A 288358-nucleotide genomic window follows, 5' to 3' on the forward strand; every position below is an offset into this window, starting at 1 on the left:
TGGATCACATCTGGATCTCATCTCCTTCCCCCAAAGCTCAGGGATCATAGAGGGGGCAAAAAGGTTGTAAGAGCCAGCGGTAGGGAAGGAAGGGCCTTGGTGAAAGTACTTTCTGTGACATCACACACATGCGCGCATAGTGGCTATGGCTGTGTGCACAAGACCTGTGAAAGATCAAGCCAGCCAAAAAGTCCAGCCTGGGTGGGCAAGGAGATCATGAAATCTCAACCCTAGGTGAGGAGGGGTACCTGGGAGGAGCTGGGGTTGGGGGTGGGGAAGAGTTCATGTTTTTTTCTGGGATGCAGTCCCTGGTAGGATCCCATGCCCTAGAAGATGGCCTTATACCTACACCCATACTGCCAGCATTAAGCAGACTCAGGGGGTTAAAACAAAAGTACATGAATCAGGGTTGGAGAAGTGAGTGTGGGTATGGGAGGAGCTGGAGGGGGAGGGGTGAATGGTTCAGACTCACAAGACTGTTTCGTACAATTAATTCTCAGACATTAAAAATAAAAACAGAAAGGAAGAAATGAAGCACTTGGCCGTTCAAGACTGCAGCTAACGATGGCTAACAATTCAGGAGGTCTTTCTCATTTTTCTCCTGCGCACACAGCAAGTGATATTTCCCAGCCAGCCTTCCTTACATTTTACATTTGGTCATGAAAGTAACTTCTGGACAATGGGTTCTGAGCCAAGTGTTACTTCGCACTTCCTTCCCCGTGAGAGACATGGTGCTCTCTTACCTTGTACCTACAAGGTCCTTTGCAAGAGCAACACTTGTCCTTGGCCACTGAGCCATCTGTTCAACCCACAGTATTCATTTGAAAAAAAAATCAATACTGATCTTGGATATTACAGAAAAAAAAGGTAATTTACACCATAAATTTAATCTCTGTTGTGTTTATACCACAGCATAATAAAATGACTTCCATTTTTAAAGAGTCTGAATATGCACATGTGTGTGTATAGGTGTACATATCTGTGTGCCAGAGAGGGGGTTGAATATCTTTCCCTATATACTATCTACTTATTCCTCTTAGGTCGGCTTTCTCTCCATAATCCCAGGGTGGAAGTTTTCTTGGCTAAGCTGGATGCCAACAGCACCCAGTAACCTTCAGGTTCCCACCATGCTCCAAGTTGGGGTTTCAGGCACATGCACTAGATTCCTGGCCCATTAATTGAGTGCTGGTATCTAGATTCTGGTCCTTACAATCACACAGAGATTACTGTAACCACCGAACTGTCTCTTCAGTCCCATGACTTTAAATCTTCCATCTGCTTCTTTATACACCTACATAGTCTTTCTTTTCTTTGTCTTCTAGACATTTGAGAGTCTTCATTTCACCTCTCTTTTCTTTCTTTCTCTCTTCTTTTTACATTTTTACAGTCCTAATCGTAACCTAAAGTGTGTAAAATTTCCAAGTCTTGTGAGCTGCCCATAATAGAAGGTGGAGATGAGAATAAATAGCCAAACTTTGGGTCAAATGCAATGGAAATGTTTAATCCAACCACATTACCAAGTAGGAATGTGTGAGCAGTAAATACCATGTAAAGAAATCTGAACCTTAGGTTTCACAAAAGCCCCTTACTTTCGTTAGTTCCCGAAAACCACAAGACCCTTGAATACCCTGCTTATAGAATATGGCTAATGAGCACTATCTTAGGGTTTTCTTCTCATGAATAGATGCCATGACCAACCAAACAAACACTTAATTGGGGCTGACTTGTAGCTCAGAAGTTTAGTTCCTTATCTCTATGGTAGGAAGCATGGCAGAACACAGGCAGCTGGAGAGAGGTCGCTGAGAGTTCTACATCGGGATCAGAAGGCAGCAGGAAGAGAGAGTGACACTGGGCCATTCTTGAGTATCTGAAACCTCAAATGTTTGCCCAGTGACATACTTCCTCCCATGAGACTACATCTCTTAATAGTGCCACTCCCTCTAGGCCTATGGGGGCCATATTTATTCCAACAGCACAAGGTCCATGGAGAGCAGTGGAAGATCCAGGCAGCCTCTGAGTGATGTAATAGCAACTCTGCCTGAAGAATCATTTGCTACTTTATGAGAAGAAAACCAAATTATGTAACAACCGACTTAAGTAACAATTTTGTTTTCCATTAGCATTCATAGCATTCATTAACATATAATAGATTTCACTGTACAACTTAGCTAATATTTAAGACACTTGAAATTTCATACACAGTAAATGACACACACACACATAACAATCAATTAACTCTGCAGTACGTAAACTCTGAGATTATTATGCAATTAAGGGCTTGGCAGTGGGTCGTTTGCTAATTAATTACACATATACATGCGGCACAAACTTTTGTCAAGCAGTATTCTAGGTACTTTTGATGTGGTAATAAGCAAAATAGATGAAGTCTTTGCCCTCGTGGAATATTTCCAGTCTAGACGGGAGAGCACGACAAAGCGAAGGTCGTCTTTGAGATTTTACCATAAGAAATCTACTAGTCAAGTGCTTTTACATGCCAGAAATATACTTTACTTTTGTGATTCCGTAAGATGTCTTTATTCCCTTCTACAAACGATGGTGCTCGCTCACTATATGAACTTGCAAAGCCGAGCTGTTAACCAGTGCTCACTGTACACTTCAGATGGAAACATGAAAAGCCAGCTCAGGGGGATAAGGAGGCAGTAAAGGGCTTGCGGCCTAGCAGGAGGGAGAGAGGCCACAGGCACCTGAAAATTTGGGTGTGGTAGTACGCATGTGTGATCCCAGTGCCGTGGTGGTGGAGACAGCAGGATGCCTCCAGAACAGCGAATGGAGCTGAGTAAGCGGCTGTCTTAAAACACTGAGGTGGAGACTGGTGGAGTAGGTCAACCTGTGGTCTCCATATGCAACTCATACATGTGTGCATGTATGCACCTACTCATACATGTACACATGTATGCACCTACTCATACGTGTGTGCATGCCCACCAACCCTTTACTGACCCCCATAAAGAGAGAAAGAGAGAAAGGGGGGGGGGGCTTCACACTCAGTGTTCATTCAGCAAGGCAGTTCCTTCACCTTTACCTTCAATGAACTTTAATTATTCTTGAATTATAAAGCTCTATTTATGCCTTTCACACTGAATACCATTTTAAATGTGTTCTTAAAAAATCTCACAATGAATGATTTTAGAACACTAATTTTCTATTCTAGTTTTCTGACCTAGTTTCTGAGCCAATGAGTGCAATAGAAAGGCTGTCAGAATCACTCAGTTCCTGTTTACTGGCACTACCAACAAGACTTGAGCTTCAGGCCTTCTGCTTTCATTTCCTTTAATCCTTCCTTCCTCCCCTGGTCTAGCCCACCTTATTCACTTCTTAATGTACTCCGGCTGGCTTTCAAATCCTTCTGCCAACTGAGAACTGACTGGGGTTATAGTGCACATATCCCATCTAGTTACCTGCTCTTTCTTGATGGATCTGTTATGATTTTAAAAGTAATCTTAATAGTTTTCAATTTCTATAGCAATCTAGTGATTCTAAGTACTTATTTTCATTTGTGTGCATGTGTGCATTACACCATGTATGTACGAGTGTCCAAGAGGAGAGCTCTGGATCCGCTGGAGCTGGTATCACAGGTGGTTGTGCGCTTCTGATGTGGGGGCTGGGAACTGAACTCAGGCCCTCTCAAAGACTAGCAAATGTTTTGAACTGCTGACCACTCTCTCCAGTCCCCTCACTTCTTTCAATAGTATTTATGGGAACCCTAATATAGGTTAAGAGCACTGACTGCTCTTCCAGAGGTCCTGAGTTCAATTCCCAGCAATCACATGGACAAATCTTCTAAAAAAAGTTTTTTTTTTTTTTAAATAACCTTGCACATATAGGAAAACATCGCAGCCCTATAATATTGATAAAAATGGTTAAGTCAATTCCCAGGTTCATTAGATATTCTTTAAGCACAGCTTTGAGTGATGTATTTATTTAGAAATTATCGGTGTACAGAGCAGTGCTGATGGAGCATCATGTGACAGGGAGGGACTCTGAGGAGCGAGAGCCTGAGTCATAGGCTGCCGCCCTTTGCCCAAGATGTCAACAGGCCCTAGGTTAAGGTTGTTGCTCACCTGTGCCACAAAGAATAATACAAACCAAAGAGAAGTATAAATCACTGAGTCACTTGCTTTCCAGAGCTGACCACCAGAGGCAAGGAAACTAAACCACCAGTCAAGCCTAGGGCCATTCACTCTCCAGTTCTGCAAAGTTTACACAATAAACACTGACAGACACACAGAACCACAAGCTTGAGGAACCCAGTCTCACACATTGATGCAACGGATGCAATGGCCGAATAACAAATCTAATTAGGGTTTCGGGACCCTCTTCACCTGCGGGAGCACGAACCAGGAGATGTAATAATGTAATGTACACATTAGTGCAAAAGCTACAGTTTTCATGAGTAGCAAGAGAGTGTGGGCCATTGGCTTGCTGATTCTGACACAGAGAATGCTGATAGAGATCACAACAGCTCACCTTCTTTTCCTCTGTTTTCAGTTGTCAGTTATCTGATTAGAAATACACAGCAAGAAAGGAACCGAGTTCCCTGTATCTGAAACTATTCCAGACACAACTATAGAGACAGGTTATGTTTGTTTATATTGCAGGGAGTTGATTACAGCTTAGCTGGGAGAGCGCTTGCCTCGCTTACAAGAAGTCTGATCTCAGCAACACACAGTCACTAGGTGTGATGGCTCGTGCCTGTGGTTCCAGAGATTGGCAGCATCCGGAGTTCCAGGTCATTCTGGGCCATAAAAGAAATTGGAGGATAACTTGGGTTGCATGAGATCTTTATCTCAAAAAATGTTTCTTTACATGACTTGTTATAATTCTAGAAGTCAAGGAGATTTAACAGCCACTCAAGGTAGCACAGAAGAAACTCACATGTTCTTTGCAAAAAAAGGACTAGGCGTGGTAGAGGCCCACGGCTGAAGAGTGCCAGGCTACGTCTGGTAAGGACAGCAGCACTTGGTGTTTTCTATGTAGAGTTAGTTTTCCAGCCCTGCAAACTCCAAGTGTCATGGAAGCGTGCACCAAGATTCCAGAAGAGCCACGGAAGGGAGGCCAGGTTTCCTGCATGGAGCTCCTGAGTGGGCTGTGCATGAACTGTAAAGGTGAAGTTCAAGTTACAGTGGAGACCCCAGGATACTGCAGTTATCAGAAGTGTGGCATGTCTACTGAGGGAAGAAAGGTCCAGGCACTGGGTGGAACTGATCTAAGAAAGGCCAGGCGTGTGTGCTACTGGCAACAGATCTAAAGAATGGAGCTGAGCCTGTTGAAGTCAAGATGCCATCATGGGCCCAGGTGCAGTCGTGGAACTTGAGCTTCCTTCCCTCCGCTGGGTCTGCATCTTGCTTTGGTCCAGTCTTTCTGCTGTTGTGGAATGGGATTGGTTACTTGTCTATTCTACAGGAACAAGGGAATATTAGAGCTTTCAAGGGTTGGATTTGAAAGAGTACGGGGACTTTCGAAGTTGAACCAAATGCATTTTGCATTCTGAGATGGCCATGGACCTATAGAGACCAGTGGTGGATGAATGTGAAATGTCCCCATGGTATTCAGATCCTAGCTGGCAGTGCTGTTTTTCTGAGACTGCAGACTCTTTGTGAGGTGGAGTCACCTCTTGACATTCATGCCTGGCCCCGCCGCTTCCTGTCCTGTCTGTGCCTTCTTGTCTGCCTCCTGCTTCTGTCGCTGTTCCTACCATCTGTTTCTTTCCCCCACGGTGTCCTGTACATTCAAACCATTTGCTAGAATCGATGCTTCCTCCTTTGTTAGGCATTTGATTCCAGACATGAAAAACATGACTACTATTTCCTGCTTCCCAGGTTTGCTGCAAACACACAACCCTCCCTGTTCCCACCTCCCTTGTCAGTCACCATGTTCACACCAGCCTGAAGTCATTTGCATCTTACAGTTGGTATAACTCAAGGCTTGTCTTCAGAATTTCTCTAAAGTTTTATTTTCTATCTTTTCCTTGTCTGTTCTAGATGGAACTTTTCGGCACAGAATTCATGAAAAGAGTTTCAGTTAGAGAAGCCATTTCTGTCCGTGAGGTCACTTCACTTCAGCTGGGCAGCGAAGGCTCTGCGCACTCACTTCTCTGACTGGGAGGCCATGTGCCTAGCTTTGTGAGGCTTCTGTCTTGACTTTTCCACAGTGAGTCACAGTGAAAGTGTTTATTTGTTAACAATTCTAGGTTAACTGAAATAAACACTTTCTCTCCTAAATTGTCTTTGTTCAGAGTATTTTATCACAGCAACAGAACTTAAACACACACACACAAGAATGGAGGTGACTTCATAATAATCACTCCTGAGTTGACACAAGAAAAGGAAAGAACAATTGTATGACAGTTCATGTTTAATCTAGATCCCTGCATGGATCTTGCTGAGTTTCACAGGAAGGAATTAAGACTGAGTGTAAGCTGCCCTCTGAAAGCAATACAAAGTGGTCAGGGATTGCCTATGTGATACGATGTTCACACTGCAAGATGCATGAGCGGCTAACATTCAATATGAGGGAGAAGAGGCTCCATTACATGAAGCCATTCAGTTTGAGTAAAGAAATCTAGCGTTATGATGCCACCTTTGCAAGTTTCTCTAATCCTCCTTGCTAAACTCCTCCCTGAAGGTGGGAAGGGCAGGCTGCCAGCACAATCAGGAGTCAGAGCTGAGAGCTTCCTCGGTCATACCTTTCAGCTCCTTGGATGCACATATGAAGGTCCCAGCTGGGAATAACAATTCTGTTCTTGTGCTGTGCCCATAGGGGCTGGCCCACCACCCTGGTGAATGGGCTCAAGGAGATAAGTTTTGATTAATTAACCGACAGAAAAGTATATTTCAGGGTATTATACACATCAATCTCATTTTAAAGCACACAGGGAAATATCCCAAATTCAGGATCAACAGGTTAAAACTGACTGAAGAATTTAAAAACAATGAAACAAACAAACAAACAATCACACACATGCCCAGGAGGGGCCACGTGGTACACACCTCTAACCCCGCACCTGGGAGCAGAGGCAGAACAGCTGCCAGTGTGAGCCGAGTCTGTTCTATACAGAGTTCCAGGCTAGTCCAGGCTAGCCAGGGTTACACAGTGAGACTCTGTCTCAAAGACAACAATAACGGGAAGAACAGCCCTGCTCGTGCTGAAGTGCACACAACACTGTCCTGGAAGTCTGATGGACAAGGAGCCAGGGCTGACAGTCACCCATCCTCGTCACTGCTGCTCCAGGCGTCCGCGAATGCTGGGTTTAACTGGGATTTGGCTGGAGCCTGTAAAAGAAAGGAGAATCTATTTTATGTATTTCATAATTTTAGCCTCATAGTCATTATGAAATATGCTAGACTAACATCAATTAGAATGTTTGGAAACTGTATTGCTGCTAATTTAAAAACAAAAGTAATGTAAAGATAATGTAGATTTATTTAAAACCAACAAAAGCTGACTTTTCCCAAATAACATGCTTTCCCTTAAAAGCACATGCACACATCTACACAATGACACAGCTCATAGTGTCCTCAACGCTGTGGAGAAGGTGCAACCCTGACCTGCTGGGGTTAAGACTGGACGCATGCCTACAGCGGGCGGGACAGACAGTCCAGCACACAAATGCCGCCAACTCTGTGTTGTTTGGATGAACTTTACCATTAGAAATAAGAAGTACCAAAATTTGAAGAATATTTTTGTCAGTGAGGATAATTTAATACCCCCAGCCCCCTTTGGAGACAGCTCTTGCCCTGTAGTCTAGGCTGCCCCAAAGCTCATTACATTTTTGGGGTTACAGAGATTGTGAACCCTTATGTGGGTGTTGGGAATTTAACCCATGTCCTCTGGAAAAGTAACAGTGCTCTTAAGCATTGAGCCACCCTCTTAGCCCCGCTCACTGTAGTTCTGTAGCTCAGGGGCTCTCAGCTGTGGCAAGCTCATCCTCCCGAGGAAAAGGAGCACAATAAGCTTGTGGCCACTGAGCCCAGGTGAACAATACACCTTGCAATGCAGAAGTACTATGTAAGGATTACTGCATAGCCATGTCTCTTGGTTTGTTACAGCTAACAGTGCCAAAGCATAGAGAAACTCCAAGAGAAATAAATGGTAACAAGGTTAATAACTAGCATGGAGTTTTCCCTGGGAGAGTTCTCTAAAAGTTATTTGGGCTGTTTACTCAAAACTGCAATATATATATACTATATATATATATTATATACCATATAATAATATAATATGTATTATATTATATTATATTACTATATATAATACATTATTTATCATATAATATATCATATATTGCTATATATAATATATTATATATAACACACATAATATAACATATATAATATAATATATACAACACTGTTCCATATATAATGTTATATAAAACATATATAATATAATATTATATATATAAAACATTCTTCCACCCTAGAGCCATAGGAGAAAAAGGTTTAGCAACTGGAGAAACTTTAATTAACTGAATTATCAATTCAGTTGTTAATTATCAATTTACTTGTATGGAAACCAAGACAGCTACTTTCTTATCGTTGGGAAATCATTTCAAAGGGCGTAAAAGATGATCACTTTTCTTGAGTTAGGAATCAGGTCTGTTTGTTATTCTGCAGCTCTGCCTCTGCCTATTTAATCTAATCCAAATCTCAAGAGCCACACAAATTGTAAGCCTCGTGTTAAACTGTCTTAGATACAATGCCTTTTCTAATGTAGAGAAACATCTTCCGTGAAGGGCTATGTCTAAGAACGTCATTTCCTTTAGGATCAACATGACAGAATCTTACAATTCAGATGGGAAAGCCAGTGTTCCCAGTAATTTCCCACACCAGATAGACCAGCTAGAAAACACACCGTGATGATACAGGCTGCTGCAGTTGTTAAACAGACCAGAGTGCATCGCTAAACTTAGTGGCTATCACCACTAAGAACAATAGAAATTTCTTTACATTGTCTCCAAACATCCAATATCAAAGTATGACCAAACTCCAGCTAACCACTCATTTCCAGCCAGCAGTAACAGAGGCCTGAAATCCATTCCTTCGTCTGTGATCCAAACATTTGTTGATTCTCATGATGCCGGATTAATAGTGGTAATGCCTTACAGTTCAAATATGACTTCCATCAAGGATGATATATTAAACTGGGGATGGTGGGACACGTCTGTAAACTTCCCACTCTGGAGCCTGACCATTTAACTGCTAAACTAGGTGGTTCAGAAAGGCTTGAAACTCATGGCATGGGATGACAATTCTCTCCTGTCTTTAGACTTTGAACTCTGCCTTAGATCGCTACCAAAAATATCCTTGGGGAATAAAAGCCACACAAAGCTCATGTGTTCTACTTCCACTGTGAAAACCCAATGTATAATCTACTAATCATTTTAATTTCATTTGAAGATTCAACAGAAAAACACATTTATATTTCACTATGAATTACTTAGTTATCAGAAGCAAAAATAACCAAGATTTTCACATACTTGTGCATATACTTACTACTTACAGTTGTAAACACAGAGACTTGGAACACATTACAATGCCACTAGTCTATTGTATTGCTAAAACAATCACAAATAAAACACCAACTCAAGAACTGCAATAACAGGACTGCAGGTGGATTTAACAGATACATAACTATTTGAGAGCCCTCGACTTTGGTTTTCTCTACAACATCTCCTCCTAGTGGACGCTGAGTCTGTGCATGAACAACCCTCCCTCTACCTCACCAGGTCTCTGGTTCTACAGATAGATTGTGCATGTTATGGGGGTAATAAAGCTTGGGTTTAGAAGGTACCCAGCCCAGAACCAAAAAAATCAGGCTTAAAACAAAGCATCCCAAAGTTTCAAGTATCTGGTGTTACTGGAAAGTCTCAGAATTTTCCATGTCAGCTAGTGATACAGCCATACAAGTACGAAGTAGAAACAGCCACTTCCTGTGCCAAGGTCAAGGGAGCGGGGGCTGAATCTTGTTTTTTGTCCCAGGCTGCCTCAGTCCCCTGAGTGCTAAGGTTACAGCAATGAGTAAGCACACTCGGCTGGCAGTAAGATTCTAGAAGACAAGATTAAAGCTGCAGTATATCTTCACTATACATCTCTGGCAGCGAAAGGTACTTAGGAGATAGATTGGCTTGAGTTGACCTTGGCCAATTAGAAAGTCTGGGTAAAACCAAACTGATAGATTCTTTATATATAATACAACAGCCTGCCAACTAAAAAATGGAAGTGTTCCTGTCATCTAATCTAACGTCTTTTAATTTCTATAGGTAAAATGAAATTACTCCTTTAAAATTTGGGAGACACCCCTCAGGCATCCTGCTTAGGCTCCAAGGGAAACCTAAGAACAACTTTGGCTTGACAATCTGACACACGCATTGAAGATGCCACAGTTGTCCCCTAGCCGACCTAGGCTTGCTGACACTCGGAGCAGGCCGTGTGTGCATGTCTATGTTCTGTCTTTGTGTTATGCTGAGCCATATACACGGCCTCCCTGGGAAATGGCAGTTACTCAGCTAACAGCTCAAGGAAAAACCTGAGCTAAATTATCCACATATGCAACCAGTTCTCTTTCCAACTGACTCTCTGTTGGGGTATACACATTCTACCTACACTCACTCATACGAACCTTTTAAAAATAAGATATAGCACTTTACATTAATGAGTTATTCAGATCCTAAAGGTGAAAATAGGAACAGTATATTCTATTTTATTTATTTACTTTTTGTTTTTAAAGACAGGATTTTCTATGTAGTCCCAGCTGTCCCAGAACTTGCTCTGTAGATCAGGTTGACCTTGAACTCAAGAGATCTACCTGCCCCTGCCTCCCAAGTGCTGGAATTAGAGGCATAAACACCTGGCTTATTTTACTGTTTTTATAGAAAATGTATTTTCAATAAAAATTAGTATTCTATTATAGACAAAAATTATTTACATGTATGGCTATTTGCTTGTATGTATGCATGCTCAGCACTATCACGCCTGGTGCCTGCAGATGAAGAAGGCATCAGACAAGCTGGAAGTGGAGTTACAGGTGACTGTGAGCCATTGTTTGGGTACTGGGAATTGAACCTACATCCTCTAGAAAGTGGCCAGCACTTTTAACTGACAAGCCATCTCTGGCTGGCAGTAGTGTATTTGAGAAGATTAAGGCTTTATAGCTCTCACACTTAAACTTGTTGCATCTTTGTGAAACAGGGCTTCACTCTGTTGGCCAGTATTGGCCTTGGTCTCAGTCCCCTGACCCCGCCTCAGCCTCTGAAGCACTCGGTCACCAGCCTGTGCCTCACACATGTGTTCCTATTTGTTTTCATTTTCCATATGTAAGAGTTGCTTAAGATGAGACGTCCAAACTATCACCACAGCCATTTAATTTTCTTCTAAAATTCTCACCTGTGTGATTATCACAGTAGCTTTATTTTTAATTATTTTTATGATTTTAATTTGGCAAATGGTTGTTATACTTCCCAACATGACCCACAGTTATGTTATTATTTATATATATAATTAATATACACACACATATACATACACACATTATATATATATGTACACACACACATACATATGTATATATATATATATATATATATATATATATATAGAGAGAGAGAGAGAGAGAGAGAGAGTGTTTTCAAAAGCATGACAAAATAATTAAATAAAAATGCAAAATAAGTGTCTAGAACAAACTATTCATAGTCCAGTCATCCAAAGAGGCTGTATGCTAAAAACAATCAAGCCAACTGAGACATGTGAGGAGACCTGGACACACTTATTTGACTTTGGCCAGTGGCCTAAGGATTTATGAATGTGCCTTTCTCTGTTCATCTAGTTTAAGGACCAAAGAAAATAACTTCCAGGACTAACACTGGCTGTACTGGTAGAATTCAAATAGAAACTGTATTTGGCCAATAGCTACTCCCGTCTATCAGGGTTACTTACTACCCAGGGAAAGCTCTGTTTCTGCTGTCTTCTGACATGGCCCCCTTTTTACAAAGGAACTAAGGATACGGAAAAGTATTTTCAGAATATCAGACTTGCTTTATTAGTCATTTTCTTCCATTTCTATTCGAGTTGATTTGAATTACCTACAGGGCTTGCTCCATTTCTCCATCAAAAAAAAACAAAAATAAACAAACAAACAAAAAACCAAAAAACAAAAAACCACCACCACCACCAAAAAAAACCTATACCAAGTTATTTCATTCATATTTTTCTATCTTTGACATTAGGAAAAATGGGGATGTTTAACACCACTTTCCAGAAAAATTCCTGAAAGAGAGGACATCTCAGACATGTTTAATTACATAGCAGAATTCATGTTCAAAGACCATCACACTTAAGCCTGTTTCTGTCACTCAATGCTGGTTGGTTTATAGCAGTACAGTAGGCAATTCTCCTACTGCTCACCAGGAAAAGGTCCCTAAGATATTATCACACTAGTGCTCAGTTTGAAAACACTACTTTATCATGCTACCTCTCTTTATAATGTAAAGTGAGAGAGGCCACTGTCTCAGGACAGGGCTCAGGCCTTTCCCCTCTGTGTATCACTTTCATCTAAGGCTTTTTATTCACACTGCCATATTATCCTAGATAGGCTCTGAGGTTGCAGATCCCAGTGTGAACTGACGGAATCTGACATGTGAACAGACAGATTTTAAAATGTCATGTACCATAACTCAAAAGTTAACTCCAGCTCTTTCCTGCCATCCAGACTGGGGAAGATCCAGTTACTTGAGGCAGGGTCATAGCTGACAGGCAGGCACAAGCATCCAGGAGGCCCAGGTAATGCCAATGCATGTGTCACTGAAGGATCAACTTTGACAAATACCATTAGGTGACCTGGAGATGTCAGGGAAGTGGTGTGGCATCACCACGAAGGAGGAACCAGGACTGCCCACGCGTCAACCTTGTTAAACTGCGCATTCTGCCAGTGAACAGACGTGGGCCAATGCTGCCTACCTGCACCCCCTGTTCCAAATGCAGTGCAGAGTCCTGGGAAGGGCAAAGTTCCCTAGGCAAGCCTCCTGGCTATAAAGCCCAAACTCTTCAGAACAGCGGAGAAGGAGAAGATTCACTGCATCTGGCACTTGTGTCCTGGTGGCTTGAAGCCATGCAGGAAGCAAGCAAACAATAACCAAAGGAGATACTTTAGGGATACTTCTAGGAATCTACCCTAAAACTAGTTAGAAATATGAACAACTTTTGAGAATAAATTTATATTGATGTTGTTTAAAATAATCAACAGAAACTGTTAAACATTTAAATTATGACTTATAAATGACAGAATAGTATTGCATTAAAAATGTTTCCAGATAGTAGGGGGGCATGGCGGTGCACACCTCTGTTCCCAGCCCTCAGGAGGCAAGGCCAGGCAGATCTCTGAGTTCGAGGCCAGCCTGGACTACAGAGTAAGTTCTAGGACAGCCAGGGCTACACAGCGAAACCCTGTCTCAAAAAACAAAAAACAACAAAAAAGTTTTCAAATAGTTACTAATGACATGAATGGGGGTTACTATAGCATGTCAATGAGAGAAGACTCTAAGTTACATATGATGAATTACTATTACCTTAAAACAGTAAATAAAACCTTCACCAATTAAAATTGAAAATGATATGTTCTTTTAATATTTTTCTAATTTTTTTTTTTTTTTTGGTTTTTTCGAGACAGGGTTTCTCTGTGTAGCCCTGGCTGTCCTGGCACTCACTTTGTAGACCAGGCTGGCCTCGAACTCAGAAATCCGCCTGCCTCTGCCTCCCGAGTGCTGGGACTAAAGGCGTGCGCCACCACGCCCGGCTCTAAATTTTTATAGATGTATGAAAATAAATTATTTGTTCAATAGGAAAATTGCAAGAGCTGTTTTAACAGTTTCTCCCACATAAATAATACACTAATCCTCATATAGAAACCACTGCACACTAGGTAAAAACACCACTTACTTCATCGTCATCATCAGGAACTGGCTCATAGGAAGCTGGTACCCAAGCAAGAATATTGCAGTCCCTGCTTCCACTGTAAAGTTCCTGTAATATAGAAAACAAAGGCTGATCAATCTAAAGCTGAAATGAGCGCTATCAAGTGTTGAATGATTAGATGACGCAGGTTAGTTAAGTTAGGTTAGGTTAATTGCACTCATTTCTATTCATTAAACAAAGGATGATGGCCTTCATTTTCTTAAAAATGTGATACCTTTTAATTTTGTGCATGATGTTGGCATAACTTTACAAAAATGCTACAAAGCCTTTGGCTGTATCCTGAGATTTCATAGCAATTTGTGCCTTCTATAGACGAGAGTATCAACCGCCCTACGGGACTCTTAGGAATAGCTGATATAATAGGAAGCTTTATTTTATACTTTAAAATAGTGCCAAGATGTGTCAGAGCTTACAAGCAAGTGAGAAAATCCCACAGAAGTCCAATGCTTCAGTTAGTTCTGTCAATATTTATAAGCATATTTTAAGTGTTAGAGAGAGTAAACTGTAGGATAGCAGCTTCTCTTTGGCAAAACCCGAGGCATCTACAATAAAGGATCCAGTGAAGAAACCACAAGTTTCTGTGAAAAAAATCCACTGACTGACAGCTGCCTACCTAGCTGCTCTTCAGAAGAGCTTCAAGTCCCAACCCTGTGTGCTAAGACAGGAAGGACCCTGGGCTGATGCAGCTGTGTCAATAGCTTTATAGACCGACTGTTGCTCTTTACTGAGCAACACTCACTCCCTTCCCAAACAAAACCAAAAGCATTCTGATGACACAGTAAGATAGATACATAGCATTTCTGATGTGTTCAGTGACTAGGTCTGGGTTTGAAGCAGATAAACACATGCATTTGGTTGGGAGTGGTGGCATATGACTACAATCCCAGCACTTGGGTAGTGGAGGCAGGAAGATCAGGAGTATGAGATTATTCCTGTCTACATAGCAAGTCTGGGTCCCGCCTGGTTTATAGGAGACCTTGTTCCAAAAACCAAAGCAGAACAAAACATCAGAAGACAGGCAGAGCATTTCACAGGTGACAGCCCATACCAGAGGTCTGGCTGCTCAGGAACTGAGAGCAATTTCTGTCTCAGAATAGGTTTTCTTTTTTCTTTTTCTTTTTCTCTTTCTTTCTTTTTCTCTTTCTTTCTTTCTTTCTCTCTTTCTTTCTTCTTTCTTTCTTTCTTTCTTTCTTTCTTTCTTTCTTTCTTTTTGAGATAAGGTTTCATATTATAGCCCAAGCTAGCTTCGAACTTACTATGTAGCCCAGGCTAACTTTGAATTCTTGACAATAATCCGGTGTTTGGGTTACCACACCCAGCTTAATAGCCAATGTTTGTTCACCTATTTATTTATTTATTATTTATTTTATACATATATATGTGTGTATGTATGAATGTCTTGCCTGTATGCATGTATGTGAATCATGTGTGTACATGATACCTGAGAGGCAAGAAGAGGGCGTCAGATTGTCTGAAACCACCTGAAACCAGAGTTACGGACGCTTAGGAGCTGACATGTGAGTGCTAGGAAATGAACTCAGGTCCTGTCTCTGTAAGAGTAGCAAATGCGTTTAACTGCTGAGTCGTCATCTCTGCAGCTCACCCTTGCCGTACTTTTAACTGAATCTTAGTCCTCTCTGCCTAGAAGGCAGTTGTACTTATAGTCAGAGCGTCTTATTTAAAATTGTGGTTGTCTCAGAAGGACTGTTTTCTTTGATCCTTCAGATGACCATGCACTGTTAACATCAACTTATAGGTTTGGGGCAGTCACATTATATCTCTGGTACTTTAGAATTCTTTTCTCAGAAAAAAAAAATCAACTACTATATCATTATACTGACTAGTCAGAAAAGATACTGGCTTCAGAGTTGGCGAAGGCTCCTTGGGAGCCCCCTTGAGGATGCTGTACAGAGCTACTGTGGAGTTGCTAAAGAGTTCTAAGAAAAAGTCAAAAGAGGTATAGTAGTGATTTACCAGCCATCAGGATATATCATCAATCATATATTTTAACAAAACAAAACAACCCAAAACATACACAGGTAGACCCCATGCTGAGGCCGGGAAAATGACTAAGCTGGCTGTTATGGAAGCATGAGGAACTGAGTTCAAGTCCTCAGAACCCTGTAAAAAAGCTAAGTGTGCTGACACACACTGGTAAGCAGGCAGTGGGTGTCAGGGGATGAGACAGAAGACTGCTAGGGACAGGTGATGGCCAGCCCAGCTTCAGGTTTAGTGACACATCCTGTCTCAATGAACCAGGGCAGAGTGATAGAGCATCTCATGACCAGCCCTGGCTTCTATGCATGTACATAGGCATGTGCACATGTACACACATGTGAATACATACCAAGACCAGAAAGCCTGAGTCATAGTTAATATGAAGGGGAAAGCAAGGATGTTAGAACCACAGAGAAACACCTCAGTTGTGCCTATGAGGGTGTTTCCAGAAAGGTTTATTTGCTGAGGGACAGCAGCATGGCCGTGGGTGGGATCATCTGTAGGCTGGCGTCCTAGGCAGAATGGAAAGGAGAAAGCAAGCACATCAATGATCAACCAGCCATCGTTCTCCTGCTTCCTGACTGGGCACAGAGACCAGCTTGGATATCCACTGCACGGGCCCCCCTCCTTGCTGTCACAAACTGTCTATCTCCTAAGCAGAAGCCCAAATAAACCCTTTCCGCATTAAATTGCTTCCGGTCATGCATTTGGTCACATTAACAAGAAAATTAACTAATGTAAGTATTTAAGAGATTTTTGTGGGGCTGCTAATGTGGCTCAGTGGGTAAAGCCACACTTGCTGCTATGCCAGATGACGGAGTTTGATCCCAGGACTCCAAAGATGGAGGGAGAGAATCGATTCCTGTAAGTTGTCCTCTGCACACATACCATGGTATGTGCCCTCCCCACACAAATGAATCAATGAAACTGTGTGAGCTGTGCTAATTAAAGGCAGACTTACTAATCATTCCCGCATCTGGCCACTGTAAAAGAATACTTGTATCAGCATCTGGCAGACTTTCAATGCTTCAGTGGAGTTCACATTCAAAGGGAAGACAATTTAATCCCAATCACGTGCATGGCATTATACGGATTCATTTACACTTCTGTCTGAGATTTAGGCTGCCCTAATCTCTATTAAAGAAGTACTAGCTCAAAGGTGGATTGACGGTACCATACATACTTCAGAATGATTACAAGTGTGTAACACGTGAGAACAGAACCACAACTTCCTGCTTTACACTCTGAGAGTCTGGCAATCCCGCCATCTAAGCACTATAAATTCTCCGAAGTATCACTCTTACCTGGAAATTAGGCTGGAACACACAGCAGTCGACGCTTTTGTAATGTCCCTTGAGCATGGCGAGCCGCTCTCCCGAGTGGACTGCATACACGGCGATGGTGCTGCCGTGGGGAACAAACACAAACTCTGAGCTGCAGCCACAGGAGACCGCGAACTGCAGCCCTTTCCTGCTGTCGTTACACACCTTCCCATAGTTCACCTGCAGGGTTGGATTAGAGTGTTACTCACCGCTAAAGTCTGAGCTAAAACAGCAACAAAGACAGAGACCAACACTTCCTTCATTTATTATGGCATTCAATAGAGAGGGCCTTTAAATGTAAAAAAACAGCATCTTAATAAAAACTAGGGCCAATGAATGATACACATGTACATTTTATATTTGAGGAAACAGAAATTGTAAATAAACCCACAAGGGACATAGGATGCAACAAAGACAAACTTGAAGAATCATTTTCCACTGTCAAACTCTTTAGAATGTCTTCTTTTCTTTTCCTCTCCTTTCCTTTCCTCTCCTCTTCTCTCCTTTCCCTTCCTTCCTTCCTTCCTTCCTTCCTTCCTTCCTTCCTTCCTTCCTTCCTTCCTTCCTTCCTTCCTTTCCTTCCCTCCCTCCCTCCCTCCCTTCCTTCCTTTTCACCTTTTCTCAGGGTCTCATGTGTGTGCATTACTGCATTTCCCACCTTTGGTTTGACTAAAACTTTGAGAAACATTCAATCCTGGTAAAGAGTAAGGAGAACATGTTATTGGTGTCATATTTTGGCTATTTCTTCAAGAAGGGACAATGGCTTAATATAAAACAAACTAGGAAGGAAGCTGTCCCTTTGGGTGTTGCCCTGTACCTAAGAATGTGCTGTGATACAACCCACACTGTAACCTGACCATCGCAGCCACTCAAGTGTGCAGATGAACGCGATCAACAGGGCTGCAGAGCCTTCACTTCTTTGAGAACTCACTCACTGAACAATAAAGACATTCTCACTTCTTGGGAATTTACTTTAAGGAAACAATTAAGCAGCAGAGAGTCCTATGCCCAGAGGACTCACTGCATCGCAACGGCAGACCAACTCATAGTGTTAACTCGCAAGGAGCTTGTGCCTCAGCCACCCTGTGGTATCAGGTCCATTCAAAACTGAACTTGGGCTCTGAAATCTAGGTGTTAGAAGTTCTCCCAGACTTAACCTCTAAACTTCATTCTTCTCATCTGCTAAATGGAAATGACACTATTTACCACAGGGAAGTCATGCACAGGATAGCATCTGGGAAATGAGGAGAGCCAGTTACACCAGATTCAATAATTCCACCTGTTAGGAAGAACACTCTTCCATTTCCACAGACAAGCCAGTATGCACCACTTAACTATGGGGAGGCATGGCTCTGGAAGCTAGAGAGGGCCCCTAAGTGGGGAAGGCCTTAGGAGTGAGGGGAGAGCAGAGCACACATGATATGAAATTAGGAGAGGATTACTGGTGGTTAAAATGAGAATGGGAAAAGGAACAGGAGAGGAGGGAGCTGGGTTAAAGAACATAAAGGCTGTATGGAAAAGCCCTATGGAGACTAAACTTCTCTTTGCCTGTACCATGCCTACCTGGATGCTGCCATGTTCCACCTTGATGATAATGGATTGAACCTCTGAACCTGTAAGCCAGCCCCAATTAAATGTTGTCCTTAGAAGGGTTATCTTGGTCATGGTGTCTGTTTACAGCAGTAAAACCCTCATACAGAAGTTGGTACCAGGGACTGGGGTATTGCTGTGATAGGCCTGACCATGCTTTTATTTAGAGGAATGTAGATTTTGGAACTTTGGATTTGGAAAGCAGGGGAAAGCTTTAAATGGGGCAGGCTTAATGGGCCATCCTAGTGGGAATATGGAAGACTTTGTTACTGAGAGTGATTTGAATTGTATGGACCTGGCCGAAGAAGTTTCACTGGAGAATTTCAATATGAGGCCTAAAAACTGTTTTTGTGGTGTTTTGGTGAAGAATGTGGCTACTTTTTGCCTTTGTCTGAAGAGTCTGCCTGGGGCCAAGGTGAAGAGGCTCAGATTAATTGCATTGACAAAGGAAGTCTCAGAAAAGCCAAGCACAAGTGTGTTCTCTGGTTAAATCTCACGAAGAATGTTTTGAATAAGCATAGCAAGTTTAGAAAGGAAAGACATAAAATATATGGTTCAAGTATTAAAGGGGCACCAGGAAGTGAAATAGAACTGAATCCTATGTTCTAGGAGATAACAGATTAAGGAACTTTGTGGCAAGATCCTACCCAACTAAATTTAGATCCAGGCATGGTGGTACATACCTTTAGTCCCAAGAGATAAAGCCAAGCAGATCTCTGAGCTCAAGGCCAACCTGGGTCAGAGCAAGTTATACATAAAAAGCTTAAGTCAAGTGTGGTGGGACACACTTGTAATACCAGGAGACAGGTATGTAGATGTCTGAGTACAAGATCAATCTACAGAGCAAGATCCAGGAGAGCTAAGCTTAGGTAGGGAAGGAGTCGGAAAAGAGGAAGCTAGTGACAATGTATTAGGACAAGGGAAAGAAGCAGAACAGCCAGACAGCCAGAGTGCACCGCGTATACAAGAGGTGAAGGCGTTCAGTTAGAACAATAGGAAAGGTTGGAATTGTAAGTGGAAGCCTTCCACTGGGAGGAGCCACAGCAGGATATTAGAGCAACTAATCAGAGGTGAGCCTCGCAGTGGCACTGGAAGACACCGGAGAAATGAACAACAGCTCTGTGGTATCAATGAACAAAGAACAGCGCTCAGTTCCCTGACATATCCACCACAATATGACAGATAAGGCCAGTAACTGAACAGCACCAATACCTACTTTGAATTCTTTTGTTATTGTTGCTGTTGCCTAACCTGTCTCCTTGTGAACTTTCCCTGCAGGAATTTGCTCCAACTTTAAGGCATAGTCTCCAAGTTTCAGTCTACAAACCATGGGGAGATTGTATCACGAATCAGTAAGGATCTGTTAATGTTCGTGTGAGGAGGAAACTTTTAAAAAATTCGATTTCTATGTATTGTTATTTAAAAGGTAAAATATTAAGCTTTAAAAAGATTAGTATGTAGACACAATATTTGTATGTAATTATAATTACAGAAATATTGGAAATTTGTACTTATACATATTTTCATAAGGCAAAAACTCTGCCCTCTATTTGGTATCTCAGTATTACTTTTTAAACTTTGTAATTCTTTTTTAGGCAGACAATATCCATGATTTTCAAAATCATGACAGTAAAACTGAAAAGAATATTAAGTAAATCACCCAATACCCCAAACATTACTAAATGGCGGGAGTAGAATTTGGTTTCTGATTTGAGAAGACCTTTACAAATATAAAGGCAGGGTTTCTCCTCAGAGTTTACTTTTCTGGGATCGATTTCTCATGCCTCTTCAAGCATCATTTACAGGAGAGTTTCTCAGTTAGCACTGCTCTCTTTTTATGAATAACTTACTTTGAGAATGTCTATTAAAAATTCTGTGATCCATTCTAAACTTACTATTCTTAATGGCAAACCCATGAAGCAGGAGCACCATCTTTATAGAGGCAAAAATAGAATAAGCCTTTTTAACCATGGGCACATGTCCAGTGCCGTCTGTGTTCGTCACATTAAGCTTGGACACAGTGTGACCTGCCACTTCTCTACTGAAAGACCTCTCCTAAGCCTCATCCGGGCCTCCAAGGCTCAGCTGCGCTGGCAGCCTGTACTTTCTGTTACTGTTTGTGGATTTCAACGTGAGAGCTCCCTGTTGTCCCCAGAGGACCCATGATGCTGCCATAGTCTCTGAGTGCTTTTCCTCTCTTTCCCTAGATTAAGTCGCTGGTGGCTCAACTCTTCTTTTCTCCTGGGTCAATCAAGCCTTTCCTGACTGCCCTCTGAAACCCAGGTACTAACTTCCTCGTATCTTCTCTTTTACTGAGTTTTTCCTGAGATAGGGTCTTGTTAGGTAGCCGGGGCTGGCTCTGAACTCTCTAGATAGCCAAGCCTTGCCCCTGAGACCCACCTGAGTGTAGACACACAGCAGGCTCTTCCTTTCTCCACAGTTTCACTTTATGCTCATCTACTGACTAACTGATTTTTTTTTTAAACTCCTTCCTAGAATGGAAGCTTCCTAAGATAAAACAGGTTTTTCTATGCTTTGTCTATTGCTGTATGATTATTGCTTGGCAAATAAGTAAAAGCTGGATACATACTTATTAAAAGAAGATAAGGAGACAGGAGAAGTCTGATTTAGGACATGATATAACACAAGGAAGAGAAGAGTCTAAAGTATGAAGCCAATGCCCGCGGATCTACCCTGAGACAGAAAACCACTCCACATTGATTATGGGAGGCTGGGGAGTGCAGCTTGGTGGCAGAGTGCTTGCCTGGCAGGCACAAGCCTCTGGGTCTGAGGTCATCATCACAGACACAAACAACTCCATACAGCATAGAAATACTAGTATTTATGTAAGCGATCAGAGTGGCCCTGTCAAGAATCTTAGAGAGAATGCATAGCAAGAATGGATGGGTAAGGGGGGATTAGTTGTACAGTTTGACTGTTGGTAACCTTTCCGGATTACCAGTTTCCAGGGTTTTAGTTGGAAGCAGGAGGTACAAACACTTGCACTTCCCCAGTGCTGCAGTCAGAGTGGGGCAGGGCAGGCGTGCCGGGAGGGGTGGCTTGCCTTGACTTGAGAATTATGTCATTCACATCTAAAGCATCTTTCTAAACTATAGTAACAGCTGTGATTCAAAGGCAAGAAATGAAGTCACATCCATAGCAAAGTAGAAAGTGTACATCACCAATTCACCCACTGAAAGGCCCTTTGAAGTCCCTTACCAGTGTGTTGTCCCCGCTGGAGCTATTCCAGAGGCGCATTCGGTTGTCTGTGCCAATGGTGAGCAGGTGAAGGCCGTCACTTGTAAAACATAAGCCGTTAACTTTCCCATTGTGAGCAGTGTTTGCTGCAATGAAAACACATTTGGTTTATGTTTTTCTGTATTAAGCATATATCTAAACACACTAAAGAATAACTAATGTGTTTCTTAAACTATAATTTGAACACACTTAAATTAACCAACCTTTAGATTATGTGAACACAGTAAGCGGCATTCAAAGAACCATGAATACAAAGGTAAAGGATAGGCAAAGAAACTTGCTAAGTATAATTTTTTCCAGTAAGTAAATGGCATTAAATTAAATTAACTGGGGCTGGTGAGATGGCTCAGTGGGTAAGAGCACCCGACTGTTCTTTCGAAGGTCCAGAGTTCAAATCCCAGCAACCACATGGTGGCTCACAACCATCCGTAACGAGATCTGACTCCCTCTTCTGGAGTGTCTGAAGACAGCTACAGTGTACTTACATATAATAAATAAATAAATCTTTAAAAAAAAAATTAAATTAACTGTACAGTTCAATACCAGAACTTTAAACACCTTTGACCCTTCTATATAGTTCCCTCCAAACTAGAAATCATTTGTCAAATTAAACATCTGTAATGGCAGTGCCTGCCTGGAATCCCACCACTAAGAAAGCAGAGGGAGCTCCCCGCTGTACCCTGATACACTTCTAGTCCAGATGAAGCGAGTGCTACTACCCAGGGGTTAAATCCCTCCGAAACACAGCCCAGCTGCAATATCACAACTTGCAGTTTTTATGGTGACAAAACATCATTATTTCTTTCATCTATTGTAGCTTTCTGTGTAATATAGGATTTGCATAGTTGGCTTTAAAGGAAAAATATTTGCAAACCAAGTTACACAGAAGTTACGTTTGCAACTCTGGAGGAAAAAACAATCCCCAGTTATTTGTATCTTGGGAGAAAGAAAACCATAATTAAATTTGACTCACAAACTGATTTCTGGTGAATGCCATTTACAAAAATCAGTTTTTAATTTGTCAATATGTATATTTATGATTTGATTTCAATGGAAAGAAAGCCCACCGTAAGAAGCACTACTGTATTTCTATCTTATTGTGGTCTTCATTACCTGACTCAACAGCTTGTGACTTCTTCCCATTATGCTGGTCAAGAGTAAGCAAGCATCCTGACGCTCTTCTCACATCCCATAATTTTACTCTACTGTCAGCACTGAGGGAAAACAGAAGTCGTATATTGACATACGTAGCTACGATAATAATTCCACTCTTTACTTTGCCAACTTGACCACAGACATTTCACTCTATTAGCACAAATATATTCCTACAGTTGTACTGTATTATTTTCAACAAATATTCAATACTGGCCACTCACCAATACAGAAAATACCAAAACAGTAGCAGAGAGAGGTAATCTTTCTCATCAGACTCAAGGATAAAATCACACTACTTATGACACACTTTCTGTTATTTCTCAATTGCTATCTAGAAAATCAAGCAGTTAAGGAATCTCATTGCTTAAACATTTATTTAGTTTGTTTTTCTTTTTAAATTTTTTATAGAAGTTTGAAAATAAGGTACATAGTGAAGACAATCTATTTTCATTTCCTTTGTGGTCAGATTCATCTTTAATCTTCTAGAAGCTAGACACTTCATTTTCTTTCAAGTAAAATAACAAAGGAACAGACAGAGCATGTGTCAATTTCTCCTCTAAAAATCCCCTGATAATAACATGTGCTCCCAGTCAGACTCACTCAATCCATCCTGTCTCTATAAAGACTATAAGAATATTCTTTAAAAACTATTTTACATTTATCTACATGTGCACTTGTATGTTTGGGTACATACGTGTGCATGTGTGTACAAGAATGCAAGGAAAAGTATCAGGGGACTACTTATGTGAGCTTGAACTCTCCTCTCTGGCAGGCTTGGCAGACAGCATCTTCCCCTGCCATCTTGCCTGACCTATTTGCCTTTTGATACCTACAATCCAACTGTCACTGTCCCTCAGTAATCATACTTTGACCTCCTCGGGTCACTGACCCCTCCGACAGGTTTTTGTGTATGTGATTTTCTTTCCTTTTAGCAGGACTTCCACACCTTCCATATGTTGAGGTACATACAACATAAATCCTTTGTCTGTGTCATGTGATGTTTAGATTTCTGTGGCTGGGTATAGCTGTAGTCTATTTCTTGAACTGAGCACAGCTGTCCAGTGGTCCTATGTACCTTAACTAGCCATTCTCCCATAGCCTATCATTCCGAATCTTTACAAGCTCACCTCCAATCCATACCCCCCCACACACACACCACTACCACATACACACTGTTTAACTTCACGGAGAGCAAGCGGTCCTGCTCTCTTCCTGTACTAGTGCCTGAAGGTCTACTGCTACTAAGGCATTTCAGTTGTTCTGTAGGCAGTGATCTGTAGTGATCTTCTGTAGACTGTCTGCTTTCTGAAGTTGCTATCAACCTGTGTCTGTAGTATATAGTACTTGGAACAGGTAGTAGCCATTAAATACTAACAAACTCAATCAATGGATAGATGGGTACTTTATATCAGAACAAAAATTCCGGGTTAAGAAACTACTCGTAAGTGTGTACTGTTGTGCTTCCATGTAGGAAAACAACACAACTGTGTTACTAGCCCTGTGAGCTGATTCATGTCACTAGAGAGTCTCTTGCTTTCTCTGGGCTCTGAACTGTGAATGCCTTCAAGATGGATATCATGCAAAGGAGGGCACTGAGCAGACAGTTCACAGATAGAGCCTGCAGCCTGTAGCACGAGGGTGTGGACTTGAGCCCAGGTTCCCTGAAAAGCCAGCTGCAGCTGTGTGCTTCTGTAACTCCAGAGCTGGGCAGAGGAGAACAAGGCAGCCGCCTACCTAAACTGATGCGCTCAAGGCTCAGTGGAGAGCTTCCGAATAAATCCAGTGGAGGACGACAACCCCAGTGTCAGCCGCTGGCTTACACTCATACATGTGCACCTGCACACATACAAAAGATGCAAAGGATATTTTCTTGACTGATCTGAATTGAAATTTATTACTTAATGTTTCATTTTCAGGTACTAACTATATATGACAAAATCTGTATCTTATGAAAAGGCAATCTCTCAAATTGCTTCTAATTACTAATACTAAGAGTAAAACCAAATAAACTGCACTTTACCTTGCTGTTGCCAAGATATAGTCATGGCGTGGTGACCAGGAAACTGCCAATATTTCCTGTCTGTGACCTGCAAGCACAAGTGAATGAAGTATTTACAAAACAAAACAAAACAAAACAGAGTAGGACGGCAATAATTTTGCCTGACTCAGAAAACAGAAAGCATAAAATGTAGTGAATGGATATGATCATGTCTTAAACTTGCAGTGTCTTTGTTTAAAGACTGATGTGAGGTTTCTGGGAAGTTTTTAATCAAAGACTTTTAATGTAAAAGGACCTGAATGGCTTCTGCTTTGGAAAAAATACAATTACTACTTTGGATAAAGCAGTCCACATCACTGAGGTGTAATACACAGCAATAAAAATTAAGTATTTTAAAGAAATAAGAATATTTTATGGTTTCTTATAAAATTGTAACAGAAAAAAAGAAAAAGCTTAACTGAAAACAGTTGTTTCTAAAATACTGAGATGACAGGGGCTAGAGAGATGGCTCAGCGGTTAAGAGCACCGACTGCTCTTCCGAACGTCCTGAGTTCAAATCCCAGCCACCACATGGTGGCTCACAACCATTCATAACGAGATCTGACGCCCTCTTCTGGAGTGTCTGAAGACAGCTACAGTATACTTACATATAATAAATAAATAAATATTAAAAAAAAAGACTGAGATGACAAATTCATAGAATAGTTTTACCTAATGGAACTATTCAAATCAGAATCGTTCCATTTCATCTGCCTAGCTTTTTAATCAACTGAAATTATTGATGATAATGATATCAAAAATGCTACCCACTGGGCTGCAGGATTGGTCAATGGTTAAGAGCCTTGTTTTTCTTGCAGAGGACTGGGGTTCGATTCCCAGCAACCACAAGGCAGTTCAAAACTCTAACTCCAGTCCCAGTGAAGCTGACACCCTCTTCTGACCTCGGAGGGAACCAGGCACACTTGTGGTGCACGTACATACATGCAGGGAAATGCTCATATACATTAAATTATTAAATAAACCTTTAAAAAAAGGGTACTCATTCCATCAAGTTTTACTGGTATATTTATTATGTTTCTCAGAGACGGATAAAAATGTGCATTTCTGCATTCCATTCTAACATGACATTGTTTAGAATTAGATGAAACAGTCCGGATAACAGTTAATGAAGTTATTTACATTAATGTCCTTCCCCAGAGCACGGCTTCACTTTCTTCCTAACCTATCTGTACTGAGAAGAGCTTCCTCGATAGCCACACTCTTCATGACCCAAGTCTCTTTCCTTGTTTAATGGTTTTCATGTAGAAACAGCCGGGGCTCCGAGCTGCATTTCCTATTTCCCCTGCCTCTGAGTTCCTCTGAGCTCCCCTTGCAGTAGTCACTGCTGGGCTCCGAGCTGCATTTTCTATCTTCCCTCTGAGTTCCCCCTGCAGTCACTGCTCATAGAAAAGTCTCGGGCTTGGTGGTGCACGCCTTTAATCCCAGCACTCGGGAGGCAGAGGCAGGCGGATTTCTGAGTTCGAGGCCAGCCTGGTCTACAAAGTGAGTGCCAAGACAGCCAGGGCTACACAGAGAAACCCTGTCTCAAAAAATCAAAAAAGGGCTGGTGAGATGGCTCAGTGGGTAAGAGCACCCGACTGCTCTTCTGAAGGTCCAGAGTTCAAATCCCAGCAACCACATGGTGGCTCACAACCATCTGCAACAAGATCTGACTCCCTCTTCTGGAGTGTCTGAAGACAGCTACAGTATACTTTGAAAAAAAAAAAAAGAAAGAAAAGTCTCAACAGCGCAGTTTTACAAGACTAACGCACAGAAGGACCTTGATTTCTCTGTTGACTTGACAACTAGCACAGAACGCACCAGTCATGCCATTTACAAAGAACGCATTGTTAGCAACGCTTCTTCTTACTAAACACTTTACTGTTTACTCAAAGTAGTAGTTGTTCCTTATTTAAAAAAAGAAAAAAATACCCTGTAGAATGTGAGAACAGGATCCAGACTTTAAGTCACAAAGTTGTACCTTGGGTCCTCTTGTTCCAACTGTTAAAGACAAAAAAAAGAAAAGGAAAAGTTTTTATATAATATTATTATACATTATAAAAAAGGTCTCAGCAAATGACCACTAATAATCACAGCATTTTCAGCTATATAGCCTATACAAAACTAGAAAGGCATGCCATCATACACTTACAAACAAGCCAACCGTCTGCCTCTGCTGGCTATACAGAACTAGAAAGGCATGCCATCATACACTTACAAACAAGCAAACCGTCTGCCTCTGCTGGCTATGCCCGAGACATGGGCCTGTGCCTGCACTGCACTCACAGGAGACCTGGGCTCCACTGCCTGTTCTCATCTTACAACACAACAGTCTGTGCAGAGACACTGAGAAGTGACTACAGTAAGTATCACAGGGGAGCCTCCATCAGCATTCCAAGTATGTATTGTTCTTTGCCATGTTATCACATGAAACCATTCAAGTTCAACAGCAGTTTCCCCAAGTTAATGCTATTGCTATCCCTCCAATTGGTAGAAACAGCATCCTAGCAACTAGAGGATCAGTTAGTGTCTGGCTCTTAGAGATGAAGCAGCTGCTTGATGTCCAGCTGTGGGATGAAAACTCAGGCCAGGTGGTTCACGCAGTACTCAGGACTAATGGAGTCCTGGGACCAGACACCTAATATTAGGTTAACAGTTTTTCTTTATACATGAATGTTTTGTTGTTATTGCAGGATTCATATAAAATCCTATTTGCTTTCCATAACAATATTAAAGAGAAAGAAGTTTTCCTTTTATGTGCTGAATAGGAAAAAGTATCAAATTTAAAAAAATACATTTATGTAGTGTGTGTGTGTGTGTGTGTGTGAGAGAGAGAGAGAGAGAGAGAGAGAGAGAGAGAGAGAGAGAGAGAGAGGACGTGCTGAGAGCAGAGGACAACTTGCTGGAGTCAGTCTGTCTGTCCTACCATGTGTGTTCCAGGAATCACGTTCTAGGTACCAAGCTTGGCAGCAAACAGCCCTACCCAACTGAGGAATCGCGCCAGGCCAAGTTGCCATATTTTGTTCATAGAAAAATACCTGAAAGATAAGTGATTTAAAAGGATTCCTCTGAGAACAGACACAGGCTCTCTGAAAGAGCAAAGCAAAAGGAAAGAAGAAAGGGGAGAGAACTGATCCTCTCCCAGTCTTTGGATCCCAGCCATTAGCAAGTGCTGGGCCTACCCTAGGATCCAGTGTTGAAAGTAATCTTTACCTGGGCTAAGGTTTTTCTGGGTTAGCATAACTCACTCTAAAATGGGAGTTTTCCATAAGCTAAAAGGCAAAGGATGTGCTCTCACCTGCTACCAGACAGTGCTTGGTGGCTGCTGGGGACATGTGATGACTGTAAACTGTTTCCTCAAAATTAAACACATCTGCAGCCTGTTAATCGAGAGACAATCAAAAACAAAATAAAACAAAACCCAAAAAAAACCATAAAAGCCAAAGCAAGAATTCTCCTTCCCACATCTTAAACATATTCTTAATTGACTGACAGCAATTTATCATCTAAAACATGACAAATCCCAGAAGTTAAGGCAAGACAAGCAAGCCTCTGGCTTACCATTCCTCTCTAGCAGGTTAGCATCTCCAGCAATGAGCTAGCTAGCTCTGTCTCTCAGAGCCACCCAGCCTCAGTTTTCATCCCATGATGCCAATCAAATGCCCTTGACATCATAAATGAGAGCTATCTGTAACCACACTATCTCCTTTGGGCTTTCTTCACCAACTACCCTAGAACTCTGTTACAAGCTCCTGAAATCCCAGCATTCCTTCCTGTCCACTTCTCTTCTCCAGCTTGGACTGTAAAGTCCAACACATCCAACACCACTCTCTCTGTTTGTTGCTATCCTCTTTGTTAAGACCTCTACTCCAAAGCCATAAAATCTCTCTTTTTTTTTAGTCTACTGCCACACTGATGTACAAAAGGGCTGGCAAGCTTTTTCTGCAGTTTCAATGAGCAAAGACAGTCAGACATCTCTGCTATTGTAGTGTCAAAGCAGTTAGCAAGTAATGAAGATGCCTGCATTTTATTTATTTTATATATATGTGAGTACACTGTAGTTATCTTCAGACACAACAGAAGGTGGTATGCCCATTACAGGTGGTTGTGAGCCACCATGTGGTTGCTGGAAATTGAACTCAGGACCTCTGGAGGAGCAGTTAGTGCTCTTAACTGCTCAGCCATCTCTCCAGCCCCAATGTCTGTATTGTTAATATTACTTTATTTACAAGACACCCTGAGTCAGACTTGCCCACAGCTTACTCTTGGTCAGTCAGTCTCTGCTTTACTCAGCGAAACCCTGCAGTTAGCAGACTGGTCTCAGTAGAAGAGCATTCACTGCGGATAGACTACAGTAAGGACTGCCAGCCCACAGTTCAGAGTCTCCTCACGAACTAGCTGTCTGCAATATCCTGCCACCTTTCCAGCTCTCTCCACTGTTCACAAACATCCTTACTCAATCACAACAGGTGATCAGATCTTTTAGCTCAAAGAGAAAATAAAAGCCAATGAATCAGAAATCTCCCAGTCTCTTATGCAGCCAGTCATTCTTGCTTACGTTTTCTGCTCTTCATTTCCATCATGGAAAAACAGTCTTTGCCCATTTCACAAGCAATCTCTCTGCTTGTGTTCAGATCCCCTCAACTGTGGCCAACTTCAATCACAGGTCACCCACGGGTTAACTCTAACTTCAATCACAGGTCACCCATGGGTTAACTCTAACTTCAATCACAGGTCACCCATGGGTTAACTCTAACTTCAATCACAGGTCACCCATGGGTTAACTCTAACTTCAATCACAGGTCACCCATGGGTTAACTCTAACTTCAATCACAGGTCACCCATGGGTTAACTCTAACTTCAATCACAGGTCACCCATGGGTTAACTCTAACTTCAATCACAGGTCACCCATGGGTTAACTCTAACTTCAATCACAGGTCACCCATGGGTTAACTCTAACTTCAATCACAGGTCACCCACGGGTTAACTCTAACTTCAATCACAGGTCACCCATGGGTTAACTCTAACTTCAATCACAGGTCACCCATGGGTTAACTCTAACTTCAATCACAGGTCACCCATGGGTTAACTCTAACTTCAATCACAGGTCACCCACGGGTTAACTCTAACTTCAATCACAGGTCACCCATGGGTTAACTCTAACTTCAATCACAGGTCACCCATGGGTTAACTCTAACTTCAATCACAGGTCACCCATGGGTTAACTCTAACTTCAATCACAGGTCACCCATGGGTTAACTCTAACTTCAATCACAGGTTACCCATGGGTTAACTCTAACTACTGTCCTTTCTGGCTCATTCTCAGCAGCACTGAAAGTTAAATCCTCTTCATCTTAATATCTATCCCCAAGACAAAATTATGAAATACCAGCCCTCAACTTTTTTCCTCTTCTTCATATCTAATTTAGCAATCTTTAATTACCACTTCTTCTTTTTAAAATAATTTCATTAATTTTATGTGCATTGGTGTTTTGTCTACATTCATGTCTGTGTGAGGGTGCTAGAATTATACTTACAGACTATAGTGAGATACCATGCGGGTGCTGGGAGCTGACCGGAGTCCTCTGGAACAGCAGCCACTGAGCCATCTCACCAGGACCCACTTACCAATTCTTAACTCACTGCAATCTTACTCTGTTTCACTATTCTTCTTTACACTTCTCTACTCTTTCACTGTCACTGATAGCCTTGTTATTCTATCTGGTTTGTCAGCTAGGAAGCTGACCAATACAGCCGTTCACCCCACTGTCCTCTAAAGTCTTTTTCCTGTTAAGTGAAATAGAAACTTACCGCAACATTTTCCTTTCGGTCACTTCGCCGGGTTTGTTGCCAGTTCTTTTGTGCTATAACCCTGGTCATTGTTAGCGTCTTGTTCTATGTAAGCTTCCTCTCTGCAGCTCAATGTTCCTGACTCACAGACCGCTACTGTCAGCGTACGCTCACTCCAGAATCAGATTCAAACAGACCAGTCCCTGGACTATTTCCAGACGCTTGTCTTGCAAACCCTTTGGTCGTAATAAACTCCCTAACTCCCACTCCAGAACCGGGAACCATTCTTGTGTATGTGTTTGTTGCAGTTGCTCTGAGACAGGGTCTTGCTCTGTACCCCAGGCTGGCCTCACAAGAAGTACAGGCTGGCTTCAAACACATGACTCTCCTGCCTTAGCCTCCCAAATGCTAAAATTATAGGCATATAGACCATGACCCACTGCTACTCTGTGTCTTAAAAGCTATCCAAGTCCTGCTGTGTCCATCTCTTGCTGTACATAAAAATGACAAGAATGCAACATTTATGAAGTTGAAGTTACTTTCTAGATCTTTCTGGTCTCTGAGAACCAGCCTATAGAGTTCTAGATTCCTTATCAGCTCTGCAAACCCTTTAAACAGAACTTTGCTGGTTTTGCCAATGGAGGATTGGTTGGACCTCAAGATACCCCACTGTGGTTCAAACAGGAAGTTCATGACACACATTTAATCTTTACCACATACGTTGGGTTTTGTTTTGTTGGTTTCTGTGTGTGTGTGTGTGTGTGTGTGTCTGTGTGTGTGTGTTTGAGAAAGGGTCTTGCTACATAACTCTGGCTGGCACAGAACAGAGGATCATGAGAAACAGCTCTGAAGCGATGGATGTCACATTCCTATAGAGAGGTACTACAGGTACGTAAATAGAAAGCTGAGAGAAAGGAGTAGTACTGAAAAATGTCTCTAGTTATCATATAATTCTCATATCTGCTATCTATATTTTCACTATACTTTAAAAACGTTCTTTTCCTGCAAGCTTTTAGATCAAAAGGGGAAAAATCTAATTCTATTCCTTAGCTCAAAGTTTTCAAATAACAAAGGTATTTGCTAAGGTTCTGTGTGTTGATTATGTGCTAGGCATTGTGCTAGATTATTTTATGGATGTTGGTAAATAAGCCATACAGAGTAGATGGCACCATTCTAGAAGGTGCCATCTTGCCCTCATTTCAGACAAGGGCAAAGAGATACAGGGTTCTTTGGCATTTGCCCATTGTCACAGAGTTAATCAGCAGAAGTTAGTTAACCAGGGTATAACTCTCCTTAACTATACTGTTTTCCTATCTGACACTCAGAACATCTTAGCAAAAGACCATCCATACAGTTGAAGACTCAGGTTTCCATTTTCCCACAGAGTAATTTGGAAAGGTTGTTAATGTTCTTACCTGCAATGTGTTTGTATCCCACACTTTCAGAGTTTTATCAAACGAGCTGGATGTGAACATGCCAGTGTCATGAGGATACCACTGAACAGTCTCCACGCTGTATTTGTGAACATCGGGATGGCTTCTACAAAACAGCAATCAAGATTTAGAGTCTTCAAATCTTGGGGGAATTTCAAATATATTATTATGAAAAAAAAAAAGCAGGCTATGGGAGGAAGATATGGATTTCTACGGTAGGATCACACATCCTTGTTTTAGCTGCTCTGAAGGGAAGAGAGGATATCTAGGCATCTCCAAATTTGGTACCCATTGCGAGCTGTGGAGGCTTGCATTTTCTTGAGGCACACCATGTGGGATATGCTCACTGTACTGCCTTCAGTGTGTGTGTGGCCAACTACAGTGGGTTTCCTTCACCTTGGAGGTGGCAGTGGTTTTCAGTACCGGCATGGGATTTTCCTTTCTCAATTATTATTAGAACTGTGGACTGCTCCACACACTGCCTTGGGATTCCACACAACAGTGTTTACCCGCAGTTGGGTGAAAACAGACAGGTGGACGGCAGTTCATAAACACCTTTGTTCTTTTCAGCTAAGAATTCAAACTCCACCTGGTTGCAGCGAGCCCCTGTTTTGAATCTCCTTTCTGTTATAGAAAGTGAGAGACCCTCAGCATTGTCTTTTCCTCGTCCTTGGCACCAATGGCAAAGCTGTGTGCTGAGTTTTATTGATCTGCTTGGAATGCCAAATATCAGGTATGGATGAAATCCCAAGGAGAAGGGCGGTAGAGTTGGGCCTATGCTGGTGACCCATAACAAAGTGCAAATGGCATCATTTCTGTCATGTTCCCTGTTCTAGCCTTTCCTTCTTTCTTTCTCCTCACTGAGTAAACTTGATTCTCTCATTTTCTCCACAACTGCATGAGGCACAAGCTCACTCCAATAGATTTCAACTTGAAATAGGTTAGACTGACTCTACTATGCTCCGCGGAGTCTCGGTTTCAACACAGACTTTCCAATGAGTGGGTTTAAATAAAGCCAGTCCTTACTGTAGAAATACAAACAAAAGCTCATTTATATTTTAAATTTAAAATTTGAAACAGGACACAATGTTGTATCATTCTATTACATGTGTTATTTTCAGATACATTTAGTAAAAATTTTGGTAGTAAAATCTTATTAATGCTCAAGAACAAATTAAGTATATGAAAATTAAATATTACTAAGTTGCCTAAGCCACAATAACATAATAAATTTTATTAAAATTATTTTTTAAAATGATATTGTGAATATACCCATTTTGAAATTCAATGTCATACATTTAGCCTTTGAACCTAGGAATAAAAGCCATATTATAATAGAGACACACTAAACATTTATATAAATTAAATACCAAAAAACTTACCAGATCATAGCATAACATTATATGCATATATATATATATATATATATATATATATATATATAGTTATGTCAAACATATAAAATATGTATATATTTCATTATTTAATAAATTTTAATCTCAGATATCAGACTTTTAAAATTATTAAATTAAAGCCGGGTGTAGTAGCACATGCCTTTAATCCTAGCACTGAGGAAGCAGGCAGGCAGATCTCTGTGAGTTCAAGGCCAGCACTTTAGAATTTAATTTCCTTTGTTTTTCTTTTTGATTAGGGTTAAAAGTGTGTAAATGGCTCAAATCTCTTAAAAAGCAGGTACCATACTATGTTGCAACTCTGGGAGGCCCTAGGCTACTGTTATTAATCGTGGCTGTCCACCATTAATTAGATGGTAAGGCATTACTGCTGAAGACACAGTACATCTTGGTCACAGGACAGGAGAGATCAAGCTGGAGCTGACCGGCAAGCGTTCTCCCAGCCAGCTAGCTTTCACAGTGTGGGAAGCTGCTATGCTGATTTACACAGTAGCGTTTACAGCTCTAAACATGCTTTTAAAATATGTAATTACCACAGAAGCATGCTAAGAATGATGGAACCAGTAAAATTACCTCTAAGACAAAATAAGCCAGTCTCAAGAGAGATTTTCAAAGCTGTGTTTCTAAAATGAATAGTGTGTAAACACACAATTATAAATCAGAACCTAGGGTACTTTGCAGTGCTCTGAGAACACACAGCTCTGCGAGCTTCTCCTGTGAGAGAGCACTGAGAAGGCAAAGTTACCGTAAGAACAGATGAGACAGACACAGCTGGCAAAAGACTTCAACTGACTCTTAGGAAAAAAAGAAACTGCCAAAGAGCCAGAGAAGTCAGGACAGACAGGCATATTTTTAGGTTGAGCATAATATATGCGTGTGCGTGTGTGTGTGTGGGGTGTATATGTGTGTGTGTGTCCCCCAAGACAGGATTTCTCTATGAAGCCCTGGCTGTCCTAGAATTCAGTTTGTAGACCAAGCTGGCCTCAAACTTGGACATCTGCCTGCCTTCGCCTCCCAAGTACTGGTTTAAAGGCACTGAGTATGACATTGTCTGGGCTTAAATTGAGCCTTTTTGAGTGAGCAGACAGACAAGAAAGAGGGGCATGCGTGTGTGTGGTGAGAGTACTGCCCACATATTCACTACACCCTGTTTAATCTTTTCCCCATTAACACCAGTTGAAAACTTAGTCTGCATTTATAATTAGCTGTAAGATTCATACATGAACCTTATACTAAGTGGTCTTAAAACCATAGCTACTGGGATATGCTCTGTAGGTACAGAACAAAATGACACAAAAGTCTTTCTAAAAAATCATTTGAAAGCTGACACAAAAACTGGAGGAAGTCACATGACAAAAATATATTAATAGTTTTCAAGAAAGCATCAAGGAATATCCATGACAATGAAATTTTGTTTACACCATGCTTATGACTGCTACTTTCACTGTTTCTACTTGATGCAAACATACTGAACTGTTTACATATTCCTAAGTTACACTTTCAAATACACACCTGCCGACGGAACACACTGCTTTACATGTGTAATGGGGCTGTCTGCTGGCGTTCTCAAGGTCATAGAGTACAACCACGCCATCGGAGCCACCTGACAACATGCTGACAACAGAAAAGGCACATTAACCACTGTGAGACGTCCACCTACAGTCCACGTCTTCATCACTGCACAATGACCTAGAGATGCCATAAGTATTAAGACAGCAAGTTCAGTTAATTCTATCAGACTCCAGCAAACTGGAATTTCTTAACATTTACAAAAGCACAACTAGAGAAAACTCAACCTTCGATCATTTCAAGTTTACCTCCATGATTACAAGAAGATGGTATGACAAGACGGCAAAAGACAGCTAAAAAAGTAAAAGATTACAGTATCATTCCAAAGGTCTTCTTAAATCTGCCAAGTGAAAACAGAATTAGCCTATGACTGACAGCAGCTATGGTTCCTGGGCAAGTTATACCACCTATGAACCTGTGGACATTTGTAAAAGTCTAAAAGTCGTAATAACAAAGTGAGGGAGGGCACTTCACCTGAATGATAAAGCTGATGGGACAGTAAGTGGAAGCTGCCCCCCTTCCTTTCCTAAAGATATTCATTCCATTCATGTGTCCCCAGTACCCACAACACAAAAGGCACTCACTCGCTAATGAGCAGTAAACACAGGGCCCGCTCCCTGACCACCAGGAAGGTTATAGCCTAGTAGGAGAGGCCTTGTGTTTGATCTTAAAGTGTAAGTGGCACCTGGGACCACCATGATAATAAGCTACTTTTATTTTAGCTTGAAGCTTCAAGGGCAGCATCCTTGGTTATACTACTTCCTGAAGGAGGAAGAGAAGGTGCACAAGAGTCACACTCTAGTGTCTGAGGGAGGACCATATTATGAAGCGTGGGAGGGAGAGGGGAGAGATGAAAGGTGTCTCACTTAGGAGCAAAGGGCACTAAAGGGGCAAAGCTGTCCTTCAAACCAGTCCATTACATTACATTAGGAGAACCTGGAAACAATTTGATAAAAAAAAACTGTAAAAAATGATTTCTAAATAGTCATATGCAATCATATACTTGACAACAAAAAGTTCTTCATATTAATTCAACTAATTTACGAAAATAAGCTTGTAGAATACTCTTAGTCCATCATGTATGTTACACAGGACCCTGAGTCTGCCCAGGACTGCTCTTAGCTTGTTGCAGGCTGTTTGTTCTCCAATTATGATTTTGGTTTTTTCCTAACATTACCTGAAATAATCTTCAAATTTGAAGTTGTAACATTTAAATAACTTGCCCATCAGCCATAATATTTTCAGTTTTGAAAAAAATAACAGGTGGTGAAGCATGAGGCAAATTCAGAACAAAGTCTACAAAAGGGAGGGTTTTAATTTTCTCACAGACTGGAATACATCCCATTTCACAGTCAATATTGTCACCGTTTCTATTCCCACCCTCACTGGGGGCATCATCCTTTTACATTTCTTACAAGATAAAAATCTCTTCGGGATCAAACTTAACTGCAAAATTTTTAGACATTCTGAATTTTATTCCAGTATTACACAAAATAGTTAGCGAGTTAAGCAGGTACATCTCACCTGCAGGACCTTCAGGAACGTCCACACACTAGGACCTTTCCCACCACGACTCCCTTCCCCTCCCTTCCTCACCAATGCAATTTTTATAGGAATCACTGACTTCCTTTTTCGAATACTGTCCAACTCATCGCCCAGCAGTGCATCATGAATACAGGAGCTTTGCTCTGGATTGCTTTAGATGGACACAGACCTTCAATTCACCCTTGTGCTTCTTTGTTCCCTCAACCTGTTATTTCTTGTGATTTATCCTTGGCAAAACCCAGGTCATTTGCTCTGCAATTTCAACCTTAGACTTTTAATCTTTACTTATATTATAATCTTTGCTTATAATTTCTTTATTGTGATGTTATCAGCAGTCAAACCAATACCTAGACCCACAGTTATACATTTACATGAAATGTTGCTGTTTTCTAGAATTATTGGTTATCATCAACACATATATTTCTGTACCTCTGGTTATTCTCACTATCTGATTTCAACTCAGTAGAATACCAAAGAAGGGTTAACGAGTACAGTGCTGTAAGAATACTGTATGCTGACAAATGTCTGCCCATCAGTATGAGCAGATGTAAAAGTCTTAATTCTCAGAGTGTTTTAGATTAAAAAAAAAATGCTTCCTTTGAGTAAAAATCCCAAAGTCAAGTTCTGGTGACAGTGACGTGTGATCCATTCCCTTATACACCACAGTTGTAGATTACTCCAGTACCAAGGCTTACTTAATTATAGTTTCATATTTATTCTGCTTGCTTGTGTTGCCATTTTCTGTGGGCCCCTGTGGTGCGTCACCTGGGTCTTCTTGGCTTTTATCCTGTCTGTCTGACTGCCTTCACATCCTGGTCTTTTCCTTCAGTGCTGGGATGGAACCTGAAGAGGTAAGCACTACAGCACTGCGCTACAGCCCAGTCCTGGCCTTCCTGTCCTTTCTGATCTTTAAGTTCTCGCTGCTTTTTGCTCTGTCTCTACGGAAGCACACCCTGTACTCATCTGCTTGTGTTCCTTAGGCTTTGGTTCATTTCTGAAATATTTCTCTTTTACTTCTAATTTTTTTCTTGGGTTTAATAACCTCATTTCTGAGACTCTAAAATTTGAATTACATTATTCTTCCATAGATTCTACCTTTTAAAATTATTGAGGGGGAAGGCTGGAGAGGTGGTTCAGCTGGTCAAAGGTGGGCCACACACGAATGACAAGAGCTCACACACATATGCACGCATGCACGTACACATAGATGTATGCGTAGGTAAACAGATTTTTTTGTTGTTATTAGTTTTGGAATAGAGCATTGACACATTTTTCAGATGAACTGTCTGGCATGATGTCACTGTCTCTTATCTCTTACATCTTATATCCTATTTTTACATGTTTTCCCTATTCTTTCAGAAGGGAGTCTGGATTTAGAATAACATCTAAACTTTTATCTTCAGAAAAATATTCCAAGTTATATTTTCTTTCCTTTTGATAAGAAACCTAAAACATGAAAGTTTTTAATAAGATGTTGTGATCTACTCATGTCCACACTGTTACTGGGCTGCCCTTTCCCGTTGTGTGAACTGCCCCACACTGCTTAAGCTGGAGTCTACTTTTCAGTGTGGGGCTCTTTTCTTCACAGAGCTTTGGCCTATTAGTTCCTAGGGGCCATTATAGGGGCTGGGCTGGCTGTGAAGTCACCTGTAACTGGTGTGGGACGGACATGCTGTAATCAGATGGCTATTTGGAGGTATCGGCCAGACCAGCAGCTCCATCAGTTTTGCTCACTCCGTTCTTCCACGTGTTGACAGCACACAGACCTTGCAGTCATCGAGGTTTGTCTCCCTTTACTCAGAGTTTGGGATTTGTGCAGACACTTCATGACCTGGCGACCTTCCAGGGGTCAGCCTCTTGTTATCATCTCCTGAGAGCTGGGACAACAGGTGTGTGTGACCATCTTACCAACGGAACTACATGCTCACACCTGCTGGATTTTTGTTTTTCTACCAGTACAATTTTTTTAATTAAAATAACTGCCAAAAGTTTCCTTTTGAGTTTATTTACTGCATAAAAATGTATTATTGAAATTAAATGAATTTCTATTTAGTACCAAACATTAATATTATTTAACAATGAGGTTGCTATTCTGCTAATTGTGACCATATTAAATAGGTAGGGTATTAATTTGATTTAGGAAAGAAGACTCACAAAAGATGAATAAATCAACAGAACTCAAAAGATATATACATTTTAATCTTCATAAGGGTATGCAAATGTATTCTATGTAACGGAACCTGTTAAAATGCAGTTTATGGATAGTCTTCTTAAAATAACACCTATCTTGGAACTGAGTCTGATCTACTAGATCTCTGTGTTCTGGTTTTGATACTGGTTTTTAGAGTTTCTGCTATAGTGTTCATGGGAGATGATAAATACTAATAGACTTCTTTTCTTCTTTTTTTTTTTTTTTGAGACAGGGTTTCTCTGTGTAGTCCTGGAACTCACACTGTAAACCAGGCTAGCCTTGAACTCAGAAATCCGTCTGCCTCTGCCTCTGCCTCCCAAGAGCTGGGATTAAAGGCGTGCGCCACCACGCCCGGCTAATAATATAATTCTAGACAATTTACGCATACACTGATTTTTCTTAAGCAAAAGAAAATACTTGGTTTTCAATTTGACATATATGTCCACCTTATTTCTTCTTGCTACTAAATGTGGTTACACATAGTTATCTTAGCAAACAAAGAAATACATAGTTGTAGCTTTTACCATGTATTAAAGGGAAAGCTACTGTGCTAACTTCTCAGATTTAATTCGATGCACCATAAAAGCATCTTCATCCTACAGTCTTCACACAGACACGCACTGTAATCCAGGGCACAAAATCACTATGCCAGTGCCTGGCTGCTTCACTACTGCACTTTTCCCACTTACACCAACGACAAAATAAGTTAGCTGTTCTCTGTTCCCTGGATCTGCACATATTTATCAATGAGTGTCCCCTAACTGCCTTTGAACAGGAAATCTGTTAAGCTTTGGAAAGCTATGGCAAAGAAAGAATTATTGTGTGCCATCTTTTAACTGTAACCATGTGCTAAGGGGAGAACTGTTTGGGCATGCGTTTCTTGTAGACTATTATGGCAGAGGGGGAAGGTAGAGAATGCAAGTCTGCCACACCCACATGGCTAATTTTAATGTAAATGACAGCAGTTTACCAGGAATCCAGAAAGCCAGGGCAACTGGTAACTAGATCAAAACGTGAGAAGCTACTTCCCATACGTTATTGTAATACACAATCTAATTATAAACAACATAAGGCTTGATTTTGTTTTATTTCTTTGTAGTCCTGGGGCTTGAATCCAGGGCCTTGGACCTGCTAGGTGAGGGTTTATAGGTGAACCACACCCTCAGCTCACAAGGATTCCAAGCCTACACTCCTTAACAGCCTTGTGTTCTCCTCCAATTCTGCTCTAGACTGAACCCAGATCTTGTACTTTTGCCACAGAGCTGCACCCTCCACCCCAAAACCTTCCCGAATGAATATCGTGGTGTGCCGATGTGTGGTGTGCCGTGACAGGGAGCACATTCAGCTACAGGGTCGGCAATGGGGTGGAACAAACATGCTCTCAATACAGATTTTCTCCAGTTCTTCAGCAGGATCATTCCTATAGAACAGCTAAGACAAACTGAAATCTGAAAGGCTAGGTAAACTGCAAGGTCACTCACTAGCTGGTAAATGAGAAACTCAGTGATCGTCTGCTTTACACCCAGTGCCAAGCACACTTCTACTTTTTACATGTCACTTCCCATTCGTCTCTGAAAGTAACAATTAGAGGTTAGAAGGCCACTTACATGCATCCCACACTTAAAAGCCTTCGGCATCAACATAAATCCCGGTTTATTGATTTAACATGAATATATTTATGCCACATTTGGAATATTGATCTGATAACATTTTGCGTATTTGATTTTCAATTTCAAATGAATAAATGCTTTTCCAACAAACGCTACAATTTACAATTTTAAAAAAAGTATTTGTAAGAGCTTTCTTCTAATCAGTCTGAAAAGGCGAGATTTTTCTGCACCTTACTTAGAAGGAAACGTGAAGCCGCAACTTACTATCTTCCTTCAACGGGCTCAATGTCGAGGGTGTTAACTCCACTGCCATGGATTCTTTCCACATCCCTGTCTTTGTTTAACTCCAGCCCCAGGACCCTTCAAAAATTAAAGAGGAAAAAAGATAAAGCAAGGATAAGAAAAACATTTAGTATAAATTCCTTATTTCCCCAAGATTATATAGCTTACCACAAATTCTGCAAGTCTTTAGTTTCTTACTACATTAAAGGTATTCAGATCTATAAGTGCAGGCCTCTAAACAAGTTTTAAACTGAAGCACTACTTTAAACTCCATTTAAACCTCCCTAGTGCTGGGGTCCATTCACACAGTTCCTCGGACTGTAGCGACCCCCAACCATAAAATTATTTTTGCTGCTGCTTCATAACTGAAATTTTGCTTCTGTTAGGATTCATATTATAATTATCTGATATGTAGGATATATGTAACCCCTGTGAAAGGGTAGAGACACACAGGTTGAAAACTGCTGACTTAAAGCTTTTAAGTCCTTAAAAAGGTATCTATGGATAAACAAACTTTCAGGGAAAGTTAAAAATTCCAATAAACTTGGCTGATGACATCTAGTGGATAAAAGTTTGAATTACACAATTTAAAGATTCTCTTAGACGTCTAAGACTGTAGAAATACAAACTATTATCAATGCCGCAGTTAAAATGAAGTGAAGTGGAGGAGGGTTAGCGGTACCAAAGCGCAGCAAAGCTTTAGGGTGCAAGTGTTAATCTTCTTGATACGGTGATGGTCTTAAAAACATGTCAGCACTCAGCACGTTTTACGCGACGATGAAAATGTCATTTTTCTTACTGTAGGGGTGCGGTGGAGTGGCATATGTCATTATGCAGCTCAGTTTGACCTGGAACTTGCTCGGTAGCCCAGGCTGGGCCAGAAATCTTCCTCCATCTGCTTCTAGGAACCTGGGGTCACAGGCTCGTGTCACCAATGTTCAGTATGTTCAATATCCAGTTTATGTGAATTACAGCTCCAGGTTGTAAACATCCTTTGAAAGATGTTGTCTGAGAGCGCCAAATGTAACGTCTATTATGCTTTTGTCACTAGAGGATGACAGGGAAGGTCATCTTCTCTGAATAAATTAGGACTTTCCAGTTCAGTTACAAAAATTAATGAGAATTTAAAAATAACCTCAGTACTTTAACAAAACAATAATCTTCACTGAAGCGTGAAATATATATATATATACATATACATACATACATATAATTTCAGTGTAATTTAACTAAATACTAGACCCCGTCAACATTGTTCAAATTTCAGTTACTAAGAAACACCATAAAGCTCAATGCCCCAAAGATGCTATTTCATCTACTAGTTACTATATAAATAGCACGTAGTTGGTGACTTATTTACATGCCTTCTTTCGAAATCCGTACGGTTGATTTCTGTACACCTGTTACTCGGTTTGCAAACACAGTCAAAGCATGCAGGTTCGTCGAGTCTGTGCCTCAGAGATAAACCCACATGAAATTCTACAAAAATAAAGGCGCTGGTCAACAGAAGGAAAGTGCACCAAAGAAATAAGAAGCAGTCATGTTGGCAGTGAGGGTCCAGTGGAAGGCCGTGGGGTGAGCTGGCCGTGAGGATGTTCACAGTCCTGCCATTGGAGAGCCTGCCATCAGGTCTCTCCTGGAGTGACAGTCATCTAAATCGGCTCCCTGGTTACTTCCAACTTCATCCTTCATGTACACGGCAAACTACAATCACTGTGACCTGGGTTTTTCCTTCACACTCTCCCCTACACGCGCACGCGGGTCTTCCTCCTCCGGCTCCCGCCGACTTCATCTTCAGCCCAATCGGTCCTGCGACCCGATCTCCCTGCTCCAGACTCTCCCTTGGTACCGGAAGAGGAAAAGGCACGGGCGTGACTCACCTCCGTGTGGACTGCGCTCTACGCAAGCGAAGAGGGTCCTCCAAACCCGTCTGTCGAGCGGACAAAAAGCTCAACATCTCGGGTCCACACACCGGCTGGAGGCCTGGGCGCTGCCATGACAGACCGGGGAACTGGAGGATGCAACAACACGGACTCCCATTGGCCAATCAGCGATGTGACGTGACCAACAGAGAGCGGCGTTACTGGGGGGCTCGGGAAACGCCGGGCAGTGGGCGGGGCTTCGCGTGGGCGTGTCCTCCGGTGGCGGGTTGAATCCTCAGACCTTGAGCTCGGCGCAGGCATGAGCTGGTGGCCGGGTGTGTGGCGCTCTGTTTGGAGCGCCTTGTCCAGGGAGGTGAGGGAGCACGTGGGCACGGACCATCTTGGGAACAAATACTACTACGTCGCCGAATACAAGAACTGGAGAGGTGAGAACGAGGAGAGGCTACCGGTCGCTGCGCGTCCCGGGCGGGTGGCGGCCGCCGTAGTTGGGGGCCGGGCCTCGGGTGCCCTGGTCCCTGTCCCGGGTCCCAGGGCTTGGTGGTTGCCTTGGGCGACGAAGTCTGGTCCCGGTCCTCCAAGATCTGCCAGAGGTTCTGGGGAGCATCGGGAAAGGCCTTGCGCCAGTGCCTTGCCTTGGTCTTCAGATCCAGGTTGTCCGCAGAGTTTACGGTTCTCAGTGTCGCAGTGGCTGGCGCGCTCTCCCTGTCTGTCGCCGTCCTTGTCAACCCAGAAGTTTCCGAATACACTGATCCTTTCTAATGAACAGTTCCCGTTTCCCTTACCAGGAGGTCTGAGTCCCAAGACCTTGTCCAGGTCGATTTCAGAAATGTGTGTCTAACTAAAGCTGTTTTCAAGAACTGGACCGGTTTAGTAAAGGGTGTTCTTTTATAGCCAGGCGGTGTTGGATTACGCCTTTAATCCCAGCACTCCGGAGGCAGAGGCGGCTGGACCTCTGAGTTCGAGGTCGGTCTGGTCTATAGAGTGAGTTCAAGGACAGTCAGGGCTACACCTAGACCCCCCCCCCGGGGGGGAGCGTTCCTTGTATGTGTGTGTGTGTGTGTGACTGTGTGTCTCTGACTCTCTCTGTCTCCACCCCCCCCCGCACCCCCCTTCCCCGTCCCCCTTGCAGCAGGCCACACAATGTCTTTTACTTTTTTCTATTGCTCCAGTATAGAAAGTCGCAGAGAAAGAAGTTGGGTCAGAGCTTAAGCGCTGATTGAGGCAGCTTAGGCACAAGTCAGTTTTTCTCACTTACTTCGGTGGTCTTACATGAAAGAGATAATAGTAGTGTCTGTCGCTACTGGGAAGGTTGAAGACTGGTCCAACAACTGTGTTTCATTAATTTCTCACAATATTAACTATGTTAAATGGTAATATAAAAATGTTTTTCTTATCTTTAAAAAAGGTTTATAAATTGTGTGTGTATTGCCTGCAGGTATGTAGTTGTGTATCTGGTGCCAAAGCTGTTGGAACTGGAGTTAATGATGGTTGTTTAGCCACCATGTGTGTGCTGGGATTTGAACCTGGGTCTTCTGTAAGAGCAGCAAGTGCTCTTAACCTCTGAGCCATCTCTCTAGTACCCACTTAACCCTTTTCTAAAACGTATTACCTTGAACTTTTTCGCCCACTGAGCATTTAAATATGCTGCCTCTGCTGCCTGCACCCAGGTACCCACTGATCTGGGTTTCTGACGCTATGGATTGGTCTTCATTTCCTACAGGTTTTAAAAGTGAATATTTGTATATATGTCTTTATAGATTTCTTTCTGGGTCCTGTATTTAGGATAATTATTTTGAAGTTCATCTTTATGTGCATCAAAATTTTTACCTTGTTGCTAATGTTCTATTGTGTGGAATGCAATGTAAATAGTTTTCTTACCTGCTCACCTGTTCATAGATCTTTGGATTAGTCCCGGTTTTAAGACTGTCACAGATAAATGATGAGACTTTATAGATATAATGCGTTCATTTCTCTTTTACAAGGAGAACGCCTGGATCAGCCTGGAGAGGTACGTTAAACTTTGTGAGAAACAGACAGAGTGGCCCAAGTGGCCCATACGCCTTTAGTCCCAGCACTCAGGAGGTAGAGGCAAGGGAATCCGAGGCCAGTCTAGTGTACAGAGCAAGTTCTGGGATAGGTAGGACTACACAGAAACACTGTCTCAAAGGAAAAAACAAAACAAAACAACCCCCCAAAAAAGAGAGAAAAGAAACAGCTTGATCCATTTTGTACCCCCACCAGCACTAGCAGTTGAACTAAAGGGTTCAACTGTTAGGTATAATACATACATAATTGATACATGCAGATATTCAGTTTTTCTTTACTGTTTACTTTATTACTAATGAACTGAGTTTATTTGTAGTTGTTTTCGAGGACTGAGGAAATGTCTCACTGGGTTTCAGCCCTTGCTCAGCACACAGGAAGTTCTGAGTTCGAATCTCCAGCACCAAAGCCAGGGATGGCTGTGCATACCCTACACCCTAGGTTTGTAGGACCAGACTGGTAGCTCCGAGAGGTCAGCCAGCCTAGTCAGTAGGCAAGTTTCCAACCCAGAGACAGGTGGTGTCTCAAGGTAATGAGGCGGAGAGTATAGATAGAGGAGAAGCCCTGCCGTCCAGCTCTGGCCTCCACATGCGTGCACACAGGATGTACGCCGTGGAGCACAGAGCACTCACACACACACAGCACAACTTCCTTTTCAAATACAAATGCTATAAAACTAGCACACATCTCACTTTTTGATGCGTCAGGGATTCATCTAACTTCATCATGATCAGGATACAGAACCCGGTTACTGCCTTCCGTATCTCCCACATGCTGACCCTTGACTCTCTAGGTTCGTAATCTTGCTAACTGATTATTATGTCAATTAGAGTTTTGTCTTCTTGAGAATATTATCCGGAGAGTCATACCATCTGTAACTTTTAAAAAATGGCCTCTTCCATTCAGCGTGATGCCTTTAAGCTGTGAAGAGTTACCAGTAGTTTGTTTCCTGTTATTGATGACTAACAGTCCATGTCAAGGCTGTGCCATAGTTTGTATCTTTACATTGAAGGCATTTGGGCTGATTCCAGCTTTTGGTGTTTATGAATAGAGCTGCCACAAAATTCACATGTGGGTTTTGCATGAGCATTAATTTTCATTTCCCCAGAGGCGTTACTGATTCTTAGCCTTTTCCTACCATTTAATTTCCACATGAGCTCAGTGCTCCAACTTGCTCCAAAAAATGTGAATAAAATACTTAACATCACAAGACCTTGTTGGAGTGCAAGAGAAATAAATTGGAAAATGTCACTTTAAGAGAGTGAGATTTAAGTCCCCATCAACTGGAGTTAAATTTGGATTCCTTTTTTTTTTTTTTTTTTGGTTCTGTGATTTCTTTTTTCACTTGTAGTTATCAGCACAGGGAGTGTGCATATATTTTGTTATATTTGCTTAGAAGTTTCTTGTGTTGGATATTAAGAAGGGTATGTGTGTGTTGTTTTGGTTTTCTGTTTTCTCCTCTGAAACAGCCTCAGTATGTAGCTTTGGCTGAACTAGACTCACTATGTTAACCAGGTTGGCTTGGAACTCATAAAAGATACACCTGCCTTTGCCTTTTGGCTCTCCTGTGCTAGGATTTTTATTTACCTTGTGTGTGTGTGTGTGTGTGTGTGTGTGTGTGCGCGTGTGCACGCGCGCGCAGGCACACACGTGTTCCTATGCACGTGTACCTCTATATGGAAGCCAGAGATCAATGCCATCTGTCTTCTTCAGTCACTGTCTACATTATTTTTTGAGGCAGGGTCTCTTGATGAACCCCGAGTTCACTGATTGAGCCTGCTGTCCCTGGGGATCATCCTGGCTCCACCTCCTCTGCATTAGGATTATAGGCACATGGTACAGGAGCTGGTGTTTCACATGGGTGCAGGGATTTGAACTCAGGTCCTCACACTTGTATAAAAGCACTTTACCCATGGAACCATTTCCTTAACCCAGCTTTTAAAACTCCCTTTGTAAGCTTAATCTAATAGCTCCTTGCTTGTTCCCTGTTAGCTCAGAAGTTTTTTCTCATGAGTGGATCTCAAAATTGTTTACTCTCCTAAACTGAAATATATGGGCTGGCTTTTTAGTTAATATTGACTTGTTTATTCATTATGTGTGTGTGCGTGGGTCTGCTTGGGCCACAGGGTGCTTGTGGATATCAGAAGATAGCCTTGGGAGAGAGGATAGCTCTCTCCTTCTGAAGGCTCTGTGGGTTTGGGGATTCAAGCTCAGGTCGCTAGGCTTGGAAGCAAGCACCTCTGCTTTTGGAAGCATCTGACTGGCCCATGACTTTGTGTTAGATTTACAGGAAAGCTATTTGGAAGTTACTAACACAGCCTTTCTTCCTTTCCCACACTCAGCCAGTGTCTTAGGTGAGAGTTTTCACCATTTGCTCCTCCCACGGAATCTCTAACTGCTACTGCCTGAGTTGTTTGCTTTTCCCAAGAGCCAGAGTTGTAATTGTACAGTGCATAACCTTTTTACATTGGCTTTCACTTAATAATATGCATTTATGTTGTTTTCTTTGTGTGCATACGACATAATGGCTCTCTTATCTCCCTCTTCTTCATTCTGTTAATTATGCATTGATACATGTTTGTTGAGCTTTTTAAATTAGTAGAATTTATTTTTTATGCATTGATTTCAGTGCTTTCATAGTTATTTATTGCCCCACCCCTGGCCACGCCGTGTGCATGCATGTGTGTATCTCAAGTATGTCAGTGCCCACAGAGGCCAGAAGAGGGAATGGGACCCTCGGGGCTGGAGTTACAGGAGGCTGCTACAGAGCGGCTGCTACAGTAGGTCACAGACCTATTGATGGAACTTTGATCTGTTTTCTAGCACAGCTAGAAGCCTCTTTTATATATGAACCGAATAGGATTGGGGAAGATAATAGGTAGATAGAGTTCTAGTCATTTAAAATTTATACATTCATATAGGAACACACACTAGAAACACACTTTGCCATTCTCAGTGTCACAGTACCTCCATTGTGTGAGCTTAAGTTAACCATAGTTATCACTCTTTCATCGAATGCTGAGTTTTAATATTTTCACAGCCACCAACTAGCTTAAATTCTCATTTCAAATGCAGGGTTATTGTCTCATTCCCCTGTATATAACGATGAGTTTCCTGTGTGTTTCTGCCTCTGTATGGGGTGGGTACTGCAAAGGCAGCTATTCAATGAATTGACGTATTGTTTGGCCCTCAATTCTAAAAGTCAAAACAGAACAAAGCACATACACAGATGAAGTAGTTCAAAGAGTCTAGACTAGGCAATTCAGATACTGTTCAATAAATGAGCCAGATTAGCCTGGCAGGAATAAGTATTCCTACCAGAAATAAAAGAACCTAGCCATGGTATAGTGAACTTCCAGTGTGGTCAGACATGGACCTGCCTCTGACCTGCTGAACTGAGTTTTATTACATCATCAAACTTCTGTAGAGATACCTAGCCTTACAATTTCCCTTCAGAACCATTATCTAATTGTTCAAAACCTGCATCCTCCACTGTTGTGTGTATAGTAAAGACACATCGATTTGGAAGGCCTCGCCTCAGCCAATTCACGTGTATTATTTAGAGAATAGAAATAATCACGGAGAATATGGGAAAGGAAAACAACCACAACTGAAAGTCTAGTTTCTGATTTTTTAGTTAATAATCAGAAGGTGGTTCTAGACTCCTGCAGGTTTGAGACTGATGAAAATATTTCAGCTCTTCCAGCAGAGGGCAGCATTGTTCCAAAAATCAAGATTGACTGTCTTTCCTGCTTTGTACTTTAAAGTGATTTGAAGGAATCTCATTTCCCACACACACCCAGGAGGAATCAGAGCATTTATTTATCCAAACAGCAGCAACAACAACAACAAAACACATAATGAAAATAGAAGAAAAAGTGGAATACAAAAGATGGACAGGGGACAGCAGACAATATGGCAGTAGTCATACTTTGCTGTCGGTAGTTTTTCCTACAAGATTTTGTTTTTTATTGTTTCCTGAATCCCCTCAGTGATGTACAAAGTCCATGCACTTAAGTACTAATTGTATTCTGTCAAAGGAGGACGGCCCGCTGCTGGCCCTGAACTGGTGTCTCATGTGTCTATCACATTTTCAACAACAAAGCGTGAGGATGGCATGTGTTGACAGTCACCCATGCCAGTCCCTTGCTGTGACTTTAAATGAGCCCAAGCAGCTGTAACCGACTCCTGGTTTCCCTACCAGGGGAGCGTGGGGCCTTTGAGCTGCAATGGAAACTTTAATTGTGGGAGGTTGGCAAACTGGGTTATGTCTATTGTTAAATGAGGTCACAAGTGTCCCCAGGAATTCGGTTGCTAGTTGTCTTTGTCTTTGAGGGTTTTGACATTTGCTTTAGCTTAGGATAGTAAGGTCAGTATTGATACTAACGATCATAGTGTTTATGGTAAACACTGTGTGCTAGACTCACTTCTAAGCATTTGTCCCAAGACGCTGCATTGTGGGAAATTACAAGAATTAAGAAAAGCAATAGTGTGGCTTCATCAGGACCACTCAGTAACAGAGCCCAACCGTGTCATGTGTTTACAGAGCCCATTCTCCCTGGCATTTAAAACCAGGCAGATAACTGTTATCCTCATCTAACTCCAAAGAGCGACAGTCCAGAAAGTCGTGTCTGCTGCTGCCCCAGGCTAAGTGGAAGCTGCTTTGCAAGGGACAAACCTGTGATGATCCTCTTTAGCAGTCACAGTTGAATGAGGACTGGTACAGAGAAATACCTTCAGAGTTATGTGGTGGGCTTCATCATTCAACTGTTAGAATACTTTTTTTCTATTATAAACTTTATTCTAAATCCATTTTTACAAAATGGAGTGGAGAATATATACTGTTAAAAATAGACTGCATAAAGACATTTTAAAATAGCTTGAGTCATTTCAATCAGGCTGTCTCTACTTTAATCTTGCATTCCAGCTGGCTAATGGCTCTATCTTGTGGCCCAAATGAGAAACTGCACCCTGTGCCTAAGATGCTGGTTAAGGAGTTTCTCTACTTTAGCTGAATATGTCACATAAAATGATTTATATTGTCTTATTTATTAGAACCTAACTCTCACTTAACATATATTAGTTGTGTCTGCATCTCTCTAGGGCTTTTCTCTGAAAACCATTTCCCCCTTTTTAATGTGTCTCTGTCTTCCCTTCATCAATGTTGGTTCCACCTTAAAGTCCCTTAAGGTCCAGAAGCCATTTTTATAGTGCACTGCCTATGAGTCAATAAAACTCTTAGATAAATGAATTTAAGCTGGCCTGGAATATGCACAGTGTTTAGTAACTCTTAAAGTGTGTATGTATGAAGAGTCTTACGATGGCCATGTGAGGAAGGAGACATTTGATGAAAAGGGAGGTGTGAGACTAATTACAACTGTATGGTGACTTCTGACAGTAAGAATGAATTAAGTACTTGTCTCCCCATCAGCTTCACTGAGTGACTTTTGCAAAATTTGTAGCTATGGTTGTTCTAGTGATGTCTCAACATATGTGCATATTGTGAGTGAGTATATCAGCGTAATTATAGCACCTCACATCTTTCTAAAAACGATGTTTCAGAGATTCTACTTTATAATTTAATGTAGTTTTTTACATTTTATTTTTTCTCTGACAATTTTACATATGAGAATTTTGTTTACATTTTCTGCCCCTCCTTTTTCTCCCTCCCTTTCTTCCGTCACCCCACCACTTTCTCATATTCATGACCTCTTAGTCTTACATCATCATAACATATATCTATGTGTGTATATGAGATATGATGTATGTGTGTATATAACCTGAGCTTATTTAATGTCGTTCATATGTATATGTATTTAGGACTTACTATTTCGAATTGTATAAAAAATTTGTTCTCTGAGAATTGCATACATCTATATAATGCAATATGATAAGCACCCCTATTTCCATCCTTCCTCTCCCTCGGATTCTAAAATTGTATTTTTAATTAGCATGTGAAGTAATGGTTATTGTGGCACTGATATACATTGTTTTTGCTGGTGCTTCTCCTGCACTCCCCTCCTGTCCCCTTGTGTCTCTTCGCCCCTTGCTGCCTCCCCCCTCAATGCCCACCCTGTGCTCCCTGCTTGCTACCTCCCCGCTCAGTGCCCATCCTGTTCCCCCTGCTTGCTGCCTCCCCCCTCAGTGCCCATCCTGTTCCCCCTGCTTGCTGCCTCCCCCCTCAGTGCCCATCCTGTTCCCCCTCCTTGCTGCCTCCCCCCTCAGTGCCCATCCTGTGCCCTCTGCTTGCTGCCTCCCCCTCAGTGCCCACCCTGTGCCCCCTGCCTGCTGCTTCCCCCTCAGTGCCCACCCTGTGCCCCCTGCTTGCTGCCTCCCCCCTCAGTGCCCACCCTGTGCCCCCTGCACTTGTTGTCCCCTCTCAGTGCCCACCACATGTTTTCATGTCCTACTTTCCCATCTTTTAAGACTGTTTTCCTATCTCACAGAGCTCTCTGTAGTCGTATGTTCTGTACCCACACTTACATACATGAAAGTTAAAATCTAGGATCCTCATATGAAAGAAAACACACGGAATTTGTCTTCTGAGTCGAGGTTGCTGGGCTTAACACAGTAACCTCCAGTTCCATCCATTTTCCTGCAGATTTCATGGTTTCATGTAGCTGCTTTACAGTTGGGTGAAATTCCATTGAACAAATGATCTTCATCCATTCATGTGTGCCTTCAGTCCCTCATTGATGACCACCTAGGCCGGTTCATTTCCCGCCTATTGTAAATTTGCAGCAATAAACACTCATGTGCAAGTGTCTCTCTGGTATGACATACAGACTTTGGGGACATGCCCAGAAGCGCCACCCCCTTTGTATGTTGAATAATACTGGGTTTTTTTTTTTAAAGATTTATTTCTTTGATGTATGAGTGGTTTACCTGCATATAAGTCTACACACCACATCTGTGCATGCCTGAGGAGACCACAAGAGGATGTCCGATTATCTAGAACTGGATGGAGTTCAACACAGTTGCAGGCTGCCATGTGGGTGTTGAGAATTGAACACGGGTCCTCTGGAAGAACAGCTGGTGCTCTTGTAATATTAACTCCTAAACCATCTGTCCACCATGGTATTGTGTGTTTGTTTTAACATAGATATTTTGAAAAAGTTATAATAACACAACATGATATCCTTAAGTCACATTTGTCTCTTTTACTGAAAATAAGAAGTGTTGTTTTTCTTTCTTCCTTTCTCTTTCTTTCTTTCTTTCTTTCTTTCTTTCTTTCTTTCTTTTTTCAAAATTTGAAGGTATTGCCATTCTTTCTCAATATTTATAATAATCTTTACTATATTATTGTTTGAGCTATTTTTCATATTCCTATCTTGCTGCACTATCTTGGTCATATGAAGTAGAAATCAGCTGTTTTCTTGTGATTCTATAGTATTTCTGTAGACTTCATAAAGCTACCTTCTGCAAGATTTGCCCTTTCATTTTACACTCATTTTTTGACACATTTTAAACCCTAGAAAATTGTGGCAATGGTCTTTAAGAATATTCTTGAGGAATGTGTTGAGGAATTGTAATATTAAATAACTGTGTCGAGGACTGGTCTTATAGGTGACACATTCTTATTTTGGACAAACTGTTAATGATACACTGAGGAATTCCTGGATATAAATACAGCTGCAGTTTGCCTCTGCCTCTGTGCCAAGAACTTTTTAAAATATAGTCAGCCTATGTATTTCATGCATGTCCTCAATGGATTATAAATAGTTACTATGCAGCTGGATTGTTATTCTTTTGGATAACTGCTAGATAGTAATAGGTGTTCAGCAAAACTAGTCCGTTTATTTCACTGGTATTCATAGTTTCGGGGTTTGGAAGTACACCAGTGAGAGTGTACGCCGTAGTGCGTGCTCTCAGTGTAGTGAAGGGAGTCATGTTGAAAAGCATACGTAGACATAGTAGATTACACAGCAGTGACCATGCAGGAAGTGCAGAAGGGGTAGTCAGTGACCTGGGTACACTGTGCAGGGTTCAGGGGAGTGGGTGAGGTCAGTAGGGCAGGTCTGCTCGACTTATATTTGAAGACTGATGAGATGGCAAAGTGGCTCTCTGAAGCAAGAACGCATCATTCAGAGAATAGCAATGTGAGTTTCTTCACTCTGTGGACTTAGCCAGCTGTTCTTACTGGGTATTGAGAAGAATGGCGTCATTTGGTTCATGGTCTCAGAAGGACCGCTTTAGTTTGTACTGGGAACAGGTAGTAGTCAAATTGGAACAAGATCACCTTAGGAGCTTCGCCTTGGGTGGCTGTTTTCATACTTGAACATAATTTTAGACTTAAAGAAGCTACAAAAATAACACAACAAATTCTCACATACGTTCCCCAAGCGCTCTTGATGCTACTGTTTTTAACCAGTAAAACATTTGCTTTATTTTTGTTTTTTTTTTTTTAAAGACAATTTATTTAGCATTTACATTTCTGGTATGTAGCATGATTTAGTGTGTGTTTACATTATAGAATAAGTTAAGCTAACAGGCATACTGCCTCATATAGTTAGAACTTTTCTTTTTTATAGTGAGATACCTCCAACCCCACAGCATGTGTCAGGTTTACAATACTTGGTCTGTTGTTAGCCATTGTCACCATGCTGGGCAGGAACCTGTTTCCTCCGTCCCAGCACATCTCCCAAGCTCCTCATAAGCAGCATCACTCATGTGTCTCTGAGTTTATAGCTCATGCGTCTGTGAGACTGTGTTGTAGTTGTCTTCCTCTGCCTATCTCAATTTTTAGAACATATTCTCCAAATCTATCATTTACACGTTTATTTCTTGGTAAGTTTTAAGAGATTTTTTGTTTTTATGTATATGTTGTTTTGCCTGCATGAATATCTGTTGCCATGTGCATTGTCTGAGGAAACCAAAAGAGGGCATCAGACCCCCTAAAACTAGGTCTCCAGAGAGTTGGGTGGGTGCTGGGAATAGACCCCGGATCCTCTGGAAGAGCAGCCAGTGTTCTTAACCCCTGAGCCATCGCTCCAGATCCCCATCCCTCCTCCTCTTCCTCTTTTCCTTCCTCCTCATTCTCGTTGTTGTTATTATTATAACTTAAAGTGTATATTAGTTATTTTTCATTTGCTGTGATAAAAGCACCATGACCCTGAACAACTTAATAGAAGGAGGAGTTTGCTTTGGCTTAAGGATGTGGGGCTGAGAGTCCGTCATGGTGAAGAGGCTCGGGAACAAGCATCCAGCCTGGCAGCAGGAGCAGGAAGCCTTGAGCTCCCAGACTCAACGACAAGCACTAAGCAGAGAGCAGATTGGAAGGGTCCAAGGCTTTAAAGGACCACAGCCCACCCCCGGTGATCCTCTTCCTCCAGCGAGGCTACAGCTCCTGAGCTTTTATTGCTGTCATAGAAAGCCATAACCAAGACAACTTATGGAGAAAGAGTTTATTTGGGGTTACAGGTCCGTTGGGATAGGAGTCCATGATGGCAGAGTAGAGACGTGGCAGCTGGAGCTGGAATCTGAGTATTTGTAGCTTGAACTGCAAGCAAAAAAACAGAGAGAGCACACATAAGTCTCAGAAACCTACCACCAGTGACAGGTCTCTACCAACACAGCCACACCGAAGTCTCCAGACAGTGCTACCAACTGGGGACTAAGTGTTCAGATGCCTGAGACTAATAGGGGAACATCTCATTGTAACCCTCACATTCCACTCCCTGGCCCCATAGGCTGATGGCCATAAAATACAGAATGCATTCAGTCCAACCTCAAAGTCCCCATAGTCCTTCACACTCAACAGTTTCAAAATTCAGAATCTCTTCTGAGACTCCATGCAGTCTCTTAATGATAACCCCTATAAAATCAAATAGCAAATTACACACTCTCAGCATAAATAGCAGAGAGTGTGCATTACCATTCCAATAGGTGCACACACACACACACACACACACACACTTCATATTATTACTGCACTTGTGATGTGTGAATGTGGAATGTGGGCATGCTATGTGTGTGGGGTCAGAGACAATTTTGGAGAGTTCTTTCCTCCTTCTGTGCTTTGGAAATCAAATTTAGGTCATCTAGCTTGTATGACACATTGTTTTCACAGGCTGAGTCATTTGTGTGTGTACATATATGTATGTGTGTGTGTGTACATATATGTATGTGTGTGTACATATATGTATGTGTGTGTATATATATATATACACACACATATACACACACACATTTGTTTTCTAGAGAAAGTTGTGCTGAGAGATTACAGTTGTATGGCTACCATTATCTGGGGTTGCTGTTTTATTTTTTGAAGTGAGGCAAGAAAAACAGTTTAAGAATAATTCTGAGGATTGTTGTTTAAGCAGTTGCAGGAGGATCAAGAATGGAGAGGTAAGATGAGGTCTTCAGTCTTAGGCTCCATTTGAGTTTTGATTAGACATCTAAATAGAGATACCCAGAAAATTGTGTAAATGAGCCTGGAATTTAGAAGTCTGACTTGGAAATAGGGATTTGGGAGTTACTGATAAGAACATGAACAGATGGTTACACTCAATTATAAATGGTGGCTTCATAGTGTTGCTCGTTGTCAGTTTGAGTTGTGGTGTGTAAGATTGAAGATGACGGAAGGCTGGCTTGTTCTAAACAGACTTTGAATAAAGGATCTAATATCATGCCTTGAGTTTCTGTGTATCATTTTGGTCAGAACTATTATTGCATTAGCTTTTCCTGAGGAGACATGAACAGGCATCTGCTCCTTTCAAATAGGGCACTAATGACAGAACAAAGATGTGAATCCATCCAAGTCCTGCTTGATAAATCAGTGCATATAACTGGGTTCCTTAGAGGATCATGAGTGAGGCGTGGCCCACAGATGCATGTTAACTTAGAAGCAGCTAACCACTCAAGTTTCTTTCCCCAGCAACCAGTAACCACTTTGTGTGTGGGGGGTGGGGGGAGCCCCTCCCTGCCAGCATTAGGCACTTGTTCTCTCTCTGCTGAGGAGGTGTGGGGTGGTTTGAGCCCCTCTTTCCTTCCTCGTGATGGAACATTAATAAGCCCAATCTTGTGTGGGTCTCCTGTGGTAATTACAGATGCCAACAGTTTTAGGGGTGTTGCCATGTCAAGTCTGGAGCACTTACAACCGAAACGGATAGTAAAAGGACTTGGTACAAAGTATGTAAGATCTTTTTAAAGGTGACATTGTGAAGTACAAATCCTTTAATTTTATTAAGTTGATTGTTCTTTGTTTTAGTACATTTTCTGTTTACTGTAATTCTTGTTGTTGTTACCTTTTAGTTTCCTAAGATAGGATCTCACTGCATAACCCATGCTGGCCTGGAACTCCTCATGTAGACGAGGCTGGTTTCGAACCTGTGGTTGTCTTGCCTCTCTCCTGAGTGTTGGGTTGACACCACACTCACTCAGCTGTTTATTTGATTCTAACACCCGCTGCAGTGGACTTTGGTTAGAATGTTTGAGATTGCTTTAGCGTCTCCTATTGTGATGCCAATGCCTTTCTGGGTAGTGTGGATGCTTCCTGTTTCTTCAAAGCCTTCCAATTCTAAGGTGAACTTTTCACACTGTATAATCTTTCTGTTGTCAGCACCTCCGGTGGGTAGCAGGAGTTTAGTTGGTGCTTGTTAACATTAAGGAAATGGACCTGGGAGATGGACTGGCTCATCTTGTCCCGTTACCTGTCTTACAGGGCTTCTCTTGCTCTCTCTTGAAACAGAATCAAGGAGAAAGCAGTCCTTTGAGAGTGTGCACGTCCCTGTAGGCCTACCTTGTTGGTATTTTATCTTTTACATCCTATTCTTTTTGTTCAGAGTCCTGGTAGTCTGTCCTTGAGACTGCAGTTCATAGATCTGTGTCCTTGCAGAATCTCTGGTCCCACCCCAGGCTGTTGAATAGTCTTCATCATAATAGCCTATTATTAAGTTGGAGAATTGGTGCTCGAAATGACTGATCTCCCTATAAAATGTCACTCACTGAATTGTCAATAAATGCATCAGTGTTGCTCCATATTGGGAACAGTGGGGAGTTAGGAACTTGATGGAGCAGGGTTAGCTGAAGTATGGTCTTAGGCACTAGGTGATAAATAAGAACAAAAAGGGAAAAAGAATAATTTCCTGTACTTTTTGATGTAATAAAGATTAAAAGGAAATAATTCTTATTCGTTCCTATTCTAGTTCTTTCTTAAATTGATCTGAAAATTAGTTTTCAGTTAGCTTTAAAAAAATCTTTGAGGGGCTGCCTAGATGGCATAGTGAGTAAAGGTGCTTGCAGCCAAACCTAATGACTTAGGTTTGATCCCTGGAACAGGTTTGAAGGAGAGAACAGACTCCCACAAGTTATCAGAAGTCTCCACAGGTCTGCTATGATGCATATGTATGTGCACACAGACACACATAGAAAAACAAATGTAATTCACAATTTTAAGTAAGGTTTATATTTTAATGTCTCATTTCCTTTAGCCCACTTCTGTGTCCGAGTTCCTTGATTCATAAACCTAGAGAGCATAGGTGAGGTGGGAGTCTATGCACTCACACAGCTTGCAATGATGCCTTTGCAACAAAAACCAAATACAAGAGCCGTTGTCTCACACAGACTGGCTGTGGCCGGCGTGAATGTGCTAGTGGCGATGATGGGTGCCGGTGCCTATGTGGTAAGTTGCTTCTTGGTCCCTTCCTCTAAGTTTATTGACTATTGCTTAAAGTGGTAGAGGTTTCCTGAAAATAGAAATCTATGCCTTGACTGGATTGCCTTCCCTCCCTTTGACTCTCTCTCTCCTTCCAGCAACGGCGACCTGAAGAGAACGGGAGATTGGTAATGCTATTGTGTAGAATTCTGTCGCATAGAAAAATAAGTGTAATTCACAACTGTGAACAATTGTGTTTCTGTTGGAGTGCCCGAACTATGGAGCTTCCATTTCCCTTCATGAAGAAGAGGATGCTGAAAATCAGTGTATCTCTTATCCCTGTGAAGTGTAACCCAGGTTACAGAGGGGAAGTCCTTGACCTCAGTAGTCTTTCAGATCTAGCTCCGTGAACATCTGAGCTCCTGGAGAAATGTGTAGTTTAAGTGGATGACCACAGACAGGAGCTCACAAGCTTTAAGGGAGGTGATTTACAGCAAGGACACCAGGACTGTTGTGGGGAACAAATACCTTCAACCAATGGTACTGAGAGCACTGCGAAGGATAGAGCTGCAAAAGCTCACACCATGAGCCACGTAGATCAACTATTAACACAAGAGTAGAGCTTACAGAACATCTAAAAGCACTGCCTGTGGGTAAACATCGGTAGCCCTGGGCTTGCCGATACAGTCCTGGGCAGGATTCCTAGAGTACAAACAACAATAAAGTAGACATCATCAACAGTAAAAACCCATGCCCATCAAGGACATTGTCAGGAAAATCAAAAGACTTATATAAGAATAAGGGAAAATGCTTGAAGACCATAGAACGTGTCTTGTCTTTTATCTAAAATAAGAACTTGTATAACTCAGTGATGACAAGACTAATGATCACTATATCTATGTCACATGGTATATAGTTATAGAATATCTTTGCAGGAAGGCCTGTTGACATTCATTGCATGCATATATATGGAGGAAAAGACTAATGACACACACACATATATATACACACACACATACATACATACGTGTATATATATATATATATATACACATATACATATATATATATAGTGTGTGGCACTATATGTTATATAGTCGTATATGTTATATATATTCTAATGATCATATATATGCCATTATACATGTTATATATGTTTTAAGTATTACATATTTATATATACTAGATATATATAATATTAAATATCATATAATAGTATGTTATTGAATGCTTATATATTATTTACTATATATTAATATTATATAATAGTTACATAGTTACACATAACTATGTAACATATAGTGACATATGTACATATTTATACATAGTAGTCATTAGCCATCTCATCTGTATACATGCATGCAATGGCTGTCAGTAGGTCTTTCTACAAAGTTGATAAACAGTGGCTAATAAGCACACAGAAACATAGTCCTTTGAGAAGAACAAGTCAAAAAGTTTACAACCACTGTGATTTCAAAGGGGAAAAAAGTGAGTTAGACCTGTGGTACTAGCCTATAATCCCAGCTACTTGAGAGACTGACACAAGAGGCTTGCAATTTTAGGCTCACCAGAGCTACACAGTGTACTCAAGGCAAGCCTGGATTATATAGGAAGACATTGCCTTGGCCCCAAAATAAATAAGTAAATACAATGATAAAGTTAAATAATCGGGCTATGTGAAGGGAATGTGGCTGAGTCTCTGAGGAAAAAGAAAATAATGGCAGGCATACAAACTAGAGCTCTCTGTGGGACTGGGGACTGATGGAGGTGCATTGCTGGGAAGAATGCTTAGTGGTCCCTCAGAGGTTATCACCCAAAATCAGCCCCTCTACTGCATGTGTCCAAAGAAAAGTGAACTCACGTGAGTGCCTTAAAATACTGTACATAGCTTCAGTGTATCCCCAGTGGCCGTCGCAGAAGAATGGATAAAGCAGATGTGATGTTGCTGCATGTGTATAATGCAGCCCACACTCAGGCAGGAAAAGGAATAAAGTGCTGATTTATGCATGCTGAGTGGGGATGACCCAGTGAGTCTCCTGTGGAAACATAAAGGCTCACACTGTATGATTTAATTATATAAAGTGTCCAGAGTAGACAGATGCACTGAGACAGAGTGTGCACTGCAGGGGCCACGGGCAGCCGTGATACAGGAAGTGGCAGCTTCCTACTTACAGGGTTTGCTTTAGGGACGACGACAAAACAGCTTTGGAATAGGTAAGGGGACCAATTACAGGGGGAATGTACTTTTCACTGCTGAATTCCCACTTTAATAAAAGTCAAATGGGTTTTTACTCCAATTAGAAATAATAAATTAACCTGTAATTCTAGCTGCATGGGACCCAGGGTCCCCTTCTGGCCCCCAAGGACACTGCAGTCAATATATAACTCCACACACAGCCACACTCACGTGTGCCGAAAACATAAAGAAAATAGTTGTGAGTGCAGTCCCAGTACCGTGGCTTGGCCATCTGAACCAGGTCAGGGCAGTAGACGGCACCCGCAGTAAACTAATCAAAGTCTTCCACGTGGTGGCCCACAGTCAGCTATCGCTCCAGTTCCAGGGCGTCTGAGCCTCTCATCTGTCCTCTACTGCTTCCAGACACACCTACAGAGCACAAACATTTAGCCAAAGTACCCATACATGTTGAAAATGAAAATGAAAATGTAAGGTCTTAATATATATGGCTTAATTGTAACCTTTTCATTTTATAATAGAAAGCTAACAATGTTTAGAATTCTAGAAGAATTTTCTTTTCTTTTTTGGTCTGGAATTCACATAATGAATTTTTATCAGGCTAAGTAAAAAATGTTAGGACAGCATATAGGAAAAATTAAAATATAGATATAATAGATTGCTGAGGTGTATATAAAACGCCTTGAAGGATCAGTGCTTATGCTTATATAACTTGATAGCTTTAAAAATGTATGAATCACCTGACCAACTGAAGGCTGAGCAAGCAAAGTGAAGTCCTTTCAGTGGGTGTGTGTGGGTTTATTGATAATTGTACCCTGCATGGTTTCATTAATGGCACTTGGGTGTTTTTCTGTCACATTGAGATGTTATGTTCAGAGGAGGAGACTCAGCCTCCTGTTGTCTCATCTGTCTCCAAGCACTGATCATTCAGTACTTTCCAAGTGGTCACACTTATGCTTTAGAAACTCATAAACTATCTTGGTTTGTGTTTAATGTTAATAAATGTTAACATCATGCCGATATTACCTCAGGTATGTTTCTCTGATGATAACAAAAAGTCAGAGTCAAACTTAGCGTTGGCAAGACGACTTCACGGGGAAAGGTGCTTTCTGCCAGCCTGATGATCCAGGCTGGATTGATTCCTGGGACCCACATGGTAGAAGGAGAACCAACTGCTGCAAGTTATCCTCTGACCTCTACACACATGCCATAGCATGACCCACAAGAATGTGTGCGTGCTCATACACAATCAATCAATCAATAAATGTGAAAATGAATTTAATTAGGAGAGGCTAACTTAACCTGAAAGGAGAACACAGAACTTCCTGGAGTCACCCTTTGGCCCTCCCCCACCCCATCAGCCTTCAGTTTGAAGCAGCTGGACTTGGGTGTCCACCGTGCCCTGTGAGACGCAGCTTTTCACTTGGCTCTTTGATGACTCATCCTTCAGCTTCCTTGTCCTCCCATGACCAATGACCACTGTAGAAGGAGCATCTTGCATAAATAGACGAATATTGTGCACTAGGCCGTATATCAATAAGACATTTGGTCATGTTCATGTAAGACTGATTGCAGGTGGTATCAGAGGTGTTACAAGTAGAGAATGAAGAATAGAAACAGCACAGGTTTAGCTTAGAAAGAGCTTTGGAATGAGGCAGGGGGACAGCGTACACCTAACTAGTGCTCCACTTCTTTCTCTCCTTCTGTGAATCGTTGCCATATCACAGCAAGGCCTTTCTTCTAGCAACAGACTCTTTAGACATCCAGCCACACCATGGCTGTTCCAAAGGTTCGATTGTTCCTCTCCTTTCTTGGAGGGAGCCCATATGGACTCACCATTCCTAGTCATTCTCTGCTCCTCATATCCCACATCCCACCTATTCCCTTCAAGGCTTCCCACTGTTTGATTAAAATCCAGCCTGGCCCAACCTCTTCTCAGTTTTGCTTTTACGTTCTGTCTGTCTCTCTGTGTGTGAGCTCTTTCCTACTCCACAGTTGCCTACATTTAAAAAGGATTGCAAGAATGCACAGAAGGACTTTGCACCAGTTCCCTGTACAACTTTTATTTCCAAAATAAATACTACTCATAAATACCATTGTGAGGCTTGTGAGTCCATGCTCCAGACTTGTGACTGTGCCAGTGTGCTGTCTGCTCTCCTTTAATCACAGGTGGGGCTGAACTGAACGCATTTTTCTGAACCTCTGCCGTTCTGTCAGTCTGGGAGGCAGAGTATTGCTCTCAAGGTAGTGAATCCTTATTAAATATAGTTTGGTTGAAAGCTACGTGTGATAAATATTCTATATATTTAGACATTAAAGCTTATTACATTGTGATAAATGACTTAATAAATAAAAAGAAGCCAGATATTTTATTATAGCTGCAAAATCTTTATATTGGAAACATTTTTTTCCCTTTGTGTTTTTCCTTTTTAGACACTATCCTTAGGATTTGGCATCTCAGGCATCATCTACAGCCCCTGGTTACACTTTCCTGTAGTGTCACTCTTTGTGACAGGACCATGGCTGGCCCAGGGCCAGCTCAGTAAAAGTGAAACAAAATAGCAAACCACCCGAACCCGGTGTTCAGCTGGGTTGACACAGAGAGGATGGGCAGGGTGGGGCACCCGCATTGGCTGGATTGGCTTCAGCAGTGGACAGTGTGAGCGAGTGAGGAGAGGACCACAGCACATGTACAAACAGCACAGAAGCCACGAAGAGCCCGTCTTCCAGCTCCAGGTCATACTCACCAGTCACTTAACTTTAAATCACCACATTGTCCTTTTTTCCCCCTGCTCCGTGAGTCCGTTCTGGTCCTCACTTAATGTCAGGAGTGTGGTCTTGTTTAATGTGTGGCTCGGTCATCAGGGTACTGTCAGGGTACTGAAGGAGGACAGTCACCCCTCAACCTTTAGGGTCTGAAGATTATTACATGTTATTCACTCTGATTTAAGATTCTGAAAATGTGGTTCTGTATTTCAAAATCTATCATGATTTAATCATTGCAGGAGTTCAAGGGCATTGGGGAAAGTATAATTGATGGTTCCTTTTCCCGCTCTGCATGAATAGCTCCAAATCCAGTCAAGGGTTGCCTTGGCTTTTCTTACCCAAATGGTGTACTTATCTGACTCACTTCAGTGGGTGCCTTTTCCCTTTCAGAAATGTCTGTTCTCTCACCAGGATGCTAAAACACTGTGCAGATGTACAGTTGGATACAATGATGCCAACATAATATATGCACTGTTCAATAATTTATTTTGTATCTGGAGTGATGCATCTGTTTCCTTCTGTGGGAGGGGTTTCAGCTTCATTTCCAATGTCATTTTAGGTACCGGTCCAATTCTTCCATCCAGTTAACCAAAAATGAAAAATTCCATCTGTTCAGTTGCCATTCAGAGGAATGTTTCCTCTCTGAAGCCCAGTATGACAACTAAAATTGACAGCATAACCAGCCTGAGCTCTTTCTCTTTCATTCCTCTTCATATTCTCTTGAGCTTTAATAAGAAAGGATTCTCTTTTCTTTTCTTTTCTTTTCTTTTCTTTTCTTTTCTTTTCTTTTCTTCTTCTCTCTCCTCTCCTCTCCTCTCCTCTCCTCTCCTCCCCTCTTCTCTTCTCTTCTTTTAAAAAAATTGCTGTCCAAGATTCTGGGAGGGAACTTTGGTCTCTGCTGCAGCTGTTGAGCAGCAGAGCATGGGTAGCTGCTGTCCACCCTTTGGTACTTCATTATATATATAATTTCCTGTCCATTAGTAACCCTACATGTTAGCTAAATGCTATCAACAGAGCAATACAAACACAGAGTTCTGTTTCTTAAGAGTAAGTGTCTGCCTGTACTATGTGGCTTTCCATTGAACTCCAGATTCTCTCCCATTGGAAGGTACAGTTACAGGCTGAGTTTATTGGTTAGTGTGTACTTAAAAAAAAAAAAAAAAACCTAAAGAAATCTTTGTAATATACTTCCTGTAAAGTTTTACTTTTAAAAGCTGGAAAATATTGTTTCAAGTAGCTTCATAGCTGAAATAGCAGAAATAATTTTTTTGTACTGTTAACTTTCTAATTAAATTAACCAGGTAATGGAAAAATTTTAGGTGCAGTAAATAAACTATGGCTTTATCTACCAGATGTATAGCTATATTACTGGAGGAGCAGCAGCAGGATCAGAATAAAACAGCTGATTTTTGTGATGATTTCCTAATACACTCTAAATACCAATTCACTAGATGAAGCTGTGCTGAATCCTAGAGAACAATTACTCTGAATAGCTAATATTTTTTAAATGTTTATACTTTAGTAAATGTCTCTGATCCCTGTACCTTTTCTTGTGTTTCAGGGAAATATGATGTCTGTCCAATAACAATAACTAGCACTTTTTGCTCTGTGATATGAAATTTGTGCCATGGCCCTTTGAGATATGTTGAACTATAAGTTTGTCTAGTGCTTGTCCCATGCTTATTGGTGTATAGATTTCCCACTGGCCTTCCTAATATTTCATGTACCTTTGCCTAACAACCGTGATGTCCCGGGGATCGCATCAATGAGTTAAAGTACTATACTGCAATTATAGATTGTGTTACCCAATGGAAAAGGTACTGCTTTAGAATTGTAGGAATTAATGATTCTTATGATATAAAAGCCTGATCGAATGGATAACCAACTAGAGGCTATTCAGCATGGAGAGCATATTAACAGCTTGGCTGTGAGACCTGTTGGGATATCCCAGAAAGGGATAAAGGCCACTCTTGAGCATGCTAAACGTTGCCGCCAAAGGATTCCAGCTTTGTATTCGAGTCTCTTTGTACATTTTTGAGTAAATATTGAGTAAATTTAAATGTCCTGTCTTTGGGACCTTAGGATCTGAGAGAATCAGTAGTTAAAATGTTCCTCATGTCTCATTCTTATTTATCAGTCTACCTCTGTGAATGAGCAGGTTTGTCAGGGATGAAATACTAAAGATGTAGCCATATACTTATAAGGAAACAACCTATTCCCATCCCAGTTCTCTTTTGTTTTAAATTCATCTCAAGCTACTCTCCTTAATGACCCAGAAGAACAAAGAAGTAGGGAGAAAGAAAGGTTGGATGACGAAGCTCTTGTCCTGGCTGGCTTTGTGTCAACTTGACACAGCTGGAGTTATCACAGAGAAAGGAGCTTCAGTTGGGGAAATGCCTCCATGAGATCCAGCTGTAAGGCATTTTCTCAATTAGTGATCAAGGGGGAAAGGCCCCTTGTGGGTGGTGCCATCCCTGGGCTGGTAGTCTTGGGTTCTATAAGGGAGCAGGCTGAGCAAGCCAGGGGAGGCAAGCCAGTAAAGAACATCCCTCCATGGCCTCTGCATCAGTTCCTGCTTCCTGACCTGCTTGAGTTCCAGTCCTGACTTCCTTGGTGATGAACAGCAGTATGGAAGGGTAAGCTGAATAAACCCTTTCCTCCCCAACTTGCTTCTTGGTCATGATGTTTGTGCAGGAATAGAAACCCTGACTAAGACAGCAGTGTAGGATGAGGATACAGAAATAAAGCAGATTTGGGCCTATCTGGGCCAGCAGTCTAGGATTAGCAGAGTTTGAATCCTAGCTCAAACACTCAGTAATTTGATTCATTCAGACATACTTGTTGAAAGTATACAATACACCCATTTCTTATTGTAAGCTCTAGTCTACTTTGGCAAATAAGCTCTGAGAGGTACATGCTGTCATTCTCTCTTTAGAAGGGGGGTTGGGCGGTCAACAGTACACCATCAGAGAGGGAAACCGTGGGTGCAGTGGAACAAGATGGGGAGAGGAACTCGTCCGGTCTGCGTTTGCCTGACCAATGAGAAAAGGCCTAAAGGCAGGAGTGGCTCTGTTCCTAGAGCAGAAGGAAGCCTTGCAGCTGGACTGTGGTGAACAAAGAAGAGAGTAATACAAAATGAGGTCAGCTGCTGACTGGTACCAGCTCAAGTGGAGCTCATTGATTAGGGTAAATGCTTTGATTTTTATTCAAAATACGTTTGGAAGCTCTTGAGAGATTTTTAAGTAGGATAGTCACATGATCTGACTTCCTTTTTTTTTTCAGCTTTTTTTTTTTAATAGTCCTTTTATCCCATTTTGTAAAATTTGATGTCGGAAATGGAAGTTGAATTCGTTATGCCACGTTACATTTTTGTTGGGAAACCTAAAAATTTGAAATAAAATTGATGTTTTCTAGTAATGTTGGAATTGACAGTATCTGCCCCATTAGACCCAGTGTGTCCTGAAGAAAGATTAGAAGTCATGCTGGTGTTTGTATCCTCAGCTTGTAGCCTGGGAACCGGCACTCATCAGGTGAGAACTGGTTAAGTATAAGGACAATATACAATGTCACATAAAGAGCCTTTCAGATCACAGACTTACCACTAAGATGTCAAAGCTTTTCTGAGAGAGCAAGTTATCCAGAGCACAGAATACAAAATAGTATAGTCTAGTCCAGAGGCTCCCCCAGTAGACAAGCTAGTCCTATATGGCTATAAAGTGTACCTTCGCTGTGGTAAGGCTGGTTTATTTATGTATTTAATTTTGAGATAGGGCCTTGCTATGGAGCTCAGGCTGGCCTCAAAGTCTTGATTCTTATGTCCCAGCCTCCTGTGTACTGGGGTTAGAAGCGGGTACTGTTACACCTGGCTACACATTTTTTAAAAATTATACTTAATTTTTTTTAAGTTAGAAGCTAAAGTAATACATAATTTATAATTCCTATAAGTCTGTCTACTGAATGTACTAGAATGTGAGTATTACTGTGTTGTTAATTAATACCTTAAAAGAAACTTGATTCTTCCCTTTGTTTAAACTCAGTGATCAGGTGACTGAAGAGAGCATGTGAAAATTCAGTAATGCTAAATCTCTGGTTTGGAAAAAAACTGTCAGGCAGTATTTAGTGCATAGGAAAGTGATATTAGCATTTCTGAAGCCTTGATAATTACTAGGAGTAATCTTAAAGAGAGACTGACAGGGACTGGAGACAGAGCTCAGTGATTAGGACAACTGGCTACACTTAGATAGGACTCAGTTTCAATTCCCAGCACCTACGAAGCAGCTCAACCATCTGCAACTCCAGGGGATCCAACTCCCTCTTGTGGCCACTCTGGGCACCAGGTACACGGGGCCCACGGGGCCCATACACATACAGTTCTAAAATCAGCATTGTTACCACCACCTGCGTTTTCATCAGCCAGGTAAAGCAGTGGTGGGTCCATTACCTAGGATGTGACTGAGCTAGGATGTTGACACACATCCTTTCATTCCGAGGCCAAGGTTCTCCAAGACTGTGTTATCCGCTGTGCCAGAGTATATTAAGCTCTCTAGGACAATGACATGAACTAGGGCCTTAAGAGGTGTTGTAGGATCCAGTGCTTTTTATGAAATGCCTTCTGTTATAGTTTCTTCTTCCTGCCATTTGTGGTTTTGTACATTGTTGCTTCTTAGGGCTTCTGTACCCAGGCCCCTGCTGCAGGTCTATGTCTCTTGTCATCCTGGTTAATAGTCACTCCCTATGTTTTGTTCAAGGACCAGTGTTTTCAATTTTTTTTCATTATTCATTTATTTACTTTTGAGGCAGTCTTTTTGCTTTGTAGCTTAGATGGCCCTGGAACTCACTGTGTAGACCAAGCTGACCTTGAACTCACAATACTCCTGTGTCAGCCAGCTAAGGTTCTCTGGCTCCGTTTTCATACTTCTGTGTATTATAAGCTGGAAGTACTTTAAGCCATGCAAGTTTGGGTTATAATTTTTTGCACCAGGATTAAATATGTCATTACAACAATGTACAGAACGTTAGAGTTCTTTATTTTTATGCACTGTAAATCTCCAAGAAGGAGAGGGTATAGAGGGCTAAATATAAAATAAAACCTTTTTTTTCAATTTTTTTATTAGATATTTTCTTCATTTACATTTCAAATGCTATCCCGAAAGTTCCCTGTACCCTCCCCCCGCCCTGCTCCCCTACCCACCCACTGGCCCAGGTGTTCCCCTGTACTGGGACATATAAAGTTTGCAAGACCAAGGGGCCTCTCTTCCCAATGATGGCCGACTAGGCCATCTTCTGCTACAAATGCAGCTAGAGACACGAGCTCTGAGGGTACTGGTTAGTTCATATTGCTGTTCCACCTATAGGGTTGCAGACCCCTTCAGTGCCTTGGGTACTTTCTCTAGCTCCTCCATTGGGGGCCCTGTGTTCCATCTTATAGATGACTGTGAGCATCCACTTCTGTATTTGCCAGGCACTGGCATAGCCTCACAAGAGAGCTAAGCATGAAGCTCCCCCCACTCGCCACAGAGTTCATAGGCCAGCACAAATTGAAGGCTGTGATGTCCAGAAAGCTGCCCTGGGTGCCAGGTAGGGTATAGTGCTTTTGAGTGTCAGGTTTCATAGTTTCTACCCAGAACCACAAAACAGAACCTTGAGAAGTGAGAAACACAACCTCCTCCTCTTTTCCCTCTCTTAAGAGACTGGGCTCCTAGGAGCTCTTTTGACCCTTCTGTAGTCGCTCTCTGCCTTTCTCTGAGCCACTGACTGGGTGCATTGTGGCTTCACTGCTCAGTGCCCTGAAAGTTTGGACCCATTCCGCCTCTCTCGGATTCCAGCAACCAGAAGGCAGTAGCTGACAGGAGATTCAGAGTGACCATGTTAAAAGTGAAAATCTCCCAAAAACGAAAGCAGAAATTTTGCTGAATAGTCAGTCTGTCTTTATGAATGGTATCCATATCTAACTCCACAACTAGATGTCTATTCAGAAACTTGACAATCAGATTTAACACTTTTTTTTTTCCGACTCCCTGTGAATACCAGGACGGCCAACTATCCTTTCTACATAGCTTTTGAATCCACAGTGTATTCCCTGTCCTCAGGATCTCTGTCCTGGGCTGGGCCTTTAATACTTCTCTCCTGAAGTACAGCTGCCTTTTGCTTTGCTTTTCTAGCTGTCTTTCTCTAACCCAGGTCCGACATGCTAATCTTACCCTGATTTCTAAATGAAGGTAACGTCATACCATCCTTGAGCATTGGGTCCAGGCTGCTACATTAAGCACATTCCACAGCAACAGCTTCCCGCCTACCTGGTAAACCGTGTCGCTCCACTCTTGATCTGGCTCACGGGATTCTTAGTTCCTTTTTTAGTATCATGTGCAGCCCTTGAACTCAGGTTCCCTTACCTCTTACCACCTTCTCTTGCCTTTTCTTTTTGACCTTCAACTCTGTCTTTAAAGGACTCTTTTTTTTTTTCTTGGAGACCTGCCTTACTCTCTAGATGGGATGGGCACTTTGGGGGTCTCAGGGTTGTTTGGGCCTGGAGCGCCACTCTTCATTGCTATCATGTATCTAATTGTTGCAACACTTGCTTTGCCCTGAGCCAGGCTTGATGCTGCAGTTTGCCTTCCATTATACAACCGCCTTTCCTTTCTTACTGAGAAGGTAGTTTTTGCTGGCACCATGCCACAGGGTTAGTGACTGCCCTGTGTTTCTGTTGGGAAAAGCAGTACTCTCTTGCCTCTTATTTTTCCTGGGCTAGAGCAGTGTGAAGCTTCAGCTACCTTTTTTAAAGTGAGATCTGCACTTTAAAAGAGCAGATGAGAAGCCCTTAAGATAGCAGATCTGCATTATTTATCTCCTGACACTTGTCTTCCATCATTTTTTATGAGAAAAATAAATTGCCTTATTACTGTTCTTTACTTTGTTGTAAACATTTTCCTTGTAACATGGCATTTCTATTTCTTTCCAGGCCTTTTCCTGTTTGTATTCCTGTTCCCTATGTTTTACCAAACAGTAGAGCCCATCTTCCTTGAAGTTTCACTCTCAGACAGTCACATCTTAGTGCTTAATGATGGCAGACATGGCTTTTTGATGCTGCTGCTGTTGTTGTTGTTACTATATTTGTTTATTTTGTGGGGCACACAAATGCCACATTGTTCATGTGGAGGTCAGAGGACAATTTGCAGTAACAGTTGGTTCTCTTAGTCACATGGGTACTGGGAATTGAATTCACAATGCCAGACTTATTGGCAAGTGCCCACTGAATCATCTGGCCAGCCAGATAATATTTTATTAGATCAGTTCTGTGGCATTTTTGATAGTTCTCTTATTACATAGTGATGGGACCTGTATCTTCAAGATTTACACAATACTATCAGCTATCCAACCTTCCCTTTAAAAAATTAAACCAAGGTTTCCATTGCATGCTCTTATTGTCTGCTGCTATGTGTGGCCTTCCCTGGCAGGTTGTAAATGCTGTGAGGACCATTGTGTCTGAGTATTTTCTCGACACTGTGTAGGATTTCAGTGGATCCTAGCTCAATGCTGCACATTAAGAAGCTGCTCAGTCGTTTTCTTTATTTGATAAATGACAGACCTGCATCTCCAACCTCAGCTTTCTTACCTACCCCTGCATTGTGTGTATGTCTTCACCGCCAACCCAAGGTGCTTCTGGCAAGATCTCTGGGGGTGTTCTGCTTACTAAACTCAGTATATTCTTTCCATTTTGTGCCTTGACTAATTTCTTTAAAAAAAAAATAACCACAGCATTCCTTTCGGGGTGTCATTCTCTCATTCTGACTGTTCCTTCAGGTTTCCAAAAGTATTGCCAGTTATCTGGCAGCTCCTCCATCCTTCTGTTCCCCCCAGAATTCTTTCTTAAATGCACCCACTCCTATAGCGTCAGTCACTATACGTGCTGACGGTCTCCAAGCCTTGTCTTCCACCCAGCCCTCTCACTTGGGTTTCAGACCATTTGTCCAACTGCCTACTCAATGTATGCATCGTGATATTCTGCAGAACTCTCCAACTCCACATGCTCTGCCTGACTGAAGATTCAATGAATTCTGCTGTCCTTCCCAGCAGAAACATAATATACATATGGCTATTATCTAAATCGTTGGCTTACTCTAATTCTCAGCAAACTAGCTGAGACTAAATTAATATGTATGTATAAAGTCAGTTAAAATTTATTCTCAGATTTTCTTTTTTTCTTTCAGTCTAGGGCTTATGATTTTCTTTTAGAATATAATTAAGGCTGTTTATAATTTCCAAATTTTTATATTGTACCAAGACAAGAATGTAGACAATGATAATAATGTATTAATAATCTTAGTATGTTACAAAGACCGAATTTGAATTTCTCTGTTTAGAGAAACTGTTTTAATTGCATATTGACGGTTTTAATATATAATTTTTACTTAATAGAGCTTGTATTCTTTTTCAAAAGAATAAGTACAATAAGAAGAATGAATATTGAAAAATGAGTTCAGAAGCCGGGCATAGTGGCGCATGCCTTTAATCTCAGCACTTGGGAGGCAGAGGCAGGCAGATTTCTGACTTTGAGGCCAGCCTGGTCTACAAAGTGAGTTTCAGGACAGCCAGGGCTACACAGAGAAACCCTGTCTCGAAAAAACAAAAACAAAAACAAAAAAAAAAAAAAAAAAAAGAAAGAAAGAAAGAAAGAAAAATGAGTCCAGAAAGAACTATAAACCTTTTTACAAAGGGAGGGAGACTGCTTGAAAAATTAGTAAACTAAGTCCTATAATCACATTGCAATGTCAGTTAAGTATTTAATACATTGTGCCAATAGTTCTGTATCTGTCAGCCACCTTACAAGAGAGACTTCAGCAATTCGGTTAAACATTTTCACGCTGGAGAATTACTAAGTCATGCAAACAAGTACACACTGTTGGTGTTGCAAACATTTAAACATGGAAGTTGAGAAAACATTGAAATTTGCAGAGTTGGTTTTAAAATTTTTAATCACCCCTAGGAAATAGCTGATACATAAAAACATGCTTAGTGCGGTTTTGTTCATTTGGAAACCTTCAAGCTTAATTAGATTTTTTTCCAGGCACTTAATTTATGTATGCACCATAGTTTCCTTTGGATTTTAATTTTGTTTAATGTCCTTTGTTCAAAGGTACATAAAAAGAAAATTTTCCCTTTATAATAATTTCTTTCAACTCTTAAAATAAGGTATTTAAGATTTCCCTTTGTTGATACATTGATTTAAAGCTTTGTGCCTTCCATACTTGAATTATATTAAAGCCAATGGATTTATTTCTAGCTAATTATTATTCTCCATTGGACAGCTGCCTGGATGTCTAGAGCTGTTTGAATAAAGCGTGTTTTTACCCCTGCATCCCATGGCATCGAATGTCTTCAGGAAGCTGTATTAAACTGATGCTGTGTATCACTGGGGAGCCAGGCAGACTAGTTTTTGCTCCTGCTTGTTCCGAGCTCATTATTTCCTTTTGTAGAGTTAGGAGTAAGTTAAAAAGAGGTGGGGGGGCGCGGGGGGGGGGGGTGTAAAAGCAGTGTTCAGAACTGAAGCGCTACAGTGTAACTTTGCAGTGCCGGGAGCTTCCCGTTAAGTACCCACATCACAGACCTGGTCTGCTCTTAGGGGTTTTAAAATGATGTTTTAAGATTTTGGAGTAATGCCATCTACTGGTTGAAAAGAGCATCTTTTGCATTTGCTTAATATAAAAAATGTAAAAAGCAGTACTTAGGATAAGTGCAGACCCTGCTTGTCAGGTATCTTGTTCATTCTCTCTTGAGACCACATTGAAGTGAAAGAGCCGTCATTCTCTGGGACGACTGACTTTGGGAGTGTTGGCTTTTGTTTTAAAGCAGATGTGCACTGAGTCCCAGCTTCCACTAGTTTAGCGAAAGTATGCCATGTCTGCTAATATCATTAAGCTGTTGCCTGAGTGGATGATAGAAAGTATATTTATCTGACTTGCTAGTCTTAATTATTTTTAACTATTGCTAAATATAAATCCAGTTTTTTCCCGTTTCTATATTTAACAGGAGAGTCATGGAAACAGGTTTTTAAATATTTCTCTGCCTTTTCCAGTACTCAGAGGATTTTCCATATTTAGTGAGCAAATGATTTTATATTGCTATAAATTTCTAACTGATAGTTAAAGGTTAATTTAAAATCTGAAGGGGAAAGGTTAAAAGGTAGTAACAATTATAAATATCTTTATTGTATGATTAACTGATTTTTTTTAAAAAATGTATCTACAAAGGAAAAATGATTTACCTTTTGGAACGATCATCACCTCTTTTTATATAAAAGTATAATAGGGCATTAAAATGGGAAGTAAGGTGCTATGTAGGCTGGGAAAGCAAAACCTTGCAATTGCATAAGAGCTGCGAACTGTGGGCAGAGCAACCTCCTGGGTGACGGCTGTGGTCATGTTCACATTGACATTGTAATAATGGAGTTTCTGAGCTGGCAGCCAAGTTTCATGGTAGCAAATACCTGGGTTGCAGGGAAACTTCAGGCTCACTGTCAGGAGAAAGCAGAAGGTGTTTTCTTTCCTGGCTGGGTTTGCATTCTGCTTCGCCCAGGATCATGATCCCAGGCTCTGGAGCAGTCCACTCCCCACAGCCTGGAGATCCCAGATCCAAAGCCCTTTGTTTTCTAACCAGTTACCTGGCCTGGTTGGAGCTTGTATTTAGGTGTGAGCTGTGAATTGCTATTACAGTAAGAAAATTAAATTTAGGGACCAGTGTTATGTTAAAAGATGGAGAGTGTGTTATCTTTCAAATGTGTGGGGTTTTTTTGTTTTGTTTTGTTTTGTTTTGTTTTTCCTGCCAGATGGTGGCAATAACACACCCCTAAGTCCCATATACTCTGAATAAGATCAGAGTAGCCAAGGCAAGAACTCACCTTATCCTCTCTATCCATTTAAGAACTCAGCATTTGCCTCAGAAGTCTATTTCTTTCTCCTGCTTAAAAAAAAAAAAAAAAAGTGCTTTCTTTGGTGGTAACTGTGAAAGACCTGCCTACGACAGGCAGATTGTATAGACACTGATCAATGTCCTGTAAGATTATTTTGGATAGCACACATACCTGTTAATTGGTAGTGTGTGCTAGGGCAAGCTAAGCTTCTTAAATGAGAATTAGGCTTCAGAGTCTTGTCTATATATATTTATCATCTAAATAAAAGATTGTTATAGAAATTTTGCACTAACATCTATTGATTATAAGATTTTTTTTCATTATGACAATTCAGCTTCTTAATAGTTCTATTTGCTCTAATTATTTGGTTGTTTTTAATAATTCACATACTTTAGGGTCTCGGGAAATGGCCCGGCTATTACAAGCTGCTCTTGACTTGGGTTCAGTTCTGAACACCTTTATGGGGGTTCACAGATGTCTGTGATTCTGGTTCCAGGGAATCTGATGCCCACTTGTGGCCATGGCTGGCATTGCATGCATTTGGTACCTTTAGACAAACCACTCATACACACACATTAAAAATAATGTACATGTTTTTGAAATTATTTTAAAATTTAAAGTTCACATATATAAATACAATATTCTCTTCTGCTTTTTCATATTTTTAAATTCCTAGGGTTGTTTACTTAGATTTTTTTCTCTTAAAATTGAATAACAAATTTGTCTATTTTCTAAGAACCAGAATTTGGTTTTGGTATTTATTTTCTATTTCATTAAATATTAATTCTACTTCTGTTTTTTGTATTCTATTTTCTTTGTTTTTGTTCACCAATTCTTCTACTTTTTTTTTTATTCTTCTACTTTCTTAAAAGTCTTAGGTCATCTGTCTTCATTCTTTTTGTTTCTTGATATAAAGACTTAGGGCTATGCATTTTCCTGTAAATAAAAAGTTGTACTGTCCAAGTTTTACTGTTATTGCTAATATCATTTGCTGAGTTTTCCAATATGTTCGTTCACTAGTATATTTCTTCATAATGTATTCTGCATGTGTATGCATATTCATGTATAGTCTGTGGCATATGTGGTACATATGTGTATGTGCATGTCTATAGCATATGTGGTACATGTATATTTGCACATATCCATGTGTGGCCTGTGGTATATGTGGTGCGTGTGTATGTATGCACACATTTATATGTGGCCTGTGGTATGTGTGTGTCATGTGTGTATGTATACACAATCGTGCATAGCCTGTGGTGTGTGTATGCATGAGGAGACCAGAATTAGATGTCATCTTATGTCTTCTGCCACTGCCCCTGTCTGATTGTCCTGAGACAGAGTCTCTGGACTAACTTAGAAGCTGGCCATTTGGGTTGGATAGCTGCCCACAAGCTGTCTCCTAGTGCTGAGTTTACAGAAGTATGCAGTCTGTCTGGCTCTTTATATGGGTGGTGGGATTCAAACTCTGATCCCCATGTTTGTGTAGCAACTCTCTTCCAGATGTTTAGCCAGCCCACCTCAAACTGTACTCTGCATCCCGCTCCTCCCTCTGTGTGTTGTTTATCAGATCTTGGTTCCCTTTGATGATTATTTCCTGTGTTTCTCTTTGGGTCTTTAAAAAATATTTTACTACTACTACTACTTCGTCTTCATCGTCATCTTCTTCCTCTTACCTTTTAAGACCCACTCTAAACGCTCTTGTGTTCGGTCACCTTCAGATTGCAGATGGGCTTGCTTTGCCATGTGGCTGTCCTCCCAAACCCATGGTGAGTTGAAAGTAGCATCAGCTGAGCGTGCATTTCATTTTCCTAAAGCACTGAACATCCTTGCTCATCTGGTCCAGCTCAGCCATGTTCAAACCATGGATGTACACTGTGCAGTTGGGCAAATGAAACACAAGACCAGTTTCTTAGTAAGGTGGTTATCTCACATGCTATGTTGTATATAACAGAATTACAAATATATAATTCTCTTGTATAAAAGGAAAATGATGGTATAGGTACCCTTTCATACACACCGTCATGAACTCAAGAGGTTGCAGCCAACCATGGTAAGTCCAGTGCAGTCAGATTCTACTACAGTGCCGTAGTTCTGTTTGTGGGGGTCAGTTCATCTCATTACACCAGGTAAAGTTTTCCCATCATGGTGGTCTCATCCCATTTTTTAAAAAAAAAATCATATTTCATTGAGATTATTTTGGCAGAAATCTAGTGTGGTAGGTATCTTATAATATTAGTTACTTTTATGTCCTTTGGATCCTAAAGGATTTCAAAGGTCTAGCAACATCTCATTTGCAAGTTTATCAATTTCACACTGTACAGTGGAGTACATTTGAAACCCTTGTACACCTGTGATATTTTTCTAAATTTTAAACTTGTTGCTGCTGGCTTCCTGCTACTTTCCACACTGAAGTGACCGTTTGCTTTGCTCCAGTTCAAACACCAAGGATCTCCTGCTTACATTTTCTTGAGCGACTTTGATCCTGCAACAGTTACTCACATGCTCAGTGCCTCCTCTGCTGCCCCTCGGCAGCTAATGGTAAATTTTCTCTCTGCCAAGAGAGAGAGACTGCTGCCATCCTACACCCCGAGGGCCTGAAGTCGGGTCTGAAACCCAGGGTTTGTCACAGTCCCAACTAAAGTCCAATTTTATGACACTGCTATTTTAAGGTGTTCTATAGAGTACCATTACACACACACACATGCACACACACACACGAGAGAGAGAGAGAGAGAGAGAGAGAGAGAGAGAAGGACTATTTTTGTTGTAAAACTCTTATGAATTTTTAAAATATTGATGAAATCTCATTGACTTTATGGTCTTGTGTTTTAAGGTATTGATTGATTCTGTATATTAATATCTTTCTAAAATCTATTTCGTAATTATTGAATTTCTCTTCTGGTTTTCTGTTTGTAAACTTCGGTGAGGTATTCCTGAAGTATGCAGCAAACATCCAGTAAGTGTTTTTTAAATGAAAATAACATCTTGATGCTGGAGGCCCAGCCCTGTAACTGTGGTTACCAGGTACAGAGTTCTCACACTAAGCCTGCCGTATATGGTGGTATTGTTGTCTTCCTCATACGTAGATTGAGGTAGAGAAAGAACCTGCCCCATTTGCACAGCCTTACCTGGTAGAACTGAATCAAGACTGGCTCCCGGAATTTATGTTCTTTTTCATTATACTCTAGTTTGTATGGTTTCATATGCTTTTGAGAAATGTGTTAGTTTTATATTCATGCTTAAAATCCCTCCCACTGTCGTGCATTCTAGTTAATGTTTCAATAAATATTTTATTATTTAAAAAGTAAATGCTTCAATAAATATTTTAAGACGCCAGCCTACCTAGTCTAGCCCGTCACCACACATCAGCCCTGTTGGCCATGTCTGGCTCCTACCAGTTTTCCACATTCCCTCTGTGCTTTGCTGCTGTGTGCCATGAACTGCCCCTGCCCGGAGGTCAGCTCTTCCTTATGCTGCCTTCCTGGTGACTCCTCTGTCTCTGGAAGTGTCATCGCTGTCTATGGACAGTTGTCCCTCTCCAGTGCTCTTCTGAGTTTGTTCCAGTTCATAGCACTTACAGTGTCTCGCTTTAGCAGCAGTTTTCTTGTTGCCATCTCTCTCGGAGAGAAGAGCATGGGGTGCTCGGATCTCTGTATCCTCGCGGCCTAGTAAGCACTACCTGGTACACAGGAGATGTTCGATAAATGTTTATTAAATAAATGACTGAAAAGCCATTGTTTCCTTTATGATTCTAGGGACCATAGTGCTTGCCTACTACATGCAGTAGCTTCCTGGCCTTTTTTTTTTTTTTTTTTCGTAACAGTGAAAACTGTTATAAGAAGAAGTAGGTATCTTGAAGCAAAGTATAATGAATTCTTAATCCAAAGCTCGAGAGACAGTTTTCCTTATTTAGTTCTAAACCCACATAGGTTTTGTAATAGTGTGTTCTTTAAAAGCCGTTCCATCTGTGTTTCAGTTGAAAATGATTCTTTGGTGAAAACTTAGCCCAGTTGTAATTATATATTAAGAAGAATGCCCCGTCTGGCTGTTTTAATTCTTTTAGTATTTTTTATCTTGAAAATACCTGACAAAAAATGTCTCTCATTAAATTTGTCATTGCTAGTCATGACTTTGTGGCTGCTTTTCAGTTCGGCACTCCATGGATATCATATAGAGAAAATACTAGTTTTGTCAAAGCTTCTCTCACTCTTTACTCACCAAGCAGCATAAATAAATACAGATGACCGTATAGCACATGCACACTCTTAGGTAACAGTCTCTATAAGATGTATCGTGTATTTTAGAGGGATTTGGCTTGTTTCCTTATTAATGCAGAAAATTTAATTGTCCATGCTGGGGAAGCTGCCACCGTGCTCTTTGTTATTTTAACTCTTTACATGCAGTGAAGAAGGAAGAATGGAGAGTGATTTGCTGAGGCCAGTAGGCTGTTTCCAGGCTGGCAGCCGAAAGTCAAACGTGAGGAAATTGCAGAAATTTACAATTCAATGTGTGTTTCATCAGGGAGAAATCCACAGATTGTTTTGACACTCAGTTAGAAATTCAGCATGAAGATGGACGTCTCATAAAATTTGCAGCTGCTGATTGAATTTCTATTTCCATAAAGGCCATCAACAGTAGAAGCCTGCAGGGAAAGAGGGGGGAGACATGACAAAAACCTGTGAGGCCAGCATTTTCCTCAACGTTCCAGCCGCAAATTACTGGTAATAAGGGTTTACACTGACCGGGATTAAAGAAAAATATAGACAGCCAGAAGGGAAAGACTCCCCAGTCTAATTGATTTTAACTAAATATGTCTACATTTGATATCTAAATATGTGTTTATTCATCTATAGAAAACCTAACATATACTTAAAAGTCAGTCTTCACTATTTAAACAGCAAAAATAAGGCAGTTGTTAAAGCTATAGAGCTCCATTACACAGGGTCGGTCTCTTTGTAAGAGCCTTCAGAGATTTGAATATTCATTCAGAAGAACCAAAATATTTGGGGTAATTGATTGGTATTCTCAGGTGAATTGCAGGTTACTTGCAAGAACATGAAATCGTTATTCCAATCCCATAGAAAACAAGCTTGTCTTTTGTCTCTGTAATACCGTCATTTTAAAGGGGTTCAGGAAAAGCCTGTATAATACAGTGTCTTTAAGAACTCCTTGATTCTTCTTGTTTATGTAGCAACAATGTTACCAGATTTTAAGTATGTACTAGATTTTCTACAAAGGATGACGTATACACTTAGATATGAAATATAAGCATGGTTAAATTTATAGTAAAAAGTCCATTCTCATTTTAAAGTGCTTTTAAAAAGCAAAACAGACAAAACCTTGTATTTTTGTACTTAATGCTTCTTTTGTAAGCCCTTCATATTACACTCAATTGAAAAATCCTGTGGTCTCTGGGAGACCTGAAGGCTCTGGGGATGGGGGTCATTGTTCATCCAGAGCTCTTTGTGTGGACAGTGTTAACGATGTAGCATGCCCTCAGATAGCGTTTCTGGAAAATTAGAGTTTATACAAGTTTAAGTAAAAGTAGTGACCTTATAGAGAAAAGGATTATATTTAATTAGCAATGTGACCCAAATATATAAGATTACCTAGAAAATAGGAATGTGAAATTATTGAACTTTATTAACATACTAGATTATGAATATTAGAACATAGAAAATGTTTTCAGATGTTTTGTTTGTGGTTTTAATTGAGAGTCTCAACTATTCTTATTTGAAAAGAATGCTATTTCTTCTAGTAGTTGTCCCTGGAAGTGCACATAGGGCCTTATTTTTCTAAAGCTCAGGATTTGCTCAGAGTAAAGCTCTTTCGGGTTAGACGGTCTGAGGTGGCTGTCTGCTAGGAGACTGTGAGTAAAGCTCTTTCGGGTTAGACGGTCTGAGGTGGCTGTCTGCTAGGAGACTGTGAGTAAAGCTCTTTCAGGTTAGACGGTCTGAGGTGACTGTCTGCTAGGAGACAGAGTAAAGCTCTTTCAGGTTAGACGGTCTGAGGTGACTGTCTGCTAGGAGACTGTGAGTAAAGCTCTTTCGGGTTAGACGGTCTGAGGTGACTGTCTGCTAGGAGACAGAGTAAAGCTCTTTCAGGTTAGACGGTCTGAGGTGGCTGTCTGCTAGGAGACTGTGAGTAAAGCTCTTTCAGGTTAGACGGTCTGAGGTGACTGTCTGCTAGGAGACTGTGAGTAAAGCTCTTTCGGGTTAGACGGTCTGAGGTGACTGTTTGCTAGGAGACTGTGAGTAAAGCTCTTTCAGGTTAGACGGTCTGAGGTGGCTGTCTGCTAGGAGACTGTGAATAGTCTCCTTTCCACTGTCAGTGCATATTGTCTTCTTCACCATGTGTTAAAGGCCAAATCTTTCAGCAATTATAGTTTTCAGTCATTTTAAAATTTATTTATAATTTATTTATTTAGATTTTATGTGATTTTGAGGTACCGCATGTATTGCCAATAGAAGGGATTTGATCTCCTGGAACTTGAATTACAGAAGTTGTGAGTTGCCAGATGGGTGTAAGGAACCTGGCCCCAGCCCTCTGGGAGCATCACCAGTGAGTGCTCCTAACTGAGAGCCATCTTTCTGCCCTCCCTCCTGTTTAAGTTTAATTTCATCATCCATTTAGAATCATTGCTTACTGTTAGCTTGCCATCTCTATGCTTATTTTTAAGTCTTGTACATGAGTTGTAACTCATTCATTATTTATATAACAAGTATGTACTGACTGGTGTCTGTGTCCTGTTTCAGATCCCGCTACCCCAGTAACACGCAGAACTTCATTCGTGAACTTTGCGTTTTAACGGCAGAGGCAAATGAATGAATGAATAGATTCTATGTGTCAGGTAGGAATAGGAGAGACAGTAAAGGAGCAGGAACAGGAGAGACAGCAAAGGGAGCTTGGGGTCTGGCCTGTGAAGACTGAGCATGGAGAGTAGAGTGGAAGGTCGAGAAGAGGTCCTTTTCCAAACTCGACATTTGAAAACAAAGCCAAGTAAAGTGCCAAGACAGTACTAAACGATTCTCAGATTCTCACCGTTGCTTTGCAGTGCAGACACTGCTTGCCCCATCTTGTGCTCCGGGTGTGAGCGCTGCCCACTGAGCCCCATCCTCCTGTCAGCTGCGTCCCTGCATCTGGAAGCAGTGTTCCTGCGGCTCCAGCGATGCCCATGCTCTGGTGACCTGCATGCTGATGTATAAATGCAGATGACGAGAAAAGAAGTATCTCTTTTACACAGAACCACAGTTGTTCTATTTGCCTTCCCTGTCCTCGCTCGCGGGCGGCTGTTACCCTGCAGCAAACCAAGACAGAGAAGTAAATTATTCTCTTAAAGCTACATATGTTTATGCTTTTATTCTTTGACAATTTCCTGCATGTATGTAGTGAACGTTAGCCTTTCCCATCCTCCCTTTGTCTCGTCTGTCTCTGTCTCCTTCCTCTCCAGCTTTCAACCAGGTCCCCTCCTTTCGAGTCTGTGTTCGTAATCCACTGAGGAGAATCAGAGTTGCTGCACGGGCAGGGGTGGGTGTCATTTACAGGACCATCAGGCACTTATCAGTGGCTATACCACTGAAGAAAGTGATGCCCCTGCCTCAGCAACCAGCAACTTCCAGTAGACCCTCAAAGAGGAGTGGCGCCTCACCTCTTAAGCCCCATGGCTGCATGTATTTTCATAGTGTGATGAACTATAGTTTTTCCTGTGTTAATCCATCATTGACTATTTGAATCATATAAAGGGTTTTGTTACTGCTAAAAATGTTCATAAACATCCAATAAGATGTCTCTTTCTACACATGCTTTTATTTTTTTAAGATAAATTCCCAGATGTGATATTGCTGTGTCAGAAGATATGTGCAATTTGATAGTGAATGTTACTAGAGTACTTTGGGGAAGGTCCTGGGCCCTGCACCTGCTCACAGCACTAGACGGGAGTGTTCTCCCCTCCACAGCCTCACCAGCACCAGATTTCCTGTTAGCCTCTTACCTTTCTTCCTCTTTAGCGCATTCTTGTCTTGTCTTCCCAGGCTCAGTGTATAGGTATTCTAGACACACAGTCTGTATGCCTACAGAGCTGCTGTGCCTGCATGGAACTCTCCAGAGCATTTCCAGCAACCTTTCGATCCACAAATGCTTTACTCATGCCAATCCCAAGAAGTAAATAAGACAAAGCCTGCCACAGAAGGAAACTGTTGGGTAAATACTTGCTTTGAAACTCAGCTACTTCCTGGTGAGGGAATGTCAATAGTGGGAGGGGCTGTGCATGTATAAGGATGAGGTGATAGAGAGATTTCTGTATTCCTGGGTCTATTTGTCTGTGAACTAAAACAGCTCAAAGGAAAGTCTTTAAAATAAGGTGAAAGAAACCTTTAAGATGTTTGACTGCTGGTCACCTTGGTTTCTTTATCAGTACAGATAAGCACCTGCTCTGGACATTGTAGAGCTGTTGCCTGAAACACCACGCATTCTTTTAAGGAGGCCCTGTTGCACTCTGCATTTGAAGGAAACATTTGTCTTCAGTTGCACATTACTGTGATCAGGACACACTTGTATTTGTCACATCACTGCCAACCATTACTCACTCTCTTCTGACCCTGAGATCACACACCTGCTCCAGGGCTATGCTCTGGATTTATTCTGAGGTAATATTGCTGACTCTTACAGCACTATGTATCTTCACCCTGGTGGGATGTGCACTGTTGCACCGAGGTCAGGCAGGAAGAAACGCTGGCTTTCGTCTGGCAGCCTGTTTGTTGCAGCCAGATAAAAGTATATTCTTTTTCAGACTGAGAGAATAATCAAAGTCCTGCACTGGCCTCAAGCAGCCTCTTTGTTTTAGAACCATCGTGTTGAAGTGCTCCCTGGACTTGTCAGAAACCTTCAGCTTGCTTCCCATTCTAGCACCAGTGTATTTTGGGCTCTTGTCTTTGTTTCTCCTAGAGGGATATTAGCAGCTGAACTCAGCTTCTCTTACATCGTCATGACCTCATATGGGGGACCTGGATTTGGGATTCATACAGAATACGGCAAAGGTCAAGTTTTCTGGCCACACACAAACAGAAAGTTAATTCAGACCGAGTGAGTAGCAAGCCTGTGGTCCTGCTGACAGTACTTGCTAATGCTGCATCCGTGCCATTACCACAGCACGGGTCTGAACATCCATACATTCTGACATGGTCCCAAGGAGCGATAGCGGGTATACCTCCATCTAGTGCAGTGTCTTACTGTACATACAAAGTTGACTCCTTTTATAGAAACATGATGGTTTTATTATGGAAAACCAAAATGTTTAATATTTCCCTACTGCTATTTCTCAACATGTAAGTATAAAGTTAATTAATTAACTTTAGCTTATATCATTTTTTTTTTTTTTGGTTTTTTTTTTTTTTTTTTTTTTTTCGAGACAGGGTTTCTCTGTGTAGCTCTGGCTGTCCTGGAACTCACTTTGTAGACCAGGCTGGCCTCGAACTCAGAAATCCGCCTGCCTCTGCCTCCCGAGTGCTGGGATTAAAGGCGTGCGCCACCACGCCCGGCTACTTATATCATTTTTAAATGTCTGACTTTAAAAGTTGCTATTTGAGTTTCATTTTTAAAAGTCATCAAATGAATTTTGGCTTAGGACAGAATTCCCAACAGTTTCTGAGATGTCATTGTGTGCAATGTGTTTAGTTAGGTAAGGTAGACTTCTCAGCACTGATGATTATAAATCAAAATATCAGTCAACCCTGGAAAACACTGAAGATGCTATACATCTGACAGTATCAATTTTTCATCCACGATCTAATTTATCCTATAAAAACAAAGAAGCCCATCTCTCTCATTTGTATGCACATTTCCTTTCATTTTGCAGGAATAGTGAGATTATAAGGATACCAAGGAATTGTCAAAAATAAATGTTTTCATGACCTATTACCAGCAAATGTATTCGTATAGATTTTTATGCCTGTATACCCAAATTCTTGTAAAACTTTCTCAGTCCATAGTGGGTCATGAGTAGAAAAAGTAGAAGCAGCCCTGCTCTGGAGCAATGGGGAGGTGACTGGGAACAAGCTCTAGATGACAGAGATTATGCTCTGGGACCTGGTGAGAGTGTGGCCTTGGGCCAAGAGTGACAGACGAGCCATTTAACTGTGTAAGAAGAGGACCAGCAGAATCTGTCCTCTTACTTTGCTCCCTCCTCCCTTTCAGTTTCCTGTTGGTGCTCCCTGCTACATGACTTTTCCTAGACACCCAAGGGCAGGAAAGCCTGTTGCTGCATCATGTGACCTTTGGGGGCAGGCTGAATGTGTGGAGGGAAACAAATATTCTCAAGGCCCTGTTGATTGCAAAGGTGTTAATAATATGGGGCTGGTTCCAAAGCCACACCTCTCCCTTCGGGAGTCCTGCTTTCTAAATTAAATGCAAAGGAAGGGCTCCCTGTAGTCTATATCCAAGCAGAGTCTGAATGCCAAGTGAAAAATTAAGTACAAGCGTGTGTCGTAGTGTGGTGGTGTCAGTGTGTATGTGGTGTGCAGTGGTGGTGCTGTGTGTGTGTGTGTGTGTGGCAGTGGTATCTGGTGGTGGTGGGATGTGTGTGTATGTGTGTGTGTGTGTGTGTGTGTGTGTGTGGTGGGTCTGATGGTATGTGTTTGGGGAAGGGGGTTATTAATGCACAGTGCACTCTAGGGGAGAACCAGAACTTTGATTTGGCTGTTGTTGGGGTCCAGGGATTGCCTCACAAACCACACAAACACTGATCTCAGTCAGACAGCTAAAGCATCCCAGAACTGGTTGACCAAGGCTGTGGTCCAGATTTAGGAATATAACTTGAGTTAAGATCCTACAGGGATCCAAATCCACAAGTCTGTCTGTCAGGTTATTTCAACAGTCAAACTTTAGGGACAGGGGTTTCCTTAGGAACACATCTGTGTTGTACACTTATCCTGCTCCCATTGGTTGGGGTAGTCAACTGTGGCAGGGGACTTGCCTTGTCTAACATTCATGTCCTAACTGGTCTACCAGGATGTCAGTTACCTAGTTGCATGCTTCTGCCAAGTAGAATGTTAGCTCCCAGGGAGGTCTTGGCATCTTAAACTCTACTAAACCAGTATGTAGTAAATAATATTTAAAAATTCCTGGCTTGGGGTTTCTACTTACCTTAGACCATTCATGTTCCTGGATGAAAGATACACAGCCTTTGTATTTTTAAACATACCTTACGCAGCCCAGTAGCTGGGCAGCTTGCCTGCTCTCCATGCTGTTAGAATCTACTTCCTATCCATAACACAAGTTATTACTTACTATGTTCCATCTGGGCCGCTCTTAGCATCAACCTAGCAGCTCTCTGGGCCACGTTCTCTTGGCCCCTAGCCCATGGTAGCGCTCTCTGCTTCCCTCAACCCCGCCACACTTTAACCCCACCTATGTCTTTTCTCCCCAGCTATTGGCTGTCGGCATCTTTATTTAACAATCAGAATTAACTGGGTGCAGGATTCCTCAGTGTCTGACGTGTGGACTCTCTCGACTTTGAGGCAAACAATTTTGGGGGCCCAAAATTAGCATTAGAATACAAACAACATTAGGCCAACCCACTATACCACTACTCAAAATGGAAGTCTTATTCCAAATATTGTCTTATATTAATGCAGGTGTCTCTCTTATGTTGGAGTTGGAGTCCATCCATCTTAGGCCAGCTTACAAAGGCAAATACCATAAAAGTTTATACACAGGTGCAGGAAGTGCTGCTGGGTGGTTGTTTGGGTCCAAGCTTATTGTAGGTAACTATACAAAGCAGCTTTACTGACTTCTATCGTGATTGGTTTCCAAGGGCACAGAACAAAACAGAATATGTAACCAATCTTGGCATTAGAAAGTGTAAGCTAGCCAGAGAACAGTTATCTAGGCCTTAACATTCCATTTCAGCCTTACTGTTTTACCTAGCTCCTAACAGTTGTCATGGGTTACCAGACTATAGGATTGGGAAAGGGGGCGGGGTCATATGATAGCATGTATAATAATACATAGCATGTATAATAGCATGGAGTACTGTGAGTTAGGGTTGAAGGTGGACATTCCTGTAAATTTACAGAAGTAGCGGTAAGGTAATTTAAAGTCGTTTAGGATTAGCCTATAGAGAACCACAAGGAGCCAAGTTTGGGCTTTCTAAACCTGCCCTGGCATTCTGCAGCAGCTTACAAGGGATCCTGTGGTGAAAGGGCTCTGCCACAAAATAAATTTGTGAACTGTGTAATTCCCCATCGTTGATACACACGGTGTGTACTTAGCTTACCGAAAGCTCTGAACAGTTGCTAAGAAGAAACCACTTTTTCTTTTAAGCACTTGGAAAGAGAATCTACCCCACTTCCCCCTGTTTTAAAATTTAAACAGGTTTAAATCTTGTGAAACTGATATTCTATACAACGTATTTTGGGAAATTACAGTTAATGGAAAGCCTTGTAGTTCTGGGAGCATTGTGATGTGGTTAGAGGTAATTTAAGAAGATGATTGTGGCGAATCAGCATGCGAGCACCCTGTAAGCCGTGATTGGTATAGCAGTGATACAGGCACACATCGCTCAGCTGATGAGAAGGGGAGTCGTTGCGTTGTAAAACATGGTGGCTCTTGGAGGGTGTAGGGAAAAAAATGAAAGTCTGACTGAATAATTGACTGGCTATGGGTGATAAGAGGGAAGGAGAGGCAAGAGAGACAGACAGCAGGACAGACAGAAGTTGGTGATAATAGAAGTTATGATTTTTGGAAAAGTTTTTCATAGCTCATCAGGAGTAAAATATTTGGGAAGGCATTTGGGAAGATGGAGTAGGAGCACACAGACAAGCACATATGCCTCCCTTACAGTCAGCTGAGAGAGTACAGCCATGAGGGTCTGTGTGTCAGCGCCCTTTTCTAAACTGCCTGCATCCACAAACTAGAAACTGTCTCTCCCAAGTGTCATTCTTAACCCCAGAAAGCAAGACGGTCATACCTAAAACTTGTCCCTCAAACTGTTTTTCCTTATTTATTTTCACTCATTCATCCTGTTCTGGTTTTCAGGAAAGTGTGAGCCCTTGGGTTTGTACTCCAGCTCATGTGATGTCGGGAGGAGTGGCTGTACAAACCTGTAATCCTCACGGAGATGGGTTGCAGGTTCAAGGTCAGCCTAGAGAACTTAAAATGTAAAAGGGTTGGTAGTCTTAAATGTAAAAGGCCCAGTGGCAGTTGATTAACCTGGTGTGTGGGGAGAAGCCCTGGGTCCATATCTATGGGGGGGAGGGAATTAAAAATAATAAAAATTGCGTATTCTGACCAAACAAGATTGACCCCCCACCGTTGGGGTTTGTGTGCATAGGTGACTGGACCCCTCTTTCTCTTGTGTGCCTGCAAACACAGGCCCTTTATTGTCCACCCCTCACCCAAAGGAAAGTTTAGCACAGGCCAGCCTAGGACAAAGTACAACTGTGTTCTCCTTATTTGGAGGATCACAATGACTGCCTAAAACCAATCTTGATTTCTGTAGCATGGCCCTAACTCTTCTTGAACCAAAGTTATGTCCCAGATGAGCTGCGTACTTCAGGTTGTTGTGGAGCCATGTGGTAGGAGAGCTGACTGGAGTTAGTGGTTAGGAGATGCTGCAGCCCTTCTGATTGCTTGTCATTAAATCATAATTAACGTAATTAACCTCTAAGAGGGAGGGAACGCAGCAGCTCTGTGCTATTGTTGGGGGTCATGTGTCTTAATTTATGTTCTGTTTGTCACTGTGGCCCTTTAATATCACATGATGTTATTATCTGCCCGTTTTTCTACGTGTTTTACTTGTTATCTTGGGTGTTTATTTGCAGAGAATGAAGTAAAGCCTGGAGCTTCTTCCTTATTGCTAACTAAACGTGGGGCTTAAGTTCTAACACCCTATTTCAGTGTCGCTTAGGAGAAATTTACTGAAAATATTCTCTGCTTATATTTTCAGTTTTGAATTTATTCATATTGTGACAGTAATTGGTAGAAAACTGTTTCTCACAGCTGACAGGCCAAAAAAGGGGGAAGTAGGGGGGCTGAGGACAAAGCTACCACATGCCAGAGTGCTGGGGCCGGCTCACATTTAAGCAAGTGGCATTTGTATTTGCATGATTCAAAGTACTATTGAAAAAGAAGACATGGAAAAAGACTGTATTTTATCAACCATCTTATAGAACTCATCTTCTAAATCCTCATTTTTTTAACGGTCTGATATTTTATAAAGCAAATAAAACTGATAGATTGTGGTTCTTTAGAAAACAGCAGGAAGCCACCAGTGCTGTTATATGAATCCTTTGAAACTCAACTGCCTCTGCCTCCCACAAAAATGGTCAAGCTTCCAGTGGAGCCTTAGTCAACGATGTCATCATTCTCTAACCACAACAGTACTGCTTGTTACTTAGCCTCTAGTTTGTCAGCCAGTCCAGGTTTCGTCAAAGTGGTTTAAGAATCCTCAAGTGTTGGGTGTAGTAGCCCATTCCTTTAATCCCATTACCTGGGAGGCAGAGGCAGGTGGATATCCGTGAGTTTGAGGCCAGCCTGAGTCCCAAGATAGCCACAGCTACATAGTGAAACCCTGTCTTTAAAAATAAAAAATATAAAAAAAGAATCCCCTTTGTGCTTCGACGGTGGGCTTTTGTTTTAATGATCATGTGGTCATGGCTGTATTTCTATGACTTCTGACAAAGATAATCAAGTGTGCCTAGTAAGCCACAGCATCTCATACATATTTCATCAAGGAGAGAACGAATTTTGTTCTGCTGCTCGTTGGGTGTTTAGGGTAGGAAGGAATGGATCGCACATTCACCCCTGGCAAGTAAACTTGGAGATATAAATGGTAGTGTAATAGTGCTTTGGGGTTTTGAGAGCACTGTATAGAATCATTTGAGATTCTTTTTGAGATGGTGGTTTATAAAGCTCGTATTTGAATGCTTGGATAACTTCTCCGAATGTTTACATCCCGGAACGAGTGTGGGTTAAGTTTACATGCTGACGAGACAAGCGTTTCTGTGCCTTGTCCTCCTCCTGCCCAGGCAGAAGAGTGGGTTGACGAAAGTTCTCCACAGACTTATTTCTAAGGTGAAACCTCGGAAGACAGCCTCATTATATGAAACAGGGCCATTTCGGGCATAACTAAGATGTTCCTCATCCAGTGTCTTTCTCAGAGGGTCAGAAAGACATAGCTGCTCATACAGGGACGAAGGCCACATGAGGACGGGGCAGAATTCAATGTGATGCAGCTGCAACCACGCAACGTAAGGAAAGGTCGCTAAATGGACCAACCTAACTGGAAGAGCCATCCTAACTGGGGGAGCCATTCTTTGATAGCCCCATCAAAGTAAACATGCCCCAGTCTGTACCTTCATTCTAGACTTGTATCCCCCAGAATGGAAACAATGGCTTCCACTTGCATGAGCTGCCTGTAATTAGTTCCTTGCTATGGCAACTCTAGGAAGCCTGAACATCTCCCTTGAACTTTATTTTCCTTTTATTGATATTACTTTTTGCTTCATTTCCCGTTCCCTTTCCTTCCTCTAGATCCTCCTATATGACCCTCTTTTAATTTTGCTCTCTTTCAAAATTAAGTCCTTTGTTTTCATTGTTCCTACATGTATTATGTACATGCACGCACACGTACACACACACACACACACACACACACACACACACACACACACGCACACACACTCCCAAACATAAACTGCTCAGTTTGTATAATGTTACACATATGTATATTTTTAGGACTGACCACTTAGTATTGAATAGCCAATGGGTGCCTCCTCCCTGGGGAAGACTATTTCTGCCACACCTCCATTCCTTATTTGACTGTGGTTTTCTGTGTACGGTTGAAGCTTCATGGGCCTCCCCCATCCACTTTGGCATGTCTGCTGCTGTTCCTGTTTATCTCATGTTCAGGCAGTCATGGGGATGAGACTTAGGACTTCTGATGTTCATAGAAGACCAAATCTTACAACTCCCCAATCCTCTGGCTCTTACAGTCTTTCTGCCCTCTTTTCCGCAGTGTTCCCTGAGCTTAGATCCTAGATGTATCTACTGGGACTGGTTCTGTTTTCCTGTTTATATTTATACATTATTCTTAGTCCAGCAAGTGTTAAGTCCTGAATGGGAACCAATGTCATACTCACTCTGTCCCTTGAACACATCGGTCATTATCCCTCACATACTAATTAGCATATAACTATGTAAACATTCTTAGGTTCTAAGACCCTCAGGCATATTCTTTATGGACAGATATGTTCACTCTTATTAAAGTCTGTGTATTTGAGGAAGATTGCAGTAGAATAAATAACAAGAATATTCTATATGGAAAAGGTTGTGGCGTGGGATTCTATAGTTAGCAAAGGGAGCTGTTGTTATCACTCTTATGTCTCATCCAGATGACAGATAGGATCCAAAGTATGTTTTAAAGCAGCAACTGAAATCTCTAATGGGCTTTCAATCTGAATTCTTCAGGGAATATTGAGTGTTCAATAATTTTGTTCTAATATTATAGAGCACAGCTGAAAATAACTGCTTAACTATCAAAATTCTGTCTGAAGTATAAACCACTTAGAGAAATTAACATTTTAGTAAAAAGGAGTTAAAATGTAGTTTAAAGTTTAGTAAAAAGACTTAAAAAATAATTTAAAGAGAAAAGTTACAGCTAAGTGAATATGAAAAGGTCTAAGTTCTTTGGAGTAATATACTGGTAATATTGGTAATATACTAATTTCTCCATGTGAAAAATGATCATTGACTGGCTTCAGTTTAAACAGGCTCTGTCTTACTTTTCCCTCCTTGCTCTGAAGTAGCTTTAAAGTGTGACTTTGGGTAGTACTTTCTTATATGAGTGCTGACGTTTACTAGTAGAGATACAGGCATCTTCTTGGCAGGGCGGTGGGTGTTTTTACCTGTCTAACTGTTTTCATGAATTTTAACACACAAAGATTCTCAGCATTCATTAGTCTCTGCACTCTTTTTGGAACGACTCAGGGCAGAGATAGTGTTCAACTCATCACGTAGACCAACACTGGAGCAAAACAGTGCCAGATTTGAAACTTGGCAGATCTGGGTGTGTGATTCTCTAGTTGCAGAAAGCATTGACCTATGAATTATAAGCAGATTTATTTTATCCAAGGGGGGGTGAATGAGCATTTCGTGGAGGTGTAAGTCTTTATATATCCCTGAACAGACTCTAAAATTATCTTCCAGTATGGAGAAAAGTGACGTTGTCTTTACTTGGTCTTAACATATTTCTCTCCAGACACATACATATTCACTGATCTTCCAAGAGGACGGGGAAGAGTTTAAAGGCCACTTATTTTCTTTTTTTGCTTTTCACATGCTATAAAGCAAAATAAACCTGTATAAAATAAACCAAAATAAAGTAATTTTGATAAAACCTAAGGGAAGCCATGGTAAACCACGTATTCTTATTAACACAGCATGCGAGTGAAGCATACAAGCAGCATTGGCCAGGTAGTTCACTAGAGATCCAGCCACAGTCAAGTTGATTTATCACTGATAGGCTGGAGCCTTTTAAGGAAATGCATTTGTGTATTTGAACTCAAAACTGCTATTCAGAATATCTGAACAAACAGTAAGTATGCACGCGTGTGCGTGTGTGTGTGTGTGTGTGTGTGTGTGTGTGTGTGTGTGTGTGTGCAGAGATGGACCCAGCACACAGGACTGCATGCAGAAGCTTGCCTTCTTCCTATATTACTATCACTATATCCTGTAAGTGTAAATCATGTGAACAAGTTTGTCAAAAATAAAGATAGGTTGACAGATAGTGATATTTATTTTTAAAAAAAGTATGTTGATGACTTCTGCTTTAAGACAATGGAGTGATATTCAATGCCAAGAAGAAATGAGCTACCAAACTATGAAAAATATGGGAGCAAAACCTTTAAAACATATTATTAAGTAGAAAAGCATGCTGTTTACCTCCCCTGTGACACTTTAGGAAATGCAAAATTAGGGAGCTAATGAATCCATGGACGGTTACCAGCTCTTGTGGACAGAGGAGGGATGAGTAGCAGCATGGAAGGTTCTTGGGTGAAGTTTTCTCTGCCAGTAAATGAGACTGGTAATGATAAACCCATAGGATGTGCACAGCACACTTGAACTTCCGTGCTGGTGAAGAAGACATTGCCAGCTCATGATCTGGGCAAGTGTGTAGCTGGGAAGGGGCACTGGCAGGTGGGGAGTGGTCTGCATAAGTGGGAACTAGGGAATGCCTCTCTGATGTACCTGCTGCTCAGTGGTGCTCTGAGCTTAAACGATAACACAGGAAATGATTGTATTTGAGGCTACTGTAGATTAAAAATATGTAAGGCTTCTGTTATATGGAAGACATCTTTGGTAGGTGTTGCTGCTCTACCACAAAAAGTTTAAAGGGAAAGTCGGAGCTTTCTGGGTATTTATGATTATATCACAAAATGTTGTTGTTAAAGGATTCTGTGTCCTCTTGTTAAAGGATTCTGTGTCCTCTGTCTTTGAGCCACGGCCTTCCAATCTGTAAATTAAGCTTGTGGTTCTTGTATGTACATGTAGGTCCTAATTACATACCTCAGTGTTTGCTTCCCTCTGGGTGTTGTCAGTTACATTAGCGTATGTTCTACAGTCTAGACTCACACATATCAGCAGATGCCGTAGTTTGGTGTGATTAGCAGTTTCATTAGCTTTTATAGTTGTATTAACGTTACCCAGCTATTTACAACTATGACATTTGGATCTGCTGCTCTGCCACGGGTAAGCAGATATTCCTCCTGAAGCAACATGGCAGTCGTGTTTAATTTCACGAGAGTTTCTCTGTTTCCCCTTCCTCAGTAGAAACTACTCCGCAGTGTGAGGTTGAAATATTCTCCCTGTGCAAGCCTTTCCTGGCCTGAAACCCAGGGCCTTGCTTGTTGCAAGCATCGCTTGTTCGCCAGTGTCTGTTACTGAGCTCTGGCTGAGTCCCACTAAGCATGCCACCAAAGCAGAGGAACCGAGGTGCAGATCTTAGAGGTGCCTCTGTCAGGGAGACGTCGTCAATAGGCTCTAATGGTAACTCAGGTTGGCTCATTAGGTGAATCATGCTCAGTACAGAGGCTTGGGCTCAGTCACAGCTCATGGGGTGTGTCTCTTTGTTTGCTTCTTTGGAAGTGATGTATGGTTTGTAGTGGTTTGTCTTTTCCTGAATTTTAATCACTTTAATATGATAACGTTTTGTGGACTTCAGTGGTTTACATCTGCATATTTTTACAACTATGATTTTAGATGATAATTTTTTCAAACTGTGTTTCACTTTAATACTTAACCTAATTCATTACTTACTGTAATTAGACAAATAGTATGAAGTAGAAGTATTTCATATAAACATCAAAAAAGTCTGCCACAGTCCTTGCCCTGCTTCCTTAAACAGTTGGAAATCTGTGATATGTTTATATCAGGGTGTGTGGTTATCCTATGGTGGCAGTGGATTATTTTTACTCCTCCTTCAGCCTAGGATAGAGTGCCAGTGAACTCTATAAATCATCGGTAATAGTTTGTGGCATAGCCACCAGTAGATGAGTCTTATTGTCCACCCAAGTGTCATTATGCGGTGTATGGCTGCAGATGGCATGGGAAAATTAAAAATTAAATTAAAAATTAAAAATTGGGGAAAATTAGCATTGTTAAAGTCTTAAATGTTACAAGTTCCTAACCTACAAATTAGTTAACTCTAAAAGTTCTACGTAAGCAGCTTATTTAAATTCAACACATTTTCCATAGAAATTGTGTTATAAATTGTAGTTCAGTTTTCAGAATAATTCACAGATCTCATTTCATCTATAATTTATCTGAATTACAGCATATTAATAAAAACATATTGATTAGCAGTGAAGCCAAGAGAGATGCAATAACTCTTCACATCTTTTAAGGAGAATAAAGAATAGATATGATAAATGTTTTTCCAGGTGGGTTTGACTCAGCTATTATGAATCAAAAGAAAGCAAAAGTTAGTGGGCATTTCTCCTGGGAGCTAAGGACATGGGTGCTGGAATTTTACATTTTTCAGTCTCTCTGCAAGTCAGCAGCCAGTGATAACATCACAGAATGGTGCAAAGCAAAGGGAGGGTTGAGGATAGGTGTGCAGGGGATTTAGTCTCACGGGTTGGGGAAGCGGAGGCAGGAAGAGAAGGAGGCAGTGTGAGCCAGAGTGTGTGGACAGTTTCTAGCGCAGGAATGGCTATACCAAAGCCCAGTTTCTTAAATCCATGTGAAATTCAGTGTAATTCTCAACACTACCCCTCAAAGATGAAGGGCTTTTGAACATAATTTTCCAAAATTACAAACCTGGAGATTGTTGTAAGAATTAAGGTAGCAAACTAACACCTAACAGAACCAAAGTCACTGTCACTGTAAACAGCCCTGCCCTGCAGCCCAGTCGGCGGCAGTGAGGAATAATCCACACGAACAACTGCAAAGAGGTAGCACAAGTCGGGACGCGCCCTCTTCACTACTGAGCAGAGAACGCTTTATTCCATCCTTACTTGGCTTGGTGATCAACTGACTGCATCCCACCAGCACACAGGCCCCGTTTCTGAGATCCCATCCATCCCGGGAATGGCAGCCCTTCCTCTGTTACTCTAGTCTTTATCTTCTTGCGTATGTCTGACTTTGGTTTTATTTGTTTGTTGTTTTTGTTTGTTTGTTTGTTTGTTTTTGAAACCGTTCTCACTGTGTAGCAGAGGCTGGTCCTGTTCAGTAGCTAACTATCATATTCCATCAGATGGTTAGGTGCTCTGTGTTACATCAGAGTCGATTTCCATTTGCTAATGATAAATACTGCTTCGTGTTGAGCTAGATTAAGTAGATTAATGAAGGGTATTAGCAATTTCATGGATTGATAAATATCATTTTTTAAAATTAAGATGAATGTACCAATAAATGTGCTCTGTTTTCCTTAAACTGTTTCTATTTAAGAACTGTCATCTATCCTGTGAACTAGGAACAGTGCTGCAGCCATTGACTCTTTTATGGCCTGTGATAAATGACCAAATCCTTGATTGCTATGAACATTTTTGAGTCTAGAAATCAATTTCTAAAAAATTGAGTCTAGAAATAACAGCAATATTTATTATATTTTAAAGACAAAGCAAAGTCTGGACTAAGCTTTACAAACATAATAATTTCAAAATTCTCTACATTGTAGTAATTGCTACTCTTTTTTAAATTGAAAATAAGTTTTTCATACAATATGTTCTGATTTCTCCTCCCCCAACTCCTCCCAGATCCTCCCAATTTTTCCGACCACCCAACTCCATGTCCTTCTTTCTCTTTGTCTGGAAAGCAAACAGGCAAAGAAAACAAACCAGAATTCAAAAAGAAAGAAAAAGCACAAGAAATACACACTGAAAGATAAAAATCCATAAAAACACAAAATCTGAAACCATAATATACAAGCAAAAGAATCATAAGACAAAAAATAATAAATTAAAAAAAAAAAAAACCCACAGCCCAAACAAAGCAAAAGATGACCAAGTCTTCAGAAGTACCGTTGAGTTCCTTCTGTCATGGCCCTCTACTGCTGGCACAAAGTCTATACCTTCAGGTGTGGCTACTTTCCCAAGTCAGATTCGCTGGAGAAGAGTAATTTCTGCTTGGAAATGGGTATGGATTAAAGATAGCTTCTTTGTTAAAGTAGGAGCTCAGGAATTCTGTTCACCCATCTGAGAGCTGGGTCCCGTCAGGCTTGAACGTGCGCAGGCCCTGTGGATGCTGTCATGGTCCTGTGAGTTCACATGCCGGCCAGCCTCCTGTGTGGAAGACAGTGTTTCCTTGATGACATCCATCATCTTTAGTGAAACTAAGTGTTTCAAAGCCTCTCGCTCTCTGCACATTGTCCAGTTGTGGTTCTCTGTTGATTCCCATCCTCAGCAAAAAGAGACAGCTCTCTGTAATTCTTTCCCATTTTCTCTTTTTACTTCCTTAAGGTTTACAAGTGTTGTAACTTCCTATCTCTCCATATCTAGTAATATTTGCTGCCATTTTTATTAACCCTGCCTGTTTCTCATTTTACTTCTATTAGCAGTCAGTCCCAAAGTGTTCAGTCAGGTGTGCAGCATGATGGTCGAATACTTAATTATGCTCATTGTATTTGCTGAGTTTTGCGATGGGGTATGAGATTGGAATTTGATTCCTTTAGCCAGCAAGTTTTATTTTAGAACAAAGCTTTTCCATCACAATCATGTAGTTTCCTTTTATTTGAAGTCTTTGATGGGAATGACAGCACACTGTTTGTTCTTGAGACTGTATTTTAGTCATTTCTGCCTTCCATATGTTGCTTCCCGCCCCCCCCCCACTGTCCTCCAAATTCATGGCCTTTTTCATCAGTTGTTATTGTAGGCATATATGTGTTGGTATATACATATATATTCCGAAGTCTAACCTATTGCATCCATATAATGCTTTCTGTATGTATGTTTTCAGGGATGACTCTTTGGACAATCTTTGTGCTTTTCTCAGGGGAGGACCACCTGTCCCGCTCCCACCTTTACTCGGGTGTCTGTCCTTTGTGTAGGGTGGAGTCCTCAGGGGCCCCCTTCCACCCCCATCCAGTTTGGTATATTTGTTGTGTGCTCCTTGTTAAGCCCGTGGTTGGATGGTTTACTAGGAGACACAATCTCATAGAAACGGGACTGATCTTCTGGCTCTCAGTCTCCTCCCCTCCTCTGCAGTGTTCCCTGAGCACACAGAAAGAATACCTGAGTGTTGGCGGTTTGTAGATGTGTCTGTTGGGACTGGGCTCCACCCTGCTTATTGACCCGTTGTGATTTTCTGCAATGACCTTCATCTGGTATAGAGAGACATTCCCTTGATGAGGAGAGAATCTGAGGGTGTGGGGACAAGTGTTTATATATTGTTGTTAGGGATCATGCTGGCTCAGTAAATTATCAGTTGGAGATTCTCCTCCAGTTACCATGCCTTCACTAGCACTGGGTAGGTTTCATTACCAGGCATGGTTTTCCTCTAGAGAGCTGTGGTTACCACCAAGGTATGTGGGTGGTATATGTGTTCAATCCCAACATGCAGGAGATAGAGGCAAGCAGATCTCAGTGAGTTTCAGGCCATCCAGGACTGGATTGTGTGTGTGTGTGTGTGTGTGTGTGTGTGTGTGTGTGTGTGTATAAATGTGATTTCCTTATGATATGTCATATGATCTATTTAATTTGGCTTAAAAAATACGAATCCTTCGTTTCCTTAATTTTGTATAAGATAAATGAGCTCATAATTCACATGCATGAATTCTAGACTTACCGAATTTTAGTTTCTTGTAGTATTTTATTCTGTTCAAACTTTTGGTTATAAATGAATTTTATATGCTTTACAAAGAAGTATAGAACATTTTAAGTGAACAAAATACTTTCAACTCTTCGACCTCAAGCAAAACTTAGATGATCTGCTCTGCAGAGTGAATTGTCATGATGGCATCATCTGTATTTTTCCTTCTGGTGGAGACCCATGTGCTTTTTCAGAAATCGTTTGCAGCTTAGAAAAAATAAGTGCTTCTTAAAAACATACTTTTACATATCTGTTCTGCATAGTAATGAGAAAAGTAAATGAAGTAAACTACTAGATATTTCTAAGATCTATACGCTTCATTTGGGAGTTTATCAGAAAACCTGCTTGATGTTTTATTGTAAATTTTCCTAAGTGAGTAGTTTAGACCTACCCACTGTGTTTGCTGTATAAAAAAAGATGTTGTTGGAACTTCAAGGCTGGTGTGTGAGTGTGTGTGTGTGTGTGTGTGTGTGTGTGAGTGTGTGTGTGAGTGTGTGTGTGTGTGTGTGTAGGTAGGTAGGTAGGGAGGGAGGTAGGGAGGTTGAAATGGGCCTCACCCATTCTAGGCAAGTGTTCAATGACTGTCTTACATTCTCAGCTACTTTTTAGAGCTTTAAATTTCTGTTTGAATATAATAATATTTTGGTTTTTTTCAGCAGTAAACAAGAAAGTTTGTGTAGGAAATTGGTAGTAAGTGGCTATATTTTTTCTTAAATTATTATATTCTTCATATATGGTTCCAGACATACATTTTATTACAGATTTTACTTACTTACTGCTTTTTTAAAAATATTAATGAATTCAAGAAAAAAATTCATCCTTTTTCAGTCAAGAAAAGACCACTACTCTTTTATTCTGTTAACTGGTCACAAAGCATTTCACTGACACAGCAAGCAGACTACTGAAGACTTTCTGTCTCTTTCTACATACTGTGTGAGGCCCTTCAGCTTTTGCAGCCCAAGAGGTTAAACCATATTATAACAGGCATCTCAGAATAGCCAACCAGTGTGGTATAATTTCTGATTTTTTTTTCCTACCATGAATGACCTGAGAAGACCTTTTTTGTGAAGACCCATAAATATTAGGAACCTACTACAGTTTCAGCTCAGCCACAAAACTCATTGGTGGTCTGAAGAATTCACCATCCTTACCTGTCAGGCCTATTGAATTGCTTTTAAAAATGTCTCACCTACTGAGACCAGACCTGTGAGCCTTCCAAGCTCACATAAATAAATGTGTGTAGAATATGTCAGATTGTACAGTCATCAGGTTCTCAAGCAGGGATGCTGCTTCTACTCACTACAAGAAAACAATAGCTTATGCTAACTGTTAATAAATACTTGTTTTTAACTGGATATTTGCAATGACTCTACATACAAATGTGTAAATACTAATTTAAAAATCTTAAATAGACCACACTTATCTTTAGAAATAAGAAAAGTGCTTCCCATATGTAACAGTTGTGCAACTGGGTCTTCATGTGGGACCCCTAAAGCAGGAGCAGGGGCTGTCTCTGACCACACTGCCTGCCTTTGGATTCCTGTCCCCTAACTAAGCTGCCTCGCCTCAGCTCAGCAGAAGATGTGCCTAGTCTTACTGCAGCTTGCTATGCCAAGGTTGTTTGGTACCTATGGGAGGCCTCTCCTTTTCTGAGGGGGGTATGAGAGGGAGGAACCAGGAAGAGGGAGGGACAGGGAAGAGAGCTGCCATCAGGATGTAAAGTAAATAAATAACTTAATTAATAAAAGTGCTTCAATTAAAATGTCTGCTATCTTTCTTTACTGATTGTGTCTCAGGATACATTGATCACTCAGCCCCTTTCTCATCTGTAAAAGGTTATTTTTAAGATGAGATGTAATACGTGGGAGACAGTTAAACATTGCCTGGTCCGTGGCCGTCTGTCTCCTAATGAACAGATGCCACATCTGAGTAACTTCAGTCAAATTCTTCTCTAAGTCATTTGTAACATAGTTTTCAGTCTGAGTTCCTATTTTGGTTCTTATAATTGAGATTCATTTTACATATAATGTTTCAGAATATCAGAATTTAAAAGTTCAACTCTAACGTCTGTAGTTGGGGTTCTTGACTCTTCAGTAGGTTTCCTTTCATATATATATATATATATATATCATATGCACTGGTGTTCCTAAGCCTCCTTTTTATATGCAGAATTCAATCTTTTATAGTTAAAACTATCAGCTGGCTGCTCTGTGAGATGCCCCTGTGATAAAAGGCCAAAAGTCTTTGACACTTTAAAGATCTTTGGCTATCCTGCCTACTGCAGAACTATGTCTCTAAGCCAGGCACTTGTGTTTCCAAGGGGCAGCTCCTCAGACCTGTCACCTCTCTCGGCCCAATTGCTCTTTGCAACCCAGCCTTGCCTGCAGCTGATGCTCAGCTCCCATGCCGACTGGTTAAGGAGTGCTGGGCTGAGTAAACAGGGGAAAACCCTCACCGTGCTTCTCTCTGTCATGTCATCTGTCTTTCTCCTCCTACCCACAAGCCAGGCTTGCACACTGTAGTCCAGGATAACTGGAACTTAGCTCTGGTCTAAGAAAGAGAAATGTATGGGTTGTTTTTTGTTGATGTTGTTGAATTTGACACTAATTAGGGTCATCTGGGAAGAGGCAGTCTCAACCGGAAAAAGGAAGTGCCTCAGGTTGACCTATAAGCAAGACTGTGAAGCATTTTCTTGATTAGTGATTGCTGTGGGAGGGTCCAGCCCACTGTGGGTGGGGCCAGCCCTAAGCTGGTGCTTCCAGGTTTTATCAGGAAGTAGACTGAAAAAGCTGTGGGAGCAAGCCAGTGAGCAGTGTCCCTTCACAGCCTCTGCTTCTGTTTTTTGCTTCCAGGTTCCTGCATTGTGCTCCAATCCTGACTTCCCTGATGTAAGCTGTAAGATGAAATAAGCCACTTAAATCGCTTTTGGTCATAGTCTTCTTCACAGAAATACTTTTGGAGTTCTGAATCTCTGAAACGTAAGGATTAAAGACTACCCCACTGTCTGCCCTGGCCTGTGAGGGTGAATAAAGAAAAGAGTGGGGGTGCCAGGAAAGGTGCCTGGGCCTGCTCTCTTGTTCTTTGGGGCCAGTGGCATCTCTTGTCACAAGCCTAGTCTTGTTCACCTGCAGGGTGACTGAGGCTGCAGGAAGCTGGCAGTTCTTCAGTATAGATTCAGCATAGCAGTTACCGTGTGGCAGGCTGATAGATTTGTGTGACACACTTTAACTCCAGTCGTTCTTCCTTGTCCTCTGCTTCCCACAAGGCCCTTTCCTCTTCCCTGACCTTCATCTTTATTACTTTAAAAATCTAGACTCCAAGCCAGGTGTGGTGGCGCACGCCTTTAATCCCAGCACTCGGGAGGCAGAGGCAGGCGGATTTAAGAGTTCCAGGCCAGCCTGGTCTACAAAGTGAGTTCCAGGACAGCCAGGGCTACACAGAGAAACCCTGTCTCGAAAAACAAAAAAACAAACAAACAAAAACTCTAGACTTCGGATGTACATGAGCACATTGTGTGAGTGTGCACTAAGCACAAGAATGGAAGCCTCTCTTCTCCTGGCTCCTGACCATTCAGCTCTCTCTAGTGGTAAACCAGATACCTGTTTCTGAAGCAGTCATCCAGGCAAGTACAAGCAAGTATGGAGGAAGATTGGGGTGGCGTAGGCAGATGATATTAATGGTAGCAGCTGGGTCAGACTGCTGTGAATACTGTTTGTTCTCTGCTTGTAACCTCCTAGAACTTCTTACACAAGTAGAACAAGGCCTCTCACCATCTGCGTCCAATCTTGCACTTCAGAGTTTTCCCCTTTTTTTTTTTTTTTCGGTTTTTCGAGACAGGGTTTCTCTGATAGCCCTGGCTGTCCTGGAACTCTCTCTCTGTAAACCAGGCTGGCCTCGAACTCAGAAATCCACCTGCCTCTGCCTCCTGAGTGCTGGGATTAAAGGCGCGCGCCACCACCGCCCGGCGTGTTTTCCTTTTTAAAACAGACCTGAGGTAGAACAAAGAATGGGCGCAGCGTAATCTCTCTGTAGCTTTTAGTTGAGGGATATATTAGTAGTGCCTAAGCCTTTGCCATTATAAACAGCGTTGCAGTGAACAGCTTTATGGATGTCTTTTCAAACAAGTGAGAACATTAGATAAAAAACGTCCAGGATTGCTGGTCAGGTTGAGCCTGCATTTGCAATTTTGACAACTGTTTCCAAACTGTTTTTCTATAAAAGCCAGTTTCATCCTCTATGCCTTTGTCCTTATTTTCCCTGGATTCTCTGTCCATGTCCTCGGGATAGTTTTCTGGTTCCTGCTGGTCTTTTCTTAATGACTCATAGGAGCTCTTTATATATTTAAGAATGACTGTGTTAATAATACATATGCACACAAGTATTCATTACAGCCTTAGCTGCCGTGGCAAAGTACTGAAAATGACTTAAGTGGCCAAGCCTCATCACTCTCATGAATACGCTGGGGAGTAGTCTGAAGTTCCATGTGTAATATACCTCCATACGGAATTGTAATGCTCACATGAAAACCCAGTTTTCAAGTTGAGCCGTCTATATTAAACATAGATACGTTTTCCTTGTCATCGTTCCCCAAACACGGCACAAGTAATATAAATCAGGCTGGGTAGATGTGGTGGGATATAGTGGCATCTGGATATGAATGGCTAATGAACTCATGAACCCACAGCAGCTATAGTTGCCTGCATCAGACACATACAGGATTATGTGTGTCCATCATGAGTGAGGAGGGACTCATAAGTCCCCCCCTAGATGAGGAGCTGCTGGCAATCAGTATTTACTCGGGAGGTAGGTAACACACACACTCACACACACAGCTAGGGATAAATACAACCTACTGAGTCCATTTTTGTTTGTATGCACATGGTTTCAAGGCTGACCACTGCATTGGACAGTCAGTAAGGGGGCTCTCTGTCTACAGGCAGGACCCATGAGGTACCTCTGCTTCTACATTAACATGTCTACTGACGTTGCCCTTGTTCTGGTCCTGCTTACACAGCCATTTCTCGGAGAAACTGTTTCACAGTCTCGTGTTTGAATGCTTGGTTCCCATTTGGTGGACTGGTTTGGGAAGGATTAAGAGATGAGGCCATGTTGGAAGAGGTGCTTGCCTTGGTCATGGTGTTTTGTCACAGCAATGGAAAAGTAACTAAGATAGGTAAGCTAAGATAAACTAAGTAACTGTTATAGGCTCTACAGTCTTTCACCCTGTCTTCTGAGTGTTCCCTGAGCCACAGACACAGTAACTGTGATGCAGATGTATGCCAGAGAGCGGAGCTCACCATGAAATGTCCTCTGCATTGTATACAGTTGTGGTCTTCTGTGATGGTCTCCATTTGCTGCAGAGAAAGGCTTCGTTGATGAAGGTGGTAGCTGCCCGTATCCAGGGAAGGAGGCTCATGCACAGTGTTGGCACATCGTGGGCCTGGAACTCGGCTTGTGGATTTGATTGCTAATTCTTAAAGCAGCAGGTTTTATTTTGATCTTCACATTTAAAACACAACAGAGAGAAAGAGTTAGCATGCTTACACAGGAGCTTTTCACCAGTGTCAGAACATACTCTGAAGCTGGGGATCGGAGGTTTTTTTTTTTTAAGGTAGGGAAAATGACATGAGAATTTTCATATTTTCTGTGCCAGAAGACTTCTGTATGAATATACCCTTGTCAGCACATGTATGTGCATGTCTGTCTGTGTGTCTATATATAGTCTTCAGGTGATGGGGTTTTAGATGGTTTTCCTTTTCTAACAATTGCCTGCACTTTTAAAAAAATTGGTAGTGAATGTTTAGTGAGTGTTGAATGGCTATCAGGATTACTGCCTTAACTGGTTTAAGGGATGGTTTCTACATTTCTAAAATATGCTAGTAAAGGGTGGTGAGTTTCATTCTTAATTGTTTAGAGATAGTTACTTTTGTTTTTAGCTTAGCCCTTATGTTCTTCTAGCTGAAACCTGTGTGTCTACAGATGAACATTTCTAAATTAAAGTTCTAATTAAAGTTCAGTGGCAGAGGTTGGCCCCAGAAGACTGCTGGCATTTCACCTAAAATTAACAAATTAAGTTCCTGGAAGCCTCAGTGTCTTTGTGTATAAGCTGAGGTGACCAGTGACTCATGGAGCTGTGACATTGACAGGAAAGAGTGAAAACCCTGACTGTAAGAGCTGAAGCTTTGGGATGGCTAGAGGAAAGGGGAGGCAGTGTACTTCAGGATATAGGCATGACAAGGACTTTGTAAAGACAAGGTACAGTGGCAACCCCAACAGTTGACAAATGGGATTAGGTGAAAGTAAACAGACTCACCATAGCAAACAAACCAACCAGCCCAGTGAAGGGCAGCTTGCAGGTTGGGTCTCAACAGCAGACTAATATCCAGAATATATAAAGAACTGAAAAGATTAAGACGCTAAATACAGATCGTCAAGTCAGTACGTAGGTTAATGATCTGAACTGAGAGTTATAGAAGGAGGAGCTACAAGAACACTATTTGAAGAAGTTTAATATCCTTAACTGATAGGACTGAAATTCAAACTCTTTCATCTAACATCTCACCGTGCATCAGAATAACTGCCATCAAGAAAACACGGGGCAGGCAGAAATGCTGGCAAGATGTGGGGAAAGAGGAAACCTTATAGTTTGCTAATGGGAGTGTAAAGTGCTGTGGCCAAGTGGGGTTTGGTCAAGAACTTAAAATAGCACTACTCCATGATGGCATAGTTCTCCTGAAGTCAGCACACCACAGCCGCACTCACACCTCTGTGTTTACTGCCTCACTGGGAGGAGTAGCCAAGAACGGGGAGGTAGCCCCGGTATCAACCCACCCTGCCTGGCACCTCCAGTCCCTGGGTGGGGGCTCTGTAAGGGGGGACCAGGAAGAGGGAGGCTGCAATTGGGATGTAAAGTGAATAGAGTAATTAATGGGAAAAACAAATGAATAGGGAAGAAATGGCACCAGCCTCGTTACCAATCCCTGGGGAACTGACACCTACAAGGACCCAGCAGACCCTTGTTCAGCTATAACAGCAGCTGGACATAACATTTACAGAAAAAGTACACAACTAGAGATTGTATAAGCAAAATAAGGTGCACTCGGACAAATCCCACATTCTTTCTCCCTCCCTCCCTCCCTCCCCCCCTCTCGTGTGTGTGTGTGTGTGTGTGTGTGTGTGTGTATGTATGTATGTGTGTAAAATAAAAGAGGAGCAACCATGAGAAGGGAAGAAGAGAAATTGAGGAAGGGAATTTGGTGAGAAGGGAAGAGTATGGGGGTTGGGGGTAGAGTATGTATAACATGAGAGCAGAAGTGGGGACTATATTGGGGAAAACAAGGGACCAGCCTGAGGGAAGCAGGAAAAGAAGGAGTGGTTATGAAGGAGATGGATGAGAACAAAGGGCTGGTGTTGGCAGGATGAGCAGTGAGCTGGCAGAGAGCAGGAGAGCTGGCCCTGCTCCTTGCTGGCCACAGCATCGGGTGAGCTAGCAGGCAGCAAGCACTGCAGAGCTTGTCCTGGTGATGCTGATGCAGGAGAGTTGGCTAGCTGACCAGCTCAGCTACCGCCCAGGCACAGATCCAGGACTTTGAGTTGGCCCAACCTAGCATCTACTCCATCTATGAACTGCTAGAGCACATGAAGGGGCAGGTCCTGTAGATCCAAGGCTCCAGGATCTCCATGACACAGGGCAGCAACGGGATATCTGAGAGGAGTCCCAGGAAGGACCCAGTATTGATGGTGTGGCAGAAGCCAGAGGCCTCACAGCAGACCAATGACTCATTGCAATGAACATGTGCAAGTAAAGATATATGACAAAAGAGTACCCTGTAGGGCACACAGTGACAGACTACAGCTTCCACAAAGAGAATTTTTCTTTTCTTTTGGAGAGGAGGTTGAAAGAGCGATCAAATAAAAGGTTAAATTTTTTTTAAAAAAGGAAGAAGAAACCATAACAAAGAACAAAGGACTGAATTTAGTCCAGTTGTTAGAGAAGAGGTAGAAGCAAGAGGATCACTAGTTCAAGTACAGGGTTATCCTTGGCTGCATAGTGATTTTGAGGCCAGCTGGGGATACAAAAGACTTTTCCTCAAAAAAACAGAAAAGGCCACTGAAAGAGGTCAGCTGGGAAAGCACTTGCCTGAAAGGATCCACATGGTGACAAAATCATGACGGTGTGTGTATGCAAGTATGTGTATGTATGTATATGTATATATAAACATGTATATGTGTATGTGCTATAATGAAACCCAATACTTGTATGCTAATTTTAAAAAGTAAACCTTATTCAATGACTAGTCTATGGTAAACATACCATAAATGTTTTATATTCTCTTTAAAAACCTGGTCACATTAGGACCTGATTATAATGGCTCCTGTGCCCTCCGTGTTAGTGAGTTGACTAGACAGGCTACTTACTGTGTTCTGAACTGTGGTTACCCAAGGAGGTCCTAGATAACTCTTCGGACTTATAATGTCTGTCCATTTTAATGTGTTTAATGTGTATAGGAACTCCCAAATCCAACAAGCACATGGATGGGGAGCTTTTAGAATTGGCAAAAGTGACTCTAAGGAAAGGTTAACTCAAGTCCCTGGGTGGAGGACCGTTGATTAGAATAGTATACAGTATGGCAAAATATGGCAAAGATAATATTGAATGGCAGGGTTGGAACTCAAAACCAGAGAAAAGAACACGAGGAATAACTAGGATTAGGACTTTCTGCACTCTCATTCTCATTTCAGGGTCCCCCAACCCATCCCAGGCACTCCGGAGAACACGGAATTATTATTGCACCTGATGAGCCTTTGTATCTACACTATGCCACCTGGGTTCTCACCCCTCCCTGCCTCCTCCCTCCTTCTTTCTAGTTTCTTTTAAATGGGCTCCATAGTTTTCTAGATGAAGGAATAGGAACTTGTTATTGTCCCAGTGGCAATGAGCTTTAATGCTTTTTATGTTTGGAAACTTTACTGTTGTCTCCTGATTCTCACTGACGACTGCAGTCGCCCTGAGTTCAAGCTTTTATCCTGCCTCTTTCAATGGAGCCTAAGATTGTCTGCTCTTAACTACAGCTGTGTATTGCTTCTTTTAGTGGTCATTGAATAAACTAGTTTTTGCTGTTGTATTAGGACATATTAGATCTAAACATAGATGTTTTGTTGGGCTATTATTGGTTGCTTTTTACTATAAATAGGGTGTCTTCACAGATACTGTCTGAAAACATTTATTAGTAAATGTAGCTTGTGTTATAAATTCTTATTCAATGAGAAACATAACTTTCATTCCCAATTCATAAAAATCACACAAGTAAGATATATTCATAAGAGTGGATTTTTGTAGCAATTTATTCTGAAAGAGAAAGCATCTAATTACCAATAATTTATACGATGAACTAATAGTTTTATTTAATACTTCCAAAAATAGATACGTTTTAAGTAAATCTTGTCATCTATTCCCAAATAAAGGTTTATTCCACAATTGCAAGGAGCTAAAGTAGCTCATATGGAGCTGAAGTGATGACTTGTCAGTCAAGAGCACGCACTGCGTTTTGGATCCCAGAACCTACGTCATTAGCCATCCATTGTCCCACACGTGCCAGTATCTATCTAACTCTGAAGGGGAGGGGGCAGAGATGGCTGAGCACCTCTGAGGGTTTCTGGCTCCCAGCCTGGCCAGAGAACCTGACGAGCTCCATGTTAGGGAGAGACTCTGCACATACATCCCCACACAGCGCACTTATGTGCAGACAAATAAATACATAAAAATAAGAATGCTCACTACTGTCTTTGTCTTCTCATTCATATGCAAGTAACTATGACTTGTATTTTCAGATTATATGAGGACTTTACGTGAAATCTATAGATGGGAAAACAGGAATGAAAGGCTAACTTTTGTGTACAGATAAACCTATAACAAGTAGTGGTGCTCCTGGGAATTCAGACGTCTGTCTTCCTCCTAGGCTAGACTTACTGAGGTCCACTGGTATTTTGGATGATGGTGTTCCTTTATTTAGCTGTTGTTACTAGAAGAACATACTTCTATCTTAGCATTAGAGAATGACTACATGAAGGCATAACATGCTGATTCTCAAAATGTTTTAGTAAGTGATGTGCAAGCAGAGTTTATAGTAACCATTGGATTCGTGTGCATCTTGGGACCTTTGCAGTGGCTTAGGGGGTGAAATGCCTGCCACACAAGCTTGAGGACCTGAATGTGGGTTGCAGCACTGGAGGGAAACCCCAGTTGTGGTCGCACATCTGTAATTCCAGTTCTGAGAAGACGTGGTCAGCCGGACTCACCAAACATGGGAGCTCCAACAAAATAAACAGACAAGCCGAGGGTGTGGAGTGCTGGAGACGCAGCATCTGAGAGTGGCCTTCCGGCCTCCACAGGCAGGCCGCCTCAGTCATACCCTGTGTGGTCTTTTCAAAGCGTTGTTGAATTTGGTCACGCAACTCTGGATCCCCCGTGGGATCCAGAAAAGGGATTTGCCTGGAGCTTTTCTCCATGTTTCTCTTTCCTTTCTGTACTTCCACATCTACACTGCCACCAGCCCACTTCAGCTGTGGACACAGCTCAAGAAACGAGACTGGAGAGCAAAAATTCTAAACTCAGGGTCTCACCTCGCTGGCTTATCTGAGACTCACCAGTTTTTGTCCCTTGTCCCTATATTCCCTTGACGTAGTGACCCAGATTGGTGACAGAATCCAAGTCTGAGAGGCAGGAGCACAGAATCCAACCCCGTGTGCTGTGGGAACAGAGTGGCAGCAAGGACTTGGGTCTCCTACTTAGTAAGGGTTGGGATATGGCAGTCACAGCAGCTGTTGGCACTGATAATATGTACGCTGTGAGTTTTGGGAGTCGCACGTTTCATTATTATTTTTTATTATTAGTGTCCTGCAGGATTAATTGGTTATTCTCTTTAAATAGAACCTAGATTTGTTCTATGAAAATTAATTTTGCTTCAATGCTAGAAAGTATAAAATTTGCAGTAGTTTAAAAACTACCTTTCCCACCATATAACTCTAAGCAAAATTCATTATTTTTCCTAAAAAACTTAATAATTTTGTCATATAATGTGGTGTGCAATAATCAAAATAAACTATAACCCATCATAGCTACAGTAGTTCGGGCTCATGTCAAATGTTCGTTTGATTTTACAGGGCAGACTATTCGAGAGAAAAGGATTGTAGAAGCAGCGAACAGAAAAGAGGTAGACTATGAAGCAGGAGACATCCCAACCGAGTGGGAAGGTAAGTGTCTGCCTCCAGGAGGATGCTGGGAAAGGCCAGCCACTTAAGACGACCTGTGAACTTAGCAAGAGTGCTCAGCGTTACTTCTCCATGGAGACAGTTTTACAGCAGGACTGGGGTTAGGGTGAAACAGGCAGATCAAGCTCCCGCCATGTAAAAGTCAAGGGAGTCACTCATGCCTTGCCCTGTCCCCACACCCGCCCCTGCCCCTGCCGTGCCCCTGCCCCAGCCCTCGCACCCCCACCTGCACCCGCCCCTGCACAGCCTCCAGGCTGGACTTCTTTTTCCAGGGTTCACTAGTCCCTGAACTTGGGAAAATATTTTATTTTAGGTCTCCATTTCTCTCTTAGCCCATGTGCTGTTTTGTTTTGTTTCTCTGACTTACAAAGACGATGTTAACTGACTTCCTTCTTAAAACAAGGGTGGCTAACACAGGAGACTTGGAACACACAGTGGATTTCATGCTAGTCTGGCATGAGGCCCTGCCTCAGAAACGGTATTTCTCATATAAAAGATCAGGTAGTCCAAGCACAGCAGGTTGTCTCTCCCTGATTCTGGAACGTTCGTGTATAGACTCGATAGCTTCCAAGTAGACATCTTCATTTTAGAATCCGAGCTTTTCACTCCCACAAGGACACTCTACGAGAAGAAAACTGAAAGCAGCCTCCATGAGAAGTGCAGAGAGAGACCAAGTGTTCCCCAGGCTGCAACTTTCTGGTTCCCAGCAGAGCTTCTTTCTAAGTTCTTGGTAGGACCGCCTACGCTTACCAGTTTCCAGCATGATGCCTGGCTCCTAGGAAGTGCTCAGTAAATAATTTACTGAAAGCATGGAGTCTAGCTTGAGTTAGCCTCTGCTACTTACAATGAGAAGAACCCTAACCAAGGGCTGGAGAGATGGCTGAATATTTAGAGTGCTTGCATACACAAACATCAGAGGCTGAGATGCCACAGTGAAAAGCAAAGTGTCGCAGCTTGTGCCCCTCTAACTCCAGTGCTGACTGCAGTGGAGACAAGAAAGACAGTTGCTGGAGTTTGCTGCCGAGTAGCGAGTCCCACATTCAGTGAGAGACTCTGTCTATCTCAGGAGAATAAAGTATTTGAGTCCCCAGCATCTTCCCCTGGTGATAAGTACACACAAGCTGGTGCATGCACACAGCACACACAGTCACTTAGACACAAACACCAAAAACAAAAGACTTGACCGACATAACCAGCATCTGTCTTCTACTTTGCTCAGCACTAGCCAAGTATTACCTGTGGTAGGCACTTTCTTTACAGTCACCATCACGTGTGATCATAATGACAATGAGCTGGACAGTATAGACAGACACATGTTTAATCAGTAGAGTTTCCAGGGTCCAGTAAGTGTAGATCAGTTGCTGTGATGGTGCAGTTGCATCCATACAGAGCCCTTGCTGCTTTGTGGTCAGAACATAGCAGCTTCTGTGTGGTAGCCATAGGCATGATGGTCCACTGTTGGCAGCATGGGCCTGTAAATGCCGTTTCAGCTGAACCATCGTATCCATGTGTGCTCACTGGCCGTGGGGATGCTGTGGCCATGAGAGAAAGCGCCAAGGTGAGGGGAGGGAACAGAGCATGTTTTCTTCTGAAATGCAGTCTCGGAGTTGGCGACTGTAGCAGGAGCAGTCGAGCTTTATCTTCCCAGACCATCCACATTTGCAAATCACCGCTAGTGCTTGTGCCTTCTTACGAGCCTATTTTGTCATTTTCCCAATAATAGTATAGAATTAAAATGTTTAGAGAAATAAATTAAGTTATAAATAAACAAATAGGTAATGGCTCATTTTTCAGCCTCTGCGGCTTTCGGAGAATGAGAATGAAGTTTTAATGCTGCTTATGCCTCTGTCCTGATCTGGTAATTCAGCACGCTATCCCCATGGGCAAGTGCTGAAACACAACCACTTTTACAGTGGCACACATCAATTAAATATGAAAGATACATACGCTTTGCCATGAAAATATTAACAAACGTATACCACACTACGTACGGGGAACAGGGAGCTGTTGGGGTAGCTGATTTCAGCACCAAATGCACCTGTTTTTAATCCTGGTGAATAAAAGTTGGCATCTTTAATTGATAATATTAAAGTACTCATGCCTACCAGTTGCCTGTATCATACAATAAGATGAAGTAGTGTGGCTTTCATTCCTTTATCTATGAAACTGTTTACTTCCTAGAACATACATTCTGGAGTGGGAGAAAGATAAATCAGGCATTAAACTACATAATATGCCAATACCAGAGGAAATGAAGCAGGCAAGGGACAAAGATATACTTGAAAGGTTTTACAGTTTTAGTTAGCATTCTTTCTTAGAAGGTAGGTAGGTCTCTCTCTCTCTTGATCAAAGATCTGACCCTCCCCATAGTCAGAGAGGGGCATTGCTAAAGCAAGCACAGAGAGCCTGAAGCAAAGCCTTGCTCTGGTGACTAAGGAATATCATGGAAGCTGGAATAGAGCATACAGAAAGCCATGGGAGATGAGTTTCGAGCCCTTAGGGATGCCTGATGTGGTGGGCAGCGTTGTAAGCTGTTGTAGGAAGTCTTCCTGCCTTTACTTCCAGGGAGACTGAAAGCCACTGAGAAGTTTGAGGGGTAGCCACATGCTGAGTGAGTTAAAAGGATTACTCGGGCTGCAGAATTGGATGATGTCATCAAGACAGGAGACAGCGTGTTTTCTGATACCCAAGGCAAAGAATAAGTATGACATAGACCAGATTAGCATAGGAATGGAATGAAGGAGATGCATTCTGAAATAGTTTAAAAGTAGAACTAATGGGGTTGCTGACACATTGGACACAGACTGTGAGAAGAGAGGTTATGGTGCCTAGGCCTGGTCTCCCCCAGAGAAAATGAGGTGGCTGTTAACAGCTGCAGGGAACCATGGGTTAGGAGGAAAGTAAAAGCAGGTTAGAAAACGGAAGCTTGAGGGGCCATTTAACATCCAGTTAGAAATGGTCAACTGTGAGTCAAGTCAGGGAGAATGCATGGTTAGAAATAAAAATGTAGATTATACCAAACAGATGCTGCCTAAGCCTGTGAGGCCAGATGAAGCCACACAGAGGAAATAAGAAGGTGAAAGGCTGAAGCCTGTGCCCCTCCATTTAGAACCATGGAGAAAGCAGAGTGACAAGAAAATTAGGAGAAAAATTTACAATCTCATATCCAAAAGGCAGTCATCACCAGTAGGGAGGTCGTGATCAGCAGGTGTCACATGAGACCTGAAGATTGACCGTTTACCTCAAGATTAGACAGAGATTCCCCACCCCCCCACACTCAGGTCCTCAAGCTTGTGTGGCAGTGGACTGATGAGCCTGAGAGAAAAGAGAGTTTGATAAGCAGAGATAGTGTTTTAAGGAGTTAGTAAGGAAAGTGATGAGACCTCGAGAGGTGGGAAAGATTTTATGTTGGCTGTCTTGGAGACAAGGAGAAATGAGAGAATCCATCAGTACTGATGGGGAAGATCCAGTCTCTAAGAAAGCTCTTATCAGCTGAAAGCCCCTGAGAAGGTGCACAGGCCCTGGTCCACGGGTGGAAGACAGTGGGAATTCCATCAGTAGGAATTGTGGCAAAGCCGATGTCGGTGGATGAAGACAGTGAGAACTTAAGTGAACTCCTAGTTTCTCCTGCTAAGTCATGGTGCTTAAAACCTCCCCAAAGCTATCAGCTGCTACAAGATTTGAACTCAGATCATCTGACCTCTGAGTCTGTGACTTTTGGTTTTTAGTTTCTGGTCCAGGATTGAACCTAGGGCCTTGGGCATGCAAGGCCAGGGCAGCACTGCCAAGCTGAGCTCCAGCTCTTTCACTCAATATGCTGTACTAAATTATATTTTATTATACTCTATAATGTTTTATTTAACCCACCTCTCACATCAGCACAGACACAGAAATCACTGACACAGTGTCAGCAAGCTAAGCCTGCAATCGATCAAAGTGAGCCAGATGTGGTGGTGCACACCTGGATCTCAGCCACTTGGGAAGGAAGACTGCGGCCCTACACAGGCTAGACTGCTTAATGAGACACGCGCCAAACAAAAATAGAAGAGGGGCTGGGGTACAGTTCAGGGGTAGGTCACTTGCCTGGCATGTGCAAGACTCTTCATCTAAGCCCCCAAACACTACACACACACACACTTTAGGTGACAATAACTATATAGAGTTATTCTAATATGATGAATAGCTTTAGCATTGGAAAGTCAGGGTCTGGTAGATGTCTCAGCAGGTAAATGCTTGCTGTGTAAGCATGAAGACCTGAGCTTGAGTCCCAGCACCCAGGTAAAAAGCCCAATGAGATAGTGCATTGCTGTAACCTAGGGCTGGAAAGCAGAGACCGTGGATTTGCAGTGCTCACTGATGAGTCTGACCAATCAAAGGAGAGAAAGGCCAGGACGCTGGTTCAGTGGATACCAGGCACTTGCCACTAAGTGTGAAACTTGAGTGCAGTCCCCTGGACCCATGTGGTACAGAAACAACCAACTCATGCAGACTGTTTTCTGACCTCCGCATACACATGCACATCCCAACACAAACACATGACGCACAAACACATGACGCACAAACACATGACGCACAAACACATGACGCACAAACACATGACGCACAAACACATGACGCACAAACACATGCACACACAAACACATGACGCACAAACACATGCACCTCCCAACACAAACACATGACGCACAAACACATGCACACACATTTTTTTTAATGAGGAAAGGGATAGAGGATAACACCATGTGTGACGTCAACAAGTGTCCAGCCGCAGGTGCACACACCCTTCATACACACCCTTGGTACCCAGCTTTTAAAATAAGCTTGGCATGCTGATTCTGAGTTGATTTATATCAACATGCAATAAACCAAGAATTCCTAAAACCTTTTTGAATAAGAATAAGGCTGGGAGATTAAAAAATATAAACCTGTCTTTTTTATCAGGACAATTTACTGCTGAGATACGTTAGAATTTAAGAACAGACCAAAAAATGGAACCGATATTTCACTGTTGTAAATCTCTCAACCTTTCGTGAATCGCTGGCTGGGATATAAACTAGTACAACGGCTTTGGGAAATAGTTTGTCTTTATAAATATGAACGTCCAGCTACCCTACAGCTTAGAAATTCTGCTAGGTATTTGCCCAGAGACATAATAAAGACATGTGTCTATCTACCTTAATACTCGTCCCAAATTCTCTGTAGAAGCTTCAGTTGCTTACACCATAGTGACTTAAAACAGAAAGTCCCATTTCTGTGCCCAGCAGTACGAGAATGAGCTGATGGTGCATGGTTCGCATTGCTCTGTGTACGTACACCAAACTCTAGCTACTCCAAACAGCATGTGTTTCTTACCCCAGGCTCAGCTCAGCCGGCTTCTCTAATGAGGATCCTGCGATGCTGTGATCAGGGTGCCAGCCAGGCAGTGTTCCGCCTCCCAACCTGGGTGATTATTGGCAGCGCTCAGTTCCTTGCAGTTTTAGGACTCAGCTTAAGTTTTTGCTGCATATTTGAGAAGCCACCCTGAATCCTAAAGATCACCAGATAATTCTTGGGTATCTGTAAGCTATACTTAAAATTCAGTTACCAGAAAACAACTCTTTTCACAGTATGTCTTTTGAAGACTTTCTCATACTTGGAAAAAAAGTGTCTTTATTTTATATATATATTTTTTAATGAAGTGCCAACACTCAGAACTGATGAAGATCTTTCTTCTTTTTTTTAATTAATTATGAGGCTTTATCATAGTCTCTTCCTTAAGTGAAGTAAACAGCTCTTTCCAAATTAACATATTTTGGATGCAAACAGTTGTTAACGTCTTTATACTTTGGATTTTATTGACCTACTCACCTGTTAGTAGGATAGCTAATGTACCGTATATGGTTGGCAGTGTTTCTAGAAGGATCCTGGTCCCTGTAGAGCTAGGAAGAAAATGTGCCTCATGAAGTATTCTTCTGCCTGCTTCTTTTGTCTCTCTACATGATTAATAGGAGGCTTGATTTTCATGCTCACCTTTATACTCAGTGTACTCTGTCTGTGCCAATAGGAATATGAAGGCTGGTGCATAGTGGTGAGAATGCACATGTGCACTGAGGAAAGACTGCTAGACTGCAAGGCTTTCACTGTGCAGTCCTTGTGCTGAGCTCTCTTTAAACCATGCAGGAGGATCAGTTTGTGAGTCATACTTGGGTAAAGGTTCTATTTAGATTGTACTGCTTGTGCCATCCTCTGTCTTTTGCTAGCTCTCACTGGGACATGTCTATGTGACTTGTGGTAGCTGAGGAAGTGGGTCTCTAAAATGAGTGGTCACACGGAGCATGTCCGGCATGGTGTTTCCTGGATATGTAACAAATAGTAGTAGCATCCACCATCATCTCAAGATGTTCCAGTATCTGCACATTGAAGAATCATAAACATACAAGCCTATTGCAACAGTGCAATTATATATCAATTTAAAGCAAAGATTGTTCAATGATCGGTTAGACGAAGCCTAGGGCTGCCCTCTGTCCTGCCTTAGAGAATTATGTACTATGGCAGCGGCTAGGTGGCACTCAACACTCAGCTTCTGGGCTCTCTGACATTCTTAAACTTATAAATGGATATTATAAACTTAATAAAACATTAGAAAACACATGTTTCAATACAATATGACTTGAAGACATGGAAATTTTTAATTCTATATAATTTTCATATCATAAAATGTTCTTTTGATATTTTAAACTAACATTTAAAGATATAAAACAAGCATAATTTCTCCTAATATCTTCATCTCTATTAGAGCCTTTTAAAATGAGGAGTAGGGAGTGCAGCTTGGTGGCAGAGTGCTTGCCTGGCACACATAAGGCCCTTGGGTTCAATCTTCGAGACAGGAGAATTGTTTTAAAACTGCTTTGGATTCATTAAAACATCTTTTTCCAGTCTTGGAAGGGATTTGAAAAATGCTGATTTGTGGGTTTCCCAGTAAAGCAAGTTATTTTGTGGTGTTTTCTCATGATGATAATGTGCACTATGCCGATGTAAGTTTTATCCCAGCTTCGTGCCCACTGGTGTGTATTTATAGATTTTAGAATATACAGTGACCATTAGTAAAATACATACCAGCTGATCATGATGTTTGTCTAGGCGCTATCATAGCGGTTTGCATCTGATGTAGACTTGTTGCTGAGCAGACTGTACTAAATGACAGCCCTAGGGGTTGGCACACATTTCCTTTAAAGGACCAAATGGTATTTTGGGGTTTGTGGGTCATTTGGGCTATTACAGTTGCTCAATTCTGCTGCTGTAGTCATAGATACAAATCAGTATAGCTGTCTTTCAATAAAAGTTTATTTATAGACACTGAAAATTTGAGTTACTTATAATTTTCATATGTCATGAAATATGCATCTTTTGACATTTTTTAAAAAGTCATGCAAAGATGTAGGGACGGAATTTAGCTCATTTCAGACTTGCTGAGCACTGTGCTAGCGGTTGATTGTTCTGAATTAACTTTCTAATGTAATTTAAAGCTGAAGGGTTATGTGAGACTTTAATGAAAAGAGTAGGATGTATACCGAATGTTTTTAAATTTTATTTACTTTTATTTCATATGCACTGCTTCCATGTATATGAGGATGTTAGATCATGGAGTCACAGACAGTTGGGAGTTGCCATGTGGGTGCGGGGATTTGAACCCAAGTCCTCTGAAAGAAAGCTTAGTGCCCTTAACCATTGAGCCATCTCTCTAGCCCCACTGAACATTTTTAAATCAAACCCCTTTCCTGGAAAAAAATTGACAAATGTGAATTACTTATTTGTCCATTAAGAAGCAGCTGAAAATGTGGTAAAGCACTTCTTTTCTGTGACTGCATACAAGAAGTTTTGATTTCATTGCTAAGTTAAATTGCTAGTTATATTTCATTGCTAAGTTAATTTTCCTAGTGGGCAAGCACTATTATAATGAATATAGGTATATGTTGGACACGCATGTTCAGCAAGTATTGAGTACCTACTCCTCAAAGCATTTACATGATGGAGGAATCTCTCCTTGATGCACCCTGACCCTGATGACCTTAGTCTTATAAAATCTGGGCAAATTTTTGGTTAAAATGGGCTGAAAAAAAGCCTAAAGTAAAATAGAGAGCACAGAACAAAATAAGAAGTAGGAAGGTTTAAAACAGTAGAGGGTGCTGAGCATGGAGTGTATTGGAGATGCACACGTGGGGTCAGTGCAGGAGAACATGAGAGGGCAATAATTCCAGCCCACAGCTGAGCGATCCATTTCCATACCCACAAACTGTACAGAATGAGACCGTGCAGAAAGGTAGGTCAGATGCTACTATTTGTATGGAAAAAAAATGGCAATTTGGTAAAGCTGGTTTGAAGAGAGGTGTCTGCTCAACTGACCGCCTTCCCAGCCAGTTCAGCATGTTTGATTCCAGCCTGCTCCTCACTAATTATATAGCCATAAGCAGGTTGCTCAGTCTGTCTGAGCCTGGGCTCCTCAGTGTATAGAGTGACTGGGTTAGGCTTGCAGCTAACCCTCTTCCTCGATTGGCTCCCTTTGCTGCTAAGGTTTGACAAACTGCTTAGGAAGGCATAGTTAGTTTTACAGCCAGAGACAGGAGCTGATCTGTTCAATTCCACCATTACTACCTAATCTTCAAACCTAGAAAATTATTTAATTTCCTTATAAAATAAGAAAACTTCACAGTTTCATAGGGAAGACTGAAGTAACTAAAGTCAGAAAACAGTGGGTTTTCTTACCTTCTAAAGATTTCATACCCACAGTGAGGGTTGTTGTTGTTGTTGTTGTTGTTGTTGTTTTTGGGGGGAGCAGGGGGTTGTTTTGTTTTGTTTTATTTTGGAATCTCCTGAAGAACTACATAGGCCAAGCAGGAGTTACTGGATCTTTGCCTTTTAAAATCATTTATAAAAAAGTTCACAAGGCTGGGTGTGGTGGCACATCTTTAATCTTATATTGTGATGCAGAGGCAGGAGGATCTCTATGAGTTCAAGGCTAGCTTGGTCTACCTGGCCAGTTGCATGCCGGCCAAAGCTATATAGTGAGACCCTGTCTCAAACAAACAAAATAGAAGATACTTAGCTGTGTTGAATAAAAACAAATATGTTTATATGCTAAACAATAAGCTGAATATGTAAATAATAAATATCATTATCGCTTTTGTAACAACCATTCACTGTAGATACCATTATGGTTTCATTTCAGAAGAAAAATCTGATGCTTAGAAAATTCTCTAAGTGTCCTGGGAAACCTAGGAAGGAAGTGATGGAGTTGAAAGTCTAACTCTAGACTGTGCTTAGTAGCTTTTCTGGGGCAACTGCTCCACCCTCCCCTTTGCTACAAGGACTACCAAATAGGCACTTGCCCAGTGTCTGCTCTGTGCGAGCAAGTGAGCAACACCATTAAAGTGCAGACTGATGGAACTCTCCAGCAGAGGAGGCAGCTGTGTACCGCAGCAGATGTGAAGGGAAACTATGATAAAACTTCTCGAAGTTTTTGATAAATTAGGCAACTACAAATTCCGATCTCCAGGACAGTATCACTTTGACATTGCCTCCAACTTTACTGTGTTTTGTCCTTTCCGCCATAAACAGACTAAGTTGAATGCAGATGAAGTCATGACACTGACCTCCTGATAGCCTAGTATGCTTCTCATTGCCTGGGTCACCGCCTGACACTGTCCTGTCCCTCACTAGTGCGTGTGCTGCACTGGATGAGGACCTCATCTGCTCGCCTCCTTGCCAAAGCTCTAGCACTTAAGACAGTACATCCTAGATGGTCAAAAATATCTTCCAGCCAGGAGTGAAAACAGTGTTCATGTATGGCCAGCAACAGGTAATAGCTCTTGCCACTGAACTTGACGACCTGAGCTCCATCCCCCAAAACCACAAAATGGAGGGTGAGAACTGACGTTGGCAAGTTATCCTCCTACCTCCACACATGCTGTTAGGCACCCCACTCCTAAATAAATAAATAAATAAATAAATAGGGTGAATTATGGAAAATGGACATTTAAATGCTGTTTTTTGTTCTAGCATGGATTAGAAGAACAAGGAAGACCCCACCTACTATGGAGGTGAGAATGCATGGGAAATATTGAAGTGATTTATGTTTCTAGTGCTGTGCTTTTCAGCTAAGCTTGTACTACTAAGAATACATATATTCTTGGGGAAATAGGGCATATCTCAAAGTATTAGTTTTATTCCTTAAGAAGTAATTCTTAAATATTTCTAGTAAAATCATATATTATTACTAGCATGGCATAGTAATAAAACATTGTACAATGAAAATACACATTTCCTCTTGCATTCTTTTAATTATACTTTTCTTTATCTTGATAATTTCATACGTGTGTTCAATGAACTATGACATAACCTCTTCCTGTTGTTCCTCCAACGACTTCCTACCCCCTCCCATCATGCCCCTCTCTTGACTTCATGTCTCCTTTTGGTTTTTCTCTTTTTTTTTAATAATCCACTGAGTCCTTTTAGACCTGCCTATTTGTACATGGTTATAAAGCAAGCCGTTTGCTCACAGGAACCTTACAAGGGACCATCTTCAAGAGAAAATGAGCCTCCCTCCCTCCCTCCACAGCCATCAGGTGCCAGTTGCTTCTCTCTAAGGGGCGGGGCCACAGGGTGAGAGCAGCCCAGTCTATAAGTATAAATGTGAATGTTTTAGAAGGCAGTTCGGCTCCATGGCTGCAGTAAGTACACATCGTGTGTAACACACTTTTACAGGGGAATCAAAGACTTTCTAAGCCAGATGACTGTGCTACTATCCTCTCAGAAGATGGAGCAGGAGGAAGGCTAGTTTGAGGCCACCCTAAGAGTCTTGGGGACCTCAGTCTTTAATTCTTTAGAATAGTTGAGATGGTTTGTATATGCTTGGGTAATGGGGAACTATCAGGAGGTGTAGCCTTGTCAGAGTGGGTGTGTCACTGTGGGTGTGGGCTTTAATACCCTGGTCCTAGCTGCCTGGAAGCCAGTCTTCCACTAGCAGCCTTCAGATGAAGATGTAGAACTCCTTCCTGCCTTGATGATAATGGATTGAACCTCTGAACCTGTAAGCCAGCCCCAATTATGTTCACAGCAGTAAAGCCCTAACTAAGACAATAGGACATGTTTGAAGCCTAGAAGTTTGTTATGAACTCAGATACTATGAAATTACTAGTTCTCTCCTGGCCAACTTGAAGGGTGAAGGGATCCGTTTGTACTACAGTTCTTGGGGTGCTCTAGCCAGTGGGAGGTCAGCTTCATCCCTCGCCCCCTAATCTTCCTCGCCTGCTCTGCCTTACAGCCTCCTCTAAGGAGTGCCCTGCAGTCTCTCAGGCTTAATGCTTCTTGCTGTAGCCGCCCGCTGGCTCACTACCTGCCTGATCTAATTCCTTTTCATTAAAATCCTAGGATGCCTCTCTGCACCTTTTTCTCCTCAAGTTCTTAACTCCAGATTCAATAACGTCTTTCTTGTGTACCCTGGCCTGGGCACCTGCATAGGCCCTTGGAATTAGTGCTCAAGTGCACGGTTTCATTTGTGCATCATAATCAGATGCCAACAGAGCTTGATTTGTTACTGTGAGGTTGGATTTTATAGACAGATTTGAGAAATGAGCTTGAGTTTCCATCTAACAATTATAGATTAACCTTGTAAAACATATTTCCAAGCTGAACATTGCCTGCTCTGTTTTCAAAGGGGTTCACATTCAGCTACTGTCTGTCAGGACAGCTCAGCACGCGGCCTTCAGTGCGGTACAAAGTGAACTCTCTTACACAAAGCTAATGAGGTAGACTTTCCCTGACTCTTACTCTATTAGAAGCCATTAGTAGCAAATGTTTAAGAATATCGTTCTTTTCGGACTAACAGAATAGTTGGAAGCATAATGCAGTCTTCTGTTTGAAAAGTGGCTATGTTTCTTGCTAATTATTGACAAAACGCATGGTGATTCAGTAATGTCTTTACAGACAGTAAAAACGAATGCTACAGTATTAGCAGTCTGCTTTCTTTATTTTTAACATGTGCTTCATGAAAGGAAAAAGGAGTTCAAGGAACCAATAGAGACAGAGTAGTCATAGGCGCTTGGAAATGGTGCTGATGTGGACTAAGGTGGGGAGATGTGTAGGCGCACTTAGCGTGGCTTTGCTTGCTTCCTGGACCATGATCTGGACTCCGGGCTGGAAGCTCCAAAGACTCATTGTCTGGGCTGAAGGTCATTTAACTGAATCGCATGGTCTTGAAGTGGTTCCCAGAACTCCACGTACTGGATTACAGCGGGGCAGCAGGAGCGTGGTTAGTATTCAAGTGAGGGGATGTATGGATGAAGCGCTTAGCTGCTTCCTGCTTATTCAGTGTTGCCTATTCTGTTCATCTTACTACTGACTCAGGCTGGCCACGCCGTGCACGTGCTTGGGAACAGTTGTTGTTTCCAGTGTCTCTCAATACAAGGCAAAGTCTGATGGATTGGAACCAAAAAGTGTCATGTGCTGGCTAAGACTCTCCAGGACAGTGTTTATCACGATTATCTGCCAGCATTTGTCTCTCGAGTCTCCTCTTCTCTGCTCCCCATTCTAAGTCACGTTCTCTCATACTGTTTTTTGTTTGTTTGTTTGTTTTGTTTTGTTTTTTTCGAGACAGGGTTTCTTTGTGTAGCCCTGGCTGTCCTGGAACTCACTCTGTAGACCAGGCTGGCCTCGAACTCAGAAATCCACCTGCCTCTGCCTCCTGAGTGCTGGGATTAAAGGCATGTGCCATCATGCCTGGCGTCTCTCATACTGTTACTGCAGTTATATTCTGGTCAGAGGCTGCTGGCCAGCCACTTCTCTGCTTCGGCCTATAATATGTCGATTTTGCAGTTTAACATTCAGAGAGGAAGATTGCTTCTGAATTTTGAGGCCTATTTATTTCAATGTTGTCTCCAAGTAACCGATATTTATTGAGTTCTCTCTATATATTCTTAGGCATATATAGCCCTACTTTCCTGTTGACTTAAATTACAGAGTTGGAGTATATGTTCTTGCGAAAAGTAGACCCTTCTTACTCCAAATCTCATATTTTTAGGATTGTGGTCGAAACTTATAAGGAAACTGTCATGTTCACACTCTGGGGCCCAGCACCACGGACTGAGAGTAAGGGAAGGAGAGCCGACTATGAACATGGGTGAATCTCAGAAAACATTGATTGCACAAACAGCATATCACAGGAGTTCCATCTGTGTGCCAGTTATGTACACTTGGAACTAGGGAAAGACATGGCATTCCTAAGGTGGGAGTGATCAGAGCACTTCACATTGACAAGTCTAATGGAAATGACAGCAGCAGAGCACATTTTAAAAGGCCAAGATGACATCTATGCTTTGGGGGCTAGAAAGCGCACATACAGACAGACAATCGGTAACAGCTTTGCCAAAACGGTTAGGAAGTAACCCAACACGAGCACAGAACTCAGTGCTTTAGAGTCAGTCAGCAGCGTCTGCAAACTGGACACGGGTGGCCTGGTGCTAAAAACCAGGAAGAATCTGCTGCTCACCATTTAGTAGGAGAAACAATAAAGTTAATTGTTACGATTTCCTTCTATCACAGTCATCACTGATTCGGGGAAGTGTCAGCTACTGAAATGCCTGCTTCCTGTGCTCTAGCAGGCCTCCCAGGCTGAAAGCATAGCACCGTGAATTACGTACTACTTACAAAGGGGGAACTAGACCTTCTTACCAGATAAATCTGGTAGACAAAACCCTAGCCAGATGGTCAAATGTTTTGCTAAGCCATACAAAATTGATGTTATGAGTATCTTCTTGTTTAAGGCATAGAATAGGGCATCATCTGTAAAATAACTTACAAAATGCATAAGCCTAATATAACATGAGAAAATGATCAGAAAACATAGCTGGGAGGCACTCCATCAAACTTCAGCCCCGTCATGTCAGTGTTGTGACACTCCATCAGACTTCAGCCCCGTCATGTCAGTGTTGTGACATTCCATCAGACTTCAGCCCCGTCATGTCAGTGTTGTGGACAGCTAAGTTCAGGAAACCTAACACTGCGCTGGGGTAGGACTTGACTATGGAGGATAGTTAGGCCCAACTGGTAAAGTGTATTAGATAACAACACCTATCGGCGCTAAGTCTGCAGAAAAGGATGATGGTAAATTCTCTTGGTGATAGCTCACACCGGCAATGGCTCCTTCCCTTCCAGTTGGAAACTCCAGGTTCATACTTGTGAAGGAGAAAACAGTCCAGTTCAAAATATCCATGCAAATATTGCACATTGATCTCTAACTGTTGGCTTTTGGGAAACGGGTGGGGAAACTCATTTCTAGTCAAAAGGAGTTAACTCACAAAGCTTAAATCTGAAGAACAAAGGCGTGATGTGGAGTTTCATGGCTGCTGCAGAATGCTTAAGAGGCAGAGCCTTCTCTGTAGCTCTTCAGCAGTTCTTTGATCCTTGGTTCAGCCTTGGCGGGCACCGTAAAGGGCAGGTGACCATAAAGGGCAGGTGAGCACTGGGTTAGAGCCCATGCTTAGGACTTTACTAACACACTTGAGCCTCCATGTGCATCCCTAGTTCTGCAAACTTCAACTTAAGAGAGAGGGAAAAAAAGAAGAAAGAAATTGTTTTGTTTTGAAAGATAGGCTCTTGCAACTATAGCCCAGGTTGGCCCTGAACTCGAAACAGTTTTCTGGTCCTACTCTCCTGGTTTCTGGTATTGCAGGGGTGAGTCCCATGCAGTGCTACACATGAGGAGTGGCTGATCTTCTCAGCTTAAGTTCCGTGAGCCAAACCCTTCTGTGGTAGACCTAGTAGTTACTCCAAACATTCTAAGGTAGTTGTAGTGTGAAACAGTTATAGGCAGCATATTTGATTGTGGTTGTGTCCAATAAAACTTTATGAAAACAGTAGATCAGTTTTCACATTCTCTCTGTTTATGCAGTCTTTCACACACACAATATATACATATACAATACACATGTATGTATATGCTTACGAACTCCTGGCCTGCTGCTTGTCATTGACCTCCTTTAATTTACTATTAAAGTGTTGACTGTTTTAAAGGAAAGCTTATCCTTTGTCCATGCTACACTTGACAGTGGGTTCTTGCTTTGGGGTTTAAAATCTCCAGGCATCACAGAGACCATTACAGTGAGAATCTCACCTGAAGGGGAATCCCTCAAGACTGATAGAGACAAAGCTTCAGTAAATGGTCAGAGGTCAGACACTGTTCTTATCCAGGCCACAAACTCGCAGCAGTCTCCGAGATTTGCACGTCTCTGTCCACCTCACTAGCTGGCTATCCACTTAGCATCCTAAAGTTAAAAATCAGAAGTGTGAAACTTGTCATGGGGATGCATAATAACACATTTATTTGAATTTTAAAATTAAACCAGACTTTTTCTGACAGTAAGTCAGATTTGGCTGATTGGGTTTGACAATCAGGACTTGCTTTGCCAATTCAGTTGTATGGTTATATTTTTCCATAAATTGAACAAGCTAAACCGAAGCTCTGAGGCCTTAAAAAATATTTAAAACCAACGTTTGGTGTGCAATCACTGCTGACGCAGGCTTTGCTATTGACTGTGCCAACTGAAACGTGATGTGGCTTGAAAAGTCTCAGGACATCAGAGCACTGCTGCTTCTGGACCCAGTAAAAGCATTAAAGCGTGCATGAGAATGACAGGCAGGAACCATAGGGCAACTGTTGCTGAAGGAGAATGGAAGAAAGGCCATCGAGGGCTTGTGTCGTAACTGCAGAGTTTATCTAAGCCATTCCATTTGATAGTGGGTACAGAGGACTATATTGTTAGCTATATTATTTTTGTTCCTGAAATATTCTGTTTAAAAGAATCCCATGAGGGCTGTATTTGTAGCTCAGCTAGAAGAGTGTTGCAGGCATGCCCTGGGTTCAGTTCCCAGCATAAACCAGGTATGGGGTGCCACCTGTCATACAGAACTCTGAAAGGACAGGAGGATCTGAAGGTCAAGATGGTCTGCAGCTACATATGTTTGAAACCCTGGCGTAATAAGATAAACAAGCAATAAAGCAACCTGCAGTCACATAATTAAGAGAACAGGTCAAATCCCTGGTAAAATAGTAAGACATTTTTTTTTAAATACAATACTTTTCATACAGTATGATCTGATTGTGGTTCCCCCATTCCTAGCTCTTCCCAGATCCTGCCCACACCACACCCTTTCTTTACCCTTTCTTCTCTCATTAGACGATTTTAAACTAATACATGAGATACTTGAAATTCAAACATACTTAAGTACTTCAAGAATTTTTCTAGCAACATATATAGAAAACAAATCAGAAGGACTTAATTTTTGAAATTCCTTCTAAAATCTGTGATGCTTAAATTAAGCTTAGTACTTATTCAGTTACCATCAAATACCTTACATGTGCTAAAGTTAACATACTTTCTCTGTAGGCTTCTTTAGTATGTATCAACCTGATCTAAATCCATTTAACATAATACTGTTATATTGTTTCTAATTTTAATATTTTTCTGCGTTTTGTAAAACTGAATTAGTCCAATACAGTAAGCTGGATCTTGGTGCAGTTTACACAGGGGTGGCTGTGTGCTGTGACAGGGTCATTCTGGAGTCCTGTACTCATAAGGCTGGAGAGCTTGCTCGGTGATTCAGCCCCTGGCATTCCCGTCACCCAAGAAAAAAGGCATGCCTGACCAGCATCGCTGCCATCGTAATAGACAGCCTTTGGCCATGCTGGTCCTTTGACTTCCATCATACCTAAGTCATCTGGGCCTGTCCGGGTCAGGTGCAAAAGTCAGGTGAAAGGTCAAGCGTTAGGGTTGGCTCCCATAGCAGCGTTGCAGCTCTGCAGTGTACACCTTCCACTGTGACTTTACCCGACTTATTCTTTTATCTTATTAAAATGTTAGTATTAAAAATCATTTTACTTTTGTAAGTAACAGATGTAATAAACTACCCGCAAACCTTCTGGCCAGTTCCACACCTTGAACAAGATAACTCAATCACATGGGCAAGCCCTTCATTGCTAGCAGACCAGACTGCCTGTGCTCTGCTCTCTTACCTAACTACCATAATAAGTGAAAACCCAGCGGCTCCTGCTTGCAGCACACAGCTCAGCCTTGGAGAGGCCATTTCTCCCTGTGTGCCTTCTTCAGTGTTGACCTTCAGCTCCGTGAGAACAGGGAAAATGTAAAATTCACCGTGCTTCTTAGAGAAGTGTGGTAAAAGCTAAAAATGAATCTGGGGAGCATTTGGAGTCTCAGCCCTGGCTCTGTGTTCTTCACTGCTAAGACAGTCTGCATCTCTGCCTGCATCACTGGCTGTTCAGGAGCTGTTTGTGCAAGTTTGGTGCAGATGCCCCTCCTCTTCACGCCGTTGGTCATAGGTGAGTGCTGCTAAGAAGCATCCTGTGGATTTCCTGGCTCTCTCTCTTCTCGGTTAGGGGAGCGGCTCCTTCATCTGCCTGTTTAAGCAGAACGGCACTGTTTTATTTCTAGCACACATTTCCATCTCTTTTGACCTTTATCTGACCTTTCAGGAACAGAATATAAAAGGGTTTTTAAATAAGTTGTAAGTAAGGTACTATTATTTATTTTTAGATTTATTCCTACTCAGAGTCTTTAAGGTCCGTGAAACATAGAAGGTACATACTAAAGAGTTCTTTCTGCGTAGTTAACTAAGTTATACCATCAGTCAGGAAGACAAGCCTCACTTAGGTTGGAAGCCAGCCTTAGATCCAGATTGGGAAAGGTTGAAGAAGTTAGAGTGGGGAATAATGTCTCAAAATCCACACTTCTCTTGTTACTTCATCAAGTGTCCTGACTCTTTTCACTCATCTTCTCGTTACTAGAGAAGTAATTACTTTATATGATCTAAATTTAAAGAGAAGCATGACTGATAATCACTTTGGCAATCTGTTCTAATCATTGGCTCCTTCTCGATCTCTGGCTCATTCGGTCTTTACCTGTGTCTAGCTTGCTCTCTCTCCAGCCTGTCTCTGTACCACTGTCCCAGTCAAGCTGCCTCCTCCTTTCCCTCTCCTCACTGCTCTCTTAGTAGCTTCTTTTTCCCCTCTCCTCATGAGAGTTGGGCAGATCCTATTCTGTCAAATCTTTCTCTGATTCATCACTTTTTCTGCCACTCAATTCGGCATCACTACAAACTTACTTTACCATCATTGTTTGAGATTAAAGGTATGTGCTAAGGGTGAGCTACACCACAACTACAAACAGGATTTTCCAGAAATCAACACAATCTCAGGGTTCACAGTGTGATCAAATATCCTGCAAGAATGGATCACCTCAGATTTGATTACAGTGTTAGGCATGCTTGATTTATTCTCAAAGATGGGTCCTGAATGTGATAAAATGCTAGGCATGTGTTGGTCCTATAGTGATGGGAATTGGGTGTTTACATATTGATCTTTGATAAGTTTGTGTTCATGTGTTCAAGCTTGCCTTCTCCGTCCTCCTGTCGCTGTGATGCATTTTCACTGGTGTTCTAGACTAGCCAATAGATGTGTTATCTAGAACAGGTTCTCAATCCCTGTGATACATGATAGGTGGGGAGATGAAATTACTGGGTTGCATATATTTTTCTTTTTAATGAAGTAGGAGGTACATGTAAGAGAAAATAAAAGCTGACAACAGACATCGGCTGCCCATGTGCTTGGGTACAAGTGGCCTTGTGTCATCTCTCACTCAGATGGCCATTTGGACTTAAACTCTGCTCCTCAGGTGTTTGTTTAAAATTCTGTCTGGCCTAGAGCAAAGTTATTCCTTAAATGGTATTTCTACAAGACTGAAACTCAGAGGCTCCTAAAGGGTGACAGTCTAAGATGCGGGTGTAGCTAGGGGGCGGGGTCAGAAAGGCCCAAAAGTACAGGAAATACTTCCAGGAATTGGCAAGTGTGATTGCATGAGATTCAGAAAATCCTGGGCTGTAAAGGGCACAATCAGTAGTGCCTGCAGCACAGGAAGTAATCTTTGCCAACTCTTTACCTGGTGGAGGTAAAGATTCATCTCTAGAATACATAAAGAACTAGAAAAGCCAAAGTGTCCACTTGGTAAGTGGGCAAGTGAATGAATTGAACAGATACTTCTCAAAAGGAAGAGAAACAAACGACTAATAAATGTTTGGGAGAACGTTCAGTGTTTACCATCAGGGGATGTAAATTAGAACTGTGTTGAGATTCCACCTCCTCTCACACCAGTCAGAATCACCAAGAAAACAAACAGCAAATGTTGACAAGGATGTGGGAAAGGGGACTCTGGTACCATGCTGGAGGGAGCAGAAACTGGGGCAACCACTATGGAAATCAGTTTGGAAGTTACTCAGAATAACTGAAAGAGAACTACTGTGCAACCCAAAGGAATCCAAGTCAGGGTACCAGAGACATGCACATCTGTGTTTACTGCTGCACCACCGTTCACAGTAGCCAAGATGTGGGACTGGCTGAGATGCTCCTCAGTGCAAGAGTGGGTAAGGCAAGGGTGACATATGTGCACCAAGAAGAATGGAATAATGTCATTTGCAGGAAAATGGTCTGAACTAGAGAACATCAATGTTAATGAAATAAACCACCACTTAGCACATGGAAGAAGAGAAGGAACTCGAGAGGGAGGGAGGGAGGGAAGGTTATAAGAGGTTGTGACGGGGCAAAAGTGCCAGTTTCCTCGATGTGCAGAATCTACATTTAAGCACACAGCACACATACATACATATATACACACATACATACATGCATGCATACACACAGGAAAGAAGGTAGATAATTGCAGGGGAAGAGAAAGGGGATGGAAGATAATGAGTGGGAAGAACAGAAATGGACACTCATGTGTGTGACAGAGAGACAGAGAGAGAATCTCATAATAAAACCCACTATTTGTATACAACAACAATTAATTTTTATAAATTAGAATTTGAGTAAAAGGAATTACCTTCAGTGTTTGGGCGGGCCTCATCCTATCAGTCCTGGTACTTCTGAGGGTTTCGGGACTACACCTGTGTGAGTGTCCAGCCTGCACCTGTGTGAGTGTCCAGCCTGCACCTGTGTGTGAGTGTCCAGCCTGCACCTGTGTGAGTGTCCAGCCTGCACCTGTGTGAGTGTCCAGCCTGCACCTGTGTGTGAGTGTCCAGCCTACAACTGTGTGTGAGTGTCCAGCCTGCACCTGTGTGTGACTGTCCAGCCTACAACTGTGTGTGAGTGTCCAGCCTACAACTGTGTGTGTGTCCAGCCTGCACCTGTGTGTGAGTGTCCAGCCTACAACTGTGTGTGAGTGTCCAGCCTGCACCTGTGTGTGAGTGTCCGGACTGCACCTGTGTGTGAGTGTCCAGCCTGCACCTGTGTGTGAGTGTCCGGACTACACCTGTGTGTGAGGTGTCCAGACTGCACCGGTGTATGAGTGTCCAGCCTGCACCTGTGTGAGTGTCCAGCCTGCACCTGTGTGTGAGTGTCCGGACTACACCTGTGTGTGAGTGTCCGGACTACACCTGTGTGTGAGTGTCCAGCCTGCACCTGTGTGTGAGTGTTCAGCCTGCACCTGTGTGTGACTGTCCAGCCTGCACCTGTGTGTGAGTGTCCAGCCTGCACCTGTGTGTGAGTGTCCAGCCTGCACCTGTGTGTGAGTGACCAGCCTGCACCTGTGTGTGTCCAGCCTGCACCTGTATGAGTGTCCAGCCTGCACCTGTGTGTGAGTGTCCGGACTACAACTGTGTGTGAGTGTCCAACCTGCACCTGTGTGTGAGTGTCCGGACTGCACCTGTGTGTGAGTGTCCAGCCTGCACCTGTGTGTGTCCAGCCTGCACCTGTGTGAGTGTCCACCCTGCACCTGTGTGTGAGTGTCCGGACTACACCTGTGTGTGAGTGTCCAGCCTGCACCTGTGTGTGAGTGTCCAGCCTGCACCTGTGTGTGAGTGTCCAGCCTACAACTATGTGTGAGTGTCCAGCCTGCACCTGTGTGTGAGTGTCCGGACTGCACCTGTGTGTGAGTGTCCAGCCTGCACCTGAGTGTGACTGTCCGGACTACACCTGTGTGTGAGGTGTCCAGACTGCACCCGTGTATGAGTGTCCAGCCAGCATCTGTGTGAGTGTCCAGCCTGCACCTGTGTGTGAGTGTCCAGCCTGCACCTGTGTGTGTCCAGCCTGCACCTGTGTGTGTCCAGCCTGCACCTGTGTGAGTGTCCAGCCTGCACCTGGGTGTGAGTGTCCGGACTACACCTGTGTGTGAGTGTCCGGACTACACCTGTGTGTGAGTGTCCAGCCTGCAACTGTGTGTGAGTGTTCAGCCTGCACCTGTGTGTGAGTGTCCAGCCTGCACCTGTGTGTGAGTGTCCAGCCTGCACCTGTGTGTGTGTCCAGCCTGCACCTGTGTGTGAGTGACCACCCTGCACCTGTGTGTGTCCAGCCTGCACCTGTATGAGTGTCCAGCCTGCACCTGTGTGTGAGTGTCCGGACTACAACTGTGTGTGAGTGTCCAGCCTGCACCTGTGTGTGTCCAGCCTGCACCTGTGTGAGTGTCCAGCCTGCACCTGTGTGTGAGTGTCAGCCTGCACCTGTGTGTGTCCAGCCTGCACCTTTGTGTGTCCAGCCTGCACCTGTGTGTGAGTGTCCAGCCTGCACCTGTGTGTGTCCAGCCTGCACCTGTATGAGTGTCCAGCCTGCACCTGTGTGTGAGTGTCCGGACTACACCTGTGTGTGAGTGTCCAGCCTGCACCTGTGTGTGAGTGTCCGGACTACACCTGTGTGTGAGTGTCCAGCCTGCACCTGTGTGTGAGTGTCCGGACTGCACCTGTGTGAGTGTCCAGCCTGCACCTGTGTGTGAGTGTCCGGACTACACCTGTGTGTGAGTGTCCAGCCTGCACCTGTGTGTGAGTGTCCAGCCTGCACCTGTGTGTGAGTGTCCAGCCTGCACCTGTGTGTGAGTGTCCAGCCTGCACCTGTTGTGAGTGTCCAGCCTGCACCTGTGTGTGAGTGTCCAGCCTGCACCTGTGTGTGAGTGTCCAGCCTACAACTGTGTGTGAGTGTCCAGCCTGCACCTGTGTGTGAGTGTCCAGCCTGCACCTGTGTGTGAGTGTCCAGCCTGCACCTGTGTGTGAGTGTCCAGCCTGCACCTGTGTGTGAGTGTCAGCCTGCACCTGTGTGTGTCCAGCCTGCACCTGTGTGAGTGTCAGCCTGCACCTGTGTGTGAGTGTCCAGCCTGCACCTGTATGTGTCCAGCCTGCACCTGTGTGTGAGTGTCCAGCCTACAACTGTGTGTGAGTGTCCAGCCTGCACCTGTGTGTGAGTGTCCGGACTGCACCTGTGTGTGAGTGTCCAGCCTGCACCTGTGTGTGAGTGTCCGGACTACACCTGTGTGTGAGGTGTCCAGACTGCACCGGTGTATGAGTGTCCAGCCTGCACCTGTGTGAGTGTCCAGCCTGACACCTGTGCACCTGTGTGTGAGTGTCCAGCCTGCACCTGTGTGTGAGTGTCAGCCTGCACCTGTGTGTGAGTGTCCAGCCTGCACCTGTGTGAGTGTCCAGCCTGCACCTGTGTGTGAGTGTCCAGCCTGCACCTGTGTGAGTGTCCAGCCTGCACCTGTGTGTGAGTGTCCAGCCGGCACCTGTGTGTGTCCAGCCTGCACCTGTGTAAGTGTCCAGCCTGCACCTGTGTGTGAGTGTCCGGACTACACCTGTGTGTGTGTCCGGACTACACCTGTGTGTGAGTGTCCAGCCTGCACCTGTGTGTGAGTGTTCAGCCTGCACCTGTGTGTGACTGTCCAGCCTGCACCTGTGTGTGAGTGTCCAGCCTGCACCTGTGTGTGAGTGTCCAGCCTGCACCTGTGTGTTTCAGCCTGCACCTGTGTGTGAGTGTCCAGCCTGCACCTGTGTGTGAGTGTCCAGCCTGCACCTGTGTGTGAGTGTCCACCTGCACCTGTGTGTGAGTGTCAGCCTGCACCTGTGTGAGTGTCCAGCCTGCACCTGTGTGTGAGTGTCCAGCCTGCACCTGTGTGTGAGTGTCCAGCCTGCACCTGTGTGTGAGTGTCCAGCCTGCACCTGTGTGTGTCCAGCCTGCACCTGTGTGAGTGTCCAGCCTGCACCTGTGTGTGAGTGTCAGCCTGCACCTGTGTGTGAGTGTCCGGACTACACCTGTGTGTGAGTGTCCAGCCTGCACCTGTGTGTGAGTGTCCAGCCTGCACCTGTGTGTGAGTGTCAGCCTGCACCTGTGTGTGAGTGTCAGCCTGCACCTGTGTGTGTGTGTCCAGCCTGCACCTGTGTGTGAGTGTCCAGCCTGCACCTGTGTGTGTGTGTCCAGCCTGCACCTGTGTGTGAGTGTCCAGCCTGCACCTGTGTGTGAGTGTCCAGCCTGCACCTGTGTGTGAGTGTCCAGCCTGCACCTGTGTGTGTGTGTCCAGCCTGCACCTGTGTGTGTGTGTCCAGCCTGCACCTGTGTGTGAGTGTCTAGCCTGCACCTGTGTGTGTCAGCCTGCACCTGTGTGTGAGTGTCCAGCCTGTACCTGTGTGTGAGTGTCCAGCCTGCACCTGTGTGTGAGTGTCCGGACTACACCTGTGTGTGAGTGTCCGGACTACACCTGTGTGTGAGTGTCAGCCTGCACCTGTGTGAGTGTCCGGACTACACCTGTGTGTGAGTGTCAGCCTGCACCTGTGTGAGTGTCCAGCCTGCACCTGTGTGTGAGTGTCCAGCCTGCACCTGTGTGTGAGTGTCCAGCCTGCACCTGTGTGTGAGTGTCCAGCCTGCACCTGTGTGTGTCCAGCCTGCACCTGTGTGAGTGTCCAGCCTGCACCTGTGTGTGAGTGTCAGCCTGCACCTGTGTGTGAGTGTCCGGACTACACCTGTGTGTGAGTGTCCAGCCTGCACCTGTGTGTGAGTGTCCAGCCTGCACCTGTGTGTGAGTGTCAGCCTGCACCTGTGTGTGAGTGTCAGCCTGCACCTGTGTGTGTGTGTCCAGCCTGCACCTGTGTGTGAGTGTCCAGCCTGCACCTGTGTGTGAGTGTCCAGCCTACAACTGTGTGTGAGTGTCCAGCCTGCACCTGTGTGTGAGTGTCCAGCCTGCACCTGTGTATGAGTGTCAGCCTGCACCTGTGTGTGAGTGTCCAGCCTGCACCTGTGTGTGAGTGTCCGGACTACACCTGTGTGTTAGTGTCCAGCCTGCACCTGTGTGTGAGTGTCAGCCTGCACCTGTGTGTGAGTGTCCAGCCTGCACCTGTGTGTGAGTGTCCAGCCTGCACCTGTGTGTGAGTGTCCGGACTACACCTGTGTGTGTGTCCGGACTACACCTGTGTGTGAGTGTCCAGCCTGCACCTGTGTGTGAGTGTTCAGCCTGCACCTGTGTGTGACTGTCCAGCCTGCACCTGTGTGTGAGTGTCCAGCCTGCACCTGTGTGTGAGTGTCCAGCCTGCACCTGTGTGTTTCAGCCTGCACCTGTGTGTGAGTGTCCAGCCTGCACCTGTGTGTGAGTGTCCAGCCTGCACCTGTGTGTGAGTGTCCACCTGCACCTGTGTGTGAGTGTCAGCCTGCACCTGTGTGAGTGTCCAGCCTGCACCTGTGTGTGAGTGTCCAGCCTGCACCTGTGTGTGAGTGTCCAGCCTGCACCTGTGTGTGAGTGTCCAGCCTGCACCTGTGTGTGTCCAGCCTGCACCTGTGTGAGTGTCCAGCCTGCACCTGTGTGTGAGTGTCAGCCTGCACCTGTGTGTGAGTGTCCGGACTACACCTGTGTGTGAGTGTCCAGCCTGCACCTGTGTGTGAGTGTCCAGCCTGCACCTGTGTGTGAGTGTCAGCCTGCACCTGTGTGTGAGTGTCAGCCTGCACCTGTGTGTGTGTGTCCAGCCTGCACCTGTGTGTGAGTGTCCAGCCTGCACCTGTGTTTGAGTGTCCAGCCTGCACCTGTGTGTGTCCAGCCTGCACCTGTGTGTGAGTGTCCAGCCTGCACCTGTGTGTGAGTGTCCAGCCTGCACCTGTGTGTGAGTGTCCAGCCTGCACCTGTGTGTGTGTGTCCAGCCTGCACCTGTGTGTGTGTGTCCAGCCTGCACCTGTGTGTGAGTGTCTAGCCTGCACCTGTGTGTGTCAGCCTGCACCTGTGTGTGAGTGTCCAGCCTGTACCTGTGTGTGAGTGTCCAGCCTGCACCTGTGTGTGAGTGTCCGGACTACACCTGTGTGTGAGTGTCCGGACTACACCTGTGTGTGAGTGTCAGCCTGCACCTGTGTGAGTGTCCGGACTACACCTGTGTGTGAGTGTCAGCCTGCACCTGTGTGAGTGTCCAGCCTGCACCTGTGTGTGAGTGTCCAGCCTGCACCTGTGTGTGAGTGTCCAGCCTGCACCTGTGTGTGAGTGTCCAGCCTGCACCTGTGTGTGTCCAGCCTGCACCTGTGTGAGTGTCCAGCCTGCACCTGTGTGTGAGTGTCAGCCTGCACCTGTGTGTGAGTGTCCGGACTACACCTGTGTGTGAGTGTCCAGCCTGCACCTGTGTGTGAGTGTCCAGCCTGCACCTGTGTGTGAGTGTCAGCCTGCACCTGTGTGTGAGTGTCAGCCTGCACCTGTGTGTGTCCAGCCTGCACCTGTGTGTGAGTGTCCAGCCTGCACCTGTGTGTGAGTGTCCAGCCTACAACTGTGTGTGAGTGTCCAGCCTGCACCTGTGTGTGAGTGTCCAGCCTGCACCTGTGTATGAGTGTCAGCCTGCACCTGTGTGTGAGTGTCCAGCCTGCACCTGTGTGTGAGTGTCCGGACTACACCTGTGTGTTAGTGTCCAGCCTGCACCTGTGTGTGAGTGTCAGCCTGCACCTGTGTGTGAGTGTCCAGCCTGCACCTGTGTGTGAGTGTCCAGCCTGCACCTGTGTGTGAGTGTCCAGTCTGCACCTGTGTGTGAGTGTCCAGCCTGTACCTGTGTGTGAGTGTCCAGCCTGCACCTGTGTGTGAGTGTCCGGACTACACCTGTGTGTGAGTGTCCGGACTACACCTGTGTGTGAGTGTCAGCCTGCACCTGTGTGAGTGTCCAGCCTGCACCTGTGTGTGAGTGTCCAGCCTGCACCTGTGTGTTTCAGCCTGCACCTGTGTGTGAGTGTCCAGCCTGCACCTGTGTGTGAGTGTCCAGCCTGCACCTGTGTGTGAGTGTCCAGCCTGCACCTGTGTGTGAGTGTCAGCCTGCACCTGTGTGAGTGTCCAGCCTGCACCTGTGTGTGAGTGTCCAGCCTGCACCTGTGTGTGAGTGTCCAGCCTGCACCTGTGTGTGAGTGTCCAGCCTGCACCTGTGTGTGTCCAGCCTGCACCTGTGTGAGTGTCCAGCCTGCACCTGTGTGAGTGTCCAGCCTGCACCTGTGTGTGAGTGTCAGCCTGCACCTGTGTGTGAGTGTCCGGACTACACCTGTGTGTGAGTGTCCAGCCTGCACCTGTGTGTGAGTGTCCAGCCTGCACCTGTGTGTGAGTGTCAGCCTGCACCTGTGTGTGAGTATCAGCCTGCACCTGTGTGTGAGTGTCCAGCCTGCACCTGTGTGTGAGTGTCCAGCCTGCACCTGTGTGTGAGTGTCCAGCCTGCACCTGTGTGTGAGTGTCCAGCCTGCACCTGTGTGTGAGTGTCCAGCCTGCACCTGTGTGTGAGTGTCCAGCCTGCACCTGTGTGTGAGTGTCCAGCCTGCAACTGTGTGTGTGTGTCCAGCGTGCACCTGTGTGTGTGTGTCCAGCCTGCACCTGTGTGTGAGTGTCTAGCCTGCACCTGTGTGTGTCAGCCTGCACCTGTGTGTGAGTGTCCAGCCTGTACCTGTGTGTGAGTGTCCAGCCTGCACCTGTGTGTGAGTGTCCGGACTACACCTGTGTGTGAGTGTCCAGCCTGCACCTGTGTGTGTGTCCAGCCTGCACCTGTGTGTGAGTGACCAGCCTGCACCTGTGTGTGTCCAGCCTGCACCTGTATGAGTGTCCAGCCTGCACCTGTGTGTGAGTGTCCGGACTACAACTGTGTGTGAGTGTCCAGCCTGCACCTGTGTGTGTCCAGCCTGCACCTGTGTGTGAGTGTCCGGACTACACCTGTGTGTGAGTGTCCAGCCTGCACCTGTGTGTGAGTGTCCAGCCTGCACCTGTGTGTGAGTGTCAGCCTGCACCTGTGTGTGTCCAGCCTGCACCTTTGTGTGTCCAGCCTGCACCTGTGTGTGAGTGTCCAGCCTGCACCTGTGTGTGTCCAGCCTGCACCTGTATGAGTGTCCAGCCTGCACCTGTGTGTGAGTGTCCGGACTACACCTGTGTGTGAGTGTCCAGCCTGCACCTGTGTGTGAGTGTCCGGACTACACCTGTGTGTGAGTGTCCAGCCTGCACCTGTGTGTGAGTGTCCGGACTGCACCTGTGTGAGTGTCCAGCCTGCACCTGTGTGTGAGTGTCCGGACTACACCTGTGTGTGAGTGTCCAGCCTGCACCTGTGTGTGAGTGTCCAGCCTGCACCTGTGTGTGAGTGTCCAGCCTGCACCTGTGTGTGAGTGTCCAGCCTGCACCTGTTGTGAGTGTCCAGCCTGCACCTGTGTGTGAGTGTCCAGCCTGCACCTGTGTGTGAGTGTCCAGCCTACAACTGTGTGTGAGTGTCCAGCCTGCACCTGTGTGTGAGTGTCCAGCCTGCACCTGTGTGTGAGTGTCCAGCCTGCACCTGTGTGTGAGTGTCCAGCCTGCACCTGTGTGTGAGTGTCAGCCTGCACCTGTGTGTGTCCAGCCTGCACCTGTGTGAGTGTCAGCCTGCACCTGTGTGTGAGTGTCAGCCTGCACCTGTGTGAGTGTCCAGCCTGCACCTGTGTGTGAGTGTCCAGCCTGCACCTGTGTGTGAGTGTCCAGCCTGCACCTGTGTGTGAGTGTCCAGCCTGCACCTGTGTGTGTCCACCCTGCACCTGTGTGAGTGTCCAGCCTGCACCTGTGTGTGAGTGTCAGCCTGCACCTGTGTGTGAGTGTCCGGACTACACCTGTGTGTGAGTGTCCAGCCTGCACCTGTGTGTGAGTGTCCAGCATGCACCTGTGTGTGAGTGTCAGCCTGCACCTGTGTGTGAGTGTCAGCCTGCACCTGTGTGTGTGTGTCCAGCCTGCACCTGTGTGTGAGTGTCCAGCCTGCACCTGTGTGTGAGTGTCCAGCCTGCACCTGTGTGTGAGTGTCCAGCCTGCACCTGTGTGTGTGTCCAGCCTGCACCTGTGTGTGTGTGTCCAGCCTGCACCTGTGTGTGAGTGTCCAGCCTGTACCTGTGTGTGAGTGTCCAGCCTGCACCTGTGTGTGAGTGTCCGGACTACACCTGTGTGTGAGTGTCCGGACTACACCTGTGTGTGTGTCCAGCCTGCACCTGTGTGAGTGTCCAGCCTGCACCTGTGTGAGTGTCCAGCCTGCACCTGTGTGTGAGTGTCCAGCCTGCACCTGTGTGAGTGTCCAGCCTGCACCTGTGTGTGAGTGTCAGCCTGCACCTGTGTGAGGTGTCCAGACTGCACCTGTGTGAGTGTCCAGCCTACAACTGTGTGTGAGTGTCCAGCCTGCACCTGTGTGTGAGTATCCAGCCTGCACCTGTGTGTGAGTGTCCAGCCTACACCTGTGTGTGAGTGTCCGGACTACACCTGTGTTTTTGTCCAGCCTGCACCTGTGTGTGAGTGTCCGGACTACACCTGTGTGTTAGTGTCCAGCCTGCACCTGTGTGTGAGTGTCAGCCTGCACCTGTGTGTGAGTGTCCAGCCTGCACCTGTGTGTGAGTGTCCAGCCTGCACCTGTGTGTGAGTGTCCAGTCTGCACCTGTGTGTGAGTGTCCAGCCTGTACCTGTGTGTGAGTGTCCAGCCTGCACCTGTGTGTGAGTGTCCGGACTACACCTGTGTGTGAGTGTCCGGACTACACCTGTGTGTGAGTGTCAGCCTGCACCTGTGTGAGTGTCCAGCCTGCACCTGTGTGTGAGTGTCCAGCCTGCACCTGTGTGTTTCAGCCTGCACCTGTGTGTGAGTGTCCAGCCTGCACCTGTGTGTGAGTGTCCAGCCTGCACCTGTGTGTGAGTGTCCAGCCTGCACCTGTGTGTGAGTGTCAGCCTGCACCTGTGTGAGTGTCCAGCCTGCACCTGTGTGTGAGTGTCCAGCCTGCACCTGTGTGTGAGTGTCCAGCCTGCACCTGTGTGTGAGTGTCCAGCCTGCACCTGTGTGTGTCCAGCCTGCACCTGTGTGAGTGTCCAGCCTGCACCTGTGTGTGAGTGTCAGCCTGCACCTGTGTGTGAGTGTCCGGACTACACCTGTGTGTGAGTGTCCAGCCTGCACCTGTGTGTGAGTGTCCAGCCTGCACCTGTGTGTGAGTGTCAGCCTGCACCTGTGTGTGAGTGTCAGCCTGCACCTGTGTGTGAGTGTCCAGCCTGCACCTGTGTGTGAGTGTCCAGCCTGCACCTGTGTGTGAGTGTCCAGCCTGCACCTGTGTGTGTGTGTCCAGCCTGCACCTGTGTGTGAGTGTCCAGCCTGCACCTGTGTGTGAGTGTCCAGCCTGCACCTGTGTGTGAGTGTCCAGCCTGCACCTGTGTGTGAGTGTCCAGCCTGCACCTGTGTGTGTGTGTCCAGCCTGCACCTGTGTGTGTGTGTCCAGCCTGCACCTGTGTGTGAGTGTCTAGCCTGCACCTGTGTGTGTCAGCCTGCACCTGTGTGTGAGTGTCCAGCCTGTACCTGTGTGTGAGTGTCCAGCCTGCACCTGTGTGTGAGTGTCCGGACTACACCTGTGTGTGAGTGTCCAGCCTGCACCTGTGTGTGTGTCCAGCCTGCACCTGTGTGTGAGTGACCAGCCTGCACCTGTGTGTGTCCAGCCTGCACCTGTATGAGTGTCCAGCCTGCACCTGTGTGTGAGTGTCCGGACTACAACTGTGTGTGAGTGTCCAGCCTGCACCTGTGTGTGTCCAGCCTGCACCTGTGTGAGTGTCCAGCCTGCACCTGTGTGTGAGTGTCCGGACTACACCTGTGTGTGAGTGTCCAGCCTGCACCTGTGTGTGAGTGTCCAGCCTGCACCTGTGTGTGTCAGCCTGCACCTGTGTGTGTCCAGCCTGCACCTGTGTGTGAGTGTCCAGCCTGCACCTGTGTGTGTCCAGCCTGCACCTGTATGAGTGTCCACCCTGCACCTGTGTGTGAGTGTCCGGACTACACCTGTGTGTGAGTGTCCAGCCTGCACCTGTGTGTGAGTGTCCAGCCTGCACCTGTGTGTGAGTGTCCAGCCTACAACTGTGTGTGAGTGTCCAGCCTGCACCTGTGTGTGAGTGTCCAGCCTGCACCTGTGTGTGAGTGTCAGCCTGCACCTGTGTGAGTGTCCAGCCTGCACCTGTTGTGAGTGTCCAGCCTGCACCTGTGTGTGAGTGTCCAGCCTGCACCTGTGTGTGAGTGTCCAGCCTGCACCTGTTGTGAGTGTCCAGCCTGCACCTGTGTGTGAGTGTCCAGCCTGCACCTGTGTGTGAGTGTCCAGCCTACAACTGTGTGTGAGTGTCCAGCCTGCACCTGTGTGTGAGTGTCCAGCCTGCACCTGTGTGTGAGTGTCCAGCCTGCACCTGTGTGTGAGTGTCCAGCCTGCACCTGTGTGTGAGTGTCAGCCTGCACCTGTGTGTGTCCAGCCTGCACCTGTGTGAGTGTCAGCCTGCACCTGTGTGTGAGTGTCCAGCCTGCACCTGTATGTGTCCAGCCTGCACCTGTGTGTGAGTGTCCAGCCTACAACTGTGTGTGAGTATCCAGCCTGCACCTGTGTGTGAGTGTCCGGACTGCACCTGTGTGTGAGTGTCCAGCCTGCACCTGTGTGTGAGTGTCCGGACTACACCTGTGTGTGAGGTGTCCAGACTGCACCGGTGTATGAGTGTCCAGCCTGCACCTGTGTGAGTGTCCAGCCTGACACCTGTGCACCTGTGTGTGAGTGTCCAGCCTGCACCTGTGTGTGAGTGTCAGCCTGCACCTGTGTGTGAGTGTCCAGCCTGCACCTGTGTGTGAGTGTCCAGTCTGCACCTGTGTGTGAGTGTCCAGCCTGTACCTGTGTGTGAGTGTCCAGCCTGCACCTGTGTGTGAGTGTCCGGACTACACCTGTGTGTGAGTGTCCGGACTACACCTGTGTGTGAGTGTCAGCCTGCACCTGTGTGAGTGTCCAGCCTGCACCTGTGTGTGAGTGTCCAGCCTGCACCTGTGTGTTTCAGCCTGCACCTGTGTGTGAGTGTCCAGCCTGCACCTGTGTGTGAGTGTCCAGCCTGCACCTGTGTGTGAGTGTCCAGCCTGCACCTGTGTGTGAGTGTCAGCCTGCACCTGTGTGAGTGTCCAGCCTGCACCTGTGTGTGAGTGTCCAGCCTGCACCTGTGTGTGAGTGTCCAGCCTGCACCTGTGTGTGAGTGTCCAGCCTGCACCTGTGTGTGTCCAGCCTGCACCTGTGTGAGTGTCCAGCCTGCACCTGTGTGAGTGTCCAGCCTGCACCTGTGTGTGAGTGTCAGCCTGCACCTGTGTGTGAGTGTCCGGACTACACCTGTGTGTGAGTGTCCAGCCTGCACCTGTGTGTGAGTGTCCAGCCTGCACCTGTGTGTGAGTGTCAGCCTGCACCTGTGTGTGAGTATCAGCCTGCACCTGTGTGTGAGTGTCCAGCCTGCACCTGTGTGTGAGTGTCCAGCCTGCACCTGTGTGTGAGTGTCCAGCCTGCACCTGTGTGTGTGTGTCCAGCCTGCACCTGTGTGTGAGTGTCCAGCCTGCACCTGTGTGTGAGTGTCCAGCCTGCACCTGTGTGTGAGTGTCCAGCCTGCAACTGTGTGTGTGTGTCCAGCGTGCACCTGTGTGTGTGTGTCCAGCCTGCACCTGTGTGTGAGTGTCTAGCCTGCACCTGTGTGTGTCAGCCTGCACCTGTGTGTGAGTGTCCAGCCTGTACCTGTGTGTGAGTGTCCAGCCTGCACCTGTGTGTGAGTGTCCGGACTACACCTGTGTGTGAGTGTCCAGCCTGCACCTGTGTGTGTGTCCAGCCTGCACCTGTGTGTGAGTGACCAGCCTGCACCTGTGTGTGTCCAGCCTGCACCTGTATGAGTGTCCAGCCTGCACCTGTGTGTGAGTGTCCGGACTACAACTGTGTGTGAGTGTCCAGCCTGCACCTGTGTGTGTCCAGCCTGCACCTGTGTGTGAGTGTCCGGACTACACCTGTGTGTGAGTGTCCAGCCTGCACCTGTGTGTGAGTGTCCAGCCTGCACCTGTGTGTGAGTGTCAGCCTGCACCTGTGTGTGTCCAGCCTGCACCTTTGTGTGTCCAGCCTGCACCTGTGTGTGAGTGTCCAGCCTGCACCTGTGTGTGTCCAGCCTCAACCTGTATGAGTGTCCAGCCTGCACCTGTGTGTGAGTGTCCGGACTACACCTGTGTGTGAGTGTCCAGCCTGCACCTGTGTGTGAGTGTCCGGACTACACCTGTGTGTGAGTGTCCAGCCTGCACCTGTGTGTGAGTGTCCGGACTGCACCTGTGTGAGTGTCCAGCCTGCACCTGTGTGTGAGTGTCCGGACTACACCTGTGTGTGAGTGTCCAGCCTGCACCTGTGTGTGAGTGTCCAGCCTGCACCTGTGTGTGAGTGTCCAGCCTGCACCTGTGTGTGAGTGTCCAGCCTGCACCTGTTGTGAGTGTCCAGCCTGCACCTGTGTGTGAGTGTCCAGCCTGCACCTGTGTGTGAGTGTCCAGCCTACAACTGTGTGTGAGTGTCCAGCCTGCACCTGTGTGTGAGTGTCCAGCCTGCACCTGTGTGTGAGTGTCCAGCCTGCACCTGTGTGTGAGTGTCCAGCCTGCACCTGTGTGTGAGTGTCAGCCTGCACCTGTGTGTGTCCAGCCTGCACCTGTGTGAGTGTCAGCCTGCACCTGTGTGTGAGTGTCAGCCTGCACCTGTGTGAGTGTCCAGCCTGCACCTGTGTGTGAGTGTCCAGCCTGCACCTGTGTGTGAGTGTCCAGCCTGCACCTGTGTGTGAGTGTCCAGCCTGCACCTGTGTGTGTCCACCCTGCACCTGTGTGAGTGTCCAGCCTGCACCTGTGTGTGAGTGTCAGCCTGCACCTGTGTGTGAGTGTCCGGACTACACCTGTGTGTGAGTGTCCAGCCTGCACCTGTGTGTGAGTGTCCAGCATGCACCTGTGTGTGAGTGTCAGCCTGCACCTGTGTGTGAGTGTCAGCCTGCACCTGTGTGTGTGTGTCCAGCCTGCACCTGTGTGTGAGTGTCCAGCCTGCACCTGTGTGTGAGTGTCCAGCCTGCACCTGTGTGTGAGTGTCCAGCCTGCACCTGTGTGTGTGTCCAGCCTGCACCTGTGTGTGTGTGTCCAGCCTGCACCTGTGTGTGAGTGTCCAGCCTGTACCTGTGTGTGAGTGTCCAGCCTGCACCTGTGTGTGAGTGTCCGGACTACACCTGTGTGTGAGTGTCCGGACTACACCTGTGTGTGTGTCCAGCCTGCACCTGTGTGAGTGTCCAGCCTGCACCTGTGTGAGTGTCCAGCCTGCACCTGTGTGTGAGTGTCCAGCCTGCACCTGTGTGAGTGTCCAGCCTGCACCTGTGTGTGAGTGTCAGCCTGCACCTGTGTGAGGTGTCCAGACTGCACCTGTGTGAGTGTCCAGCCTACAACTGTGTGTGAGTGTCCAGCCTGCACCTGTGTGTGAGTATCCAGCCTGCACCTGTGTGTGAGTGTCCAGCCTACACCTGTGTGTGAGTGTCCGGACTACACCTGTGTTTTTGTCCAGCCTGCACCTGTGTGTGAGTGTCCGGACTACACCTGTGTGTTAGTGTCCAGCCTGCACCTGTGTGTGAGTGTCAGCCTGCACCTGTGTGTGAGTGTCCAGCCTGCACCTGTGTGTGAGTGTCCAGCCTGCACCTGTGTGTGAGTGTCCAGTCTGCACCTGTGTGTGAGTGTCCAGCCTGTACCTGTGTGTGAGTGTCCAGCCTGCACCTGTGTGTGAGTGTCCGGACTACACCTGTGTGTGAGTGTCCGGACTACACCTGTGTGTGAGTGTCAGCCTGCACCTGTGTGAGTGTCCAGCCTGCACCTGTGTGTGAGTGTCCAGCCTGCACCTGTGTGTTTCAGCCTGCACCTGTGTGTGAGTGTCCAGCCTGCACCTGTGTGTGAGTGTCCAGCCTGCACCTGTGTGTGAGTGTCCAGCCTGCACCTGTGTGTGAGTGTCAGCCTGCACCTGTGTGAGTGTCCAGCCTGCACCTGTGTGTGAGTGTCCAGCCTGCACCTGTGTGTGAGTGTCCAGCCTGCACCTGTGTGTGAGTGTCCAGCCTGCACCTGTGTGTGTCCAGCCTGCACCTGTGTGAGTGTCCAGCCTGCACCTGTGTGTGAGTGTCAGCCTGCACCTGTGTGTGAGTGTCCGGACTACACCTGTGTGTGAGTGTCCAGCCTGCACCTGTGTGTGAGTGTCCAGCCTGCACCTGTGTGTGAGTGTCAGCCTGCACCTGTGTGTGAGTGTCAGCCTGCACCTGTGTGTGAGTGTCCAGCCTGCACCTGTGTGTGAGTGTCCAGCCTGCACCTGTGTGTGAGTGTCCAGCCTGCACCTGTGTGTGTGTGTCCAGCCTGCACCTGTGTGTGAGTGTCCAGCCTGCACCTGTGTGTGAGTGTCCAGCCTGCACCTGTGTGTGAGTGTCCAGCCTGCACCTGTGTGTGAGTGTCCAGCCTGCACCTGTGTGTGTGTGTCCAGCCTGCACCTGTGTGTGTGTGTCCAGCCTGCACCTGTGTGTGAGTGTCTAGCCTGCACCTGTGTGTGTCAGCCTGCACCTGTGTGTGAGTGTCCAGCCTGTACCTGTGTGTGAGTGTCCAGCCTGCACCTGTGTGTGAGTGTCCGGACTACACCTGTGTGTGAGTGTCCAGCCTGCACCTGTGTGTGTGTCCAGCCTGCACCTGTGTGTGAGTGACCAGCCTGCACCTGTGTGTGTCCAGCCTGCACCTGTATGAGTGTCCAGCCTGCACCTGTGTGTGAGTGTCCGGACTACAACTGTGTGTGAGTGTCCAGCCTGCACCTGTGTGTGTCCAGCCTGCACCTGTGTGAGTGTCCAGCCTGCACCTGTGTGTGAGTGTCCGGACTACACCTGTGTGTGAGTGTCCAGCCTGCACCTGTGTGTGAGTGTCCAGCCTGCACCTGTGTGTGAGTGTCAGCCTGCACCTGTGTGTGTCCAGCCTGCACCTGTGTGTGAGTGTCCAGCCTGCACCTGTGTGTGTCCAGCCTGCACCTGTATGAGTGTCCACCCTGCACCTGTGTGTGAGTGTCCGGACTACACCTGTGTGTGAGTGTCCAGCCTGCACCTGTGTGTGAGTGTCCAGCCTGCACCTGTGTGTGAGTGTCCAGCCTACAACTGTGTGTGAGTGTCCAGCCTGCACCTGTGTGTGAGTGTCCAGCCTGCACCTGTGTGTGAGTGTCAGCCTGCACCTGTGTGAGTGTCCAGCCTGCACCTGTTGTGAGTGTCCAGCCTGCACCTGTGTGTGAGTGTCCAGCCTGCACCTGTGTGTGAGTGTCCAGCCTGCACCTGTTGTGAGTGTCCAGCCTGCACCTGTGTGTGAGTGTCCAGCCTGCACCTGTGTGTGAGTGTCCAGCCTACAACTGTGTGTGAGTGTCCAGCCTGCACCTGTGTGTGAGTGTCCAGCCTGCACCTGTGTGTGAGTGTCCAGCCTGCACCTGTGTGTGAGTGTCCAGCCTGCACCTGTGTGTGAGTGTCAGCCTGCACCTGTGTGTGTCCAGCCTGCACCTGTGTGAGTGTCAGCCTGCACCTGTGTGTGAGTGTCCAGCCTGCACCTGTATGTGTCCAGCCTGCACCTGTGTGTGAGTGTCCAGCCTACAACTGTGTGTGAGTATCCAGCCTGCACCTGTGTGTGAGTGTCCGGACTGCACCTGTGTGTGAGTGTCCAGCCTGCACCTGTGTGTGAGTGTCCGGACTACACCTGTGTGTGAGGTGTCCAGACTGCACCGGTGTATGAGTGTCCAGCCTGCACCTGTGTGAGTGTCCAGCCTGACACCTGTGCACCTGTGTGTGAGTGTCCAGCCTGCACCTGTGTGTGAGTGTCAGCCTGCACCTGTGTGTGAGTGTCCAGCCTGCACCTGTGTGATTGTCCAGCCTGCACCTGTGTGTGAGTGTCCAGCCTGCACCTGTGTGAGTGTCCAGCCTGCACCTGTGTGTGAGTGTCCAGCCGGCACCTGTGTGTGTCCAGCCTGCACCTGTGTGTGAGTATCCAGCCTGCACCTGTGTGTGAGTGTCCAGCCTACACCTGTGTGTGAGTGTCCGGACTACACCTGTGTTTTTGTCCAGCCTGCACCTGTGTGTGAGTGTCCAACCTGCACCTGTGTATGAGTGTCAGCCTGCACCTGTGTGTGAGTGTCCAGCCTGCACCTGTGTGTGAGTGTCCGGACTACACCTGTGTGTTAGTGTCCAGCCTGCACCTGTGTGTGAGTGTCAGCCTGCACCTGTGTGTGAGTGTCCAGCCTGCACCTGTGTGTGAGTGTCCAGCCTGCACCTGTGTGTGAGTGTCCAGTCTGCACCTGTGTGTGAGTGTCCAGCCTGTACCTGTGTGTGAGTGTCCAGCCTGCACCTGTGTGTGAGTGTCCGGACTACACCTGTGTGTGAGTGTCCGGACTACACCTGTGTGTGAGTGTCAGCCTGCACCTGTGTGAGTGTCCAGCCTGCACCTGTGTGTGAGTGTCCAGCCTGCACCTGTGTGTTTCAGCCTGCACCTGTGTGTGAGTGTCCAGCCTGCATCTGTGTGTGAGTGTCCAGCCTGCACCTGTGTGTGAGTGTCCAGCCTGCCCCTGTGTGTGAGTGTCAGCCTGCACCTGTGTGAGTGTCCAGCCTGCACCTGTGTGTGAGTGTCCAGCCTGCACCTGTGTGTGAGTGTCCAGCCTGCACCTGTGTGTGAGTGTCCAGCCTGCACCTGTGTGTGTCCAGCCTGCACCTGTGTGAGTGTCCAGCCTGCACCTGTGTGTGAGTGTCAGCCTGCACCTGTGTGTGAGTGTCCGGACTACACCTGTGTGTGAGTGTCCAGCCTGCACCTGTGTGTGAATGTCCAGCCTGCACCTGTGTGTGAGTGTCAGCCTGCACCTGTGTGTGAGTGTCAGCCTGCACCTGTGTGTGAGTGTCCAGCCTGCACCTGTGTGTGAGTGTCCAGCCTGCACCTGAGTGTGAGTGTCCAGCCTGCACCTGTGTGTGTGTGTCCAGCCTGCACCTGTGTGTGAGTGTCCAGCCTGCACCTGTGTGTGAGTGTCCAGCCTGCACCTGTGTGTGAGTGTCCAGCCTGCACCTGTGTGTGTGTGTCCAGCGTGCACCTGTGTGTGTGTGTCCAGCCTGCACCTGTGTGTGAGTGTCTAGCCTGCACCTGTGTGTGTCAGCCTGCACCTGTGTGTGAGTGTCCAGCCTGCACCTGTGTGTGTCCAGCCTGCACCTGTGTGAGTGTCCAGCCTGCACCTGTGTGTGAGTGTCAGCCTGCACCTGTGTGTGAGTGTCCGGACTACACCTGTGTGTGAGTGTCCAGCCTGCACCTGTGTGTGAATGTCCAGCCTGCACCTGTGTGTGAGTGTCAGCCTGCACCTGTGTGTGAGTGTCAGCCTGCACCTGTGTGTGAGTGTCCAGCCTGCACCTGTGTGTGAGTGTCCAGCCTGCACCTGAGTGTGAGTGTCCAGCCTGCACCTGTGTGTGTGTGTCCAGCCTGCACCTGTGTGTGAGTGTCCAGCCTGCACCTGTGTGTGAGTGTCCGGACTGCACCTGTGTGTGAGTGTCCAGCCTGCACCTGTGTGTGAGTGTCCGGACTACACCTGTGTGTGAGTGTCCAGCCTGCACCTGTGTGTGAGTGTCCAGCCTGCACCTGTGTGTGAGTGTCCAGCCTGCACCTGTGTGTGAGTGTCCAGACTGCACCGGTGTATGAGTGTCCAGCCTGCACCTGTGTGAGTGTCCAGCCTGACACCTGTGCACCTGTGTGTGAGTGTCCAGCCTGCACCTGTGTGTGAGTGTCAGCCTGCACCTGTGTGTGAGTGTCCAGCCTGCACCTGTGTGAGTGTCCAGCCTGCACCTGTGTGTGAGTGTCCAGCCTGCACCTGTGTGAGTGTCCAGCCTGCACCTGTGTGTGAGTGTCCAGCCGGCACCTGTGTGTGTCCAGCCTGCACCTGTGTGTGAGTATCCAGCCTGCACCTGTGTGTGAGTGTCCAGCCTACACCTGTGTGTGAGTGTCCGGACTACACCTGTGTTTTTGTCCAGCCTGCACCTGTGTGTGAGTGTCCAGCCTGCACCTGTGTATGAGTGTCAGCCTGCACCTGTGTGTGAGTGTCCAGCCTGCACCTGTGTGTGAGTGTCCGGACTACACCTGTGTGTTAGTGTCCAGCCTGCACCTGTGTGTGAGTGTCAGCCTGCACCTGTGTGTGAGTGTCCAGCCTGCACCTGTGTGTGAGTGTCCAGCCTGCACCTGTGTGTGAGTGTCCAGTCTGCACCTGTGTGTGAGTGTCCAGCCTGTACCTGTGTGTGAGTGTCCAGCCTGCACCTGTGTGTGAGTGTCCGGACTACACCTGTGTGTGAGTGTCCGGACTACACCTGTGTGTGAGTGTCAGCCTGCACCTGTGTGAGTGTCCAGCCTGCACCTGTGTGTGAGTGTCCAGCCTGCACCTGTGTGTTTCAGCCTGCACCTGTGTGTGAGTGTCCAGCCTGCATCTGTGTGTGAGTGTCCAGCCTGCACCTGTGTGTGAGTGTCCAGCCTGCACCTGTGTGTGAGTGTCAGCCTGCACCTGTGTGAGTGTCCAGCCTGCACCTGTGTGTGAGTGTCCAGCCTGCACCTGTGTGTGAGTGTCCAGCCTGCACCTGTGTGTGAGTGTCCAGCCTGCACCTGTGTGTGTCCAGCCTGCACCTGTGTGAGTGTCCAGCCTGCACCTGTGTGTGAGTGTCAGCCTGCACCTGTGTGTGAGTGTCCGGACTACACCTGTGTGTGAGTGTCCAGCCTGCACCTGTGTGTGAATGTCCAGCCTGCACCTGTGTGTGAGTGTCAGCCTGCACCTGTGTGTGAGTGTCAGCCTGCACCTGTGTGTGAGTGTCCAGCCTGCACCTGTGTGTGAGTGTCCAGCCTGCACCTGAGTGTGAGTGTCCAGCCTGCACCTGTGTGTGTGTGTCCAGCCTGCACCTGTGTGTGAGTGTCCAGCCTGCACCTGTGTGTGAGTGTCCAGCCTGCACCTGTGTGTGAGTGTCCAGCCTGCACCTGTGTGTGTGTGTCCAGCGTGCACCTGTGTGTGTGTGTCCAGCCTGCACCTGTGTGTGAGTGTCTAGCCTGCACCTGTGTGTGTCAGCCTGAACCTGTGTGTGAGTGTCCAGCCTGTACCTGTGTGTGAGTGTCCAGCCTGCACCTGTGTGTGAGTGTCCGGACTACACCTGTGTGTGAGTGTCCAGCCTGCACCTGTGTGTGTGTCCAGCCTGCACCTGTGTGTGAGTGACCAGCCTGCACCTGTGTGTGAGTGTCCGGACTACAACTGTGTGTGAGTGTCCAGCCTGCACCTGTGTGTGTCCAGCCTGCACCTGTGTGTGAGTGTCCGGACTACACCTGTGTGTGAGTGTCCAGCCTGCACCTGTGTGTGAGTGTCCAGCCTGCACCTGTGTGTGAGTGTCAGCCTGCACCTGTGTGTGTCCAGCCTGCACCTTTGTGTGTCCAGCCTGCACCTGTGTGTGAGTGTCCAGCCTGCACCTGTGTGTGTCCAGCCTGCACCTGTATGAGTGTCCAGCCTGCACCTGTGTGTGAGTGTCCGGACTACACCTGTGTGTGAGTGTCCAGCCTGCACCTGTGTGTGAGTGTCCGGACTGCACCTGTGTGAGTGTCCAGCCTGCACCTGTGTGTGAGTGTCCGGACTACACCTGTGTGTGAGTGTCCAGCCTGCACCTGTGTGTGAGTGTCCAGCCTGCACCTGTGTGTGAGTGTCCAGCCTGCACCTGTGTGTGAGTGTCCAGCCTGCACCTGTTGTGAGTGTCCAGCCTGCACCTGTGTGTGAGTGTCCAGCCTGCACCTGTGTGTGAGTGTCCAGCCTACAACTGTGTGTGAGTGTCCAGCCTGCACCTGTGTGTGAGTGTACAGCCTGCACCTGTGTGTGAGTGTCCAGCCTGCACCTGTGTGTGAGTGTCCAGCCTGCACCTGTGTGTGAGTGTCCAGCCTGCACCTGTGTGTGTCCAGCCTGCACCTGTGTGTGAGTGTCAGCCTGCACCTGTGTGTGAGTGTCAGCCTGCACCTGTGTGTGAGTGTCAGCCTGCACCTGTGTGAGTGTCCAGCCTGCACCTGTGTGTGAGTGTCCAGCCTGCACCTGTGTGTGAGTGTCCAGCCTGCACCTGTGTGTGAGTGTCCAGCCTGCACCTGTGTGTGAGTGTCCGGACTACACCTGTGTGTGAGTGTCCAGCCTGCACCTGTGTGTGAATGTCCAGCCTGCACCTGTGTGTGAGTGTCAGCCTGCACCTGTGTGTGAGTGTCAGCCTGCACCTGTGTGTGAGTGTCCAGCCTGCACCTGTGTGTGAGTGTCCAGCCTGCACCTGAGTGTGAGTGTCCAGCCTGCACCTGTGTGTGTGTGTCCAGCCTGCACCTGTGTGTGAGTGTCCAGCCTGCACCTGTGTGTGAGTGTCCAGCCTGCACCTGTGTGTGTGTGTCCAGCGTGCACCTGTGTGTGTGTGTCCAGCCTGCACCTGTGTGTGAGTGTCTAGCCTGCACCTGTGTGTGTCAGCCTGCACCTGTGTGTGAGTGTCCAGCCTGCACCTGTGTGTGAGTGTCCAGCCTGCACCTGTGTGTGTCCAGCCTGCACCTGTGTGAGTGTCCAGCCTGCACCTGTGTGTGAGTGTCAGCCTGCACCTGTGTGTGAGTGTCCGGACTACACCTGTGTGTGAGTGTCCAGCCTGCACCTGTGTGTGAATGTCCAGCTTGCACCTGTGTTTGAGTGTCAGCCTGCACCTGTGTGTGAGTGTCAGCCTGCACCTGTGTGTGAGTGTCCAGCCTGCACCTGTGTGTGAGTGTCCAGCCTGCACCTGAGTGTGAGTGTCCAGCCTGCACCTGTGTGTGTGTGTCCAGCCTGCACCTGTGTGTGAGTGTCCAGCCTGCACCTGTGTGTGAGTGTCCGGACTGCACCTGTGTGTGAGTGTCCAGCCTGCACCTGTGTGTGAGTGTCCGGACTACACCTGTGTGTGAGGTGTCCAGACTGCACCGGTGTATGAGTGTCCAGCCTGCACCTGTGTGAGTGTCCAGCCTGACACCTGTGCACCTGTGTGTGAGTGTCCAGCCTGCACCTGTGTGTGAGTGTCAGCCTGCACCTGTGTGTGAGTGTCCAGCCTGCACCTGTGTGAGTGTCCAGCCTGCACCTGTGTGTGAGTGTCCAGCCTGCACCTGTGTGAGTGTCCAGCCTGCACCTGTGTGTGAGTGTCCAGCCGGCACCTGTGTGTGTCCAGCCTGCACCTGTGTGTGAGTATCCAGCCTGCACCTGTGTGTGAGTGTCCAGCCTACACCTGTGTGTGAGTGTCCGGACTACACCTGTGTTTTTGTCCAGCCTGCACCTGTGTGTGAGTGTCCAGCCTGCACCTGTGTATGAGTGTCAGCCTGCACCTGTGTGTGAGTGTCCAGCCTGCACCTGTGTGTGAGTGTCCGGACTACACCTGTGTGTTAGTGTCCAGCCTGCACCTGTGTGTGAGTGTCAGCCTGCACCTGTGTGTGAGTGTCCAGCCTGCACCTGTGTGTGAGTGTCCAGCCTGCACCTGTGTGTGAGTGTCCAGTCTGCACCTGTGTGTGAGTGTCCAGCCTGTACCTGTGTGTGAGTGTCCAGCCTGCACCTGTGTGTGAGTGTCCGGACTACACCTGTGTGTGAGTGTCCGGACTACACCTGTGTGTGAGTGTCAGCCTGCACCTGTGTGAGTGTCCAGCCTGCACCTGTGTGTGAGTGTCCAGCCTGCACCTGTGTGTTTCAGCCTGCACCTGTGTGTGAGTGTCCAGCCTGCATCTGTGTGTGAGTGTCCAGCCTGCACCTGTGTGTGAGTGTCCAGCCTGCCCCTGTGTGTGAGTGTCAGCCTGCACCTGTGTGAGTGTCCAGCCTGCACCTGTGTGTGAGTGTCCAGCCTGCACCTGTGTGTGAGTGTCCAGCCTGCACCTGTGTGTGAGTGTCCAGCCTGCACCTGTGTGTGTCCAGCCTGCACCTGTGTGAGTGTCCAGCCTGCACCTGTGTGTGAGTGTCAGCCTGCACCTGTGTGTGAGTGTCCGGACTACACCTGTGTGTGAGTGTCCAGCCTGCACCTGTGTGTGAATGTCCAGCCTGCACCTGTGTGTGAGTGTCAGCCTGCACATGTGTGTGAGTGTCAGCCTGCACCTGTGTGTGAGTGTCCAGCCTGCACCTGTGTGTGAGTGTCCAGCCTGCACCTGAGTGTGAGTGTCCAGCCTGCACCTGTGTGTGTGTGTCCAGCCTGCACCTGTGTGTGAGTGTCCAGCCTGCACCTGTGTGTGAGTGTCCAGCCTGCACCTGTGTGTGAGTGTCCAGCCTGCACCTGTGTGTGTGTGTGTCCAGCGTGCACCTGTGTGTGTGTGTCCAGCCTGCACCTGTGTGTGAGTGTCTAGCCTGCACCTGTGTGTGTCAGCCTGCACCTGTGTGTGAGTGTCCAGCCTGTACCTGTGTGTGAGTGTCCAGCCTGCACCTGTGTGTGAGTGTCCGGACTACACCTGTGTGTGAGTGTCCAGCCTGCACCTGTGTGTGTGTCCAGCCTGCACCTGTGTGTGAGTGACCAGCCTGCACCTGTGTGTGAGTGTCCGGACTACAACTGTGTGTGAGTGTCCAGCCTGCACCTGTGTGTGTCCAGCCTGCACCTGTGTGTGAGTGTCCGGACTACACCTGTGTGTGAGTGTCCAGCCTGCACCTGTGTGTGAGTGTCCAGCCTGCACCTGTGTGTGAGTGTCAGCCTGCACCTGTGTGTGTCCAGCCTGCACCTTTGTGTGTCCAGCCTGCACCTGTGTGTGAGTGTCCAGCCTGCACCTGTGTGTGTCCAGCCTGCACCTGTATGAGTGTCCAGCCTGCACCTGTGTGTGAGTGTCCGGACTACACCTGTGTGTGAGTGTCCAGCCTGCACCTGTGTGTGAGTGTCCGGACTACACCTGTGTGTGAGTGTCCAGCCTGCACCTGTGTGTGAGTGTCCGGACTGCACCTGTGTGAGTGTCCAGCCTGCACCTGTGTGTGAGTGTCCAGCCTGCACCTGTGTGTGAGTGTCCAGCCTGCACCTGTGTGTGAGTGTCCAGCCTGCACCTGTTGTGAGTGTCCAGCCTGCACCTGTGTGTGAGTGTCCAGCCTGCACCTGTGTGTGAGTGTCCAGCCTACAACTGTGTGTGAGTGTCCAGCCTGCACCTGTGTGTGAGTGTCCAGCCTGCACCTGTGTGTGAGTGTCCAGCCTGCACCTGTGTGTGAGTGTCCAGCCTGCACCTGTGTGTGAGTGTCAGCCTGCACCTGTGTGTGTCCAGCCTGCACCTGTGTGAGTGTCAGCCTGCACCTGTGTGTGAGTGTCAGCCTGCACCTGTGTGAGTGTCCAGCCTGCACCTGTGTGTGAGTGTCCAGCCTGCACCTGTGTGTGAGTGTCCAGCCTGCACCTGTGTGTGAGTGTCCAGCCTGCACCTGTGTGTGAGTGTCCGGACTACACCTGTGTGTGAGTGTCCAGCCTGCACCTGTGTGTGAATGTCCAGCCTGCACCTGTGTGTGAGTGTCAGCCTGCACCTGTGTGTGAGTGTCAGCCTGCACCTGTGTGTGAGTGTCCAGCCTGCACCTGTGTGTGAGTGTCCAGCCTGCACCTGAGTGTGAGTGTCCAGCCTGCACCTGTGTGTGTGTGTCCAGCCTGCACCTGTGTGTGAGTGTCCAGCCTGCACCTGTGTGTGAGTGTCCAGCCTGCACCTGTGTGTGAGTGTCCAGCCTGCACCTGTGTGTGTGTCCAGCGTGCACCTGTGTGTGTGTGTCCAGCCTGCACCTGTGTGTGAGTGTCTAGCCTGCACCTGTGTGTGTCAGCCTGCACCTGTGTGTGAGTGTCCAGCCTGCACCTGTGTGTGTCCAGCCTGCACCTGTGTGAGTGTCCAGCCTGCACCTGTGTGTGAGTGTCAGCCTGCACCTGTGTGTGAGTGTCAGCCTGCACCTGTGTGTGAGTGTCCAGCCTGCACCTGTGTGTATCAGCCTGCACCTGTGTGTGAGTGTCCAGCCTGCACCTGTGTGTGTCCAGCCTGCACCTGTGTGAGTGTCCAGCTTGCACCTGTGTTTGAGTGTCAGCCTGCACCTGTGTGTGAGTGTCAGCCTGCACCTGTGTGTGAGTGTCCAGCCTGCACCTGTGTGTGTGTCCAGCCTGCACCTGAGTGTGAGTGTCCAGCCTGCACCTGTGTGTGTGTGTCCAGCCTGCACCTGTGTGTGAGTGTCCAGCCTGCACCTGTGTGTGAGTGTCCGGACTGCACCTGTGTGTGAGTGTCCAGCCTGCACCTGTGTGTGAGTGTCCGGACTACACCTGTGTGTGAGTGTCCAGCCTGCACCTGTGTGTGAATGTCCAGCCTGCACCTGTGTGTGAGTGTCAGCCTGCACCTGTGTGTGAGTGTCAGCCTGCACCTGTGTGTGAGTGTCCAGCCTGCACCTGTGTGTGAGTGTCCAGCCTGCACCTGAGTGTGAGTGTCCAGCCTGCACCTGTGTGTGTGTGTCCAGCCTGCACCTGTGTGTGAGTGTCCAGCCTGCACCTGTGTGTGAGTGTCCAGCCTGCACCTGTGTGTGAGTGTCCAGCCTGCACCTGTGTGTGTGTGTCCAGCGTGCACCTGTGTGTGTGTGTCCAGCCTGCACCTGTGTGTGAGTGTCTAGCCTGCACCTGTGTGTGTCAGCCTGCACCTGTGTGTGAGTGTCCAGCCTGTACCTGTGTGTGAGTGTCCAGCCTGCAACTGTGTGTGAGTGTCCGGACTACACCTGTGTGTGAGTGTCCAGCCTGCACCTGTGTGTGTGTCCAGCCTGCACCTGTGTGTGAGTGACCAGCCTGCACCTGTGTGTGAGTGTCCGGACTACAACTGTGTGTGAGTGTCCAGCCTGCACCTGTGTGTGTCCAGCCTGCACCTGTGTGTGAGTGTCCGGACTACACCTGTGTGTGAGTGTCCAGCCTGCACCTGTGTGTGAGTGTCCAGCCTGCACCTGTGTGTGAGTGTCAGCCTGCACCTGTGTGTGTCCAGCCTGCACCTTTGTGTGTCCAGCCTGCACCTGTGTGTGAGTGTCCAGCCTGCACCTGTGTGTGTCCAGCCTGCACCTGTATGAGTGTCCAGCCTGCACCTGTGTGTGAGTGTCCGGACTACACCTGTGTGTGAGTGTCCAGCCTGCACCTGTGTGTGAGTGTCCGGACTACACCTGTGTGTGAGTGTCCAGCCTGCACCTGTGTGTGAGTGTCCGGACTGCACCTGTGTGAGTGTCCAGCCTGCACCTGTGTGTGAGTGTCCGGACTACACCTGTGTGTGAGTGTCCAGCCTGCACCTGTGTGTGAGTGTCCAGCCTGCACCTGTGTGTGAGTGTCCAGCCTGCACCTGTGTGTGAGTGTCCAGCCTGCACCTGTTGTGAGTGTCCAGCCTGCACCTGTGTGTGAGTGTCCAGCCTGCACCTGTGTGTGAGTGTCCAGCCTACAACTGTGTGTGAGTGTCCAGCCTGCACCTGTGTGTGAGTGTCCAGCCTGCACCTGTGTGTGAGTGTCCAGCCTGCACCTGTGTGTGAGTGTCCAGCCTGCACCTGTGTGTGAGTGTCAGCCTGCACCTCTGTGTGTCCAGCCTGCACCTGTGTGAGTGTCAGCCTGCACCTGTGTGTGAGTGTCAGCCTGCACCTGTGTGAGTGTCCAGCCTGCACCTGTGTGTGAGTGTCCAGCCTGCACCTGTGTGTGAGTGTCCAGCCTGCACCTGTGTGTGAGTGTCCAGCCTGCACCTGTGTGTGTCCAGCCTGCACCTGTGTGAGTGTCCAGCCTGCACCTGTGTGTGAGTGTCAGCCTGCACCTGTGTGTGAGTGTCCGGACTACACCTGTGTGTGAGTGTCCAGCCTGCACCTGTGTGTGAGTGTCCAGCGTGCACCTGTGTGTGAGTGTCAGCCTGCACCTGTGTGTGAGTGTCAGCCTGCACCTGTGTGTGTGTCCAGCCTGCACCTGTGTGTGAGTGTCCAGCCTGCACCTGTGTGTGAGTGTCCAGCCTGCACCTGTGTGTGAGTGTCCAGCCTGCACCTGTGTGTGTGTCCAGCCTGCACCTGTGTGTGTGTCCAGCCTGCACCTGTGTGTGAGTGTCCAGCCTGTACCTGTGTGTGAGTGTCCAGCCTGCACCTGTGTGTGAGTGTCCGGACTACACCTGTGTGTGAGTGTCCGGACTACACCTGTGTGTGTGTCCAGCCTGCACCTGTGTGAGTGTCCAGCCTGCACCTGTGTGAGTGTCCAGCCTGCACCTGTGTGTGAGTGTCCAGCCTGCACCTGTGTGTGAGTGTCCGGACTGCACCTGTGTGTGAGTGTCCAGCCTGCACCTGTGTGTGAGTGTCCGGACTACACCTGTGTGTGAGGTGTCCAGACTGCACCGGTGTATGAGTGTCCAGCCTGCACCTGTGTGAGTGTCCAGCCTGACACCTGTGCACCTGTGTGTGAGTGTCCAGCCTGCACCTGTGTGTGAGTGTCAGCCTGCACCTGTGTGTGAGTGTCCAGCCTGCACCTGTGTGAGTGTCCAGCCTGCACCTGTGTGTGAGTGTCCAGCCTGCACCTGTGTGAGTGTCCAGCCTGCACCTGTGTGTGAGTGTCCAGCCGGCACCTGTGTGTGTCCAGCCTGCACCTGTGTGTGAGTATCCAGCCTGCACCTGTGTGTGAGTGTCCAGCCTACACCTGTGTGTGAGTGTCCGGACTACACCTGTGTTTTTGTCCAGCCTGCACCTGTGTGTGAGTGTCCAGCCTGCACCTGTGTATGAGTGTCAGCCTGCACCTGTGTGTGAGTGTCCAGCCTGCACCTGTGTGTGAGTGTCCGGACTACACCTGTGTGTTAGTGTCCAGCCTGCACCTGTGTGTGAGTGTCAGCCTGCACCTGTGTGTGAGTGTCCAGCCTGCACCTGTGTGTGAGTGTCCAGCCTGCACCTGTGTGTGAGTGTCCAGTCTGCACCTGTGTGTGAGTGTCCAGCCTGTACCTGTGTGTGAGTGTCCAGCCTGCACCTGTGTGTGAGTGTCCGGACTACACCTGTGTGTGAGTGTCCGGACTACACCTGTGTGTGAGTGTCAGCCTGCACCTGTGTGAGTGTCCAGCCTGCACCTGTGTGTGAGTGTCCAGCCTGCACCTGTGTGTTTCAGCCTGCACCTGTGTGTGAGTGTCCAGCCTGCATCTGTGTGTGAGTGTCCAGCCTGCACCTGTGTGTGAGTGTCCAGCCTGCCCCTGTGTGTGAGTGTCAGCCTGCACCTGTGTGAGTGTCCAGCCTGCACCTGTGTGTGAGTGTCCAGCCTGCACCTGTGTGTGAGTGTCCAGCCTGCACCTGTGTGTGAGTGTCCAGCCTGCACCTGTGTGTGTCCAGCCTGCACCTGTGTGAGTGTCCAGCCTGCACCTGTGTGTGAGTGTCAGCCTGCACCTGTGTGTGAGTGTCCGGACTACACCTGTGTGTGAGTGTCCAGCCTGCACCTGTGTGTGAATGTCCAGCCTGCACCTGTGTGTGAGTGTCAGCCTGCACATGTGTGTGAGTGTCAGCCTGCACCTGTGTGTGAGTGTCCAGCCTGCACCTGTGTGTGAGTGTCCAGCCTGCACCTGAGTGTGAGTGTCCAGCCTGCACCTGTGTGTGTGTGTCCAGCCTGCACCTGTGTGTGAGTGTCCAGCCTGCACCTGTGTGTGAGTGTCCAGCCTGCACCTGTGTGTGAGTGTCCAGCCTGCACCTGTGTGTGTGTGTGTCCAGCGTGCACCTGTGTGTGTGTGTCCAGCCTGCACCTGTGTGTGAGTGTCTAGCCTGCACCTGTGTGTGTCAGCCTGCACCTGTGTGTGAGTGTCCAGCCTGTACCTGTGTGTGAGTGTCCAGCCTGCACCTGTGTGTGAGTGTCCGGACTACACCTGTGTGTGAGTGTCCAGCCTGCACCTGTGTGTGTGTCCAGCCTGCACCTGTGTGTGAGTGACCAGCCTGCACCTGTGTGTGAGTGTCCGGACTACAACTGTGTGTGAGTGTCCAGCCTGCACCTGTGTGTGTCCAGCCTGCACCTGTGTGTGAGTGTCCGGACTACACCTGTGTGTGAGTGTCCAGCCTGCACCTGTGTGTGAGTGTCCAGCCTGCACCTGTGTGTGAGTGTCAGCCTGCACCTGTGTGTGTCCAGCCTGCACCTTTGTGTGTCCAGCCTGCACCTGTGTGTGAGTGTCCAGCCTGCACCTGTGTGTGTCCAGCCTGCACCTGTATGAGTGTCCAGCCTGCACCTGTGTGTGAGTGTCCGGACTACACCTGTGTGTGAGTGTCCAGCCTGCACCTGTGTGTGAGTGTCCGGACTACACCTGTGTGTGAGTGTCCAGCCTGCACCTGTGTGTGAGTGTCCGGACTGCACCTGTGTGAGTGTCCAGCCTGCACCTGTGTGTGAGTGTCCGGACTACACCTGTGTGTGAGTGTCCAGCCTGCACCTGTGTGTGAGTGTCCAGCCTGCACCTGTGTGTGAGTGTCCAGCCTGCACCTGTGTGTGAGTGTCCAGCCTGCACCTGTTGTGAGTGTCCAGCCTGCACCTGTGTGTGAGTGTCCAGCCTGCACCTGTGTGTGAGTGTCCAGCCTACAACTGTGTGTGAGTGTCCAGCCTGCACCTGTGTGTGAGTGTCCAGCCTGCACCTGTGTGTGAGTGTCCAGCCTGCACCTGTGTGTGAGTGTCCAGCCTGCACCTGTGTGTGAGTGTCAGCCTGCACCTGTGTGTGTCCAGCCTGCACCTGTGTGAGTGTCAGCCTGCACCTGTGTGTGAGTGTCAGCCTGCACCTGTGTGAGTGTCCAGCCTGCACCTGTGTGTGAGTGTCCAGCCTGCACCTGTGTGTGAGTGTCCAGCCTGCACCTGTGTGTGAGTGTCCAGCCTGCACCTGTGTGTGAGTGTCCGGACTACACCTGTGTGTGAGTGTCCAGCCTGCACCTGTGTGTGAATGTCCAGCCTGCACCTGTGTGTGAGTGTCAGCCTGCACCTGTGTGTGAGTGTCAGCCTGCACCTGTGTGTGAGTGTCCAGCCTGCACCTGTGTGTGAGTGTCCAGCCTGCACCTGAGTGTGAGTGTCCAGCCTGCACCTGTGTGTGTGTGTCCAGCCTGCACCTGTGTGTGAGTGTCCAGCCTGCACCTGTGTGTGAGTGTCCAGCCTGCACCTGTGTGTGAGTGTCCAGCCTGCACCTGTGTGTGTGTCCAGCGTGCACCTGTGTGTGTGTGTCCAGCCTGCACCTGTGTGTGAGTGTCTAGCCTGCACCTGTGTGTGTCAGCCTGCACCTGTGTGTGAGTGTCCAGCCTGCACCTGTGTGTGTCCAGCCTGCACCTGTGTGAGTGTCCAGCCTGCACCTGTGTGTGAGTGTCAGCCTGCACCTGTGTGTGAGTGTCAGCCTGCACCTGTGTGTGAGTGTCCAGCCTGCACCTGTGTGTGTCAGCCTGCACCTGTGTGTGATTGTCCAGCCTGCACCTGTGTGTGTCCAGCCTGCACCTGTGTGAGTGTCCAGCTTGCACCTGTGTTTGAGTGTCAGCCTGCACCTGTGTGTGAGTGTCAGCCTGCACCTGTGTGTGAGTGTCCAGCCTGCACCTGTGTGTGTGTCCAGCCTGCACCTGAGTGTGAGTGTCCAGCCTGCACCTGTGTGTGTGTGTCCAGCCTGCACCTGTGTGTGAGTGTCCAGCCTGCACCTGTGTGTGAGTGTCCGGACTGCACCTGTGTGTGAGTGTCCAGCCTGCACCTGTGTGTGAGTGTCCGGACTACACCTGTGTGTGAGGTGTCCAGACTGCACCGGTGTATGAGTGTCCAGCCTGCACCTGTGTGAGTGTCCAGCCTGACACCTGTGCACCTGTGTGTGAGTGTCCAGCCTGCACCTGTGTGTGAGTGTCAGCCTGCACCTGTGTGTGAGTGTCCAGCCTGCACCTGTGTGAGTGTCCAGCCTGCACCTGTGTGTGAGTGTCCAGCCTGCACCTGTGTGAGTGTCCAGCCTGCACCTGTGTGTGAGTGTCCAGCCGGCACCTGTGTGTGTCCAGCCTGCACCTGTGTGTGAGTATCCAGCCTGCACCTGTGTGTGAGTGTCCAGCCTACACCTGTGTGTGAGTGTCCGGACTACACCTGTGTTTTTGTCCAGCCTGCACCTGTGTGTGAGTGTCCAGCCTGCACCTGTGTATGAGTGTCAGCCTGCACCTGTGTGTGAGTGTCCAGCCTGCACCTGTGTGTGAGTGTCCGGACTACACCTGTGTGTTAGTGTCCAGCCTGCACCTGTGTGTGAGTGTCAGCCTGCACCTGTGTGTGAGTGTCCAGCCTGCACCTGTGTGTGAGTGTCCAGCCTGCACCTGTGTGTGAGTGTCCAGTCTGCACCTGTGTGTGAGTGTCCAGCCTGTACCTGTGTGTGAGTGTCCAGCCTGCACCTGTGTGTGAGTGTCCGGACTACACCTGTGTGTGAGTGTCCGGACTACACCTGTGTGTGAGTGTCAGCCTGCACCTGTGTGAGTGTCCAGCCTGCACCTGTGTGTGAGTGTCCAGCCTGCACCTGTGTGTTTCAGCCTGCACCTGTGTGTGAGTGTCCAGCCTGCATCTGTGTGTGAGTGTCCAGCCTGCACCTGTGTGTGAGTGTCCAGCCTGCCCCTGTGTGTGAGTGTCAGCCTGCACCTGTGTGAGTGTCCAGCCTGCACCTGTGTGTGAGTGTCCAGCCTGCACCTGTGTGTGAGTGTCCAGCCTGCACCTGTGTGTGAGTGTCCAGCCTGCACCTGTGTGTGTCCAGCCTGCACCTGTGTGAGTGTCCAGCCTGCACCTGTGTGTGAGTGTCAGCCTGCACCTGTGTGTGAGTGTCCGGACTACACCTGTGTGTGAGTGTCCAGCCTGCACCTGTGTGTGAATGTCCAGCCTGCACCTGTGTGTGAGTGTCAGCCTGCACCTGTGTGTGAGTGTCAGCCTGCACCTGTGTGTGAGTGTCCAGCCTGCACCTGTGTGTGAGTGTCCAGCCTGCACCTGAGTGTGAGTGTCCAGCCTGCACCTGTGTGTGTGTGTCCAGCCTGCACCTGTGTGTGAGTGTCCAGCCTGCACCTGTGTGTGAGTGTCCAGCCTGCACCTGTGTGTGAGTGTCCAGCCTGCACCTGTGTGTGTGTGTCCAGCGTGCACCTGTGTGTGTGTGTCCAGCCTGCACCTGTGTGTGAGTGTCTAGCCTGCACCTGTGTGTGTCAGCCTGCACCTGTGTGTGAGTGTCCAGCCTGTACCTGTGTGTGAGTGTCCAGCCTGCAACTGTGTGTGAGTGTCCGGACTACACCTGTGTGTGAGTGTCCAGCCTGCACCTGTGTGTGTGTCCAGCCTGCACCTGTGTGTGAGTGACCAGCCTGCACCTGTGTGTGAGTGTCCGGACTACAACTGTGTGTGAGTGTCCAGCCTGCACCTGTGTGTGTCCAGCCTGCACCTGTGTGTGAGTGTCCGGACTACACCTGTGTGTGAGTGTCCAGCCTGCACCTGTGTGTGAGTGTCCAGCCTGCACCTGTGTGTGAGTGTCAGCCTGCACCTGTGTGTGTCCAGCCTGCACCTTTGTGTGTCCAGCCTGCACCTGTGTGTGAGTGTCCAGCCTGCACCTGTGTGTGTCCAGCCTGCACCTGTATGAGTGTCCAGCCTGCACCTGTGTGTGAGTGTCCGGACTACACCTGTGTGTGAGTGTCCAGCCTGCACCTGTGTGTGAGTGTCCGGACTACACCTGTGTGTGAGTGTCCAGCCTGCACCTGTGTGTGAGTGTCCGGACTGCACCTGTGTGAGTGTCCAGCCTGCACCTGTGTGTGAGTGTCCGGACTACACCTGTGTGTGAGTGTCCAGCCTGCACCTGTGTGTGAGTGTCCAGCCTGCACCTGTGTGTGAGTGTCCAGCCTGCACCTGTGTGTGAGTGTCCAGCCTGCACCTGTTGTGAGTGTCCAGCCTGCACCTGTGTGTGAGTGTCCAGCCTGCACCTGTGTGTGAGTGTCCAGCCTACAACTGTGTGTGAGTGTCCAGCCTGCACCTGTGTGTGAGTGTCCAGCCTGCACCTGTGTGTGAGTGTCCAGCCTGCACCTGTGTGTGAGTGTCCAGCCTGCACCTGTGTGTGAGTGTCAGCCTGCACCTCTGTGTGTCCAGCCTGCACCTGTGTGAGTGTCAGCCTGCACCTGTGTGTGAGTGTCAGCCTGCACCTGTGTGAGTGTCCAGCCTGCACCTGTGTGTGAGTGTCCAGCCTGCACCTGTGTGTGAGTGTCCAGCCTGCACCTGTGTGTGAGTGTCCAGCCTGCACCTGTGTGTGTCCAGCCTGCACCTGTGTGAGTGTCCAGCCTGCACCTGTGTGTGAGTGTCAGCCTGCACCTGTGTGTGAGTGTCCGGACTACACCTGTGTGTGAGTGTCCAGCCTGCACCTGTGTGTGAGTGTCCAGCGTGCACCTGTGTGTGAGTGTCAGCCTGCACCTGTGTGTGAGTGTCAGCCTGCACCTGTGTGTGTGTCCAGCCTGCACCTGTGTGTGAGTGTCCAGCCTGCACCTGTGTGTGAGTGTCCAGCCTGCACCTGTGTGTGAGTGTCCATCCTGCACCTGTGTGTGTGTCCAGCCTGCACCTGTGTGTGTGTCCAGCCTGCACCTGTGTGTGAGTGTCCAGCCTGTACCTGTGTGTGAGTGTCCAGCCTGCACCTGTGTGTGAGTGTCCGGACTACACCTGTGTGTGAGTGTCCGGACTACACCTGTGTGTGTGTCCAGCCTGCACCTGTGTGAGTGTCCAGCCTGCACCTGTGTGAGTGTCCAGCCTGCACCTGTGTGTGAGTGTCCAGCCTGCACCTGTGTGAGTGTCCAGCCTGCACCTGTGTGTGAGTGTCAGCCTGCACCTGTGTGAGGTGTCCAGACTGCACCTGTGTGAGTGTCCAGCCTACAACTGTGTGTGAGTGTCCAGCCTGCACCTGTGTGTGAGTATCCAGCCTGCACCTGTGTGTGAGTGTCCAGCCTACACCTGTGTGTGAGTGTCCGGACTACACCTGTGTTTTTGTCCAGCCTGCACCTGTGTGTGAGTGTCCAGCCTGCACCTGTGTATGAGTGTCAGCCTGCACCTGTGTGTGAGTGTCCAGCCTGCACCTGTGTGTGAGTGTCCGGACTACACCTGTGTGTTAGTGTCCAGCCTGCACCTGTGTGTGAGTGTCAGCCTGCACCTGTGTGTGAGTGTCCAGCCTGCACCTGTGTGTGAGTGTCCAGCCTGCACCTGTGTGTGAGTGTCCAGTCTGCACCTGTGTGTGAGTGTCCAGCCTGTACCTGTGTGTGAGTGTCCAGCCTGCACCTGTGTGTGAGTGTCCGGACTACACCTGTGTGTGAGTGTCCGGACTACACCTGTGTGTGAGTGTCAGCCTGCACCTGTGTGAGTGTCCAGCCTGCACCTGTGTGTGAGTGTCCAGCCTGCACCTGTGTGTTTCAGCCTGCACCTGTGTGTGAGTGTCCAGCCTGCACCTGTGTGTGTGTGTCCAGCCTGCACCTGTGTGTGAGTGTCTAGCCTGCACCTGTGTGTGTCAGCCTGCACCTGTGTGTGAGTGTCCAGCCTGTACCTGTGTGTGAGTGTCCAGCCTGCACCTGTGTGTGAGTGTCCGGACTACACCTGTGTGTGAGTGTCCAGCCTGCACCTGTGTGTGTGTCCAGCCTGCACCTGTGTGTGAGTGACCAGCCTGCACCTGTGTGTGTCCAGCCTGCACCTGTATGAGTGTCCAGCCTGCACCTGTGTGTGAGTGTCCGGACTACAACTGTGTGTGAGTGTCCAGCCTGCACCTGTGTGTGTCCAGCCTGCACCTGTGTGAGTGTCCAGCCTGCACCTGTGTGTGAGTGTCCGGACTACACCTGTGTGTGAGTGTCCAGCCTGCACCTGTGTGTGAGTGTCCAGCCTGCACCTGTGTGTGAGTGTCAGCCTGCACCTGTGTGTGTCCAGCCTGCACCTTTGTGTGTCCAGCCTGCACCTGTGTGTGAGTGTCCAGCCTGCACCTGTGTGTGTCCAGCCTGCACCTGTATGAGTGTCCACCCTGCACCTGTGTGTGAGTGTCCGGACTACACCTGTGTGTGAGTGTCCAGCCTGCACCTGTGTGTGAGTGTCCAGCCTGCACCTGTGTGTGAGTGTCCGGACTGCACCTGTGTGAGTGTCCAGCCTGCACCTGTGTGTGAGTGTCCGGACTACACCTGTGTGTGAGTGTCCAGCCTGCACCTGTGTGTGAGTGTCCAGCCTGCACCTGTGTGTGAGTGTCCAGCCTGCACCTGTGTGTGAGTGTCCAGCCTGCACCTGTTGTGAGTGTCCAGCCTGCACCTGTGTGTGAGTGTCCAGCCTGCACCTGTGTGTGAGTGTCCAGCCTACAACTGTGTGTGAGTGTCCAGCCTGCACCTGTGTGTGAGTGTCCAGCCTGCACCTGTGTGTGAGTGTCCAGCCTGCACCTGTGTGTGAGTGTCCAGCCTGCACCTGTGTGTGAGTGTCAGCCTGCACCTGTGTGTGTCCAGCCTGCACCTGTGTGAGTGTCAGCCTGCACCTGTGTGTGAGTGTCCAGCCTGCTCCTGTATGTGTCCAGCCTGCACCTGTGTGTGAGTGTCCAGCCTACAACTGTGTGTGAGTGTCCAGCCTGCACCTGTGTGTGAGTGTCCGGACTGCACCTGTGTGTGAGTGTCCAGACTGCACCTGTGTGTGAGTGTCCGGACTACACCTGTGTGTGAGGTGTCCAGACTGCACCGGTGTATGAGTGTCCAGCCTGCACCTGTGTGAGTGTCCAGTCTGACACCTGTGCACCTGTGTGTGAGTGTCCAGCCTGCACCTGTGTGTGAGTGTCAGCCTGCACCTGTGTGTGAGTGTCCAGCCTGCACCTGTGTGAGTGTCCAACCTGCACCTGTGTGTGAGTGTCCAGCCTGCACCTGTGTGAGTGTCCAGCCTGCACCTGTGTGTGAGTGTCCAGCCGGCACCTGTGTGTGTCCAGCCTGCACCTGTGTAAGTGTCCAGCCTGCACCTGTGTGTGAGTGTCCGGACTACACCTGTGTGTGTGTCCGGACTACACCTGTGTGTGAGTGTCCAGCCTGCACCTGTGTGTGAGTGTTCAGCCTGCACCTGTGTGTGACTGTCCAGCCTGCACCTGTGTGTGAGTGTCCAGCCTGCACCTGTGTGTGAGTGTCCAGCCTGCACCTGTGTGTTTCAGCCTGCACCTGTGTGTGAGTGTCCAGCCTGCACCTGTGTGTGAGTGTCCAGCCTGCACCTGTGTGTGAGTGTCCACCTGCACCTGTGTGTGAGTATCAGCCTGCACCTGTGTGAGTGTCCAGCCTGCACCTGTGTGTGAGTGTCCAGCCTGCACCTGTGTGTGAGTGTCCAGCCTGCACCTGTGTGTGAGTGTCCAGCCTGCACCTGTGTGTGAGTGTCCAGCCTGCACCTGTGTGTGAGTGTCAGCCTGCACCTGTGTGTGAGTGTCAGCCTGCACCTGTGTGTGTGTGTCCAGCCTGCACCTGTGTGTGAGTGTCCAGCCTGCACCTGTGTGTGAGTGTCCAGCCTGCACCTGTGTGTGTGTGTCCAGCCTGCACCTGTGTGTGAGTGTCCAGCCTGCACCTGTGTGTGAGTGTCCAGCCTGCACCTGTGTGTGAGTGTCCAGCCTGCACCTGTGTGTGTGTGTCCAGCCTGCACCTGTGTGTGTGTGTCCAGCCTGCACCTGTGTGTGAGTGTCTAGCCTGCACCTGTGTGTGTCAGCCTGCACCTGTGTGTGAGTGTCCAGCCTGTACCTGTGTGTGAGTGTCCAGCCTGCACCTGTGTGTGAGTGTCTGGAATACACCTGTGTGTGAGTGTCCGGACTACACCTGTGTGTGAGTGTCAGCCTGCACCTGTGTGAGTGTCCGGACTACACCTGTGTGTGAGTGTCAGCCTGCACCTGTGTGAGTGTCCAGCCTGCACCTGTGTGTGAGTGTCCAGCCTGCACCTGTGTGTGAGTGTCCAGCCTGCACCTGTGTGTGAGTGTCCAGCCTGCATCTGTGTGTGTCCAGCCTGCACCTGTGTGAGTGTCCAGCCTGCACCTGTGTGTGAGTGTCAGCCTGCACCTGTGTGTGAGTGTCCGGACTACACCTGTGTGTGAGTGTCCAGCCTGCACCTGTGTGTGAGTGTCCAGCCTGCACCTGTGTGTGAGTGTCAGCCTGCACCTGTGTGTGAGTGTCAGCCTGCACCTGTGTGTGTGTGTCCAGCCTGCACCTGTGTGTGAGTGTCCAGCCTGCACCTGTGTGTGAGTGTCCAGCCTGCACCTGTGTGTGAGTGTCCAGCCTGCACCTGTGTGTGTGTCCAGCCTGCACCTGTGTGTGTGTGTCCAGCCTGCACTTGTGTGTGAGTGTCCAGCCTGTACCTGTGTGTGAGTGTCCAGCCTGCACCTGTGTGTGAGTGTCCGGACTACACCTGTGTGTGAGTGTCCTGACTACACCTGTGTGTGTGTCCAGCCTGCACCTGTGTGAGTGTCCAGCCTGCACCTGTGTGAGTGTCCAGCCTGCACCTGTGTGTGAGTGTCCAGCCTGCACCTGTATGAGTGTCCAGCCTGCACCTGTGTGTGAGTGTCAGCCTGCACCTGTGTGAGGTGTCCAGACTGCACCTGTGTGAGTGTCCAGCCTACAACTGTGTGTGAGTGTCCAGCCTGCACCTGTGTGTGAGTGTCCAGCCTACACCTGTGTGTGAGTGTCCGGACTACACCTGTGTTTTTGTCCAGCCTGCACCTGTGTGTGAGTGTCCAGCCTGCACCTGTGTATGATTGTCAGCCTGCACCTGTGTGTGAGTGTCCAGCCTGCACCTGTGTGTGAGTGTCCGGACTACACCTGTGTGTTAGTGTCCAGCCTGCACCTGTGTGTGAGTGTCAGCCTGCACCTGTGTGTGAGTGTCCAGCCTGCACCTGTGTGTGAGTGTCCAGCCTGCACCTGTGTGTGAGTGTCCAGTCTGCACCTGTGTGTGAGTGTCCAGCCTGTACCTGTGTGTGAGTGTCCAGCCTGCACCTGTGTGTGAGTGTCCGGACTACACCTGTGTGTGAGTGTCCGGACTACACCTGTGTGTGAGTGTCAGCCTGCACCTGTGTGAGTGTCCAGCCTGCACCTGTGTGTGAGTGTCCAGCCTGCACCTGTGTGTTTCAGCCTGCACCTGTGTGTGAGTGTCCAGCCTGCACCTGTGTGTGAGTGTCCAGCCTGCACCTGTGTGTGAGTGTCCAGCCTGCACCTGTGTGTGAGTGTCAGCCTGCACCTGTGTGAGTGTCCAGCCTGCACCTGTGTGTGAGTGTCCAGCCTGCACCTGTGTGTGAGTGTCCAGCCTGCACCTGTGTGTTAGTGTCCAGCCTGCACCTGTGTGTGTCCAGCCTGCACCTGTGTGAGTGTCCAGCCTGCACCTGTGTGTGAGTGTCAGCCTGCACCTGTGTGTGAGTGTCCGGACTACACCTGTGTGTGAGTGTCCAGCCTGCACCTGTGTGTGAGTGTCCAGCCTGCACCTGTGTGTGAGTGTCAGCCTGCACCTGTGTGTGAGTGTCAGCCTGCACCTGTGAGTGTGTGTCCAGCCTGCACCTGTGTGTGTCCAGCCTGCACCTGTATGAGTGTCCACCCTGCACCTGTGTGTGAGTGTCCGGACTACACCTGTGTGTGAGTGTCCAGCCTGCACCTGTGTGTGAGTGTCCAGCCTGCACCTGTGTGTGAGTGTCCGGACTGCACCTGTGTGAGTGTCCAGCCTGCACCTGTGTGTGAGTGTCCGGACTACACCTGTGTGTGAGTGTCCAGCCTGCACCTGTGTGTGAGTGTCCAGCCTGCACCTGTGTGTGAGTGTCCAGCCTGCACCTGTGTGTGAGTGTCCAGCCTGCACCTGTTGTGAGTGTCCAGCCTGCACCTGTGTGTGAGTGTCCAGCCTGCACCTGTGTGTGAGTGTCCAGCCTACAACTGTGTGTGAGTGTCCAGCCTGCACCTGTGTGTGAGTGTCCAGCCTGCACCTGTGTGTGAGTGTCCAGCCTGCACCTGTGTGTGAGTGTCCAGCCTGCACCTGTGTGTGAGTGTCAGCCTGCACCTGTGTGTGTCCAGCCTGCACCTGTGTGAGTGTCAGCCTGCACCTGTGTGTGAGTGTCCAGCCTGCTCCTGTATGTGTCCAGCCTGCACCTGTGTGTGAGTGTCCAGCCTACAACTGTGTGTGAGTGTCCAGCCTGCACCTGTGTGTGAGTGTCCGGACTGCACCTGTGTGTGAGTGTCCAGACTGCACCTGTGTGTGAGTGTCCGGACTACACCTGTGTGTGAGGTGTCCAGACTGCACCGGTGTATGAGTGTCCAGCCTGCACCTGTGTGAGTGTCCAGTCTGACACCTGTGCACCTGTGTGTGAGTGTCCAGCCTGCACCTGTGTGTGAGTGTCAGCCTGCACCTGTGTGTGAGTGTCCAGCCTGCACCTGTGTGAGTGTCCAACCTGCACCTGTGTGTGAGTGTCCAGCCTGCACCTGTGTGAGTGTCCAGCCTGCACCTGTGTGTGAGTGTCCAGCCGGCACCTGTGTGTGTCCAGCCTGCACCTGTGTAAGTGTCCAGCCTGCACCTGTGTGTGAGTGTCCGGACTACACCTGTGTGTGTGTCCGGACTACACCTGTGTGTGAGTGTCCAGCCTGCACCTGTGTGTGAGTGTTCAGCCTGCACCTGTGTGTGACTGTCCAGCCTGCACCTGTGTGTGAGTGTCCAGCCTGCACCTGTGTGTGAGTGTCCAGCCTGCACCTGTGTGTTTCAGCCTGCACCTGTGTGTGAGTGTCCAGCCTGCACCTGTGTGTGAGTGTCCAGCCTGCACCTGTGTGTGAGTGTCCACCTGCACCTGTGTGTGAGTATCAGCCTGCACCTGTGTGAGTGTCCAGCCTGCACCTGTGTGTGAGTGTCCAGCCTGCACCTGTGTGTGAGTGTCCAGCCTGCACCTGTGTGTGAGTGTCCAGCCTGCACCTGTGTGTGAGTGTCCAGCCTGCACCTGTGTGTGAGTGTCAGCCTGCACCTGTGTGTGAGTGTCAGCCTGCACCTGTGTGTGTGTGTCCAGCCTGCACCTGTGTGTGAGTGTCCAGCCTGCACCTGTGTGTGAGTGTCCAGCCTGCACCTGTGTGTGTGTGTCCAGCCTGCACCTGTGTGTGAGTGTCCAGCCTGCACCTGTGTGTGAGTGTCCAGCCTGCACCTGTGTGTGAGTGTCCAGCCTGCACCTGTGTGTGTGTGTCCAGCCTGCACCTGTGTGTGTGTGTCCAGCCTGCACCTGTGTGTGAGTGTCTAGCCTGCACCTGTGTGTGTCAGCCTGCACCTGTGTGTGAGTGTCCAGCCTGTACCTGTGTGTGAGTGTCCAGCCTGCACCTGTGTGTGAGTGTCCGGAATACACCTGTGTGTGAGTGTCCGGACTACACCTGTGTGTGAGTGTCAGCCTGCACCTGTGTGAGTGTCCGGACTACACCTGTGTGTGAGTGTCAGCCTGCACCTGTGTGAGTGTCCAGCCTGCACCTGTGTGTGAGTGTCCAGCCTGCACCTGTGTGTGAGTGTCCAGCCTGCACCTGTGTGTGAGTGTCCAGCCTGCATCTGTGTGTGTCCAGCCTGCACCTGTGTGAGTGTCCAGCCTGCACCTGTGTGTGAGTGTCAGCCTGCACCTGTGTGTGAGTGTCCGGACTACACCTGTGTGTGAGTGTCCAGCCTGCACCTGTGTGTGAGTGTCCAGCCTGCACCTGTGTGTGAGTGTCAGCCTGCACCTGTGTGTGAGTGTCAGCCTGCACCTGTGTGTGTGTGTCCAGCCTGCACCTGTGTGTGAGTGTCCAGCCTGCACCTGTGTGTGAGTGTCCAGCCTGCACCTGTGTGTGAGTGTCCAGCCTGCACCTGTGTGTGTGTCCAGCCTGCACCTGTGTGTGTGTGTCCAGCCTGCACCTGTGTGTGAGTGTCCAGCCTGTACCTGTGTGTGAGTGTCCAGCCTGCACCTGTGTGTGAGTGTCCGGACTACACCTGTGTGTGAGTGTCCTGACTACACCTGTGTGTGTGTCCAGCCTGCACCTGTGTGAGTGTCCAGCCTGCACCTGTGTGAGTGTCCAGCCTGCACCTGTGTGTGAGTGTCCAGCCTGCACCTGTATGAGTGTCCAGCCTGCACCTGTGTGTGAGTGTCAGCCTGCACCTGTGTGAGGTGTCCAGACTGCACCTGTGTGAGTGTCCAGCCTACAACTGTGTGTGAGTGTCCAGCCTGCACCTGTGTGTGAGTGTCCAGCCTACACCTGTGTGTGAGTGTCCGGACTACACCTGTGTTTTTGTCCAGCCTGCACCTGTGTGTGAGTGTCCAGCCTGCACCTGTGTATGATTGTCAGCCTGCACCTGTGTGTGAGTGTCCAGCCTGCACCTGTGTGTGAGTGTCCGGACTACACCTGTGTGTTAGTGTCCAGCCTGCACCTGTGTGTGAGTGTCAGCCTGCACCTGTGTGTGAGTGTCCAGCCTGCACCTGTGTGTGAGTGTCCAGCCTGCACCTGTGTGTGAGTGTCCAGTCTGCACCTGTGTGTGAGTGTCCAGCCTGTACCTGTGTGTGAGTGTCCAGCCTGCACCTGTGTGTGAGTGTCCGGACTACACCTGTGTGTGAGTGTCCGGACTACACCTGTGTGTGAGTGTCAGCCTGCACCTGTGTGAGTGTCCAGCCTGCACCTGTGTGTGAGTGTCCAGCCTGCACCTGTGTGTTTCAGCCTGCACCTGTGTGTGAGTGTCCAGCCTGCACCTGTGTGTGAGTGTCCAGCCTGCACCTGTGTGTGAGTGTCCAGCCTGCACCTGTGTGTGAGTGTCAGCCTGCACCTGTGTGAGTGTCCAGCCTGCACCTGTGTGTGAGTGTCCAGCCTGCACCTGTGTGTGAGTGTCCAGCCTGCACCTGTGTGTTAGTGTCCAGCCTGCACCTGTGTGTGTCCAGCCTGCACCTGTGTGAGTGTCCAGCCTGCACCTGTGTGTGAGTGTCAGCCTGCACCTGTGTGTGAGTGTCCGGACTACACCTGTGTGTGAGTGTCCAGCCTGCACCTGTGTGTGAGTGTCCAGCCTGCACCTGTGTGTGAGTGTCAGCCTGCACCTGTGTGTGAGTGTCAGCCTGCACCTGTGAGTGTGTGTCCAGCCTGCACCTGTGTGTGAGTGTCCAGCCTGCACCTGTGTGTGAGTGTCCAGCCTGCACCTGTGTGTGTGTGTCCAGCCTGCACCTGTGTGTGAGTGTCCAGCCTGCACCTGTGTGTGAGTGTCCAGCCTGCACCTGTGTGTGAGTGTCCAGCCTGCACCTGTGTGTGTGTGTCCAGCCTGCACCTGTGTGTGTGTGTCCAGCCTGCACCTGTGTGTGAGTGTCTAGCCTGCACCTGTGTGTGTCAGCCTGCACCTGTGTGTGAGTGTCCGGACTGCACCTGTGTGTGAGTGTCCAGACTGCACCTGTGTGTGAGTGTCCGGACTACACCTGTGTGTGAGGTGTCCAGACTGCACCGGTGTATGAGTGTCCAGCCTGCACCTGTGTGAGTGTCCAGTCTGACACCTGTGCACCTGTGTGTGAGTGTCCAGCCTGCACCTGTGTGTGAGTGTCAGCCTGCACCTGTGTGTGAGTGTCCAGCCTGCACCTGTGTGAGTGTCCAACCTGCACCTGTGTGTGAGTGTCCAGCCTGCACCTGTGTGAGTGTCCAGCCTGCACCTGTGTGTGAGTGTCCAGCCGGCACCTGTGTGTGTCCAGCCTGCACCTGTGTAAGTGTCCAGCCTGCACCTGTGTGTGAGTGTCCGGACTACACCTGTGTGTGTGTCCGGACTACACCTGTGTGTGAGTGTCCAGCCTGCACCTGTGTGTGAGTGTTCAGCCTGCACCTGTGTGTGACTGTCCAGCCTGCACCTGTGTGTGAGTGTCCAGCCTGCACCTGTGTGTGAGTGTCCAGCCTGCACCTGTGTGTTTCAGCCTGCACCTGTGTGTGAGTGTCCAGCCTGCACCTGTGTGTGAGTGTCCAGCCTGCACCTGTGTGTGAGTGTCCACCTGCACCTGTGTGTGAGTATCAGCCTGCACCTGTGTGAGTGTCCAGCCTGCACCTGTGTGTGAGTGTCCAGCCTGCACCTGTGTGTGAGTGTCCAGCCTGCACCTGTGTGTGAGTGTCCAGCCTGCACCTGTGTGTGAGTGTCCAGCCTGCACCTGTGTGTGAGTGTCAGCCTGCACCTGTGTGTGAGTGTCAGCCTGCACCTGTGTGTGTGTGTCCAGCCTGCACCTGTGTGTGAGTGTCCAGCCTGCACCTGTGTGTGAGTGTCCAGCCTGCACCTGTGTGTGTGTGTCCAGCCTGCACCTGTGTGTGAGTGTCCAGCCTGCACCTGTGTGTGAGTGTCCAGCCTGCACCTGTGTGTGAGTGTCCAGCCTGCACCTGTGTGTGTCCAGCCTGCACCTGTGTGAGTGTCCAGCCTGCACCTGTGTGTGAGTGTCAGCCTGCACCTGTGTGTGAGTGTCCGGACTACACCTGTGTGTGAGTGTCCAGCCTGCACCTGTGTGTGAGTGTCCAGCGTGCACCTGTGTGTGAGTGTCAGCCTGCACCTGTGTGTGAGTGTCAGCCTGCACCTGTGTGTGTGTCCAGCCTGCACCTGTGTGTGAGTGTCCAGCCTGCACCTGTGTGTGAGTGTCCAGCCTGCACCTGTGTGTGAGTGTCCAGCCTGCACCTGTGTGTGTGTCCAGCCTGCACCTGTGTGTGTGTCCAGCCTGCACCTGTGTGTGAGTGTCCAGCCTGTACCTGTGTGTGAGTGTCCAGCCTGCACCTGTGTGTGAGTGTCCGGACTACACCTGTGTGTGAGTGTCCGGACTACACCTGTGTGTGTGTCCAGCCTGCACCTGTGTGAGTGTCCAGCCTGCACCTGTGTGAGTGTCCAGCCTGCACCTGTGTGTGAGTGTCCAGCCTGCACCTGTGTGAGTGTCCAGCCTGCACCTGTGTGTGAGTGTCAGCCTGCACCTGTGTGAGGTGTCCAGACTGCACCTGTGTGAGTGTCCAGCCTACAACTGTGTGTGAGTGTCCAGCCTGCACCTGTGTGTGAGTATCCAGCCTGCACCTGTGTGTGAGTGTCCAGCCTACACCTGTGTGTGAGTGTCCGGACTACACCTGTGTTTTTGTCCAGCCTGCACCTGTGTGTGAGTGTCCAGCCTGCACCTGTGTATGAGTGTCAGCCTGCACCTGTGTGTGAGTGTCCAGCCTGCACCTGTGTGTGAGTGTCCGGACTACACCTGTGTGTTAGTGTCCAGCCTGCACCTGTGTGTGAGTGTCAGCCTGCACCTGTGTGTGAGTGTCCAGCCTGCACCTGTGTGTGAGTGTCCAGCCTGCACCTGTGTGTGAGTGTCCAGTCTGCACCTGTGTGTGAGTGTCCAGCCTGTACCTGTGTGTGAGTGTCCAGCCTGCACCTGTGTGTGAGTGTCCGGACTACACCTGTGTGTGAGTGTCCGGACTACACCTGTGTGTGAGTGTCAGCCTGCACCTGTGTGAGTGTCCAGCCTGCACCTGTGTGTGAGTGTCCAGCCTGCACCTGTGTGTTTCAGCCTGCACCTGTGTGTGAGTGTCCAGCCTGCACCTGTGTGTGTGTGTCCAGCCTGCACCTGTGTGTGAGTGTCTAGCCTGCACCTGTGTGTGTCAGCCTGCACCTGTGTGTGAGTGTCCAGCCTGTACCTGTGTGTGAGTGTCCAGCCTGCACCTGTGTGTGAGTGTCCGGACTACACCTGTGTGTGAGTGTCCAGCCTGCACCTGTGTGTGTGTCCAGCCTGCACCTGTGTGTGAGTGACCAGCCTGCACCTGTGTGTGTCCAGCCTGCACCTGTATGAGTGTCCAGCCTGCACCTGTGTGTGAGTGTCCGGACTACAACTGTGTGTGAGTGTCCAGCCTGCACCTGTGTGTGTCCAGCCTGCACCTGTGTGAGTGTCCAGCCTGCACCTGTGTGTGAGTGTCCGGACTACACCTGTGTGTGAGTGTCCAGCCTGCACCTGTGTGTGAGTGTCCAGCCTGCACCTGTGTGTGAGTGTCAGCCTGCACCTGTGTGTGTCCAGCCTGCACCTTTGTGTGTCCAGCCTGCACCTGTGTGTGAGTGTCCAGCCTGCACCTGTGTGTGTCCAGCCTGCACCTGTATGAGTGTCCACCCTGCACCTGTGTGTGAGTGTCCGGACTACACCTGTGTGTGAGTGTCCAGCCTGCACCTGTGTGTGAGTGTCCAGCCTGCACCTGTGTGTGAGTGTCCGGACTGCACCTGTGTGAGTGTCCAGCCTGCACCTGTGTGTGAGTGTCCGGACTACACCTGTGTGTGAGTGTCCAGCCTGCACCTGTGTGTGAGTGTCCAGCCTGCACCTGTGTGTGAGTGTCCAGCCTGCACCTGTGTGTGAGTGTCCAGCCTGCACCTGTTGTGAGTGTCCAGCCTGCACCTGTGTGTGAGTGTCCAGCCTGCACCTGTGTGTGAGTGTCCAGCCTACAACTGTGTGTGAGTGTCCAGCCTGCACCTGTGTGTGAGTGTCCAGCCTGCACCTGTGTGTGAGTGTCCAGCCTGCACCTGTGTGTGAGTGTCCAGCCTGCACCTGTGTGTGAGTGTCAGCCTGCACCTGTGTGTGTCCAGCCTGCACCTGTGTGAGTGTCAGCCTGCACCTGTGTGTGAGTGTCCAGCCTGCTCCTGTATGTGTCCAGCCTGCACCTGTGTGTGAGTGTCCAGCCTACAACTGTGTGTGAGTGTCCAGCCTGCACCTGTGTGTGAGTGTCCGGACTGCACCTGTGTGTGAGTGTCCAGACTGCACCTGTGTGTGAGTGTCCGGACTACACCTGTGTGTGAGGTGTCCAGACTGCACCGGTGTATGAGTGTCCAGCCTGCACCTGTGTGAGTGTCCAGTCTGACACCTGTGCACCTGTGTGTGAGTGTCCAGCCTGCACCTGTGTGTGAGTGTCAGCCTGCACCTGTGTGTGAGTGTCCAGCCTGCACCTGTGTGAGTGTCCAACCTGCACCTGTGTGTGAGTGTCCAGCCTGCACCTGTGTGAGTGTCCAGCCTGCACCTGTGTGTGAGTGTCCAGCCGGCACCTGTGTGTGTCCAGCCTGCACCTGTGTAAGTGTCCAGCCTGCACCTGTGTGTGAGTGTCCGGACTACACCTGTGTGTGTGTCCGGACTACACCTGTGTGTGAGTGTCCAGCCTGCACCTGTGTGTGAGTGTTCAGCCTGCACCTGTGTGTGACTGTCCAGCCTGCACCTGTGTGTGAGTGTCCAGCCTGCACCTGTGTGTGAGTGTCCAGCCTGCACCTGTGTGTTTCAGCCTGCACCTGTGTGTGAGTGTCCAGCCTGCACCTGTGTGTGAGTGTCCAGCCTGCACCTGTGTGTGAGTGTCCACCTGCACCTGTGTGTGAGTATCAGCCTGCACCTGTGTGAGTGTCCAGCCTGCACCTGTGTGTGAGTGTCCAGCCTGCACCTGTGTGTGAGTGTCCAGCCTGCACCTGTGTGTGAGTGTCCAGCCTGCACCTGTGTGTGAGTGTCCAGCCTGCACCTGTGTGTGAGTGTCAGCCTGCACCTGTGTGTGAGTGTCAGCCTGCACCTGTGTGTGTGTGTCCAGCCTGCACCTGTGTGTGAGTGTCCAGCCTGCACCTGTGTGTGAGTGTCCAGCCTGCACCTGTGTGTGTGTGTCCAGCCTGCACCTGTGTGTGAGTGTCCAGCCTGCACCTGTGTGTGAGTGTCCAGCCTGCACCTGTGTGAGTGTCCAGCCTGCACCTGTGTGTGTGTGTCCAGCCTGCACCTGTGTGTGTGTGTCCAGCCTGCACCTGTGTGTGAGTGTCTAGCCTGCACCTGTGTGTGTCAGCCTGCACCTGTGTGTGAGTGTCCAGCCTGTACCTGTGTGTGAGTGTCCAGCCTGCACCTGTGTGTGAGTGTCCGGAATACACCTGTGTGTGAGTGTCCGGACTACACCTGTGTGTGAGTGTCAGCCTGCACCTGTGTGAGTGTCCGGACTACACCTGTGTGTGAGTGTCAGCCTGCACCTGTGTGAGTGTCCAGCCTGCACCTGTGTGTGAGTGTCCAGCCTGCACCTGTGTGTGAGTGTCTAGCCTGCACCTGTGTGTGAGTGTCCAGCCTGCATCTGTGTGTGTCCAGCCTGCACCTGTGTGAGTGTCCAGCCTGCACCTGTGTGTGAGTGTCAGCCTGCACCTGTGTGTGAGTGTCCGGACTACACCTGTGTGTGAGTGTCCAGCCTGCACCTGTGTGTGAGTGTCCAGCCTGCACCTGTGTGTGAGTGTCAGCCTGCACCTGTGTGTGAGTGTCAGCCTGCACCTGTGTGTGTGTGTCCAGCCTGCACCTGTGTGTGAGTGTCCAGCCTGCACCTGTGTGTGAGTGTCCAGCCTGCACCTGTGTGTGAGTGTCCAGCCTGCACCTGTGTGTGTGTCCAGCCTGCACCTGTGTGTGTGTGTCCAGCCTGCACCTGTGTGTGAGTGTCCAGCCTGTACCTGTGTGTGAGTGTCCAGCCTGCACCTGTGTGTGAGTGTCCGGACTACACCTGTGTGTGAGTGTCCTGACTACACCTGTGTGTGTGTCCAGCCTGCACCTGTGTGAGTGTCCAGCCTGCACCTGTGTGAGTGTCCAGCCTGCACCTGTGTGTGAGTGTCCAGCCTGCACCTGTGTGAGTGTCCAGCCTGCACCTGTGTGTGAGTGTCAGCCTGCACCTGTGTGAGGTGTCCAGACTGCACCTGTGTGAGTGTCCACCCTACAACTGTGTGTGAGTGTCCAGCCTGCACCTGTGTGTGAGTGTCCAGCCTACACCTGTGTGTGAGTGTCCGGACTACACCTGTGTTTTTGTCCAGCCTGCACCTGTGTGTGAGTGTCCAGCCTGCACCTGTGTATGATTGTCAGCCTGCACCTGTGTGTGAGTGTCCAGCCTGCACCTGTGTGTGAGTGTCCGGACTACACCTGTGTGTTAGTGTCCAGCCTGCACCTGTGTGTGAGTGTCAGCCTGCACCTGTGTGTGAGTGTCCAGCCTGCACCTGTGTGTGAGTGTCCAGCCTGCACCTGTGTGTGAGTGTCCAGTCTGCACCTGTGTGTGAGTGTCCAGCCTGTACCTGTGTGTGAGTGTCCAGCCTGCACCTGTGTGTGAGTGTCCGGACTACACCTGTGTGTGAGTGTCCGGACTACACCTGTGTGTGAGTGTCAGCCTGCACCTGTGTGAGTGTCCAGCCTGCACCTGTGTGTGAGTGTCCAGCCTGCACCTGTGTGTTTCAGCCTGCACCTGTGTGTGAGTGTCCAGCCTGCACCTGTGTGTGAGTGTCCAGCCTGCACCTGTGTGTGAGTGTCCAGCCTGCACCTGTGTGTGAGTGTCAGCCTGCACCTGTGTGAGTGTCCAGCCTGCACCTGTGTGTGAGTGTCCAGCCTGCACCTGTGTGTGAGTGTCCAGCCTGCACCTGTGTGTTAGTGTCCAGCCTGCACCTGTGTGTGTCCAGCCTGCACCTGTGTGAGTGTCCAGCCTGCACCTGTGTGTGAGTGTCAGCCTGCACCTGTGTGTGAGTGTCCGGACTACACCTGTGTGTGAGTGTCCAGCCTGCACCTGTGTGTGAGTGTCCAGCCTGCACCTGTGTGTGAGTGTCAGCCTGCACCTGTGTGTGAGTGTCAGCCTGCACCTGTGAGTGTGTGTCCAGCCTGCACCTGTGTGTGAGTGTCCAGCCTGCACCTGTGTGTGAGTGTCCAGCCTGCACCTGTGTGTGTGTGTCCAGCCTGCACCTGTGTGTGAGTGTCCAGCCTGCACCTGTGTGTGAGTGTCCAGCCTGCACCTGTGTGTGAGTGTCCAGCCTGCACCTGTGTGTGTGTGTCCAGCCTGCACCTGTGTGTGTGTGTCCAGCCTGCACCTGTGTGTGAGTGTCTAGCCTGCACCTGTGTGTGTCAGCCTGCACCTGTGTGTGAGTGTCCGGACTGCACCTGTGTGTGAGTGTCCAGACTGCACCTGTGTGTGAGTGTCCGGACTACACCTGTGTGTGAGGTGTCCAGACTGCACCGGTGTATGAGTGTCCAGCCTGCACCTGTGTGAGTGTCCAGTCTGACACCTGTGCACCTGTGTGTGAGTGTCCAGCCTGCACCTGTGTGTGAGTGTCAGCCTGCACCTGTGTGTGAGTGTCCAGCCTGCACCTGTGTGAGTGTCCAACCTGCACCTGTGTGTGAGTGTCCAGCCTGCACCTGTGTGAGTGTCCAGCCTGCACCTGTGTGTGAGTGTCCAGCCGGCACCTGTGTGTGTCCAGCCTGCACCTGTGTAAGTGTCCAGCCTGCACCTGTGTGTGAGTGTCCGGACTACACCTGTGTGTGTGTCCGGACTACACCTGTGTGTGAGTGTCCAGCCTGCACCTGTGTGTGAGTGTTCAGCCTGCACCTGTGTGTGACTGTCCAGCCTGCACCTGTGTGTGAGTGTCCAGCCTGCACCTGTGTGTGAGTGTCCAGCCTGCACCTGTGTGTGAGTGTCCAGCCTGCACCTGTGTGTTTCAGCCTGCACCTGTGTGTGAGTGTCCAGCCTGCACCTGTGTGTGAGTGTCCAGCCTGCACCTGTGTGTGAGTGTCCACCTGCACCTGTGTGTGAGTATCAGCCTGCACCTGTGTGAGTGTCCAGCCTGCACCTGTGTGTGAGTGTCCAGCCTGCACCTGTGTGTGAGTGTCCAGCCTGCACCTGTGTGTGAGTGTCCAGCCTGCACCTGTGTGTGAGTGTCCAGCCTGCACCTGTGTGTGAGTGTCAGCCTGCACCTGTGTGTGAGTGTCAGCCTGCACCTGTGTGTGTGTGTCCAGCCTGCACCTGTGTGTGAGTGTCCAGCCTGCACCTGTGTGTGAGTGTCCAGCCTGCACCTGTGTGTGTGTGTCCAGCCTGCACCTGTGTGTGAGTGTCCAGCCTGCACCTGTGTGTGAGTGTCCAGCCTGCACCTGTGTGTGAGTGTCCAGCCTGCACCTGTGTGTGTGTGTCCAGCCTGCACCTGTGTGTGTGTGTCCAGCCTGCACCTGTGTGTGAGTGTCTAGCCTGCACCTGTGTGTGTCAGCCTGCACCTGTGTGTGAGTGTCCAGCCTGTACCTGTGTGTGAGTGTCCAGCCTGCACCTGTGTGTGAGTGTCCGGAATACACCTGTGTGTGAGTGTCCGGACTACACCTGTGTGTGAGTGTCAGCCTGCACCTGTGTGAGTGTCCGGACTACACCTGTGTGTGAGTGTCAGCCTGCACCTGTGTGAGTGTCCAGCCTGCACCTGTGTGTGAGTGTCCAGCCTGCACCTGTGTGTGAGTGTCCAGCCTGCACCTGTGTGTGAGTGTCCAGCCTGCATCTGTGTGTGTCCAGCCTGCACCTGTGTGAGTGTCCAGCCTGCACCTGTGTGTGAGTGTCAGCCTGCACCTGTGTGTGAGTGTCCGGACTACACCTGTGTGTGAGTGTCCAGCCTGCACCTGTGTGTGAGTGTCCAGCCTGCACCTGTGTGTGAGTGTCCAGCCTGCACCTGTGTGTGAGTGTCAGCCTGCACCTGTGTGTGAGTGTCCGGACTACACCTGTGTGTGAGTGTCCAGCCTGTACCTGTGTGTGAGTGTCCAGCCTGCACCTGTGTGTGAGTGTCCGGACTACACCTGTGTGTGAGTGTCCTGACTACACCTGTGTGTGTGTCCAGCCTGCACCTGTGTGAGTGTCCAGCCTGCACCTGTGTGAGTGTCCAGCCTGCACCTGTGTGTGAGTGTCCAGCCTGCACCTGTGTGAGTGTCCAGCCTGCACCTGTGTGTGAGTGTCAGCCTGCACCTGTGTGAGGTGTCCAGACTGCACCTGTGTGAGTGTCCAGCCTACAACTGTGTGTGAGTGTCCAGCCTGCACCTGTGTGTGAGTGTCCAGCCTACACCTGTGTGTGAGTGTCCGGACTACACCTGTGTTTTTGTCCAGCCTGCACCTGTGTGTGAGTGTCCAGCCTGCACCTGTGTATGATTGTCAGCCTGCACCTGTGTGTGAGTGTCCAGCCTGCACCTGTGTGTGAGTGTCCGGACTACACCTGTGTGTTAGTGTCCAGCCTGCACCTGTGTGTGAGTGTCAGCCTGCACCTGTGTGTGAGTGTCCAGCCTGCACCTGTGTGTGAGTGTCCAGCCTGCACCTGTGTGTGAGTGTCCAGTCTGCACCTGTGTGTGAGTGTCCAGCCTGTACCTGTGTGTGAGTGTCCAGCCTGCACCTGTGTGTGAGTGTCCGGACTACACCTGTGTGTGAGTGTCCGGACTACACCTGTGTGTGAGTGTCAGCCTGCACCTGTGTGAGTGTCCAGCCTGCACCTGTGTGTGAGTGTCCAGCCTGCACCTGTGTGTTTCAGCCTGCACCTGTGTGTGAGTGTCCAGCCTGCACCTGTGTGTGAGTGTCCAGCCTGCACCTGTGTGTGAGTGTCCAGCCTGCACCTGTGTGTGAGTGTCAGCCTGCACCTGTGTGAGTGTCCAGCCTGCACCTGTGTGTGAGTGTCCAGCCTGCACCTGTGTGTGAGTGTCCAGCCTGCACCTGTGTGTTAGTGTCCAGCCTGCACCTGTGTGTGTCCAGCCTGCACCTGTGTGAGTGTCCAGCCTGCACCTGTGTGTGAGTGTCAGCCTGCACCTGTGTGTGAGTGTCCGGACTACACCTGTGTGTGAGTGTCCAGCCTGCACCTGTGTGTGAGTGTCCAGCCTGCACCTGTGTGTGAGTGTCAGCCTGCACCTGTGTGTGAGTGTCAGCCTGCACCTGTGAGTGTGTGTCCAGCCTGCACCTGTGTGTGAGTGTCCAGCCTGCACCTGTGTGTGAGTGTCCAGCCTGCACCTGTGTGTGTGTGTCCAGCCTGCACCTGTGTGTGAGTGTCCAGCCTGCACCTGTGTGTGAGTGTCCAGCCTGCACCTGTGTGTGAGTGTCCAGCCTGCACCTGTGTGTGTGTGTCCAGCCTGCACCTGTGTGTGTGTGTCCAGCCTGCACCTGTGTGTGAGTGTCTAGCCTGCACCTGTGTGTGTCAGCCTGCACCTGTGTGTGAGTGTCCAGCCTGTACCTGTGTGTGAGTGTCCAGCCTGCACCTGTGTGTGAGTGTCCGGACTACACCTATGTGTGAGTGTCCGGACTACACCTGTGTGTGAGTGTCAGCCTGCACCTGTGTGAGTGTCCGGACTACACCTGTGTGTGAGTGTCAGCCTGCACCTGTGTGAGTGTCCAGCCTGCACCTGTGTGTGAGTGTCCAGCCTGCACCTGTGTGTGTGTGTCCAGCCTGCACCTGTGTGAGTGTCCAGCCTGCACCTGTGTGTGAGTGTCAGCCTGCACCTGTGTGTGAGTGTCCAGCCTGCACCTGTGTATGAGTGTCAGCCTGCACCTGTGTGTGAGTGTCCAGCCTGCACCTGTGTGTGAGTGTCCGGACTACACCTGTGTGTTAGTGTCCAGCCTGCACCTGTGTGTGAGTGTCCAGCCTGCACCTGTGTGTGAGTGTCCAGCCTGCACCTGTGTGTGAGTGTCCAGCCTGCACCTGTGTGTGAGTGTCCAGTCTGCACCTGTGTGTGAGTGTCCAGCCTGTACCTGTGTGTGAGTGTCCAGCCTGCACCTGTGTGTGAGTGTCCGGACTACACCTGTGTGTGAGTGTCCGGACTACACCTGTGTGTGAGTGTCAGCCTGCACCTGTGTGAGTGTTCAGCCTGCACCTGTGTGTGAGTGTCCAGCCTGCACCTGTGTGAGTGTCCAGCCTGCACCTGTGTGTGAGTGTCAGCCTGCACCTGTGTGAGGTGTCCAGACTGCACCTGTGTATGAGTGTCCAGCCTGCACCTGTGTGTTAGTGTCCAGCCTGCACCTGTGTGTGAGTATCCAGCCTGCACCTGTGTGTGAGTGTCCAGCCTACACCTGTGTGTGAGTGTCCGGACTACACCTGTGTTTGTGTCCAGCCTGCACCTGTGTGTGAGTGTCCAGCCTGCACCTGTGTATGAGTGTCAGCCTGCACCTGTGTGTGAGTGTCCAGCCTGCACCTGTGTGTGAATGTCCAGCCTGCACCTGTGTGTGAGTGTCCAGCCTGCACCTGTGTGTGAGTGTCCGCACTACACCTGTGTGTGAGTGTCCAGCCTGCACCTGTGTGAGTGTCCAGCCTGCACCTGTGTGAGTGTCCGGACTGCACCTGTGTGTGTCCAGCCTGCACCTGTGTGAGTGTCCAGCCTGCACCTGTGTGTGAGTGTCCAGCCTGCACCTGTGTGAGCTGTCGGGACTGCACCTGTGTGTGAGTGTCCGGACTACACCTGTGTGTGTGTCCAGCCTGCACCTGTGTGTGAGTGTCCAGCCTGCACCTGTGTGTGTGTGTCCAGCCTGCACCTGTGTGTGAGTGTCCAGCCTGCACCTGTGTGTGAGTGTCCAGCCTGCACCTGTGTGTGAGTGTCCAGCCTGCACCTGTGTGTGAGTGTCCAGCCTGCACCTGTGTGTGAGTGTCCAGCCTGCACCTGTGTGTGAGTGTCCAGCCTGCACCTGTGTGTGAGTGTCCAGCCTGCACCTGTGTGTGAGTGTCCAGCCTGCACCTGTGTGTGAGTGTCCAGCCTGCACCTGTGTGTGAGTGTCCAGCCTGCACCTGTGTGTGAGTGTCCAGCCTGACACCTGTGCACCTGTGTGTGAGTGTCCAGCCTGCACCTGTGTGTGAGTGCCAGCCTGCACCTGTGTGTGAGTGTCCAGCCTGCACCTGTGTGAGTGTCCAGCCTGCACCTGTGTGTGAGTGTCCAGCCTGCACCTGTGTGAGTGTCCAGCCTGCACCTGTGTGTGAGTGTCCAGCCGGCACCTGTGTGTGTCCAGCCTGCACCTGTGTGTAAGTGTCCAGCCTGCACCTGTGTGTGAGTGTCCGGACTACACCTGTGTGTGAGTGTCCGGACTATACCTGTGTGTGAGTGTCCAGCCTGCACCTGTGTGTGAGTGTTCAGCCTGCACCTGTGTGTGACTGTCCAGCCTGCACCTGTGTGTGAGTGTCCAGCCTGCACCTGTGTGTGAGTGTCCAGCCTGCACCTGTTTGTTTCAGCCTGCACCTGTGTGTGAGTGTCCAGCCTGCACCTGTGTGTGAGTGTCCAGCCTGCACCTGTGTGTGAGTGTCCGGACTACACCTGTGTGTGAGTGTCAGCGTGCACCTGTGTGAGTGTCCAGCCTGCACCTGTGTGTGAGTGTCCAGCCTGGACCTGTGTGTGAGTGTCCAGCCTGCACCTGTGTGTGAGTGTCCAGCCTGCACCTGTGTGTGTCCAGCCTGCACCTGTGTGAGTGTCCAGCCTGCACCTGTGTGTGAGTGTCAGCCTGCACCTGTGTGTGAGTGTCCGGACTACACCTGTGTGTGAGTGTCCAGCCTGCACCTGTGTGTGAGTGTCCAGCCTGCACCTGTGTGTGAGTGTCAGCCTGCACCTGTGTGTGAGTGTCAGCCTGCACCTGTGTGTGTGTGTCCAGCCTGCACCTGTGTGTGAGTGTCCAGCCTGCACCTGTGTGTGAGTGTCCAGCCTGCACCTGTGTGTGAGTGTCCAGCCTGCACCTGTGTGTGTGTGTCCAGCCTGCACCTGTGTGTGTGTGTCCAGCCTGCACCTGTGTGTGAGTGTCTAGCCTGCACCTGTGTGTGTCAGCCTGCACCTGTGTGTGAGTGTCCAGCCTGTACCTGTGTGTGAGTGTCCAGCCTGCACCTGTGTGTGAGTGTCCGGACTACACCTGTGTGTGAGTGTCCGGACTACACCTGTGTGTGAGTGTCAGCCTGCACCTGTGTGAGTGTCCGGACTACACCTGTGTGTGAGTGTCAGCCTGCACCTGTGTGAGTGTCCAGCCTGCACCTGTGTGAGTGTCCAGCCTGCACCTGTGTGTGAGTGTCCAGCCTGCACCTGTGTGTGAGTGTCAGCCTGCACCTGTGTGTGAGTGTCAGCCTGCACCTGTGTGTGTGTGTCCAGCCTGCACCTGTGTGTTAGTGTCCAGCCTGCACCTGTGTGTGAGTGTCCAGCCTGCACCTGTGTGTGAGTGTCCAGCCTGCACCTGTGTGTGTGTGTCCAGCCTGCACCTGTGTGTGTGTGTCCAGCCTGCACCTGTGTGTGAGTGTCCAGCCTGTACCTGTGTGTGAGTGTCCAGCCTGCACCTGTGTGTGAGTGTCCGGACTACACCTGTGTGTGAGTGTCCGGACTACACCTGTGTGTGTGTCCAGCCTGCACCTGTGTGAGTGTCCAGCCTGCACCTGTGTGTGAGTGTCCAGCCTGCACCTGTGTGAGTGTCCAGCCTGCACCTGTGTGTGAGTGTCAGCCTGCACCTGTGTGAGGTGTCCAGACTGCACCTGTGTGAGTGTCCAGCCTACAACTGTGTGTGAGTGTCCAGCCTCCACCTGTGTGTGAGTATCCAGCCTGCACCTGTGTGTGAGTGTCCAGCCTACACCTGTGTGTGAGTGTCCGGACTACACCTGTGTTTTTGTCCAGCCTGCACCTGTGTGTGAGTGTCCAGCCTGCACCTGTGTGTGAGTGTCAGCCTGCACCTGTGTGTGAGTGTCCAGCCTGCACCTGTGTGTGAGTGTCCAGCCTGCACCTTTGTGTGAGTGTCCAGTCTGCACCTGTGTGTGAGTGTCCAGCCTGTACCTGTGTGTGAGTGTCCAGCCTGCACCTGTGTGTGAGTGTCCGGACTACACCTGTGTGTGAGTGTCCGGACTACACCTGTGTGTGAGTGTCAGCCTGCACCTGTGTGAGTGTCCAGCCTGCACCTGTGTGTGAGTGTCCAGCCTGCACCTGTGTGAGTGTCCAGCCTGCACCTGTGTGTGAGTGTCAGCCTGCACCTGTGTGAGGTGTCCAGACTGCACCTGTGTATGAGTGTCCAGCCTGCACCTGTGTGTTAGTGTCCAGCCTGCACCTGTGTGTGAGTATCCAGCCTGCACCTGTGTGTGAGTGTCCAGCCTGCACCTGTGTGTGAGTGTCCGCACTACACCTGTGTGTGAGTGTCCAGCCTGCACCTGTGTGAGTGTCCAGCCTGCACCTGTGTGAGTGTCCAGCCTGCACCTGTGTGAGTGTCCGGACTGCACCTGTGTGTGTCCAGCCTGCACCTGTGTGAGTGTCCAGCCTGCACCTGTGTGTGAGTGTCCAGCCTGCACCTGTGTGAGCTGTCGGGACTGCACCTGTGTGTGAGTGTCCGGACTACACCTGTGTGTGTGTCCAGCCTGCACCTGTGTGTGAGTGTCCAGCCTGCACCTGTGTGTGTGTGTCCAGCCTGCACCTGTGTGAGTGTCAGCCTGCACCTGTGTGTGAGTGTCCAGCCTGCACCTGTGTGTGAGTGTCCAGCCTGCACCTGTGTGTGAGTGTCCAGCCTGCACCTGTGTGTGAGTGTCCAGCCTGCACCTGTGTGTGAGTGTCCAGCCTGCACCTGTGTGTGAGTGTCCAGCCTGCACCTGTGTGTGAGTGTCCAGCCTGCACCTGTGTGTGAGTGTCCAGCCTGCACCTGTTGTGAGTGTCCAGCCTGCACCTGTGTGTGAGTGTCCAGCCTGCACCTGTGTGTGAGTGTCCAGCCTACAACTGTGTGTGAGTGTCCAGCCTGCACCTGTGTGTGAGTGTCCAGCCTGCACCTGTGTGTGAGTGTCCAGCCTGCACCTGTGTGTGAGTGACCAGCCTGCACCTGTGTGTGAGTGTCCAGCCTGACACCTGTGTGTGAGTGTCCAGCCTGACACCTGTGCACCTGTGTGTGAGTGTCCAGCCTGCACCTGTGTGTGAGTGTCCAGCCTGCACCTGTGTGTGAGTGTCCAGCCTGCACCTGTGTGTGAGTGTCCAGCCTGCACCTGTGTGTGAGTGTCCAGCCTGCACCTGTGTGAGTGTCCAGCCTGCACCTGTGTGAGGTGTGGGAGGTCAGAAGACAGCTTTTACCAGTCAAGTGTCTCCTACCACTGTGAACCCCAGGGATTGAACTTAGGTCATCAGGCTTTCGGAGCAAGCCTTCTTGCCTGCGGAACCATCTTGCTGACCCTTACTTATCCTTTGGAAAGATCTACATTTATGAATAGTGCTAAATAGTATTTTTAAATGTTTACTTTGTAGATATTAATATAATTTTTTTTGATTTTGTCTCCCCACTTGTGTAGCCTGAGAGCTGCCCATTTTCTTCTTTTGATGTTCATATTAAAGTATTTGAATTTTGAAAATGCAATATATCTGAACTTTAAAAATATAGCTACCTCTTTTAGAGTTCTTGATAATTTTAATTTCAGCCCCAATACCAGATGCCTCGTGTAACTTGCCTATATACTCTTTTATTCTGGCCCTTCGCTCAGACAGCATGGGGTGTCTATAGGTAAGAATGTGGCAGTTAAAAGAGTTAACATACCACTAACCTTTGATCAGTAGGGGTTGGAACTAAGGGACTAATGTTCTCTTTCTGTCCCCTGGGTTAATAATTCAAGTTCATTCAGGCAACTGATGCACATTTGCCTTGCCTCCTCAGAAGGCCCAACCCCCAGTTCGGGAACCAGTAACAGAGTACATGCTGATCTGGACTTTCCTTTTTCCCACTTTAACTCTGCTGTGTTGAGTTCCTTTCCGCTGGGGTCCTTTATTCAGCCTCAGCTATATCAAAACCAAAATTGTCTTTAGCAGACATGAGCTCAAACCAGCAATGGTCAATACCAGGTCATTAAATTCAACAGGTCTGCTCATCTTGTAATCTGGCTGCACTTGGGTTATGCTGACGCAAAACAAGATGTTGATTGAGAACAGCACCCGCTGAAACAGTGTGCCAGATTGCTTGAAAACTTGGTGACCAAGACCAGCTCAAGGGAATAAAATACTGGAGAGCTGTTGAGGACTTGCCCAGGTCATTCAGAAACCCTGAGAAGAATTTTCACTAACAAGCTTGGTATAGCCTACAACTGTTGACCTCATGGAGTTAAGCGATTTTCTTTCCTGTGAGTTGTGTTGTAGCTGTACCAGTTGGGACTGGGCTCCATAAGCTGCCATTTTGATTGCTTCTAGTTCTCCATAATGGTCTTCTTCCATTGCAAAAGGGAGTTTCTTTGATGAGGGGTGAGGAGTACTCTTATCTGTGTGCATAAATACAAATGTTAAGAATATATTCAGAGGTCGTGCTGGCTTAATAAGGTGGCAAAAGTAGGTTGTACTCCAAAACCCATGGCTTCACTAGGGCTAGGTTGTTGGCTAGGTTTCTAGTAGCAGGCCTGGCTTTCCTCTGGTTGAGTGGGACGTAAGTCCAATTAGAGAGCTGTGGGTACATCAAGGTATGTGAGCCACTACTTCATGCTTGTCATGCCACGAAAGCTAGTTGTCAGGGAGAAGGCTTCCGTTACAGGTCAGATCCAGCTTGGGGGGTAGCTCAAGGTTGACTTTAATTTTTAAAGTGTGTGTGGGGGTGTCATTTCTAATGGAAAAATGAAAATAGTGCCTTTTGTTTAAAGCAGAGGCCATCATTTAGGCTTGTTCAGCTTATCTCTTTATTAAGATATTTTTATTTCACTTGTACTCAGAGAATAAAAATACATTTAGGTTTTAAATTTTGCTTTTCATCTTTAATGTATAAAGTTCTTCTTGACATGTACCAATAAAAATGCAGTGTTTTCTGAATTGCACAATTGGATATAGGGTGAAATGTTCAGAAGGGAAATGAAGTCTCTATGACAGGCCCTGTCTTCTTCCCGTCTATTTCTAGCTTTTCTATAATGGTGTATTTTGACAGTCTTTCCTTTTCAGACGGGAAGAAGGTATGTTTTTCTCCAGGACTGATAAGCACAAGGTTTCAGTAATTGTCTCCCCCCACAAAATCAGACTAATTACATTATCAGCTCTCACCAAATTACATGGCAATTCATCATAAAAACAAAAACATTTATTAGTGTTTGTCTAAAATAGCCTCACTAGTGACATCTTCTTAGCAGAGGGAGTTCTGCATTTTCATTGCTAGTTGGATGGTTTTACCACATTTATACTGTATAGTCATTTATAGTCATTTGAATTCTATAGTTTTTTTTTAATGCTGTGACATTATCACATTAGTGCAATACTTGTTAAAAAATTCATTTGTGTATTGGCAAAATATTTACAGGTAATAAGTTCAGTGATATATTCACTGAGTAGAAACATGGATTTACCTAAGGAAACATTATTGTTGCCTCTGAACAAGAGAGCCAGGGATCTAAAGCAGTCTTTCCATAGCAAGACCTGAGAAAGAGAGACAGAGACAGAGACAGAGACAGACAGAGAGCTTGAACATAAAATGGAAATGCTATTAGGCTACACCCAACCCAGTTTTGTTCAACCTAAGAGCTTTGCTAATTCCTGCCATGTTTATAAGATACCTAGGATAAAAGGAAAGCAATGAGTTGCCCCCCCCTCACACATGTACACACACACATACACCCCAACTCCCATTGGGTGGGGCACAGTCAGGCTTAGCAGCAAGCAGGTGTACCCACACAGCCATGTCTTAAGGAATGCTCTGAAACGTCTCACAAAGCCTGATAATTAAAGCCTTTGGGTCCCAGCATGAAAATAAGGAAGTGACCTATGAAATGAACTTCTACCTAGCAAGTGGAAAAGCATGAAGTCTCTTCTGGTGTCATCCTGTCCTAATTACTTGATTAATGGTCAGGAGCCAACCATCACTGTTGTGAAGTTTATACTTAAGCATGTGAAGGAGATGTCACTTTAAATAAGGGGATGATTGTCACCACAGAGTAGTTGGCAGTAGAAATTCAGTCACAACTAACTAACGGTTCCTAACGTTTTGAGTGTTCTGACATCTCATTCTTCCCTTTACTCCAAAGTTATTGGGTGGTATATATTCATTTACAGGGGTAAACTAATATTAGATCTTGCAGCCATCAGGTTTTGGAGGTTCTAGAATATGATGCCCTCTTAGATATCATGAAAACTACATTATAGTTCTTGAACCAGACCATGCCCAGCCTGTCTGGCCCAGTTGCTTTACAGTAGTCCTCCAAGCCCCACTGCCGAGTCCGAGGATAGTCTAGACCCAGCAGGGCCTGAGCTCACTTGCTTTGGAGGAAGACCAAGATTCCATCCCCGCTGAGCACCTTTTCAAGGGAAGCAGCTGCCTTTGAGAGTATTGGTGAAGAGACAGCTAACAGTGAGTCCCCGGGGAAGGAAGCTAAAGTTTGCTCCCTGAATACCTATGAGTGGCTGTTCTGTGGCAGAGCTTAGCAGTCAGGATGGATGCTGAAGGACCCTGACGGACGGCATCAGGGTCACCTCAGAGCTTGTACTTGGGAAAGTCACTTTTCACATGTGCCCAAAGTGGATCACTACAAATGTGAAAAAGACTCAGGAAAAGCAGAAGCTCAACAAAAATAACAGACACAGCCCTCTTTATGTGGGACAAAGTCCAAGAAAGGTGCTTTGGAGAGGTGAGAATGCACAGCTGCCTCACACCAAAACCACACACCATAGGTGAGAGCAGACTAACAGCTCAAGGCATCAGGGTTAGTAACAACTGGAAACTGGAAATCGGGGTTTCTGTAGTTAACATTGAAATCCTGAATACAGAAAACAAGTAAACCAATGCAGGGACGACAAGGAACACTTTGTTTTTTGTTTTTTAATTTGACAAAGCTATGGGGAAACGTGTGCTCTCATTCATACATAAAGATATAAAAGTTAGTGCTACATACAGGTTTTCCAAATACCAAAAAAACCTTTCTGAGCTAGAATTTCTGGTCCTGAGAAGGTATGCCAAGAAGTGAATGGCAAATAAGCTAAAATTTACATGGAGATGTAGTATTTATAAAATATGAAGTATTTTAAGCATGCCTCCACAGGGGTTGGGTGAATCTATCACACTCTTGTACACAATGGTTTGTCAGCTCCTAAGTAACCAGTGAGGAGAGTAATATGCCCATCTGTGGGCACACACACATATCTGAAGAACATGAACGGAAAAGTTATGAGCCAGTGTGCGCTGGGTTTGTTTTATTTATATTGACAAGTGTGTTTGTAAACAAGACACATTGTATTCATTTTGCAATATATAAAGCCAATGAAGGGAAAGGACATAATGATGGACTCCGGGCTTTTTAGCAGTGCAAATAAAAATCTAAGAGGTTTATGGTTTCTACTTCATGAATTTGTGTTTGTTTAGATTCCTTTATTTGTTTTAGAAGTATTTTGTAGGGAAAAGCAGTTTTCCTTGTGAGAAAGGGTAGTAAAAGGGACATTGTGCAGTTCTAAGTTTCCAGTTGTTAGGTAGCCAAAGGGCTGGCTGATGAAGTCAGTGCATAGCAACTGCACTCACCTGCTCACCTTCAGTCCCCAGCTGTGGTTTGTCTCCTCTTCCTATTCAAGTCTAAGCCTCAAGAACAGGTTCTGTGGTCTGGGGCTGCTGCATCTGTAGCATCTACAACAGTCCCTGGCTCAGAGTATTGAAGGACGTATCTCCTGGTGAGTTCCTCATTTGTGTTTGTTTTTTCTCTTCTGCTCTTATTTGTGGTGTGTATGTGAGTGAAAGTGTGTGTGTGTGTGTGTGTGTGTGTGTGTGTGTGTGTGTGTGTGTGTGTGTGTTATTGCTCCTGTTGTTAAAGGATAGAGGCACATGTTGACCTAACATGAATGTGGAGGGCAGAGGATAGCTTTGTGGGATCAGTTGTCTTTGTACCTTTACATAGTTTCCAAGGATAAAGCTTGGATCACCAGGCTTGTGTGACAAGAGTCTTACCCACTGAGCCACTTCTCCGGGTCCCCAGCAACTGTTTGGAGTCCCTCCCACAACCCCTCGTGAGAATTCTCACCTGACTTTGTTGTTTCATCTTCTAGTCCCATCAATGGGGCATCAGGGACATCATCCCTGAGCCTCTTTTAGTCCTGGCACCAATCCTAAAAGAAGCTCTCAACTCCACTGATACCCATTTGAGCTTGCACTCGGTTGCCTGACCTTCAGAGGCCACTGTATCCTAATTAATGCGTGAGCTCCTTCAAGTCCTCTTAGGAGAAGAGCTGTCACTGTGGTTCCTTCTACTCTTCCTTCATCCCTCCCACGGTATCGTTTCAGTCCGTTTCATCAGATGCTGCCCTTCAGAGAATTCCACTTCCCTTCCAGCACAGTTGCTTCGGGGAGCTCCAACTGCCTGGCTGCCAGCCCCAGTCACCTTGCCCAAGGCAGGTGCCACTGCTAAACTTTGTAATGTTTGCCTCTCTGACAGCTCTGCTTCTGGGTAATCACAGGTCACTGTCCCTGACCCCTGCCACTGTTTTTCCCTTACCTAGTAGCCTATCTTCGTACTCCTTTCTTCTCCAGTCCTATACTAGGAAGGGAGATGCTTTGTCTATTTTAGAAGGTGTATGGGTCGGGGGAGTTGTCCTGATTTCCATGGTAAATGCCTGAGTCGTTTACCCACCTGCTTTTCTGAACCACCTCTGCCTCTTTGGGAAGCATCAGTAGGTTTTCTGAGCTGTCGGTACCTGTTGTCCTGTTTGCATTGGTCTCGGGCGCTGTGGGTGGAATCGTAACCTGCCACACTTGCGTATTATTGCAGATGTGCTGCTCTGGATAAATGACTTAGTGTGCACTAGGCAGGAAATAGAACCATCATGATTACTTGTTTCTCTTGGGGGTAAAAAGCTTTGGGGGTCTAAAAAGTTGGCTGATTATTAAAGTTTCTTTCTTTAACCTAACTTAGGAACTCTGTATTTGAGTAGTGATATATTCAAAGCCGAATGCTTAATGATTGACAAGTGAAGATACACAAAGATACATTTTTCCCAATTTCGAAAGCATCATCTTTGCCACATTTATTTTTAAAAACTAATATAAATTCCTAAGAGTATAAATATCCTTTTTCAGTTTTCAAGAATCTATGGCATTTTTTGTTACTATGAAGAAAAGGCCTGTAAAATTATTTAGAACCATAATTTATTAATGATGAAATACAATTTATTCTTAATTGTTAAGTGTATAAATTTAGCTTTGCATGTGTGATACAGTGCAGTATGTGGAGCCAAGTTTATTCATTCAGCAAGTACGTGCTGACTTCACCTTATATGCTAGCCCCTGTTCTAGGCACTGTGTCTGAGGGACAAAGGGGGACCGAGCCAAAAAGAGCTGACAAGAACTCATTGCCTATGGCAACCAAACTGCATATATATTTGCCTTCTGCCTTGGCAACCCAACGTCTAGAAATCTACTCAATTATCAGACAAAGGCAATGGTGTGGCCACACAAGGGAGTTCCCAGAGACTAAAACGAGACCACAAAAGCATAGCAATATGGACTTAGTGCCACAACAGAGTTTCAAACAAGTAGATTAACAAGAAATTGATCGTATATGAATGGGAATGATAGCTGAAGGACGGCCAGATAGGTAATTTGCCTATTTTATGAAAAAAAGAAGAAAGTATATAGAAAACTCTGTTTTGTTTTGCCTTTGTTTGTTTGTTTGGCTTGGTTTGGTTTTTAAATAAAAGATTAGCCTCGGAGGGAGAGGCCAGTATGGCAGAGCAAGGGTGAGGCAAGGGTGAATTTTGGTGAGTATGCCGTTTTGCTTAATTTCACTGTGCAACAATCACTACATAGCTTGACAAAGGGAGCTCTCTGTAGGTTGTGGTCTTCTCTTTACCATGAGGCTTAGGTAGCCATATGAATAGCTGGAAGAAAAGCCTCCAGGCAGAAAAGGGGCCCAGTGACAACGGGGAAAGTGTCTGAAGAACACAGAAGCAGCCAGTGGGGCTGCAGCAGAGCAGAGAGAGCCATGATTAGAGGAGAAGAGAGCAGTCAGATCCCCTGACCCTCCTCATAGGCTGCAGGCCCGAGATGAAGTTACAGTAGAAGGTGTCTAGTAGATCCTTGTGGAAGAAAGAGGACAAAGGACAAAAATGACAAAGTCAAACAGTGACAGAGGCCCAGCAAAGCCCTGGCAAGCTCTTGGGGATCCTTAGCGCGTTTGTACTGCCCGTCTGGTTGGTGTGGCCTGGCTTTATGTCCTTGCCTGTCTGTTTCACTGGATAGGCTTCCCTTAAAGCATTAGCAAGGCAGCCCTCTGCTACTGCTCCATGCAACAGCATTGTGGACTGGTGTGAGCTGTCTTGTCACAGCTCCCCTTGCAGCTGGGAAGGATCTGGAGTCTCCTACATGCAAATCTAACGTAACTTATAATAAACCCATGAAAGGTTTGTTAGTGAGAACTGGCATGAAAAGTCAGCCTCTGTTGGCCACGAGGCCCAAGGAGACATGTTAGGAAGTGCCTGTAGTCCTAGTAAGAAATGCTGTTGGCAAGAGAGGTAGCGACAAATGCAGAGTTCAAGGTACAGTAGGAAGAGCTGGTAAGATTTAGTGCTGCATAGGTAGGGGACGGAAGGGGACACAGGGGCAGCTCTGTAAATATGCCCCTCCTCCTCTAACTTTTCCTACCCCCCCCTCCTGCCTCCACCTCCTCATCAGATCTTCCCACTAATGTGCACTTGATTGTGACAAAGCCTACTCCAAGAGTGATCAGTAACTTTCAAGGCTGTCTGTGCACGTTGTTGGCTGTTGCCTTGGAGCTGGCCTGTAGTTTAGCAGATGAGGATTGGGAAGAGAGGCCAGTGAAACACAACAGAGCTGCCAGGGGTCCAGAGAGAACAGATAGACAAGACTGCATTGGCCCCCAACTCTATGAGAGCCTTGTGAGTGGCTTGTGACAAGTACCTGGCAGCGGCAGGTGGAAGCAGATTCCTTCTTCAAGTACAGGCTAGACATGTGACCTTGTGGCCTGTGGACAGTTTGAATGAAACTGTCAAGTCTATTGGGCTAGTTTGACTTAGAGCTTTGGACCCTAGAAATCTGTCAGGGCTAAAAGTATAAATCTGAGATTGTTCAGCAATATGGAGATTTTTTAACTTGCAGCATGAAAAACAGTTATCCCTGAAGAGAGTATAGAAATAAGAGGGCCTATGCCTGAGTCCTCAAATACTTGAGGCCAAACTGTTTGGACACTTGGCCACAGAGGAGCTGAGTTTGGTAAAAGAACCTGAATGTTTTACAGACATCTCATTTGGTATATGAATGTGTAACACACATGTGCACATGAACATACCATGCACACACATACCTCTTTTTCTCAGTTTTTATCTCACCTTGGCCTCAAACCTCCCCTTCCCGCGCACTGAGGGCTGGCATGGCCTTGTCTTTGCAGCCATGGCTAAGGACATGCTTTGCAGTCGCTCGCTAAAACGGTGAGGTGGTCTGCTTGCCCCCCTCCCAAGCTTCCCACCCAGAGCACAGATGCTTCTCGGCCTCACCACCACTGTGGCTTTCTGGCCTGATGACTTCTTTCTGGCATTTCTGTAGAAACACCTATTTCATCTCTCTATTCTCATATGCCCGCCCCTCCCCCTCACCTCTCAGTCCAGTGTACACAGTTGCCATAGTCTTACTTTTAAAAAAATGAAGTGAACGTGGAAACCCTGTATTTATGTCTGCAGATTAAGCAAATAGAAATATAATGTAGCCCATTAAACATTAATTTTAAATAAACAACTGATTTTAAGTGTAAGTAGGTCCCATGCAGTATATAGGTCATAAATACTAAGCTATTGTTTGTGTATCTGAAATTCAAATTCACCTTTAAAACATTTGTATTCTTCCTCTGGAATCCTGTTCTTGCTTCAAAGTCTTCAGAATAAAACCTTAAAGTGTATTGCAAGAAATAGCATATTCTGAGTGCTATGGTCTCTGATTCCATTCGAGCATCATGAATGCCCAACACTGCTTTCCTCCTCAGCCCTGTGAGCATGCGCACACCTCTCTGACCTCTTGGTTCTCTGATTGATTTCTGCCAACTGGTTAACACTCAAATATTATCTTCTCCAAAAAATCATTTCTAGCCCTAGTTCCCTCAGTGAGACTAATATTCAGGAGATGGCCTTTTCTTCTGCATTTTCAAACATCCTTACACTTGAATACATTAATCCTTGTCTTTCTCACTAAAATTGTTACTTCTTTGAGCACTGGGTAAATATTGTATCCTTTAACTCCGCTCTGCACATGGTTCACATGAATGAGCCAAAGAATAATTGAATGGGACAGTAGGATCCCTAGGCCTTCCCTGATGACCGAACAGAACTTTCAGTCCTTGACACCCGTCTAGATCAGAATCACTGCAGGGTGACACCATGACTTATTCTGCCCTGCACACCAAGGACAGGTATAAGAACATAACCTTGATGTGAGGATGCCTGGTCTTTATTGACCGAGTGCATAGAAGAAGAGAGAGCAGGGGTCAGAGTCTCTTTAGCATCACAGTCTGCATTGTCCCTGCATCAAGTCCTAAGTCTGATGTGTGACCATAGCCTTTTTGTTCTCTGGGACAGCCTTCATATATGTGGCTTCTCTAACTCCGTGCATTGCTTGCCCAGCTCTTCTTCATCTCTCAACACAGAAGAGAACCTTTCCCCCTCCAGCAGCTGGCAGATGAGTCAGTAAACCTTAGCAGCCACTCATGGCGGCTCCTTCTCTTTTCTTCCTGGCTTTTGCTTCTCTGCCATGTCACTTTCTCGGAAGAAAGCCATGGACTTCCAACATTGTCTTTTCTTTCAGGGATTTTAATCCCTCCCCGCCACCCCCGCCTTCACATAAGAGAGCAACGTTTTCTTTGTCTCCTACCAGAGTAGTTCAATTAAATAAGACTAAAGCTAAGTAACTTTAATTATTTTCTATTAGTGTTTAACTGCTGAGTTTTTCTATTAAATAATGGTGTCTTTATCTCGGAGGGGTTTTTTTTGTTTTTTTTGTTTTTGTTTTTTTTTTTTAATGTATACATGGGGAAGTTCATTTCTTTTATTAAAGGAAATACCGACACAAAACTATTAATGACTGGGGTTCTGTGATGAGTTCGTTTTAGTGACATTTCAAGATTTAATTATTAATCTGGCTCAAGTTCAAAGACAGAAAACTCAGTGCCAGAAATTCCTAACCAGCAAAGAATATAAACAAACCTTACAATTGTCCCCTCAAATAACAAGAACCAGTGAGATTAACTTCTTGTAATTAGAGATGTTTGGGGGGGAATGCAGAAGAGAGCGTTCAAGAAAGCGTGTCAAAACAACAAACCTCCGTGTGTATTTTCATTGCTGTAATTGATCAGAGGATGTTTGCAGTGGATTTGAAAGTGCATAAATTAACTGTGACATTGATTTGGCAGAGGCACAGAAGTGATTGGCAGGAACACAGAGCGGAGCACCATGTGCTGGAGACGAAGTCCCTCCTGCTCTTCGGTTCTAATAGACGCCTTTGCAGCCCCGTACTAGCGTTCTAACCTGAGTGCTAAAGCTCATTTATTTATCCTTATGTGGGTCAGCCTAGCGTCACTGGTTAATATGTCAGCACTTTCCTTGGGTTTGTCTGAACACAGAATACTTTTGGAGGACCTATGTACCTCCCCTTTTTCTAGACTGAAAAGGGGATGGATAATCTAATAACTCACTGTGTCATCCCAACAGTTCACCTTATAGAATAAGGAAGGTCACTTAAACTGAGGGGCATTTTCAACACAGCGTTTGCTAGGATTGAATTTTTCTCTGCATGTTACGAAATTGATGTCAAAAAGAATTTCCAGGAGGTGGGATACAGTACAGTGGTAGTGGTGGAGGCCGAGTTCAACCCCAGCCTCCACACACACCCCAGTGTGCGTGTTCAGCTTACAGTGTTCCCGAGGGATGGATCTCTGTGGTATATTAATAATGTAATGTGCTCCCATCTCTGTGACTATCTGTAATATGGCATTCAGAAACATACTTCTGGCCAAATTTCGCTTTTAATCTGTTGATTAAATCCTTTTGTATTTGTAATTTTTTATTTAACTCAAAGGAAATACACATACTAAAATGTTTAATACGATTTTAAATTAAATGTTATTCTTTCACAAGTATAGTTAAACTTATAAAACAAAACTAGTGGAACTAGTAAAATTAAGTTTATCCTCTCTATGCCATATGGCTGATAAGAGATTAAAATGTACATAAATTTTAGAGAGTATATGTAATAATTTAAGCATTTTAGAATTATGTCTTTATGTGAGACCAAAATTTTCCTTGTATTTTTATTTTACATGTTCTCCTATATATAATGTCAATAACTATATTACAAGTATTGTAATTTTAAGTAGTAACATTTTATAAATTTCCATTCTCATTTTCTATATGTAGTATAATTTGAGCTTCATAAAATTCAACAACAGAAACAGTTTTCTTCCTATAGAAAAATGTAAGAATGGTGTGTGCCTGAATCTGACTGACTCCTAAGGCTCACTGGTTTATATATAAGAAGAAACTTTCTAATAATGAAGTGCTGTTAAACTTATTTGAGCCACATTTTGATTTTTCAGTATGTCTCTGCACCTACATTTGAACATACTTATGTATACTATACTTAGAAGTTTCAAGCCCTGGTAGCCACATGTGCCTCAGGAACCAGAGCTTAAACTTCAAAACCGGGCTCTGCCATGGCGTGTACAAGGCTCATGACCTCTCTCAGGGCTTTTGGTTTGTTTGTTTCCTGATTAGATTTCTAGCAATTTCAAAGCAAAATTGATAACGGCCTAACGAAAGACTGTCACTAGTCTGTCCTTCCACCTGTTTGTCCATGGGAAAACGGACATGACTGAGGGTGTGACCCAGTGGCAGGGTGCACGCTTAGCATGTACAAGGCCCTGGTCAGTCCCAAGATCCCCCCGCTCAAAATTATAACAATCATTTTGAAGGCTGTTATCATGGAACCTTTTAAATTTGACATGAGTATCTTATCGTCAGCATCACACATGCATATACATAAATGCATTACAGGAAAACTCCTTGATAGACTAAGTCTCAGTTGCTTGGTTTAAATATTTTAAAAATAAAATCTGGGTTGGGGTAGGATCTTGAATAACATAATGGAGACAACTGTCTATTCTCGTTATGCATATATCACATACACAAAATGTGAACAGTCTAGTGACCTATGTTGTTGCAGCGTATGCACTATTACTAGGTTTGCTGCTAACAGCGCTCCTAAATGTTCTTGTTAAGGACACAGACTTGCACTTCAGTACTCAGCTGCCCTCACTAGCACACTCAGAATTGTTCGTTTGCACACTTAATTCCAGTGGTGGCCTCGGAGTCAGAAGAACTTGAGGTGGAAGTCTCTGGATAATCTTTAGGACTTGCTCAGATATTTCTTGGCTTGTCCTTGTCCCCAGAACCCAGCAGTCATCGAAGCTTTGGTCCATCCATGGCAGCCTCGTCAGGGAGTGTTTGCCAGTTCCCCTGCCCCCCCACCTCAGATTTTACAGTTCTGTCCAAGTCTCAGCTGTACACTGCCTGGGTTTCCTTCGCTCTCAGGACACATTATTGTGAGGACCTTTTCTCTAGTCTGCCATTTGCTTTGCCTTCTCTTATCATCTACATTTCTATTACTTTTACTTCAGATTTCCTACAGCCATAACTGTATGGTAGAGCTGATTCCTCACCATTGTAGAAAATGCCTCTATTAGAATCTTACATAAAAGACTGATAAAGATAACTCTCCTGATGATATCATGCCTAATGTCTGTGACTGCGCTATATGTCAGCATATTAGTAGAGTGCATATTTAAGCCTTAAAAAAAAAAAACTTTAAAAGCTTTTTGGCATCATGATTCATGTATCAATTTGCACTGTTGAGTACAGCTACCCAGAGGACTCTTAGCAAGTAATGGCGTTACAGAGGACTGGACCACCTTTGGGGAGCTTGGGTTCACATTAATGAATGAGACCAGAAAAATAGCTACCGTCTCTGTCTTATGTAGCGAGCATTTTGAAGGCATTCAGCCTCTTCCCTTTTGCTGTTGTATCTCATCCTCCACGATGACGTTTAAGGTCACAATATTGACATATAAAATAACCTATAAATTCAAACAATAGGTAGCATTGACAGGTCTGTCAACTGTCACCAAAACAAGGCTCCATAAACAAAGCTCAGTGTATTGGCTACATGGGAATAAGTTCTGCTGCCTGTTTTATTAATGATAGTTATCACAGACACGTCATTCATAACCACACTTACGGGACAACTTAGCATACAGATTTTGACTGAGTTCAGTCTGTCTCCATTGTCAGTAGGGTTTCTTCTTTGAGCTTGGTAGGGAATAATATTCTTCAGCTGTTCACTCCATGAGACTCCATGTCGCTCTCCCAGGATGGGGTTGACTTTACTACCTGTGATTTCGTGATTGTTAATTCCATGACTTGGCTTCAGACTGAATCAAAAGACCACTGTTGATATGCTGCTCAAAATCCTATGTCAAGGGACACAGAAACTGGTGTGGCCCATGGAAGGCATGCTAGGCGGGTGCGTGCTTGTCCTTAGTGGAAGCAGGGAAGGCTTTAGCCTTGAGAATGTGAAATGTCCCCATAGGCTTGTGTGCCTGAACACTAGGTCCCTGGCTGCTAATGCTGTTTGGAAGAACAGGTGTGCGGGCGGCAGGAAGAGGGGGACGGAGGTGGAAATGAGTTGCTAGAAATGTGCTTCATAGTGAAGCCCAGCTTCCTGACTGCTCTCTACTTCCTGTTCTGCTGAGATGTGAAAAGCATGAGGCTTCCCAGCTGTGCACTCTCACATCCATGACCCTGCAGCCACGGCTTCTCTACCTTGACAGACTGTTTCCCCTTATTCTGTGAGCTGAAACAGCCTTCCTTCCCTGAAGCTGCTTGCCTTTTGCTGCCTATTGAGACACAGTGCTGAGACACAAAAGTAATGGTGGTCTGAGGGCTGCATATGGGATTAGCAGCCCTCCCTTCTCAGCTGTACTGTCCTGAACTTGGTCTGCAAAGCTTGAGGAGCTGTCGTGGTAGCAACACAATCACTGGACAGGGTTCTGACGGTCTTCATATTTTTCAAGAACTTGAAAGGAATGAACAGAGTTCTAGAATACCAACACCTAGCAAAGTGTGCAGAAACCCTGAGTTTCTGTGCAGGGAAGGCCTTCACTGCTGCTTCCCTGTGGGCTCGGCCTATTACCTGGGATCAGACTTCTCTATGTAGGACTTTACATTAGCTGAAATATTTCCTCTAATGTTTCTCATCTTCAGATTTGCTTGTGATCAGTTCAGCTTCTATTTGTCTGAAAATGTTTCTTGAGAAGAGTTTCACAGGATAGGGAATTCTATAACTGGTCTTCTTATTTGAGCACTTCAAAGCCGTTCTCTCTTCTTAGCACACTCACTAGTTCTGAGAGAACTCAGTGATTTCTGTCTCTCACGTCTGAGTGCCCCTTCCTCTAAAGATTCCCCTTTCTCCTCAGTTTTTAGCAGTTTGATTTTGGTGTGTGGTCATCCCAATCGGGGTCTGTTGAACTTCTTGGATATGTAAGTTTATATTTGTATCCCCTTTGGGTATTTTTGATTATTATTTCCATTGTGTATGTACATGGTGAACAACTTGTTACGGCCCCACCTCACTGAGGCTTTATTTTGTAAGCTTTTCCAATCCCTCATTTAAGCTCATAGCTTTTTAACTCTTTTCTTGTACTGTGTCTGATTGGCTGCTAAACAGCACTCAAGGTTTCCTGGCATGTACGTTTCCCCTCTAGTTCTTCTCTTGGTTCTCTTTGTTTCCTGTCTTCCCTCCTGCAGCCATTATAGCTGAACATTTTTATGCTCTAGCTGTAATGACATCCTTATTTGTTGGTTCAATCATTTCAAGGTCTATAACTCTGGGCTACATTTAAATCACACTCTCTCTTCTTGCTTGCATGGTGACCGCTAACATGGTCCTTTGTTTATAATGTGTGGGTTTTGTTATCTTTCCTTTTACTGAGGTTTGTACTGATGGACCATTAATTAGCATGTGATTCACCTCAAAGTTCTGAAGGATTATTTCTAAGTTATATTAGATAAACTCTAGTATACTCCAATAAGAAATTCTGTAATGGTGGAGATTTTTGTATCTGTCTTTTCCAGTGCAGTAGCCACTGTATACATTTGGCTGTTAAATACTTTGATTTCTAAATCTTATCTATTCTAAATAAGTTAAAGTCAAATAACATCTGGCTACTGCATTCAATAGCACAGTTCTAAAGCAAGCCTGCTCTTATGCTGTTTGCTTCTAATCCAAGCAGCTGGGCTCCTGGGGTCTTTACTGTTTGCCCAGGTGCTTCTACACTTCCTTGGGCTGATAGATCTTGAATGTCTCCTAATCCAGGGCTAGCTCCAGCAGTGGTCCATCTTTCTGCTCTGCTCTGCTCTGCTCTGCTCTGTTCTAAGACTTGGCCAGAAGTCCTCCTGGCTGGCTTTGTGAAGGCTCACATTATGCATACTCAGCAGGCATCTTTCTGAACACTAAAGTGGGTCCCTGTGCAGAGTCTAGAACTTGATAATCTGCCCAGTCTGCTCCATCTTCCTTAGTCTCCAGAGGCAGCTAACATTATGGCTTGAGCTTAGTGAGATGCCAAGTTCTCTTGGGCCCTAGCCCATGTGGCAGTCCATAATGTGTATCCAGGCAGAAATGCAGGGTAACAGGCAGTACCTCATTTTATCCCTCACCTTTCAGAAGTCACATCTGGGCTCTGAGCACTGTGTTTTGTACATTTCTCTACTTTTTTTTTTCTGTTTTTTTTTTTTTCTTTTTTTAACAGGCTAGTGTGGTACCAGTTGTGCACCATCTTGGTGGGAAATTTGAAGATGTCATTGTATCACCTCCTTTCGCTGTTTCAAAAGGACTAGGGTAGGGTAGGGTAGGGATACAGCCCTGTAGTAGAACACTTGCCAAGCTTGTATACACCCTAAGCTTAAGTCCCTACTAGGACAGGAGCTAAAAAGGAGGATGGCTGCAAGTTGGGTGTTTATTTCTTAGCACAGTGGAATAAGCAGTCACTCTCTTTAAATCAGCATGAGCCTTCGTTGTCAGACTGTTACCTACTGCACAGCCGCTGTTTCCTTAGGCTTGCTCTGTTTCAGAGCCTCTGCTGCTCTGATGATGACTCACTCACATCCCCTGTTGTCTCCTTTGTTCATTAACCTCTCTACTTTACCCTCTTGGAATTTACTCATCCTTTTAGCAACAGCTGTCTGAATTCTTAGTGCAGTATTTCATCTACTCCTGTATCTTTGAATGCAGCTTTGTATTTTTAAGAGATTGGGTCTCATTTAGCTCAGCTGGATAGGCACTGGCTAGGACTAGCAAGGACCTTGAAGTCTGAATTCTCCTGCTTCCACCTCAAGGAAGCTGAACTTACAGCCCTGTGTACCACCACCCGGTTCATGTGTGTGGTTGCATGACATCTTGTTAGAACACTTGTGTGATGGATTTCTTTTTGAGCTAGTTTGCTGCAGAGGAGGGGGTCACTTTCAGACTAACTCCCTGTGCTGGATTTAAAGTTTGTAAGAATCGTAAGTTTCCCTGGCCTGTTGGTATTGGGGTGGGGTTGGGGGGCTGTTTACACTCTCCCAGTTTACTTCACACTTCTTCCTCCAGGGAGCCAATCTTGAAACATGGCTGCTTTGTGCCTTTCTGATTCTGTGCCCTCTAGCTTTCTCTGCTTGTCTTTCTTGATCCTTGGAGCTTGTCCTCTATTTCCTCATACTCTAGTCTCTCATTATCATGTGAAGGATGCTTCTATCCTGCCTTCTCACCCTGCAACCCGAAAGGATTTCATTGCCTTTCTGAAAGGTCTATGTAATGATGCTTCTATGACAGTCTTGTACTCAGTGTAAAACAATAATAAAAGATTCACTGTAATTTTAGTATAGATCCCAGATAGAGCCAAGCTGCAACTTCCTGCCAATTGGCTGCTTTGAGGAAACACTTCCAGTAGTGAAGAGCCTCTCTGTAGCTCGAGCCTAGGACCTGCTGAACTTTCAGCTCTGGTCTCCACTAGACCACTCTAGGGACACAGAAGTAGATGGAGCTTAGATCAGCAATGCAGACGGTGAATTAGCATTCAGTGAATCCCACTGACACAGAGTGGCAGGTATGAGTAGCATTCTGGGATGCTCCAGCGCATCTTGCTCTGCAGTGGAAAAGCAGTCATGGCCGCTTGGCCTTAAGGCAGAAAGCAGCTGTGAAGCCTGGAAACTAGAGTAGTGTGGACTCTTAGGCAACATTGGTTTTACTTTTTAAGTAGTAAATATTTTTCTGTGTTGTCTCAGTCTTTCTCTTATAACATAAAATAAGGAATATTTCAGAATGATATGTAATTGAAAGCCTTTCCGGCCTGAGCCTGTTCATTAGCTACACATGTAACGCAGAATCTCTTAATATCTTGATTGACTTTGTTTCCATAAACCTTTGAATGATTTAAACTAAAAATTTAATCATGTTTCCCAATTATATCTGTGTGCAGGAAATACTAAAGAATGAAAAATACAGAGAAGAAATTAAAATAAAAAGCCAAGATTTTTATGAAAAAGATAAACTCGGTAAAGAAACCAGTGAAGAACTCTTGCCTTCATCTACTGCAACTCAAGTTAAAGGGCACGCCTCTGCCCCGTATTTTGGAAAGGAAGAGCCCTCAGTGGCTCCCACCAGCACTGGCAAAACTTTTCAGCCAGGATCCTGGATGCCAGAAGACGGCAAAAGAGAAAGTCAATGAATGCACTGTCCTAAAGTCATAGCATTTGTAAGGAGATGGCTATTTTAACAAATAAAAGGTTAAAAGTTGATCCCTTTGTATTTCCTGACTATAAACTGTGTTCCACAAAGCTTATTGATTATGTATAACATGATATTGTAAGTATAGAAGCCTAACTGTACTTAGGTTTGAATCCTACACGTGATCGTTTCCCTCCTTGATAACTATGCAGGCAAGTGTCATGCCACTTTACATACCCAGTACATGCAATGTCCCCGGGCTCAGGCGGGAACCAGCATTGATAAAGGAAGGACAACAGTGGGCTTTCAGCTGCTAAAAAGGGAGGGGGAGGGGAATTCTTATTTCAATAAGAGAACTTGGGACAGAACATATGATCCAAAGAAACTTTAAGTAATGAATAGTAGGTTTGCTGTCAGGTGATGCCGAACAGTCATGTGAATCTCCTACAGAACAAACAAGATACAATTCTAGCCTGATTATCATGTGCTGTGGGCCTTGTTTTAGAAATAAGGTCTCAAGTTTGGAGCTAAAACAAAAGGAGCTAAAACATCCAGAGACTGCCCCGCCTGGGAGTCCATCCCATAATCAGCCACCAAACGCAGACACTATTGCATACACCAACAAGATTTTACTGAAAGGACCCTGATATAGCTGTCTCCTGTGAGGCTTTGCCAGTGCCTGGCAAATACAGAAGTGGATGCTCACTGTCATCTATTGGATGGAACACAGGGTCCCCAATGAAGGAGCTAGAGAAAGTACCCAAGAGCTGAAGGGGTCTGCAACCCTATAGGAGGAACAATATGAACTAAGTACCCCCAGAGCTCATGTCTCTAGCTGCATATGTAGTAGAAGATGGCCTAGTCGGCCATCATTGGTAAGAGAGGCCCCTTGGTCTAGCAAACTTCATTTGCCCCAGTACAGGGGAACACCTGGGCCAAGAAGTGAGAGTGGGTGGCAGACTTACGAGATAGCATTTGAAATGTAAATGAAGAAAATATCTAATAAAAAATGGTAAAAAAAAAAAAAAAAAGTCATACTGTGTACACCACACTGGCCTCAAATCCAGGGATTCACCTGCCTCTGCTGGCTTGCCAGACTTCATTTGCCATTCCACTTTTTAAAAGCCACCTAGCCAACCACAGCCAAACAGTGGATGGAGGTTGGGGACCCTTTATGGAAGAATAGGAGGAAGGATTGTGGGGTGTGAAAGGGACAGGAAGACCAACAGAGTCAACGGACTTGGACCCTTGGGGCTTCAGAGTCTGAACCACCAACCAAAGAACATACACAGGGTGGCCTCCTTCACATCTGTAGCAGATGTACACCTTGGTCTTCAGGTGGGTCCTGAACAACTGGAATGGGGGCTATCCCAAAAGCTGTTACCTGTAGGTAGGATATGGTCTTCTAGCTGAGCTGCCTTGTCTTGTTTCAATGAGGGAGGAAGCACCTAGCCTCACAGAGACTTGAAGTGCCAGGGTGGGGAGATACCCACAGGGGTCCACGCCTGCTTGGAGGAGGGGAGGTAGGATGGAGGACTAGGGGAGGGAGTAAACGGGAAGGGTCCAGTGAGTGGGATGTAAAGTGAATAAGAAAAGTTACATTAAAAAAAAGCCACCCAGCAGTGAAACACTCAAAGCAGAATTTAAATAATAAATGATATCTTGCCTGCCACGATTCATTTTTTTAATTAACTCTATTTGAACATTTCAAAATTTATTATGTCTTTCAAGACAGATTTTATACTTATGTTCAAAGGTTAGGGTTAGTCTCAAGAGTGAAAATGTTCATTATTAACAAAAGAACGCTGGAAGGTGCCCAGCTTGTACTTCTGCCATTTTATTGCAGACCAAATACATACCGAAGAACTTCTGCTATGTATGTATGTGGATACTTCTGCAAGGATGGCCTTAATATTGTGCAGACTCCTAAAGCGCAAAACAATGTTTCTGATTCCAGGGTTTAATCATATAACTTAGCTGCACCTATATTTGAAGTACACACACTGAAGTAGCTATGTGGACTGAGCATGTTAGATTTAAGAATACACACGTGTATGTATGTATGTATGTATGTATGTAACAGAAAGAGGCCATGAGTTTGAAAGATGGCAGGCGTTAGGGCTGGGCTGGGCTGGGGTAGGAGAATGGGAAGGTTTGGAGGGAGGAAAGTAGAAAGATGTGATTATAATCTCAAAACATAAACAAAAATGTAAGGGAAAATCATTACCGTTCTTTTATCAACAGAAAGCTCCTTTCTTAATTAACCTTGAACTAATTACCACTGTATTGATCTTTTTAATTCTATTCCATTAACCACATTATTTAAAAAATAATCTGAATTTATTTAAATCACTCTTCAAACTGTTTATATTCTATGAAAAAAAGGATGAAGAGGCTGGAAGTCAACTGAGATTTCGAGAAATTATAAAGAAACTTGTCCAAGTTCCATTTGCATTTTCAAAACTTTGATATCTGACCATCTGTTATTGTGTTCCAAAAAACTGGCCTTAAATATTTATTCCAAACAAGAAGCAATAAACTACGTGACCCTATAACCAAATGCAGATATTAAGGCGGCCATCTGAAGTAGGATCACATTTCCTCTATTATTTGGGGAAAATGCTTGAACAGCCTCAGGACAGCATGTTTCTAGCCACAAAAGGGGAAACAACTGCATTTAGTTTTCAGAAATTCAGACATGACAAACGGGCATTTCTTTTAAAAAGTATTCTGGATAACATGTAAGAGTCTTCTAACAATACTACTGTTTCTCAATGAGAAAAGATGGATTTTCGGACGAATTCTAAACTTCAGTGTTTCCTGCTTTATTCCCAGCGCCCGTGCGCACACACACATCTTCCCCAATAGTTTAAATGTCTGTTGATCTCATGGATACAAAGTCTCCAATGTTAAAGAAATAATAGCTTACATCAAATACAAAATTGTCACATTAGGACATCAAGGTATATTAGGAAACCAGACTTTTAGTTACATACCTTTAAATTACCGAAACCTCTTCTTTACTGAGGATTATTGTACCTTTTGCTTCACTATTTGGACTCCACACTAAAATGCGGCCATAAACAAAATATACTGAAACTTTCTGTGAAATTAGTGACATCCAAACTGTGGGTTCTGAAGATCTATGTAGACCAGTGGTTCTTTATAAGCAAGTTTTTTCTGATGATACAATACCTTACTACATAAATATAATGCAACCGAGATCACCTGACAGTCGTAAGTGAATACTGAATTCTTTTAGTGCCTAGAGCTGAAGATGGGACCAACCAGGAGCTAATAACCTAAAGAAAACAGCCGGTCCGTCAGTATTTTTAGGGGTCCTTGACTTCTTTTGAGAAACTATCCTAACTCTAGAACATTTAGCTATGACTGAAATTCGTAATCTTTTTGAAACATTAACTTGCATGATATATGTAATTTAAACAAATACTCCTCCCACCAAAAGACAAAAACTCAGGACCTCTTTATAAAAAGGTATCAAATTTATTTCAATATTTAGTTTCATTTTTATTAAGACTAACAATTATTCTAACTTAAAATTATCAGAGGTGCAGAAAACAGTAATAAGCACTAAAATACTGCAGTGAATTTTGCTCGACAATGCATTTAGAAAAGCCATGATTAATAGTCTCGTATGTGTATTACCACTGGAAGGTGCCCAGCTTGTACTTCTGCCATTTTATTGCAATCCCTGCAACCACTGTTATACCCATGAAATCATGTTCCCAAATTTAAACCCTTACTGGCTTAAATTATGAAGTATGACTTCATAAATTTGAAATTCTGATTTTCACTTTGAACCTATATTAAGTAAAGAGTAACAGGACATCACTACTATATTGGTTGTAAACAATAAAAACAAAAGTAGTGTCTATGTAATCAGCTAATTATCCGGTGACATTTAACAAGTTTACATTTAAAACAGAACCCAAGGTGTCACCAGCACAAAGCATCTGCACTGCCGGCTCTACAGCATGTTACTCTGCAACACGTTTAAGCAAATGGCAGTGTTCAAAGTACAGAACCTAGTCCATCCAGTAGGTGGTACTGAACGTGGTCAAGGTAATAAGAATCCTATATAAAGTTAGGTTTTACAATGCAGTATCTTGATAATTACTAGCTGTGTTAAAAGCTAAAGTCAGAAGAATGAAAATAGCCATACTCATTAATAAAATTTTCCTTTGAGAAAGTAATGCTTCCATTCCAAAAAAAATAAGCAGTAATGATTTTGAAAAGGTGATTAATATACTGTATCTCTTTTAAGCCAAAGTAAACTTTCCACTTCCGGTTAGTTCTTTTACATTCCTAATATCCTCTGTCTAGAACTGAACCCCATTTAAACTACCATATTCTAAAACCATTTTCTCATCATTTTTCACTTGAATACTTTAAGCTCCAAAATGGCAAATGAGTGTCAGTTTAAAGAATTTTTACTACAGGTTGAACAGACAGAAATTCTTGGGGCTTGGAATGTTTTAATTTTTTTTCCAGACTTTAAAGTATTTCATAATACCTTGAGAATGGGATCCAATTCTGAACACAAGGTCCGCTTATATTTCTCATGGCTTGAAGATAACTTGATGTATTTTTAGTGCACCTGTATTTTGACTGCAACCCATCCCGAAGTGGGCTGTGGGCTTTTCCGCTCTTGGCATCATGTCTTGAGCACAGGTGTTAGGTTTTACAGTGCTTCTGAGCGTTGAATTTTCACATTAGGTATGCTCCACCTGTATGATAAATGCTAACTTAAATACTTGCCAGTAGATACCAACAAACTTTTATTTCCAAGCCTAAAAGTTACTATAGTATTGAGGTCAGAACATGACTCTTCTGTACGGTCAGATTAATTCACTAAATAATACTATCAGGAGTCATCAGGAACCGCCTGGAAATTCCGTGAGAGTCCTTCCAAAGCTGCAGAGCTTCCAGAGGGTCTTCTCTAGCTACAGTCTGTGCGCCCCGTCAATCCTTCTTTAGCCGTTTAGCTTTTGCGATGTTTTCTTGCCGTTTTTGTTTCTTCTTTTGCTCCTTCTCTCTGGCTTCAATCATCTTGGCCAACTTCCAGGACAGTACAGCACTAGCTAGGAACAGTGGTGTGAGCGCCAAGATAACTGTGGTAAGGAAGCCATATGGGTCCTTTGCAGCCCACTCCACAACATACTCAGCCCAAGCCTTTATGTCAAGCATCTTTGCAGCAAGCAGGAAGCGGCTTGGAGAATGAAGGGAGGGGGGAAAGAAAAAAATAAAAAAAAAACCAGAAGACTATATGGTTACTCAAATCCTGAAAGTTAGAACACATCCAATTTAATCAGAATTCCATTATTGCATAGTTTTGTTTTATTCAGTATTAATTAGTAGCATTTCAATAAAGATTAGTATCTCCATTTAGGAAAAAAAAATAGTTCAAATCGAACAACACAAATAATTTATAGAAAGTAAAGACCAATTTATAGAAGGTAAGGCCCACTTGAACTGTGTCCTATGGGCGTCCTCCATGCCTCTAATTCTCAGGACAAACTGTGCAGGAGCAGACAAACAAAGATCTTGACTTCCACCGGCTCAATTCAGGAAAGAGCTGAAGCCTGCCGTTGCTGACAGACCATTAGTACTGCTGAGTGCTAATTAACAAAAGTACAAATCAGACTTCTTGTCTGACTTCTCGGGCCAGACCATAAAAAAATTCTCCCAGAGAAAGAGAAGTAGATGTTTATTTTTGGAACGTAGGTTAAGGAAACCATGATGCTTTAAAAAAAAAAAAAAATCCACATTCATACATCTAGGGGGAAAAAAAAGATTGCTAAGTTATGGGCTTTCAAATTTGACAGCTCTACAAAAAAAAAAAAAATCACAATGAGAAATTCATCCACACGGTAAGTGTGCATCTTGGTCTTTTTTGAGTTGGTAATGGAGGATCACCTGGTAAAATATGGTGAGGACTTGAGTGGCATTTTCTATATTGTTCCTATTTCTAGCAACCTGTTTCAATTACAGGTTGAATTACAATGCCAGCATTAGGGAAGGTTTGTGTGTGTTTACAGCCACCTAAAGTCTCAAGCTAAGATTTTTAAAAACCATTTACCTTATGTTAGAGTAGTGACCTCTAATTTCCCCTGGGACTATCCGTGAGTCAATCAATTCAGATGATTGTTGGTTATGTCTTCTTCAGTATGACCATACGATGTGGAGGGGGTTAAATTCTATATACATATACATGGATGAGCTAGAAAAGGAGAAAATTAAGTCATAACTATTGTAAGATATTGCAGGATATTTTGATCACACTGTGAACCCCAAGATTGTGCTATAGTGTGGCCCCGCCCTTAGCACACACCTTTGGTCCCTCTGCCTGGAATGCAGACACGCCCTTAGTATACAACCTTTAATCCCAAACAAGGTCAAGTTAGTTTGTAGAAGGAAGCACCAAATTTGAAAGTGATGTCAAAGTGATGAATCAGAGAAAGATTTGATAGATACAGGATGTGCCCAGCCCTCAAAAGAAGAAAGAGGAAAAAGAGGCTACTTAAGAGAGCAGCCCAGAGAGAGAAGAAAGGAGAAGGCAGTTTTACCAGGAGAGTTTTACAGAGACAGGCTGGAGAGAGAGAACAAGCTAGACACAGGTGAAGACAATGAGCCAGAGGATGAGAAGCCAGAAGAGCAGAACACATTGCTAGAGTTTGAGGTCAAGCAGAGCAATTCAGAAGAGGAGAAAGAGAAGCCAGATTGAATCAGTCAACTTGGCAAGGAGTTTGAGCCAGAACAGTTGAGTGAGTAAGTGAGTGAGTAAGTTAGCCAGCACTCAGGAAGAACAAGAAAGGATGCACTTTTCAGCAATAAGTCTCAGAAGCTGAAAACACTCTAAGCCTAGATAAGATAGTATGGAGGCTAGAAGCTTCCGGGACTAGGACTGGGTTAGCAGACTGAGCAGTAAGCCTCAAAGATGACAATTACAACAGGAGAATAAAAGATACCTTTACAGTAAGATTAGGAATGGGAAAAAAAATCTCTCAATTCTCTAAACACAAACAAGTAAAAACATCTTTCTATAATAGTATAGCCCCTTAACACCTATTTCTCCCTAAATTACAACTGCAAATGCCCCAAAATAAGAGTACTCATTCGTAGAAGCCAAGTATTTTAAGTAAATTACTTGACTACTAAAATTTTGTCTGAATGACTTTCACTAATATTAAAAAAATCAAGCTGGCTGGCTGACATGTTACAGGCACCATGCCCATAAAGATTTTTAATCTTTGCATCTACTGCTGGGGATCCAAACCAAAGCCAAGTAGAGCACAGTAGACAGATGATCCACCGCTGACCAACCAAGAATTTAAACTGCTTGTACTTAAGACTCCTCATTTACTTGTTGGATTGGGTACATCGTTACAAAGTCAAACACTATGCCTTGCTCTTTAAAGGTTTTGTGGTCTGTAGTACAACTAGTGTACCTTACAAGAAAATAAAGAATTACCAAAATAATCATGGTACCCACAACCCGTCACATCAAGAAAACTATCCCTGGATTTAACTTCCATGTCCCCATGCTATCTCCGTATTTGTACCAGAAACCATGCCCCTACTTTTCAGCACATTAAACTTGCTGGAGACATTAACCATCCAGTCCCTTGTCGTTACGCCCTCGCCCAGTTGTAACCAGTTTGCAGGAAGGTCCAAGAAGGATCGATCTTTCTCGAGTCCAGTAACGAACTAAATACAAGTCTCTGCGAAAACCGCCCAACTTTGCAAATAAGACTAGCGCGACTTGATGACTAGGTTATGGCAAAGTTACGGTCCACAGGCCACATCTCGAGAGCACCTCAGTCTCGGACCAGAACATCCTCGCCTCACTTTCAGGCACACTCCTTCACCTCAAAAAGCCTAGGGGACCCGGAGCTGCACCAGGCGTTCTCTAGACTTACAGCTTCTCTCTCCTAACTTTCCCCGCTTAGCATTCTCCTTGCCCCGGGCCATGTCCACGGTCATCAGTCGGCCTCACCGGCTAAGGACGCCGCCCCGCCGAGCGAAGCCGGGCAGGACCCGCAGTCAGGAGCTCAGAGAGCCGGGAGAGCCCGGCCACACGCTCAGCTTAGGCTACTGCAAGCCACCGCAGCCCTAGGGGATCCCCGCTCCCATTCCCACTCACCACCAGGCAGGAAAGTGGAAAGCGGAAGCCGCTCCGCTCAGGTCCCGCCCGAAGGCGGGGCGGGGCGGGGCGGGATGAGGAAGTGGCGGGCGGGTTTCCGGCGGCGCCATGGCTAGAGCCAGAGCGGGAGGGCGGGGAGGGGCGGCGCGGAGACTTCGGGTCCGCGGCCGGTGATGCCGCCGCGCGCCGCTTCGTGTGCGCTGCAGGTGGGGCTTCGTGGCCTCGCGTCCTGCGTGGGACGCCGGCGAGGAGACGGAGTGGGTGAGGAGTTCGTCCAGGGGACTCTCAGCCCAGAGAGCCGCAGCTAGACACGAGGTGGACCCCGCAGTCTCCTTAGAGCCTTCTCGCGGCCGTGGAAGGACTCTGGCTTGTTCCCTAGCTCGCCCCTCACTCATGCTGTAGAGTTGAACAAAGGTTAAATATTTAAAGATTCGGCCAAGCAGCAGCCGGGCTGGGATGTGTCCAATGAACCTTGGTACCAGGGGGAAATGCTGCCACGCTGTGGGAAAGAGGTTCCGTTGTTTGGTTTTCATTTAAGAGCCTAACTTATTTCACAAAGGAATGGTCGATACTTGCCCCAAAGTAAACTGTCAATAATTAAACTGTCAGGGCATAGAGATCGCAATACATAAATAAAGGACTTCAAAAAGTCAACAAGCAGAAAGGGGTGCGTTAAATGGGTCTCCTAATCTACAGGGACGGAAAGATTAGCTCTGGTTTGGTTGGTGTTCAAATTTTGTGATTGCTTGCCTGAACTACTTGCTCTGTTTGACTGCCTCTGGCGAATGTTGCAAGACCTCCTCGCTGTTGTGTGCCAAATAAAGCAAGTTTTTATTCCTGAGAGACTGAGCGTTCCCTTTGAGGAGCAAGCCGAGACATGTATGAGTAGTTATAGTATAACAACGGTAACCATTATTTACCAAGGAGCAGACTTTGGCAGCTAATCTAAGGATCTAAAATACTGCTACCCGGGTATACGCGAATGGCTGCATATTGTAATAGCAGCCGTGGTTTTCTTATTCTTGTGTGAAAGCCTGAAGGATTGCTTAAAACCTGTGCAGAACAAGTGTACCCATAACCGGCTTGTATCAGTGACATGTTCACTTCAGTAGATGGTTCCTCACAAGTTCTGCCTCCCAGTGTGTTGCTCTGTTTTATCTCTAAAGGACCCAGGGTCCCAGAAAGTCTTGGGAATAAAAGGAAGCAGCACAGTAAGGAAGGAACTGAGGAGGGGGTGCACAGTACACACACTTACAAAGGAGAGAAAGAAAGCAGCAAGTTTCTTTGGCTATTGGAGGCCTAGCCTTCACACTCAGATTTTAGGGCTCTCTCTTCTGGTGTATTAGGCAGGCCTGTGCAAGCCCAAGAACAGCATAGAGGTTGCCATAGAGGACAGCCTTACTGAGGCCTCCATTACCTTAACCAAAGATGATAAGTAAGATAGGCTCCCAAACCGTGGGCTGACTGTTCCGTAGCAAGGTCAGCTTTTTAGTCTCCGTACTGATGCTCCTACAGCACTCATTCACTCTGAGCCTTTTCCTCCTGTATATCTAGAGGGCATTCTAGTTGACCTCTGGTCATTCAGGCTCCTTCAAATCAGTAAATTAGTGTTATCTGGCCAGTCCTCTAGCTCTTTATCCTTTCTGGGAGAGGGGGTAGTCATGGGTTTGTTTGTTGGTTGGTTTGTTTGTTTGTTTGTTTGTTTGTTTGTTTGAAAGACTCTTGCTATGTAGCCCGGGCTCTACCTGAGCTCTGGGTCATTCTGGTCCACTCTCTTAAGTAATGGGATGATGGGCAGTCACCACCACCGTTGTCTTAACCTGGATTTTATTCTCCCAAATGTCCTTCAGAATAGCATTATGAGAGAACAACTAATACGTTCTGCCTTGTTCTTAAGAAGCAGATTTTAGCCAGGTGTAACCCTGAGACTTGAGAAGTGAGGACAGGAAGATTAACAACCTTGGTAGGCGCACAGTGAGTTTGAACCATTCTGGGCTACTTGAGACCCTGTCTCAGAGAGGAGGTAGGGTGTTAAGGTAGTTCCCATTGGAGAGCAGACTAGGAAGAGCTGTGTCTGCAGGATTAAAGCAGCATGCCCGCATAGCAGCTCTGAAGCACAATATTTGTTATTGCACAAAGCCTTAAAAAGTTGTACGTTTGCTTTCCTCTTGAGAAGGTAATTCCTAGTAGAATTCCTTGTCATTCCTTAGTTTCTAAAGTCTTTTCTTAATGTTTGTTAAGTACAAAGTTAAGTCTCACTCTAACCATGTGTCAATGAAAGGCATGTACCCTGATTTCTGTTGTTGTAATAATGTTATTATTTGCTCTGATTAAAAGATGCCTGAAGGTCTCTCACCTGTACTTGGCCTTATTTCCCTCCAGTAACCCTGTACATATGTAACTTCTTTGGATGGAATTGGGTTTTCTCCCTGAATTTTATTTCATAACCTTATTGAAATATCAGTTGAGTACTTTCTGTGTACCAAGTACTGAAGTCAGTGCTTCTTGAATAGTGTCACTAATCCCGAACTAAATCACCCATCAAAGTTCATGTTCTTATACAGGTTTTCCAGTTAACAACAGAAGACTTAGGATTCTAAAAGTATTTTATCAAAATCTCTGCTCACTCCTGTCTTAGCAGAAATGTTTTCTCTTTTCTCCCCACCCCACCCCCGCCCCCAAAGCGGAGTTATGCTTTTTGAGTCTGTCACTGCTGACAAGAACTAAAATCCCCTACTTGCCTACTGTCCAGGTGGTGGCAGCATCTCTCAGAGCTAGTGTGCTGGGGAAGGCTTTTCCAGCCGTGCTGGTTGGCTGCTTGTTTGAACGTGCATAACCTGCCTCTGTGCAGACCGCTTTCACTTCTCCATTTATCGACCCATCAGTGATTCATCCCACTATGGCCTCTGCTTCTGGGTAGATTACACTTCGGGAGTCTCTCGTCAGCTTGTTTTATCTATGAGGTGTCTATCAGACTCTTTCTAGAAAACTCATTAGGGCCTATCAGGCCAGACAGGGTTATTTCAGTTGTTATTTTTAACCAACATTTGATATTATTGGGCAGTACTGAAAGTATCAATATTGCTAATACTACTAAGAAATGTCTGCTTAAATTAAAGGCATGTGTCTTACGGTCACAGACTCATCCGTGTAGGAGCTTAGGAAAAACAGAATTAGTACTCAAAAGAGTAAGAAACTCAACAGGGAGTAATGCAAGATTATCATTTCTGGGGCTAAAGAGACAGAGGGTAAAGACGCTGGCAATCAAGGCTGAATTCCATCCCCAGAGCCCCACTCATGGAAGGTCAGACACACACACAAACACACACACAGATGGCTTTTGTTTTTGTTGATGACTTCTTGGGAGCTTGCTTTTATGCCTTTGTAGAGCTAATGCCTTTGAAGGGGGCTGGCAAACAATTGCGGCCTTCCCACCCGAGTCCTCCACAGCCACCACTGCTCTGCTTGCACGGCTCTTCAGTCTGGGTTTACTGGCTTCTTGTCTCTCCTAGACAGTAACCTAGACAGTTTTTTAGAATGTAAACCCCAAGATTAGTTGCCTCAAAAGTATGAACATCACTGTATCATTGTTGCAGTACTGGGCTGAACCCAGGTGTGTGGCACATGCCACACAAGTGCCTAGTCCTGTTCCTGTGTGTGACCTACATCCTTTTGCCCTTTGTCATTTAATGTCTTTGTTAGTTTGTTTGAAACAAGGGATTTCAGTTGTTGTTCTTTTGACGTGGAGAGAAACCAAGACCAAGGAAGCTTACAAAAGGAAGCAGTCGATGGTGAGCTTGCTTGCTGGGTGAGAGGGTTACTCCACCATCACCATAGCAGGGACCTGGAGAAGTAGCTGAAAGCTCACATCTAAATCACAAGCTGTAGGCAGAGAATAAACTAGACTGGGCGTGGCTGAGCTTTTGGGATCTCAAAGCCCACCCCCAGTGACCATTTCCTCTAACAAGGCCACACTTCTAATTCCTTACTAACCAGCCCATCCTCTGGGAACCAAGTATTTAAACAATGATCCTATGGGTGCTAGTCTCATTGAAACCACAGCGTATTGCTAAGTTGGCCATTCTAGTCTTGAACTTGCTATGGTTTTAAATAGTAGATTTCAGGGTATAGTGTTACTCAAATACCTGGTAGTGTTGGAACAAATTAAGTAAATTAAGACCTGGGTGTTTGTGAAGCTTTTGTTAAGTGCTGAGGGTTGGAAGATTTTGACAGCGATAAAGGTGCCTGGGAAGGGATGTTAGTATCAAACTTAATAAAGCTGTGTGTAGATCAATACATACATCGTGGTTATATCCCATTAATGAACGGAGTTTACGTAGTGCTTTCCAAGTATGTAAAACTATCTACAGGAAGGAAGGTCGTGATTCATCATTTTCACTGATAAGATAAAAAGAATTAGTTCTAGACTATAGGTGCTAAAACTGAAGATAAGAGCAGCTAGACTACAGATCTAACTAGAGATACTGAAAGCGGGATAAGGATGTATGTGCAGACGAGATGCCCTTTCTAGATAGGTTTTAGCCTTACATTCCCGGTGCAGACGGCTAGAGGAGCAGAGTAAATAGCAGGAGCCATCCTTGGTCCTTTGCCTGCCAGGGCTATTTCCATACAGTTTTGAGCCAGTTGGAGGAGGGATGTGCTTGTTTTATCTTTTTCAGTCAGTGCGGGTGGCTGTATGTTACTGATTTGGGTCATTTTTAGGCTTTTGTTCACATAATGCTGATAATTGGATGCCTGCTGTTTTTAACACTGCTCATAATTCTTAATTTCCAGAATGCCCTGCATGTGCACAGGCGGCCAACAAATGTCCTGTAGTTGGAGGACGCCCTTTCGAATGAGGAAAATGCTCTAGTAAATTCCTGCAATGCTCTGGGCTGTGTAATCCTGTTAAAGTTTGAGAGGCCTCTCGGACTTTCTTCCTGAGTCTCGATGCTCAGATGTCAGTTCTGTCTCTTAGATGAGTCAGCTGGCTGCTATGTCAAGATGCCCTTTGTTTCTCTGCTGGATTTTTCTAGTCACCAAACAGAAGTTACCCGCCCATTGAGAAAAGCAATCCATGTATTAGATTCACACTTTGGTGTGAAGTCTTCCTTGACAAAATCGGCCCAGCACCACCACCTTCACCACATCGCTTTTTAACTTTAAGCTTCTGCATATAAGCACGTGGCTTAAATAGCAGTTTTTAAAAATAGTTATGTTTCCTGAATGATGCTATCAAGGACATTTTAAAGTCCCATTTAAGACTTTTGTGAAATGTGATTATGAGAAAGGTTTTTGAAAGCTACTCTTTGGTAGAATTGTGTCTTGTTGATTTGACTGTCAAGAAACTTTGAGCCAAATTCATGTTGATCGTCCACCCTAACTCCTTATGCCCTAAGCATACACTCTACCAGCAAACAACACACCAAACCTCTACACTTCTTTAGATTATTTTTTCCTAGGGTAGGTATCCTACATAACATTTGTTCACCCTAAGTCTTTTGTTGCAGGCTCCCTTTAAGTGGAGTGTGAGAGGCCACACTTTACAGAAACCCCTGATCTGTAACAGCTACTTATTTGCTATTCAAACTCTTGCACTCCCTTTTTTTTATCTTGTATGATAACCACTAAGAGCCACTTCTTCACATTCAGAACCAAAGAAAGGAGGAAATCAAAGTTGCTTCCTAAGGTCTAATTCTGAAAGCCAGTCTGTATCCTTAGGACCACTGCCCCCTATCCCCACCGCCAGTATAAAGTATATATTTGGAATTTAGCTTTTAAAAGTAAAGAAACATTGAAAGTGCCAGGCTATAAATAAAGCTTGGTAGGCCGTTACTTACAAACACCCTGGTACCAACATTCCTCCCTTCATTGTCTTACTCACATCTGAAGTATCTCCCAACTTAAGAAGGGAAACGTCTGAATTGAGAAGCTCCATTTGGATTTGTGTGCCCTCTTAGCCCCTTAGAAGTAAGACTATGATTTTTCCAGGGGCTGTGAATTTGGAATTTTCAATTTTTTAAATTTTCAACTTTTAATTTTCCACTTTACTTTTAACATTAGTTTTCTACTGTATTACACATAATACACAATATCTACCTTCAGACAGATCTGTATTCTCGAAATTATCTTTTCATGTCTGCCTTTGAATATAAGGATACATTACAATTGTAGGATTATATTGTTAATGAATATAGATGCTTAAGTATCTGATTTAATATTTCAGTTTCTTTTTATTCTCTTGTGGAAGAAGGAAATCTAATTTTTCCGTACCTTGGTTCTGCTATCCATAAAAAATAACGATGCCTATTTTCTGTAAAATAATGACTAAACATGAACTCCTTTTCCAAGTAAGTATACTGCAATCCATTGTGTGTGTGTGTGCTGATTGTATGTGTGTTGATTATTGGATGCTTACAGTGATCATTAAGAGGTTAGTGTTTACTAAGGTCTTCATTTAAGCTTGTGTTTGCCTATAAACCTAACACTTGTCAGGGGTTGGGGAACATGATCAGGAGTCCAAGGCTATGTGAGGCTCCAGCTCAAAACAGGAAAGTTCTCTGTTGTGCTATCAATACATATTTATCACAGCCCAAGTGAAAAGAGCATCTCTGAAAAAAAAAATGGTAGAAAGTTATTTCTAACACTATTAAGAAAATGATAAAAATTAAATGAGTTTTTTATGCTTTGTGCTACAGTAAGATTTCAAAGAATGTAGAAGAAAATGAATTTTTATGGGTTCATATTCAAATTTTTGCTCCCTAGAAAATGTGAATGCTTAGCCACCATTTTCTGACCATCTTACTCTATAAGCAATCCAGGAAATACTCTTTCTTGCATCTGTTTTCCAATCTGCTAACCCCTTTTATACTTCAGGAAACTAAATCCACATATGGTTCTATAAATTATTCATGTGTATATCCAATGCATATGTAATTTGTCCATATACGTTAATCTGTAATATGCCCCTCACACCTCCCCACATACACATACAATAGAATGAAGACTTACCAGACTGGCCAAGCTTCCATGTAAACTCTCAGTATGACAGAGGCCAATTTATTGTAGATCTCTGCAGTTCTGAGATGCTTCACAGGACAGTGATTCAGTCTAGACTATGGACCCAAACTGCCTGGTTTGAACTGCTACTTACTGGAACAATGGAGCTACTTTGAGAATATACCCTAGAGACAACCGGAGGCCATCACCATGTCTGTGTCAGGGCCTTGGTTCTTTCTGCTTCATAGCTAATCACAGCAAAAAGTGGTCCAGCTAGCATGCTTGTAGACATGAAAATCCTCCAATAGCCAATTATGTCCTTTGTTTTGTTAAGCCTTCCTTAGGCTACGTGGTCTAGAGTACTCCACCCAACATACCTCCGCTGTCACTTGCATTTGGGGTCACACTTGAACTGTCAAGTGATAACCCACCCAGTCTTTCCCAGATCCTTCCCCATCTCACAAAAATCCTAAATGTATATTCCTCTCTTGGCATGTCCTCAGGTAACAAAATCGAGACACCAGTTTTGGTGCCCAGGGCATTCATAGCCCCTGGCATAAGATAGAAGCTTATGTTGACCTGGGACAATGTCCCAGTGGAGGTAAATACCGTAGTAGGTGTAAGAATACAAGGGCTCAGAAAACAGAGTGGGGTTAATGCCTAAAAGACAGCAAAATTGGCTGGATACCCGTGTTGGAGTCCTTAAGAAGGGAAATGTGGGAAGCACTGTGCTAACTTATAAAGAGGCCTTTAGCACAGAACAGATCCAGCTGAACTGCGGCGGAAGAGCTCATTGCTAAGAGGCATAGCTCTCCGCTTACATTTGGACTTTGAACATGTAGGCAAGTCTGTTACAATGAAGGCAGAGAAAGGTAGGATCCTGAACATAAATAAGATGAGGTCATCTCGTCGGTACCCATAGACTCCCTCTGATTTAACTGGCATGCCTGGTGCACTAGAAAAACTCTCTTGCCTCCCTCCTCCCTGAACTGCCCTTCACTTCCATTCCTGGCTGCCAAGCCAATCACTAGGATTAAATCCCAGCACACACCAACTAAGACAAGTGACATGTTCTGGCAGAAACCAGGAGCGTACACCTGGGACTAGATATTAACAGTACTTGATTCTGTGGATTGAAAGCTATTATGATAGAGCCAAATGACAAACTGAAACTGCCTCTTGTTCCAAGACAGATCAGACACGAAAGTGTATGTTGGGAGAAGACAAAGATTTGTGCCCCAATTTAAGACCTAGAGGACAGAGGGGAGGTATTCCTGTCTGGAGGCGTCAATTTGCCAGGCTGTTCTCCAAAACTGGATGGATCTTGGAGAATGACTATGGGCCATCACCGACTTAACCAAACAGTCACTGAGATCTGATCCTCTACCACAAATGCACAGTATACAACCATTGATTTGGCAAGTGCATTTATTCTATTCCAGTTGGAAAAGAAACACATTCACAAATATAGGCAATAATAGTAATTTGGAATGAGTTTTGCCTCAAGGCTGTTAACACCTCCACCCTCAATCATAATAAGAATGGGTTAATCTGAATCATTTAAATGTTCGTTAGATCAATGGCCTGATCCTCTTTATTGTACTGTTTGGATACAATGAACAAAGGACAGCCACGATGCTGAATACCATTGTAAGACGTGGGTGCTCTTGATGGAGAGGGGTAAATGCTATAAAGATTAAAAATTCTCCAACTTTTTTTTAATGTTCCTGCATGTTCCTGTGTGTGCATGCATGTAGAGGTCAAGTGTCCCCCTCAGGAATGCCATCCACCTCCTTTGAGATAGGGTGAACCCCTGGGGTCCTCCTCTGTCTCCCCAGCACTTAGATTACAAGTACCTCCCTCCATGCCTGCATTTTTATGCATGCTCTGGGAACTGAGCTCAGATCCTCATGTTTGTAATGCCTATTGCCCAAGCCCAAGCCTTCCTACTTGAGAAGGGCTTTTAAAGGTCCTGCGCTCACACAGGGTTAGTAGTGGGGAAAGGTGCCATGGAGAGGTTAAAGAGAGTCCAGTGGAAGAATCATAGCTGATGCTTTTCCAATTCAGGAGCAGGTGATGCCACAGAGACCTGAAGGCCCAGTGAGGTAGCTGTTCTCATGGCACTGAACCCAGTAGAGACCCAGAACAGAGGACATGAAAGTGTGTTCTTCCTAGCCCCTTCAAGCATTCCAGAAGTATTTATTAGTCCACATTCTGTGAAAAGAAAACATTCTTCCTTTCTTCTGTCTCCGTCTTTTCATTTATGACACAATGCACTCACAGTGTTTACTCGACAAATTAAAACCCACTATGATTATTTATTTTGATGTTCTGAATATCCCTGGTTGGACCAATAGAAGCCCCAAGTGCCTGTATCCTTTTCTTATGTCATCACTCATTGGGCCCTGTCTTAGGGTTTCTATTCCTGCACAAACATCATGACCAAGAAGCAAATTGGGGAGGAAAGGGTTTATTCAGCTTACATTTCCACATTGCTGTTCATCACTGAAAGAAGTCAGGATTGGAACTCAAGCAGGTCAGGGAGCAGGAGCTGATGCAGAGACCATAGAGGGATGTTCCTTACTGGCTTGCTATGCTTGATCAAACTTCTCTTCATAAGACTTAACCAAAGAACAAAGTCTCCACTGGGCTGTTTTGAAACTTCCTTTGTCAATTCGTTTAATTCGAGTCTCTTCACCTTAGCCTCAGGCAAACTTTTCAGACAAGGATAAAAGTAGCCACATTCTTCACCAAAATACCACAAAAGCAGTCTTTATGAAATTCTTTCTGAAATTCTTCTCCTTTGAAATCTCTTGGGCCAGGTCAACACAGTTCAAATTACTCCCAGCAACAAAGTCTTCCATATTCCTACTAGGATGACCCATTAAGCCCCATTTAAAGCATTCCACTGCTTTCCAAATCCAGAGTCCCAAAATCCACATTCTTTCAAATAAAAGCATGGTCAGGCCTATCCCAGCAATACCCCATTCCCAGTACCAACTTGTCTTAGTTAGAGTTTTACTGCTGTGAACAGACACCATGACCAAGGCAAGTCTTATAAAAACATTTAATTGTGGCTGGCTTACAGGTTCAGAGGTTCAGTCCATTATCTTCAAGGTGGGAGAATGGCAGTATCCAGGCAGGCATGGCACAGGCAGAGCTGAGAGTTCTACGTCTTCATCCAAAGGCTGCTAGTGGAAGACTGACTTCCAGGCAACTGGGGTGAGAGTCTTAAGCCCACACCCACAGTGACACACCTACTCCAACCAGGTCACACCTATTCCAACAAGGCCACACCTCCAAATGGTGCCACTCCCTGGTCCAAGAATATACAAACCATCACAGGCCCTTTATTAATTTTTGATACAAGAAGATGCCCCAGGCTCTTTTGCATTCTCAGCTCCAACCCTAGGATTAGCTAGGTTTCTGAGGAGCCCTGCTTATTTTCCATGGCAAATGGTATTCCGTATCCAAAACCTCAGTGCCAGGTTTGTTCAAGCTACTGGCATGTCACTTCTTGTTGTTCTCAGCAAACAGTTACATTCCTATCTCTAGCTACTTCAACGTATTAAAAAAAAACCACAAGTTTGGGTCAGTCATGGTAATATAAGCCTTAATTCCAGCACTCAGGAAACAAAGAGGCAGATCTCTGTAAGTTCAAAGCCAGCCTGGTCTACATAGTGGATTCCAGGCTATCCAAGAGTACATGGTGAGATCCTGCCTCAGAAAAGCAAAACAACCCAAAAGGGTATTCTGACCCCTTCAGGACCATATTAGGAGTGTGTTCTAGGGGCTGGGGAGACGGCTCAGCTGTTAAGAGCACTGACTGCTCTTCCAGAGGTCCTGAGTTCAATTTCCAGCAACCACATGGTGGCTCACAACCATCTATAATGGGATCCGATGCCCTCTTCTGGTGTGTCTTAAAGACGGCAACAGTGTACTCATATACATAAAATAAATAAATTAATCTTAAATTTTTTTAAAAAGGAGTGTGTTCTAGTTTTCCCTTCTGCCATATTTCAAACTCACTCAACAGGCAGAAACCTGACTGGCATTAGCTTCAATATTCATTCACTCCAGGGTACAGCATACAGAAAGTAATTTTGGAATTACTCTCTGATATTATCATGTCAAAAACAAAAAAACAAAACAAAAACAAAAAAACCTCTTACTGGAGTTTTAGGTGATCTGCCTCTTCTCAGTTATCATTCGGCTTTGGTCACTGAAGTGCCAACTGTGGGGCAAACTTAATAAGTCAAGCGTGGGCCCCAAGTAGCCACGTGTAGCCCATGAGCAGGGGATCCAACACTCTAGGCCGTCTAGGTTACTAGATTTAACTAGTTAGATAGTCTGACACAAAACTGTTTATATTGGGCAGTAGTAACTGATCGCAGCTTTGTCGTGTGAGCCTTAGTGCTTGTAACCATGTCAGTAGGAAGTGCCACCTCAGCTGAATGAAAGGGCGGGCTTCCCCAGTGGTGTTGTTTAATCCGTATAGAAGCAGACCGTAATAGATTGCTTTTAAGTCGTTTCTATCCAGGTAAAGTACATGAAGCTTGGTTCTCAGTTGTGTCTTTTTATATCTTGCATTATGACCATATCCTTAAAACACACACACACACACACACACACATATCAGGTTTTATAAGGCATTTGTTCAAATGCTTCCGAACAAATATTTAGGAAATCATTCAAAGGAAAAGGCACTGTCAAAGGCAGTGCCCCCAAAGTGGAAGGCTGGTGCTCTCAACACAAGAACAATGGAGTTTTTAGGAGGTGGACTGTTGGAGTTGGAACAGAAATTCAGAGATTAGGTTTGTGTGTGATGTGCTGTCCCTCTCAAGCTTCCAGAGGACAGTCACTTGTGCCTTCATGAGGGTTTCTTCTCATCTGGGGTACTTCATTGTAACTTGCTAAATACCATTAAGCACCTTAAACTTACTGCAGTGGTTTGAATGAGAATACCCCCATAGACTCCTATTTGAATCCTTGATCAGCACCTGGTGAAACTACTTGGGAAGGATTAGGGTGTGGCCTTTTGGAGTAGGTTGTGACGGGGTTGGCTCTCAGACCTCAGAAGCCTCCCCACCATCCCTGATGCTCTTATTCTGCCTCCTGCTTTCAGATCACAATGTGAACTCTCAGATGCTCCTGTCAACATGTCTTCCCTCCGCCATCATGGACTCTGATCCTCTGATACTATAAGCCCAATTAAGTGCTGCCTTCTAAGTGCCTTGCTTATGGTGTTTTGCCACAGTGTGGTATTTTAAATATGACTGGCCCATGGGGAGTGGCACTATTAGAAGGTGTCACTGTGGGGGTGGGCTTTGAGGTCCTAAACGCAAGCTTTTCCCAGTGGGGAAAAGAGAGAGCCTCCTTTTGGCTGCTTACAGGAGACAGTCTCCTCCTGGCTGCCTTTGGATCAAAATGTAGAACTCCCTACTCCTCCAGCACCGTGTGTGTCTGCCTGCACGTTGCCATGCTTCCCACCGTGATGGACTGAACCTCTGAGACTGTAAGCCAGCTCCCAATGAAATGTTTGCCTTTTTATGAGTGGCCTTGGTCATGGTCTCCCTTCACAACAATGAAACTCTAAAGACACACACCAATAGAAAAGTAACTACTCCGCGTGCCATCATAGCAGGAATCTGAGAACAGAACAAACGTGAATGCATGCGTTCATACTGATGGAGTCGTTGGGGAAGGCTTTCCTCCTGTGCTTCTGTGATTGTTAGCATCAGTGCTGGCTACCCTCCAGTAGAGTAGCTTTAGCCGGGAGTGTGAGAAGTGTAGACTGCTACTCTCACCAGCCTGAGAGCCGTGCATAAGCTTGCCTGTCTTCCTTGGCACTTTACCCTCTCTGTTCATCATTTCTCTTCACTAAAATCAGATTTTGTGTTGTGTCCTCACAGTGCTTGGCCTATTTTCTGTGAACTTGTATAACCAAGAAGATGTTAGGGAGATAAAGGAAAATCACTTTTAATCTTCGAAAAGCACACTGACCTAATTTTATAAGACCACGTGCGGGCTACTGCTGTACAGATGGGCCTGGTTTGATACTATCTCACCTAAATGGCCTTCAATTAATCTATCTGTAGTTATATAACTAGTCAAAATTATAGACTTGTGGTTAGCTAGTACACCTGTCTGTTGACTTCCAGTTCATTTCTATGAAAGCCTTCAGCATCGGTTTTACATTGATGGGCTTGCTCCTAGTGTTAAGACAGTCTAGCTGGAGTTCCTTTAACAGAGGTTAACTTTTAAGCCAAATATTATTACATGTCTAGGTAGGCAGCTTAAAGACAGCCTCCAGTCATATCCACTTCCTAGTATCTCTGCTCTTTCTTTATCCCTTTATCTGCCTTCCCTCCTTACCCGACCTTACCTTTTTTTTTTTTTAGCTCTTTCTTACTTTTTAGTACAAAAATGTATTCCAGTCTCATCTTCTGCTTTCTCAGCTCCAATCCTAGAATCAGCTGTTTTTCTAGGAGTCCTGTTTATTTCTGGTTGAGAATGGTATTTATGGACCAAGATCTGAGTCGGGGGACATCCCACTCTGGATCCTTCCTGCTCCTCTGGCTGCCACCTCGCTCTCTTTTTTAGCCTCTCACAGAAGCCAGTTGTCATCCTCTGAACTACTCTAATGAAAAGCAAGGACCAAAGGATGGCTAAGGGTCAACACCCATGGAGGAAATCAATCCTGTCATTGCGAGTGGGTCTGGACGCACCCTCTCTTTCCAGTGGAGCCAGAGATGGCACCAGCTTGGGCTAAGCCTCTGAATGTGGACTTGCAAGGACTCAGCCAAGTTGTGTCTAGATTACCGGCCAAAAGACCCTGTAAGATAATAAGTTGGGTGTTGGAAGTTGCTCAGTTTTGGAGTAATTTATTACTAATTCATAGATAACCAATAAAGAGTCTTTTATTTTATTTTATTTTTTTAAGTACCAAAAGACCTTCCTATTTCCCATTTTCTTATTATAGCTCTAACTAGCATTTCCAAGTAAAACAGGAGTTGTGAGACCCTGGCTACACATTAGACCATCTGAGAAGTACCTTCACTCCACAAATTCAATTCAATTCAATTGGTCTACGGTGGAACTCCTGTCTCAGTCACTTTCAAAATCTCCCATGGATTTCTAGTAGGTACATAAAGAATCACAGATGGATCACACTTATTTACTTATTTATTTATTTGGCACTTTCTGAATACTGGGTTTGAAAATGACAGTAGAGAATACAATATGATAGTCACTTACCTTCTAGGGAAAGAGACCACCAGGCAAAACAAATTTTAATTACAATAATGACAAACGTTCCAATAGAGTTGCAAGATAATTGAACGAAGATGGAGTGCCCTAAGTCAAGCTTGTTAAAATCAGAACAGGTGTCATCTAGAAAAATGTGGGGTCCAGACTCAAGGTAAGTATAAAACCAGTGAGTGTGGATATGGTGGAATGAACACAGCAAAGGAGTAGGGAGAGCTAAGGTGTCCAATTGTCAAATGAGCAAGGAGACGGATTATTTAAGAAGGGAGGACCCCTTAGGGAGTACAGGGCTGCTGACAGAACACTTGTGTTTTAGTGATTTGTAGTCAGCTTTTAATAAGTCTGGGGAGATCTCTTCTTCCTCCTCCTCCTCCTCCTCCTTCTCCTCCTTCTCCTTCTTCCTCTTCCTCTCCTCCTCCTCCTCCCATTCCTCCTCCTTCCCCCTTCTCCTCTTCCACCTCCTTCTTTTTTCTTTTCTTTTTTGAGACAAAGGTTAGGTGGCCCAGGCTGCCCTTGAATTGCCTGTCTTCTTGGTTTGCCTCCTGAAAGCTGGGGTTACAGCAGGGCGCCATGGTGCTTTGCTCAGGAGACCTTGAGAGTTAGCTGTGTTGACTCTGAGAACACACGTATTTCAGGATGCCCACAGACACCGTTCTCATTCTCTGGCTGTGGCTTATTCAGTTCTTTCTTTGCCCCAAGCTAAAGTGTTTCTTTCTCCAGCAATCAGTAGAATATGAGCTGACATCATCAGACTTTTTACATGTATTTTATTTTATTTTTGAGGATTTTATACATGAGCTCTGTATTTACATCCTTCTGTATTTACATCTCCCCCCAATTTTCCTGTTTCCTTAACTCCTAAAATTCATAATCTCTTCTTAATTATTATCCTTACATATGAAAGCATATGTACATATGCATATATGTTATATAAATATAACAATAATATTATACACACCCACAGTCTGGTGAGTTCATTTAGTGTTCTCCTATGTTTAGGGCTGACTGATTGGCATTCTGGTTTGGCATCCTAGCCTTTAACGGCTGAGTCATCTCTTCAGCCCAGGGCTGGCCACATAGGGTTAGATAACCAATGGGGGAAGGGGGCTCCTCCCTGGAAGAGACTGATTCGCCATCTTTTAATAGCCATTAGTTGCCTGTAGCTCTTCATCTCCAGGTAGGGACTTGTGAGTGATAGCATTCATGTTCCTTGTTAACAATTTGGTCGTTGTTTTCTTTTCAAAGAGCAGTACTGCCCAAGACGTTTCTGCCCAGAGTGCCAGGGCGAGCGTACACGTTTTTTACTGAGAATCCATGGCACAGATAGATGCCGACTTTCCAGCTGCAATCTGCTCACCTGTTGGACAGGGCTCTTCATTTTTTATTAAGTGGTGAAGAACACATAGTATTCCCACTGCCTAATCTGGATGCTTTGAGCTTTTCAAGCTGTTTTTCCTTCTCCTTTAGCCTGGATAGCCGCTGCGTCCCCACAAGAGGAGGAACCGTCATAGAGAAACACAGCTGAACTTTACTGTGGCCAAAAGAAAAAGAAAGAAAAAAAAAAACAATTACAAGGTCTGGACATCGAGCCTGAGGCTGGTGTTAAAAAAAAAAAGCTTATGTCTGCATAACTTAACTTGTATCTCTTCAGTAAATCAAACCTGCAATTCCACTTGACTGCATCCAAGTCACTTAGATGTCTGCCAACAAGAACATTAATGAACTCAGTATCTCACGCAGGTTTGTTCATGTAGAGCACACGATTGCTTAGCCTTCCTTCCAGCTGCTGCCTGGGCTCCAGCTGAAGGAGGTAGAAAACGGGACCAGGATATTGTATGTCGTGGTCTTCAGTTCCTCTGTCTGGTTTTAAGGTGGCATAGCTTTGAAAAGTAGTAATTCTTTTTTTTTTTTTTTTTTTTTTTTTTGGTTTTTCGAGACAGGGTTTCTCTGTATAGCTCTGGCTGTCCTGGAACTCACTTTGTAGACCAGGCTGGCCTCGAACTCAGAAATCCGCCTGCCTCTGCCTCCCGAGTGCTGGGATTAAAGGCGTTCGCCACCACGCCCGGCTGAAAAGTAGTAATTCTTGTCCTGAAAAAACATGATGAAGCGTGGCTGCCTTCGACCTTTCCACCTTTACATAAGTGCCCATGGCATGGCACCTAACTGATTATGCTGTACTCCTGCTCTTTTGTGTCTCAGTTTACCTTGGTGGATTTATAGTTAGGGGATTATTCCGGAACACATTGTTCCTCCTTAGATGTCTCCAAATGGTATGAGGCCATTAAGAGAAAGGTGCTAAAGCTGATTCGAATTTGTCAAAACTGTAATAGAATTTTAAAGAGATCACTTGCTCCCAAACTTTTCTGCAGGTGGAATCTAATGAAGGTCTATAAAATTCTAAGTCCCAGGCTATGTGCCAGACCAATTAAATCACACTTCTAAGGATGGGCTTTAGGCATCAGTAGTAGTTTGACTCCACAGGTCATCCCCATGTGTAGACATGTTGGGAAACCACAGATCTGGACAAGGCTGTCGGCAACATGGCTGTGGTTCATTCTCTCCTCCCCAGCCCTGCCGTTGGTGGTATGTTTTTTGACTTTTTAGCATCTTTCATATCTCCATCCACAGAGAACTCTGAGCATGTAAGCCTAAGCAGGAACACTGGGCCAGACATAAATGAAAGATGACAGCCATTGAGGGGGCAAAAACCCAGATGTGGATATAAAACTGATGCCTGCACTTCCTGCTGGGTTGAGCTAATTTTGAAGCATGTTACAGATAACAAAGTTTCTTTTTTCCCTCTTGCAGTTTCAGACACGAAAGACTTCTCAGTTTGTGAACTCTGTTTAATGAGTCTCATGCTGTAAGCTTTAGAATTCTGACTTGGTTGTGTTTGTCAGGTACAGCCTGAAATAGGAAGTCCTAAGAGCAGGGAGTGAGGACTGTCCATTTGTCCTGCTTAACGAATCACAATCTGATGTAAAAAGGTAGGTATTGAAAAAACCTTAACTTTCTGCATGTAGATAATATAGTACTTATTTATGTAAATAACTACTTAGCTGTCCAGAAACTAAAAGGAAGGTGATTTTAATTATAGCAACAAATTGTTCACTCGTAGGTGAATTTACATGTTGGAGCTCAGAGCTCTAACATTACACAAATAATTGCATGCTGGCTTATAAAATTTTAGAACTAGCAGTTATTTTGCTAGCTGTACCTTGGGAGAGATAGACTGAAATAAAATTATAACTCAAGTTTTTGGATGATTGCAATTATCCAAATAGGTGTGGCTTTGACTTAAAGAAGTTATGAACAACTTCTCTCTCTCTCTCTCTCTCTCTCTCTATATATATATATATATATATATATATATATATATATATATATATATATATATGTATATATGTGTGTGTGTGAGTGTGTGTGTGTGTATGTATATATATATGTGTGTGGATGTATATATATGTATATATGTGTATATGTGTGTGTGTATATATATATATATATCACTATTTTTAAGCTTTAGTCAACTTAGAAACAATGGATACTTAATTTCTGATCTATTGCTTACTTAAAACCTTCCATGCTAATATGTAAAAGTTCTAGACCTTGTGCTTAATTCATCTCTGGCTGCTAGCATCGAGAAGAGAAAACCAAAGACACACAGCTATAATCTAATCATTCATAATATCTCTTAAGAAAAAAACATTCAGGAAACAATTCTTGTTGGGAAATGCATGTATGTATGTTTGTATGTATGTATGTATATGTGTATATAATATAATTGATATATATATATACTATATATAATTGTTTGGGGTGTATTCATACAATAAAATGAGTCCCACAGGATATAAGAATTTAGCTCCCAGTTTTGGGTGGCTGGAAAGTCCTGACTCCTTGACTAACTCACCACGTGTTGATTGGCAGACAGCAACAGTGGAACCACATGAACCATTACATATGGGGCAGAGCAGAGAGAGAGGCCAGGCTTACTACCTAAGAGCACCTCATAGGACCTCAGTGGAGGTGCTGGGCTTGATGGTTAGAATCACTGGCTTCTCTTCCAGAGGACCTTGTTGGATTCCCGGCCCCACATGACAGCAAGCAACCATTAATAACCCTAGTTCCAGGAGCTCTGAAGCCTTCTTCTGGCCTCTGCAAGCAGTGAACGCACATTGCATGGACATACACACAGACCAAAACACATAAAATAAAATAGTAAATCTTTAAAAGAAACCTTCAGGGGCTCCAGAGTGCTTCCTGGCAAGGCATGCAACTATGAACTTCTTTCTTGGCTTAGTCCAAGGCCTCGCCTTTTAAAGGGACAGCTACCTCTAAATATCACCACAGAGCCCCAGGCTACACTATATGAACCCTCACAGGGGCACAAACTCTACTAAGCCTCAACAGGATGGCAATGCGCATGCACCTTTTTAGAAACAAACTTTTGTCTGCGATGTGGAAATTACAATGGTCATCATTTTTCATATAAACATTGTAGCTGTGTCATTACTGAGGAAGGGAAGGATAGCTGCAGTGTCTTACTAGCATGCGTAGGACAGAGTCCAAGGCCTGTGTCTGCATTACAGTTACTCTAATATACAGTGGCATTTTACTCCTCTTTTGCTAAATTCCCTTTTTAATGTACAAGTTTACATTTTGTCCCAGAGGGCACTTATGCCAATTCACAGAAAATGTCATCTCCTATCTGCCAGTTTCAAATTTCATTCCAAGGAAGAGCTGCCATTGTATGCATAAGCCAATAGGCACTAATCACCATTCACCTTGACTTTGAACTGAACCTTGGAATTTGTATGTGAGTGTGAATCCTTCCGGAAATTAACTCAGTGACAAGGTTACAAGTTAGAGGTGGCATTCCCATCTCGTCACAGAAGCAGTTATATCTGGAAAAGTCGCCTTTGGCCTGTTGTCGTTTGTTTTTTTGTTTTGTTTTGTCAAACAGTGGACTATCATGTAGATTAAACAACCTAACTTCTTTTTTTTTTAATTAGGTAATTTCCTCAATTACATTTCCAATGCTATCCAAAAAGTCCCCAATACACTCCCCCCCCCAGTCCCCCACCCACCCACCCCCACCCCTTGGCCCTGGCATTCCCCTGTACTGGGGCATATAAAGTTGGCAAGTCCAGTGGGCCTCTCTTTCCAGTGATGGCCTACTAGGCCATCTTTTGATACAAATGCAGGTAGAGACAAGAGCTCTGGGGTACTGGTTAGTTCATAATAATGATCCACCTATGGGGTTGCAGTTCCCTTTAGCTCCTTGGGTACTTTCTCTAGCTCCTCCATTGGGGGCCCACAACCTAACTTCTAACTAAGATTGTTTTATACGTATTTCCTACCTCCTGCTCCTTTTGCAGAATGCTGGCTTTATTAAAACACACCAACAGGAGACAATTGTCCTGGTTAGCTTCAGTTGTCAGTTTCCTACAATGTACAGAAAGATCTGTTGGTTACGGTTTGAGTCAGATTTACCATCATCTGGCCTGGGTCAGCCCGTGTTACTTTGGTTTTCTTTGTCAAAGAAGGTCAGAAAACAATACAGACAGAAGCAAGAAACTGTCCCCCAAAGCAGCAAAGCACTGAACCTTCTGGGTCACATGACGTTACATTCGAGTAATGTCATGAAGAGATGTTTGTCTCAAGCACTGCTCTCAAGTTATATCAGTATCCGGAAAAAAAAAAAAAAAGGCCATGCATCTTTCAAATGTTCAAATAATATTTGCTTGTAACCACAACTGTGGTGAAAAGGAAGAAAGGGGAGGGGACGAAGAAGAGCGTGACCAGCACATCAGGACCCTGCAGTCTCTTCTAAGCCACCGCCCTCCCCACGTAAGTACCCATTCCCTGAATGAACTCCAGCTCCCTACCTAAGTATTCCCTGTCTGCTTTTCCTTACAGTTCTGCCACCTGAGTCACACAGACAAGTGGGGTCCCTTCGTCTGGTTTCTTCCATTCCTGGTGTGTGTTGCTGAGTTATTCATTTTCATTACTATGTAGTATTCTGTTGTGTAAACTCATAGCCACCTGTTTCAGCCATCCTGTTGAGATGAACATTTAGCTTAAACGTGTGTCCCTATTCCATGTGATGTCACTATGGATATTCTAAATGCACATCCCCCACCTTTTCCAATGTTTTGAGACAAGGTCTTGCTATGTAGTCCATTCTGACCTTGAACTCATGAACTTCCTACTCAGCCACTCAAGTGTTGGGATTATGTTCTCAAACCACAGTGCCTGGCTACTGTGGGCTCTCTTCCACCAGCTATTGGTGCTTGTGGGCTATATTTCTGTTGAAATTAATTCTTTAAATCAATGATAAACATACCACCATTCTTTGGGTTATTCTAAGATGGTGGATGCTTTCTGGACACATTAATAGAAATTTCCATCCAGGGAATCCGGGAGCTGAGGAGATGGCTCACTTAGTAAAGGGCTTACTACACAAACATGAGGAACCGAGTTAAAATCCCAGCATCAACCTATAAAGGGAGGTGTGGCAGCATGTGTCAGTAATCCCAGTACTGGAGGGAGAGGGGCTTAAGGCAGGAAGGAGGCTTCTCAGCTAATCTAGCCAAGTCAGTAAGTGAGCTCCTGGTTCAGCGAAAGTCCCTGTTGAAAAGAAAATGGGTGAGGAACAATAAAGACATCTAACTAGGGCCTTTAGCCTCTGTATGCGTGCGCAAAGCAGTGCACACAGCGTAGGCCCGTGATGCCCTGGGCAACACCAAAAGACAATGCTCTGCAGAGTTCCCTTTTGTTTGGGTTTCCATGCAGTCCCGTGCTTAGGGTCATTATAGAGTGACCTCTCACGGGGCTCCAAACTCTTCAACATGATTTCCATGCTTATAGAAATAAACACAGTTGGCAAATGCCAGAATTTGTTGTTGTGGTGGTGGTGGTTTTACCATAGGACTTTTACATATAATGCATGTACATACTGTTACACATTTATTTTGTGTGTGTGTAAATCTGTGAAAGCACACACACGGTTACTATAGCACATATGTATGGAGCTCAGAGGACAACGTACAAGTCTGCTCTTACCTTGCTTTTAGGCAGGGCATCTCTTGTGTCTGCCATCTTTGTGTGCATGGCCACGAGCTTCTTGCCAATCCTGTTTCTTCCTGCCATCCTAGCAGAGGAGTGCCAGGATTACAGTGAGTACCACAACATTTATGCTGGTTAGTGAGAACTCAGATGGCCAGGCATATACATCAGGGCCTTTCACCCACTGAGCCATCTCCCTCATGAAGATTCTCGGTATATGGAGAATAGCTCTGTTCATCTACTTCTGGGGGACCCTGCAAGGATCATTCTGAGTGATGTTATGTAGGCAGCTGATGCTAAAAGATGGCGCCGGTTTCCGGTACACTGTGGCCGTAAACAACACCACTGTGCAGGCGCTACCCCGAATCTGGCGCCAACCCCTCCCGAGCAGGTGCATGCTAATGAAGTGTCGACAGGCCGGACCAATCCCAGGAGGACACATAGCCCTCCCCAGTGCTGGGGTGTATATAAGGAGTCCTCCCTGGGTTCCCGAGGTTCCCATAGCAGCATCGAGACATTCCTGCAATAAAGCTGTTGAGAAGAATCCGACATGTTACGTTTTCCTTGCTGGCCGACGTGAGCGCGACAAGTTGGTGGCCCGCACGGGGACCGAGGATCTCATGGATTCAGAACTCTTCAGCTGAGGAATGGCAGTACCGGTAAGTCTCCCAAATTCATCCCCGGTTAAAAGGGGGGATATGTTTTTCTCGCCCGTGGACCCAGTGTGGGTAGCTCTTACCCTTGTTGTTTCATTTTTTGTAATTTCTGGCCTCTGCTTTCGTTTGATAGAAGCAGTTAAGGCAGGTCAGCAAATTCTTACAGAACAAGAAAGTATGTCAGAGGAAGATAGGAAATGCATAAGCAAAAGAAAGAAAAGGGGTGAAAAAGAGAGAGAAAAGGAGAAGGGAGAAAAGGCAAATTCAAAAGGAAAAGGAAATAATGAGAAAGAAAAGGAAATAGCAAAAATATATCCCTCATTAAAAGACTTAACAATAAGTTCAGCAAGTTCTGACTCCAGTGACTCAGAGCTTGATAAAGATGAGGAAGCTGACCTAGAAGAAGAGGCAGCTCGGTATGAGAGGGATAGGTACGATCCAGATTGGTCATACAAAACCAATCCTTTAAAAAAGGGGGGGTCGGCTGGCAAAAGAGTAAAATTGAAAGTGCCGACCGCTCCACCTTTTAACCCTTAGTATACAGGAAAAAAGGAATCCACAAAAGCTGGTAAACAAGGTACCTCATTTTGCCCAGAGGTTTAGAAGGAAGTTGGACTGACTTTCCCTGTCTTCTTAGATGGCCAGGGACGACGATATCATGAGCCAATAGATTTTAAAACTATTAAGCAACTGGCTGAGTCAGTCCATACCTACAGGGTGAGTGCAGCTTTTGTAGTTGCACAGGTCGAGGCGCTTGCTAGATATTGCCTCACCCCAGGGGACTGGAATAATATTACTCGGACTTGTTTGTCATCTGGACAGTAGACTGGAAGTCCTTGTCCTATGAATATGCAAACAGTCAGGCAGCAGCAAATTTAGCTACAGGACAAGATCCTCAGAGACATTGGGATGCAGACATGCTTCTGGGTTTAGGCGACCAATTTGTTGCACCCACCTTGTCCGGCAAGGAAGACACAACACTGTCGGATCCTTCTCAACAGCTTTATTGCAGGAACGACTCGATGCTGCTATGGGAACCCAGGGAGGACTGCTTATATACACCCCAGCACTGGGGAGGGCTATGTGTCCTCCTGGGATTGGTCGGCCTGTTAACATTTCATTAGCATGCACCCGCTCGGGAGGGGTTGGTGCCAGATTCGGGCTAGCGCCTGCACAGTGGTGTTGTTTACGGCCAAGGTGTACCAGAAACCGGCGCCATCTTTTAGGCATCAGCTGCCTACATCTTTATATAGTATCGTCCTGACAGCCTGATCTTATTGGTCTGGGGCACACAATTAAGATTATTTTAGGGACATGAATGATTTAAAAATGACAGAACTAGAAAAATATATAAGAGTTGCCGATTACTATGGTGGGGATGAGAAGTTATTCAGGATGGAAGTCACGATAAAGGTAGCAGATGGAGCCAGGTGTGGTGTCTCATGCGTGTAATCCTAGCACTTAGGAGGCAGAGGCAGGAGCATCAACACAGACTTGAGGCTATTCTAATTTATATAGCAAATTCTAGGTGGGCTATAGCAAGATGTTGTCTCAGAAAAACAAAATTATGGCAATAATGACAAAAAGGAACCCATCACCCAAGGAAACCACCAACCAAGGAACCCAACACTCAAGGAAACCACCAACCAAGGAACCCAACACTCAAGGAACCCACCATCCAAGGAAACTAACACTCAAGGAAACTACCATTCAAGGAACCCACCATCCAAACTGTGACTGCTGTACTATGTTCTAAGTTCCTGTACATATCACACCACATGTAAATGGGAACAGAAATGGTTTTTCTCTTAGAGTCAGAATTTTTTTTAATATTATGCATCTTGATATTCCAAGAAGAACCTTATATTTCAAGGCACGCTGGGTGTTCCAAGAAATAGACTTTTGGAAACAGTAAATTATGAGATGGTTCAATATATTGTGTAAAATGTCATAGAGTTCGAATATGTGCTTAAGAACCATGTAATGGGAGAGAGGCCACAGCTTCACCCTTGTGCAATAGACAGTTGTCTGGATCTTTCTCTTTAACCGTGAGACTCAACAGAGATTGCCCTTGATGAGGTACACGAAGTTTGGCAAATGCCTTTTCTTCTGCCTCTGTTGTTTCGCTCTCAGTTTGTTGGCATGATGAATTCCACTGGTTGTTTTTTCTAATGTTAAGCCAACTCTATTTCTGTGAAAATTTCACTTGGTCATGATGTACCGTTTTGTAAAAGACTATTGTTATAATTGATGTGTGTGATGGCTATTCCTAGTTGTCAACTTGACTACATCTGGAATGAACTACCATCCAGAAATGGGGTAACTCCCGTGATCCTGATTTTAAGGCTGGAAGACACAGGCTTCCGACTGGATCTTGACATTTAATTTAATTCCGGGAGACTGAGGTAAGCAGATCTCTTTGTTCAAGGCCAGCCTGGGACAGAGCAAATTCCAAATCTAGGCACGGTGGTATACACCTTTAATCTGGGCCACACCTTCTGCTGGAGGCCTATATAAGGACAGTGGAAGAAGGGAAACTCACTCTTTGCCTGCTTGCACTTACTTGCCAGCACATCTGTGGGAACCTACTTCTTCAGGATTCCAGCTATAGAAGACCAGCTGAAACACCTAGCCTTGTGGGACTGAGCAATTGCTAGATTCTTGGCTTTCCCATCCACAGCTGCCCATTGTTGGGTTAGTTGGACTGCAGTTTGTAAGTCATTCCAATAAATTCCCTTAATATAGAGAGACATTCCATAAGTCCTGTGACTCTAGAGAAACCTGACTGTTGGAATGTGGCAAGCTTTTGTTTGGCTCTTTGTTCCTGTAAAATATTGGCCTGTAGTTGTCTTTTATCGTAATGACTCTGTCTGGTTTGAGGTGTCATTCATAGTTAGCTATGGAGTCTGACTTAGGAAATAGCTCCTTTCGTATCTCTCATGCCAGTATTCAACCTAACACCACAAAGTCTGTTTGGTTTTCACCCTTTCTGTACTCATAACCCCCTGCTCTGGCCAAGAAAATCCCACCTACCAGTACCTGTGAGTGACCCTGTTTGTAACCAGCATTCCCACTGACATTCTTTCCTCTTACCACTGTCCCCTCCCTCTTTGAGTTTTGCTGCAATGACCATGCCCACTTGGATAGCTTCCTCTCACCACTCCAGGCTGGCATACACCCAGGGCCAGACTGTCCCATTGCTTAGACATCCTCCTCTGCACCTTCCTTTTCCAGCCATTTATGAAACTCTTTCTGCCAGCCAAGCCTGTTTTGCTCAACTTAAGCTCCAGGTTACCTACATATAATTGGCAAATGATAAATACCTCATCGATAAGTACTTTTTAAAACCTATATTTTAAAATAGAGATGTGTTATGTTGACACTTGGATGAAGATGGCATCAGAATAGTTTTGAGTTTGCGTTGCTGTTAACTTGATGACCAGCCATAGACAAATTAACTTTTTAAAGTTTTATGTGAAATGGGATGATGACAAATTATATTACCCAAATGATGGCACAAGCTTATGACCGTGTCCCTAGGCCATTCTAAAGACTTGACATCTATTAAGTCACGTGATCTGGAAAACAGTCTTTCTAACTCCATGCTAGAACTATCTTTAGCCTACAGAAGAGAAAGCTGTTAACCGAGGTAGGTGCGTTTGTGCATTCTGTTTCATAGATGGGGACACAAAGACTTCAAGGTCATACAGCTGGAATCCAAGCACTGCCACCCTGGGAAGCATACTGCCTGACACCTGTACAATGTCCTTGTATAGTACTTGATTCACAGTGGTCCCTAGCAAGAAATAACCGTGTTAACATGAAACACGACGATAGCTCCTGGTCGTGACACTGCACAGTCAGACCGAGGAGGGTTATCTACCCTGAGCCGGACTGTGAGCAGGTAGCAATATTTCTTACTACCCGGAGTTTAAAGTCCTCTGTGTTGTAATAGGTGACGTGAGCTGAGCGCTTTATGTAGAAAGAAGACAGAGTTAGAAACAGATTACTCATTTCAATCTAAAGTAGAAAAACAGGAAAAGATACTTCCAGTTGATAGAGATTCAGGGAGTGACCAATGAGACACAGGAGATAACAGGATAAATAATGGGCCTCAGAAGGAGCTGGAGAAAATAGCCCAGTGATTGTGATGGAAAAAGCCCAAAGCTTGAGAGACATAGGATTTAAAAGCAGCTAAAAAGTCCACAGACCCATTCATGTGAGAAGTGTATACAGCTGGCACATGATAGGTGCTCAACATATTCTTGTGGAGTCTCTGACAGTCCTTTAAAATAAACGTAATGTGCGTTTCCAGTTAGAAGTGCAAGCCTAACGGAAAAAGAAAACTAATGTCTGAAAATGATGGAGGCTGGGAAGAACAGAGGTACTGATGCGGGGCTGGAAAGAGCAGAAGCCCAAATGGGCGGCGTGCAAAGATGAAGGGAAACTCAATTTACATTGCAAAATCCCCGAAGACTCTGGAAAGTGAGGGTGAAGATGAGGTTAAGGTTTCTTTGACAGTGTGTTAATGAAGCAATTATTCTTTTAGCCCTTTTCCTGCTCCGAGCGCAGCAACAACTCTGACCCTCTCTGTATGCAGACTGTTGCCTGTCAGACCAGCACGCTCCTGGCAGAGAATAGAAGTCTGATCCAGGGAAGAAAAGGAGTACCCCAACATCAGGAACCCCCTCAGGGGATAGCCTAAGGTCTCCACTTTGGGAATCCCCAAGTGATGGACACAGCTAGATTTCAGGACATGGGGGACAGGGGTGGCTTTAGTCAATGAAGTACAACCTTGGGGGTTTAAATCAGCTCTGATGGACAATTTTGGGGTTGAACAAACCAATCAGGCAATGGAAAAAAAAAAGCAAGGAAACTGATCTGACCGGTTCCCCAAAATCTCAGAGGAAACAGAGCCACTTAAGGGAGATGGCAGCCGCCATTAACACTTTCAAAGGCTACAAGACTTCGCGTGTGTGTGTGTGTGTGTGTGTGTGTGTGTGTGTGTGTGCGCGCGCGCGCGTGTGTGCGTGTGTGTGCTTTTCTTCCTTCCTTTCTTTCTTTCTTTCTTTCTTTCTTTCTTTCTTTCTTTCTTTCTTTCTTTCTTCTTCTTTTTTTTTAATGATGCTATCCTAAAAACAGATAGGCACTTAGCAAACACAGAAAAATTAATTAGCTTCTTTAAAAACTAAAATTATGCCTACCACCACATTCAAGTGATTTAGATAAAATAGAAGGTAGACCTAAAGAGTAGAATTTAGGAAATAGCTCAGAACACTGATTTGTTTGTTTGTTTATTTGTTTGTTTTTGTTCTTAAAGAAGAGGAAAGCAGGAAGGAAAAGATAAAAAAAAAAAAATTGAAGACCAGTACAAAAGATTTGATACCTGAGTAATGGGTGTTCCCTAAAAAGGAAAAAGAAAAGGGCTAGGGGAGAGAGAAAGCTAGGAAATGTAATTTAAGAAACGGTTAGATGAAGGCTCGTTACTGCAAACAGCTAATTAGGGCTGCCGAGATTCTTGGTTGCAAGCACAAGGACATGAGTTCAAGCCCCACGTGGGGACACACACACACTCACACAGATATACACACACACTCACACAGATATACACACATACTCACACAGATATACACACACTCACACATACTCACAAACACACACACACAAACACACACACACACCTTGCCATGATGGCTGTTTGTACTCTCAATGCTGGGGAGGCAGAGACCACTGGATTCATGGGAGCTTACTGGCCAGCTGGCCTAGCTGATCAAGAGGTCCAAGGCTTCTTTACAAAATAAAAATAAAAATTGTAAATATAGTGTGAGTATGAGCTTGTCTTCTGACCGTCACATGCATGCACACGTGTGCACACCCACCCGTACACACAGACACGTGCACCTATACACACAGTAACACGTGGACACACAAAAGAAGAGTTAATCGAATAAAGAAAGGAAGGAAAGCCAAGTGCAGATCGATGACAAGTGTGTGTCACAGGTCCCTTTACTATAACCCGCGAACCTCAGTTTCAATAAAAAAAAATTATATAGGAAGGAAATAAAGTCATAGTGTGTTACTCAGCATGGGATGAGAGCACTTAAGTAATGTATGGGCGGGATAGTGACCTAAGCCATTGTCACCGAGCCAAGCATGAAGATGCAGAGCATGAAGCTGTGGCCGAGCAGGAAGTAATGACGACCAGATCCTTATTTTCTTTATTGGGAAATCGACAGATAATGTCTGGCATGGAAAAACTGAGAAACGACAGTATGGATTAGAACTAAGGAGAAACACAGAGTCTGCAGCCAGACAGAGTTAAAGATGGCTGCCTGCAGGTGTGCTCGGTGGAACAAGGTTATGAAAGCTGCTTGACTCTCTATACTTATATTTAAATTTTAATTTGTTATTACGTGTGGGAGTGGGCCCGTGTGCTGAGTCATGGGGACCTTTCCCTCTCTGTGGGGGCTGGTTCTCTCCTCCTCCCTGGGAGCCAGAGACTGGGCTCAGGGCTTTTGGCTCTCGTGGCCAGTGCCTTTCCTCACGTGCAGAACGGTCTCACCAGCCCTGTTTGACCCTTTAAACTATTTGTAAACTCTAAAAATTTAGTAAAACTAAAAGCTACATGTTAGTTAAAAAGTGTTATCAGAAACAACTAAAAATAACCACAGACCCGAGCACAGGGAAAACTCGTGCCTAAAACTCATCCTATGCATGATCTACTGACTCAACAATTTAATTTTTAGCAAATTCTTTCCACTACGACCTATAATAACAATAATAGTAGTAGTAGTTGTTGTTGTTGTTGTCGTCTCACAATGCAGCCCTGGTCTGGAACTCACCATGTAGAACTTGAACTCACAGAGATGTGCCTGCTTGGTCTCCCGAAGGATTAAGGTGTGTGGCACCATGCCCAGCTTCTTTGCCCTCCTCTCTTTCTCAGTTAAAAGGGTGGGAATGGGGATGGGTTGCACTTGCATAGGCTTTAGTAGACCAATGTCCATAGTCCTCAAATTCTGAAAAGAGGTTAAACTTTCATAGGAAAAATTATGAACTAAAAACACAGCTGTGCTACTGTTTGATTCCAAAGAAAGGTTCAATAAAAATACCTGCAAAATTGTTATTAGTCAAACTTCAGACTAGAAGAAGTATAGATCGAATGATGTAACATTGTGAAATACCATGATCAAGGTAATAATTTTTGTAAAATATCATGTGCACGTGTGTGCACGCATGTGCATACACACACACACTCACATACACACACACAGACACACACACTCACATACACACACACATACATACACACACTCACATTCACATACACACACACACATACATACACACACACACTCACATACACACACATACATACACTCACATACACACACACACTCACACACACTCACATACACACACATACATACACTCACATACACACACACACTCACACACACTCTTCTGGTAGCGAACATCCTTTTGCTCAGGCATGCGTGATGAGAGGCTACTGAGGCTGAACTTTTCACACAGTTTCTGTTAGCCATAAACAGTGTGCCTTACCTTCTAGTTAATGTATATCAAGCTTGGCGCTCACTCAAACACAATTTCCCAGATCCTAGCTATGGCGATGAGGCACCAGTCCAAGCTCCCTTCGTTCCCCATTGACCTTACAACTGATCTGAGACAGGCGTCTTCACCACAGCGAATCCTGAGTTTACACACAGCATTTAAAGTGTGCCCCTTAGTTTTGCTAACTCTGAAATGAGAATAACCAGGCTGGTTCACTTTTTATGGATTTTCCAAAACAGTCGTTACGATGCCCGTCAACAGCTGCCAATAAACAAGTAGATAGTTGGCGGTTGCTTACTACAATAAACAAAGAAAAAGTAAATTTGAGTTTTATATCAAGGTAGGGACTGGGCAGTTTCAACTTTTCAGAACGCCTGCAGGAGCAGATACTATATAGCAAAGGGGAATGAACCATTAATTCATACATTATATAATAAGTACTACACTTGATCTTAGCCAAAAAGCCGAGAAGCGATTATATAATAAGTACAAACATATTCAAATGTCCGTCTCCTGACTCCTTGTCAAGGACAAAATATGTTTTTTTTATATTGACATATCTGCAAAGTGTTAACTCAAGAGCTTACTTACGGTCATTGAACCATCTACATTCAGCTCCTTCCAAAGTAAATGGATGCAGGACATTTTTCACCGGTGTCATAAGCAACAACTTGACAGGCCCCATAAAGTTTCTGGTTACACGTACTGAGTAACTATATTTTGAATTACAAGGATGACAGATCCCATGGCCATTAAAAGTTACAACACCCCCACCCCATTAGATATTGCAGTGGTATCTAGCTTATTCATTTCTGCCTCCACATTGAGTAACTAAGGAAACAATGACGTCATGGCTCAGCGGGGTTCAGAAAAGTCTCCGCTGAGGTCTCTGGTTTGGGAAGCCTGCAATCTTTGCTAGTTCCCTTCTCAGCCGCTGGATAAATTCATACAACTTTTCTTATTTCTGAGATACTGATTAGGAAAATTATATTCTGTTATAAATACAAAATCATATTTATAATAATTTAAATAATATACTGTACTGTTTCAGAAAAACATAGTCTAAAGTGTACTATTTCTGAGAAGTCCTCTACATTTGCAGTAGGAAGTTTTTGAGGTTCAGTGACTTATATGAAACCAACTGTGTGACTCCAGGTCCCCAATAATAATCCCACTGAGCTATGTCTTATGGACCCTTGGCCCCTTCAAGGCTACTGAGTACTCTGTTTTGTTTTGTTTTCTTTAAGTGCTGGCTCTCTTTATACTTTGAACTTGTATTGTCCCTCAAAGGTTCATGTTTGAAAGACTTGGTCCTCAGCTTGTGTGTTAGTTTGATGGTTGTGGAGTTTTCATGGGGTGGAGACTCGAGGGTTGGGATTAGGGGACTAGGGGTGGGCCTTTGAGGTCATAGCCACCCCTGGTTCTGAGCCCCAGAACTCTGCTTCCTGTTGTGATATGACCTCGTGTTCCAGTACAGCAGCCTAAACTTCTATGGCCATGACATCCTGCCCAGGATGGTGGACTGAAATCCTCTGACTCTCTAAGCCAAAATAAACCATTCCTCCAGTAAACTGCTTTTGTGAGCTATTTGGTCAGAGTGGCGAGACAAATCACTGATACATTTTCACCCAAAGTAGAACGGGGATAGAGGGATTTGGACAAAGACTCCAAGGAGCTTTAGTTAGTATTCAGAGGGCTAAAGGTGAGTTCAAAGTTATGCTTTGGAAGTGTCCACAATTACAGGTGATCCTGAAGAGACCTATGTGCCTCAGGACTGTCTGTCGGTGGATCAAAACGGAGTGATTATCTCATGGGTCTTATCCCTCAGACTTCCAAGTGTTCGTCTGCTCAGCCCCAGCTTCTGCATGAGTGCTGGTGAGTTCCTGAAGACCCCTACTCCAAGGTTAGAGAGACTAAGGGCAGGAAGCAGAAAGGACCTGACTGAGGAGCTATGCAGCCTCCTCCTGGGCCTCCTTGCTGAGATGAATGGAGTTTACTCTGAGCCAAGGATGAAAGGAAAAACACTCCACTTCCCTCACAAAGCTCTGGTGTAACTGGGTGAGGAATTGGCACTTGCTTGCTAAGATTCTCCCTCACTGTGATTGTCAAACGGGTTTTTTTCTCTCACGTGCCTAAACGTGACTAAGCCCCTTCTCTGCTCATTGATCTATTGATCGCCTTTCTCTTTCTAGATCTGCCAAATTGCTGGGTATCGCTACCTGGAAGTTATCTTGCCCTGCAGTTTTACATGGTGGGTTCTAAAATTTTCACTACAACATATCTACCCAAAGATGCCTTCTCTGAGCATGCAAACAGACCTAGTTAGTTACGCAGTATTACTTTTGTTATGCTTTATATCGCCTGTCTGCACGGCACTTACCATTCTCAGATTTTTTTTCCTGGCTTGCCGACTCCATTGAACTTCACTTTAAACTCCAGGAGAACAAAGACCTTATCTGTCTGAGTTGGGACAGTTAGTTTCTAGTGGGTCTTACTGGGTCAGTTACCCACTAAGTGAATAAAAAGTGAGAATTAAAACACAAAACAAAACAAAACATATAGGGCTTGTGAGATGGCTCAGCAAGTAAGAGCACTGACTGCTTTTCCGAAGGTACTGAGTTGAAATCCCAGCAACCATATGTTGGCTCACAACCCGTAATGAGATCTGACACCCTCTTCTGGTGCGTTAGCGTACACTACAGTGTACTCACATATATATAATACATAAATAAATCTTTTTTTAAAAAAGCATATAAAATAAACAGGAGTTTAAGGACCATTCTTAATTGAGAAGAGGCACAAAAAGGAAAAAGTTTTGATTCATATCCAACATTTCAGTTTTAAAATATAATGGGATGGAGACGCACATCGTAAGATAAGCATGAATAGTAAGTGGATTTTGTCACTCACAATCTAGGTGGTTTTGGACCAATTGCGGAGCTACCATTTATTTGTTGGATTGATTGGTTTGTCTTTGTGATGCTAGGGATCAGACCCAAGGCTCTCCCACATTTGCACATGCTAGGCAAGTGCTCTCCCGCAGGGCACCCCACATCCCCTGTCCTACCATTTCACACTTTCAGATGAATGTCAATCGCCCTCATCTCCTTGAGCTGTTGTGAGGATGGCATAGGATCATACCGAGAAAATACTGAGCACAGTGTCTGCCCATGGTAAAGGCTAGGAATATCCCAATCACTGTTGTCATCAGCTTCAGCCTCATCATCCGCTTCACCATGGTCACCATCACCATCCTCATGCTCAATCTTATTTCTCCATTTACTAAAATAACACCAAAACTGTAAAAAAAAAAAAAATGCTTGTTTTGCTTCACAGTGTTTCTTCCTCATCTCAGTCTCGGTCTTCAGCTTCATCTCGTCATCACCTTTCTCTGTACAGTTAAGGAACGTGTTGTTATAAGGCACATGCTTTTATCGTTGTCGTCACCCATTATATTTGTTACTTTTCTATTGATGTGATAAAACACCATGACCAAGGCAACTTAGGGAAAAGCTTTCATGGGCTTATGGCTACAGAGGGTTGGAGCCCATGATGGTGGAGTAAAGACATGGTGGCAGGATCCGAAGCCAGGGGTCAGATGTTGAACTACAAGCATGAAACAGAGAAAGAGTAGACCCAAAATGGCATGAGTCTTTGAAATCTCAGGCCTGACTCCTGTAACATAATTCCTTCAACCAGGCCACACTCCTAAGCCTTCCCAAACAGTGCAACCAACTAGGAACCAACATTTAAATGTCAGACCCTACAGGGACATTCCCACTCAAACCACCACCAAGGTCATGAAATGGATCCAGGAGCCCCAACCCCCACTGTCGATCTTACCACAAACCCAGAATTGACCACTCGTTGGGCTTACAGTCACATTTTCTTTATGGTTCTGTATGACGTCATCATCCATAGTTCAGCCTTACACTTTATAGTTGTAAGACTGTAGAGTCTTTACACTCTACAGTTTAGTCTGGACCACATTCTTTCTGTCTCCACAGTGAATCAGCTGAAGAACCTGGGCCACTTCGAGTGTTTCTCTCGCTCTAGCTTTGTTTGTGGTTCAGTTCATCATGGTCCTCTGTCTTCTGCACTCCATGAAAGCTGAATCCAGACACTTGACCAGACTCAGGGTAGATCTTTTCTGTAAGGTTGTAGGTGGTTGCGTTGTCTCTTTTTCGAAATGTCACCATTGTCTAGCCCAGTGGTTCTCAACCTTCCTAGCGCCTGTGACCCTTTAGTACAGTTCCTCGTGTTGTGGTGACCCCCAACCATAACTTTCTTTGCCACTTCATAACTATATTTTTGCTACTGTTATGCATCATAATGTAAATATCTGTATCTTCTGATGATCTTAGGCAACCCCTATGAAAGGGACCCAACCCGTGGGTTAAGAACCGCTGTTCTAGATGCATTAATCTGTAGCCAGAAAGGAACAGTGTAGTAAGGAAATAATACTCCCACTGCTGCATTTATCAGTCAGGATGATTTCAACAGACGCTTCTTTTCATCTGTAGTTGGCGAGTCAGTAATATTCAAGAAGGGCAAGATAAGTGTTTGGCTTTTCCTTAGCTTAAAAGTTTTTCCAATGAATTAGCTCCTCGTCATCCTAAAGTAGACAGTTATTTTTAATATTATAAACAGACAACTATATAAACACGTGATAGGTCTCATGGAAATACTTATCCTCACTGAAATGCAAACTGTTTTGCTTTCAGAGCCTTGCTGGGTTGCTCCCTGGGTCCTTTTAGACACAATGCTGGGGACGTCTGTTAGTGTTTTCCCTGTCTAATACGACACCACACTCCTTTTTAAATAGCCCTTGTCCCAGACCTAGATGCAACCATCCCTTTTCCCTAGAAACTCTGGTTTATTTCGGCAGTAAATGATGTTTGGAAACTATACTTTGCAGAACTGGTCATTGTTTCTGGGCTTTATAGGGAAGCAGAAAATATAATAGGATTAAAAATAAGTTATATGATATGTAATAAAGTAAAATATATGCTTAAAGGTAAAATACCTCTTGCGTTTACCCTCCCATGTTTGATTCAACTTCCTAGCTGTAGGGCTTTTATTTAGCCCTCTTTATACATACCCTTGTACTCCATGAATCTTGGTTCTCAAAGACTCATGGGATGAGGGAGTGAGAATATTCTGCAGTAGTTCTCTCATTTTATCTCAGCCATGCATGTCACAGCCTCAAAGCAACAATTCTAATATTACCACTAAAAATTACTACTAAAAACAGTTGAAAGCATTTTTGCATATCCTCTATTTTGTACTTCTCCACTGCCAAAAGGATTACTTATTTGCATGTGTCTCAGTGTTTGTCTGCATGTGTGTAAGAACACCATGTGGGTGCAGTGCCTGAGGATGCCAGAAGAGGGTATTGGATTCCCTGGAACTGAAATTTTGACTGGTTCCAATTGCCACATGGATGCTGGGAACTGAACCCAAGTCCTCTCCATCAGCAGCAGTGCTCTTATTGGCAGAGCCATCTCTCCAGTCTCCTACTCCTCCATTTTTATCCTATATATTGCATAGTCTATAGTCACTACTTTTTAATTTTCAGTCTTAGTTCTACATGCAGTTCTGTATTTGGTGTACACAATCAACCTCCTGTAACTCACGTTTTTGTTAGGTTAATTGTTAAAGAAAAATTACATTTCTTCATTTGTCTCTGTGTTTAGGCACATGCATGTAACAGTGTACACGTGGAGGTCAAAGGACAATCTGTGTGAGTTACGTTTCTTCTACCACCTTGTGGGTCCCAGGTATTGAACCCAATCTGTCAGGTTCGGCAACAAGTTGCCTTGACTCACCAAACCATCTCATTGACCCTGGGTTATTTTTGTTGTCTTAATTCTGTGGTAGATTCCTAAAGAAATACCCATAGGAATGACATGCTTAGAGTTCTCACATAGTGCTAATAGTTTACACACACTTTTTGTAACTGAAGATATGTTTTACTAGATGCAAATCGTGAATATGTTCCTTGTGTAACATCTTAAATATGTGTTACTTATGTAAATCTTAAATATGCCATCCGGTTTCCCTTTGCCATAAAACATTGCTGTCAAAATGTCTGATTGTGATCTAATTTTCTGTCCCTTTTGGGCTAGATGCCCAGAGAACCTTTTTTCTTTCTAATTAGACTGGTAAAAGCTGGGCGTGGTTGTGCAAACGGATAATCCCAGTACTTGGGAGTCTGAGGCAGAAGGATTATGAACTGTAGCTTGGGTTACATTGTGAAACCTAAAAGTGAAACTTAAAAAAAAAAACTAAGGTTTAAGGTAAGACTTCTAGCAGTTTACTTTCAGAAATTCTCTTAAATTATATTTTTCAGTGTTTGTTTTGTTTCTCCCCTTTGTTTTCCTTTAAGTACTTGTGCTGTCCAGATTTTGGATCATTTTAATTGCTTTGCTTATTAGGCTTTCATATTTCATATTTTATAATGTTTTTCTTCTCCTCCAGCTCCTTCCAGATTCTCCCGACCTCTCCTTCTACCTATCAAACTCAATCTCTCTCTCTCTCTCTCTCTCTCTCTCTCTCTCTCTCTCTCTCTCTCTCTCTCTCTCTCTCTCTCTCTCTCTCTCAACAAAGACAGAAGGAAAAGTCCCCAAACAAAGAACAAAACTTGACTTTCATTTGTGTTGGCGTGGGGCCTGCCATGAGTATGGTTGATATTCCCTGTGATTCTCTACTGGAAAAAACTGCTTTTCCCTGCCCCAGCAGGAAGCAATTGCATAGATAGTGTCTGGGTAACAGGTGTGACTCTGTCCACTTCCCATTCTCTGAGCTGGGATTTTGTCTGATTTGAACCTGTATAGTTCTAGTGCATGAGGCCATTCTGTGAGTTCATATACACATCAGCCCTGTTGGAGTCACCCATCCCTTGGGCTCCTACAATCTTTCTGCGTCCTCTTCCACACAGATCCATGAACCTTGAGAGGGGGAGAGCTTTGATGAAGACACCCCATTAGGACCAAGTGGCCCAAAGTCTCTCACTCTCTGCACATTGTCCAACTTCTCTACTTGTTTTTAGTATTTATCACTTACAGCCTTTTTAAAGCTTATACATACATACATATATATATATATATATATATATATATATATATATATATATATATATATATATATACATTCCTTTCCTTTTCTTTTTTAAAGAAACCAGTGCTGGGCTGGAGAGATGGCTCCATGGCAAAGAGCACTGGCTGCTCTTTTAGTGATCCAAGTTCAATTCCCAGCACCTACAAGGTAACTCACAACTGTCTATATCACTTGGAACTTCCAAGGGATCTGTCCCTCACACACAGACATACACACAGGGAAAAAACACCAATGCACATAAAAGAAAACTAAAACATTAACAAAATAGTTTTTGCTTGCTTGCTTGCTTGCTTATTTTGATATAAATCTCATGCTGGTCTCAAACCATATAGAGCAAGTCTGGAACTCGTAAATTTCCTGCCTTAACCTCCAAAGCTCTAAGCCTCTGGCCTCTTTTATCTAAACAATTAATAATAACTTTCCCCTTCTGCTACTTTATCCTTAGGTTCTTTCTCATTTACTCCTCATTTCTAAAATGGCTTTCTATTTTATATTCTTTCTTGGGTTTCATGATCTAATTTTTACTTATGACATTCTCTTAGACAACCTTTTCTTGGTAACTTCTCAGTCATTCTAATGTAGTCAGCTATGGCTTGGGCATCTTTCTGGACAGTCTGCCATTGACTGTGGGGATGTTATTCCGCTCCTGTCCAGCTGTTGAGACAGTTAGCATGGAGTTTGACTTCGGGCTTTTCCCATTGCTTACTTTGATGTGAGATCCACTTCCTCCACTCTGAGAAGGCCCACTGCATGTAGCTTCTGACTTGGGTTGGTTTCTGTCCTCACAGTGCTAATAACATAACGCAGTACATTTTTTAATTCCCTGCTTTTGCCTTCCTCTCTGATTTCATTCCCAGCTCTCTGTTGTCCACGTCTTTCTCATGTTCCGCTCACTTTCAGCCATCTTGTTACAGTGTCAGGTGTTGGTCTTCAGGGAGCCCTGTGTGGACCATACTTGTCTGCTCATAGACTCTAAGTCTGTGACTGACCCTGTACACCAGGCATCATCCACTATTGCTAAAGATAAAATCCTGTGGGCTTCAGTTTCATCACACTCTGCTTACAGTCAAGATCCCTGGGCACTTCTGAGATCTGTCACCCGTTGTCTTATCTAGGGGACGACCATGGTTTCCCCCAGCCTCGCCCTACTCACAGGGACCAAGACTAGACACATCTATGGTCCCTGGCCGTTGCCCACACCATGTGTTTTCTGGAGCATCTATCACCACGTTTGGTTGTAGCTACAGTTTGTGACTCTAGGGTTGCGCTTCTGTTTCCTGTTTCCTGGAGGGGATCTGCTTTTGATCAACACTACCATGCTACTGTGGCATTCTCAAGTAGTCACTTTAGGCAGAACAGCCAAATCTTTCTTTGCATTCATTGCCTGATACTTTGATTGAAATGAAAACTGTATGGGTCAACACAATAATATTTTACTTTTATGATAGTGAAACTAGCGTTTTTCCTGTTTCCTGATACCTCACATTTGCACGTCGTGTTCTTGGGTCTCTATTAAAAATGGCACTGCAGGGTGAAGTATATTGTCTTTATGGCCTCTAACTCAAAGCTTTTCTTGTAATCAGATCTCTGTGTGCCAGAGAGCTGATTGAGATCTTTATAAATCATGGTGCTAATTGCATATGGCTCATACTAACGAACACATTAGTATCGGAGCAAGTTCAGTTTGTGACTTTATGCTTAAGTGTTAATGAATAGACACATTTACCCACTAGTTAAAGAAAAATAGGTTCTCCCATTTATGAATAAACAGACTAGAGGCTCTGAGAAATAGTCCTGAAACCTTTGTAAGGCAGTCTCTTTCAACTTCCAAACAGTAGAATAACTGATTGCTCTAACGATTGCACTAAAACAAGACTCACCCCAACAAGTGTTAAAATGAATTCCAGATCCTCCCACTAGGAAAGTGGAGCTTTACAGAACCAAATCATATGTATAATACTTCTATGATTAAAAAGAGCGTTTACAGTTTATTTTTGTTTGAAGTTCCTATATGAGATACTTTCTTAAAAATTGCAATGCTATCATTTATAAATAGCAAGATAGACACATAGATACAGATAGGACAAGCTTGGCAAATTGTTAGTGGAAGAATCAGCATAAGGGGTATAGGGATTTTTCTATGGGAGTTGTTTAACTTTGACGTGTGCTTGAACAGGCTTGCGACGCAATATCGGAAGAAACACTATTGTAAACTTTAACTATCCATGAAAGAGAAATGGAAATCATTTCATTCTAGAAGTTTCTTGTTTAAAATCAAAAGGACTTTGTAAGACGTGGAAGAATTACACCTCCAAAGTTTCTTTGTGGGAGTCTACGTACATTTTAATCATTCTCACAAAACGAGAGTTCCTCAAAAACAGGTTGTATCTGTTCCTTCTTTACGGATGTCCTCCATCCAAAATAGCTCCAGGAAGGAGGTTTCCTTGATACAGGCTTAAAATAAAAACCCAATTTAAAAGACTCTGGCTGACTGAGCCGGGTGCCAGAAGACACTGGAGTAGATGCGCTTCCTCCCCACATGCATTTGCACTCCACACGGCTTTGGTTTTCAGCTTGCTTGGGAGAGAAGACTTTGGTTTCTGCACAGGCTCCAAGAAGATTTGGGGAGAGGTGACATCATCCTACTTGTCCATAAAAATGGGCGTGGACCCTCGGGGTTAGAGTAAAGGCCAACAACTAGTGCAGTGTGCCAGGGCTGTTCTGCCCAGGAAGTGAAGGAAAAGACTGTGCTTCCAGCTCTTCAGAGATAGCTGGTCATGGTGACGACTTGGGGGAGGGGGGTGTCCCAGATGAGCCTGTTTGATATGACCATCATTATTTTCAGAGGGAGGGTTTTCTACAGATATTATAAAGAGGTTCAGTCAACGATACTCATGAGTGATCACCAAGACATCCAGGTGGAAGAGTATACAGAGGAACACTGCACTGCCACCATGCCATGACTGACTGGCAGTCCACCACTGTGGTGGTTTGAAAGAAAATGCTCATATAAGCCCAGAGGAAGGGGCACTATTAGGAGGTGGGGCCTTGGAGTAGGCGTGCCTTTGTTGAAGGAATTGTGAAACTAGGGGGTGGGGCTTGAGGTCACAAAAGCTATAGCCAGTTCTCTTTCTGCTGCCTGTGGATCCAGATGTGCAACTCTCATCTCCTCCAGCAGCACCATGTCCGCCTGCGTGTTGCCATGTTTCTTGCCATGACAATAATGGACTAAACCTCTGAATCTGTAAGCCAGCCCCAATTAAATGTTGTCCTTTATAAGAGGTGCAGTGGTCATGGTGTCTCCTCACAGCAAAAGAACACTGACAAAGATATCCTCGTGGCTCCTGTGGTTGCTCATCAGAACACATCAGGTATTCCTCAAGGAACCCCACTGTTTTCGGAGGTTCACTCCTGACATCAAAGTTCATCACTGAGTGATTGTTCTAGAAGAAATGCGGGAAATGGATGGGTTAGGGAGGGGAGAGAGCTCTAGGTCTCAGCCTCAGTTTGGTGTCTTCTGGAGCCCACATGAGCATCCCAGAGGGTAGACTGGTCATATAGAATAGGCTCCACCTTGAGGCAAGTGAGGAAATGGATTTCCTGTTCTCTATTTGTCATTGGCTGAGCTTCACCTCCCGCCCCCCCCCCCCGCCCCCCAAACCTCTAAGAGTTAGAATAGCCTTCTGTCTTAGTTAGGGTTTTACTGCTGTGAACAGACACCATGAAAAAGACAAGTCTTATAAAGGACAAGTGTTTAATTGGGGCTGGCTTACAGGTTCAGCTTACAGGTTCAGCGATTCAGTCCATTATCATCATGGTGGGAGCATGGCAGCATCCAGGTAGGCATGGTGCAGGAGGACCTGAGAGTTCCACATCTTCATCTGAAGGCTGCTAGCAGAATACTGACTTCCAGGAAGCTAGGGTGAGGGTCTTAAGCCCACACCCACAGTGACACACCTACTCCAACAAGACCATGTCTCTCCTAATAGTGCCACTTCCTGGGCCAAGCAAATACAAACCATCACACCTTCTAACTAAAGAGGCTCCCAACACAACTGTGAGCATGATACAAAAGGCCAGGGCATCAAAAGCGTGCACCAGTGCTCTGTTCTCTTTGGGAGGTGGGTTTCAGAGTTACTGAAATGAGTGGAAACATAAACATGACCCTTATCTTATAGCCACTGGCTTGAGATGAGACCCAGCAGCCAAATATTACACAGCCTTAAGCATGAAGACTCATCAAAATGTTCCTAAAATAAGGCCAAAAATGGGTTAAATATTTTCCTTTCAGGAGGTACATCTGATCTGTAAATTATCTACAATATTTGGCATATCTATACTCATGATTAGATATAAGGTTTAGAGCTGTTTTGTTTTCATGGACACGTTACAGTGGTAAAGAGGTAGTAACTATGCAAAACGGATTTGATTCCAAGTGGGAACACAGGGAACTCCGCCCTGTCTCTAACCACTTCTGTGGTTTCACCCAAGTCTTTAAACATCTCTGGTCTAGATAAGGGACAAGTTCACATTCACCTCCACCTTATTGACATTTAGTGTGCTACACCTACGATGCAACAGGGGACCAAGGAGAGTCCTCCCACAAGCACTTCATTAAAACGCATCTTTGAGAAAAGCAATCCAATGCCTCTGTGCACTGGAGGGATGAGGAGAAAAGAGGGGAGGTGTAAGGCATACATAGTCACCCAGGCTTGATAATGTGGCTGCCATCTTTTTCCAAACAAGGTGAAGGTCCCTTGCAGGTCTCTTACAAGGCACCTTGCAATTTCATGTTCAGTGTGCAGTTTATCAACAGGATTCTACTTTGCTTCAGCCCAGCCCAGCCATCATCACATACTCAGAGCGGGACAGAGGGCCCAACGCCTCTTTGTTAGGTAAACGGGGGCTTCAAATTGAATAGAGGGATATAGTTTGGCTTAGTAGACAGTGGTGGAAAAGTGGCAAGTCTTGGATAATTGGCAAGGATGTAAAACCTCAGAGAATACTGATACTGATAAAGAGGACCCTGATAAAACAATTGAAGAGTATGTTCTCTATGCAGCAAAACAAATCACTGCCGCCTGCTAAAACAATGCACTATTTCTATGGGCCAGAAATCTAGACACACCTAAGCCAAGGCTTAGCTGGTTCAGAATCCCATGGGCAGCAAAGAAAGTGACCAGCAAGGAAGATCCTCTCACCTGGTAGTTTGGGTCTTCTAGGCCCAATGGAGACTGTTGGCGGGCATCTGTTGCCTACAATTATGGGTGTGGTTGGTCTTCAGCCCCTAGAAGAGATCTTTATAAACAGTGCATATGTTTTCCAAGACAGACAGGAGGTGTCCTTCTTGCTTCCATCTCTTCTTCTCAGTAAGGCTCTTGCCCAGTGCTCAAAGGCTCCTCTCTATAGGCCAGGCCCAATTGTGCATGCCTATCTTTTGATTAGATCAAAGCCAGCTAATTAGGAGCTTTTTATATCTGCTAAATCCCTTCACCTTGACATTATTCTATTGGGTATCAGCAACGCACAGGCTCCGTTCGCTGTTGAAAGGTGAAGATTTCCCTGTGGCTTGGACACAGGAGAAATCGCAGGAGTCCACACACCACCAGTCAGTCAGCTCAGGTGTTGTCAGGTGTGAGCGTCAGTGGGAGATGAGAAGTCAGACTCTGACTTCCGGGTTTGACAGTTGGTGATGTAAGAAGGCATACCTCCCTTAGAGGAGAAATCAGAGGGGTGAAGTGTTTATTCACTTTTTGTTGTTGTTGTTCTGGGGAGCGAACTCTGGGCTTTTCATATACTAAGCAGGTACTCTACCATTAAGTCCATTGTCCAGCTCTTGGGTTTGGTTTTGTTTTGTTTTGTTGTGTTTGGAAATAGAGTCTTTCAGCTTATCCCTATGATTTGGACTTCCTCCCCCTGCCTCCTGAGTTCTGGGATCACAAGTGTATGCCATTATGCCAGGGAAGATGTTTACTGCTTAGGCAAAGGGGAAACCTAGAGAAGTTGAAACCAAGCATCCAATATAGGAGAAAACTGAGGAGCGCCTGGAGACAGCCTCCGGAAGGCAGCTCAAGGTCCCCGTGATTCACACAGGCAAATGTGGCAGTGACAGAGGATGCTGGAAGAGCTCACTAATTCAATTGTGTGGTAACCTCAGAGAAAGACGTTTGGTGCACTGGTGACATCAGACTAGAGGTTGTAAGGCATCAACAGAGCATGGTGCACACAGGCCTCTGGGGGCCTCAGTCAAGGGGCAGAGCAGCCAAGCATCTCCCTGCTTCCTCAAGACAATGGGCTTCCCCGGGCTCCTGTCAGAACAGCTCTCCACATCAGCCTTTGGTGACTTGCAGTTCCGCAGGTGGGACTGGATGGAGATTTTCACCAGGCTGCCTCACCCAGAAATGCTCAAATGAGACTTTTCCCACAAAACCACAGATCAGCTCCTAACTCGGGCAGAATCCAGGGTGGAGAGCCCTTCTACTCTCTGAATAATTAAACATGGCCTCCTTCATCTAGCTGTGAGATGGATTTTTTAATGATCACTGCAAATCTTTGCTCAGTTTCTTTCTGACCAGGCCTCATTTCTTTCAAGCAGGGAGCCCAGCTGCCCTAGTTGTTTTTTTTTTGCAAAGATCAAGGAGAATTTGGAGGAAATGAAATAGTAGGCAGGGTGAAGCAATGGTTGGACCCAAGACAGACAGTCCGAGGCTCTTGGAATAACCAGCATTTGCACAGGGTTCACATTAATTAAGTGTGGTATTGCCATATTAAAGCTAAATTTAAGTCTAATGTAATAAATCTATAAAATGAGTGTTCTCTTTATGCTACCTTCTCATCCTTCAAGAAAAAAAAATCATGCTTGTGTTATTGTGAGAACTGTGTGGCTAACCCAGAGAATCAGCCTTCAGGTGCTGTCAGCACAGCTCTAGCTCCCACCCGAATTATTAGCTGCAAATATCACCCCTGTCAAAAAGCAATTAGCATATGTAATTTCATCGTACTATTTTATTTACCTCCATGTTAAAATTTCCTGGATGTGAATGTTCTGTGTAGAAAACAGGACTCGGACCTCTGGCTCTAAGAGTTGAGTCATGCCTGCAAACTTCCATGGATTCATCTAACATCTGAAATGGACTTTCTCCACCACTCGAAACTAACCAGGCAAGCGCTATGCACACCCTTGTAAAATAAATTTCATGGCTCACCGGGCATTTCTGTTTGTAACTCTTTGATATATGCATTTGAAGTTTTTGGCTGGTTAGGACAAGAAGGACGAGATGGAAACTCCTCATAGCAGAATCTCCGATTTGTCTGTGACACTAGTTGAAGGAAAGATGAACGAACGTCTTTGCTTTATACTTTCCTATAGAGAAAGGTTCTGTTCCATTTCCCTGGGGAGGTCTTCTGACTTTATGACCGAGACACCCAAAGACACTTCACCTTCAAAGTGTCCCACTTTGTAAACACTCCTGCCAAGTCTCAAATGACCCCCTGTGGATGTTTGCATCACATTCCAAGCTAAAAGTTTCCCTGTGTGAAGGCAGCCACTCTGTGTGTGCATGCTGCCTCCTCTGACATTGCTTCCATAGACAAAGCTGGCTTTGTCAGCTCAGCTGACACGCTTGCTGGGCGCACACTGCTAACTTCATTTCCCTGCAGGAACGTATAGTCCCCGTTATAAAAAGCACTCATGATAGAAATGAGGAGGTCCCCAGGAGTGTGGTTATCCAAAGGTAGTCTCAACCCGATCTGATTAGAGGCAAGTGGCTCATGCCTCAAAATGCTCCAGGGTGTGATTATTTTATGATAACCATGCCCTGTATCATGTCTTATTGATTAAGTAATAAAGCTTCAGTATTGCCATTTAGACGAAAAGCTGAGGAACTGGGTGGGGGTGGGGGTTGGTGATAACTGGGTCTCAGAAGAGAGTAATTTTTTTTCCCAAAGACCAAAAAGATCCCTTTTGTACCACGTCTTCATAATCATGTCTAAGCCTGAGAGCCACCCTGTAGCTACTTTTGTATTTCTTTCAGGGTAAGCTAATTGATTTATTAAATCTGATATAATTAGTTCCATTTCACTGCACCCTAAGTTGTTACCTGTGTTGTGGATCTGGCCCGAGAGCAAGGTGACATTCCTTTCCTGTACATCCTTCTCATTGGCCAGGTGACTCTGCCACATGCGTCCAGGGAACTGAATATAGAATCCAAAGAACACAGACCGCCTTGCCTACAGTGGCTATGGCCATACCATCCAGCATTTTGGTGAGAAGAGTAAAGAATTAGCAGCAGGCAGGTGCTTTGCAGCTACGGTTATCAGGAGTGCATCCCTTGTTACAACGTGCCAATCTCTACAGTATCCTCGTTCCCAAAGGCTGAGACTGAACCTCTATAGAGGAAGGTGGGGGTGAGGGAACTGAAGCAATTAACTTAGGTGATTCCATTTTACAGCCCACTTTGTCATAATTAGTTTGTTTTCGTTGTAAATATAAGCTTTCGGCCTGAGTTACCCATCAGTGGTTCACTTCCTTCTACGAGGCAGGCTCAGCCAACATATTTGCTTTGAGAAATGTCCCACAAGGGTGTTACACTTTTTTGTTCCCTGTGACAAAACACCTGATAAACAACTAAAGTGGGGAAGGATTCATCTTGCTTATGGCTTCAGAAGCATCAATTCATCATGGTGAAGAAGACATGGCAAGGTAGACCAGCTCACTTTGTGATGGTCAAGAAGACAGAAAACACAGAAAGGGTATTAGGTAAAATATAGCCCCAGGACACATACCCCAGGACACGCCCCCAGGACATATCTCCAGGACACACATCCCAGGACACATCCCCAGGGCACACCCCCAGGACACACCTCCAGGACACACACCCCAGGACACACATCCCAGAACACACCCCAGGACACACCCTCAGGGACCTACTTTCTCCAACTGTACCCTACTTCCTACTTCAAACCGTAATGCCACCATAGTATCAATCCACCAAGGAATAAATCCATCGATTAGGTCAGAGGCATTAGGATTTCATCACTTCTCCAAAGTCGGTCAGCTAGTAACCAAGCCCCTAATACCTGACGCTGGGGGTTCAGGAGGCCAGCATTTCATATCCAAACCATAGCAGTCAGTAGTCATGCCAGATCTAAGTCTTGGTCCCTTTGATCAATTGACTCTCAGAGCAACATCTGTCAGCTCCATTACAGCTGTTCCAGAGTCATCAGACGCTGGAGTTGGGCTCCTCTTCCACCCCTCCATCCATCCCTTACACTCCACAGTATTGATGTGTCTGAACAGAGTGATGCATTGAGAAGATATGCATAGGGTTAGCTTAATTTATACATGTCTGCTCTAAGGCTCCCATCGTTCACAGAGCCAGTGGTATTTTTAACTTTAAAATCCAACCCTGCTAGGATGGAATTTCTGTTAATTTCCCAAATAACATTTCAGCAAAGCCTCCATCTTTAAGATCTAAGTTTAGCGTTTGCCACAGAACCCATCTGAACTGTTTTCAAAAGGACTTTAAACCCGATCTCACTGATCCCAAGCTCTACCCCCCCCCCCCTTAACCCAAGGCAGCTTCCCTCTCTTTTAAAAAGCAAATGTTTCACTTTTCTCCTGAGAAGTTCTGGGGGTTTGGTTTTGGTTTTGTTCTTTTTCAGTTGTGTTTATGTTGTCTAGAAGTCTCTGCAGGGTAGACACAGTCCTTTCCAGTTATCTCTGGACAGCCATTTCTCTGGGCATACCCTACCTTCAAGAGGTTCTTTCTATTAAGGAAGTTAGGAAACCCCAAAGATGAAGGATAGCATTTGCCCCAAGAATAGCTGTCCCTGCTTTTTCCTTAGGGGAGAGCAGAGTCGCCTGTGACCTTAGATCGCCTGCTTTCAACATGGATGAGTGATGGTTGCTGGTCTTCTTGTCCACTCAAACCTCTCTCTCTCTCATGAAAGAAATAACCAAGGTCTATCAGCCTGGTCTACAAAGTGAGTGCCAGGACAGCCAGGGCTACACAGAGAAACCCTGTCTCGAAAAACCAAAAAAAAAAAAAAAAAAAAAAAAAAAACCATTAAAAATAAATGCCGCTTCCACCCATATGGTGCCGGTGCCCCTTGGTGGTTCCGGGGCCTGCAGCCTCGAACCCTCCTCCCTCCGCACTGGGAGCTCAGAAGCTTCGGAAACATGTGTGACATTGGCCTCTCCTCCCTGCACGGCCGAGGTGGTATGACTGTTTCCTCGCAGGTCTCCTTTTTAGTCCTGATCTGCTTCATCCAAGTATCACAGCGTGAGCATCTTTGCCACTCAAACACCCTCTCCTTTCCTTCTGCCTTGTGTTACTGATTAAGCAACTGCAAATTTGTCCACAGCAAGCCTTGTTCAAGAGATCTGAAATCTGTTTTAGTAATTCCAAATGGTTCCCAGCCTTAATTTCACCAGAGGCAGAATATGAGAGTCAGACAAGGTGAAAAGCTGGGGAGGGCAAGACGAGAGGAGGAATTGGAGTCCACTCTTCATCAAGTTCGTATCAGCTGCTTTGTGCAGTTACAACCTTTCTCTCCCGTGAATGACACAGGACCTGGAAGAATCACCATTAGCTCCTACAAAGGTTGGCTTCTAGTTTTGGACATGCCTATTAGCACCTCCCTTCCAAGTCTGGCCAATGAATTTGTAATTATCTGGTGCTGTGCTAAGACTGTAGGCATGTACCACCACACCTGGCTTCTGCTAGTCTTGTTTGTTTGTTTGTTTGTTTGTTTGTTTGTTTGTTTTAAGACAGGGTCTTACTGCTTAGCTCTGGCTGTCCTGGAGTGTCCTATGCAGACCATAGTGCCCTCAAACTCACCTCTGCCTCTGCCTCTGCCTCTGCCCTCAAACTCACCTCTGCCTCTGCCTCTGCCTCTGCCTCTGCCTCTGCCTCTGCCTCTGCCTCTGCCTCTGCCTCTGCCTCTGCCTCTGCCTCTGCCTCTGCCTCTGCCTCTGCCTCTGCCTCTGCCTCTGCCTCTGCCTCTGCCTCTGCCTCTGCCTCTCTGCCTCTGCCTCTGCCTCTGCCCTCAAACTCACCTCTGCCTCTGCCTCTGCCTCTGCCTCTGCCTCTGCCTCTGCCTCTGCCTCTGCCTCTGCCTCTGCCTCTGCCTCTCTGCCTCTGCCTGCCTCCCTCCCTGCCTCCCTCCCCTCCCCCTCCCTCTCCCCTCCCCCTCCCCCTCCCCCTTTCCCTATTGCTGGAATTAAAGGTGTGTGCACTATGCCAGGCTTAAAATAAAAGTCCTTCTACCCTCTCATTTTTGCATCTCAGCTTGATGTTTTGGGGTGTTGTTCCCACTTACGTCAGCCATGAGCTCAGTTATGCTTCAGTAACAAACAACCTCACATAACAGGGCATTAAAATGTCAGAGACTTATTCTTACTCACATTAGAAGAGCCATCGTGAATCCCACACCTTTACCCTCAGAGTGAGGCTATGAGGAGCATACTCCAGAGTAGAGGAAAGAGAGCCAAGGAGAGTCGGTGGCCAGAGCCACACGCGCCCATCCCAGACTGATAGCACACTTCTGCTCCCTCCCAATTGATGCCCAGGGTCTATTCAACAAGAAATACACAAAGGGGACATACAACACATCAGTAGCCATGTTTCTGAAGAAACTGGAAACAGTTTACTAGCATAAATGGCTACCAAGTGCCCTGAAGTAAGATAATAGACACAACTCCCTCTCCCCACTTTATAAAGAAGCTAAGTACTATTCGGTTTGCTGCAGAACACACTTGATACCTTAATACAGCATGCATTTTTTGCTTGTTTGTTTTCTTTTTTTATTGTTTGTTGTTGTTGTTTTCTGAGACAGGGTTTTTCTGTGTCGCCCTGGCTGTCCTGGCACTCATTCTGTGAACCAGCTGCCCTTGAACACACAGAGTTCCTCCGGTCCCTGCCTCCTGAGTGCTGCACCAGGCTACCATGTGCATTTCCTTTTATCTCAGCCTCCTTGCATTAGAAAAAGGGACAAGGATTTTCTGCATCTTCTGCTCAGCATCTCAGTCAGCTGAAGCCAAAGATCAGCCAGGGCTCTAAACACCATCTCAAGCTGAAATTCCTTTCACTCTCACTGGTATTGTAAGTTGTCAGCTTTGCAGCGGTTGCTGGAGTCAAGTCCCCAGATTCCTGGTGGCTATTGGTTGGAGACTACTCTCAGTTCCCACAGGCTGCTGGCAGGGTCTTGCCATTTGTCCTCCTGTAAGCGGGTCGAAGCATTGCTGTTTCTGCATTGTCAGCAGGGCAAGCCTCTCTCCCCTTGAATTGCTCTGATTTCTTCTAAGTGTTCCCCTGGTTAGATCCGGCCTGCTTAAGATAATCTGTCTTTTGATTAACTAGAGGTCGACTAATTAGAGATCTTAATTACATCTGTAAATCTCTTCTGCTGTATAACACCACAATTATAAGACTGCTACTTTTTTATATTAATAAGTCCAGAGCATATTCAAGGGAAGGGGACCACATAGGTACACCAGGGTTGGGCTCTTAGGGGTCATCTTGAAATTTTGATAACACATACGTGCAATTAGAAACTGGTCATGGGAAATGACTGATTTAGTGGTATTTGGGACCATGTTAATAGCTGACTTCACAATATTTATTGGATTCTTAAAATCAATCAAATTTAAAAGATGAAAATATAGAGGAGAAAGATGTTGTGAAATGGCCTGATTGGTAGGTGCCTGTAGAAAGCTTCATGATGTGGGTGTGAAATGGTTCAAAGTCCCAGGTTCAAAGCTTCCAGCCCGTAGTCAAGCTACAGCCTTTCCTATGACGGCAAATGATCGCCCAGGGATGCTATGCTGTCCCTCATAGCAGCTTCCTCTTGATTTCTTTCTAAGACTTAGTTCTGAGGACAAGATCAGCACACTGTCCCGCTCTGCAGAGGACACCTGCCTGTTCTGCTTCTTGTTTAGCTGCCTGAGGTGGCTGCTTAGTCTGTAATACGGGCAGGATGGCTCAGAAGTAATTTTCCTTTTGCTTTTGCCCACAAAGTGGAAAATTAAGGGTAAAATACAACTTTATTTTTGCTTTTCCCAGAAGAAGTGACAAGGAAGGTATTTTTTTTTCTGCCTGTTTTTCTACTTGCAGTGAAAAGTTACGTTGGCTGTAATTGTTGTTCCCTTCATCCTGTTTCGGTGAAAGTTCTCTTGTTTGTGACCTGGGCCCATCCCAGGGTCTTATGGGATAGAAAGGATCACTGTCTCCCGAGCCTGTCACAAGAGTTCGATATCCTTTCAAATGCATGCTTCTGTCCTGTATGGGAGTCCCAAGCTGTGTGCTCAGCAAACACTGCTTCCGACCGCAGAAACACAGGTGCTCTCAGGAAGACCGGTGCATAGATGTTCTTGCTTCTTTTTGGTCTTCAGTGGGAAGATACTAGTGAAACCGTTCAGCCAGTGAGATTGCTGTGCATAGCAGGAGGGTTTTTTTTTTTTGTCATTGTTGTTGTTGTTGTTGTTTTTAACTTCATTTCATTATTTTTTATCTTCTGCTGACTTTTAAAAATCAATTCCAAAGTGATGGAAATTTCCAAGAAATGTAATAACCATAAGCCCCCAGGATTAGCTGCTAGGTCCACTTTTATAGACCCTTCCTTCTGTTTACATTTCACTTCGGTTTTGTGACAAAGTAATTTGTAACTGAATGAATTTTCCTTTCTGTTTGTCCAGCTAAGGATTTTTTTTTTCTATTTTTGAATCCCAAACCATACTTTCAGTATTTTTTTTTTTTTAGTACAGATTCAAAATGCTGTCCTCAGCATTGGGATGTGAACAAGCCTGGACCTCTGCCCTAAGGAAGAACAGCAGACAAAAGGAATATAAAATTACAATCAGATAAACCAGGGTTAGGACCCCTTTCCAGTCACTGGCTGGGTATAAACCACAGTATGTGCCACAACTTTGTCTCTGTTTCCATCTGTAAAATAGGTATAATAAACTCAGTTCCATTTGGACTATGAATACCAAAAGACTCAGTCACATGAAAATATTTAATATATCATGACCAAGATGGGATGATCTAAGAAAAGAATAATTCAGGTTATTGTATTTTTATTTATTTGTTTGGTTTGTTGTTGTTGGTTATTTTCATGAATAATTCTGTATAGCCCTGGCTGTCTGGGAACTCACAATGTAGACCAGGCTAATCTTGAACTCAGAGATCTACCTGCCTCTGCCTCCTGCATGCTGTGATTGAAGATGTGTGCCACCACTGCCCAGTGAAATGAATCATTTTGGTGTTTTAAAATTTCATAAATTTAATCTTGACATTAGCCAATTGTAGGCAATTTTAAGGCGTTGGACATGGGTGTTGAGAAGTGACCTCAGGCCTTGTGCAAGCCTCTCAATGACTCTGAACCATGGAGTTATCGCTCCAGATGTGAAGCATTCACACACATGCTACAGCGTGAATAAATATGCTTGGCACTGTGCTGCCGGAAATAAGCCAGTCACAGGGACAGATGCTGGAATTCAGTTCATATGAAGCACTTAGAATGGTCAGATCCAGAGACAAAGATTCTAAAGGTGGTAGCTAAGTCAGGGAAGGCAGAATGGATAGTTACTGTCTAGTAGTCACAGGATTTCAGTTTGGGACATGTGCTAGCTAGGTGGTTGGTTTGTTTGTTTGTTTGTTTGTTTGTTTTTGTCAACTTGACTCAAGCTAGAAGTCATCTAAGAAGAGGGAGTCACAATTCAGAAAACACCCCCACCCGATGGGCCTGTGGGCAAGCCTGTGGGGGCATTATCTTGATTAATGACTCCTGTGGGAGACCCCAGGCCACTCTGGGTAGTATGGAAACCCATAGGCAGATGACCCTGGATGGTATAAGAAAGCAGGCTGAGCAAGCCCTGGAAAGCAAGCCAGCAAACAGTCTTTCTCCATGGTTTCTGCTTCTGTCCCTGCTTCAGATTCCTGCCCCGTCTTCTTTCAAGGATGGACTGATGATCTGGAGATAACAAACCAAAAGAACCCTTTCTCCTCAACTTGTTTTGGTCAGTGTTGTGTCACAGCCACAGACACATAACTAGGAGAGGAGGAAGAAAAGTTCCCGAGATGTGCGACCATGTGACTCCATGGAATCACACAGGGAGCCATTAAAATGCTCACTTTTATGTGTTACTAATTTTTTAACAATTTATTGTATGAGTATATGCAGGCATGGGCAATCCTTGAGAGTCTGTTCTCTCCTTCTACCTGGTGGGATCCAGAGATCAAACTCAGGTCACTAAGCCTGTGCGCAAAGGCCTCTACCCACTGAGCCATCTTGCTAGCCTTTTATCTGTTTATTTTTTTTACAGCTTTTGTGGTTTGAGTTCCAACCAAAGGCCTCACATACACTAGACTTTTTGCTACAGTTTCTGAGAATAAATGAATTTGTGAAGACTTTCTCAAGAGAAACATTAAATAAGGATGCTTGAAAAAAGAAACATTGTGAATATATCTGCCACCCAATTTATTATATTTTTTTAATATTTATTTATGTATTGGCACAAGCCTGCCACAGCACATATGTGGAGGTCAGAGGACAACTTTCAAGAGCTGTTCTTTTTCTTTTTCTATCATGTGAGTCCTAGGATCAAACTCAGACCATCCGACTTGGCAGCAAGCTACTTTACCCACTGAACTATCTCCCCAGCCTGAATCAGTATGTGTGTGTGTGTATCTTTTTAAATATAGTTAAAACTATGCATATCATCTATTACAAATCATAGTATGTATGTTACATGTCTCCAGTGCCTAAGACACCAGATAAAGAAACAACCAGAAACATTGTTATATGTTCAAAAGTAAGTAGCTCATTTGGGAAGGCAATATATTCTATTGCAGATTAGCTTCCAATTATTTTAGTTAAGATGAACAAGGAATAATTACATTGTTGTTAATACATCATTAAAATTATTTTGATAATTGCTAAAAAAAAAAAGTATTTGTTAAGATACCTTTTGGGGGGGGGATGGGGGAGGGAGAGGAGTCTCTTTTGTAGCCCGGGCTGTCCTGGAACTCACTCTATAAATTAAGCTGGCCTTAAACTCGAAGATCCACCTGCCTCTGCCTCCTGAGTGGTAAGATTAAAGGTGTGTGCCACCACCACTCAGAAAGAGAGTTTTTCATAATCTTGTGGTCATTAAAAAACAACTCTGAACAGAGTTTCAAAAAAAAAAGAAAAAAGGAAAAGGAAAGAAAAATCATGGACTTAGCTTTAGCAGAATTCCTCTAACTGGTTATGTAAGTGAAAGACATCTTTTACAGTAAATGGTTTTAACTTATGGTGAACTGTTTCAGGCATCAGTCTTAAAATACATAAGGATTAGCATTTCTTAAAATTATTTTAGGAGGCATACAATTAAAGAAGTCAGGGGACGGGTGAGCTAGTGAAATGGTTCATGTGTTTTTCCTTCGATTTCCCAAATATGAACCTTTCCAGATTCTGTTAGCTCTCAGCCTTGCTTTCTGACAATGAGGAAACCAAAGAAACCGCCCACCTCTCCTGCACACGCACCTTCCCTCTGCCAGGCCCGGCCAGGCTGCTGCACTCAGGCCTCCTCAAGTCACCAGATCCCTTGACTCTTGCTTGTCCTAGAAGTGAACAGCCCAGCAATTCACTTCTCTCCAGAGTTACTCATCTTCTCCCTTTGGTGTTGGGTTATTCCTGTCAGGATACGAATGTGCTGTTACTTCTCTTCATCTTATACAACAACAAAAGCGATCTGTCTTGACCTAATGTTCTTTCTGGCTAGCATCTACTTCCTTACGTCCTTCTAAGTGTCCATAACTTAGAGAAGACTTCAGCTTACCTCTTCTCAGCCTTGAATTCCTCCCTCAACTCCACTTCAGTGCTAGAACCCACCCCACTACCATGGTTCTCACTGATGTCAACAGTGGTCTGGACTTGCTGTGTCCAGTGGTCAGTGGACAAGTCTGAGCCTACTGAACCCACTGAAGTCATCCACAGCAGCAGGTAGCACAGACAACCAAATGACAGTTGATTTATTATTTATTTATTTATTTATTTATTTATTTATTTATTTATTTTTGGATTGTCTTTTCCCTTGGCTTCTCAGACTCCATAGTGTGTTGATGTTCCTTTCAAGTTGCTTCTCTAACTCCTTTGCTGACCCCGGGAACTTAAGGATTGTTTCAGAGGCTCTGAGTTGGCCCACCCATCTATGAACTGCTAGAACACCTAAAGGCGACAGTCCTGTAGAACCAAAGCTACAGGATCTCCATGACACAGGACAACAGGATATCTGAGAGGAGTTCCAGTGAGGATCCAGTATTAATAGTATAGCAGAACTCAGAGGCTTCAAACCAGACCACTGACTCATTGCAATGAACATTTGCAAGTAAAGCTATTTGGCTAAAAGAGTGTACTGTCTAACACACAGCATCTTCCACTGCAAGTTTTTTTGTGGGGAAGGGGGGTTTACAAGGGTGGAGGGCAGATATGGAAGGACTGGGAATGAATGGGATTGGGGTGTGTGATGTAAATTTCACAATGAATTAGTAAAAAAATTAAATATTGAAACCTAATAAAATAGAACCTTTGCAGTCACTCAAGTCAGTAATAGGTCATGTTGAGAAGATTGGCTTTTCATGAGGAAAGCCAGTTGGAGCTGTAGCTCACACCATGTGCACAACTAATTCCAGGGTAATTACGCCTTTGATGCTTGGAGCAGGAAGTACAGACTGCAGCTTTCTGACTTTGAGATAAGGAATCACAGTACAGCAAACCAAAAACTGCTGACCCTAGAAAATGCTGATAATGGAGAGATGGCTCAGCACTTAGGAGCACTAGCTCTTCTTGCAGAGGTCTGCCATTCAGTTCTGAGCACTCACACTGGTGGCTCACAGCTGCCAGTAGTAACTCCAGTTCTAGAACATCTTATGCCCTCTTCTGGCCTCTAATGGCACTGCATGCACATGGTATATATACACACTTGCAGGCAAACACTCCTATACATAAAATAAAAATAAGTAAACTTATAAAAGTACTTGTAAGGACAGTGGAAATATCTCAGTCAATGAAATGCTTGCCTTACAAGCTTGAAGAAAGAGTTCAATCCCTGGAACTCACATTCAAAATAAAACCCAGGCATGATGTCAGGTGCTTGCAATCCTATCAAAAGTGGAACAAGGGGAGGGAAAAAGCTGTTGTATCCCTGGGAATCAATGAGTAGCCAGCCCAGCCTCTTGGCAAGTCTTAGAGCACTGAGAGGCCTTGTCTGACAAAACAAGGTGGATAGTATTCCAGGGAATGGTGTCCAAACTTGACCCCTGCCTTCCGTATATATACTCACACATGTGCACACACATCCTCATGTGTGAGTGCATCTTTTTTTTAATTACTAATAATTTACATAAAAAAGAAAAACATTTGCGTATTGACATAAACTATTTTAATAGTGAAAATATCACAAGAAGAAGATGTTTGAAACAAATATAATTGACAAGTGACTGTCAAAAACAATAAATAACAACCCCCCAAAAATCATCAAGAGAGGTGTGATTGTCTTCAAATGAGAATGGCGTGAGCAGACACAGAAGTACAGCTAACTGATAACTATTTTAATATGCTTAGCTTCGTTAATAATTGGGAAATTTCCAATTTAAATTTGTGATCTACATCACTGGATAATTTTAAATATAGAAAAATCATGAAATGGGGCTGGAGAGATGGCTCAGTGGTTAAGAGCACTGACTGCTCTTCCAGAGGTTCTGAGTTCAATTCCCAGCAACCACATGGTGGCTCACAACCATCTGTCATGGGATCCGATGCCCTCTTCTGGGGTATCTGAACACAGTGACAGTATACTCATATACATAAAATAAATGATGAATCTTTGAAAAAAAGTATAAAATTGCTTACTGTATGAGGTTATTAAGTAAGAGCTGCTGCTTAGAATTGAATTGTTCTAGCACTGGAACCACAGCACGATGGTAGCCACTAAAAGTGAACATTCACACGAGTGTGATACATTCACTGTCGTTGACATAATGAATGCATATAGGATATTCCTATAGTATAGTTTGTGACAGAGGAAAGGAACAAACTACCATGAACAGTGGAGTGGGACAAGAGGGTCTTGGAGTAAACATGTATCAGTGGAGTTTTGAAGGAATATTAAAAAAAAATCTAAATAGATGTAGACTCACTGTTTTAGACAGAAGACCTCAGGATTTAAAAGAGCAAGTCTCCTCAAATTGATTCATAGTTCCTCTGATACTTCAATGAAAATTCCAAACTGCTCTCTGTTCACTGCTACTGAATTAACTGCACAGCATGCCACTTGGTCCCAGCTGGAGACAGTCAGAAAGTAACAGTGTGGACTTTCACTCCCTTTAAACTCAGCTGCTGTCTCTTCTGCTTCTGGCTCCATCAGTGAAATAGTGTGTGAACCTCATGTCCAAAGCAAGGTCTGCGTGTGTGTGTGTGTGTGTGTGTGTGTGGGTGGGTGTGTGTGTGTGTGTGTGTGTGTGAGAGAGAGAGAGAGAGAGAGAGAGAGAGAGAGAGAGAGAGAGAGAGAGACAGAGAGAGGATAATTCTGGAACATCAGATCCTGTTGGAAAGAAGATTTAGGGAAGAGTTGCTGGGATGCAGCCACTGAACACCCCCTCTGCTTCCGGTGGCTGCCTCTCCTAGTGCACTGTACCGTCCTGGAGAGAGACAGAATTATAATCATCTCTGTATCTCCCAGCAGGACACCTGGCACATTTCAAGCATCCACAAAGGATCAGTGTACAAAAGATCTAACTGGCCAGACCAACCCAAGCAGAAATCAAATCAAGAACCTCTCTTCAGGATCAACATGCTCACAGAAGAGCCTGGGTGGACAGATAGAGTGGGTAGTACATTAAGAAGCCAAGGTGGGGGCTGGCGAGATGGCTCAGGGAGTAAGAGCACTGACTGCTCTTCCAAAGGTCTTGAGTTCAAATCCCAGCAACCACATGGTGGCTCACAACCACCTGTGATGAGATCTGATGCCTTCTTCTGGAATGTCTGAAGACAGCTACAGTGTACTTACATATAATAAATTAATAAATCTTAAAAAAAAAAAAAAGAAGCCAAGGTGACTTACCGGGCAGACACACTGACCTTCATTGGGGAGTGAGCTGAGGTGGCAGGGTGTAGGTGACTCCTTACCTTTTGATGAGAGGGTCCGGCAATCCTCAGAGGCACCACCGTGGTGCCGTAGTATTTTCCCAGTCTTGAAAGGCCCAGAGCAGACATCTCGACTCTGGTATTCAGGGTGTGCCATGTGGCTTGCCATCCAACTGGAACAGGATTTCTGTCAGCACCACCTGTCAGTAGGGTTACGTAACTTTCTCCTCACTCCAGCCAGCCATTTACTGACATCACAAAGCTCATGCCTCAGCCCCACGTGGTTCACATACTGTCCCTGGTTAGTGGGCTAGCCCAATGCTAATGGTCCATACCTCATCAGTGATGATGAATTTCCAGCCCTAAAAAGTAAGAAACTTAGAAAAATCCAACTGTTTCTTGATCTAAAGATAAGCATAAGCCAGTGTGTCCAAGTATTTCCAAACTACAACCAACCCTAACTCTTACCTTCCCTTCGGTTACTTTGAGCATTAAACTCAGGCTCCTTGGATTGGCAAGGGCCTGGATACAGGCTCCATTCTCTGCACTCTGAGCAGCTGTATCTGCTGGGAAGGAGGGTGCCCTTTTCTCAAAGGGTCATTTCCCATTTGACAAGCCAGACTGTCGCAGCCTAGAAGGGACGCCTCCTCTAACTGGCACCAAAGTCCAGTATTCTCTTCTTGTCCGGTCCCTAGGATGGATCCAGAAGCTTTGACATTGTTCTTGCCCCAACAGGAAATATACCGGAGACTTTCTTACTGCCAGCGAGGCTCCCAAGATGCTTGTCCACACCGGTCCTGAGGGACACCCGATCCCCATGTGGCCCATCTTCCCAGCTCATCTGCATCTTCTTGGTTGTGGTCTGTCTGCTGCACATCTCCTAACCCCATGGCCATTCTGCTCTGTGTAGGCCAGAGCTGCTCAGCCTACCCTCTCTCTGCCTGCCCTTTGGCTCCATGCCTGATGGTTTCTTGGATCACGTTTGCCCTGACCTTCCATTTGCTTGTGCCTAGGCTTCTGACCCACAGCATCCCTGAGTGCTGCTGTTTCCAGCATCCCTCAAGACTCCAAGGCTCAGAACTGACAGCTTTTGATCTGGATCTAAAGGAAGGGGTCTGTCTAGCCATCCTAGACCCAGTGGGTACACACCTCCTACTGCTCCTCATAGAAAGATTCTGGACCCTCCCCTATTCCACCACTCAGTTCCTACCTAATCTGCTTAGTGACCATCACTTTGTCCCACTGTTGTCTTCCAGCCAGTGCATTGATTTAGATGACAGATCACCATTTTTGGCTTTGTTTTCAGCAAACAGAAGGTCATGGACTCTGAAAAAACAAAACAAAACAAAACAAAACAAAGCACACCATTCATAGTTTGACCCAGCTCCTAAGTTGCCCCCAACAGTATTTTCCTCTATTATCCACTTACCCTTCCCTCTCATACACATTCCTCCTTTGGGGTTGAGTTCTACAGATTATGTGGCTTCCAAGACTACAACACGACGAAGTGAAAGCACAGTCTAGGAGATAGGTGCCTATGCTGAAAGTCCTGATTGTTGCTGGGTTCCCTGACTATGGTCATTGCCCTGAGTGATATGTTTTGCCAGACCTGAGAAGCTCAGGCCAGCAGGACTGGCCAGAAAGCCCAGGATGGAGAGACATTCAAGGCCCTCTGGTCGAATTCATGCACGGATTCCCACAATGCATTAGCATTTGGAGGTGGGATCTTTGGGAGAGAATTAGCATTTGAGGAGGTCATGAGTGTGGGACTTCCTGTCGGATTTGGGGGTCTTCTAAGAAGAGTAAAGGGAGAGTCTGTCTCTCTATTTCTTTGTGCAGTCACCATATGGGAAGGCCATATGAAGGCATAGCAAGGAATTAGCCATCCACGGATCAAATACAACGCTTCCATAGATACCCTTTCTGCCAACCTTGACCTGGGGCTTGAACTGTGAAAAATAAATTGTCTTTGATGGCATTTTATGATGGCAGCTGAGCTGACTGAGACACTGAAGGAGAGCCAGAGAGGCCTTAGCAGGTAAATGTGCTGGCCACACAAGTCTGGTGACCAGAGCTCAGTCTCTGGAACCCACACTGAGGGGTGGAAGGAGCACACTCGCCACACAAAGTTGTCTCCTGACTCCCACATCCATGCTAAGACTATAATCCACAAACACACACGCACAGATACAAACATATGCACACAAGCAATAAACACGAAGGGAGATGATCCTTTCAAAAGCATGCGATAAAAAGATTATGCAAGCAAGCAGGCAAGCAAGAAAGGACCTGCTCTAGACTCCTCATACCTCCTACCCCCCTCCTTGTCCCCAACACCACTTTCGGCCACATCCTGAAGAGGATGTTTGTTGTCCCTGTGCTTCATTTTGACACACCCCCTCCTCCCCATTGCAGCACATCATTGGCTCTGATAGCCATTGTTCATCCTCAAATCGCTTGCCTCAGCTGCCTAGGCTGACCATCTCCTCTTGTTCTGCCCCTCTGTTGGAGGTCCAGCAGGACCCCAAACACATGACAACCCCATCAGTGTTTGCTGGCTGGCCAGAAGCACGCTCTAGAGAGTGGTGTTTTCAAAGCTGCTATCAGGACCCCTTGCACGCATTGTTTTTTTTCTCAAGTTCAGGTTCTTAATTCTACTACGTACTTAATAAATCGGATTTTCTGGGAATAGAACCCCATCAATTGCCTTGAGATAGTGAAACGGTAACCAGAAACGATTTGGCGTTTTAACATTTCTTCCACAGGAGGAAACTCAGGCCAGTGTCTCCCTCTTGAAACTGGATCATAGCTTCTCTGATCAATGGAGGGGCTCATGCTAATTCCAGGCCTTACTTTGGCCTGGAAGTTCTGAATCATGAGAACATTGTAGAGAGACCACGAATGGAAGCAGCAGATGCTGAGTCAGCTCCACAGATGTCCTTCCAACCTACCAGGTACGGGGTGCAGCCATCTTGAATACTCAAGACAGGATCAACCACCCACTGAGTACTAATGGGTAATCCCAGCCAATCGTAGGAAGTAGAAGAATCACTCAACAGAGCCTTGCCAGAATTCCCGACCCGCAAAACTAAGAACTACAACTAAAATGTTTTTCTTTTATTCTCTATATTTGGAGGTCATTTGTTACATAGTAACAATAATATGAAGATACTACATTTAAAAAAATTAATTAGTGTTTCTCATTTTCATTTTATATGTATAGCTATTTTGCCTGCGTGGATGTATGTACACCATATGAATGCCTAGTACCTGCAGAGGCCAGAAGAGTATGTTGCGACCTTTGGAACAGATGGTTGTCAGCCTCCAAGTGGGTGCTAGGAATTGAACCTGGGTCCTCTAGAGAGCAGACAGTACTTGTAACTACCGAATCATCCCTCTAGAGAGCAGACAGTACTTGTAACTACCGAATCATCCCTCTAGAGAGCAGACAGTACTTGTAACTACCGAATCATCCCTCTGGTCCCTTCACAGATTTCTACAGATTGCACTTGGTTTTGCTATAAGAAGAGTCAGTACTGAAAGGGATCTGACATTTAATGAGTCAACTTTTATATTAAAGGACAGGAAATGTAATTTATGTTGTACAGTGTTGTCTACACATCCCAGAGGAAGGAAAATATGGTGAAACGAAATCCCATCATTTACGTTGTTGGTTCTGATTTTATTGGACAGCCGTCTGGTTCTGTTCATAACACAAACAAGAGAGGGCCTCCAGCTTCCCTGAACTCTGCTAGACAATCCAATTGCCACAGACAGTGTTAATAAACACTGTCACCCTAGTGGAATAAAATTCAGCTTTGGATTTAAAATGAGCGAGTCCTGACAGCATTTGGTTTGGACCTGTTTCCACAGTCTATGCTTCCAGAGCCAAAACTAAGATGATTCCCTCACCCCCCTCCCGCCCCCCCCCTTCCCGGTTCATCTCTTGGGAGTATATTTTAAGACTAAGCTTGTGGGTTTCTTTCAGGTTTCCTAATGAAACCTTTCGGCTTGTCAGTCACATGCCTAGCCCTTGCTTCTGACATCACTTTGGATTAAAACCACAGGACCCTACAAACACCCCCACTGGGATTAAGGATTTTTGTTTTGTTTTGCTTTGGTTTGGTTTCTCAACAAAGCAGTTTGGACAGATCTGTAAGGATTTTTACAGACTCAGCAGATATCTGTGTGAAACGCAGCATCTTCCCCGGCTGTGTCGGCTCGGCTTTGGTGGGTTTGGATGGGCTCGGTGTTTAAAAATGGAACTCAAAGCATGAGACCACACGAGCCAAAAGGATTTTCCAAAATGAGTTTAACTAAACTGAAATCGCTGGGATTTGAAGCCTTTCTGTACAGACAAGTAAATGCAACCCTTTCTGCTCAACCTCCAACTTGCCGTCAAACGTAGCCATCTGTCGTACCCTGAGCTTAGCAGAGCCGCCCTTTAGAGCAGAGCAGAGCTCCGGCCTCACTGGACGCCCATCAGGGGCAGCCGTGTATTTTCAAACACAGTAATCCTAAACTGGCAAGGACTCCATCCCACTTAGTTTAATTTTGTTCAGCAGGTTAACAGTGTTGGTGGTATTCACTGAGGGATAACTCAGAGATAACTCCTGTAAGCCAGAAGGTCCCTGACGAAGGGGTCAGTCCATGGCAGGTTGGAGTCAGTATCTCTTAAGACTGAGCACAGAGACAGGTTCCCAGGCAGCCCCTTCAGCATCAGGAGTTCTGGGTGGAAGCCCGGGGATCTTTATTTTTAATGAGTTTCTCAGATGATAGTACACATCCAAGTTTAGGAAACACTTTGATATTTAAAAATATGACACTTCTACTTCTGGGGGAGCTGGAGAATGGGCACTGGGTCTTTTCTCCCATCTGGAGTCCCTGAAGTGAAAGGCAGAATGATTCACAGACCACAGAGGTCATGCAGTTCAGGGCAGTGACCATGAAAAGGGATCAAATGAGTGGAACCCAAAAAGGCCCTCCGTGCAGGCTGGAGGCTGCCCAGGGAAGGGTTCTTTGGTGATCTGTGGTCCAGGGGATAAGGGGGACGGGAGAATGTCCAGTTGATCAAGATAGATGAAAACCACAGGGCAGGTGCCAAATAGGGAGATCGGGCCACAATCCATGTGTGGCAAAATCAGCTTATAAGGACAGACCAACAAGAAAGTGTTTTACACTTTTAAGTACATAGAGGACTCAGTGCACAAGAAAGTCCTGAGTGGAGAACTCATAGCTGATCTTCCTTCCGGGGAGATGTCAGGCAACACTACAGAAGGCAAGGGATGACATAGGCTTGGGACTAAGCAAAGCAAAGAGTGGGATTTCTACACCTCCTTGTTTTGAAAAACAGGGACCTGCATCGTATGATAGTCAGGATGTTCTGCAAGGACCAGGGTGCATTTCTTCTTCTACTTCTTCATCTTCTTCTTCTTCTTCTTCTTCTTCTTCTTCTTCTTCTTCTTCTTCTTCTTCTTCTTCTTCTTCTTCTTCTTCTTCCTCTTCCTCTTCCTCTTCCTCTTCTTCTTCCTCTCTGTCTCTGTCTCTGTCTCTATCTCTGTCTCTCTCTGTCTCTCTCTGTCTCTCTCTCTCTCTCTGTCTGTCTCTCTCCCCCTCTCTCTGAACTGGAAATAGGCCCGACAACCTAAGATTAGGTGTAGGGAGACACTTTCTCTCCATATTTATTGTTTGTTTGTGGTTACTGGGGATTGAGTTCAAGCCTTGAACTTGACGAGGCTCCCACGTATCAGGAATTAAAGTTCCAATTGCTGTGTGCATTTTTATGCTTAAAAGTCTTATAATGTTCATGCATTTTCTTTTTAATAAAAAAGCTAGTTAAAATATAATATTAAAATAAATGAATCACCTTAAGGGTCGCTTTAAATATTTAATCAAATTTTATTTGATTTTCACAAACTTATAGCACTTTAGGGAAAAGTCTACAATGGGAAGCAATTGTTATAATATACACTCATGCAATAGCTTATTCTGTCTGCCATTCACAATTTAGTTTTATCTTTTATCCACCCAGCGTAGAACACTACACAAAACAGCAGCAAATTGCATTGTTATTGTGTTTCGACTTGCTTGAAACACAGGGTATTCTCTTGTTCATCTCCAAAATATGAATTTAAATGCTTTTCATTTTGGGAAGTGTCTGGCATGGTCCCACACAACACCTTCATCAATTATCAGCTTGCGCACACATCCCTGAAGCCATTGAAAGTTATTAAATTATTCTGTTGGAGACTTCCTATGGTCAAAGTGTAAGACACAGTTGTCCACTTCATAATGATTGTTGCCTTCAACAATGGCCCACATCCGTGCATCACAATGGTCCCATAAGATTATAAGATGCCAACAGGGACTTATCACTTAAGTGATATCACCTTAGCGATGCCAGTTGTGAGTTTTTGTACACAAAGTATGATTCATTGAACAATGCATTAGGACCGAGCCTTTGCAGCAAGGGTGGTCTAAGCAAACCTACCTGCTGGCTGTTCTACCATTACATAACCCGTGAAACTGCCTCCAACCCACGGTACACAATACTTTAACGCCAACCAACAACTGTTACTGCCTGAGTATTTTCCGTACTATACGTTCATTGTTATTCTAGAGTGTGTTCCTTCTACTTAGAAAAAGCTTATAGCTAAAGCACCCTGCTGTGTTCCGTGGTGGCAGCCCCGTACGTCTCCTATGTCCCCACAGCTCTTGATAACACCATTTTCCTTTGTTCTTGATTTCATGTCACGTTGATTGCTCATCACCACCTCTCTTAAGAGGAATAGGCTGCAGCACACACCCCAGCGCACATCCCCACGCATAGATCACTCAGCCTGGGTGTGTACCTAGACTTGTCTTAGTACGCAATGTTTGCACAAAACCACAATTATCTAGCCATGATGCGTTTCTATGAAAATCCCCAGCATTCAGTGATGCGTGACTATGTCTTGAAGGTGCTTGTTTTCTCTATCTGTGGGTACAAGACTAAGAAAAGCTAAGGAGACACTTATGGCATGGGACACATGTTCTTTATCCAGGCCACCAGCAGTACCCCTACTGTAAAAAGTGATGAATTAGTATTTAGACCCAAAAGGACCCTGGACAACCCTTGCTGCTGGGCTGTTTGTTGTTGGGGGTAGGGGAGCGAGTTCTCTGAATTATTTAGTGTCGCTAGTGCAGACAACAGCTTTAAAGGAGGAAGCGATAGCAGAGAATAGCTTTAACCAAGGAATCAAAGTCAAAGAGCATGTGCCCAGGTACCGAAGTAACCAAGAAGCCGTTTCCACGCTTCCAAGATGCTGCAAACCTCTGTGCTTTCCCTGCAGGTGCATTTCCATTTGCACAGATTTCTTTTGTCAACTTGACACAAACCAGAGTCAACTGAGAAGATAGAACATCAGTTGAAGAATTCCCTCTACTCGATCAGCCTGTAGGCATGTCTGTGGGGCTCTTTCTTGATTAAATGATTATTGTGGAAGACCCATCATGCCCCTGGGCAGGTGATCTTAGCTTGTATAACAAAACAAGATGAGCAAACTAGTAAGCAGTGTTTGTCTGTCCTCCCACTCCATCTCCACTTTAGTTCCTGCCTCTACGGTCCTGCCTTCCTGTCCCTCGATGATGGTCTGTAAGTTGTAAGCCAGATAAACCTTTTCCTTCTCGTCGAATTGTGTTTGGTTATGGTCCTTACTACAGGAACAGAAACTTAACTAGGATACTACTTCTGGACAAAATGACAAGTTCCTTGTCTCCAAAGTTCTTTCTTAAAAAGAGGAGAAAGATATGGGGATATATGTATTAGTTCACATCAGTACACAAGACACTAGCCATGCTCATACCCACAGCCATAAATAGGTAGATGAGGACCGACTTCTTGACACAAAGACTTTTCTGTTGTTCTATTTTCTATTGTTCTAATATCACACCATGTAAATGCAGCCACCTATCCATAGAGGGCTATTTAAAATAGTTCCCAGGATTTGTCTCATTCAACTCAGATCTTTACATCACAAGTCCAGGCCAGGGTTGAATGGATGGAAACAGAGTTGCATAAACTGAGTCAAAACTGGAGGAAGCTGAACTACAATCCACGTCTGGCTCCTCCAGGCATCAACGGAGAGAAAAGAGATCTCTAGAAATGGCTTGACTGAGTTCCTTCCCACCTCCATTTTCCATGGCTCATGTCAGATAAATGTTCTTAGAACATTTCAATAAATAAGGCACAGTTAGACCTCTTGTAGGTTTTTCCTTTGGGAAATATTTGAGCACCTCCTTAAAGAATCACCTGTGAGCTAAGAAGCCCGAAGTAGAGGCTGCAGTGGTGGATCCGTGGACGACGCTCTGGCAGGGACCCTGAGTTCAGTTCTCAGCATTCACGTGGTTGTTTAGAACCACTGGTAACTCCAGTTCCAAGGGGTCTCATACCCTCTTCTGACATCTCCGACCTCTGCAGACACCAGACACACTTAGTGAAATGCAGGAAACCACATATAAAATACATCTTTAAACTGCTTTTTAAAAGAAAGAAAACAAAGTAAATCTGAGGACCCTGGAAAACTGTGCATGTCTGTGCGTGTATACAGGGAGGCTAGGGGACAATGTACAGAAGGACTGGATATTTTCCAGTGTAAACAGTACAAGGGTCACTTTTTAAAAGCAGCTTTTCTAGTGAAACATTGCTGACTGTATTTAGAAGTTGATAGTATAATTCCGGCCCCTCTGGGCATTGTGGGTAAACTATGATTTTCTTGGTTGAAATGCCTCCTCCCCACCCCAGAATAGTAGAAAGACTGAATAATTTAATATTGGACACTTTCCCTTTGGGGGAATAATTTAAGCACTACCACATGTCTTCTTATTTTGTTCTTGTCTCTCAGGAATGGTTGGGCATTGACAATGTAGAAACAAAACAAACACAGAGAGACACACTTGAGGTGTGTGTGTGTATGTGTGTGTATGTGTGTGTTTAAAATCACTCCAGTGATTCCCCAGTCACTGGGCCATGGTAATTATCCAGGAAGGTGTTTGAAGACATGCTCCATTGAAAGAGTGATAACAACCTTCAGAAACTGCTTAATCCCCAGGAACGAAAACCAGTCTGATGGCGGCTGCACATGATGGAAACAAATAATCACTGAAATTAGAGCCACGCACGAAAGAGCACCCGAGGGGTGCTTGCCAGCAGCTGGCAGTGTCAGGAGAGCTGGGGTCCAGGCAGCGGGCCCTGCCCCAAGGCACTCATGGAGAGTTGATGTCTTTCTCTGGGTTGCATGGCCCACAGCCCCACATCACAAGAGCCTGGATCCTTGGCTCCTTGGAGCCTGGAAATTGGAGTCTCTTGGTTTTATTTATTTATTTATTTATTTATTTATTTATTTATTTTCCAGTTCTTTTACCTTTTCCCTGCACTGAAGAGAGATGCAGCTGACTTTATTTACATCAAACAGCTGTGGAGGTTAAAGTTAACTCCAATGTCGAGCCTTATAATTTACTTGAAAAGTGCACTGACTCTCTAAGCACCCTTGCTTCCTAAGTACACGGCAAGGCACACTATTCAGGGAGACTCTTGTTGCAGAAAGCTGAATAAATTATATACATTATCAAGACATTTAGCTCGGAGATACTAAGAAAAAACATGGCCCCACACACACTGTCTGATATCCTTTCAAGTCAAGATGGGATGCTGAGGACTAAGATGTGACGCCTATGACACCCTGTGACCTGGAGGCTGGTTCCTCTGTGTTCTCTGAGAGATGCTTGTTCTGAAGGAGGCTTGGTCAGCGCCTAAGAAGCCTGACCAGAGGGAATCGTTTAGGAGGGTCTACTGGTCCTCACCCAGTTACCCCTTCCAGCCACCACAATTCCACCGGTCCCCCTTCAGAGCCCAACTTGGATGGTCCAAAGAAAGGCCCATTTGAACCTTCAGGTGGTGGCAATCTTCCTCCACAACTACCACCATCTATGTGAAGACCCGTGTGACTATGCAGCAGCCAAGTCCTTCCTGAATTCTTGCCCACAAAAGCATTTTAAAATATCAAAATGGTTGTTTTGGTTTCCTTCATTACGTTTTGGGATAATCTGCTACATAATAGCATCAGCAGGCAAGAGCTTTCTCTCCTCTGACCTCCAACTCATTCCACAGGTTTACTTTCACTTTGGGGCCTAAAGACCGCTGTTGTTTTTACCCACCTTTCCTTGACTTTGCCTCTTCAGAGTCCATATACAATTATACCTCTCAGGCCATCACACGTCTGCTTTGCTTTCTACATCGCTTGAGCTGAGAAGGCTTTGCCTTAGAGGGAGGTTGAGGCCTGCACAAGGTCATGTGACTACGCTGAAGTAAACGGTTCCCTCCTCCTTTCCCCCACGTAATTACTTTCATTTCCCACTGACCTCATTTTAAAAAATAGATGGATGGAACCTTTTCTACCCCAAAAGCTGTAAATTCAGGACTTGACAAACCAGCAGAAGCCCCCAGCTGCAGCGCCTCTCTCGGGCCTCTAGGGGTGCCCAGAATACGCCTAGTGGCTGCCTTCTCTTAAGGCACCGGTGTTGAGGGAGGACAGCAAACAGGGAGGTGCCAGAGGACCTAGCCTACTCCCTGTCTTTTTCCCCCCAAGGCTTGCATTCTGAAGGCAGCGTGCTAATTATGGTCAGAGTACAGGCTGGGATTCCTGAACACGCTGGGAAAATGCCAAGCTTGCCTCTCACGCTCCTGTGGTGGACACCTCTGAGAGAGAGAGAGAGAGAGAGAGAGAGAGAGAGAGAGAGAGAGAGAGAGAGAGAGAGAGAGAGAGAGAGAGAGAGACCTAAAGTATTTTTAAATGACATATTGCATATTTTGGAACGGGACTCAGAAAAGATGAGTGATTGGAAGAAAAGATTTGAAGTCTGTGTTAGGACCGGGGCTGGCTAAATGTTGGGAGAGTGTATCTGCATGCTTCATCTGCCACTCAACGGCTAGGCAGGCTGTCATTAATACATTCTCCACCGCCCACTGCCCCCGAGTTACCTCATTTTTCCCCCTAAGCCCTACAGCACTGTCATTTCATGAGTCTGGCAAGGGAATTAGAGCCAATGAATAAGAAGACCACCTCCCCCACCTCCTGGTGAGGCTTCCCATTCCGTTCAGCTCTCTTGCCAACAATCAAGCAGTCTCCCTCCTCCATCCCCACCTCCTCCCACTCTCCTACACCGGAGAGGAAAGGATAATTGTGCGTCTTTCACATGAGGTGTGGTTTGGTTCGATATGTACTGTTGGTTCTGCAGATAGGCTGGTAGGAGGCTGTCTATTCATGTTATGCCATATGCCACTCTGCTGGCTGGCACGAAGGAGGAAGCCTGAAAAGCAAAGACGAGAAATGGATATGCCTCCTGCTTTTGAAGCACAGACTTTGATAATAATAATCATAAGGCAAGAATTTTAGAGAACAAAAATCACATAATTGCAGCTGTGTTAATCCTTCACCGGTTTCCTTGTGCTGTGCCCAATTTGCCTCTCAAAAAGACCCACTGACAGATTAAATGGACCTCCCCAGACTCATAAAGCTATGCCCAACTGGATATACCCCTATATGTATTGTATATATTCTGGAAAAGTCTGTTGTAAATTGATTTTTTTTTCCAAATCTAGTTATAGTTCAAATATTGTCAAGGTGCTCTTGATTTAAATCAGTACCATTTGTAAAGCAAATAATAATTTTGTAATGTAAATAATTGCTCCCTTGTTTGTTTTGCAAGTTTGGGATTTTGTGAGTATATTTTTTTCTAATAACAAGATATCCCTGTAGTTAAGAGTAAGAAAATAGCAATGATAATTATCATTAATGATGTTGATAATATAAAGTTATAAAAATATAAGATAAAAATGTAGGAATTTAAAAAGGAACCTTTCTCTGGAGTGGGTGGGACTATGTGCCAATCCCACAGTTAAACTGTATGACACCATAGGTTAAACACACAGGAGGGAGGCGATTTTCTCTGAGATAGTCCACCATCGGGTCACTGTTACACCAGAATACTGAATTTGATTGTGTAAAGAAAGCTCTGTATGCACATATGTATACATACACATATATGCATATGTAGCATTGTCTAACAAGAACTAGATAGGAACATGAGAGCCTGTGAGTAGAGAAGCCATTCAGATACACATTATTTCTTGTCGTGAAATATTAGGCGGCTGTGAGGAAGGACAGAGCAGTACCTGAAGAGTTGCAGTGAGGTGCAGTGTCTGTCTGTCTGTCTGTCTGTCGCATAGTCAGCACTTGGAGGTTCTTGTTTGTGAGTGTGGAATGAACATAGTGGATTCACCAGTCAGGTTCACCAGTAGTATGAATGGTGAATACTATCCCTATGGGGATATCCCAAATGCTCTCCCTTTGGGGTTTGCTGGGAGCTGTTGATAGGCTTGGGTGCCATAATCGTCACACCCACAGCAGACTAAGCAGCTCTGCCCAACACTATATGAACTTGAATTGTTCACTTACAAAAGACTCCAGTTGTTTTTATGTACCTAAATTCAAAAGACAGGTTTTTAAAAGTGTATATCATTTAGTGAACAAATACTAAAGTTTCCTTTTTCTAAGATTTTTTTTTCCTACTAGGAACATCACTCACTGGGTTGTATTGCTGCTACTTTGCTGTTGCTGTTGTTGCTGCTGCTGCTGGTGCTTGGGATCAAATCCTCATGTCTCCGCCATGATGTGTGATGGACAGGTGCTCCACTATTGAGCTGTAGTCTCTGCCTGACTCTGCATTGCTTGTTAAAGGGGAAATATGTCTCCATCTCTTCCAGATGAAGTCCCAAGTAAGACCGTAGTCTCTCTTTTAAGGTTGTGTGGTGGGCTTTCTGTATTTAAGAATATAAAGTGTTGACCATGTTACTGGGCTGCCTTGGGGGGTATGGTTCCTTCTTCTCAACATTCACTTCATTAAAATAAGAATGACTTGTCATCTCAAATGAAATTGAACTGTTGTTTATGTAGGGGAATGAGAATAGAGGGAGTGAGAACGAGTGTGGATGCCCAAGCGTGAGTGGAGGCTTCTTGAGTCACCGTGAGCTGCTTGCCATTTAAGAAGCAAGCAGAATGACTCACTGTGATTACTGTGGTCATTTGAATATGCTTTGTCCAGGGAGTGACACTGTGTGGAGGTATGACCTTGTTGGAGTAGGTCTGGCCTTGGAGGAAGAGTGCCACTGTGGGCATGAGCTGTAGTACCCTCATCCTAGCTGCCTGGAAGCAAGTCTTCTCCTAGTGGCCTTCAGATGTAGAACTCTTAACTCTTCCTGCACCATGCCTGCCTGGATGCTGCCATGTTCCCACCTTGATGATAATGGACTGAACCTTTGAATCTGTAAACCAGCCCCAAGTAAATGTTGTCCTTGTAAGAGTTGCCTGGGTCATGGTTCACAGCAGTAAAGCCCTAAGATAGTTACCAACTTGGAAGTTTTTCTATCTAAAGCACAGAATAGTGGGGTTAGGAAACTCACCAGTAATCCCATCACCCCAGACTGTGGTCAAGGGCTCTGTTGCCTTCCAGAACTCTTTATTTTCAAGTTAGTGTCCTTTTAAATATGAAATACAGCAAACATACAAAACAATACAAACAGGACTCCTATTTTCTTCAGAATGGCAAATCACACAGTCTAACCACTCTCCAATGGAAAATTCTGAATACAATACCAGAAGTTGGTTTTAAATGTGTTATCATTGAGTTGATAGGAATGTATAAAGGGTCAGAAGCAAAAACGTGAACACAGGATCTTGAAAGGTAAAAGGTTTCCGAATGCTGTCTTCTTGAAGACGTGAAGGCGTGGGTAGACCCCTGGCCTTTTCTTCATGGCCCTGGCTGGCACTGATCTCACATTCAGGTGGGCACACGTAGTAAAAGAGACAAGAAACCATGCCCAGATCCCAACTAAGGTGAAGTTTAAGAGGAAAAGGGCAATAATATCGGGGTACAGATGACCTAGCTACACCCCCACTCACAGAAAGGTAGTGTGCAAACTCTTTTATTTCAACGACAGTGCTGAGTAGAAGTTGGCTTTTTCTCCCGAACATGTGTAACCACAGAGAGACCCACACAGGAGATTTTGGACCCAAAATTTACAACTCTCTGTAAGGACCAAAAACCCTCAAACTAAAAGAAGAGAAAAAAAAAAAACAAAAAAAAACCAGTGACTTGGTTTCAAGTTATAGTTGCTACAACAAATGTGGTCATCTCTTGAGAAAACCACTTCAATCATGCCTTAACGTTTCCCCAGATCAGCAGGGTGTGGTGGGCCCCTGCCATTAATCCTACACTTGGGAGGCAGAGGTGGGTGGATCTCTGTGAGAGTGAAGAAGCCTGGTCATACTAGTGAATTCCAGGACAGCTAGTGTTATGTAGAGACCCTGTCTCCAACAAACCAACACCAAAACCAACCAACCAACCAACCAACCAACCAACCAACCAAAAAAATCCCATAAAGTCATCAAAAACCCAAACAAACAAAACAAAAAAACCAAAAAACTATGGCTTAATCCTAAAGGCTTACAGAGCAGCAAGGATACCAGTGGGGGGAGGGGTGGCATCCAGGAGATAAAGCAGAAGGATCAGTCCCCCAGAGGGCATGAGCTACTGTCAGTCATACACGACACAAGTACAAGACTGGCAATAAAGTATTAATAGAGAAGATCACAATTATATAAAGATAGAGGACTAAAAATAACGATCCTGCAAATTTACAAGATAAGAAGAATGCCTAAAACTTGTAGTAATGTTATCAATAAAATAAGAACCCAAAATGGGTTGATTAAATAGAGTGGGCACAGAAAACAAACAAACAAACCAACAGCAAAACCAAAAGATATGAAAAAAAAAAAAAACAACCAAACAAACAAATAATGTGGAAGAAATTTATGTGTGAGATTTGTAAGGAAAGAAAGCCTAGACTCTTAGAGATTATAAGATCCTTTATAGAATGAAAGTCTTTTAGAGAAAAGACTCAGATTCCAAAATAATTAGGAAAGATTTCCTTTTTAAGAGGAGGAATGGGCTCCAGAGATGGCTCAGTGGACAAGGGATTTACTAAGCAAGCAGGGGGACTTGTGTTAGGCTCCCTGGCATTGCATAACAGCCACGCGTGGCAGCACCCATCTGAAGCTCCAGTGCAGAGAGTGGAATGAGGGTTGGAGACAGGCAAAGCTCTATATTCACTGGCCGGTCAGCCTAGCCGGTCAGGTTCAGTGAGACATCTTCTCTCAAAAAAATAAGATGGAAGATACACGGACAGTGGCTTCTACATGTGAATGCATACACTCAAATATGTTCACATGCATGGAACACATATTCAATAACAACAACAACAACAACAACAATCACAAAAGTGACTGAATGAGTTGAGCAAAAAACCTGGGAATTATTTTTAAACCTGTCTGCCCAGAATGTTTATTCTTGGCTGTAGATTTACAATCTAATGTAAATTTACATTTACCTAATGTTCTTTTTCAACTTTCACACATGCTTGGACACACAGGAAACATGCATGTAGCTGAGGCCCAGAGGGAGAAATGTTTGCTTAGGATCTTCTTTACGGTTCTATATAATTAGCTGCATCTAGCAAGAGGGAAGAGCGGTTTCTTCTGGGTCTGTGCATCCATCCATTTTAAAACGTGCAAGTCAGATCTCATTTTTAATGAAGGCATCTCTTCTTCTCTCCATGGAAGGGTGAAACCAGGTTCCGTTGCATCTGGTCGGCCTGGGGTGTTTCAGAGATTTTGGAAAGACAAGCTAGAAGCAAAGGAGGTTGTTGAACAGTCATCCTAATCAAAAACTGTGTGCCCCTTCCTTGGGCACTTAGGTCCAGCAAATAGGGCACAGGAGGCAGTACCTCCTCTGCCCTCACCTTCTCTTCCCAGAACCTCACTTCATGAAAATTCAGAGCTACAGTACAGTCTCATGTCACTCTCTGCTGCGTGATCTACACTCAAAGCTATCCTTCTTTTAAACCTTGTCTCTGAAGAGGGAGCAGGAAGAGACAGTATGGGCTCAGCTTAAGAGTCGGGAATAAGACAGGAGGCCACCGCAAGTTCACCAGCCTGAGAGACTGCCTTGAGCCTCGCCTGGAGGCCCTCAGAAAAGCAAGGTCATGGGCAGGGTCCACCCAAGTTCTCCATAATAAGTGGAAAAATATGCAAACCAGTGAGTTCACACAGCAGTTCAGACATTCTTGGGGCATTACTGAGAATTATTTTGAAAGCATACAATCAGATTATTGAGGGGCCGGTTTGTCAGCGAGCCACAGCCGAAGCTCTGGGAAAATGGGAGTCTTTCCTAAACCTTGTGGTGACCAGGATCATGGGGAGATGCTTGGCTCCCTGTAACAGGGCATCCGTGCCTCCTCTGTCCCACTGTCTGAACAGCTCAGGCTGTCCTGCTTGCCTCTGATGATGGCTGCCACCAAAGCTATAATCAGCACATCTAATGTCACAGAACCCAGATCCTGAAACCCGGGGGTGGCCTTCAGGGCCAGAGTGCTAAAGTCCAGCAGAGAAAGGGCAGCTGTTCTAAAAGGTGTGGGAGAAACGGGGGGGGGGGGGTTGAGACAGACACTATATGGCACCAGGAGAGAATATGAGTTAGAACAGTGACATAAATTGAAGTTAATACTACGTCTATATAATAGCATGGCTTCGTGGCTCCACTCACTGCAAGCATTGAGCTGTTCCTTAAAAATAGAACCGATCCTACCATCTTTTCTCAGGGCTCCTAATCCGTAACTCAGCCTTGTGGGAAGGCAACAGAGACTGTCCTGGGGCAGGCAAATAGAGTCAGGCGTTTCTTTCTTGACCTTGGTTGCTTTCAGATCAGGAGTGAGGGACAAATACCAAATATCATCCAATTAACATGCTCTACTCTTCAGTTCTCAAGACACGCTGGCTTTGTAGCCTCCGATCTGAATGAAGTAGGTAGTGCTATCCTGTCTTCCGGAAAGGAAACGGCAGTTCAGAGAGGTGGCCACTGGGCTACTGTTGGATCCCCCATGCCTCTGTAGCTATTGGCCTCCAAGAGACTCTGCAGTACCAGGATTTCATTCTGAACTCAGAAACTTAACCAGAACTTCAACAGTCCACATGCTGCTGTTCTTTCCCTGGCCCTGCTAGGGCAAGGTGAGGGTAGGTGGGTAGAGGAGGAGGTGTGGGGTTGCTGAGAGCCCTGGAGTACCTGGTTATAGGGTGCTTGACTCCCCTCTCACCTGCTGTGCCTTCTCTTTCAAAGCCGGACAAAGGAGCCCTTGCCCCAGGACCAGGGTGATTGCAACTTGGCAGAGGGGAGCACACCTCTGCACCTTCCATGTAGATGTTATCTCACCAACCTTCCCCATGTCCCTGCAGGCATGTGGTCTGGCCTCTGTCCATCTAGAAGAGGCACCGAGTCGTCCTGTGTACCCTATGACTCGAGCCTTAGCTACTTTAACTGTTTTGCCAGGGTTGAAAAGGTCCTTTACACCCTTTAAAGGAAATGACTGGAGTTCAGGAGACGAAGGCCGGTTGTAGTTGAATGCTGGAGACAAACACCACCTGTTCCTGATTGTTAACAACAGGAGATATTCACTATAAGGGCACTGGGTAATATATAACTGTGCTCGTTTTATAGAAAGCTGAGGCTCATAGCTTCAGATACAGTGGCATCCAATGGCAGATATATTTTGTTCCCGGTCCTCACAGGCTGAAGGGACAATGTGAGGACCCAAACAACACAGTCTAATTGGCACTAAATCAGCATGCAGAATTCCCTCAGCTGCTGGAGGCACCGGCCTGAGGCAGAGGTGTGGCAAAGAGAGGGCAGTGGTGGTCCCAGGGGACTCCTCCAGGCTCCGGGCAACACAGTCTGACACCAGGGAGGTCAGTCCAAACTCAAGAGACATCAGGCCATGGTGCAGAGGGAGTCAGTCGCAAAATGGAGATGAGAACTGAGCATGGTGGGCACCCATACAATACTAGCAAAGAAGGCAGGGGATCGGAAGTTCAAGGTCACCTCCTGCTTCATAGGGAGTTTGAGAACAGTCTCAAGAAATGGAAGAGGGAAGGGGGAGGGGAATGGGAAGGTATATGCTAGGTCAGGGGAGCAGGGGGGCTGGGACAGAGCTCCAGCTGCCAAAACTGGCTGTTAGCTGAGACTGTTCTGTTAAAAACAGAACAGTGCCAGGGTGAGGTTTGTTCATCTGGGATAGTATGCTACCTTTCAGTACAGTCTTCCATACAGCATCTGCATTTTAAGATGTGTCCTGTAAGTTTTGGAAGAAAAAGAAATCCCCGGTGACCATCTCAGTAAACAGAGCAGTGTGGGCACAACCAAACCCATCCTTTTAAACGCTGTTAATATGCTTTGATCGTATTTACATTCGCTGCTGGGTTAGCACAATGGCTGGAGAGTAATAGCATTTCTATAAATTGGTTGTGTGTGTCTGGGGGTGGGAATAGCTATTGTTTCAGGTCAATTATGATCCAGCCCCATAATTTCATCTAGTAAATCAACCTGCAATGCCATCATTTGAGTTATCTGAATACCTCTCTTAGTCCAGGTCTTAGACCTAGGGAGTCCATGGCCCCAAGCAGAGCTGCTCTGTGGCAGACATGGGCAGAGGAACTGACCAAATCACTGAAAGTTACTCCTGCATCCTAACAGGCAAATGTGGATTGGAATTAGCATCAGCCTTGCTAATAAGCACCCGGGAAATAATCAGCCACTGTCCCCGAGGCTACATTTCTCATGCAATGTCCTTGTTCTGGGCATGTGACTAATTGCCAAGCTCTGATAAAGCAGTGTGTGTTCAACGTAAATTACACACTGGATGCCAGGCTGCCGCTTCAGCCTGATAGTGCTGGAACAGGTATTTCCAGCTTTGCAAGGTCAAGCCTAGAGCTCAGTGATGCTTATGCAGGTCTCTAGCTGACCCTCTGCTTCCACTCCAGGATCCTCTCTCCTCCCCAGAACCATAAAGCTACAAGCTGCAAGTGACTGTCTGCTTATTCCCATTGCTTTTAGGTAAGTGAATCAATATATGTTTCAGAGACTCGCCCTGGCCCCATCTTGTCTTTTTCCAAAGGACAGAACCATCCTCAGTAGCTCATCTTCTCAGTCTAATAGGCAAGATCTCCTTCAACTGTAGCCAGTTTGTGCTGCTTCCATTCCATAGCCTTTCCTCTTAAATCCCCAGAAGTCATGGAAATATCTTCATGACATCCTGGTGGTAAATCCTCCCGTAAATTTGAAAACCAAGTTCATGCTTGGCAAGATGGCTCAGATGGCTGTTAACGGTGCCAACTGCCAAGCCTTGTGACCTTTGTTCAATCCCCAGAGCCTACAAAATGGAAGTAAAGAACCAAGAATCTCACAGGTTGTCCCCTGACAACCTGGCAAGTATGCCTCCTACAGAGAGAGGGGGGGGAGGGGGAGGGGGAGGGGGGAGGGGGAGGGAGAGAGGGGGAGGGGGAGGAAGAGATGGGGAGGAGAAGGGGGAGAGGGGGAGGAGGAGGGGGAGAGAAAGGGAGGAGGGAGAGAGGGGAAGGGGAGGGAGGGAGGGAGGGGAGAGGAGACACATGAACACACCCACAAAGTAATACAATACAATAAAAAAAATTTTTTTTTAATATTTTTATTACATATTTTCCTCAATTACGTTTCCAATGCTATCCCAAAAGTCCCCCATAGCGCCCCCCCACTTCCCTATCCACCCATTCCCATTCTTTTGGCCCTGGCATTCCCCTATATTGGGGCATATAAAGTTTGCAAGTCCAATGGGCCTCTCTTTCCATTGATGGCTGACTAGGCCATCTTTCGATACATATGCAGCTAGAGACAAGAGCTCCGGGGTTCTAGTTAGTACATCATGTTGTTCCAACAATAGGGTTGCAGATCCCTTTAGCTCCTTGGGTACTTACTCTAGCTTCTCCATTGGGAGCCCTGTGATACAAAAAAAAAAAAAAAAATTTTAAACCCTAAGTTCACCCATAATGTTTTCTCTACCATTAGACAAATTCTTTAGTTCCTTCTCACATTTATTCTCACTTAATTTTATCTGATAGAAGATGCTCAACTCTCCTCTGCCTCCTCCTCATTATTAACTAATTAACTGACTAATTTTATATTTATTTTATGTGTATGAGTGTTTTGCCTGATTATATGTACATGCATTGTGTGTGTGCCTAGTGGAACAGAGATCAGGAGAGGTGACTGGATCCCCTGGATCAGATGGTTGTGAACCTCCATGTGGGGGGCTGAGGGGGGGGGGGGCGGGGAAGGGTGCTGGGAATTGAACCCAAGTCCCCTGAAAGAGCAAACACTGCTAACCAGTGAGCTAACTCTATAGTTCCCCTTCTCGCCTTTCTTTTTTTTTTTTAAAGAGTTAAACTATTTTCTTTTTTTTTTTTTAAAGATTTATTTATTTATTACATGTAAGTACACTGTAGCTGTCTTCAGACACACCAGAAGAGGGAGTCAGATCTTGTTACGGATGGTTGTGATCCACCATGTGGTTGCTGGGATTTGAACTAAGGACCTTTGGAAGAGCAGTCGGGTGCTCTTACCTGCTGAGCCATCTCACCAGCCCCCTTCTCGCCTTTCTTAAGGATGATGATGTACTGCTATCTGCAGTCAGGAATTGTCTCTCATTCCAAAAGGCTGCAGGCAGGGTGGCTTCTGCCCCAGTGTGCCAGGGACATTCCTCTGCAGCCTTCAGTAGAGCTAGCCCCCGTTCACTGCAAGATGTCTGCAATAGCTCCAAATACCCCATGCGATATCCCAATAACAAGTTTCCTCTTATTAGTCTCTCTGTAGTACAAGAAAGCCCTTTTGCTAAAGCTCTAGTACCAGACTGGCTGGGAACGGGCCACAATCCAGAAGAGTAATTGCCAAGGTTGGCTAGACCGATCACCCATTATCTCCCTATGCCAGAGTGTTACGGGAAGTAGTCCTAAACACATGCTCTAAATAAAAGGAGCACGCCATATCTAGGGAGGAGAGATGGCAGTGGCTGTGAGGTAGGTGATCAGCTATGTTTGCCATAAGTAAGCCAACAGAACACCAGATCAGTCTTAGTATAGTGTAAAGAGTAACACACCAAAGCAGAGCACTTCTGACAGCCCGCAGGCGGCAGATGTGAGAACTAATACGTGGGGCTGAACGAGATATGTCCTCTGACCAGTGGTGCTACCTCTTGTGTTAGGGAGAAGGCCAACACAGTGTCCAAGTTTCATGGTGAGTGCTAAGAGCAGGCACGGCAGAGTGTTCTGCGAACACAAAGATGGAACACTTAGATCACCAGAAGGACCCTGGCTCCAGGGGAGAGGCCAACTGGACTGCCTATGAATCCTAGGAAGGGGTTAGGTTAAGAGAACCAGGAGCCATGACGTATGCTTCTTGTGATTTTCAGCTCTTTGTATGGAATCCCACGCTTCATTATCGTGGCTCATCTGAAATTAGTGAGCTAGAAAGTCCTTTCAAGCCTTGAGGGGGGTGTGAATTTCAAGGTCACTTCCAATGAGTTCATTTGTTGCATGTTTTGTGTCTGGATAAAATCCATTTTATGATCAGTGAATTCCATATTTAAACAAGGAGGCCACTCATCTGGTAGGAAAATGTCTGCAGGAGAAAATGAATGCAGTCTGATTGTCATGATGTCATCGGCTCTGTAATGGGCTTGTTTTTTAAAGTATTATGAGAACACGGCAGTGATTTAGACAGAGGAAGAATCAGAGG

The 288358-nt window shown here is 45.5% G+C and overlaps 3 protein-coding genes and 1 pseudogene across 7 annotated transcripts; 1 reads left to right on the forward strand and 3 right to left on the reverse strand.

The window, feature by feature from the left end:
* Nucleotides 1–1496: 1496 nt before the first annotated feature.
* On the reverse strand, nucleotides 1497–43189 carry Ercc8 (ERCC excision repair 8, CSA ubiquitin ligase complex subunit). 2 transcript variants are annotated; one of them, XM_021180092.3, is made up of 12 exons: nucleotides 43063–43189; nucleotides 41165–41260; nucleotides 35498–35599; nucleotides 32556–32679; nucleotides 28648–28729; nucleotides 27282–27350; nucleotides 25332–25398; nucleotides 23270–23370; nucleotides 22118–22242; nucleotides 17291–17488; nucleotides 13953–14036; nucleotides 1499–7292 (listed from the first exon to the last, which is right to left on the reverse strand). In XM_021180092.3, the coding sequence occupies exons 1-12, from the start codon at nucleotides 43137–43139 to the stop codon at nucleotides 7224–7226; spliced, it is 1194 nt and encodes a 397-aa protein (XP_021035751.1). In that variant the 5' UTR covers nucleotides 43140–43189; the 3' UTR covers nucleotides 1499–7223. The 2 variants fall into 2 exon arrangements, with proteins under 2 accessions (XP_029324335.1, XP_021035751.1); XM_029468475.2 differs by lacking the exon at nucleotides 35498–35599 and having other exon boundaries at nucleotides 1497–7292; nucleotides 43063–43174.
* A 127-nt stretch (nucleotides 43190–43316) lies between these two features.
* On the forward strand, nucleotides 43317–201918 carry Ndufaf2 (NADH:ubiquinone oxidoreductase complex assembly factor 2). Of its 2 annotated transcripts, XM_085830852.1 has the most exons (6): nucleotides 43372–43490; nucleotides 99723–99848; nucleotides 101885–102043; nucleotides 108034–108123; nucleotides 118177–118217; nucleotides 201390–201918. In XM_085830852.1, exons 3-6 carry the CDS (start codon nucleotides 101977–101979, stop codon nucleotides 201636–201638), a joined length of 447 nt encoding a protein of 148 aa, XP_085686978.1. In that variant the 5' UTR covers nucleotides 43372–43490; nucleotides 99723–99848; nucleotides 101885–101976; the 3' UTR covers nucleotides 201639–201918. The 2 variants fall into 2 exon arrangements, with proteins under 2 accessions (XP_029324097.2, XP_085686978.1); XM_029468237.2 differs by lacking the exons at nucleotides 99723–99848; nucleotides 101885–102043 and having other exon boundaries at nucleotides 43317–43490; nucleotides 201390–201725.
* A 2537-nt stretch (nucleotides 201919–204455) lies between these two features.
* Nucleotides 204456–209862, reverse strand: Smim15 (small integral membrane protein 15). Of its 3 annotated transcripts, none has more exons than XM_021180409.2 (3): nucleotides 209802–209862; nucleotides 207738–207878; nucleotides 204456–206867 (listed from the first exon to the last, which is right to left on the reverse strand). In XM_021180409.2, exon 3 carries the CDS (start codon nucleotides 206843–206845, stop codon nucleotides 206621–206623), a length of 225 nt encoding a protein of 74 aa, XP_021036068.1. In that variant the 5' UTR covers nucleotides 206846–206867; nucleotides 207738–207878; nucleotides 209802–209862; the 3' UTR covers nucleotides 204456–206620. The 3 variants fall into 3 exon arrangements, with proteins under 3 accessions (XP_021036068.1, XP_021036069.1, XP_029324487.1); XM_021180410.2 differs by having other exon boundaries at nucleotides 209578–209813; XM_029468627.2 differs by lacking the exon at nucleotides 209802–209862 and adding an exon at nucleotides 209655–209795.
* A 29881-nt stretch (nucleotides 209863–239743) lies between these two features.
* LOC115029172 (U2 spliceosomal RNA) lies at nucleotides 239744–239838 on the reverse strand (annotated as a pseudogene).
* Between the last annotated feature and the right edge of the window lie 48520 nt (nucleotides 239839–288358).

The sequence above is a fragment of the Mus caroli genome, unplaced genomic scaffold (genome assembly GCF_978045245.1).
Source record: "Mus caroli unplaced genomic scaffold, Mus_caroli_1 scaffold_15, whole genome shotgun sequence".
In the NCBI taxonomy this organism is placed as follows: Eukaryota; Metazoa; Chordata; class Mammalia; order Rodentia; family Muridae; genus Mus; species Mus caroli.

Coding starts and splice junctions, on each gene's coding strand:
- Ercc8 (XM_021180092.3), bottom strand. CDS start 43,139: ATGTTGAGCTTTTTGTCCGCTCGACAGACGGGTTTGGAGGACCCTCTT. Junction 27,351..28,647: donor CAAGCACTGTCTGGTAGCAG/GTGAGAGCACAT, acceptor TGTCTTTAACAG/TTGGAACAAGAGGACCCAAG. Junction 23,371..25,331: donor TATATCTTGGCAACAGCAAG/GTAAAGTGCAGT, acceptor GTTTTCCCTCAG/TGCTGACAGTAGAGTAAAAT.
- Ndufaf2 (XM_029468237.2), top strand. CDS start 43,364: ATGAGCTGGTGGCCGGGTGTGTGGCGCTCTGTTTGGAGCGCCTTGTCC. Junction 43,491..108,033: donor CGAATACAAGAACTGGAGAG/GTGAGAACGAGG, acceptor TTGATTTTACAG/GGCAGACTATTCGAGAGAAA. Junction 108,124..118,176: donor CATCCCAACCGAGTGGGAAG/GTAAGTGTCTGC, acceptor TTTTTGTTCTAG/CATGGATTAGAAGAACAAGG.
- Smim15 (XM_021180409.2), bottom strand. CDS start 206,845: ATGCTTGACATAAAGGCTTGGGCTGAGTATGTTGTGGAGTGGGCTGCA.